Here is a 249,934-nt window from a genome sequence, read left to right as displayed (position 1 = left end):
TATGTCATGGGTTGGGACAGGCATGGGAAAGATTGGTTTGGGGTCTCTGAGTGGCCAGTGAGCACAGTTATGGGATAAAAATGACAAAATGAAGGAGGTGTTGAAGCAGGAGGGACGAAAGTAGGTGGGGCAGTGAGTCCTGGGTGGAGTTGGCTGCCCAGAGCATGCAGCGTGGGGATAGTGGGGGAACAGGCTTACGACTCCTGGGAGGGGCCCCATTGGGAGTCAAGGGCTCGGCCACAGCAGAGATCTGGGTGCAGCTGAGCTGGTGCCTTTGGCCTCGGGTCTCTCATGAGGTTACATGGGGGTCTCTCAAGCTCTTAGCTGAGGCTGCAGTCATTTTAAGGCTCAACGGGGGCTGGAGCATCCGCTTCTAGGCTCCCATATAGGGCTGCTGGCCACAGGCTGCCTGGGGGTCGTCCTGATATTACAGATGTAATGAGAGGGAGGGAGGGATGGAGAGAGAGAACAAGTTCCCAGGATAGGAACCACGGCCTTTTAATAACCTAATCTCAGAAGTGACATCCTGTCACTTCTGCGGTATTCTCTGGGTGAGAAGTGAATCAGTCCAGCCCACACTGGGGGTTACACAGGCATGACCATGAGGAAGCAAGGAGCACTGGAGGTCAAGTGGTTCCATTTTTTAAACCTCAGAACAGAGTTAGGAACGCCCCCTGGGGACCATCTTGTCTAGTGGGTCCTGAGGTGTGCCCTTGAGAATGCCCAGTAGTGCGAGGTTCTGTACAATAGGGTACCCTGGTCAGGCCAGCTTGGCAAACACTGCATGCTACGTGCTCTCCAGGAGATTTAGGATGTGCAGAAAAGGTTGGGTACAACTCTGCGGCCAGGTGACCCCATTCATTTAGGGTTTTCCCAAATTAACCACAGAGTTTGTTTTCTCATGGCACTGGTATTCTATGAAATCTACTGACACTTGGGTAACCACTGGTCTAGTCCAAGGGGGAGACTGCAATAAAGGGGAGCGACTGGCCCCAGGTCATCACTCATAAGTGATAGCAAAGCTAGAGGCTCTAGAGCAATGACAACCTGTGTGGCTGCTGCCCCAAGCCTCAGCCCCAGCCACAGTGAGACCCTGGGGCCCCTACAGCAGGGAGCCAATGCCAGAGGAGCCAGGAAGAGAACTCTGAGTTCTGGAGCCAGAGACACTGCCGCTGGCCCGTGGGGGCCTGCCTCTGGGTAGAGAGTCTGGCTGGGGGCCCCAACACCCTGGAAGACTATCTAGTAGTTTCACCATAAACATCTTTTCCTCAAGCATGTTTGCCACAGGAATTTTGCATCTTTGCTTCAATTTTCACTGCAAACGTTTTCACCGCAGAACTTAATTGGCCATAAAGCAGTTTTACTGTAAAAGATAAAATAACTGGTTGACATCTGGCAGACTTAATGTATTTTGTCAGTTTGGTTTCATTTCTCCATTGACAAGTTCTTGCAGTACTCCCATTTTTATATTATACATCTATTAGCCCTCATATACAGTGATGAGTAGACGTGGTGACCTACGCGTCTGTGTCGATGGATGACACCAACTATGTATAAAGCCAGACTGACTGCCAAGCCACGTGTAAAACCAAATTGCATACTGTACTCGAAAATGATCACATATCAGTGTGTTTGCAAATCCTTCGGGGACCAGTCATTCCACCCCGTCAAAACCGAGAATGTTTACAAACCATGGCAAATGTTAAACACGTGGCTGCTACTGCACAACAGTCTTCGAGAGCATTAAGTATTGATCCTTTAGTTGGAAACTGATACCTCTCTTAATGAAGAAAGAAATTTTAGTGAAAAGGAATAAAAAGCATGTTGCTGAACAAGGAGATGAATCAATAAGCAAAAATGAATGTATCATACTATGAACGAAAGACCTCAAAGACTATGTATTTTTTTTAAAAAAAGACAATGTATTTTCATTTCTTGCAATAAAGTCTTTTAAATTTTGTTATTAACGTTTTCACATTCCATTATGTGCTTTTTCAATTGTCCCTCTTTTATTTTTCGTTCTTTTATTGTTTACGGTGAAACTGCCTTACGGCCACTTAGTTATGCAGCAAAAATGCTTGCGGCAAAGATGGTTGGGGTGGACCCACTGAGAACCCCTGGAAAAGCACAGATCTTGCTCTCCTTGCTAACTTGCCTCCATCCAAGCTGCCCCTGCCACAGTATCCAGGAATGCACGTCATGGACTAGCCCACACCCTCCAGCTTCAGAAGAGAATGGAGAAAAGAAGACATCATCCTGCTGAGCTGTGATCCCAGGGCCGAGTGGTGGGACCAGTATGGACTTGAGTGTTCACGGAAAAATCTCAGTGCCAGGACATGGAGACAGATAGCACAGGCCCAGCGCAGGGGCCTTTCCAGTGGCTTTTCCATCATCTCCCCACCCTCTCCCTCTTTGCCTCTCCCTGGTTGCGTGTCCCGACATGCGTCCTGAACAAGGCATGCTGTGGAGATTCTGTGGGTTTGGTTCCAGACCACCACAATAAAGTGAATCACAATCCTTTTGCTGGTGGAGGGTCTTGCCTTCAATTTGTAAGAATCGTGCAACATGTGTGAAGCTCAGTAAAGCGAAGTGCAATAAATTGAGGTGTGCCTATACTGCTTCTTGAGGATCCCACTCAGCCCTGGTGGAATCCTGGGCTTCCCCCATCCCTGGAAGGTCTGGTGAGCCAGTCTTCACAAGCTGTTTGGAACCCCTTGACTGACAAGAGCTGATGTCTACATCTCATTCCACCCTCACAATAGACCCATAAGGCAGCCAAGCTGGCCTCTTCTTGACTTCCCACCTGCCAAGATCCTTTCCTCCCTCAGGCCTTTGCACCTCCCCGTACCCTCCCTCAGGGCTCTGCTCAATGGCATCAATTTTAAAGGAGCACCTCCATCCTTTCCCCCCGTACCCTCCCCTGCCCCATCACATCGTGCTGTCTACCTGTCTCCACTGCTGTAGTTCCAGTACCTGACACCTAGTAGGTGCTTGATAAAGTACATGAATGGTTGACAGTAGGTCTTTACTAACACATTTTAGTGGTCCTCCTGTACTTTTCAGAACCACAGGTCATCATTAAAGGCAAGGTTGCATTTGAACCTTTGATGTTATGCAGAATTCAGCAGACATTCTCCTGCAGGATGAGTGGGAAGGTAAACTGGTAGTGTTTTTTACAGGCTAATTTGACAATATATTAGCGGAAGGCAATCCTCCACTAGTGACTGCATTTCTGCATGTCTCATGAGCAGAGGCACTGGCTACCTTCATTCTGAACGATCTTTTCAGGGCTGTTTGTCTAGCAAATTGTCTTGGAAGATATGACAGTGTCTCCCTCAGAGCAAAAGACAGACAGACGGAAGAGTCGATGATGTCGTTTGGGCTCAAGTCAAAAGCCTCAGCCCCAGAGATCCTGACAGTGGTGTTTTCACCCCTCCACCAGTGGGGTGACTGATAAACCCTGAGCAAATTCAGGCACTCGGGACTATGTGGCCTGATTCACAATGCCATAATCGCCGACAGTCAAGGAAAATATGCCACCTCCTCTTTATCCATCCACCACTCCCAACAAAGAAGGCCTGGCACCTTCTTGAATCTTTGGGTACTGGAGAGAGTATCGTCTCACGTGGGCATCCTACTTAGTCCTTTTCTATCGGCTGATCTGCAGTCCAGCACCCTTTGAGAGCGACCCAAACCAATAGGCTGTATTGGAAGCCGCCGAGAAAGCTGTGTCCCCCTCTGTACCTTTGGGGCCCCACAAGTCCAGTGACCCCTTTAAGCTGTATAAGCCTCTATGACTGATGACTGTGGTAATGGGAGCCTCTGGTAAAGGGGAGCAGATTGTACCCAGAGGTGCCCCTTGGGGTCCTCCACCCCGACACAGTGATCAGGTACACCCCTTTTGAAAAGCTTACTACTGGGCTCTTGTGGAAACTGAACACCTGACCCACAAAAGCCTTACTTGTGCAATAAAAATGGTACATTCAAGAACACAGCTGGCCTGGCCCAAGTGACACCTCAGCTTTACATGAAAAAACACAGCTAATCCTTTGGGGGAAACTTATATCCCCATTCCACCAAAGCAAAGCCACTGGCTCAACGGTGACCTCAAGTTCCCTGAAATCCTTGGGCCCGGTTCACCAATGGGTCCACTGAGCTGAAAGCTGATGTGTCCTCTGGGCTGCTGTGCTGTTCACCCTCAGAGGCCCGACCCAGAACCAAAAATGGACGTGAGTCCCTCTGATCAGTAGGTAGAACTCCAGCCACTCTCGCAGCCCTGGGCCAGTAGTCCACTTGATACTGGCATAGTTTTACTGAGTCTTGGGCTGTTGCCAATGGCCTAGTAGTGTGGTCTACGCCTTAGGAAATTTCAAACCAGCAGATTAAAGACACCCATCTTTGGGGCCACGGGCTGTGGAATCAACTGTGGCTGTGACAGACTTGTCGGGATCACTCATGTTAGGTGCCTGTGTAAGAAGAGGCTACTCTCCTATGACACCCCCTGGAATAAGGCTGTTGATTGCACCGCCACCCAGATCATCACCTGGATCATTGTGCCGGGCATGGGAAGACCTCCACCACTGGGGACTGGGCACAAAGGAAAAGACTGTCTTGATGCAGAGGCTACCACCACATGCCAGGCTTGTGATTCCTGCCAAGGGCTGGCCCACTTCTCTTGCAGAGAAGGAGGTGACCTTGTACAAGTCATGTCCCCCACCACCTGCTCAGGGCAGATTAACTCCATCATACCTCTGATTTCCTCTGGGGGCTATTGGTGGTGTCTCACCCCTGTTGACATATTTTCAGGTTATGGATTTGCTGTTTCAGCCCAAACAGCCAACTCAGGGCACATCACTGTGGCCCTTGAAACTAATCTGTGTGATGTCTTTGGCTTTCTGGGCCACGTGCAGTCTGACGAGGGTGCGTTTTTGATCACAAAAGTTCCTCAACGATGGGTGCGCAGTCAAGGTATTCAATGGACCCTCCACATTCCCTGCCATCCACGGGCACCTGGAATCCTTCAGCACTGGAATGCCTCCTCAAAAACCAATCAGAAAGGATTCTGACTCTGCCTCCCTCACTCCCTCCTGGTCCACACGTTTGTAAAGCAGTTTGGTCACTGAATGCAGCTGTCTCTAGAACGGCCATTTTTTGGGTACATCTGCATGAAAGTGGTAAGAAGACCATAAGGACCTATTTGGAAATTTGGAGATGCAGACTTGACTATTCCTGCGCATATATGTTGCTTCTTCCTTTCCCCTAAGAGCAACTCCAGGCCAGCCTGGTTGGCATATCTTCTAGGTGACAGCCCAGCCGAAAGGCGACGCAGAAATTCAAACTTGATTCTGGATCGACATAGTCTTACATCATAAGGACAATGATCACTTGAGTGTGTACACTGCTTGCTGAGACCCCCTTACAGAGGCCCATGCAGGACAAAAGGGGGGACAGAATGGGTCCCTGTGCATTTTATAAAAATGCCCTTGATTCCCTTGCACCTACCCTTCTAAACAAAAGGTCTGTGTTTGAGAAAGGGGTACCTCGGGGGGGAAAAGTGACATTTTAGTTACTGGAATTTAGCTACACTGTTTCGGAGGGGGAGCGGCAACTTCGGCACCCCGGAAGGTGACACCTTAGATCTCACGAAATAGGTAGGGAGGGGCTACCTAGTAAGGACCTGTGTTTCATCATTGCCTCTGGAACCTTCCTTATGAACACAAAGGCCCTGGTGCAGTTCTCCCAAACTTTTGCGAGCACCTTACACGTAACTGATTGCAGGGTTTGCCTTCTTCCTGACCACATGGCTTTGACCACAGTGTGACCACCATTCCTGTTAACCTTACCAGAAATCTATTGGAAACACAGGGGTATCCCTTGCTCCTGCACCTCCCAGGAAAAACACCCGCAACACCAGCAGATGTTTTCCCAACCCCCATTCCCACAGACATCACTCAGTTATCTGTGGGGCAGATGACCACCACCAGCTGGTGGCGTGGGCAAACAGGATAGATTGGACTGAGGGGCCTCTGGCAGTCCTTCCAAATACAAGGATTAGACTCAATTATTCACACTAAACTGGGAAACCAAAGACCTACCAGCGGGCCAGGAGGCCATGCTGAAGGAGCTGTCAACCTGTGCCCCGACTGAGGTAGGTCCCACCTGGGGGACACCAACCCTTGTGAACAACTCTTCCTTTCTAGGGGTACCACATGTGCCCTGATGACTGTACTCGCACGGAAGCCAGGAATTAACTTGTCCACCTCCCCCAAACAGTGTCTTGTGTCTGCGTGGCAGTCATGAGAGACCATCAGGTGTTTAAACAAACACCACTAATAGGTCAGGTAGCCCAGAGACAACTGTGGAGATTTAGCTAAAACGAGGCTAACCTTACTCAGGGGAGTTTCTGGGACTCATAAGTGACTCCTTACTTATGTGCACTTTTTGAGCAGTCATCCCTACGATGGTGGTCATCTGATTAGAAAAGTGATGCACCATTTGTCCCTGACTTTAGCTGAAGTGATCAACCGTAGCACCTTGGCCCTGGAAGGCATTCAGGTCAGTGTAACTCATTGGCCAGGGTTAGTACGGACAAGAAATTTGCTTAGATTTCCTCTTTGTGGGTGAAAGTAGAGACTGGGCAATATCTAATGTATGCTGTCTTTCCTGGATTAATGACCTGGACCAAGTGGAGAGGTCAACATTTGAGAAAGCCACTGGACTTTTTCTAAGATAGACCTTGATGGTTTGGGGGATTTGCCCAGCCTGTTGGGTCGAGGACCCTGGGGGGCAGGATTGAGGTTAACTCTGCAGGTTGGGCTCATTCTGCTCTTTGAAGTACTGTGGATGAATTAATTAAATGCTGGGAGACAGACTGAACTAATTCGGTCCAGTCAGATTAATCAGAGTGACTGGTGCAGTGGTATACTCGTGGAGAAATTTCCAGAAATCGAGATGGCATAGAAATGAAGGCTGGAAGTTATTGTGGGTCTCTCACATGACTTGAATTCCTGGATGACTTGTGAGTTAAAAGACTTATGAGCTATAAATGTCTTTGTTCTGGACTATCTTTTCAAGATATTTGTAGAACCAACAGCCTTGGAAGACAGAGACAGGTCTTCCTCTGAAGAAAAGTGCAGGTGTTCTTGCAACCTTGGTGGAGAGAGATAGTATCTACCTTTAGAGCAAAGGGCAGCCCTACTAATTGTCCAGTATAAGAGATTCTAATTCTCTAAGCTCTTTATTTCATTTTTCTCTTCCTCTACTTAACACAATCCACTGAGTATACAGGAGTCACTTTGGCCTGTGGGAATTGGGGCTTGGGAATTGCTGCAAAAAAATGCTAGTACTCTGGCTGCTGCTATTGCTGTAACAAATTGTCCTTTGTCTCTGACCCGGGAATATCGTGTCTTCTGTCAGCATCCGTGAAACTGAGCTTGACTAACTTGTCAGCTTGCAAATAGGGTAGGATCTCAGACTCTCTCCAGTTCTTGACAAGATGTTCATGCTTTTTAACAGTGAATTCTATTTATTAAAACCTATTCTAGGGGCGTCCGGTTGGCTCAGGTGGTTAGAGCGCAGTGCTCATAACACCAAGGTCACCGGTTCGATCCCCACATGAACTGCGCCCTCCACAACTAGATTGAAAACAATCACTTGACATGGAGCTGATGGGTCCTGGAAAAACACAGTTTCCCAATATTCCCCAATAAAAAAATTAAAAAAAACACACAAAAAACCTCTTCTAAAGAAAACAACAAAAATAAGACAATTTAGCTATTAAAATGTTTATCCCAGCATCATTTGGAATAACAATGAATGGATGAATGAATAAATGAATGAATGAATAACTTAATGTCTACTGTAGGGGAATAAATAAATAAGGGTCCATCTACATGTCAAGCGTTATGCAGTGGGTAAAAAGAGTTTAAAAACAGTTTTTTTATGGTGAAGAAAAATGCTCACATTATATTGGGAAACAGAGGGGAATGGCACTAAATTATACAGATACTGTGATCCCAATTACGTTAAAATAAGCATATAAAAGACTGAAAAGAAATATGCCAAACGTTAGCTTTGGTTTACTTCTGGTTTGGAGGACTAGAGATGATTTTTTTTCCTTCTCCATATTTTTCCTTATTTTCTATAAAATATTTGCTCACTACAGTCAGGGAAAAGAAGCTGATATCTCTTTTGACTGCCATAGTCCCCAGCATTTTCTCTGCCCACAACTCTAGACAAGCCAGCATGCCTTCTTTTGCTCAACAGACTTTCCCTGAGGGGCTGATATGCACAGAGCTGGAGAAAGAAGAAACACGGAGGAAAAAGAGCAGAGGCCCAGTCTTCAGCTTGCACCTCAGACAGCTGCATTCCGAGGCCTATGATTCATCATGGACGGAGATGTGTGACCAGGAAGGCAAGCAAGCAGCAGGCTTTCCAAGAGGGTAGGATCCAGCACTTAGCTGGAATGGCCCAGGGCAAAAAGTTGGAGAGTGACAGGCTCTAAGGGGAAAGGGAGGGGCAAGGGGAGGGACAGGGGATGGCGGGGAAAGAGCTCCATGGTATGTGAGGGTAGACTCAGGTGGGGTGACTGGTCTGGAACAGCCCCCTCTTCACTGCTGAGGTCTGGGAGTGCAGCTGTGGCACCAGCTCCTGTAGGGAGAGGGGCTGAAGAAAGGAACTCACCATCCCTACATATACCTCTCTGCAGGGGGAGCAAAATCAGTTCTTCAAAGGCAGGACTCTGCCTCTGCCTCAGGTGACTTCACGACTGATTTCCAGTGGGATGAGAAAAAGAGAACACCCAGTGCCTTGGCCCCCACACCTTTTAACACAATTTGGTAAAATATGTATACCCTAAAATTTACCATGTTAACCATTTTTTTAAAAATGTATTTTATTCTGTTCCTTTTTTTGAAAATGTTTTTATTGGGGAACAGTGTGTTTCTCCAGGACCCATCAGCTCCAAGTTGGTGTCCTTCAGTCTAGTTGTGGAGGGCGCAGCTCAGCTCCAAGTCCAGTCGCCGTTTTTAATCTTTAGTTACAGGGGGCACAGCCCACCATCCCATGTGGGAATTGAACTGGCAACCTTGTTGTTGAGAGTTCGCGCTCTAATCAACTGAGCCATCTGGCCGCCCCTCCGGCAGCTCAGCGGCAGCTTGTTGTCTTCAATCTAGTTGTGGAGGGCGCAGCTCACTGACCCATGTGGGAATCGAACCGGCAACCCTGTTGTTCAGAGCTCGCGCTCTAACCTACTGAGCCATCCGGCCGCCCCCAGGTTAATCATTTTTAGGAGTACATACAGTTTACATTTTAAGAGTACATTTTAAGATGTACATACATATATCAGTGGCATTAAATAGTTATAGAAATTGTTTGGGTTTAGGGATATTCACCATCATCCGTCTCCAGAGCTTTCTGATCTTCCAAAACTGAAACTCTGTCCCCATTAAACAATAATTCCCTATCAACTCATCCCCTCAGCCCCTGGTTACCACTATTCTAATTCCTGTCTCTATGAATTTGTCTGCTCTAGGTACCCCATATAAATGGAATTATACATACAGTATTTGTCCTTTTGTGACTGGCTTATTTCCCTTAGCATAATGTTGGACATAAGGACATAATGTTGTAGTGTGTGTCAGAATTTCACTCCCTTTTAAACCTAAATAATATTGCATTATTGTGGTTATAGACTGCATTTTGTTTATTGCATTTATTTGTGGTATCCCTGCTTTCAATTCTTTTGGCCATATACCTAAGTGGAATTGTTGCATCATGTAGTCATTTTTGTTTAATTTTTGGAGGAACTGCCAAACTATTTCCACAGCACCTGCACAATTTTACATTCCTGCCAGCAATGCACAAAGGTTCCAATTTTTCCACCTCATCAATACTTGTTAGTTTTTTCTTTAATAGCCATCCAATGAGTATGAGCCAGTATCTCATCGTAGTTTTGATTTGCACTTCTCTAATGATTAGCAATATTAAGCATTTGTTCATGTGCTATTGGTCATTTATATATGTATTTTTGAGAAACAGCTATTCAAGTCCTTTGACAATTTTTTAATGGGTTGTTTTTTTGTCATTGGGTTTTAGGAGTTTTCTACATATTCTGGATATTAACCCTTTATCAGATATATGATTTACAAATACCAGGGGTGCCCCAAAATGCGTACACATGAATTGTATTCATCTTTTGTTATAGGTATATATTATTACAATTTTAATACAGCTTTTTCCTTTCTTAAAATGTGTATACATTTTTTTGGCACCCTCTGTATTTTCTTCCACTCTGTGGGTTGTTATTTTACTCTGTTGATAGTCTCCTTCGATGCACAAAAGTTTTTAATTTTGATGAAGTCCAACTTATCTAGTTTTTCTTTTGTTGCTGGTGCTTGTGGTGTTCTAGCCAAGAAATCACTGCCAAATCCAGCATCACGAAGATTTTCTCATGCTTTTTCCTAAGAATTTTATATTTTTGGCTCTTACAATAAGGTCTTTGATCTATTTTGAGCTAATGTTAGTATGGTGTAAGGTAAGGAAGAGTCCAACTTCATTCTTTTGCATGTGAATATCCAGTATTCCCAATGTGACCATGTTGTAAAGTTTGTCCTTTCCCCTATTGGATGGTCTTGACACCTTTGTTGAAAACCATTTGACAATATACATGAGGGCTTATTCCTGGGCTCTCTATTCCATTCCATTGGTATATGTGTCTGTCTTTATGCCAGTACCATACTGTTTTTATTACCATAGCTTTGTATTAAGTTTTGAAATCAGGAAGTATGAGTCCCCCAACTTCTGTTTTTTTAAGATTGTCTTGGCTCTTCAGGGTGCCTTGAGATTCCATATGAGTTTTAGAATGGATTTTTCCATCTCTGCAAAAAACGTCATTGGGGTTTTGATAGGGATTGCACTGAATCTGTAAGTTGCTTAGGATAGTATTAACATCTTAACAATAGTAAGTCTTCCAATCCATAAACACAGGTTGTCTTTCCATTTATTTATATCTTACTTTAATTTCTTTCAGCAATGTTTTATAGTTTTCATTCTACAAAGACCTTTCTTTTACCTCCTTGGCTAAGTTAATTCCAAACTTATTTTATTCTTTTTGATGCTATTGTACGTGGAATTCTTTTCTTAATTTCCTGTTTGGATTATTTATTGTTAGTGTATAGAAATGCAACTGATTTTTGTGTGTTGACTTTTTATCTTGCTGTTTTGCAGAATTCATTGGTTCTAATAATTTTTGTGTGCGGAATCTTTAGGGTTTTCTACATGTAAGATTATGTCATTCACAAACATAATTTTACTTCTTCCTTTCAAATTTGGGTACTTTTTATTTTTCTTGCCTAATTGCTCTGCTTAGAACGTCCAGTACCACGTTGAATAGAAGTAGAAAAAGTGGGCTTGCGTCTTTGACCATTGAGTATGTATGATATTAGCTGTGGGCTTTTCCTTCTGCTACTGATTTCTAGTTTCATTGCAATTGTGATTAAAAAAGATAACTTTGTATGATTTCAATCTTTTCAAATTTATTAAGACTTGTTTTGTGGCCTAACATACTCTTATGGTGTATCCTGGAGAACGCCTTTGCCCTTTTTTCCTGTTGGGCACATTGTAGTTTGGCCACATTCCTCCCTGACCCCAGATTTTAGCAATAAGCCATGGGCTGGCAGGAATGCTGCAGAACTAGAGAACGAACCCCTGGAGAGCTACAAACCCAGCCACCTCTCATCGTAGATGTGAGAAACCTGAGGTTCAGAGGGGCCAGAGGCTTCACCCGAGAGCACCGGGGCCATGGGCCACAGCCCCGTACAATGAACCATCACTTCCCTCCTGTGGCATCAGCAATGATCACACAGAAACAAAAACTTCCTCCCCAGGTTCATTCCATAAATGTTTACTGAGCATCTATAAAGTCCAGGCAAGAGTTAAACCTTCAAATGACTCCATCTCTGCAGGGCCTATCTACTCTAAGATGGGCCTGACCGTTTTGTTTCCAGGCAGTGAGAGGTGTGGATAATCAAATAGTTTCTGGTGCATTAGTTCCTATTTCATAAATGCACCAACTTGTCTCCTAAGCTGGCCTCTATTTTAGGCTGACTACATGCTCATCTTAGAAACCACAGGCACAAAGGTTTTAGAGACTGAAGGCCACGCAGAAAAGCTCACGCTGTCTGCAGGGCTGGAATCTGAGACAAAGACGGTGCAAAGAGGGCCGTTAGATGAGGTGAAAACCTGAAGCTCAGAGAGGTTAAGGGAGGTAACGCAGAGCTATGGCCAGGCAGCTCCATCGGGCTTTCTGACCCCAGGTGGCGGTCTAGGAGCACCCAGCCCTGACATGGGGTTGTTCATGCAATCCAGGGGCTAGGGCAGGGAAGACATGACACATGACACTGCCTTCTCTGACTAGGAACAGTGAAATGGAACCGAGGACCCCGCCTCTCCCCCTCCCCACCCCGCCCCACGACCTCCGAGAGAACACTCGGCTGGGCTCAGCTGCAGAGCTTTGAGCCTTCACAGACTGGATTTCTGCTGTGTGGTGCAGGGGACAGAGCCCACACGGGCGCCTCACTGACAACTGCCAAGGGATTCCCCGGCCCATCTAGTCTGTCTCACTACTCTCCTGAGACATAAAGCAGGAAAGGGGATACGGTCCCACTTTACAGATGTGAAAACCAAGGTGCAGAGAGGTGAGTCACCTGCTATGTCAGTCAGGCAGCCAGGGCTCAACCAGAGAAGCAGAATCAGTAGGGGATAAAGCCCCAAATCCACAGATGGGGTAGGCCACCAGGAAGGAAGGCCAGGCTGGGACTCTCGGGTACAGGCTGATGGCCTATCCTATATGTACATCTCTAATGCATCACACCATGGATGACTGCTGCCCTCTTTCCTACTGGAAATAGTCATGAGTGCCTTTAAATCCAATCAAATTAGAGAAAAATTCCAGAAAACCTAAAACCAATGCAGAAAGCTCATCCTCAAGATTCTGTTCCTCCAGAACCACTTCTGCTAGCAGAATCTGTATCATTCAGGGTCTAATCAGAGAAGCAGAAAGTAGGATATATGTTACGAGATTTATTGCAAGGAATTGATTTATGATTATGGGGGCTAGAGAGATAAATCTGAACTCTGTAGGGCAGGCTGCCAGAAAGGCAAACTGGAACTGTCAGCACAGACCCAGGCTGCTGTGCACAAGCAGAATTTCCTCTTTGTTGCTGAAGACTCAGCTCTGCTCACAGGGTCCTTTGGCTCATTGAATCAGGCCTATGGGGACAGGGGGGAGAGGGGGAGGGAGGGAGGGGTTTATCTAGGATAATCTCACTTGCTTAGTTAACTGGCTCCGGACTTTAATCACATCTACAAAATACCTTCACGGCAACACCCAGATGAGTGTCTGACGGAAGAACTGGAGACTGCAGCCTAGCTCAGCTGACACATCTGATGACTGTCCCCCCACCCCGCCCACAGCCATCCAGTTACCCTTTCCCACTAGTGCACACACTTCCACGCTTACCCTCAAGCTGCTGACAGTTTAACTTTAACCTGCAGAATCAATGACTGGGATTCTTAAAAATGGAGGTAAAATTCACATAACCTAAAATGAACCATTTTAAAGTATACAGTTCAGTGGCATTTAATACATTCACCACGTGTGTAACCATCACCTCTATCTAGTCCCAAAACATTTTCATCTCCCCAGAAGGAAACCTCGTACCTATTATGCAGTCACTCCTCATTCTACTCTCACCGTCTTGACATTTGAAAAGCAATCTGGGCAGCAATGTTATCAGGGAATCATCAAGGAGAACTTGGACGTGTAAAGCCTGTCACACCTGCTGGTCTGCTGGGGGCAGAGGTGCCTTCCGTGGTGGGCAGGAGCTGAAGGCCAGCTACTCTTTCACAATATTGGGGCGGTAGTTGTGCTTGACAGCTTCGGCAAGCTCCCGTGCATACATCTCATATCTGCCTGTCATCTGAAAGCAAAACAGGTGCACTTTAGAGATTCCCCGTTTATAAACGCCCCTCATTTACTCGCCACCATCCTTTGCCACTAGGGGGCAGCCACAGGACAGAAATGAGTCAGGGAGGCTGGTCCACAGGACAATTTCAGACTGTAACATTGAGGAACAACCCCTCGGGACTTCTTGGCGAGGATTCCAGGGCTGTGGTGAAGATCGTGGATGCTGAGATGACTCATACAACCCGGCCCCTCCTGCTGGAGACTTCTGTGATTTGTTCATCTGGAAGGTGTGGCCTGCCTTGAGGCAGGACGGAGGGCTGTCCTGGGCTCTGGCAGAACCCTGAAGAACAGCCGACAGCCCCCGAGGGGAGTGACCAGCTCCGGGTCACTAGCCAGGAGTGGGGTCACTCCACTCCTAGGGATTTGCACCATGGTCTCCTGGCTCTGGTTCTGGAGGTCCTACTACTCCACATGGCACTTCGTCATGGACACAGAGGCTGGGAGAGGGTGGGGGGAAGGACTGGAAAGCCCACCCAGGGTGCTTGCACCCCAGCATTCCCTCGCTGCCTCCCTCCCAAAGCCTTCACAGGAGCTCAAGCCCATCACCACAGCTCGGGAAGTCTTCTGTCTTCAACAAGTTACTAATGAGAAAACATTCTATTTATTAGAACAAGTTACTCCAACTTGTAATTTGCATGGATTCCTGCATTAATCTGAACTTCCCAGAAGAGGAGAGACAGGCCAGACTTTCCTGTGGGCAATGCCTTGTTTGTCTGATCAGGATGTGAGACCCAGGGAAAGTGCCCAAGGACCCACGCTCAATTACATGGGGAGCCGGGCCTAGAGCCCTTGTCTGGCTGGATCCGAAGTCCTGGCTCCTTCCAGACATGCTGGGCAAAGTCGTTCAGTTGTGGTAAGGTGACGTTCATTGGCATGTATAATTTGCTTATAAGTGGGTGCTGAGTTGGTGGAAATACTGCCCGACACTAATACAGAAAACTCCGTTTGCGTCCATGATGAAATGTTATATTCTATGGGGTCCAAGGCCATGGCTGCCACCGCCCCATTCTAGGAGGGCAGGCACCTACATCCCGCTCGTGAATCCTGGTGTCACAGGTGTTAGGTCTCAAAAGCTGTTTGGAACATTTGAGTTGAGCCTCTCGTTTCACAAACGGGAGCACTAAGGCCCAGGAGCAGAGAAGCCTTGCTTACGGTGACCGAACAAGGAGGTGGCAGAGCCAGGCCTAGGTTCCATTTCTCTGCGTGACCCATTTCCCTCTATTGTCCAGACCTAGACCATGGGGCCCGGCCACAGGCAGAGCCAGACACACACATTAATCTTGTGATAAGTGCAAATGCCTGGAAAGGAAAAAAGGATTAGAGAAGCCAATCCACTCTATTCTCCAGACAAATGAAATTGAGATTAATTTGTTTGAAGGCGCCCAGAATCTAAATCAGATGAGAGGAGAATTTATTGAGGCCTGCTGCCCGGGCATCATTTCGCCCAACGGTTCCACCCCTGTGCACCACCACTGGCTGGAGCCTGCAAGGAGGCAGAGACCCAGCACTCTGCTCAGCTCGGAGTCTCACCCGGACGGTCCCGGAGGGCAAACCCACCAGCCGGGGTTCCCAGCCGTGAGAGCAGGGTGGGGGCCCAAGCAGAGGAGCTGGGCAACAAACAGCAGGGGCTCAGGAGCTCACCTTGAAGTTCCAGATGTCATTCATCTGCCGGCAGAGGTTGAGGTTGAGCTCCGCAACCAGCAGCCCGTCCCGGTTTCGGGAGAGCCCAGGCGTGCGGCTACTGTCAGGGGCTGCCACGTAGCTCGAGCCATAAAAGTAGCCAAAGTTCTGGTGAGCTTTGAAAGAACAAAGGGAAACACCATGAGCTTTGTCGGCACACGGTGGGCTCTGCGGAGAGGCAGGGACATGGTGGGGCATCCAGGGCAAAGGGTTCACACCCTGCACCCAGCGTCTGCCAAATGCTGCAGCCCCAAGGACACACTTCTCTCCTCAGGCCTGAAGGCCCAGACAATCGCTGTAAAAGTCACCCTCACACCCTCACCTCTGCCTCTGGGAACTTTTCTAAAGGTCACCCTTGTAGAGGTCCCAGCTTCTGTTCCCACAGCCCAAGGGAGTCATATGGCTCTGCAGGGCTTCCTGTGTGACCCACTTCCTGTGGCGGCCCCACACGCTGAGCTGGAGCCTATGCCCTCACTTGTTTGCCAGCTGTGTCACCTGTACCCTCACTCTACAGCTTGGCTCCCTCACCAGTAAAGTGGCCGCCCCACAGGCATGTAAGGAGCAGGTCGGCACAGGGCAGGGCCCAGCAGAGGCTCAGACATAGCAGGCAACCAGTGGACCTCATTTCCCTGCCTCTCCCCCACCTCTGTGCAGGGAGCTAACTGGGATTAGAGATTCTAGAAGTCCTGGACCTACAGTGTGTGTGTGTGTCGGGGGAGGGGGGAACCTGGGACCCTTTCAGGACGTGATTTTCTGGGAAACAGACCCAAGGGACACCCTGAGCTAGTTCAGACCCTGTCTTGGTGAGGGAGGCAGCCCCTCCCTCCCGCATTCCTTGCCAGAGAGGCAGGACCAGGAGGGCTTCCTAAGCAGAGGTGAGGCGGTACCGATCCTCAGATCAAAATAATCTGTGGCTTTTAGGATCCCAAAGCCATCAAGGCCGGTGTTCTGGGGCATTTGAATAGCTGAGGGGGGTGACCGACAAGGAAAAGGATGGAGGAAGGGAGGTCTGTAGAGTGGAGGAAGCACCCCCTTCTTCAGGGAGCTCACAAAGGGCTCCCCCACATTTTCTCCATCCATCTTCACACCAGTGCTGAGGGAGGGATGGAGTCCAACCCAATCCCCTTTGATACGTATTTGGGGAACGAGGTGGTCACAAGCCCAGGACTGCGGAGCCATGTCCTGAGCAAAGTCAGGCTCCCACGAGTGGGGAAGAGTCAAGAGGAACCCACCCTCTGCCGTGCCAGCTGTGCGACAAGGTCTGTGGGGCAGACCCTGCCTGGAGGCAGATGGAGAAGGGGACAGGGAGGCCCACCAAGAAAATTCATGGAACATACCTTTCTTCCCATCTCCAGAGGTAAACTCATTCGGAAAGTATTCCTGTGAAATAAGAGCTGGTGAGATACACCCATAGGTGGCCTCTGCGCTCGTCAGAAGTCAGGCGGAGGCAGAGGTAGGTGAGAAACAGTTAAACTGAGATGGAAGGGCCTGTCCTCACGGGGCAATCGACAAGTACTTATTAAACGTCCCCACTGAGCCCCCAGCACTGGGTGAAAAACGCAGGCCAGGCAGCCAGCGGGGAATTTGCCAAGCAAGGTAAAGACCTGGATTTTGCCTTTCGGGAGATCATAACCTGCCGGGAGACAAGAAAGGCATTGCAGAGAGGTGTGCAGGGCTGTGACAGCGGCTGGGGTTTGCCTGTTGAGTCCCAAAGCCCCAGCTTGGAGTCTGTGAAGGCAGGAAGGGGATGTCCACACTCTGTTTTCCATATTTTCCCCAAAGCCTAATGGAAACGGCACATCAAGCTGTGATGGGGTTACACAACTAATTAAAACACCAAGTTTCTTTATGTTGCCAGAAATCAGACCAATTTCGTGTAGACACCGTGGTTATGTCAGACTGGTCAGATGCGCTGATTTGAGTTTGATATCTGATAAGCATGGGGATGATTATTACATATCGAATGCATTATGTTTGGTAGTCAGAATTGTTTAGTGCACGGGGCCCATGGAGAAAAATACGAAACCAGATACTTGGTGGTGAGAGGCTGAGAGCCTTTCAAAACAGTTTCCAGCTAAAAACAAAAACAGACAAAAATAGAGGAGGGACATAGTGATATCTTTAAAATAACACACAGAGCCAGTCTCCTCCCTTCTGGGATCCTAGGAGTTGTGGCATGCACGAAGAGAAGGAACAGGGAGAGGAGTGACAGGTACCCCCTCCCAGGGCAAGCAGACAGCAGCTCCTTTGCCTGTGGCCGTCACTGGACTGAAGAGGCTGAGACCCCTCTGGCAGGCAGGTTTCACCGCAGCTTATCACTCTGTTCCCTCCTCAGTACACCTGGTTGACCAAGCAGAGGAACCTGGCCAGACTTCAGGGACTTACCTCACCCACACGATTGATGGCACAGGTGAAGCAGTGATTGGCAATGGCTGCATTCCTGGCCTCGATTGGCCACAGGGACTCACTGTGAGAGAAGAACGAGAGGAAGCAGGTTACCGACTTCCCAGCCAGACTCGATGGGTGCTTGCCCCCGAGGGGCAGCCGGGCTGCCAGCCTTCCAGGCCTTTCGTGGGGATGGCCAAGGAGACTCGTTGTGCCTGTGGGTGTCCTTTATACTGCAAGCAGGCCAGCCTGTTCTCAACCTGTCCCATGCTCAAGCCCAAGGAGCCTTTGGAAAGGGCCTGCTGCAGGCAGGAGGAGCCCTGGCTCAAATCTTTGCCCTGAGCCTCAGTTTCCTTTTCTGAAACTCCCTCAAAGGGAGATTAGACTGATTACGGGAGATTATGACCACGCAGGTGAAGCTTCTAGAGGGTGCTGCATGGTAGGAGCTTCATAACTGCTACTTCTCGTGCCTTCCCTCCTCCTGGGTCGCTGAAGAACCTGCCTTCCAGGCCGGGCAGAGCCTTACCCGGAAAACGTCAGGAGGGAGTTGGGGGCCTGGAGCCTTGTGCATGGCCCTGTGAAGGCTCTCATTGCCTGTCCCAACCCTACCCTGCTGTGTTGTCTTGCAAAGCAGTCTCCGTAGGGGGAGATTTCAGGCCAAGTGAACAGAGTAAACCTGAAGAAATTTAGGTAATGGTGTGTGTGTGTATTGGGGGGGGTAGATTCTGTGGCAAGAGCCTCTCTTGAGCGGGTCCCCCTTTCCCAGTGCCTTCCCGGTTTCTTCTTCTGAACCCCGAGTCTCTAAGCAGGGGCTCTGGTTCTCTTAGTGGCCCAGGAAGGAGGCAGCCCCCAGACACAGCTGAGCTGTGGACTTTCCTCAGTGAAGCACCCGCACAGGGGAGGATGTAGTGGGAGACCGGGCCCCAGCCAGAGACTGTCCTTCTCCAGCCTCCCAACTAAAATGTGCCGTGGAATTCACAGGGCCTTCTGGTCACTAATTATCTCTTGTCTGAGGAACAACATCATTAAGATTCTGGATTGACAGGCATAATGCCCACTTAGAAACACTGAGTGACTGGGAACGCAATGCCCTGAAATCGTCCTTCCTGTCAGCATGCACCTGGTTCAAACCAGGGTGTAGGTGGAGGGCGTGGATGCTTGTCACAAGTCTAATTCTCAGGAGGATTCACGAGTCTGGGGAAAAAAAAAATCACAGGCTTGATTGAGGGGACTCATTTTGCTGCTTTTTTCCCCCAGCTGCTAAGCCAAGCTGACAAAACTTTTAAGAAAGGATTTTTACAGAAACACACCCGTAAATGACATTTACAAGAATTAAATAGACAGTTGCAGGGAGAGTGCCATAAAACATCTTCCTTGCAATTCTCCAGGGAGGGTGTGCTGCGTAGGACTCAAACCCACAGCTGGCAATAAAACGTAGGCTCTCAAAACAAGCGAGGGAAGGAAAGCCGGAGGTTCATGAGAACCCAGTGCGTGCGGGAAGCATGGAGAGCCCGATGGGGGTATGGGGTCATCCACTATATTCCCAGCACAGCTACATGAGCCCCTGAAAAGGATCAGAGTGGAAAGACGAAACGCAGTGGGAGGATGGGACAGCAGCTTTCTGATTAAGGCACATCTGTGGCCAAAATCTTCAACTAGACAGGCTGCATGGGAGTGCAGGAAGACTCAGTTCATCAAAAAGCACGTCAACTCTATTGTGTGCTTAGAACTGCGAGACCCCAAAATGAGTGAGGACACCCTGCCAAACCACAGCCAGTAGTGGTGGGGGGAGATGCAAGAGATGGGGATGGATGGTTCCGGAAGCTGGGAGCCGCTGCTTGCATGCCGCTGGTGGGGATTTGCCCAGTATTGTGCTTAAATATGCTTGTTATCAGTTCCACAAATACTTCTCATTTTAAGAAAATCATCCAGAATCCCACCATCTTAATAAATGATCTGTTGTAATTTTTCCATACTTCATGACCATCTTTGGCAAAAAAAAGTTTACAGAGTTCTGGTCACGGCCTGTATACATCATTTTTGCTCACGGGTTTTTGTCACGATGCTACATTATCTTCATAAGGACTCTTCAGTGGCTGTATGATAAGAATCCATGGAAGAAATGGGCTGAAACTTACCTAACCCTGACATTTCTCTTCCTTCCAGCTTTTTTCTTATTATAAACAGGGCTGCCAGAAACATCTTCACGCATACAACCTTTTTTCTCCTCCTTTAGATACTTCCTCAAGTAAAGTTCTAGGAGTATAGTTATCTGGTCAAAGTGCGTGAACATTTTAGTAGCTCATGAAACACATTGCTTTCCAAAAGACCTGTTAGTGTTTTAACTATCAGCCTCACCACACCCTTGAAAGGCATGAGTTGGACTACTGTTGGCTGAGGAAGGAAAATCAATAATTGTTAATAAGCCAAATAAGCTGCTGAGAACATAAGCAGTTGTGTGCATATTATGCCAGGGTGCTTCTGCTTGCTTAATTGGGGCTAATAAAAGGGAGCAGGGTCAGGGAGGTGGCCATCTGAGGCTGAGAGACCACAGCTTTGCCTGTCCTGGCCCCAGGGCCAGCCCAGATGCCAAGGGTGTTGGCGTCAGGTTCCTTTAGGGCCCTGTGGGGAGATGGAGCTTGCTAAATGCCTTACACATGGCTGGAAGAGGGGGACTGCTCTAGGGGATGGCCCAGCGTTCTGCCCTGGCCCCGTGGCTGGAGGACCCGTATCCATCCTACCTCACAACGGCCAATGGTTGCTGTCACAGTGACCAAGTTGCCATGAGGCCCCAGGGAGATTCTCTGAGGGGAGATCCAAGGTGTGTCCCTTCTAACCAACAGCACCCCTTGTGGACACAGAAAGGACCTTCAGGTGCACAGACCTGACAGTGGACTTTGGACCTGCTGTGCTAATCAGAACGCTTGAGGGGAAGTTACTCATGAGAAGGGGGCACGATGCTTAAAAGAAAAGGTAAAGTAAATTTCACATTCTGATATTTAGAAGAAATTAGACTGAAATTTAGTGAAGAGCGAGGACAAGCGTGACAGTGGTGGCCGCCAGGAAACTCGAAGCTTGACCACCAGGGCTGCCCCCTACAAAGGACCAGGGATGCTCCTCCAGCCCCCACCCTGCAGGGGCACTGGCAACCAGGACAACAGAGAGTACAAGCCAGAACCTCCCAATGCAGGCATCCTGCTTTGGAGGAAGTAAGATGGGAAGAAAGGTATTTGCACACAAATTCCTAGAGCTCTGGTACTTGTTAATGATGCAAAACTAGAAACCACCCAAATGCTCAGCCATTGGGGAAGAGAGAAGCAGCAGAAGTGCAGTCATCCTGGGTCATCTTAGCTCGGGTGTCATTATTAAATGAGGGGCCCCTGGGGTCTTGCCTAGACTCTCCGGGGCTGTCAGGGCCAGCCCCACTGACTTGATCAGAATAATTTAATCTGTTTCGGGACAGGGTGACACTTGAACACGTAGGCATTTTAAGAAGAAAACACTTTGCTGGTTAAAAACAAGTTTCAGAGCCTCTTGACTGGTCTGTTAAGGACCCTCTCAGCTTCTTCTCCCTCATTTGTCCTTGTCCAGTATCTTCCCTCCATGTACTGGATGCTGCAGACATGAGGTCTAGAAATCCACAGGCCCCCATGCCTTCAGGAGCACAGCAGCTGTGATGGGGAGAGGAGCGAATGCTGGCCAGTCACCAGCTACTCTGGGCACTTTAGAAGAGGAGCTTTTTTGAATCCTGAAAATTATGAGGGTGAGTAGGGAGGGTTATTACCATTTCAGGGTTTAGAATCATAGCAAAGGATAGTATTTCACAGCAGCAAAGCTCATGAGGGGGAACTGTAATTGACATTTGGGGTACTTTTTTTCATGGGAAAGTTGGTTAAATATACAATACACAGTCCCAGGGCTCAGAGTTGTTAGACGTGATGATGGTCGCGCCTGACTGTTCCGAAAGCCATCTCCAAGAACCCTCCCGCATCCCGCCCACTGAGGCACCTGAGCGCTCCGATGGTGGCCGAGGGGTTGAAGATGATCTCGGCCCCGTTGATGCTGTACATGAGCCAGTTGAGGGGGTGGTGCCGCCCGTAGCAAATGTTCACTGCGATCCTCCCAAACTGCGTCTGGAACACGGGATGGCCCAGGTTTCCCTCCATGTAGTACGTGGACTGGAAAACAAAGGGCTGGATATTGAAGGCTCGGAGCTGTAAGACTTCCCTTTCCTTAGACTTGGCAGAAAAAGTGCAATATCACCAGTATTCCAAAAGTGACACTCTTGGGTGTGACTCTAAGTTTCAAATTTTCAATATGCTCAAAAAACAAAAACAAACAAATGAAAAAAACACAGGGGTGAAAACCCCCCAAAAACCCAGACACAATAACTACAAACCAATGCCAGGGGAAATCACCGTGGCTTAACCATTTACCCACAATTTCTTTTGTGACACGTCAAAAAAAAAAGAAACCGAAAACAAAAAAAACAAACCAAAAGCAACTTCCCACATTATTTCCAAGGATAAACTGGGTTAGGTTTCAGTCAGGGTACAACTAAAGACTGAGGTTAGGTCAGCGTTAACATGAGCTGGTCAATGTCCTCACCAATCACATGTTCCTATAAAGAATGTCAGAGCTGAAGAGACCACAAGCTCATTCAGAGCAACCTTTGCCTGCTAGGGGAAGAACATCGGAGCATGAGTGGGCATGTGACTTGCCCAGCTCATGCCAATCTGCGACTAGAACTCACACCCTGAGAGCGCTCTTCTTCACAAAGCCCCTGGGCATCCTACCCCGGGCTAAGGCTGTCCCTGCAGGGCAAACAGGTGGCATACAGTCCTGCCATCCCTCCCTCTCCATCTACCCGCTCGGGGTGCGGGGCCGGGGACATTTCCATGGTTGATACTGGGGATGGGTAGAGGGAAGGTTGGGTCCCAAACAGATCCCCTCCCGGAGCATTTCGCCTCCTCCCATTAATTTCAAAATTTGCCCAAGTCGGGCAGCAACCAGGATGTGCACATGTGGTGGACACCAGAGCAGATCCTGGTGCATCGAGACAAGCCTTTCACTATCTCCAGGGAGCTAAAGATTAATCCGAGGGCAAACAGGTGAGGGCACGTCTTCCTGTCTCCACATCCAGCTGTTGCTGAGAAACGCTGGGTTCTTCTTTCTCCCCAGGGAACTTGGACGAGCTCTGCAGATCGTCTCTAGTCCCCATGACCATCCCAAGAGTGGCTGGGACCCCCACAATCAGAGAAGGCCATGAAGGACTGGGGACATCATTTCCTGAACACCTGTTTATTACTGATCAAGTTCACAGTTCATAACGTAGGTACTAGGTGGAGTTCATTTCCCTCCTTCAAATGTCCCCTCCCTCCATCCTACCCACCCACAAATTGGCATCAACCAATCAAAACAGCAACCCTGATTTATACCCTGATCACAAGCACGAAGCCCCACCTGACACACATGTGCACACTGTCATATGCCATTGTCACCCACTGTTACCCCACACACGGACATGGCTGGGTCGGTTCCCACATGGACTAGACCATGACAGGCGAGGAGCTCAGAGCCTGAAAGGGGCTGCAGAAATTATTTCACGTTTGTGCGTGATTTATTTCAGTAAGTATACACTACTTACTTAAAAGAAAAATTTCAGGCAGCCAAATTAGGTAATATTAAAAAAAAAAATACCCCTCTGTGCTAAAGGTGTTTGGGACTCTCCCGGGAGTCCCCCCGAATCCCGTCTGCCTGTGTGATGTGGGGCAATGTGGGGGGTCCCCCAGGCACTGCAGACACACTGTGTTCCAGTGCCGCACGATGGGACATGACCCAACACAGAACTTCCCTAACGGAAAGGCTCAGTGAGATCTATGCACAGAAAAATGAGCAAGCCAGGTGGGTCACGTGACGCACAGCTCACCTCGTTGAAATCGCCCACTCTGGGGATGTGATTTTTCCTGGTCTTGCCCAGGACTGCTCCGGAATTGGAAATCACCACAGCTGTGTTCCACAAAATGTCCCCGTGCTCTCCGTCTCGTTCCAGGATCGGGGATACCACCACCATGTCATGCTTCTTCGCCAGCTGAAAAAAATGATAAATGTAGCAGAGTCCTACTTTCAAATCAACGGCCATCGATTTTTTTTATTGAAGAATTCAATGGTTCTTCTAAATGACTAGCGTTGGTTCAGAGCCATCACTTATTTTTCGGAAAACTAAATTCCAGTGTTGTCCTGATGCCCAAGCTGAGTGAAATAAGAATTGTCCTGTGTGCTCCTGGTGGGAATATAAAATGGTACAGCCCTGTGGAGAAGCAGTATGCTGGTTCCTCAAAAAATTAAAAATAGAATTACCATATGATCCAGCAATTCCACTTCTGGGCACATATATATATATATATATATATATATATATACACAAAAGAGTTGAAAGTAGGGTCAAGAAGAGATATTTGTACACCAATGTTCATAGCAGCATTATTCATCATACTCAAAAGGTGGAAGCAACCCAAGTGTCCATCAGTGGGTGAATGGATAAACTAATATGGTGTAGCCAAAGATGGGAATATTATTCAGTCTTAAAAAAGGAAGAAATTCCATGGATGTCATCCTTGACATAGATGAACCTTGAGGGCATTATGCTAAGTGAAAAGAGTCACAAAAGGACAAATATTATATGAGTCCAATTTATGTGAAGTATCTAAAGTAGTCAAATTCTTAGAAACAGAAAGTAAAACCTTGGTTACCAGGTGAAGGGGAGTTGTTTCATAGGTACAGAGTTTCAAATTTACAAGAAAAGTTCTGGAGATTTGTTTTACAACACGGTGAATGTACTTAATACGACTAAACGCTATACTTAGCCATGGTTAAGATGGTAAATTTTATGTTATGTGTGTGTTTTTTTTAAGACAATTAAAAAAAGAAGAATCATAAGTGTCATCTACGCGTATAAAAAAAAAAGCTCTCTGACACTGAATTCCTTTTGTCTCAAATAAGAGCATCGGGACCTGGTGAACATCAGGATGAGCAGGCCCAGCCAGTCATTTGTCCTCAATTCTAACTAGCCTGTCATTACCTCTGGCCTTAATGACAGAGAAAGAGGAAAGCAGAGGGGTGGAAGGTGACGCTGTGACTTATGTAAAGGCAGCCAGGCATCCCTGGGCGACACGAGGCACCCAGGTGTCTCCTGGCACCAGCTCTCATTCCCACTCTTCCTTTTCTCTTCCTCTGGCTCTGGTTCATCTGCAATCGCCTCCTAGCCAGTCCCCTTCCTCTTTTCTTGCATAGCACAGAATCAACAACCTGGTGAATGAGAGAGATTTTTTTTTGTTCCCTGAGAACACTGACATTTGAAATCACAACTCAGTATTGACAGAGTCACTATGATTACAGTTCTGCTCAGAAAACCCCTAACTTTATGTGTACAAAGTCTGAAATGGGATATGGAGAAATGAAAGTTCTTTTGTTTGAGGTGAGAATAAGGATAAGTTACAATTTATAACCTCTTTAAATGTTAGAGTTTTTTCTTTTTGCTAACAGCTTTATTAAGCTATAATCCACATAGTATAAAAATCGCACTTTTAAAGTGGTCTTCGGTACAGTCACAGAGGTATGCAACCATCACCACGATCTAATTCAGGACATGTCCACCGCCCCAAATGGAAACCCCACACCATTAGCAGCAGTCCCTCTCCCCCCGTTTCCCTGTCCAGGCCCCAGCAACCGCTAATCTGCTTTCTGCCTCGACACATTTGCCTCTTCTGGACAATTCATATAAATGAGCTCATACAACATGTATTACGAGGTTTTAATAAAGAAAAACGAAGACCAATTTCTATGCTGATAAGATAGGCCGTGTAGAGAAGCTTACATAACTCAAGTAAACAGCAAGTGGAGGAGCAGAGTTCTGGACAAGAAATTGACATTGTCTCTGGTCCCTGAGTGCCAGCTCTACCACTCGCCACTGCAAAATCTATTATGGAGTCACCCCCAGGCCACCCTTCCCTGGCTGCAGCTCCCTCCCTGAAAAAGCCATTAAGGGCCCTTCTGGCTCTGAAACTCTCTGATTTCAAGTGAAAGTACACTAAAAAAAGGGCAGCAAATAGTCTTATCTAATCTTATCTGGCAAAACAAGCACCAAGCGGGAGCATTTTCCATGGTGAGGAGCCACACCCAGCAGCTGTGCCTCGCTCTGTGACCTGAGCATGACGGCAGCTGCTGCCAGTGGAGCAGTTAATGTCCTACCTTCTGACAGAATCTGGTGGTAGGACCGTCTTCTGCTGACTCGGCAAATTCCGTCCATGGAAGCTTCTCTCTTGTACAGAAAGCAAAGGGCATAGCTGTGAAGAGAAGAAAGGTCAGAATTATATCCAACGCTCACGACCTGGTGACGGAGGGTCCCCACAAGAGCACACGGCCCAAGTGCCTCGGGCTGGCTTCCAAGTCCCATCCCTGGTTGTGGACACTGAGAAGACTTTAACCTTTCAGGCTTCATAGCAAAACAAGGGGCTCGGCCAAATGTCTTTCCTCCAGTCTTAAAAACAACTACCGCACAGACTTTAACAGATATTTGCATACCCATGTTCACAGCTGCATTATTTACAAGAACTGAAAGATGAAAGTAACCCAAGTGTCCACTGATGGATGCAGGGACAAACAAAATGGGGTGCATGCATACAGTGGAATATTATTCAACCTTAAGAACGGCAGGACATCCTGACACATGCTACAATATGGGTGACCCTTGAAGACATTATGCTAAGTGAAATAAGACCGTCATAAAAGGACAAGTGCTGTATGATTCCACTTATATGAGGTACCTAGACTAGGCAAATTCACAGAGACAGAAAGTAGAATACTGGTTGCCAGCGACTGGGGGGAGGAGAGTATGGAGAGCTATTTAATGGGGACAGAGCTTCAGCAGAGAACAATGAAATAGTTCTGGAGACGGATGGTGGTGATGGTTGCACAACAATGTGAACATAATGCCACAGAACTATACGCTTAAAAATAGCTAAAATAGTGTTCTGTGTGGTTATTTTACCATAATATAATATATATTTTCCAAGTCAAGTTGTTGTCCTTTCAGTCTTAGTTGTGGAGGGCGCAGCTCAGCTCCAGGTCCAGTTGCCGTTGCTAGTTGCAGGGGGCACAGCCCACCATCCCTTGCGGGAGTCGAACAAGCAACCTTGTGGTTGAGAGGATGCACTCCAACCAACTGAGCCATCCGGGAGCTCAGCAGCAGCTCAGCTCAAGGTGCTGTGTTCAATCTTAGTTGCAGAGGGCGCTGCCCACCATTCCTTGCGGGAGTTGAGGAATTGAACTGGCAACCTTGTGGTTGACAGCCCACTGGCCCATGTGGGAATCGAACCAGCAGCCTTTGTAGTTAGGAGCATGGAGCTCTAACCGCCTGAGCCACCGGGCCGGCCCCTTTTTTTTAACTTTTGCAAAAGGTACAGCCCCAAACTGTTCCCAACCAGCAGATCCCAAGCTGCTGCCAATCTGCAGGTTGGTAAGAGCACAGTCAAGACTCCTCAGGGAAAAAAAAAAAAAAGACTCCTCAGGGGAGGTATCCGAGGGCCACTGAGGATGGCGCTGGGACCTGAGGAGTGTCACCATAGGAATGTTCCTCCTCCAGGGACCGAGGCTTCTTCAGGAACAAGAAAATCCGCTCACTTAATGACCCCATAGGAAGTTTGGGAACCACTGGATGGGTTGAGCAGACCCCAAGGATAAATGCATTACAGTTATACGCGGCTTAATGATGGGGATGCATACTGAGAAATGCGTCATTATGGCTTGGGCCGTTGTGCAAACATCACAGAGCACACTTACACATACCTAGATGGTTACTACACACCTAGGCTATACGGTACAGCCTACTACCCCTAGGCTACAAGCCTGTACAGCTTGGTACTACTGTACAAACCAACAAGAGATTAAATCAAGCACAAGAGAAAATGATGCATTTAGTGGTTACAAGAGGGAGGAGGGAGGGGGTGGTAGATGAGGCTAAAAGGGGTCAAATATACGGTGATGGAAGGAGAACTGACTCTGGGTGGTGAACACACAATGCACTATATAGATGATGTATTACAGAATTTCTGAAATCTGAAATCTATGTAATTTTACTAACAATTGTCACCCCAATAAACTTTAATTAAAAAAAGAGAGAAAATGATGCAGTGAAGAGATACAGTAAACAGATGTATGAGGCTATTGCTGACCTAACACTGCATACTGTTTACAGCAAACTGTTTCTTAATAAGTAGAAAGAGTATACGCTAAAATAACAGTAAAAAGTATAGTATAGAAAATACATAACCCAGTCACTTAGTCATTTATTATCAAGTATTACGAGTATGTACTGTACATAATTGTATTGTCATACTTTTATACGACAGGCAGCACAGTAGGTTTGTTTATACCAGCATCACCACAAACACGTGACTAATGTGTTGCACTACAATGTTACGATGGCGGTGATGTCACTAGACCATAGGAATTTTTCAGCTCCATTGTTTTATGGGACCACAGTTGTATAAATGGTCTGTCATTGACAGAAACGTCATTATGTGGTGCATGATTGTATTCCTGTCCTATGATCTCTGACTAGATGACACCAAGGGGTTAATTCAACAGGAAATTTCATTAAACTCATTAATTTTTGTTTGTTTTTTTCCCAAACTGGATATATGTATGTATATATTTCAAAGAACACCACACATACTAGGTTCAAAATGGCAGTTTCCTGTGCGGGAGAGGGAAGGGACTGTGATGGAGGTGGGCGCCAGGGGCCTCTGGTTTGTATATTCCATCACTCCACAGCCTCAGCCACACGTTTTAATACCTGCCAGTCTGATGGCATGAACTGGAATCTCACCGTGATTAAATGTGCATTTCCCTTATCACTAGTGAGGAGGAACTCCTTGCCAGCTGGTCACTGGCCTTCTGGGTTCGTCCTCTAGGCCATCTTTTTAGTACCCTTTGCCCATTTCCTACTGAACTGTTTGTATTTTTCTTTTTGGAATATTGAATTCTTTGGACCGATTCTGTGTGCTCTTTAGATTTTCCTCTTCCTAATCACCCAAGTCCATTTCTTTCTTTCCTTTTTTTTTTAATTAAAGTTTATTGGGGTGACAATTGTTAATAAAGTTACATAATTTCATGTGTACAATTCTGTAGTACATCATCTATATATCACATTGTGTGTTCGCCACCCAGAGTCAGTTCTCTTTCCATCACCATATATTTGATCCCCTTTACCCTCATCTACCACCCCCTTCCCGCCTTAACCTGTGGTGACCACAAAACTATTGTCTATGCCTATGAGTTTGTTTCTTCATTTGTTTGTCTTGTTCTTTTGTTCTTTTCAGTTTTATATACTACTAGTTTATATAAAACTACTTCTTTTTAGTTTTATATATCAGTGAAGTCATATGGTTCTCTATTTTTTCTGTCTGACTTATTTCGCTTAGCATTATAATCTCAAGATCCATCCATGTTGTCGCAAATGGTACCACTTCATCTTTTCTTATGGCAGAATAGTATTCCAAGTCCATTTCTTTCAGGAGGATTAGCCTGATGGAAGTTTCCAGATGCTTGCTGTTGTTCTGGTCACCCTGAACTGAATAAGCTGTTGGTGGGGGCGGAGGTGGTATGAGAAGCTGTGTGATGTGACTAGCGAGTGCTTTAACTAGTCACGACCTTGTTTGGGGGTAATAATTGTAGCCAACTTTTCCCAAACACAGGCCATATGCCCAGCACAGTGCCAGGTGTGACAATACCTGATATCCCTGCCAAGTAGGTATGCCTCTCCTCACTTCACAGAGTAGAAAGAGAAGTATTAACCTCCCAATTCCTTCCAGTCCCAAGAAGCCTGGAACTAAGATGGCACCATTGTGAAGAGGCCACCAGTGGTACCACTGCCATCTTGGCTGCAGGGGTGGTGGCCCAAGGAGGCACCTAAGTGAGCACCAGGCTCTGCCAACAATAGCCCCAGGGGCCTTGGCACCAGGCTCAAGACTCCCCAGGCTCCTCTTCAGTGAAGAGGGATGAACTGTTTTAAGGAAGCCACAAAAAAAAGATGTTGATAACAAAAGCAATCCTTAATGACCATTTATTCTCAGCTTTCAGAGCATTAGGAGAGACTCAAATGCCCCAAGAGAATAAAACCTCCCTTTCTGATTTCATTTCAGGTTGCTAAGCTCTCCAAATTTCTCTATTTCCATTTTAATGGCTTTCCCCTCCTGTTTATACAACCACTGTAATGTGAACAAACTTTCAAAAAAAAAGGATGAGGAATGGAGTTTGGGGGAGGTTGGCTGCAAAGTCCCAACTAGTTTCAAATTAGGGAGGACGGGAGTTTCCCCATTCATTGAACCAACACTCCCTAGGTTTACTCCGTGTAAACCTAGACTTGGCTTTGCCCTCAGGAGCTGCCAGCTTACATGAGGAGCTGAATTATAACCTGGTGTGGCTGCATGACATCATAGAGTGCTCAGTTTTGTGTAGGGGAATCCCCAGGGCCCTCAAAGGAGGAGGTATTTGTGCTAGGCCTTGATGGGTGAGTGGGAGTGTTCCAGACCACAAAAGGGAAGAAGTGGGTTAAGCCATCCAACAAATATTTTTTTTAGTGTCTATCATGTACCAGAAATTGTTCAAGCCACTAAAAATAAAATGGGGGTCGGGGAACGATAAAGAACATGTGATATATCCATACAAGAAAATATTACGCAACCATAAAAAGGAATGAAATTCTGACACATGCAACCACAGGGACGGACCTTGAAACCATGATGGTAAGTGAAATAAGTCAGACACAAAAGGACAAATACTGTATGATTCCACTTATAGGAGGTACCTAGAGTTGTCAAACTCATAGTAGAATAGAGGTTATCAGGGGTGGGGGAGGAAGGGGAGTTACTGTTAAATGAGTACAGAATTTTTGTTGAAGATGATGAAAAAGTTTTGGGAATTGATAGTGGTGATAGTTACACAACTTTAATGTCACTGAATTGCACATTTATCAATGGTTAAAGTGATACATACTATGTTATATAAATTTTATACATTAAATTTATTTTTAATATTAAAAAATAGGGGTGGGTATTAGGATGGGAAAAATAAATAAACACCCAGTCACTGGCTTCGGGGAGCTTACAGCCTAATGGAAGAGACAGAAAAATCAAACGTCATACAAACAAGAGTAGAAGTACACATGTAACAAGAAATGTGAAAAATGAGATGAACTTCTGGGTGCAGATGGCAGATTGGACTCACACCTTTTCTCTTTCCTGAAACCCCAATAACATGACAGGAAAGGGATTTTTATGCAAAGGTAAAAACCCACAAGGATGGGGCACTGAGAGAGGGACAACAGCAGCAACACACAGGAGGCTGGAGAGCCGAGGGATGCATATAGATATCTCAGAGGATTGAGAAAACTGAGTCCCGCCCAGCAGTAGAGGAAGCCAGGAAGCACCCCACTTTCCACCACAGACACCTCAAGAATTCAGGAGCCAGAGGCACCACGTAGATCTGAAGATGGAGAAGCAGAAAGGTGTGACAAACAAGAAGCATTGGTCGGAAGTCTGTTTAAGACGCAGTAAGAAGTCCAGAACTCTCCTCCCCTGTAAGAGGCTGGGACATACCCTCCCACCCCATTAGAAGGCTAAAGGCTCATTCTCCAGACAGTTAAACAGAAGGGCTCTGGCCTTGGGGAAACAAGGACAGATAAAGGTCCAAAACAGATGGATTAAGTAAACATTAGCATACTGGACCCCTGTTCTCTTTCTCTTCTTGGCAAGAGATTAGAAGAATCTTCTTTGGCAAATCTGACAATTCTGAAATGAATGACCCAAAGACAGTTTCATGGGGGATTATGGGACAAATAGCTAAACCAGGTCATCCTATCATGAAGCCCAGTGGAGGAACCCCTCCCAAAAACTCAGATATTGCAATCAGCTTTTTAATCCATCCCCAATTCTTAAACAGAGAGAGAGAGAGAGAAAGAGAGAGAAAGAGAGAGAGAGACAGAGACAGAGAGAGAGACAGAGAGACTAACTGGAGTAAGTAGGGACCATGCAGGGAGAAAAATAAATTACTACTTACTATTTTCAGAGACAAGAGAAGATACTGCAACTATAAAATTAAAACAGGATGTGATAAAACAGGAACTTTCGGACGAAAATAACTCTAATAAATTCAAAATATGAGAGCAGAAATGAAAGATAGAATAAAGGATGAGTGACAAAGTAGGTAAAAATCTACCAGAAAAGTGAAAAAAAAAAGAGGCAGAGTTGAAAAATAGGGGGAACTACATTAAAAAAAAGTAGGGACCTAGCCCAGGGTTCCAATATCCTAATAGTAGGATATCAGGAAGAGAAGGAAAAAAAAAAAAGAGGAGAGAAAATCACTAATGAAACAAATAAGAAAATTTCCTAGATCTGAAGGACCCAAGTTTCTAGACTAAAAGAACCCACTGAGTGCTTAGAATAATGGAATAAAATAGATACACACTATCTCACATCATTATGAAATTTCAAAGTGTTAGAGAAAAAGAGAAGATCCTACAACCTTCCAGAGACAAATAAACAGGTCATAAACAATGGGGTCATAAATCAAAATGGCTTTAGATAGTCAACAACATCCGAAGCCAGAAGACAATGGAGCAAGGTGTTTAAACTTCTGAAGGAAAATTATTTCTTATCTAGAATTCTATACCCAATCAAACTATCAAGTAAGTTGTAGGAGGAATATATTTTCAGATATGCAAGGTCCCCAAAAGTTTACCTCCTATGTGTTCTTTCTCAGGTAACTATAGTTGATCCTTGAGCAACACAGGGGTTAGGAGCACCAACCCCTTGTGCCCGTGAAAATCTGTGTATAACTTTTTTTTTTTTTAAGAAGGATTTTTTTTTTTTAATTTTATTGGGTAACAGTGTGTTTTTTCCAGGACCCATCCAAGTCAGGCTGTTGTCCTTCGATCTAGTTGTGGAGGCTGCAGCTGAGCTCCAAGCCCCGTCACTGTTTTCAATATTAGTTGTGGGGAGCACAGCCCACCACCCCACGTGGGAATCGAACTGGCAACCTTGTTGTTAAGAGCTCGCACTCTAACTGAGCCATCTGGCCGCCCATCAGCAGCTCAGTGGCTGCTCAGCTTAAGTCGTTGTCTTCAATCTAGTTGTGGAGGGCGCAGCTCACTGGCGCATGTGGGAATCGAACTAGCAACCTTGTTGTCAAGAGCACACGCTCTAACCAACAGAGCTAACCAGCAGCCCTGTTTATAACTTTTGACTCCCCCAAGATTTAACTATTAATAGCCAATTGTTGACTGGTAACACATATTTTGTAGGTTATGTGCATTATCTACTGTATTCTTACAATAAAGTAAGCTAGAGAAAAGAAACTGCTATTAAGAAAATCAGAAGGAAGAAAAAATACATTTACAGTACTATGCTATATTTATTGAAACTATAAGTTTACATTGTCTGTTTACAAGATGAAAAAAAAAGTCCATGTGTAAGTGAACCTGTACAGTTCAAACCCATGTTATTCAAGGGTTAACTGTACTCAACCAAAATGAGGCAGTAAACCGAAAAAGAGGAAGATGTGGGATAGGAGACCACAAGAGCAAGATAAAGGGGCTCCCCAGGATGACACTGATAGGAAATCCCAAGAGGACAGCTGTGCAGCTAGCAGAGGGGGCAACCAATTCAGACGAAAGGCAGTCAGAAGGCTGGGGAACACATTCCTTCAAGGAGGTGAAACCAACAGACTGCTTCATGTGCCTAAACCTCTTAAGGGGATTTAGGAAACTGGCAGAAATTTGGGAGTAGAATTTGTAGTAAGTATGCTGAATACAAAACGAACTCCAGGGAAAACAGAAAGCTGTTCATAGAAAGAAATCAAGGTTTACAAAACGGTTTGGCAGAGGTTGGACAAGGGGTAGACTAGGAAGGATCCCTATGTGTCAAGGGGGCAGAAAGAGGGAAAAGACTAACACGGTCTTCTTCCATAGTAAGAAACCAATAGATGATTCAAAATTGAAAAATTAGGAAGCAGCAACACAAAGGTCCAGTCCAAAGGAACCAGCTAAGAGTTGAAAGGAGCTACCTCTGAGGAAAAGGATAGTGATTCTTTTTTTTTTTGATAACAGACTTTGCAGACCCATTTGACTCTAAATGATGAACATGTATGACTTTGATAAAAATAAAGATGAAATAAAGAAAAGCTACGTGGTAGCAGAGGTACATAACAGGGACACAACTTTAGACAGGGAGGTGGGCTCTGAGCTGAGAGCTGAAGGTTGAGCAGGGTTCACTAGGCAAGAGGAGGGAACAGCTGATGCAATGGCCTGGGAGGATGGAGATCCGGGTGTGAAAGATCTGGGAGGTCAGGGCAGAGCCAAGCAGAGAGGAGGCTCCAGGGGTGGAGGAAGGAACAGACTATGCAGTGTAGAGTTGTGTTTTGAAAAGATCTTTCCTAGAAGGTGTGGAGAGCCAGTTAGAAGGGGCCAGAGGAGAGGGCCCCAGGAGACCAGCTAGAGACGATGACAGAAGTCAGTGTGAGAGCCGACGGTGCCTGGGACAGGTAAGGAGGCGGGGAGGAAGGAGTGAAAGGATTCCGAATGATGTGGGAGGAGGAACTGATAGGACCAGACGCAGGCTGGGCGGGGCGTGAGAGGGAGGGAGCCTGGGGTTCCTTGGTTTCTGCTGTTGTTGACAAAGAACCTTTGTATGGATGAGAAAAGAAAACAGATTTTTTTTTTTTTAATTGGGTAGTAGACACTCTTGGCGACATGACAACAACACACTCTTGTTTGAGGGTGGCAGAGAAAGCACCCCAAGAGAGACTTACTCCACGCTTCCTGGAAACAGATGACGTTGACTCCACACATTGCCGCCACCTCTGCGATGGCCTCTATGCGTCTGTGAAGGGCAGAGACCTGGCAATTCAAAAGTCGAGGATTAGAACCCATTAGTTCTATTGGTTGAGACCATTTTTAGAACTCATCCCAAACCTGTGGAACAACTCCTCACCCCGCCAGCTGCTAGAAGATGAGCTGGGTGGGGAGGTTCTGCTATTTCATACTGTCATCAGGTCCAAAATCTACAACATAAGGGGTTGCTGCAGAGGCTCTGGGGTCCCCCACACACAACACTACCTTTCTGAGCCTCGGTTTCCTTGCCCGGAGAATGGGAGAACACTGCCTACCTCGTGGGATTGCTAAGAGGAGTCATAGGATGTGAGCTGCTTACTGCCAGAGAGGCCCACACCCAGTGGGCCCATGAACACCAGGACCATGCCCAGGGTGAGCTGTCCCCTCGCCCCAGGACAGTCCCCTTTCCACCACGCTGCATTCGAGGCTTTGGGGATGCCTTGTCCTGCCACTTCTATTTTCCCATGTGTATCTTAACATTGAATGACTTACCTTTCCCAGCTATGCCCTTGGCCAGGAACGTGATTCCTTCCCCCACTCAATCCTTCCTAGAAGTATTATCCACGTCACGTGTCACCCACAGAGGGGAGACTCTCCCAGGAGTATTGAGGTACCCCTGTGCTCCCCAGCCTAAGTGTGCCCCTACAGTGGTGCTGTTCTCATTGTGCTGTCACGTTTCTCCACTGTCACTCCCATGACCCCCTGAGCTTGGGGGCAAGGGGAACGTGTCATCATCTTCTCTGCGTCCTCAGCACAACAGCTGGCGCCCAGGAGAAATTCAGAAGTGTTTGTTCAAAGAAAGATCAGAGGAACCAGGCTGAAAACCCGGAAAGCACACTCTTTCCAATGCTCTGTCTCTCCCCTGCAAGACCGAGCACACGAGGGCTCCGCGGAGGTTTGCTGGGGGTGACAGCATGCGAAGCACGCTTCGAGGAGCTGTGGGGGTGAGAACAGCAGCCCTGCCCTTGATGACCTGACAATCTGGGATGGTTGAGGAGACATTTCACAATTAACTAATCCAGAGACAAAAAGTGAACTGAGAACCAGAAATCTTTCAATCCAACAAAAGCAGAGGAAGGACCAATGTGAAAGACAATTCCAGAATCCGACCTGGAATCCAACTGACCTTAGGTTTCTCGAGAATCCCGAAGAATTCTCAAGCACACTGTATCGGGAGGACACCTCTGCAGAGAAAGCTTGGAAAGTTTGAGCAGCTGGAGGAAAGCTGTGAAGAAGTGTATATAACAAACTGCCAGTGTCTGTGACAACATGTTTCTTTAGGGAAATACAAGATGCGGTCACATTGATACTAGCTGTAAGGTCATAAGTGAATGCCTGTCCTATTTCCGCAACCCTGCAGGCCCCATCAGGTGACAGACATCTGGGTACAGTGAGTCCCGCCCTTAGGAACAAGGCAAAGAAACACATGGACAAACGGACAGGTGCTGCCTGGTGTGTGCCGGCAGGTGGCCTTTTGGCAGGAGACTGAGAGGCAGAGTTCCATGGAGAGAGCCGAGCCAGGCAAAGGGCACCATCCCAATTGCAAATGGAACAATGGACCAATCGCAAGAGAGGAAGCAGAGGGGTAGGTGGAAAGAACAGTGAGGAGTGAGAGGAAGGCAGACAAAGGGGGCGAGTCAGAAGAGAAAGAAGAGCCAGAGCGGGACACGGGCTGGAGGGAAGGGGGCGGCCAGTGCAGAAGTCTATGGGCGACCATCTGACCACTCAGTGTGCCTGCCGACCCAGAGCGAGTGGCCAGCTCACTGTGGATGTGTTCAAAACACAGAGCAGGCCACGGCCCACTGACGAGTATGTATTTATGGTCTAATACATCAATATTATTATGTATATAATAATACACATTATTATTATTATGTATTGTTAATACATAAAGAGGCCACACCTGTTTCGCCACAGGGGCATCCACAGGAAGGGGGGTTCTGTTCTGAACAAGCCCAACACGCACAGTCCGAGGGCGCCTCAGCTGCTCCTCTGCGGCCTCGAAGGCATATCCCTGCAGCTCAAAGTCCCCTTCGGAGGCGGATTCAAAAGCCCTGCTGGGCAGGTCGAGCTTCCTAAACGGGCAGGAAAGAAGAGGGGAGGTGATTTGTATGAGGTGTGCTGCATTTAAAATTCCCCCAACCCCACAGTCATGCATCCGGTAGAGAAGAGGTGGTGCGTCCTGGCAGAAGGCAGACAGAGCAGTCCAGTGCCAGAGCACACACGTGGAGAGGTGGAGCAGGGCCTGGCGGAGAGGGAGGGCCCGGCTGGCCGGGACGGACACCGCAGCCCACACCGAGGGTGGACGTCACCTGATGGTTACCGGGAGACTTCAGCAGGGAGGCCGCAGTGGTCAGGCCTGGCCAAGGGAGGAAGCAGGGCAGGGTGTGGGCGGCAGGGCCACCTGTCAAGAGCTGATGTTTTAGAGATGCTAAAGTCACAGTGGGGATTAAAGTCTCAGCAGTCAACACAGAAGTGAGGGAATGGATTCCCAAAAATGTCTGTGGACTACAATCAGAGGGCTCTGCTGAGCCTGGGGGGTTGAGCAGGCTGGGGTAAGACGGTCGGGCGTGGAGAACCAGGCTCAGGAGACCACTGGGTGGAGAGGCCAGGACTGGAGTATTACCGAGCGCCCTGGGGCCCTTCACCACTGAGGGTTACAAGTCTCTGGTGGGGATCTGCTGCTGCTCCTGTCAGGGGATGGGGGTGGGGGTGGGGGGTGGCGGCAGTTCCTTGCCCCGTGCTGGGTGGACATACAAGTGTCCAGACCAAAGGTCCAAGCTCTCATCCTGGTTTGTAGTTTATTAACAAAGGCAAGTGGATTACTTATAAAACCTCCCACTGAAGTGACTGTTGGCCAAATGGCAAACACCTTCGGAGGCCTGCTGCATGCCCGGTGCTGAGGTGAAACCCACAGGGCACGAGGCTTGGCCCCTGGCCAAGAAGGCCTTAGCATCTAGGGAGGAGATGGTTATGAAATACCTCGAGAACACATCAAAAAATAACCTGACAACCATTATCTAATAATAATATTTCCCTCCCACTTTAAGTCACTTTCTTAAAGATGTTTCTTTCAAAATCACAGCCCTGTCAGCCCAAGCCCCCTGTCACCGCCCCCTGCCAGGCAGTTTCCAATGTGATGGCCTTGACAGCTCTGAGTTGGGTTCCGCCCCTGACAATCAGCCTGCTTTTCAACTCATCCGAGTTCCGTCTGCTTCAGCAGGTTAGAAATAACAGCAGTGCCCACACCACAGCTCCCTTTGCCGTGACTGCTTCAGAGACAGTCCTCCTGCCCCCCCGCGGAGGGCCCCCCATACTGGCAGACCTCAGCCCCAGGACAGGTGGTGGACAGGAGAAGAAGAAGCGTGTGTCTGTTTCCCCTTAGGCCCATGGGCTGGGGAGCTGGACCAGCCTTTGGGAGAGCTCCTGGCAGCCCCGTCCTTAGCCCGTGGTCTCACCGCAGGAAGATATCAGGTGGATGAGGTCTTGCCTTGGATTTGTAAGCCCAGCTGTACCCACCACCTGGATGACGTCCCTCAGCCTGGTCATCTCTCCCCACCCACTGCCGACCGCTGTCTGCTCTCCCCATCTTGCCACCACCATCAGCCTCATTATCCCACGATGCACAACCTTCCTGCCTGCTCACCATCTTTTCTGAGTGCTGCCTCCATCCCTCTGCCCACCCCAGCTCCCCGCAGACACGCTTTCTCCTAGACTTGAGGTGATACAGGCCAGGCCTCTCCACTTGCAGGGCTCTACCTCTCCTCAGCACCCCCAACTGTAAGGTTTCCCCGTCCTGCTGTTATCCAGGGGGTCCATCGCCAAGTCTCGGAGGACCCAATCAACCCGTGAGCCCCATTCCATGAACATGTGCTGTGCCCACCAAAGGCTTGGCTTGGGGTGGTGTGGGGTACAGATCAGCCGTGGCCCAGGAGGGGCAGAGACCAGCAAATGAGCCACAACCTCACGTAGCAGGTGGCAGATCCGTGCTGGCCATGACCCTCCCTTGGTCCCTCGTCCTCCGACTAAGGCCCACCCCTCGTGACCTCACCTCTAATTTCAAGGAGGAAAGCCCATCACTTCCTGTACTGGCCCCAACACACCCTCCCGGCCCTTCCCTTGGGCCCCCCACTCTCCACACAGGGTCAAGGCAGGACTCGCCTGAGGGAAACCAGCTCCTGCCTCCTCGGCAACCTCTCACTTCTAGAAAGTCATCTTTCCCCCTCTAATGGCTCTTTACCATCAGCGTTTTAAATAATTAAACTAGAGCTTTGTTACAAAAGAAACACATATTCATGGGGGGAAAAAATCGAACAGTGGAAAAAGGTCATGAGTTCACCTTTCCATTCCACCCCTCAGCCTCAGTCTTGAAATTCAGAGACGACCCCTCTTAACGATGGTTTATGTATCTTTCCGATGTTTTTCTATACGTGTGTTACCAATACAATAGCTCAGTTGGTACAGGCTGCTCTCCCACTTGCCTTTTTCACTTAACAATACACATGGCTTGGACATCCCTGTCTCCTACAGGCCTACCATACTCACCACGACAGGTGATTGAGCCTCGCCCATTAAAAAATAGGGAAAAAAAAAGGGGGGGAAGCACGTTCTACGTGGGTGCCCCTTGTTACCTCACATGCTCTCTCCCCCTCCCCCACCCCTCCACAGGAAGCTTCCCCACAATCCTTACCTGCCACACCCCCTGTTCCCGGCCACCACTTCCCACCTTGGACTACCAGCCTTCTGGTTGCTACAGCCAGCAGACTCCCGGCTGTCTTCATCCTGCTAGACCTGCTGATGTCCCCCGACACTGTTCTGGTCCAGCTCAGGGTCCTTGGTAAGCTCCCTAGGGTCTCCCATCACTGCATCCTCGCCTCTAGAGGCGCCACAAAGTCTCTGCTTCCTCTGCCTCCTTTAACATCGGGTTCTCCAGAAGCCCTCTCCTCCTCCACCTGGAATGTCCCTCTCTAGGACAACCCCAAGCCCCGCCTCCTCTCTGAGGCCATCTCCTCATGGTCTCTGTGCTTGGTTGAACTATGGTACTCCCAAAAGGCATGTCCACATCCTAATATTCAAAACCCGTGAAGGGGACCTTATTTGGAGAAAGGATCTTCGCATTGTAATTAAGGATCTCAAGAGAAGACTCTCCTGGATTATCTGGCTGAGCCGTAAATCCAGTGACAAGTGTTCTTAAAAGAGATGCCCAGAGGATGTGAAGAGAGGCAGAGATTGGAGTGATGCTGCCACAAGCCAAGGAATGCCAGAAGCCACCAGAAGCTAGAAAAGGCAGGGAAGGAGTCTCCCTCAGAGCCTCTGGAGGAGTGTGGTTCTGTGGCACCTTGATTTTGCACTTTTGGTCTTCAGAACTGTGAGAACAAGTTTCTTTTGGTTTAAGCCACCAGTTTGTGATAATTTGTTACGGCAGTCCTAGGAAGCTAAACAATTCAATTCACCAGCCTTTTCCCGAGCTGCTCCTCATCAGATGAATCCATCAGCCACCTGAGGGTCCAAGCAGACCTATCCTTGCCTCCTCCACCATACCTGCTATCCACACTACTCATTGACCTCCCTGAGACCTCTGGCACCATTCCTCCTCTCCACCCAGGCACTGTTTGCCTTAGGCCTCCTCATCTTTCACCTGCCCTTTTCAAATTCTTGGAAGGCTCCCACCACCATCAGGACACGTCCCACTGCTTCAGCATGACATGTAGAGCATCCAGGCCCCACCCGGGCTACTGCTACCTCCTCTCTAGCACTCTACACCCACAATCCCCAAATGGACATGTCACTCGGGTCTGGGCCTTGGCTGGAGTACCTGAGCCCTTTCAGTCTCCAAACCAACTCCTCCATCTCCTTCAGGATGCTTCTCAAGCATGGCACCTCTGGGAAGCCATTAAAACCTGCCCTAACTCTATACATGGAGACTCTCCAGCTCTCTCTGCATCCTTCTCTCACAATGTAGGACAACCATTAAAAGAAAGCCCCTTGAGGCTGGAACCATGGCTTACTCATCCTTGTATCCCGAGTGCCTAAGACACAAATAAATGCTCAATAAATGTGTGTTGAATGGATAAATGCTTCTTGGTTCTGGCTGTCTTAAAATTGAGAGTCGATGTTCTTTGGGGATTTCATCTGTCTGGCACAGGCAAAGGCCCATTTGGCTCATCACTTAGCAAACATTTACTAAGCATCATCTTTGCGCTGGGCAGCATGTCATTGGGAGAGAAGGTGGTCTTATGTGGAGCACAGAGGAAGTCCAGAGAAGGGGCTGAGGATTCAGGCCCCACCAGGCTTTCACAGAGGAGGCCATGTCTGAGTCAGGCTGTGAGGAGTGAACAGGAGTTTACGTGGGAGAAGAGTTTTTAAATGATTCATTTCCTATTTTAGTTTGCAATCCCGTTCATAGCCAAATCCCACCCATTTGCAAAAACTGAGCAAGTACAAAGGTGGATGCCCTAGAGGTAAAGCTTGGATGGGTTCAGTGATGAATGGAACAGACCAAGGAACGGAAATAGGAAAAAGAGGAAAAGGAGAGCCACTTCCTCAGTTATTGAGAGCCAAGCCCCAGGATGACGCCTGGCAGTCATTGGTGAACGGACTGTGGCTCCCATTTACCACCCATTATAACCCCTCCCCACTCTGGAGCAACCCAAGTGCTCATGGGAAGTCCTTGCAAGGCAGTCCTTACCCTGATTTCTAGAACGCGCCCCAGCCAATCATCTACTATGTAGGAAACATTTCTCTTTTCCTGCTTTGCCTCTCCCTGACACCCATGAGTTCTCTCCGTCTTTTTCCCAGGAGAACATGCTCACCCTTAAACCTATTCTCATCTCTAGAACTGTAGCCTGAGACACTCCTTGCTTTCAGACACCTTCTTGACACCTTTTTTGGGAGGCTCAACTCTAAGAGGCTTCCTCTATGACGAGCCTTGACAGGTTCAGTGGAAAGTGGCATTCCAGCAAAAGCACACTGGAAGGGCCTTGAAGGTCATCCAGTCCCAATATTCCTCTTCGGGCATGAAGAACCCTTTCGGGCATGAAGAACCCTTTCGGGCATGAAGAACCCTTTCTCACCAAGTTCTGTACCACTCCCACCCCCAAAGGCAGTTGTTCTACCTTTATCATCCACTAGCTGTGAAAACACCTTTGGATTTGAGGACTGACCTTCCTGCAGTAACTAACTACACAGCAGCTGGAGGCTGGAAACCACTGATCCAATCAACACCCCTAAGTTTCCAGGTGAGCTGACCAGGTCCTTGCCTCAAGATCACTGCCAAGGTCAGAGTGCCTGCCAATTGGCAAGGAAACGGAAGGATATTTAGTCAGGAGCTGCATGGGGTCAGAGTTTTGATTTCATTCAAAGAGCCATAGAAATTCCTTACAGACCTTTAAGCAAAGGAGCAACAGGATACGATTTACATCTTCTGGTTGCTTTGAGAAAAGCGGACTGAAGAGAAGCCAGAGTGGAAGGGCGAGTGCCTTCCAGCTTTGTACACCGAGGGTCCAGCAGAGCACTGCCCTCAGAAAGCCTAGTGATGCACAGGACTGGCTGGGAGTGGGAAAACATTTGCACTGAGTGTGGTAACTAACTTCTACGTTTTGCCAAGTGGGAAAGGTTCCTTGGCCAATCAGATTCTGCAGGCCTCTACCTCCAAGGGTCCGCCAGACGCCGGGTCACTACAGGAAACAGGGGCTGGGGCTGGACAATCCGTTGACCTGGGGGCTGGAAGGGGCTCTGGCTGGCGACACTGACCTAGACAGACACCCAGAGTACAGGCCTGGATCGGGGGAGGGTGCTGGTCACTGGAAGCGGGTAAGAAGAATTAGGTGGCCACAAAGAAAGCCTCAGGGAGCAAAATACCCTTCCTTTCTCCTCCGGTTCCAGGCCACTGGGGGCGAAGTGGCTTGTAAAAGTTGGGCAACCCCTGAGCGCCTCAGAACCACACTTCTTAGGTCTCCACTCAGCTACTTCAGGACTTCATCATCGCCCCTCAAGTCCTTCAGATCATGAAGCACTGTCCCTGGTCCCTCGGACCCATACTCACTGGCCCCAAGGTACCCCTATCCCCAGGCTCTGGGCGGCAGACCTGGTCTCCTTGCCATAGAGAATGCGTTTCACCTCCCGCAAGTCTGAGGGCTGCAGGTGCTTCTCCAAACACTGCTCCAGCGACTCCCACTCAGCTCCGGCCATTGTTGGTTGGAGTCCGCCAGCGTCACTGTCCAGACCCGAACAACCCGCCCTTTACCCTCCAGGAGGAGGAGAAGGAAGAGGAGAGGGCCGGGCCCGCGCCCGCGCCCGCCCCCGCCCCGCTACTCGCCCAGCCTTCCGCCCTCGGTGGGCTCGCACGAGGACACGCCCCCTCCTCGCGCCCCCGCAGCGCGCGGATAACCGCGCTGCAGGGCTTCGCGGTGGGCCCGCCCCGCCCCGCCCCGCCCCGCCCCGCCCCGCCCCGCCCCGCCCCGCCCCGCCCCGCCCCGCCCCGCCCCGCCCCGCCCCGCCCCGCCCCGCCCCGCCCCCCGCACGCGCCGGGACACGCCTCCTCCACGCGGGGCAGCTCCGAGCCCTGCAGCCTCAGCTGCTCGCGGCGGGTCGGGGCTGTGCCCTCCTGTCGCCCAAGTGCGAGTTCCCAGGGCCGTCCTCTGGCCTCCTCGTGCTCGCTGGCCTCCAGGTTCCACTTCTCACCTGCCCCGAAGTGTCGGGGCGGAACAGAGAACCTGACGAGGCGGTGCGGGGCGCTGCGGCGGGGCGGGCCTGAGGTCAAGGGCTGGCCCGCCGCGCGCCGCTTCCGCCGTCTCGCACCCTGGCGGAGCAGTTCCCGCCACAAACCGTGGGCAGGGCCTCTTCCGCCGCAGCTTCGGTCTCGGGTCCGCAGAGTGGGGGGGCAGCAAGCCGGCGGGCCCACCGCACGGTTCTGCGGGGGAAGGTACGGGACGAGTTTCAGGGTCCCGAGGGCAGGAGGCTGCCCCTCCGCCTGCCGGTGCCCATCACTTCCGAGCAGTCGTTACTCCCGAGGGGCCAGGCTCGGAGTCCTGGCTGCGCCCCCACCCCAGGCTTCAGCGTTGGCGCCCTGGCCGCGCGGCCGAAGGGTCAAGTGATCTAATGCGCTTTCGTGGATCCTGCAGAATTCTGGGTCCCCACAGCGGCTCACTCTTTGGATCCTTGGGCTCTCTTTCAGCTCTGCCATCTGAAGTGGGTGTGCCCGCATGGGCACTTTCCTGGAAGGGGGGCGCTTGAGACTGTCGCTGAGATGATAGGGACGAGACCCCTCTTGCAGTTCCCTTCCACCCAGAGGGTGCGACCCACTCAGGAGCCAAAGAAGGTCCTCTTTTCCGCCCGGCTGAGAATTAGGACAGCAAGATCAGCCTAACTGTCGGGCAGCATGGTGACAGAACAAGCCCCAAGTCCTGGTGTAGCCCTTTACAAACCTTGCCGCCCCAGGGAAGTTATACAGGCACTCTGGGCTTCTGTTGCTTTACCTGTAAAACAGGAATACAGTTATCTTGCAGGGTTGTTTCAAAGTAAGATAAGATAAGCACAAAGGGAGCTACAAGTAGGTGTTGTAGGGCAAAACACTTGAGATATTTTCTGTGGGTCACTAACTCAACTTTTGGTCATTGTTTCGATAAATGTTACCTGACAGTTTCCAGTATTCCGATGGGGCTGCCTTTTCAAGAATGCAAACTTTGACTGAAGGCTTTTGTGTATTCGTTTCTGAGATAAGGGCAATGCACAGACGTCCAAGACCTAGTACCTTTCTCCATGATTTAAGGTAGGGACATACTTGTAAATACAGCAGATTTAAGTAATTTGATATGAAAAAAGTATATGATAGGCTATGGAGAGGAAAGGGTGACTTCCGGCCTAGAAAAGGAAATCATTCAAGGCCTCATGGAAGCGTCCTTATCGTTGACTCAAAATGCCATAAAGGGAACGTTGAACCCACCCCCTCAGGCCTGCTCTTATCTTCTGTATGGTATTTTCTATTTTAGTTAATGGCCTCACTGCCCACTTATTTGCCAAGCCTTTGGAAGTCGTCTCCAACTCCTCTGTGTTCTTTCTTTCCCCCATACAATCAAGCATCAAATTCTGCTAAATGTATCTCCTGAATTTTGTTAAAATCCTTCCCCCTCCCACCTCATGCCTTCAGTCATGTCATCTTTTGCTTGAATTCTTACCAATCTTCTAACTTACCTCTGATGTCTATCCTTAGTTGTCTTTCTAAAACTCCTATCTTACCATCCTTTATACCCTCTCATTCAATGTCTCCCTACCTGGAATGACCTTCCATCTTCTGTTTTGTGAACTCCTACACATCCTCCAAGATGCAGCTCAAATATCACCTCCTCTGGAAAGTCTTCTCCAATTGCTCCAGGAAGAGTTGCCCTCCGCTAACCCTTTTTGCCTCTGTTAGAGCATTTATCAAACACTGTTTTGTAATTATTTCTGAGCTCAGAGCAGGAACTGGGTCTGATCTGCTTTTGTATCTGCAGGGCTTTGGCATTCGGTAAATGACTGTTGAAGAAATTAATTCTGATGGGATCAAGGGCAGATTCATTACTGTGACATTTGAGCTGGACCTCGAAGCGGAAGTAGAAACTATTATTACTAGTTAAATTGCTTAATCCATCTTTTCCTACTGTTAGCTGACAGGCCATTCACACTAGGCCATTATAAACCAGGGTTGCACAAATATGAAACACTAACTTGAATGGGATTTAAAAAGTTGTATGAAAATTATTATATTTGCCCAACTTATTTTTCACTTTCAATAATAAGGCACTTCACTCGATCCTTCTGTGACAATCATTTAAAAAACCTTTAAGCTCTTCCCTAATTTCTTTTCAAAATATCCAGCCAAAGCCCAAAGGTTTTAACTGTACTAGAGAGAGGGAGTCTTCCTTTTTGTGAAGACCAACTCTGTGGCAACATGGTGTGGTTTATGGATACATAATTATTTGGTAAGTATATACAAACACGAAGACTGGGATACCTCACAATCTCACTACGGTGGTTACCTCTGGAGAAGGAGAGAGGGGAATGGGATAGAGGAATGGAAATCATCTAATACATAATGTTTTAATTCTCTTTTAGAAAGATTCAAAGCATATGATATTAATATTTAAAAAATCTATCAGGTGTGTGTTATTATGCTTTTCTTTATGTTTATATTTTATTTTTAAAAAGAGCCTTAGATCAGGAGTCAGGAAATCTGTAGTGTAGTCCGGGTTCTACAATTGCTTCAGTTTTCCTGTTGTAAGAAAGGCGGAGGAAGGGAGGAAGCTGGGAAGACAGTCTCTAGAGATGATCTAAGCCTTCCCTAATTCTAATAATTCTAATAAAATATGATTCTAATAATCTAGTCATATATAAGTTCCTCTCGTTACGTGTTTGTCTGTGACAAAAGAATTTCATTATAGAGGCTGATTTTATAGAAAGAGCTCATTTGTTAAAAATATATTGGTGTCTGTTTTTAGGTGTTACTTTTAAATTCACAATGCGTGTGCATTTTCATCCTTAGGGAAGGTATTTAAGGTACTGTGGGCTCGGCTCATCAACCTCTGAAAGAGTAAAATTTTATAATCACATTGGTGAGCGATGCTTGCCAGGGCCGTAACTCAGAGATGCCCTTGTGCTCTTGTGTCCTTCCTGTGAGCCAGAGGGGCTCTGAAGCCCTCATTTAGCATTTTACAGCACATGAAAGCTTTTGCCTCTTTTTGTCCTATGTGATCCTCCCAATAATATTTTGAACTATGGGGTAAGGGCTCTTGCTTGGTAGTTGTCAGATTTCCAAGTTAAACATGTCACTTACTGGAAATGAAAATACAGGAGCCGCTATAGTCAAGGGGGGAAAGATCTGAGGTGACCCGATTTCTAAGTAACTTTCTAAAGGCTCAGTTTCTGGGTTAACTTGTTTCTGCATGGTGTTCCTTAGCTCAGAACTCACAGTTCTTGCTTTGCTAGGGTTTTTATTAATTATTATTTATTATTATTATTATCATCCTTATGTAACTTTAAGTGTCCGCATGGAAGAGTTTTGGAATAATGCACCCAAGCTGACTGAAAATGGACTTTGTAGCACAGCAGGGCCAGCCCGGCCAAAATGGGGGCGTATGAAGTTTTTTGACTCCTTTTAGAAGCTTGAGTTTTCGTCCTGTGTTTTTGCTTTGGGTCCCTTGCCTCTCCCTTCGTGACTAACCCTGCTCATCCCTGCAAGGCCTTTACTCCCAGTAAAATGTCATAATCCATCTTTTTTTTTTTCATAATCCACCTTAATGTTAACTGACCAACACTACAATGCACTGATCAACTCCATTTTAGTAGGAGACTCTTAAGACCCTACAGAAGGAACTTCTGATGGTGAGAAAATGAGGTGTGAGGAGAGGCCCTGACAGAAATACTTAGATCGGGAGACCCCCCCACCCCTCAGGTAACATCATTCAATAGCCCCATCATTTTCTGGAATATCATCTCTCTGATGCATCTTATACATTCCTATTGCTACTTACGCATGCTTTGTTAAAGGCTCTCGTGATCTAGATCACTTCAACCGATTTATAATCAGTCAGCCTGCCTCCCAACTTCAAATTCTCCCCCCCGCCTTGGTGCCCAGGGTGATCTCTTCTTCAGTGGCACTCCAAGATTGGCGTGGCATCAGGCCCTGTGATTTGGCCTCATTTCATGCTGTAATTCTTCCCTGCCTTATGCTTTGGGGCCCAGCATTGTCAAACTGCGTCTAGTTGCACGAGCTCTCCACACTATTTAATGCCTCTGTCTTTATTTAGCTCCTTCTTCACCTAGATAATTCCTACCCAAAACTTAACATTCTATTTAGGTGTCTCCGCTTCAGTAAAGCCCTCGCTGGCTCTCTCAGGCTTGCCGAACTTCCCACTTCCGTGTTGCCTTAATATTCAATTTGTTGAGTTTCTTGAGGATACAAGTATGACATGTCTTTGAATCCACAGTGCTTTGCATATAACTGGCACTCAATAAATGCTTGTTGAACCAAATTGAACACCGTATCAGTATTTATAAGAGTTTGCGTAGTCACTTCCCACCTGCTTTTGATATATGTTCTCTCAGTAGCTGCTTACTTAGCCTGCTTTTTAAAAAGACCACCCTTGGCTATGGCAGATTCATAACCCTCTCCATCCGTAAGACTCTCATCTGTCTTTGCTCCTCGTCATCTAAGACACAGGTACTCCCAGTCGTTGAGTGACTCCAACAACAGTAGATATTGGTGAAAGGAGTCCACCCTCAGGGGCTACTTCGTTTAGCACAGCTCTGTGTACTGGGAAGTTGCCAGATCAGTATGTCATGGTTCTTCTCTCTCTGATTCGCCTCCTGGCCCATATTCCCGTGAATTAGGAATTTGGTGGGGTCCTTGGCCATGACATTCTTGAGTTATACATAATACACGTCAGGTCCCATTTTCAGAAATGTCCCAGCTATGGGTAACAGACAGCTGCCTACTTGTATTTTGAGAAACTGTACAGTGTAACAGAAAGAACATTGAGTCGAGTATATAAATAGGTTCTAATCCTAGGGTTGCTATTAGGTAATTTCAGCTTTAGATAAATTACTTGATACCTCTTTCTAATCTCTAAGGTATTGGACTAATTCTCACAAAGTCTATGATTTTATGATTGCTTAGAATTTGACATCTCTTAAGTGTTGTGACAAATATTTTCATTGAGACCCTTTTTAAAAAATCTGGATGGCAAGGGCAAGTAGACACATGTTGCCTAACACCTAGAGGAGTCGTCCTTGGGTATGAGGACCTTCAGGCCAGGACTGGACTACACTTGTCCCGGAGTGCCTCAGAGTCCATGGGAACTGCACTGGACTAGAAATCCAAGGACGTGGGCTTCAGCCCTGGTCCCACCCCTTTTTAGCCATGTAACCATAGACAAGTCATGACCTTTCTGAGTTGCAGTTTCTTCATCTATAAATAAGGATAATAATATCCATTCCACTTTCTTTGATTTGAAAGAATCAAATGAGCGAAGTTAAAATATCTTTGAAAATCTATACAGTGTAATCTCTAAAAGAGATTATTTTGAATCGAGGAAAAGTTGTTTGGAGATAATATTGCCATGGGAAATCATAAATATACCACCCTTAATGTACTGGATACTTATCTTTGAGGTAATATTGCTTCTCATTGAATCATTTATGTTCTTTCCACCAGTTCTTCTGGTGATAAATAGCGTATCTTTAAAAGATGAGTAATTTTGAAGAAGGCTGCAGTCTGAGGCCATGAAATAAAGCAAAGCTGACTAGTCTAAGCTGAAAGCTAGTCCATGATCCGTTACTGATTTGTCTAATCATTTGGGCTAGCAAACTGAAAAATAACTGTATGGGGATTAAGAGATCAAGAAGGTACATAGCTGTACGCGTACACAGCTTAAGGGTAAAACAGTGTATAGAAATAATTAGATATTTGTTAAATATCATTAAGAATGCAAAATCCCAGTTTGAATTTTTGGGACCCAAATTTCATGAAGTATCAATGTGGTAAATAAACCTTCCTGTCTCCCTCCTTCTCCCCCTAAAACAATTGCATAAATATGCAATGGGATTAGCAGCAATACATGTGGCATTTAGGGGTGTTCCGTTGTCTATAAGCTCAATGTGAGTTGTCAAAATATCAACAAATAATCAAAAATATCAAAAAATCTGAGCTGGCCAGCATTATGAGAGCTATAGTGTCCAGAACACAGTGAGGAGGTGACTACCCCACTCGGTTCCGTGTTGACCAGAGAACACCTACCATTTATCTAGCTCTGGGATGGTTATGAAGCAGACAGATCATCTTGAATACATCCAGGAAAAAAAAAAAGAGATGATGTTGGTGAGAATATTTAACAACAACAACAAATCGTTGAAGACATTGAGAATATCCAACAAAACAAAGCATACAAACTCAGGAAGGATATTGTCACTTTATTCAGATATCTGAAGGGACCTTGCATAAGAGGTTTATATTGCTTCCATATGGCCCCAAGGAAAGGAACTGGAGTCAGTGGATAGAAACTCAGGGAGGCATATTTCAGCCCCAAACAGTTATTTCCAACAGGTGACCCGACGATGAAATAGGCTGCTTCTGCAGGCGATGAGCTCTCAGTCATTCCGGGTGTTCAAGGACTGTCCAAATGACCTCTTGGTGGGAGTGTTGTAGAACAAAGTCAGTCATCAGATGGGTAGTTGAACCAGACAGTCCGTGGTTTGTGTATATTGCTTTAACATGAACCCTCCAAAATTTAGGGATACCTCAAATCCAAAGAACCATAAACAGACTATGGAACAATATAAGACAGACAGTTTGGTATATAAAGAAATGAAAGTCAAAAAACGTGATCTTACTGAAGAACCAGGCGATAGGAAGATTTTATTATTAATACTAGTAGTAATAATAGTAATGTATTTGTTTGGATTGGATGGTTTTAAAGGAAAAGGACTACTTTTATTGCTAGTGTGTGTGGACCTCGATTCTGGGACCTAATGGTGACAGGAGTTCTGGTCCCAGAATCAGAAGATGAAACAATTCTCTTATGGTTGTAAAGAGTAATTTTCAACTTGGAAGTGGTTGTATCTGGAGCTCAGCCAGGGCAAGAATAACTGCATGGGGATTAAGAGATCAAGCCGGTACACAGCTGTACACAGCCTAAGGGTGAAACAAGTGTATAGAAAGAATTAGATATTTTTTAAGCCGCGCCAAACAGACTTGTGTTCTGTACTTTACCATCTCTAGATAACTGGCATCTCGAAATCCTTAACACTGAAACAGTAGATTTTGTGTCCTGAGAGACTGTATTGTGCTAAGGCTCCACTGTGGAGGGCTTGCAGTATTGTCATAACGTACCAGGTTCTCTGCCCCACGAGCAAACTTACCACTGGTGAGTCCTGCCCTTAGTCCCAGATCTGAGTCTTTGCTGAATCATATCTCAACCTTGTTGCCAGTCCTGCCTGAATTAATGCCCCAAATCAAACAACTAGTCTGCACATTTGGGGCATTAAGCTTTTTTGCACGCCAGTTCAGTAATTGAGGTCATGTTTTGTTTCCTTAAACCCAAGTCTCTCTCTGGCATCCCAATGCACTGTCCTCTTTTAAACTCAGCGCTTAAACCCAAAGACTTGAATCTGGATTTCAAGTCTCACTCTGGTTGCTGGGCTCTGCTAGCTCTTGCCAGACTCTAACACAGACTACTTCCTGGACTGCCACTGCTAAATCCCAGGGCTCCAGATCCTTACCTTTGGGTCTCTGTGGGTGCCGCAGGTATAGGCTTCAGTTCTCTAAGAATCAGGTCCCCTTCATCATCAGGGGACTTTCTTACAGTCCCAAGTTCTCCCTGATCAAGAGAGTTGCCCAGAGCGATCTCCAGAAAGCCGTCTCCCGTACTCAGCCTCTGCAGCCACTAGCCAACAAAACCTTCCTGCACCTGCTACCACGTGTCCTGCTGGATTTCTAGGCTGTGCCCTGTGCTCCCCAGCCCCAGATCTGTTAACTGAGTACTTTTCCTGTGTAGACTCTGAAGAGTGAGTTTCAGCAGCCCATGGCAGGCCGCACAACTTGCCTTACAAGGATCTTATAGCCATTTAATATTTGTTCTCTTCATCGGTTAGTTTTATAAAGGTGCGTTGAATGCACCAGACACTGTACCAGGCCCTGGAGTCAAACATGAATAATTCATATGGTGCTTGTTCTCGTAGTCATAATAAGAAAGGTGCCTATTTTTTGAGCACCTGCTATGGGTCAGGCACTGTGCTAGGCCTACAAGTAACAGGATTTATAGGGAACAGGAGACGACTTGTGAAGGGCTAGGAGGAAAGGCTGGGTAGTTTGTATTACATACATAAGGGTGCAGATACAGCAAATGGTTCGTGCTTAATAAACAATAGCTGTGTTTACAATATTAGGTGATAACATTACCCAAAGTGTCATGCAGGTCCAGAGGTGGGAGAACAAACATCTGAGCTAGAAGGATGTGTGGAGGACACAGGAAGGTCAATCCAAGAAGAAGGATAAGCAAGACTGTAAGCAGAAAAAGGTGGCCATTGCAGCGTAGCCAGTCTGTCTGGAACGCCAGAGAAGATAAAGGGTTGCGCTGCAAAAGTGTATTGGAAGATATCTAGAGAGTTCTAGAGACATATGTGCTGAAGAAAGACGCTGGCCATGAAACTCTTTGCCATATTCACAGGAGAAAATGATTGCATGAAGTTGTAAAAACCGGAAGGATAAGACAAGCCTGAAAAATTATCCAATTAAAGGAAGGAAGAATGCAAACTGCTTAGTCATCTGAAAAGAGAGTAGACCTTACAAAATGAGAGGAGATGATTGCATCACTTAGATGAGCATTGATCAACGTGTTTGGCAGGACAAGTGGAAATGTTTTTCTCTTAAATAATTCAAGCCTGCAGCCTTCCAACCCGGTTTAAGATAGTATAAATGTCTGCTATATATAAATGTGTATGATGTTCCAGTGGTGAATGAGTAGAATTTAAAGGAGGAATAAGTAAAACTCACTGTCTGTATTCAACTGAGAGTGCATGAATAAAGTCCCTGATGGTATACACGACAGCCTTCAGTTCAACCCGTTATATAAGGAGAAAGAACTACCATTTGCTTGTTGACCTGGAGTAGAACATATTTAAACTATATAATAATATTATAAGCAGAGGGAGTCAGGCCTGATGATTTAAAGACATTTCCATTTCTAACGTTCTATATTTCTATACGGTAAACTTAATTCAATATCTGTGACAAGTTGGTTGTCAGGGCTGGTTGTTCATATTTTCCTCGCTATTTTTCTGAATCAATTGATACAGAAAGCGTGTGTGTGTGGGGAAATGAAATTAAAAGAGTATTAAAGTTATGGCCATATGCAATAGGATTATATAGTAATGATACCATTTAACTAATAACTTTCCCACTCATTGGGAAGCAGTGTTCTTATTTTATCAGAAGCAACATAGTACAGTAGTAAGATCATAGGTTTTTAAAGTCTCAGCTTGCTACGTATTCGTTTTATAACCCTGAGCAAACTACTTAACTTTTCTGGACCTTCTTTTACTCTTTAGCATAAGAGTATAAGGCTAGTATAGTCCTTGCTTGTATGGCTGTTTCAAGGATTGAATGAAAAGCAGGACTGTGAATTAATTAGCAGTGCAATGTGCCACTCTGGGTAGGGCACCTCTTCCCCACACTGATCTTGTCACTCCTCACAATATTTGGAAAGCCTCTCTCTAAGTTGGCACGACCTCTGGGATCATCTTAGTGTTTGGTACTCAAGGCACCTGGTTTTTTTTTTTTTTTTTTTGAAGGGGAACAGGACTTTATTGGGGAACAGTGTGTACTTCCAGGACTTTTTTCCAAGTCAAGTTGTTGTCCTTTCAATCTTAGTTGTGGAGGGTGCCGCTCAGCTCCAGGTCCAGTTGCCGTTGCTAGTTGCAGGGGGCGCAGTCCACCATCCCTTGCGGGAGTCAAACTGGCAACCTTGTGGTTGAGAGGATGCACTCCAACCAACTGAGCCATCCGGGAGCTCAGCAGCAGCTCAGCTCAAGGTGCCGTGTTCAATGTTAGTTGCAGGGGGCGCTGCCCACCATCCCTTGCGGGACTCGAGGAATTGAACCGGCAACCTTGTGGTTGCCAGCCCACTGGCCTATGTGGGAATCAAACCGGCAGCCTTCGGAGTTAGGAGCATGGAGCTCTAACCGCCTGAGCCACTGGGCTGGCCCCGACACCAGGTATTTTTTTGAGGGTAGATTTTATTTTTGAAAAAACGAAGTTAACTCAGAGCTAAGTTCATGGGCAATCAGGTTAGAGATGTTAACAAAGTGTGACATAAAGTTTAGATTGTCAGTGGAGCTTGAAAGCAGCTCCAACAGAGAAGTTCCAGAAAAACATTGAGCAGAAGCAGCATTTTGGAATCAATTTTGGGTAGATAAGTTCTTCTATGTTTAAACTTCAGCTTTGTTATATTATAATCACATCTCATTCCTGTGGAAACGATGATGCAAAACAGAATTGTTAATAGAGACTAGCAGAACGTGAGGAGAAAATAAACCCATAGAAAATACTTAGAGGCCATCCTGCTAGCACAGATTAATTAAATATTAATTAAAATATTCAAAAATTATTTCTTTATATAACACTCAAGCCTGGATGCTAACAATTTTTCAAGTCTCATTTCTAAATCTTCCTATATTATTACATTCTCCCAGAGAACAGCGATTCCTACTTTGTCTTCACCTCAAATGAATTTATCTTCCTGTTACTAACATCCTTTTTTCAGTTTCCCAGATTTAAAACCTGATTCTTTTTCTTTCATTAAACCTGTTATCATTTCTGCTTTAGAAACCTCTTGCATTCTGCCCCTTTTCCAGCCTTACTGCAGCCATCACCATCACCTTCCTCATTGGACCTTGCCGGGATCACGGTATTATGTAGGAAGCTAATTTCTCTGATTTCAGTGTTTTTGACTTCCAATAGAGCCTTTTTTTAGATGAATACTTTTTGGTTAATTTTCCTAAAATAACACTTCCATCTTGTGTGTATTTTTGTTACAATACCTAACACTTGATTTATAAGTAATTGTTTATGAGGTAATCATTTATGTACCTATCTCTGATTGGATTTTGAGATCTTTGAAAGCAGTGACTCTCTTATTTATCTATGCTGGTAGTGCTTAGTACAGGGTCTTGCACACAGCTGTGTGGCCCCCAGCAAGTTATTTAATGTGGCTGAGCCTCAGTTTCCTCATCTGTAAAATGGGAGCTAATAGCATCTGTCTCAAAGGATTATGGCATTAAAAGAATGTATATGTGTGTATATGAACAGGTAGCTTTTGTATTATTATAGCTTTTGTATACAACAGCTTTTTTATTATTAGAGCAGTCAAAAAAGTTATTGCTTTCTTATTCTAGGCAAACTCCTTTTTCCTGACTTTTGAGGGCCTCTCTTTTCTGGCTTACCGTATCTCCAAGGTTAGTCTCATTGTTCCCCAACATAAAAGATCAGGCTCCTTTTAGTCCCACAAATGCTCTGTACATTTCACTGTCTGACTCCCTCTGGAGTATCCTGCACCTTTCCCCGAGCCCTCACACCCCCACCCATCCTTCAAGATCCGCAGGAAGTCTCTTCTCCTCAGTGAGGTCTTCACCAGCAGCTCCACCTCACATTCACCTCTCTCTTTTCTGAGCTTCTGTGGCATTCAGGGTTTGCATCTCAGTTTAGGTACTCAATAGTTTCGTGTGTTTATTTTGTCTCTCCAAAAAGAGTATAAGCTCCTAGAGGACAGAGACCATATTTTATTTCTTTCATATTCTCCTGGGCTTGTATAGGCATACCTCGTTTTGTCGTGCTTTGCTTTATTATGCTTCACAGATGTTGCTTTTTTTTTTTTTTACAAATTAAAAGTAAGACCCTCCACCAGCAAAAAGATTACGAGTCACTTTATTATAATATTTGCTATGCTGCTGTGGTCTGGAATTGAATCCACGCTATCTCTGAGGTATACCTGTATTCATTCATTTAATAAGCTTTCTTGATGCGTATTCGATGTATTCTAGTAGGCCATGGAATACAATAATTAATAAGAGGTGACTCCATTCTAATAGGGAGCTAGAGATATAAATATTTAGGATTTCGTTTGGTCACTGCTGTGGAAGATTTTAGAGCGGATGATGGATACGCTCAGATCCATTAATTAGGTAAGTCGTGGATCTGAGCAGAGGAGGCAGGGTGAATGAATGGCATTCCGTAAGGGCTTCCAGTCTGCAACATTAGCTGGGACATGACGACGGCCTGAACTAAGGCCCTGGAAACAGAGAGGGTAAACTCAGGAGATACTGCAGACACAAGCATCAAAGGGATTTGTGACCACTCACAGACAGAATACGGCGTATAGAAGATAGGGACCTGCAAGACGGTTCAGGATTCTCGCTTGAGCATTGGTTTAATGGTGAAGCCATGTAAGAATTAGGAGCCATGAGAAAACAAATAGCAAATTTGGAGATTTAGATGCCCAAGGAACCTCCAAAGAGAGATCCTTGTGAAGAGATGGAAACTCAGGTCTGGGGGCTAAGGATTGGAATTGGGACTAGAGAGAGCAAGAATCTGGAAGTTTAGCAAACAGTGGTGGTTGAGTCCAGGAGAGTGAAAGACAGCACCCAGAGACAGGATGCAGAAATACGGGGAGGGGAGAAAGTGACTGAGACAGAAATGTTCAGAGAAGATGGAGGAGGTGCAGAAATGAGCAGGCCCCCAGGGTCAGAGTGCCGGGCAGGAGTTAATGCCGCAAAGGGTCAGTTCACAGGTGTGTGCTGAGTGCAAAGCTCAGGAGAGACTGACGTGGGCTACTAGGGGAGCGCAATACATAGCGGCCGAAATGCATTGAATAGGGAGACGGAAGGGCCAACAGTGCCGGTAAAGTTTGCATAAGCCCAGAATAACAGGAAGGAGAAAGAATAATAGTTCATGATTTGAGGATAAGGTGAGGTGTTTTTTTTTTTTTTTAAATGATGCTCCTTCAAACATTTTTGTGGAAAGGGGGGAAGGAGACAGAAGAGAGAAGGCAGTGTCTGTCGTGGGCGAGGTGATCTAACCCTCCCATTCCAACACATTCTTCCGTTCCATTCTCATCATCCCTTTGAAGTGAGCTCTCCTATCGATTTGATTCCGCATGGTTAACTAACTTGAGCAGAGGGCTGAAAATCTGTTTGATTACTCAGACCAAACTCTTCCTGTCACATGTTACTGTTTTCATGCTCCTTCCAACCTCTTTTTAATTTGTTGATTTAGATATAGAAAAGGGTTGGGAAGGAATGGGGCCAAAATCCCTGTGTAGAGACTACCTGGGGAACGGTCGGGACACTCCCGCCATGACAGGAGGCACGATGTGAGGAACAACCTACGCAGAGTAAAGCCTGAAGATGGATACACGGGAGCTGAGGGGACATGCTGAGCCTTAGTCGGTCATCTCCTAAGAGGTAGGGGCAAAGGAGGGTAGTGTGAGGAGATGAAAAACACTAACTGGATGACTGACAACTAGAAATCGTAGCTGAACAGCAGTGTTTAAAATGCTTTGGTGAAAGACGGGAAAACTGGTTAGAAGATTTTCAATATTTTTTTAAATCTTATCTGAAACTGCTTTGACTTCCTTGGAATTTAAAAAAAGAAGAAGGCATAAAGAAGCCAAGTTTTTTGTTGTTGTTGCTTGGGTTTTTTGCCCCTAAAAAGGGGTAGGAGGAATGGTGGGATAAGTACATTGTAGAAAAACTATATGAAGGTGGTTTTATGTTTATATAGATTCAACTTTCATTCCCTAAAGAATAAGGGATAAAGTATCAAAGTACTCCAGATTCTTAAGCTGATGCAAAGAACTCACAGCCTTCCAATACGGCGGAGAGCAATGAACCCTGGAGTGAAGAGCACTGTCTCAAATCCTGGCTCTGTCACTAGGCAGTTCCCATCATCTCACTAGGTCTGTTTTCTCAGCTGCAAAATCTGGGGGTTGGTCTGTGATATCTAAATTGCCTCTGAGCTCTGAATATCTGTGCTGCTGTTTGGATACAATATAACATAGGAGCACAGACTCTGTAGTCAGAATGCTTACGTTATATCTCAGCACCATACCCCCATGCTGTGTGACTGCCAGCAAGTTGTTAGCCTCTCTGGGCCTCAGTTTCCTCATCTGTAAACTAGGGATACTAATAGTAAATATCCCACTGGGTGGTTATGAAGAGTCAATGAAAAAAAATCTTTTATAAAAAGTACCTGGCAACAGTAAGTTCTTGATAGATATAAGCTATTGTAATTATAGATTGTAGACGCTGTTAATTCTGATGCCCTTTGCCACCGAGAGCACGCAACTCTGCATCTTCGTGTAATTGCGATGAACAGAGGTGAATGGAATTAACCAATTAGAGTTTGCCAGGTTCCCCTTTTGGGAAAAGAATGAAAGGAATCTTCAAAGAGCTGAGTGGTCAGGACCTCTGGGTTATGATTCAGCCACAGTCAACTGTCAAATTTTCCCACAGCTCAGTGGAAAGTCACTGAAGACTCCGTGAACACAGTGCCACCCCTCCTTCAGTGTTCCTCTGCTAGGACACTCTGAGGTCTGACCATATCCGTGTCCTGGCAGGGAGAGGATCGAAGCGAGTTTGATAGATTTACAACCCAAGAAGTAAGTGTCTACAAGTGCTTCTGCTGTACCAAGGACGCTGCGAGACACAAGCCTGTGAGAGTTTGTTGTCAACCCAACTGTGGGGCATCAAAGAAGAAAAGTTGGGGGCCCGGATTGTTTCTTCAGGCAGGAACAATGTTGTAGTGACTGTCACAGCTTATTTCTAAATTCAGAATCTCAAGTATCCATCCTCCATGCCTTTCTCTGTGGGTGAAGGAAAGATTACGGCCACCACCTTGAGAGAGAGCACACATTGGTGACCGTCACTGAGACTTCTAAGTTTTCTCAAATGACTCCAGCAGAAGCTGCATCTGTTAATATCACCAGCCACAGTTCTTAAAAAAGTGGAAACGTGGGGCTGGCCCGGTGGCTCAGGTGGTTGGAGCTCCACGCTCCTAACTCCGAAGGCTGCCGGTTCAATTCCCACATGGGCCAGTGAGCTCTCGACCACAAGGTTGCCGGTTCGATTCCTCGACTCCCACAAGGCATGGTGGGCTGCGCCCCCTGCAACTAACAATGGCAACTGGACCTGGCGCTGAGCTGTGCCCTCCACAACTAAGATTGAAAGGACAACAATTTGACTTGGAAAAAAGTCCTGGAAGTACACACTGTTCCCCAATAAAGTCCTGTTCCCCTTCCCCAATAAAATATTTTTAAAAAAAAAGTGGACACGGCCACACATTTGCTTCTAGTTCTAACATCTTTTGAAATCTTCCTATGTCACTCTCCCACATTTGAGTTCAAGATGTTTTTTATTGATGAAATGTTCCTCACTCTTCCTCTTTTTAGCCTTTCAGAAGAAATTTGCAGCTAGCCCTGCACCGAGATGTTCAACTAATAGTTGGTAATCTGGGCCAAAACTCGTTTGACTCCTTGTTTCCCCTTTCAAGAGTAGTCGTGGTGTGGCCCAAAGCTGGTCTGAATTTTCTGCTTCGTTAGAGTCTGTTATGTGATAAAATTCAGGTAACACACAAGAATAGGCTTTGAAACCTAGGCCTCTTGCCCCTTACAGCTGACCTAGGACTAGATACTGGATGCCGTTCGCCAGATATTGGTCATGACACACCTTCTAACAGCGGTTTAGTAGTCCTGGCACCTCTGCTCTGAAAATTTCTGCCCTTGGCCTTGGTACTTCTCCGGGTACTTTTTTGTTGTTAGGTAGATTGTTGGGGTCCCTGCCCTTTGCAGAATAATCTACTCCATGGTACTTGAATTGCCATAGGATATACAACATTTCTGTAGATCAAGATCAAGACGTTGAGGCCCAAAACGGTAATTGCCTTGCCCAAGTTTGCAAGCACTCGTGAGCAGAGGTCAAGCCCAGCACTGGCTTCTTTGAATCCTGCTCCGTTACTGACTCTGTTGAACTAGTAAGCGTCTTCTTTTAAAGGAGGGGTTAGGATGAGTGGAGGGAATGAGACTCCCAGTGAAGAAAGGATAGTGCTGAAGGCCGGTTAGAACCCAGGCTGGAGAGGGCTCTGTGTGGGCAGAAGGTCCACGGAAGCAGTGGGTACCCGGTTGTGAGCAGAGAGAAGATGTGCCACAGGGTGAGGAAAGGGCACAGGAGAGTTGAGCGACCACCACCACAAACGTGGCCTGCCCGAACAACTCATCCAGCCAAACAGATCCAAGGGCCCTTTATTATTTCTACAGCTGTGATTTAACTGCTGCTTATCTTTCCTCCAGGAGATTCCTTGGAATGAAACCAATGGGAGATCAGGGTTTGGGAGAGTCTCATCAGAGCAGATGGGCCAGCAGCCGTCAGAAAGCTTGTTGCCTTTGGCTGAAAGCAGCATCCTGGGTCTGAACGTCTTGTGAGTAAACCCCAGCAGGCTCAGCCTTGGGCCGGAGTGAACTTGGCCTGCTTCTCCTTGAAGAAGAACCTCATGTACTCTTTCTCACGTCTTCCCTCCCCTCTTGCTAGAGTTGAAAATCACATTCTCAGAGAGCTCTTCAACCTAAAACCATGTTGTCCATTAACAGCCCTGGGAGGATAGCTTCTTAGTGCTCTGGTCCCTCGCTTTGCTTGGAAGTATCTGCACGGAGAGTCAGGAGGCCTGGGTTCTGGTTCGTTCGCAACCACGAATCTTCCTTGGGACCTTCGGCAGATTCTTCCTCTCTAGGCAACAGCTTTCTCAGCTGTAAGTTTGTTTATAATAACAATAACTGTCATTTATGAAATGTTCGCTAGTACGTACTAGACATAATCTCACTGAATTCTTTCAATGGTCCTATGACATACGTACTGTTATTATTCCATTTTATAAATAAGGAAACTGAGGCCTAGAATTCTTTTTTTTAATTAGTTTATTGTGGTGACAACTGTTAATAAAGTTACATAGATTTCAGGTGTACAATTCTGTATTACATCATCTATACATCACATTGTGTGTTCACCACCCTGAGTCAGTTCTCCTTCCATCACCATATATTTGATCCCCCTTACCCTCTGGTAACCACTAAACTATTGTCTGTGTCAATGAGTTTTTGTTTCTTCATTTGTTTGTCTTGTTCTTTTGTTGTTTTCACTTTTATATACCACATATCAGTGAAATCACATGGTTCTCTGCTTTTTCTGACTTATTTCGCTTAGCATTATACTCTCAAGATCCATCCATGTTGTCACAAATGGTACTATTTCATCTTTTCTTTCCACCGAATAGTATTCCATGGTGTATATATACCACAACTTCTTTATCCATTCATCTATCGAAGGACATTTTGATTGTTTCCATGTCTTGGCCACCGTAAATAAAGCTGCAATGAACATTGGAGCACACTTGTCTTTATGTATAAATGTTTTCAGATTTTTTGAGTAGATACCCAGGAGAGGGATTGCTGGGTCAGCCTAGAATTCTTATACCCTATTCATCCTATTTAAATCGCCAACCCCCACCCCTGGCCAACACTCCTTTCTCTGCTTTATTTTAGCCATCGCATTTATTACCACCTGAAATATTACATCTTTCATTTTTTTGTTTGCCCTCTCCCCCTACAGGACTGTAAGCTCCATGAGGGAATGGATTTTATCTTTTTATTGTTTGCTGTTGTTCATTGGCTGAGTTCTCAGGGCCTAGAATAGTGCCTGGCGCATGGTAGGCACTCAAATATTGGTTGAATGAAAAAAATGAATGAGTGAATTCCTGATAGGAATATAAATTGGTATAGACTCTAGAGAAGTCAATTTAGCAATATTAATATTTAATATGCATTAACCTTTTGATCCTGCAACACCAGAACTAGCAGTTTATCCTGTAGATGATATGTGTATGTGCCTAAAGCCCTAAGAGCAAGGGTGTTTCCTGCTACACTGTTTGCTAAAGAAAAAGACTAGAGGGGCGGCCAGTTTTCCCAGTGGTTAGAGCGCAGTGCTCATAACACCAAGGTCGCCGGTTCGATTCCCACATGGGCCAGTGAGCTGCGCCCTCCACAACTAGATTGAAAACAATAACTTGACATGGAGCTGATGAGTCCTGGAAAAACACACTGTTTCCCAATATTCCACAATAAAAATTTTAAAAAGAAAAAGACTAGAAACAATAGGAATGTTTATCAATAAGGGAACTTATTAAATAAATTGTGGTAGCTCCCCTGGAATCCTAAGTGGGACCAGAAAACAGAGAATGGGTCTGGATATGCTGATGTGAAACCTGAGATATATTATTAAGTGAAATAAAGCATCCAGAACAGAATATCCCTTCCACCGTTTCTGATACATGAAAAATATATGATAGATTTTAAAATACAGAGGGTGACAAAAAACATATACACATGTTAAGACCGGAAAAAACTATTAAAATTGTAATAATATATACTGACAATAGAAAATGAATACAAGTCACGTTGACTTCTGCAATTACAAGAGGTGCTCAAAGTGGTTTCCATCAGTGTCCAGACACTTCTGATTACAGAGAACTACTGCTCGAGCAACGTTGACCAAAATGTCCACTTGCATATATACTTTTGGCAACCCTGGTATACTTGTTTATGCCTGATCTGTTTTTACAAGGAAGATAAGAAACAAATAATTATCTCTGGGAAAGGGGGGAGAGGTTCCGGGTTGGGATAGAGAACACACTCATGGTATCCTCTTTTTTTAAAGTTTTTTTTCCCCCCAGCGGTTTTATTGAGATACAATTCATATAACATATAATTCACTCATTTAAAGTGTACCATTCAGTTTTGTGCTATATCACATGGTTTTTAAAAATTGTGGTGAAATATATATAACATACAATTGGCCATTTTAACCATTTTCAAGCACACAGTTCAGTGGCATAAACAGTGTTGTGCAACCATCACCACTACTATTTCCAAAGCTCTTTATCCCCCAAACAGAAACTCTCTAACTATTATAGTATAGTCTTTTGTAATATCCGATTTCTTAAAATCATGTGCATGTGTTACTTTGTTATTCTAAAAACTGTTATGTTGGGGCAAAAGTAATTGCTGTTTAAAAGGCTACAAAATGCAAAAACTGCAATTACTTTTGCACCAACCTAATAAAAGGAAGTAAATCTGGTTTAGAAAACTAAGTAACTAGTCTGAGATTCCACAATTCATATGGCACGGCAGCAACCATGACTTGTATTACAAAATAATAAAAATCCTTCCCAAGTTTCAGATTTTCACCAACTTTCTGGAAGCTGTGAGAGATACTAGCTGTCACCTAAGCCCTCCATTGTACAAGTGACTTACTCACAGAGGTGAGGTGACCATCCCAAGTCAGGAAGTCCATCAGAAGCAGGCCCTGCAATTCAAGGGACCGTAGTCAGTGCTGGTCACAGAAGGGGTCTCTTGCTCCTTGATGAAAGTGGGTCTAGAATCCCTCCTTCCCAAAGGGGATTTAGGAGTCTCCCACTTTAGATCTCTGTGTACCTGTACTGTCCAGTAATAGAGAACGGGGCCATTGCATCCATAGCATTGTTTCTGTTTGTCTGAAACGGTGCAGCAAACCTCCAGTGCCTATTTCAATTTCTACTTCGAAGAAAATGTCTCTGATTGCCCTAGCACATCCAAATCCCCACTTGAGTCTTAACTCTTATAAACATTATTATTTAAAGCTCATAATTAGCGGTCAGAGAATAGAGTGAGACGTTTTATAGTTCTGTCAGTTTATGAGTCCATCCTGCCCACTAGTGTAAGCTCCAGGAAGACAGGAATTGGGTGGTTGATTTCCTGTAGTAGGTACCAATAGATGGTACCCAATCAACCAATAGATTGGGTTTTGGAGCTGAAGAAAAGCCTGTGGTATGAGATGTGAGTTCTTCAAAGGGTGTCTCTGTGCCTCCCAGCAGAGATGGCTAATGGATCACAAAACATTGAAATCCATGGAGGTTGTGACTATCCCTCTGTCACCGGGACCAAGTAGTATGATCCCTTCTTTGTCATGATTATCCTGGCACAAATGACACCCTCATCTATGTGAGCGATTAGAATTCACTTTCTCCTCCGTCCTCCACCCCCAATAGACTGGAAATCCCATGAGGACAGAGCCCTCGTCTGTAGATTCACCGTCATATCTCCAGCGCCAAGCCTGGTACATAGTAGGTATTCAAGAAATTCTTGTTGAAGCAATGGATGAATGAATATATCACTTCATTTTATAGATGAGGAAGCAGAGACCCAAAGAGGTTTGGCTTCTTAGTGACAAGGCTGAGACAAGAAGTCAGGTCTCCTGGATCTCAGGCTCGCCAGCATTCTTTCTGTTTTCCTTTGTGTTCTCTCAGTATTGGAGTTGGAAAATCTTGGAGTCTGGTCCAACCCTTTCATTTCACAAATGGGAAGTAGAGGCCGAGAGGGGGGAGGACTCACCCAAGGTCACAAAAGAAGGCATTGGCAGAGCCTGGCCTAGAACCTAGGTCTCCTGACTCCCGAGTGAGTGCTCTTTCTCTGTAAAGGCGTAGAGAAAACAAAGCTGGATTGGGCTTATCGCCAAGCCCCTGTAGGAGGTCACATAGCCAAGCAGCTCTCAGAGTTCCTTGTCTATTCTTAGCTTGAACTTTTAGTCACTTTGGTCTTCAGAAGCCCTTTTCCCCCTTTTTCCTTTGCATTTGTTTTTTTTGTGTGTGTGTGTATGTGGTGTGCGTTTTAAATAAATGGTGCTACGTGTAGGAAATGGGTTTCAGCACAGTCCTGCTACAGAGGCCCTGAAAGGAATAAACGTGAGAGGGGCCCCGAGAAAACAATTGGCTTCCCTCCTCTGAAGTGACCTCCAGTGCCCCCCAGAGCCGGCCTCTCTCTGTCGCCTCAGATCTGCCAACACAAGGCTAAGCTCCTCACACAATAAGAAGGAAATTGCCAGAAAGAATTTACAAGGAGTCCTGGCTGTTAGTATTGGCTGTTGAAGCCTCACTTTGATGGAGACCAAAACTGAGCTCTTCCCATGCCATGGTCCCTGTTCTAACTGACACTTCAGTTTCCCACCTGTAAGTCATTTACCAGTCAGCCACCAAACATGAACTAAGCCCCTTTCTGACACAAAAGTTTACTTCTCCAAATCTCTTTCTCTGACTTGCTAAATACTTGCTCTGAACAGGGATGCACAAGAAATTTAAGCAGCTACTGATCTTGGGTTACTTGGAAAGGACCAGAAACACAGAAGATAGAAGGTAACTAATGTTGCAAAAGCGTCAAATGACCAATGAGAAGAACAGATCTACATCAATTCAAAGGAGGCAGAAGTTGCTCTGGGCCAGGTTAGGTCAAAGAAAATTCAGGGCAGCAATTTGAACCAGGTCTTGTGTATAAGTTATATACGGCTGTGTAACAAATTATCCCACTTTGTGTATTACTTTTCTATAGCTATGTAACACATTTCCTCAATACTTAGTGACTTAAAACAATAAACATTTATCGTCTTACAGTTTCTGGGAAGAATCCAGTTGCAGCTTAGCTGGGCACTTCTGGCTCAAGGTCTGTCATGAGGCTGCAGTCAAGTTCCCAGCCTAAAGGTTCAATGGGGAAGAGAAGGGAATCTAAATTCAGGCTCACTGAGTGGTCATTTGCAGGCTTCAGTCTGTGTAACACGGGCCTCTCTACAGCACTGCTTCAAGACTCGGCGCTGCTTCAAGACTCTCCCCAGGGGGAGAGATTTAAGAGAGAGCATGAGTGACCAAGATGGAAGCCACAGTCCTTTTGTAACCTAATCTTAGACATGATATCCCATCCCTTTTGCTGATCCTTTTCATTAGAAGCAACTCACTAGGTTCAGCGCACATACAAGGGTGTGAAAACCCAAAGGGCGAGGTCATTGGGGGCTATCTTAGAGGCTGCCTACCATGCACTGCTGGTTAGGATTTAAATAAGGTATAGAAAGCATCCCGGACAGGGAATAACAAGACTGAAAGCGTAGAGATTAGAGAGGTTTGGCTGGAATGATTTGGTTGGAACAGGCATTTGAGTAGGAGTGTGGAAGGTAGCTGAAGAGGTGGACTGGGCCCAGATTGAACTGGATGTTCAAATGAGTTAAATTTTTATGCTCAGGCTGTTGTCAATCTTCCCCTACTCAACTGTAAGCTCTCCAAGTATAGAAACCATGTTTATTTTATTCTTATTATACGAGCTCTGTAATTTATAGTAGAAGTTGTCTTATAATAGGTGCTCAAGAAAATTTGTTGATTGAATAAACCTATGAGGTTAAGGTGTAAGAAGTAATGCAGAGCTGCCAGATTTGTCTTTTTAATTCTGACAGAATTCAACCCCAAAAGAAGACCACATAATTACTTTTAGAGCTCCCAACCAAGATTTAAACGATGCCCCCTATTTCTAAGATATCATTATTCAGATGACCCAGCACATAACAAAGAAAGTTGAACTTTAGTCATGGGCCCACATTCTTCCCTCGAACTAAAAGCTCTTTTACACACTTTATCATTCTGTTGACTTTCAGAATCTTGGTATACAAGCAAAAGAATACAAACTTGGTATCTAAGAGCAAAGCTGGTTTCTACTCACTCTGCAGTTCAGAAGCATAACTCACAACTAGCCTGGGCAAGCTCCTAACACCTGGTCCTGACCACTAGCCACACTGCCTCCCCGTTTTGCTGGCTGGCCGGAATGCCTCTAGGAGCCATTTTGGTGTGTTATCCTTCAGTATGAAGGGAGAATCTGTTCTGGGGAAGGAAGTAATGGAAGGAAAACTGTTAAGCTGGTATACTAGTTTGCTAGAGCTGCTGTAATAAAATACTACAGACGGGAGCTTAAACACCAGAAACTGATTTCTCACAGTTCTGGAGGCTGAAAGTCCAAGGTCAAAGAGTTAGCAGAATTCATGTCTCCTGAGTCCTCTCTCCTCGGTTTGCAGACGGCCACCTTCTCGCTGGGCCGTCCTTGTCTCTGCAGGTCCATGTCCCTGGTGTCGCTTCCTCATCTTATAAGATCACCAGTCCTACTGGATTAGAGCTCCATCTTTATGACCTCATTTACACTCAATCACCTCTTTAAAGGCCCAGTCTCCAAATACAGTCCTAATGGGGGTTGGTGCTTCATCGCAGAATTTTTGGAGGCACACAATTCAGTCCATAACAGTGGGCAGGGTTTATTATACATATGCGTCCTATTCCCTCAACCCTGCTCTTCTACAGGAATGACAATCGCTCATTTGCAGAGATGGGGATCGATAATTCTTAAAATTCTTCATATCTCCCATCTCACACGACAGTACGCCAGGCTCCAAGTTAGCAGAGTTGGTGTTGTTATCGCTCCTCTACAGATGGGGAAACCAACCAGGAGGGTTCACACGTTGTCCCAATCACAAAGTCTAGAACGTGGTTTCCAGCTCCTGGCCCAGCCCTTTATGGTGGTGTCTGCTCTTGACCACTTGGGGCCAACCCCTGCAGCACCCTCACCTCCACTGTAACGGCCACCTCTTCCCCGTGCCCAACCGCATCAAAACTTACCCACCCTTCAAGGTCATTCCATTTCACTTTCCAGGTGATAACTAGCTGGCTGGAAATAAAAACTATCATGAATAATCCATGTTGATTTGTTAGTGAGTGAGAGCTTCCTCAGAAGGGCTGCTGGCCAAACAGATAAACAACCTAGCGTATTTTATAGCGTGCAAAATATTTTCTTCCCATCATTCTAACTTCCTATCATTCTAACAAAATTTCTGTAACGTAGATGCTACTATTATCCCTGCTTTTTATAAAAAAAGGAACAGATGCAGTGATTAGGTAGCTGGCCCAAAGTCACATGGATAAGTAGCCCAGGTGGGACTTGAGCCAAATACTACGTGCTCTTGTCACTCTATCTTGTTCCACTGCCATACTTTACTAGTTAGTTCAGAACAGTATTTTTTTGCACTGACGTTTTCCTCTAAATATGCAAAGATGTGGCTACTTGTCTTCTCTGTCTGGTCTGTCCTGACCTACCCTCTGTTGAGTTCCCACAGTATTGGGACTTGAGTCTCGGCTCCATTCCTTCTTAGCTGGAGTGACCACAAACATATTTTTCCCTCCTCACTAGGCTTCTGTTTCTTCATCTGTGATTAATTTCATTGACTAGGCTCATTTTTCAGTTTTCAGAGTCTAATAAATTGATTGTCTTATCTTCCATTTCATTGATTCGACAAATAGTTATTGAATACCTATGCCAGGCACTGTGCGAGGTTTTTTTTTTTTTTTCATTTCTTTTTAATCCAAAGGTGGATCTTTGGATGTATCCTGCCAACAGAAAACAACAACAACAGAAGAGAAAACCCAAAAGAATGAAAAATAAGAAAAACGAAAGCTCCCACAAGGGGTTCTCCTTCCTCCCCATCATGTAAATGTGCACACTTAGAGGCCACAGCAGGTTTACAGAGTGCAATATACAATCCACAATAAACAAGAAAGACACAGTCCCTACCTCAGGGAGTTTATTTTCTTACATGCCAGGAACGGACCCTTGAAAATATCTAGTCAAGTCCTTTTACAGAAGAGAAAAGTGAGCTACCAAGCTGAGTGACACCAGGGTCACAAAGCAAGAATTGGCAGAGAGGGGGTCTGGGAAGCTGGGTCTTTTCATTCCTAGGTCAGGGTGTTTCTCTTCCACACTATGCCTTGTATTGGGAGCTCCTGAAACACGCTTTGTCCCAGCTTGCTCATGTGACTGGCCTCTCCCACGGGCGTTTATGCCCGCGATCCGCCCCCTCCCAGTATTACTACTGTGGACGTGGCTGACAACAGCCGTCACGCTCGGAAACCGCCCTCCTGGAATCACCATTTCAACATCCTGAAGCAGAAACTCTCCAGTTTCCACTGAAATTTAAGAATCAGTTTGACGCACAGGGTACAAGCCAACCCGCAAGCAGGACCTCCTCGTTCTTCTCACGCTGCCGGGTCCAGTGTCTGTTTGCCACTAGCAGATCCCACGTTCTTCTGTCCCACTCCCTGCTTTGCTACCCCTCGCTCTTCTCCAGATTAGGACCTGAAGCAGCTGGCTGTGGATCTAGGCTCTGCCCCCTCGGTATTCTATAGACGTTTGCTCCCCCAACCTTCACCACTCCATTTATCCGGTTTCTGGAGGTGAGACACTGAGGTTTTGGCTAAGTAAGTAAATCATGGAGGAGGCAGCAAGCACTGGTGTGGGTTTGGTCCTACTCCCCCAGTGGAAGCACCTTCCTACATGGATTTTGCATGCTCGTAAAACCTGGCACCAGCAGGGTGGTACCCGTATGTGGAAAGCCAGGTTTGCACTGTTGGTTAATTTCACCAACCCTTCACCATACTCATTTTTTAAATTATTATTTTAAATTTTATCAAAGTACTACAGGCACATAATTTTAAAAGTCAACGCCTGTATTTCTACAAGGTTTAGTAAGACAAAGAGTGGTCCTCAGCTGCCCTCCACGCACCCCACCCCCATTTCCCCTTCCCTAGACGGATCACTTCCAACTCGTTTAACTAATTCTTTTACCTATCTATAAATAACATGTTTGAGTGCTACTTCCTGATTTTTCAGTCCAGGCATTATCTGTTGACTTCCCACCAGGCGAGATGAGGATTCAGCTCCCTTTTCTCTATTCCCCGCCTCTGCACATACACACACTTCCCAACCTCCCTTCTTCCCAATGTAGTTATAGTGTAATTTTCAGTAGATCAATAATTAGTGCGCTTGTTATTATGACTATGTAAATACCACGTATGGCTAAGCCATATAGTCAACTGTGATTGCTTTGCTGTTCCAATATCTCTTTTTGTTTTGATGGTCTTGTGTTTTCATACACTTCGGTTTCTAAGATCTTATCACTAATTAACCCTAAACGCTGCCAACTGTCCAGCTCTCCTCTCAACATGTTCCTGGGAAAGTCTCTTGGAGCCTTCTCTCGTGCTGTGGGGGCACTGTTGCATGGCTGCCATCCTGGAATCCCCTTTCAACTTCCTGGAAATGCCCTTGCCTCTTTCCTGTGTTGGATCACCTGTTTCTAGATGCCATATCTTCTCATTTCTTGCTTTCTTCCCCATGTTTTTTTTTTTTTAGAACTTCCTGAAAGTGCCTGACAGGGAAATTTTTTGAAACCTTGCATGTCTGAAAATGTCCACCTCTTGATTGATGGTGTGGAATTCTTGATAAGAAGTCATTTTGCCTCAGAACTTTGATAGCATGGCTTCATTGTTTTCTAGCTTCCAGGACTGCTGGTGAGGCCAAAGCTTTCCTTGCTTGTGACCGTGGAGGATGTCTTTGTCCCCAGTGTTAAGAAGTTTCACAGTGACATAACTATTGTGCTGGTCTCTCAGCGGCCCTTCTAATCTGAAATCTTTCTCCTTTCATTCTGAAGTGTTTTCTTGAATTATTTTATGTCCTCTGTTGTGTTTCTAAAACTCTTGTGATTCAGCTATTGGGATAAATTTTTCATCTGTTCTTTCCTAGTTTCTGTATTTTTACTCTGCTTTCTGGGAAATTTCCTCAATCTGTTTTCTAATCCTTCAAGTTTTTCATTTCTGATGTCATGTTTTTCCTTTCCAAGAACTCCCATTGGAGACTTTGCCCTTAAAAAAGAAAAAATCCTTCTTAGTGGAGTTTTAGATATAGTGAAATTAGATGCATGTGTTTAACCCACTATTTTTACCCAGTATCTCTATATGCTTTGGTTATTTAATAATTCCTATGTTACAGTTGCCTCAAATCTTTTGAGCTTTCATAATGGTTTCCTATCAATTAACATATATGATCTTCACAGCCTAGACTGTGGTATCTGAATCAGACCTTAGAATCATCTAGGTCATCCCTGTCACCTTTCAGAGAGACTACCCATTTCTGAGAGGTGGCGTGTCCTATCGGAAAACACTTGTTTCTGTCAGAATTCACCAGAGGTGTGTGAGATGGATTATTCAGCAGTCACACTCTACTCACTTTTTTTTTAACTAGCTTTTTCCCCCCCTCTCTTTTTCAAAAAGTGTTATTGAGATATAACTGACACACGATAAATAAACTGCACATATTTAAAGTGTATAGTTTCATAAGTTTTGACCCATATGTACACTCCTGAAACTATCATCATAATCAAGATATTGATCACCTCCAAAAGTGCCCCCATGCACCTTGTCATTCCTCCCTCCAGCCTCACCCCAACCCTACCCAGGCAACCACGAGTCTGTTTTCTGTCACTATAGATTAATTTACATTTGCTAGATAGAAATGGAATCATAAAGTGTAATCTATTATTTTTGTCTGACTTTTTTTTTTTTACACATAGTTTTTGTGGGTACTTCGGAGGCCATACCTGACCAGGTGGAAAGACTTGATCAGCTCTACCTCCCTCTACAGCCTTTCTCTTCTGCATGCTTCCCATCTTTCTTCTTCCAGCCCTAGGGGCTGCCACTTGCAATGTTCTAGTCTCCTCTCCATCAGAGCCTGCTCTGAGAAAAAGCCTGATTTATTCTATTCACACTGAGATGACTGATAACGATTTTATATGTGTGGTTTGCATGATGGTACAGAAGACAAAACCCCACAGTTGGCTGGTGCCAAAGAAATAATAAAGCTCTAGTGATGGATTTCCAAGCATGAGCAAATAAGTTTGGAAGAGAGTTTTGGACAAGGGCTTTGCCTGAACCTGTAAAAGCACACCCTGTGTAACAGTCTTCACCTAAGGCTGAGCCTGCAGACAGGCAGAATGAATTGAAATCCCCTCTGGTCCCATTCAGAATTTTGGTTTCCTGAAATATCAGCCATTTAGGAGCTAAGAAAAGAACGAATGTCTTGCTGGCCTTCCTTCCTTTTGGTCTATTTGGCAGAGAAAACAATCCTGTGTAGATAAAAGGTCACTCAAGAGGGTAGGGCCTCCCATGTTAGTCCTTACGTCCCTGTTCTAGGGAAGAGGAAAGCCACCAGAGGTGGCCCCCCCAGTCAGCCAGACCCAAATCCAAGCTAGCAGTGGCCCAAGGATCGCGGGAGAACCTGGCACACCAGGCTGGGTTCGGAGATGCCTGGTCTGTCTCGTTTCTCTTCTTACTCATTTTCACATTTAATCTTTAATTCTTCATTAATTAATTCACATTTAATTCTTACTGCACTGTGAAGCAGGAGAACGGGAAATAGTTCTCCATTTTTAAAAACGAGAAAAGAGAGGCAGTATAACCTGCTCAACTTCAAAGCCTTTCTCAGAGCTAGTCCTGTCCGTGAGGCCCCCAGGCCACCTGCCAGCCCATGGCGGGGAACGTGAGGCAGGGAATCTCTGGGCTGTAGCAGTGGAGTCTCCGGGTGCATATACCTCTCCCTCCACTCCCCCAGGTTTACTATCACTCTCCTTGGGTCTGTTGGAAAATGCACAGAGCCTGGGAGCGGACGGCAAAGGCAGTGGTCCCCAACAGTCCGTGGGAAGTGACCCGTCAGACGTTTTCTTTGTGAGCAGGAGGCCCAGCCCAGCACGCAGCTTGTGGTTAATGAGGAAGATGCGTCGGCTTCCCTTTGGCTCAGTTCAGTGTTGGTTGAGCACGAATTCTCTGCCAAGAGGGCACCAGGCACAGTTCCCAACCTTAGGGTCCCTGTAAGCCCTGAATAGTGGGAAACCTAACAGTGGTTGGTGGGGGCCGGGGGGGGGGGTGGGGTGGGCAGTTGTACAGAACCCCTCCCTCAGTAAGCCAGGAAAATGAAGACTAGACCAGGAGGAGAGATTTTGAAGACCAACCTGGCTGACTTCAATGTTTCGTCAGAGACGGCCAGCCCTGCCCCCGAGGACCTCAGACTACCTGCTAGTCCTCGTGGTAGAGGACTGTGTGCCAGAGAATTCAGTGGCACACAGGCTACAAGCAGAAGGAGGCACGAGAAGGGAGTGGAGCTTCCAGAGTCCTGCTTCTGCTCTAAGACCAGCACCTCCCACTCCACCACCAAGCTTCATCTACCTTCAATGGCAACACTCTCTACAACAAATTTCTTTACAAATTGGACTTTCTATGGGTCTTTTAGCAAAACAGCAGGCATTTCTGTATCCTGAGAATAATAAAAAGTTAATAATTTCTCATTTATTTTACACACTTACAGTTTTTTGTCCTTTATTTCACTTGATTCTATCAATGAGCTCCTTCGACAGCCAGGCAGCAATTATTGGCATCTAACAGGTGAGGAAACGGAGGCACAGAGAGTTTGATTTACTGAGTCACACCGCAATTTAGTGGTGAAGCCAGATTTAAACACTTCACCAGCTAGAAAGGGTTGTACGGCTGAGACTGGAGCTATCCAGGAATGTTTGAGGTGGGAGATACATTCTGCTATCCAGGGGATGTTTGAGACAAATTCTGTAGTTACCATTCTCTGAGATTATCTGTGGATTTAGATGGTTATAAGGACTTAAGAACGCGATACCAGTTTTAGTTCCGTCACTCATCTGCCTCAGCACTCAACCTTTTTGAGTCTTTGTTTTCTCATCTGTAATGTCAGAATTAAAAGGACCCAGAATGTTTTAAGGGGAAGCTGAATTTAAATTATGTCATTAAGATTTGTTGAGCTAAAAGTGAGGTGAAGGACAACAGCCATGAGACCCGACACAAAAGGTAGAGATTCAAGGCATAGTCTAGAAATAGCTAGAGAACTTTAGCTTGGAGTACAGAATAAGTGTTGATCTATCGAGTGCATTCATTTCGTCTTCTGTGTGAGAGTTGCTAGAAGGAACGGACCACAGTTTATATAAAGCCCTAACCCTCTAATCACATGATTGGGCCCTGTTTGTACTTTTTAAATTGTTGCCAGTTGGCTAACTATGAATGGCTGCAAAATATATTTTAATTTGCCTTTGCCTAATTAATAGTGAGATTGAACGTCTTTTCATTTTTTAAAAACATTTTTTATGGAATAAATTTGACTGTAACTTTGCATAACTTTAAGGTGCACAGCATAGTACTTTGATACATTTATATATTATAGTATGATTACCAGTGTAGCGATATTTATAATATTATATAATTATAGTACGACATTCTTGTCTATATTTATTATACTGTGCATTACATCTCTGTGGCTATTTACTACTCATGGCATGTTTGTACCCCTAAATACCATCATCTCACCCTCCCACCCCATTCCCTGGTAACAACCATTTTACTCTGTTTTTTGTTTTTTTAAAATTTAAGTTTGACACTTTTAGATTCCACATATAAGTGATATCAGACAGTATTTGTCTTTCTCTATCTGACTTATCTCACATAGCATAATGTGCTCGATGTCATCCATGTCACAAATGGAAGGATATCCCCTTTCTCATAGCTGAATAATATTCCATTGTGTATATGTACCACATCATTTTTATCCATTCATCCATTGATGGACATATGGGTTGTTTCCATGTTTGGCTATTGTGAATAATACTGCGATAATCGTGGGAGTACATATATCTTGTTGAAATTCTGCTTTCATTTCCTTTGGGTATATACCCAGAAGTGAATAGCTAGATTGTGGTGTGGTAGATCTATTTTCAATTTTTAGAGAAACTTCCACATTAATTTTCCATAGTGGTTGGACCAATTTACACTACCACCAACAATATATTCGGGATTGAACTTATTTTCACCTGTTTATTGATCATTTAGATTTCTTTTTCTAAATTGTCTGATCATAACTTCACCCATTTATCTAACAGGTGGTTTATTTTTATAGGAGTTGCATATTATGGACACATTCTTTATTGATTATATGTATTGCATATACTCTCTCCTGTGGTTTTTATACTCAATACTGTATATACTTGGAAACTCCAATAGTTTTCCAAGAAAGAGTGCAATGCAGGAGGGGCTGGCTGCTCGTGGAGAAAGTGCTTCCAGCAGTATGCGTGTTGGGTGGAGGGGGGTACCAGCTGAATCAGCAGGGTGGAGCAGTGGAGCTTACCAGGCCAATCAGATTCAAATTTGGCCTGTGGGGACGGGCTCAACACAGGAAAAATGGCACCTGCCTGTCAGCTGCACAGGAAAAGGACCCCTCACCAGGAAAATGCCAACTGATCTCCAGTCCTCCCCTATTGTCTCCAAGGCCCCCCGAGTCACTGTCCCTCCGCTGGAGCCCAATGTGAGTGCCTACAAGCGAGTGAGTCTGTGTGCAGACTGTTTAAGAGGACATCTGGGTTTCCTGCAGCCTTCTGTCCCACCCAAACAGTCAAGAGTATATAGTATACTGACAGTATACTCATATACTGTCTGTGGTTTTTCTTTGTACTTTATGTTGTTTTTGTTGAAAAAAACAGTTTAAATTTTTTTTAGTGGCTAGAACAGCCTTTTCTTTGATAACTTTTGCTTCTGTGTTTTAAGAAATCTATCTTTGCCCAGAGATCATAAAGATATTTTTTATATTCGCTTTAAAATCGTTAAAGGTTTTTTTTTCCACCTTAGTTTTGTTTCAATTTTACTTTTCTATATAGAAATTCCATTGTCTCACAACCATTTAATGAACGCTCTGTCATTTCTCTGTGGTTTTTAATGTGTCCTCTACCATATAATATGCTCCCATACAGATAAATTTGCTTTTAACCTTTATATCCCATTTACCTTGTCAATTTGCCTATACCTGCACTATATTACTATACTGATTTGAGCTTTACACTTAAGATTTCTGTTAGGGCAAATTTTCACCTTTCTCAAAAAGAAGAAAATTATTGTGGTTCTATTAATCCTTGTTCTTCTTTTTACATGATTTTTTTGGATCCAAATTGTAAAATTTCATGAAAAACTCTATTGGGAATTTTAAGGGAATTGCACTTGATCTCCAAATTGATTTGTAGGTAATTTCTAGTTTTACAATGTTGACTCTTTCCATCCATGAACACGGCACATCTCTTTATCAATCTGAGTCTCCTTTTTTGTGCATATTTGTTAGGTTTATTCCTAGATACCTTCTAGTTTTTGTTGTTATTGTAAATTATATTTTTTAAAAATTACTTCTTATAATGGTTTTTGCTGGTATACAGGAATGTTCTTGATTTTTTTATATTGATCTTATATCCAAAAGCCTTGATGAACTTTCATTAGTTTCAATAATACTCCAAAGAATTTTTTTGGATTTTTCTATATAGACAGTCAATTCAACTGCAAATAACGCCACTTTAGTCCTTTCCCAGTCTTGTATGTATATATATTTCATATTTCATGTTTTATTGTGATCTCTGGGAACTTTAGTACAATATTGAATAGAATAGTGGGTTCAGTGTTTACTAGAAAGAGGCTTTTAATATTTCACCATTAAGTATAATGTTTTCTGCAGGCTTAAAAAAAAAATACCCTTTGAGTTAAGAAAATACCTTTATATTTCTAGTTTGATAAGAGTTTTAACTATGACTGGTGGAGAGATCCAAGATAGTGGAGTAGATAAACACTGTGTCTGCACCCTTCCATGAACACATTAAAATTACAACTAAATTATAGAACAACCAACCTGGAGAACCATCTGAAGTCTAGTCGAACAGAAGTCCTATAACTAAAAAATATAAAAAAGAAGCCACATCCAGACTGATAGGAGGGGCAGAAATGCTGAACAGGCCCCAAATCTCCATGTGGTTGTTGAGAATCATGAGGAATCTCTCTGCCACAGAGGTTCCCCTCTGGAGGAGTAAGGGACCCCAGTGCCCTCACACACAAACAAGGCTCCCCAGCCTGGAATATTGGTGCTGGGAAGAAAAGCCCGCACAACTTCTGGCTGTGAAAAACAGTGGGGATTCTGACTGTTCTGGTGGGACAGAAGGCTGCAGGAAACCCAGATGTCCTCTTAAACAGTCTGCACACAGACTCACTCGCTTGTAGGCACTCACATTGGGCTCCAGCGGAGGGACAGTGACTCGGGGGGCCTTGGAGACAATAGGGGAGGACTGGAGATCAGTTGGCATTTTCCTGGTGAGGGGTCCTTCTCCTGTGCAGCTGACAGGCAGGTGCCATTTTTCCTGTGTTGAGCCCGTCCCCACAGGCCAAATTTGAATCTGATTGGCCTGGTAAGCTCCACTGCTCCACCCTGCTGATTCAGCTGGTACCCCCCTCCACCCAACACGCATACTGCTGGAAGCACTTTCTCCACGAGCAGCCAGTCCCTCCTGCATTGCACTCTTTCTTGGAAAACTATTGGAGTCCATGGGCTCCAGGCAGGTGGTGACTGTCCTCAGTATGCTCTGAGACTTTTGCTGAGTTGCTCCAGATTCATCACTAGCACCAAACCAGAGTCTACATTACCCTGGTGACTACACTCTTTCTACTCTAGTGACTCCCTGAGACTCTGCCTCACCAAATCGCATACCGCATGAGGCTTTATCATTGGCTGAACCTTAAGGTTGCCAGCAGGTGACAGCAGGCCTCTAGGTATCCTGGCTTTTTGCAGAGCTACCCCAGGCCTGGTACTGGTGGCAGCCATTCTTGGTTCACAATGTAGCCTCTCCCATGTGCCTCTAGGTTTAGCACAGGCAGTGAACAACTGCAGATCACTTTGTAGCTCCTACCAGGTAGCCCCCAGCCAGTCACAGGCAGTGGCTGACTCGGGCCTGCACCAGTGCCCCTCCCAAGAGGACCCCGAACCAACATACTTGGAGGTTGGCTTCAGACCATAACAGAGCACTGCCCAATTAACCTCACAAGTGGCACATACAAAGGGTGGTCTCAACAGGCACCAAGCCCACTGGGGCAAATCCACTCAGTGGGGTAAGCCTCCTGCACAGCAGCCTGTAAGCTGTGGACATGGCCAAACCCAACAGCCAGTCAGCCTGAGGATCAATCCCACCCACTGATGTGCCAATAGCAATCAAGGCGTAACTATAACAGGAGAGCACACACAACCCACACAAGGGATACTACTGGAGCTCCCAGCTCAGGTGACCAGGGAGATCCTGTCATTGGGCCCCACAGGACACCTACTACATAAGGCAACCCAGCCAAGCCTGGGAGATATAGCAGATCTACCTAATATATGGAAACAAACACAGAGAGGAAGCCAAAATGAGGAAACAAAGAAATGCATCCCAAATGAAAGAACAGGAGAAAAATCCAGAAAAAGAACTAATCAAAATGGAGGTAAGCAACCTACCAGAGACAGAATTCAATACACTGGTTATAAGACTGTTCAGGGAACTCAATGAGAATTTCAACAAAGAGATTGCAAGCATAAAAGAGAACATAGAAGCCATAAAAAAGAACCAGTCCGAAGTGAAGAATACAGTAACCGAAATGAAGAATGCACTAGAAGGAATCCCCAGCAGACTAGATGAAGCAGAGGATCAAATCAGTGATTTGGAAGATAAAGAAAACACACAGTAAGAACAGCAAAAAGAAAAAAGTATCCAAAAAAAAAAAAATGAGGATAGTTCAAGAGACCTCTGGGACAACATTAAGCGTGAAAATATTCACATCATAAGGAGAAGAGAGCAAGGAATTAAAAACCTATTTGAAGAAATAATAACTGAAAACTTTCCTAATCTGGTGAAGGAAGTACAGAGAGCCCCGAACAAGATGAATCCAAACAGGCCCACATTATAATTAAAATGGCAAAGGTTAAAAACAAAGAGAGAATCCTAAAAGCAGCAAGAAAAAGGCAACTTGTAACTTACAATGGAGCTCCCATAAGACTATCAGCTGATTTCTCAACAGAAACTTTGCAGGCCAGAAGGGATTGGCACAAAACATTCAATGTGATGAAAAGCAAGGACATATAACTAAAGACTACTCTACCCAGCAAGGCTCTCATTTAAAATCAAAGGACAGATAAAGAGCTTCCCAGACAAGAGAAAGCTAAAGGAGTTCATCAACACAAAACCAGTATCACAAGGAATGTTAGAGGGACTTCTTTAAGAAGGAAAAAAAAAAAGATCAAAATTATGAATAATAAAATGGCAACAGCCACATATCTACCAACAATTATTTTCAATGTAAATGGATTAAATGCTTTAACAAAAGACATAGGAGGGTTGAATGGATAAGAAAACAAAACCCTTACATATGCTGCCTACAAGAGAATCACTTCAGATTGAAAGACACACAGATAGAAAGTAAAGGGATGAAAAAAGATATTTCATGAAAATGGAAACGGAAAAAAAAAAAAGTTGGAGAATACATACTTACACCAGACAAAGTAGACTTTAAAACAAAGGCTATAATAAGAGACAATGAAGGACCAATAATCCCACTTCAGAGTATCCAAAGAAACCCGAAACACTATTTTGAGGGGACATGTGCATCCACGTGTTCATTGCAGCATTGTTTACAATGGCCAAGATGTGGAGGCAGCCTGGGTGTCCATTGATGGAAGAATGGATAAAGAGGAGGTGGGACATATATACAATGGAACGTTGCTTGGACATGGAAGGGAATGGGTTCTTGCCCTCTGTGTTGGCATGGATGGACCTGGAGGGTATTGTGCTTAGAGGAGTATGTAAGACAGAGAAAGACAGATGCAATGTGATTTCACTTATATGTGGAATCTAAGAACAAAATTAACAAACAAAACAGAAACAAACTCATAGATACAGAAAACATTTTGATGGTTGCCAGATGGGAAGGCAGTTGGGTGTGTGAGGGAAAGAAGGGGAAGGAATTAAGAAGTACAAATTGGTAGTTACAAAATAATCATGGGGATGTAAAGTAAAGCGTAGGGAATATAGTCAATAATATGGTAATACTTGTAAATATGTATAGTGCTAGGTGGGTACTAGACTAGTCAGAGGGATCACTTCTTAAATTACATAAATGTCTAACCACTCTACTGTACACCTGAAATTAATATAAAATAATATTGAATGTCAACTGTAATTGGTAAATTTTAAAAGGCACGGGGAGGTGAATGAGAATACAAGGTCCAAGTTTCCAGGTGTAAAACAAATAAATCATGGGGAAGAAACGTGCAGCATAGGGAATATAGTCAGTAATATTGTGATAGCACAGTAGTGTCAGATGGTTGCTGTACTTATGGTGATCACTTCTTTAAGTATACAAATACTGAATAACTATGGTGTACCCCTGAAACTAATATAATATTGTATATTAGCTATATTTAATAAAAATCTTTTAAAAAGAGTTTTTACTATGACTAGGTATTGATATTTTTAAATCAAAATCATTTTCTGCATCTATTGAGATGCTCCTATAATGTTCTCTAATTTGGTAATATGAATAAGATTGATTGGTTATCTACTGTTAAACTATCCCAGCATTCCTGGGGTGAACCCTAATGAGTCATGATTTATGTCATTTTTATACATTGCTGAATACAGTTTGCTAACATTGACTATTTTATATCTATAGTCATAAATAATATTTGCCTCAAATTTTCCTTTCTCATACTTTCCTTATAGTGCATACAAATGTTTTTATAAAGATTAGAAATCATTAAAATTAGAAGGGAAAATGAAGACCATCCAGTTTGGTCTCATCACCTTTTAGTGGAAAAAACTGGAATTCAGAAAAGGGAAATGGACTTTCTAAAATCACATACCACTAGAAACAGAGTTGGGGCTAAAGTCGTTTGTAGAGCACTTTTAAATTTCAAATCACTTTCCCACTCATGATCTCATTTTATCTCCACAACAGTCCCACCAGGAGGGTCGCCCTCCATTTACAGATGAGCTAACCTCAGGTCCAGAGAGATAACATCATGACTTATGTGACCCAGCAGAGCTGGGACTAGAAGCCAGGCTTCTGACTTCTAAACCAGAGCCCCCATCCCAATTGTTTTTGTTCTATGCCCAACCCCAGTGACAGATCCACTTATTAGCCTGACATGAAGGAAACCCTAGGATCTGCATGCCCAAATTATTATTTTATGTGTCTGGCAATATTTTCACAGACACGTCAAACAGATGGCCCCAACGGGCAGGGATTAGGGCTTCATGGTCCCTAAAGGTCATCTTGGTAAAGGGACACCCTCAAAGCCAGAATAAATCCCGGGTCTCTAAGAATGTCCCCTAATACAGAAATGGATCCAAGGCCCCTAAGTGGAATCTGTGTTACAGGATCAGAGCACAAGGTTCTTAAGGACCTGTCCTCAACATCCCCACGTAACAGGGTGCAGGGGCTCCAGTTGCCCTTTCACCCCCCTACCCCACCCTCTGGCCATCGCCATCCCTCCCCCATATCTCTCAGAAAGCTGCTTCCTGCACCAGCGCACTTGTTTTGCTTGTGCTATTTGTGTCTGCTTCTAACAGCTGGCCCCAGCCTGGCAGCCCCCAGCTCTGAGGATTATCCAATTATCCCATTAGCCCAGCATGTCCTTCCTTCCTCCAGAGCTATTAGTTCCCCATCTCCCTCTTCCTTTCTCCCTCCAAGGGCTGCTCCATAGCCTTCCTTGCTCCTTCCCTAGTCAGGCCTAGGGTCAGTCCCCAGTCATATAGACTCAGAGAATACCCAAGCTGGAAGGGACATTTGTATCTGTCCATATGCTTCATCATTTTGCAGGGAAGGAAATGCCTGCTGTACCCAGTCGCGTGACCCATTCATATCAGCAAAGAACTAAAACCCAGGTCTCTCAGGCCGTCCCCGTGGCTCAGCGGTTGGAGCTCTGTGCTCCTAACGCCGAAGGCTGCTTGTTGGATTCCCACATGGGCCAGTGCCAGATGGCTCAGTTGGTTGGAGCGCGGGTTCTCAACCACAAGGTTGCCAGTTCGACTCCTCAACTCCCGCAAGAGATGGTGGACTGCGGCCCCTGCCACTAACAACAGCAACTGGACCTGGAGCTGAGCTGCGCCCTCCACAACTAAGATTGAAAGGACAACAACTTGACTTGGAAAAGTCCCAGAAGTACACACTGTTCCCCAATAAAGTCCTGTTTCCCTTCCCCCCACCAAACAATAAAAAATAAAACAAAAAAATAAAACACAGGTCTCTCAACTTCATGGCCATGCTTTTTCTTACCACATGTGGTCAGCCTTATCTAGCGCGGAGTACGCTTAGCCCTGGAATGGGAGGAGATACTATCTCCACTCCACTCTCTGCAACTCTGTGGTTGAGATTAGAACGCATGGTCTAGGTCGGGAGCTAAAACACACACTGGTGAAAACCAGCACATTACCCAGGAGTTAAGTCATACCTTAGCAGCAGAAGAAGAAATGTTACCAGAAGTCAGTAACACATTTCTGGTGCATAAGACAAGCATTGAGTGCTCCAGGAACTCAGAAGAGGGAGAAGAGGCTTTCAAAGAGGTTCAGGAGACGGTTCTTCAGTGGGTAGCTGAACAATGGGAAGTGTTTCAAGTAGTGGAGATTCAGAGGAACTGCATTCCAGGCAAAGGCCTCCCCGAAAGGGAAAAGCAGGGAGTGCGTTGAAAAGATGGTAGCACCCAGTTTGGCTCAATCAGGGGGCGGGGCAGGGTGGGGGGAAGTGGGGTGAGGACAAGTCTGGAGAGAAAAGCTGTGCCCTGAATGCCATACCCCACAAGTGAGGCTTCATCTGATACACATGTAGGGCCCATGGAATGTTCTGGAGCAAGGGAGGGACATGAGCGGAGGTGTGCTTTGTGAAGCTTAATTTGACTGCATGGGCTGAATGGATTGTGGTAAAAAGAGACAAATGCAGAGAGGGCAGTTTGGAGCTTATTCAGGTGGGTGAGAATTAATGAGGCCTCAGCTAACACTATGACTTTTGGGGGAGTTACTGGGGGTAGAATGGATGGAAAAGAATTAGCAGGATTCACTAGATTGGATTTTGGAAGATAAGGAAAGGAGTCCCCATTAGCAGGATTAGGGGAGTTAGGAATGGCAGTGGGAAGTCCGGGGTAGAAACCGGAAGGTGGGTGAGGACCCTCCCTACTTTGCCCTCAGTCACTCACTGGGTAGAGCATTTTGTAAAGCTGGCAGTTTGCTTTATGTGCTGTGTGAAACCTTCCCTACCCTATGTCCCAGCCCCTTCGGCTGCTCTACCAGATGTCCACGCGCTGACCCGATTAATCACACGCTACCCTCCACCCCCACACAGCAGTGCACTTCAGCTGGGGTGACATTGCTGTCACCACAAGTGGTTCTGGTGGGAGGAACTTCAGGCCTTTTTGATTCCTTTCAATCCATACCAGGTAATCGTTTCCCACCTACACCCATAAACTTGATTCAGGTGATGACTTTTACACTTTGTCATTCCCTCCTCCTAATAACCCAAACACCTGCTGTGGGCTTCCAGGATCCGAAGACTGACCATTCTGGCCAGGAAAAATGAGCCATCCTTATCTGGCTTTGTGCCCTGCAGTTCAGGGGAGGCTCGTCGAGGCTGCACAAGGGAGCCCAGGCCCCTTCCACTTCAGTGAGCGCTCTACCTGAGTGTGCTTGGAGTGCACTGAAGATCTAGCCACTAAATTGTTGCGGCCTGGTGGTCTCAAACATGAACTAGTTATTCCACCAGAGCTTCTGTGAGCCCCGGAGCTCCTGGAGGTTGTCCTACCAAGCCTAGTTGTGCCCTTCAGAACAGCATAGGGGGAGCTGGTTCCCTCTCCGGTCCGCTCACCTGCTGACTCAGCGCTCCCTAAGCCACCGCCCACCTCACCTCCTGCAACCACTTTCAGTTTCCAGTTTCCGGACCCTCCCTGTCTCAATTGACTTCCTTCAGCCACTTGTCAACTCTGCCAGGTATAATTGAGAGACTACCACCTCATGGCAGCCACGTGCACATCTGGTATTTCAGTTTGTTGGTGACCAGCTGTGGTGTTGAGAACTGAGCAGGAGTCTGCTGCCTTGAGCAGGGACCCCGTGAGCTCCTCCAGCCTGAGGCTCCTATTAACTGTGACGTGATGCAGCTTGAGGCTGGCGTCGCGTCTTTCTCTGGCATTTCCCACAGAGTTAGCCGGTGCTGGACTTAGCCACTAAAATGTTGTCATGCGGGGTCTCTGGTCCCGCTCCCCACATAAGAGCGCAGGACATGGTGAGGCCAAAAAGGAACAACCACGGAGCCATAGATAGGGGAGTCTTACCATTATAGTCTCGTTGGCGGTTGGGTTGGAGACACAGGAAGCAGGAGCCACATGATCCGCAGCCCGCTGTCTGCTACTCTACCAACCAACCAACACCCCAACGTAGCCACGCAGTTATCAGTGGCTAATGGCTAACCGGTTACAGCTGACGGCCAACTAGTCACAGCTGATGGCCATCTACTACCCAAGCCAGCACCTTTCCACGTGAGGCCGAGAGCCTGGAAACTGCTCTCTGGGACTCTGTCCCCACAAATGTCCGTGTTGTTTTGAACTTGATGATGTAAAGTGATGTCTTCTCCCTGCACATTTTACTTTTTCAAACTCTATACAGGACTTTACACTGCTCTTTGCACAGTTTTCTCTGTCCAGCCCTGTGAAGTCATTTTGAATCCTCATTCCGTTAGCCCAGACATGTACTATATCCTTCTCTGTGCATCTCTTTAATAAGCCCCAGCTCCTCTGGATTCGAGACTTTCATAAACATATGAGACAAGGTGAAGCTGAAGACGGCAAATGATCCGCACAGCCAGGGCCCCTGCCTAAGTCGTCTGCTGGTTCCCACACACACCTCCCGGCTCCCACAGACACCAGAGGCTTCCAGGTGCCTGGTTTAACTCACTCAGAGAGTGACTTGCCCACAATTGGAAACGAAGTCAGCAGCAAGGCCGTGGTTTGAACCTGGTGTTCTCATTCAAAGCTCTGGGAAGCAGGGTGGTGGTTGGAAGAAGCAATCAGAGGGATTATTGCTCATGTCTGGATCAGGCACAAAAAAGAGTCCAGCTGAAACCCCCAGAGATTGCCTTGGGAAAAACTTCAGAATGCCTGGCACAGCCTCTAAAAGTTCTGTGACCGACAGAACAGTTGTGACATTGGGCTCTGCGCCTGAATTTTCCTAAGAAAAAAACTAGATAATTTTTTTTAAATCCCATCTAACTTTAACAATTCCCAAAATCTCTGAACTGAAACCAGGCTCTATCCCCCTTTTCCCCTTTCCAACTCAACTAGAAAATGTGGGTGGATTGGGAAAGAACAGAAAAGAAAGATCAAAACTGTGACAACCCTCTGACAACATTTTAACTTGAAAATTGCCTGTAAATGGATGGCATAATTCTGTGTAGGCAGATGTAAATCAGGCACACATTTACTCAGCTCCTTCTCTTTCTATCTCCTAACAAACCCCTTGAAGAGACAGGCCCCAGAGTTTTCAACCTGCCTCATTCTTCAGATGTTCCTCCCCCTGAACTCCCAGAGCCTGTGTCCCGCCTATGGCCCTCACCTCTGCTGCCCGGACAGGCTGCATCTGGCTTATTTTCCTTAGTTTGTTGATGGCTCCCTGTGCACCATCCCTTACCTGACCCCCGGCTCAGTATGCATCAGCAGGGACTTATTTATTAAGCATTTGAGAGAGGAACAGAGTCAGGAGACGGGGCTCAAGTTCTAGCCTGCTTTGTCCTAACCTCTCTGAGAGCTTTCTGGCCATTAGGTGTCAGCCCAGATGGCTAATTCTGCAAAATCACACATATACACACAAACCCTTCCCTGGGCCAGGCAAAGAAGCGTGTGGGTGGTTCCATGAAAGCCTTTCCCACTGATGGGAAAAAGTCCTTCCCTCAGAGGACACTGGGTCAGTCCCACCCATCACCAACCCAGCCTCCTGCTGATGACGCCCTGGCCTGGTCTCTCCCTGTGCCCAGTCCTCTCCAGAGCTGCTCCTTCTCCTCTGGCAAAAGAAAGGGTCAAGCCAGAGCATCTAGAAATGTGTCTCCCGCACTTGGGCTCTGTGTTCGGTGTTGTCCCTCTCCTTTGAGGCTGTGTGAATCATCTGATGTTTTGCCTACCCCTCTGTGGCTCTACAGCGTGACAGGGGCTGTCCCAACAGTGACAGTTACTGCTAATGACAAGCGACAGCTGCTGTGAGGTGTGCCTCTGGACAGGGGAGGGGTCGGTGTGGGGAGGAGGAAGAAGGGCTAATTTGTCACTTTCCACTTTTCCGAGCAGATAAGGACTCCGGAGGGAATGCCCTGCCTCACAGCAGACCTTTTCAGGTCCTTTTATCACCATAAGCTCTTGCATCAGCAGAGGGATGTCACTCGTGCTCAGGCCGTAGTTGGGCCCAGCACAGGAGCTCAGGGGGACAGAAGCTGCCATGCCAGCTTCTGTCTCACACACACAGCCTCAAAGGAGAGGGACAACACCGAACACAGAGCCCAGGTGCGGGAGACACACTGTGTGGCATGACAGGGTAGGAGGAGGTACGGGGCTCACAGCGCCATCGTGACATGACTTTCCTTCGGCCCCAGGGGTGGGAGTAGGCTGCACTGAACTGTTCCCACCCCTGAAGCCCGTGGATTCCTGTTTCCCAGCACAGTTGAAACGGCCAGCCTCTGAGCTCCGGGATGCCCAGTAGATCCAGGGGGTGTCATCAGCACCTCACTTCCTCTTACTCCCCAGGCTGCCCCTCATCCCTGTCCTGCAGGGGTTCGCCCCAGCCTGGCCCTGAGAGGGCTTGGGCTCAACTGTATTCGGAAGCCCTTCCTGAGCCCCTAGCCCAGCCCGCCCCAAACCCAAAGCCTGCACCGTGGTAGCCCAGCCCCAAAGCTCAGTTCCCAAGAAGCCTCGGAAAAGGCTGGAGAGACTGTTTCTTTTGTCTCTACCTGTGTGGTTCTCTTTCTGGCCTCTCCCCATCACCTGGTCACCATGACCCACAGTATGCGTGCTCTGGGCCCCCTCAGGCACAACGCAGGCCACTGCTCGGCCCTCGGCCCACAGCCAGCACAGACCAGTGTGCAGGAGGACGCCCACGTGACAGGGGTGGGCTTGTGCATTTATCTCAGGGCTTCAGAGCCCTGAGAACTCCCCGGGAAATTACTGCTGCCTGGGTGCCCCCAGCCTCTCGGCAGCAAGCGCTCTGGCTCTGGTGCTTTTCGAAGCGTCCTAAGCGTCTCTTCCGTGCAGCCAGTCTGGAGGCCCCCTGGTCAAGTGTAACTGAAACCAAGCTGTGTCGGTCTGGGATACTTACATAAGCATCTGTGCACTTGGAATGAAATGAAATCCAGGCAAGTTGTTGTTACCAGGTGTAGAAACCAGGGAAACAATATGGGGCGGGGTCAGATGCTGCCACTGTAGTAGTAACGTTTCATGTCTTAGGCAGAGGGGAGGGGACATGGTATTAGTTCATACTTTTTAATTTGGTTGAAATAAGTTAATGGGGGGGGGAAGCATGGATTTTGCAGTCAGACAGACCTGGGTTTTAAGTTCATTTCTGCCACTTACTAGCTGTATGACCCGGGGCCAGTACTTAACCTCTCTGTTCAAGAGAGGCTGTTTAGTCTCTCTGTTGTTTAGTCACCTGTAAAATGGGACTCTAGATGAGGGTAAAAGGGATTGAATACATGGTGATGGAAGGAGAACTGACTCTGGGTGGTGAACACACAGTGGGATTTATAGATGATGTGATACAGAATTGTGCACCTGAAATCTATGTAATTTTACTAACAATTGTCACCCCAATAAACTTTAATAAATAAATAAATACATAAATAAATAAATAAATACATAAATAAAACGGGGCTCTCAGGGCTGCACGAGGATTGCCCGGGAAGGTCTCACACGCCTTCCCCTGTCCCGCCTGAGTGTTCCTGGCCCTCAGGCTGGGGTGGGTTGCTAACTTCCCCCCGGGCCTCAAACTTCTTCATCACAGAAGAATGGCATCACCTCCTTAGGCCAGGTGCCCCTGAGACAGGCATGAAAGGAGGAAACACCTGTTTCTTTGTTGGGAGGAGGAGGTGGGGTGACTCCAGGGGAAGGCAGTTTAGCCCCAGCCCAGATCTCTTTCCAGATCCCTCTGTGGCCTCTCAGCGGAGGGCTGCCGCAGGGCAGTGGGGAGGGTGGGGCACAGCTCTGAGAAGATACCGGGCACTTAGATCCTCTTTAAAGGACAGTGGGAAGGTAACGGAGGGAGGAGCCTGGACCCCACACTGGGGGAATGCCTAGGGCTGGAGGGGTCAGCGGCCTCTGAGGGGAGAGCCCCTCCTCCCACAGCCCCCTTTTCACGTGGACACAGGTCTCGGGGGCTGTGCGTGGGTATTTGGATTCTGGTGCAACCAGGCAGCCTGTCCCCTCGGAGGATGGGAGCCGGGGGAAGCCCTCCGGGGCAGGCAGGGTGTCTGTCTGTTTGCACATATGCTCATATTCTCTCACACATGCAACGCACACCTATACATATGTGTGCCAGGCCTGACTGAGGAGTAGGGAAAGGAACTCAGACACCATTCTCATTGGACAAGCTTAAAACACAACATGGCTCATTTTTATTTTATCTCAGAAAAAAACATTCCCTTCAGAAGGAAAGGCAGTTAGACAGGGCCTCCACCTGGGCAGCTCTGAGCTACCCAGACTTACCTCATGGCCGGCCAGCCCCGACCTCCTCCCCTGAGCCCACCCTCTGGCACTGTTCTGTTCTAACTCTGCGTCCTCACGCCCAGCTTTGTCGCCCGACATGGCCCTGGGACTGAAGGGGTAAGAAGTACATGGCAGCTCACAGTGGGAGAGGGCTGCCTGGAACTCCCTGGGCCGACTCCTGGTGCCAGCTGAGCAGAGGACTGACAACAGACCCTGCAGCCAGGGAGGGGCAATAATAAAATAAAAGCAGATCCTCACGCTTACATTTTCTCCTGGAAAATATAGTTAAATGCCACCTCCGGGCATAGCAGCTCCCAACCCCTCGGCAAGTCTGGGGAGGGTGGTATGTGTGTGGCAGGGAGTCTGTGGGAGCTACTCCTTAGCCTCAGGGCCAGCAGCCTGCTCTGCCACAGCTGCCCTGTGGGGACAAGGTGGCACTTCTAGATGGTCCCGGAAGAGGCTGGGGCCCTGCGCAGCCAAGATGCCCTGGTGCGGTGGCCCTGGCCTGGTGGCCTCCCAGCATGAAACGTCCGCTTCCTCGGACTCCAAACCCTTCCTGCTGGGCCTCATGCTGTGCCAGCCAGGGCTTGGTCCAAAGTGGGAACCAGCCATGAGAAGGGTCTCCCAGCATACTGACTGGTTCTCCCAACCTGACTGGTTCCGCCAACCAGAGAGAAAGATTCCTTCCCTTAGGAAGGGGCAGACTCAGTAGCTCCTCAGGACACTCCTGCTCCATCCTGGGCCAGAGGGCCCTCCAGGCCAGGGGACTCTGGGCACGCTCCCCTGAGCTCATGGCTGAGGAGCTCCACGTCCTGGAGGCCTGTGTCCCCATGGGACTCGCAGGCAGGCCCTCCGCTCACCAGCCCCAGGGCGTAGCCATTGGGCCGCCGCTTGGGGTGGGGGGCGCTGCCGTTGGACCACGTCCCAGGAGGGTGGCCGTTCAGGCGGAGGCTGATCTGCTCTCCGTCGCTGCTGTGAGCTGCCAAGGCCCGGGCACTGGTGCCACCTGCCTTGAAGGGCTCGCGCTGCCTCAGGATGTGGCTGTGAATGATCTTGCGGAAGGTCTGGCGGAACTCGCGGATGCGATAGGCGTAGATGAAGGGGTTCACGACCGAGTTGGAGTGCGAGAGGACGATGGCCAGGTACATGAGCCAGAGGGGGGCGTGGGTGCAGTCGGGACAGAAGAACGTGAAGCAGTTGATGATATGCAGCGGCAGCCAGCAGAGGGCGAAGAGCCCCACGATGATGGCCAGCGACTTGGCCGCGTGCACCTCCTTCTGCAGCGTGGATGGAGCCCGCTCCCCCGGCAGAGGCTGGCTCTCCATCTGCTTCAGCTGCCGCCGGGCCGCCAGGAAGATGCGCAAGTAGATGGCCAGCATGAGCAGCAGGGGCACCAGGACGCAAGCAAAGAAGTTGTAGTACACCATGTAGTTCATGGGGACCACGTCCTCAAAGAGACAGGCCACCTGGCCCTCCCCGCAGCCCTGCGAGTGGTTTCTCGCCTCCTTCGGCCGACCACAGTTGTTCCAGCCCAGCATGGGCGTCAGGCCGATGGCGAAGGACAGCACCCAGCAGACGGCGATGATGCCCTTGGCCCTCGCGCCCGTCACCAAGCCATTGTACCTGGGAGGAGAAGAGCAGCGTCAGAGGCCTGAGAAACCGGGCCGGGCAGGGCCAAGGGGCAGCGACCCAGGCACCCCTTCCTGCCTCCTAAGCTCAGTCGTCTCCTCTTCTGTTCGGTGGAGGGACAAGCCTTGCCTTGGAGAGCAGGCACCCTGGAAAGGGATATCACCTCTCAGACGTTCAGATCATTACTGACTAGTATGACAAGTAGTCCTGGGACTTAATTAGTTAGGTTCGAGGGAATTAATAAGTGATTTGGGGGGCTAGGACAAGTTATCACCCCCATGTTGATTTCAGTCGATGCTGGAACAGCGTCCCCTTTAGAGTGGGAACAGGTCAGGAGCGGGGACTCATTGGCTGAGGGCAGAACCAGATCAGACCTGTTGGCGATTCTCTCGTACTCTGTGATCTTCCTTCCCCACTTGACCTAGAGTCTAAGGAAGCCCCCAAGGAGAGGTGCCACAGCGGGGTAAAGGAGGGGTAGAGGTCCCAGGCCCAATGGGATAGCCTCTCTTTCCTCTAAATTCACCCACAGCCCTCTGGAGAGAGATGAGATCAGCATGTTTTCACATTTCTGTAGAAGTCTGAACATTCAGGAGGAAAGAGCTGCATGAGGTGCTGGGATCCAGAGAGGAAACGTAATCTGCCTGAAAGCCCTAAGCACTCCAGAGAGCCAGACTCAGCCCCAGCCTCGCGAAGTGGCCTGATCTGCCGGCCAGAAAGCTGACCCCAGGCCCAAAGAAAAGGTGGCATATTTTATTAAAAGAACCAAAGAAATCCTCTCCCTGATTGAGGGAGGCAACCTCAGTTATCTCTGAGGGATGACCTTCTGTTTAATGGTTCTGATTCTGGCGACACCAGACTGCCCTCCCGTCAACCTGGTCAACCCTCTCCATCCTTCAAGTTCAGGCTAGATATCTCCTCGAAGAGTGCCACGAATCCCTAGCCCATCTGGGTCCTCGAGCCTGGGGCCTAGGGGGCAGGGACACAAGAGGTGCCAAGGAAAATGTGCTTTACCTAATTCCAGAATTGGAATGGAAGCATCCACAGAAACGATTTAGTCCATGGGTGGCAAACACAGGGGCCTACAGGTAACAAACGTGTGAGGCAGGCTGGTGGGGCGTCTGTTCTGTGTGCAGGAGGCAGCTAACACCGCTCGGCCCCTCGCTGCCACGCCAAATGTGTGCCCAGTGCTGCCAGGTCTCAGAAGGGGGTGGGGAGCTGATTTTCTGGGTAAAATCTCCCATGGTTTAAATTTTCTCAACTAATTCAAATTAAGAAAAAAACCAACAGCAACAGAAACCCGGTGGCCTCTTATCTAGCCTAACCCCCTCATTTTATAGATGGGGAAACTGAGGCCCAAGGGGAGGAATGGACTTGCCGTGGGTGTTGCAGGAGCCCAGAGGCAACTCAGGCCAAGGTAAGTTTGTCAATTCTGAAACGATGTCAATTCTGAATGCAAACAGTAGCCAGGCAGGGCCGTTCCCAGGAGCTCCACGGCCTCGCTCGGTGGGGGCTCGGTGCCTGCAATAGGCCTGGGCAGGAACAGGGCTGAGGACGGACCTGCCCATTCTACCAAGAGCCTGCACTGCCCTCGTCTCCTACTCTGCGGCCTCAAATGTGCAGCCACAGCCTTATTTTTATTTTGATTTTTCTGGCATTTAACACTTACATAGCTCTTGCTGTGTCAGGCACTGTTTTTAGTATTCTACAAATACTAATTTATTGTCATCTCATTGAATAGAGGTTGTATTAATGTTAATATTTTCCTGAGAAAAGCATCTCCCTCCCTGGGTTCTAGCACGAATACGTTCCTGTCACTCTGCCTCTCTAAGCCTCAGTTTTCTCATTTGTAAAATGGGACTAAGAATCCGGGGCCTGTGAGCGCTGGTCCATGGGGCAGAATGTAGAATCCGTGGGTGGAAATTACAGGCAGGGAGGCAGATCGTGGCTCAGAGTAAGTAAGAGCTTCTCGGCTGAGCTGGTCACAGGAGAAATGGAATGAACTTCCTGTCATTTGAGGCAATCAAGCAGAAGTAAACAGTTTTAGGGATGGTGTAGAGGACCCTGGAGGCCACCTGCTTAGGGGATTTTCAAATTGTTCTCCAGCAGCAACCTTCTTGCCCACATTCCTAGCCAATTACAGAAGTGGAGCTGCCGGGGAAGAGACGGGGCTTAAGATTCACTGAATGAACGAGTGGTGGGGATGCCAGGGCCTGGCTTCCGGGGACACAGTCTGAAAATCCCTTGTGTGTCCAGCTCTCAAGAAGTAGCCTGTCCCTGCATTGTGAAAAGAAAGCCCCTTGTGGGGACAGAAACAAACATACATTAATAGCACTGGCCTATGTGTGCAAAGCACGTCTCTGGAAGGATTCCCAACACTGCCTTCTAGGAAGGGAAATGGAGGTGGGGCAGGGTGCAAGAGGGACTATTTTTCACTACATGCCCTTTTGAAATTTTAGTATGTGTGAGTATTATTTATTTCTAAAAAAAAACCCCAAACAGATTAATCTTATTATTCAAAAGAAAGCCCTTAGGCTTAAGGCCTGGACCCAGGCTGCCAGGAAGCTGGAACAGCATTAGGGCCCAAATGGAACAACGGCTGAGCCACAGCCTGGCCCGTCACCATCCCCTGGGCGGCGTCTGTGACTGAAAGCAGTCACATCTTGGCCTCCTGGGCCCCAGATGTAGACCGTCTTGTGGAAGGGGTGACATGGCCATCCAGCAGGTTTCGGGGAGCCCAAACATGTCACATCGTGTTTCCCTGAAAGTAAGACCGAGTCTTATATTAATTTTTGCTCCAAACGACGCATGAGGGCTGATGTTTAGGGGATGTCATCCTGCAAAATCATGCTAGGGCTTATTTTCCGGTTAGGTCTTATTTTCGGGGAAACACGGTAGGAAGCGGGTGCCAGAGCCACTGCCCACACTTGGAGGGTTCTGCCTCCCTGCGTCCTCCAGCTCACAGGCTGCCCACTGCTTGGGGGCTCCCACATTTCGGGTTTACCCCATGATCCAAGAAAAACCCCCACAATTCCAGATGGAGCTTCACGTGCATTTGCCCTACACTGAGGAGAAGGGGGACTTCCCTAAGTTGTCCAAACGAGCCAGTGATCCAAGATCGAAGAGCCACTGATCACGGGTGAAGGTCAAACTCCATCCTGGGCACTGGCAGGTCTGAGCTGGCCTCACACTTGACTGCCCGCCTGTTCTTCTGTCTCCATTCCCTCTCCCCGGCCCAGAGCCCACACGCTCACTCCTTCCTGGGGCCTTTGCCCAGGCTTGGCCCCCTTCCTGCCTCTGCCTCTCCCCACACCCATCCTGCAAGACCCATCGGGGACACCTACTCCAGGGAACCCTCTCTCCTGATCCTGCCCTCCTTAGAAGCCAGGGCACTTAGGTCTTATCCCCATGGGACGATTCACTATATACAACTTCAGGCCTTTGCACCCACTGCTGTGGCACTCGGCCTGTTTCCCACGGAGAGAGAGGGCTCACCAGGGGCGCATGTGAGAGACAGGAGACAACGGGTGCGAAAGTTCCTGTTGGGACGAAATAAGCCTTTGTGTCTCGCCCCGGCCGTTCAGTCCTCTGGGCTCCCATCGCTGCCTCTGGCCAGGCTTCTTTCTCACCAACTTCCTGAGGAGGCCCTGCCCTAGCCCACCAGGGTCCCTACACTTGAGAAGGAACATATAGATTTTTCTGAAACGGAATTATTTAAAAAAAAAAAAAAGGTGAGTGGTGCAGGCCTGGGGCTAGGCGTCCAGGGCACGGGTCAGAGGCTAGATCTCAGAGCCGCCAAATGGATCTACTGAATGGAGTGGGAACCGGATCCAGAGGCGGCCGCGTTCCCAGCTGGCAGGGGACAGAGGAGCAGCAGCAGGAGCAGCAGCCCAGCCAGGCAGTGGCTCCAGAGCTGCCCGGAGCTCTGGGTTTTCCTGCGCCTCCATCTAGCTCCCGTCATGCCCAGCTCACCCTCAGGAGCCCCCACAAGGACACCTTCATGCACTCCCCTCTCCCGAGCCCCTGCCGCCCAGGGCCCTGGAGGAATAGGAAGGTGGAGGGACCCAAGGGAGCCTGGAACAGCGTGAAGGGCCCTGGCGTCCCCCGTGTCGGGAGACACTTTTCCTTCTCCGGCTCTGGCCTTCCAGTGAGTAACAGGAGGGTCACAACATCCGCCAGCCACAATGCCTGCATGAGGATCAAAGGAGACGCCATTGCGCTAACTTCCTCTGGCGACTGTGCCGCCCTCTGCCCGAGGCGGAGGCTGCACAGCAGCCAGTGGCCACCAGCGCCCGGATCCGAGAAACCCACGCTGAGTTTTCCAAAGCCTGATGATCAAGCAGAGCTCAAACGGCCGAGGTCTGGGTGGAACTATGTGGGTGCTGTTCCAAGAGATCATGGGAGTCGGGGGACGGGGGGAGGTCCATGGCTCCATCCAGGGCCCAGCTCTGACTCTCCAGCAGCTCTGGAAAGAGCTGTAGCCCCTCCCCCCACCCCACCCCCACCCTTCTCAGGGCCTTGTCACTGCCGTCCACTCACTGGACCCTCACAACACCTTTCTGAGCTCAGAGACGCCTGTCCCCTCTTATAGATGAGGAAATGGGCCCAGAGAGGGACAGTTCACTTTCCAGGGTCACATAGCATGTCCCATCCTCCAACATCAGGGAGTCGTTCTTTTGACTCTCAGGAAACAGAAACAAGGAAAAGAAGCCGAGCCCCTTTCGATTGAGACCAGTAACCTTGATCTGTCCCTAGGATGCTGGTGCCCTTTGAATCAGGGGAGAAAGTGAAAGTGAGGCCTCTGCTTCCCCACTGAACCTTCAGACCGGGCTGGCCCAGCCCCTGAATCGGACGCCGATCCCTCGCTGTCCAGTCCACCTGGGAGCCCACAGACAGGCCTCCGTATACTGAGCCGTCCCTTGACGGGCCTGGACTCTGACTCTGCTCTGCCCACTTAGGCTGGTCTTCTATCTGGACAAGGGCCCTGGGCTCTCCTGAGACACAGTGTCCTATAGGGCCACATGGGGCCTGGGGGCCTGTCTTCATTTGGGGGGCGTGACAAGGGTGCCTGCTTCCCTCTTAGAGCACTGGTGACAGGAATGGTGACCTGGTGCAGGTTCTGGGACACAAGGGCCACCCTGTGACTCAGCTCTCCACAAAGACTGAAGTCTGTGGGTGGCAGGCCACATCCCAGCTGTGCTACCAACTCGCTGTGTGGCCCTGAGGGCTGTCTCCCTTCTCTGGGCCTCATTTTTCCATTCAGAAGATGAGAGGAAGTGACCTCTAAGGGCCCCCTTGGGTTTGACACTCTAAATTTCCATTTGCTCATTAGCTTCTCCTTCTCCCGGCTGGGGCACCCTCAGCCCTGCGTGGGGCTGCTGGGGCCTGCGCTGTAGGTAGGCACTCCACCTGTTTGGGAGAGTTTCCCACAAGGGATGGGGTACCCGGGTCCTTTGAGAGCTCCCTCAGAGCCTGCAGCCACCCAAGCTGTGGAACCCAGCTCTGGGATGGAGGGGCCAGGAGGTGGGGTAGGAGGCCCCAGGGTCCCCCGTGGGAGGGACACTTCCAAGCCTCATCTATGGCCAAGTAGGTGGAGGCCACACTAAATAAACTCAGCCTCGGGGAAAGTCTTCACTTACACAATAAGTGGCTGAAGTCATTTCACAAAAGATTCACCATGAAAACCCCCTCTACCAGCCGGCCCTCCTCGCCCCCAGTGCACAGGCCGTCTCCAAGACCATGAGTGCTCAGTGACCTACAGAGCACAGAATTTGCATATGGGTTCAAATGACTCACTGTGGCATTTGGCCAAGTCACTTGCCCTCTCTGGGACATTTTCCTAATGTGCAAACTGCGAGGCCTGCCCAGAGGAGGAGGAAGGGCAGACTTCTCGCTCCGAGGTCCTGTGGTTTCCCGTGGGCCCCGCCCCTCCCCAGCATCGCGCTGTGTGAAGAATGACCCAGATGCACTGCCCAGGCCTGGGCCACACGCATCTGTCAGCGTATGCCAGCCTCCAGCATGTAGCCTGGGGGAGTCTGGGGAGGGTCAGGGAGCCTGTGCCCATGGGGATCGCCTAGGCTGGCAGGATTGCTGGCCACGCCCCGGGCAGCCCCAGATTGGGCTCCACGGTCCTGTCACCTCAACACAGACACCAGAGACCAAACCCTGACCCTGGGTTCACCCTGACCCCAGGTTACCCTGATCACGGGCACAGACCAGACACTGGCACAGGCAGCCTTTGCACAGATGTGAACCCAGCACGCGGCGTGCCAGGGGAGGGAAGGCGGGGCCGCCCGCCGCCCCGCCCGGCGCCCAGCTCACCGGAGCGGGATGCGGATGGCGATGTAGCGGTCAATGGCGATGGCCAGGAGGCTGAAGATGGAGCTCTGCGTGAGGACCAGGACGAAGCAGGCGAAGAAGAGGCAGCTGTGGCAGGCGGCACAGAACCCGATGCTGATGGTGATGGCGAAGGGGATGGCGAGGACCCCCACCGCGATGTCGGCAGCTGCCAGCGACACCACAAAATAGTTGGTGACGTTCTGCAGGTTGCTGTTCAGCCACACCGCCCAGCACACCAGCACGTTGCCCAGGACGGCCAGCACGGCGATGGCCAGCTCCACCACGATGTACACGGAGGAGCCCATGCTGGGCATAGCCGCAGGCAGACGGAGTCGGCGAGGACGCGGGCCGGGCCAGCTCACGGTCCATAGCTGCAGTGCAGCCGGCCCTGCCCAGGCCCCTGAGCCCCTTCCTCACAGGAGCCAAGAGCGTCCCAGCTGGTGGAGGGGGGACTCCCCCAGGGCTTTTTCACAGCTGCCTCGGAGTCTCCAGGAAGCAAGCCCCCTCCAGGGGCTCTGGCGGCATCTTGGCTCAGCTCAGCTTCAAGTTCCCGGGGCACCTGCCAAAGGAGAAGCCTCGTGAGGAGCTGGACCACTATGGAGCCGGCACAGCTAAAGATTCCCGGGAACAGCCTGTTTCTTTCTAGGGCAGCCGGGAATCTTTCAAAGCTAAGTCGCTCATGTTAGTCCCCCATGCTCAGCTTCTGAAGCTGTCTGTGGCAGCTCTGCCAGTCTCCTGGTCCCTGAGCTCACTGCCACCCCCACAACCCTCCCGGGAAGGCCCCCTCACCCTCAGGCTGTCCCAGGCTCACCCACCTTCTCTTTCAGCGAGCCTCAGTCAGCTCCATCCCTTGAGAGCTCTCTCTGGGAACTACCAGCACCTCCCTAAAGGTCAGGAGCAGGCTCAACGACCCTGAGAGCTCCCATGGGGAAGATCTGGGGGGCCGTCTGGTCCTGTCTCCCACTGCCAGCAGAGAAGCCCTCTTGCCTCACCGGTGGTGCTGCACAGGGCAGCAGAGCGGGCACAAAGGGCGTCTGCCCTTACGCAGCCCCTGCCAGCTGACGGCACATCTGGGTGGAGCAGCAGACTCCTGCCTCCCACACCCGCTCCCCAACCTGCTACTCTGCCTGCCTGACACTAGGACAGACTTAGTTCAGTGTGGTATCAGGCAGAAAGTGGGGCGCTCAGCCAGGACTTGCTGGGACTGTGGACAAGAATGTTTTTCCTTTCTGGGCCTCAGTTTCCCCACTGCGACAGTGAGGAGGTTGGACCCCACATAGCCTCTGGAGGCCATTTCAGCTCTCAGCTGTGATTCTATGAGAAGTTAATACACAGATTTGGAAGTGCTTCCTCAAAGTCAAAACGCCGCAGCAATGTAAGGAATTATAGAACTCCCTCAGAAACAGAAGCTGGGGTCATGGCCTCCCCAGCCCAAATCCCTACTGCTCCCCTTTGAGCTTGTGAGATGGTCTCCATGCCCTCGCCAATTCCGGGGGCCTCTCCTCACTGCCTCTGACCCCACCTATCGCACTCACCTGTGCTCATCGTGTCCCCCCCATGTCAAATGCACCCCCTCCTCCAGTCCTGAGTCCTCTTGGGGGCCCCAGGTGTGCCTGTGCAGCGGCTGCCACCTGCCCAGGGACAAGCCCAAAGCTGCCTTTCAGCCACCGGCATGTGGGGTCTGGGGGTTGCATCCTCCCTCTCTCCTCTAGGAAACGAGGGATGGAGTGGGGCTGCCGACCTCCCCCTGCCCTGTCCTGGAGGTGACAGATGGCTGCAACAGATGAGCCCCAAGTTTCCTTCTAACTCCAATGTGCAGCCACTCCCACTAGGAGGCTCGGAGTGGAGCACCCCACACCAGGAAGCAGGAGAAGACGCTAAGCCCCTGAGAAACCACCAAGGGGTTCCCACAGCTTGTGGCTTCTCCAGGACTGTCAGGGGCCCACAATCAAGGGGTACGAACAGGTCCCACTGAGCTCCCACTATACACCGGACACTTGCCATCAGCGGCTCCCAAAGCGAATCACTGGCAGAGGCGGGCCAGACCAAGTTTCCTGGTGCCATCCCTGGCTACACAGTGTCCCCTGGTGCTCCCAGCCTGCGGCCCAGAGCAGCATTCACCAGGGCTCCCCCAGCTGCTGAGGCTGTGGGTCCAGGCTCTCTCTCATCCTCGTTCTGCGGGAGGGAAGTGACAGGCCCAGGCCCGCCTCCCACCTGGGGCCTCCCGGGCTCAGTAGGAGCAGGCCAATGCCTAATCAGACCAGCCAGCCCAGCAAGCCCCACGGAGGCTCCCCCCACCCTCCTAACTCCTCAGAGCCGCCTGCAGTCCTTCTGACCCCAGCTTCAACCTCCAGGGGAATCTGTGTTGAGAAGTGTAACAACCTCCATCAATTCCTCTAGCCCCGCCAATAAGCCCTGGCCCATTGTGCAGATTCAGAGGGCCCTGCTAAGGGGCAGACGAGGTGGACCATCAACGATCCCAATACGCCCCACATTTCTGTGGAGCTGAGGCCAGGCTGCCCAGCCACACTGCCCAGAGCCCTGCTGAGAGGGTCACGGCATCAGCACATGAGCCGGGATGCCTTGTGTGGAAGGGCCTCTGCACGGGGAGGCTCTCAGCAGCCCCGGGTACCTGCCTGCATACTGCCAGTCCTAAGGGTCTGCCCACTACCTTCCGCCCAGCTCCCATGTTGACCAGTACCTGGTACCAACACCCTTCCCGACTGACGTGAGCTGCCTTACTGCTGCCCACCAGGCCTGGGATGGCCCCTCCTTACCCCCAAGTCTCACTGGATGCAACATCCTTCCGCCCAAGTCAACCCTGCAAGGAACTAAAGTCACACCTGATGGCCCTGCCAGCCGGGTTCTAACAGGCTGCTCTCCCTCAGCCCTTCCTACAGTGTTCCTGTGGGCTCTTCCAGCTCTGCCAGCACATCCTGGGGTGAGGGTGGCCTGGCCCCACAGGACCAGAATCGCCCAGCCCAGAGGAAGCACATCAGTGGAGCCTGAGGCACTGCGGGGACAGGCAGGGCAGGGAGGAGGCTGGGAACCTGTGGGAAGGTTAGGAGCTTCCCAGCCTTAGGCGTCACATTGGCCTGGGGCAGGGGGTGGGGGGTGCGGTTCTATGACTTATGGCCTTTGCCAGACTTGTGTGGTGTAAATGCTCCCATTATGGCCAGTTTCAAGGCACTAATGTGTCACTCACAGGAACCGGGACTCAACGCACAGTCAGTCAGCTCTAAGAGCTTCAGCCTTCGGTCTCCAGCCACCACAGGGCCACCAAACCTTGTGCTCTCCCAGGGGCTACCTGCCTGGACACAAGGACTGTACTCCAGACCCTCTTAAATTGCTTATGCAGCCCGATGGGGGCGTTGGGGGTCATCTGTGTTCTCACTGCCCCTACGAACCCCACTTTACAGATGAGGAAGCTAAGGCCCTCTTCCAGTCTTACCGTGAGCATAAAAGGATAGAATTCAGCTGGGGGAAATGCCCATGGAAAACAGCAGCAGGAAGATTTCCTGGGGCCTCCTGGCCCCTCTCTGCTTTCCTCCCTTCAGAGGCCTCCAAGAGCGACAGGAAGGTCCGGAGGCCCATGGGGAGGGGGTTGGGGGTGGGGCCAGGATCTGGCAATTTCCTAATCTTCTGTATCGGCTGTCCATCTAATTAATCTTCCAGTCTTCTGTTGCTAGCCAGGAGGGGAAATTAAATAGTAATCATGTAATATTTCCTTGTGATCGTCCCTTGCTGGGGACAGGGCAGAGGTCAGAAGCTGTCCCGTACAAACTAGAGACACATGCTGGGAAACGTGCATACGCCTTGAAAGGACAAGCACGTCGGACTCCCAACAGTCAGACTCCACATGCCGCTTCTTCCCACCTTCTTCCTCACCCCCACTGGCCTGGCCGCTTTAATTAAAACTCCATTTAATCACAACCCACATATTTCCTGGCCCACTTCTGGCTCTTTGTATGTCAGACTAGCGGGACTTTCTGTACACATGCCCCCATGGTGCCTGGATACCCCCGAGCCTGCTGGACGGAGGTCTCCGCCAGCTTCCAGGCAGGAGTCTGCACACCTTTTCTTGGGTGCGGCTAAGGGCAACGTACTGAGCCCCGGATAGGGACTCAGACCTGCCCCAGCCACACTGGGCCCATTCCTGGGCTCCAGAATCCTGGCCAGAGAATCCTCCACTACTTTCTCACAGCAAACGTTTCCCAAATGCCTACTCAACGCCAGGCCGCATCCCAGCTGCTGGACCACTGGGCTGCCCGCTGCTGAGCCTGACCCCAGCTGGGCCGTGAGCCGATTGCAGGGGACCCTGAAGAGGGATGTGTCCCACGAGACGGTCCTGAGAGCCAGCTGCTACCCGAGTGTACAGGTCACTTCCCCACCTCCAGGACCTCAGCTCTCACTTAAGATGAGCCTGCAAACCACAATTTCAAAGCGCAGGAGTAAAATTCAGGCTAAGAAAGATAAGCCACCGCACCCAACATGTGGAGATTCATTCATTCCAGAAGACAGGAAGGTAGCAGAGTCATCTCATAGTGATTTTCAGACATTTAGGCTCTTCAAAGAGATAAAGAAAGGAACAGCACCCATAAGAAGAATGAGAACTTACGAACTGAAAGGCAGAAACGAAACAAGAACAAATATGAACAAAAATAACACAAAACCCCGGAAATGAAAAATGGAGGGATTGAGATAGAAAACACAATTGACACGAGAGCTTTGGGCTTTCAACTGGGGCTCTGAAGACCGCACTGAGGAATTCTCCCAGAAACTGCACAGAGAGCCAAAGTGTATGAGGAGATAGCTGAGAGACTGAGAAGCACTAACTCAGTCGGAGGGGAGAAGGCAACAAGAAGAAATAGCTGGACAGGCAGCTCAGCTCCTGCTCCCAGCCACAGCCTTCTGCTGGCTCTGCCCTGAGTGAGCTTCGGTGTGGCCCAGGTCTGGCCACGAGCCTCCCAGAACCCCAGGACCCACCAAGCCCCTCTTGTCTTGGCAGGTGTCTTCTGGTTCGGCCTAGAGGTGAGCAACCACCTCTTAACCTCCCTCCCTCCCTTCCTGCAGGGCTGCCAGCGTCTGCCTCCAATTTCAGGAACTTGGTGCAAGCTGGGCCCGCAGTGCCCAGGCAGGCACCCAGTGGTGCCCCTCCCCCACTGCCCCTAGGGGGTGTGGCTGCTGCTTTCAGTCCCTGGGGGCAGGATGTGGGCAGGAACAGGGCGGAGAGCCAGCTCCTTGCACGGGGCCCAGCCCCCAGAGCAGCCTCACTTCACAAGCCCCCTGGGCTGCAGGGCCTGCCAGCTGCCTTCTCCCTGCTTGGGGCCCAGAATCTCCTCCTATCCCCACGTGTCCAGGCCAGATGACAGAGAGCCTGCAGGACCTCCCCGTCCTAGCCTGAGATGGCCACTCAACCCTTCACTGGCCACCTTACCTAACACCCCCTCCCAGGTGCCACTCAACACCTTGGAAGGTGCTAGGTGCCCACGCTGTGGAGGAAGGAGCCCGGTCCATCCCCCACTCCCTGAGACCCTCTGTGCGGAGGCTCCTCACATGTGTCTAGCAGACTGCGGGGAGAGCTCTGCACCCATACCTCCCTCAAATGAACCCTCTAATGGTGGGACGATGCCTGAAGAGAGGACATGGGGGGTGCGGTGCTACTAAATGGCCTTGAGAACAGACTCTACTGGGCCTGGGGTGGGATGCGGGCAGAGGCTAGCCATAGGGGCTCCCCAGAGGGCAGGTGCACTGAGGACGGGAGGGAGGAGGACCACTCCTGGGGTCCCTGGGACGAAGATGCAATGCTGTGGCCCTGTAGGCTGAAGACAGAGAGCGGGAGTTTAGCCAGACCAACTGGAGCAGTGCCTATGGGCTGGGCCAGGTGCTGCGTGGCTCCCCCACGGCTCCTCGGCCCACTCAGTGGCTCCTTGCACCCTGGCTCACAGTTTGTAGAGACCACTGAGGGGCCAGAGGCGAATGCCCCTATGACAGATGGGCAGACAGATACCAGCCCTGGGGGCCTCTGGGCAGAGACCACCAGCCCAGACATCAAAGGAGGCACCAGAGGGGTGCAGCCCACCTCTCCATGGCGCACTGCAGCAGCCTTTCCCCCAGGTGACAGCTGAGCTGACTGGAGCAGCAGCAGCGGCAAAGGTGGGAGCCCCAGAAAGATGGTGCCAGTCACTGCCCTGCAACTTCTGAAACAGGACTGTCCTACAGAACGGGGTGTGGGCCCAGAGGAATCTGGAAGGCTTCTCAGAGGAGGGGCCATTTGGGCTGGCCTTGGAGGACAGGGAAGTGAGGGGAGACGGAGAGATTCCAAGCAAAGATCACAGCCTGTTCGAGGCTCAGAAGCATGTCAGAGAAGGCCTGAGGGGGTCCTACAAAGCTGGAGTACCCTGCTTTCCTTGGGCGACCCGGCCCTGGGTTGGAGTGAGGGGCAACTATTCTTCCCTCTATCCAGACCCTCCCGTCCCAGGAACAATCTCATGGCTTCTATGCCACAGGGGCCCCTTTCATGACTCTGTAGGCTGGGCTGCGGGACCTCTGCCTCTAAACTGCCCCTTCCCCCGCCCCCCCAGAGCGCCCAGGCCCTCCTGGAGGGCTCCTCTCTACATCCCAGCTCTGAGCTCCTGCCCCCTCCCCACTTCCCTTCCCTCATCGGGACCCAGCTCAGACCTCCAGGGTCCCACCCCCAGCCACCACACCAAACTGCTCCCTCCAACCTCCAGACCATGGGCAACCCCTCCCTTCTGTGGCCGTGCTTCCCTGAACCCAGACCTCTTCCCTGGGAGTTGGGACTCATCCCTTTTGCCAACTCAGCACCTGATTCCTGGGGTCTCCTCAGCATCTCCTGACACGCACCCACCAAAACCCCTTCCTTGCCCATCCTTCACGCCTTTGCAGTCTGTCTGGCCATCCTTCTCAAGGCTCTCACGTGCGTACATCTTCCAGCACCCAGTTTGAGTTGCAGCAGACAAAACAGACGCCATAAGATGGTCGGGATGGCGCTTCCAGTTCATCCAGGGTAAGGTGGCTCAGGAATTGAGCAGGTTAGATGGTACCAACAGCGACTGTGGGATTTCAGATCACTGCAGAGAGCTCCCAGGGGCTGTGGTCCTACACGGGCATGCACTGCCCAGGGCCACCCAGAGGCCCTGAGGTTTACAGGGTGTAATGCCCTGAAGCCAAGTGCTTGCTCCCAATCCAACTGCAGTCCACATGTCCCTCTGCTGACAGTGGTCCTTGTGGTGTCCCTGGGCCCCACAAGGCTAACAGCCCCTGCTCTCCCCACAGCCAAGGCCCATCTTTCATTTACTCTCCACCACAACTCTGTACTGTAAGCATTATTTGAATCATTATGCTTGTGTTGCAGATGAGAAGATGGATTCCAGGGACAGTGACTTGCCCAAGGCCACCCAGAGAGTGAGTCAAGACCAGAACCCAGGTTTGGAACCTCCATTCCATCGGGTTGTCCTTGAAGCCAGCCATTGAGCTCTTAGGCTGTGGGCTCCTAGGGGGCAGGACCAGGGGATGGTCTGCGACCTGCACTGCACAGGCCAACACGAGGGAGGCAATATGCAAGTCCCTGGAGTCTCCCAGGATCAGCCTGGCCCAAAGCCTGTCTCCTGCCAGTGACCGAGGCTGCCCTCAGCCTCCCTGAAGCTGTGGACAGGGAAGCCGGCTTAGCCCAGAAACTCATCTGCATGAGGGGATGGGGACGGAGGGGAAGTGGCCCAAGGGATGTTAAGACCTGGGAGAGCCAGGGAGACCACAGAGGGCAAGGGCAGAGCAAGGTGTTGACACCACCGCCAGTGGACAAGCCTCAGTGAGGAGCTCCTGCCAAGACTTGAGATGGGGAGCTTTCTCAGGCACCCCAGGCTTCCAGGACTGATGAGGCAGCTCTTGAACCCACAACACACTCCCTGGCCCACTGTGCTCCCCAGAGCTCCCTATCATGGTCCCCAGGGCCGGGACAATGAGGGGCAGCTCTGGCTGGGCATGGAGGTGACATGGAGACTCTTTCGGAGGGTGCAGAGCTGCTGGAAAGCAGAGGCCAAGTGGAGGGCAGCCCTGAACTCCGGGCGAGGGGCGCACAAAGCCCTGTGGGTGGACACAGGCCTGGATGCTGCCTGTGATGGGCAGGGAGAGCTGGCTCCTGGGGTAGGCAGCCTAATCCTCCCCCAAGAACCAGCCCCTGACTCCAGTCCTGGGGAAAGAGGGATGCGGACACCTGCCCTCAGGCTCGCTTCTCCACCTACCCCCAGCCTCCGTAGAGCCCCAAACTCCTACTGTACAACCAGGGGAGTTAGTCCAAAGCGGTGTGGCCGTGCAGGTACGCAGAGATGTTCGCTCCGCGGCCGACAGCCCCCTCCTTGATCCCTTGGGCGGTCCTGAGCCAAATCCCTCGAGGGCTGCCACCATTCCCGCCATTCCTACCTCCGTCCGGGGCAGCGCGGAAGCCGGCCAGGACCAGTCCGAGGCGCGCACCCACCCGCGCCCGTCCTCTCGTGGGTCCCCTAAGTCCGGTTCCCGCCACCACTGTCCGTGAGACGCGCCCGCGCTCGGCCGTCTGTCCCCAACTCCCCTTTCTCGCCGCGCCCCGGGCGTGCGGGATGCTGAGCGTGTGGTCACCGTGCTTCCCTCACACCGGCCCCACCCCGGGCTGCGCCACCTACCGAAGCCCCTTCTGGTCCCCGGGTCCCGGAACCTACGCGCCCCAGGCCGCGCCTCTGCGCCCCCAGCCCAGCCCCAGCCGGGAGCGGCCGGAAGGTTCCCCGAGGGCCAAGGGGCAGGCCCGTGGCACCCAGACGGGCTGACAGACGGTCCCCGCCCGTCACCTGCGGGTCCGGACGCCTGCCTCCCAGCCCCCGCCGCGGGGCCGCCGCGCTCTCGCGCCCCTTCCCCTCCCCGCCGACTCTTGCGCACCTTCCGGGCTAGTTTGGGGCGGCCTCGAGGGTCCGCACGCGGCCCCAGACTGCGCCTGGGATGTGCGACCGCGCCTGAGCCGCCCCGCACTCGCCATTGCAGTCACCGCCTTCAGGCAAGGCTCGGACCCCGGCCCTGTGAACTCGCTCTCAGGCGGCGGGCAAAGAGGGTCGGAGCGACGGGGACCCTGAGCGGAAGGGGACCCGGGCGGTCCGCCCCCTCGCCCCTGGTCCCGCAGCCCCGACGGCTCCACGCCGCCCGCCCCCGACCCTTGGACCGCGTCCCCGGGACCCCCGCTGACCTGCCGCTCGCGCGCCGGCTCCCGCTGTCTCGGCTGCGGCTCCGGCTCCGGCTCCGGCTCCAGCCGCGCTGCTCACGGGCGCCCCCTGCAGGCTGCTCCGAGACTCACTCTGTCCCCGCCCCGCCCCGCAGCGCGGGGAAAACGAGGCCCTGAGTGCGCCCGGGAGGCCGCGCGGGACTGGCGGAGCCGGCCTGAAAGCCCGGCGATACCCCCAGTAGGGCCTGGGCACCAGCTTGCTCTCCCAGGTTTCGTTGGTTCCGCCACCTCCTCCAGCCCCTTCGACGATTCAACGGCCTGGAGGGCCCTGAGAGGGGCCTTTCCCGCCCGGTCAAGTCCACGAGGGCCTGGGCCTTCACTCCCTCACCTGCAGGAAGCACCCCACCTCCCAAGGATGCCCCTGCCGCTTTGATCCTCCTGAAGTTCTGCTGTCCCTTATCGTAGGAGCGGGGCTCGGTTGATGGCCCGCGTCATCCCCTCCCAATGTCCAGCTGTGGCTCAGGAAGTGCCCAGTGTCCACTCCTCTGAGAATCCTTCGATGACTCCTCAGCTTCTTTATCACAACTCAGGGGCCTCAGGGACTCGCCCTGTCTGGTCCCCAGCCTTGCCCTCACTCCCTGAATCTTGCTTCCGGGTGGTGGTGATGGGGTGGCCTCTCAGCTCAAAGGATATTTCTGAGAAGCTGGCCCCAATTTCCAATGACCTCTCTGCCCTTTCCAGCCCAGACTCTGGGCAAGGGCCCCTCCTGTTCTTACAGCCTCTCCTACCAGATCAGGCCCTGCCCCCCGCCCCCACTTCTCTGAGTGAAAGGAGGCGGAGTCACTTGCAGCACCATAGACTAACCTGGAAACTCAGACCCTTGGGCCAGGACTCATCTTCCCCCTACACACCAGGCCCGTGTCCCGGAGTCTTCAAATTGGGAATGACCTCACATCCGGCCCCAGCCCAGCCACACAAGGGGACCCGCCTCCCACCCTCACATCTGGGCAGACTCGGAGTAACCATCTTAGTTCTGTGCACAGGACGAGCCTCATCAAACAGCCTTGGGAACCCTTGCATACTTGAACCTCCTGGGGCCAGCAGGGTTTCGGTGAGAGGCCCAGGGCAGAGGGGCTTGCCCAGGGCCAGGCGGGACCCAGGGTTGAGGCCAGGGCAGGAGCACGACGTCTATCGCACTGCCAGGCCTAGAGGAGCAGGCAAGGAGTAAGTGGGAGCACAGGTACTTGGCCAGCACGGCCGAGGAGTCAGAGCCCTCGACTGTGCCCATCACTTGCCCTGAGTCAGCCTTGGTCGCCCAGCAGCCTCCCCAGGACACTCCCAGGGCCAGCGCCTGGGCTCCTGTCTCCATTCTGCCAGCTTGGCTCCCCTGCCCCCCGTTAATGTCCAGTGGGGCCCCCCAAGGCCAAGGGTTGCAAAGGAGGGCAAGCAGGGAGGCGTTGGGACTCTGGAGGGAAACTCAAGACCTCCTGGGGTTAGGCATGCTTGACAACATTCAAATTGGGAACATAGCCCTGTCCGAGATGGCTTTCCAACCGCCAACCTGGCCCTGTGCCCACCTTGCCCCCACTCCTCCCCAGTCGAGGCCTTTGTGGAGTTCCAGCCGCCTATGTCACCCTCCCCACACCAACTCCATTCAGGGGGAACGGGACTGAAGGAGCCCACCCCCATCCTCCCAGGCCCTTGCTTGCCCCCACCAGGGAGCAAGGAGCTCCCCCACCAGGTGGGGACACTACCCCTGGAACTCCTGGCTGGGGCTGCCCTGGTTGCTGTGGCTTTCCCATGGTCCTTGCCTCACCTGGAAAATGGGACAGTCTTGTTTCTGCCCTGCCACATCCTGTGCTGAGCCACAGTCACACCATGAATTCCCAGCTGGGGGCACCACCTAGCCAGGGGACCCTCCCCACAGGCCCACTGCACAGGGTGAACTCCTACAGGAGGGTACAAAACCCTTCTGCCCACACCAGTTGGATCCATACTCATTCAAGTCCTTACTTAACAAATATGCAAGACACAGCTTATCTTGAGAGTCACCTGAGGCGCAGAAGGGACTGGACTACAGGAATTCATGGGGCAGAGACGAACATTCAGCCAATTGCAAGGGTCACTCTTGTTTGTCCCCTAGTCCCCAGTGTGGGTCCCAGTGATTCTCTTCCCTGACATTTCCATTCTGGGGTCCAGCGCCCTTCCCTACCAGACCTCCCCACGTGTGGCCAGGCCACACCTGCCCCACACCAGCCATGCCCCATGCCCAGGGACTGAAGGCTCCATTTCTACAGCTGGTCCTCAGGGCCAAAGTGCCAAAGCCCTCCGAGTTCAGCCCTAGAGCCCAGTGGGCATCCCCCCACACCTCAGTGTGGGTACCTCAGGCCTGGGGTAGCTGTGTCCTCAAGCCAGGGGTGGTCAGGCAGGGCCTGGCTCAGCTCCAGCCCCAGAGCCAGTTCCCCAGACCAGGAGGTAAAGCCAGGTCCCCAGCCTTCCCCTACAGCAGATTCTGTTAGTGAAGGGAGCTGCTCCAGTGGTCCTGTGTCATCTGTCACGTGCCTTTGTCCAGGTCTCCAGTGTGGCCATTGCCCAGAGACGACATATGCTGGGGACCCTCCAGTTCAGTGATGACAGGAAGCAGGCACATGGGAGGGCTGCTCACAAACTGCCTCCCCTGTGGAGTGGCCATGCTCACGGTTGGCCCACATCATCTCCTCCAGGATCTCCTAGGGGACACTCTGCTGCCACACATCTGCCAGGAGGCCTGTGCCCTGGCACCAGGAGCCTTAAGTGGGGGGACTGAAGGAGCCCACCTTCCTTCAAAACCACTTCCTGGTTTTGGCCTTGCTGTGCTTTCACCAGCCCTGTGCCCTCCTGAGCCTTGAGAGGTTGGAGACCCCTGTGCAAGGGCCTGCAACTGGACCCGAGGGAGTTCTGAGGGTGGGGGCACAGGTCTGCTGGCACCTTGGTGGGCACAGGGATGCCCTTGGCAGGCCCCATCTTCTACCTCTGGGCCTTGGTTTCCCTGCCCAGCCCCAGGCCAGGCTTTGAAGGCTGTGGACACCCGCCCTTCCTTCCGTCCAGGCCCAGGCTCCTCAGGCCAGGCAGTGGGGCCAGCTGGGCTCTCCTGCTCCAGAATTCCGTTCTCAGACTCCCCACCCCCTTCCCACCCCACTGGCTCTTTGTTCCTGTCCAGGATGCACCTGGGTGGCCTCTGGCCTGATTGTTTGCTGTGGGCCCAGCTGGGCCACATCAGGGAGAAAGAAGTGCCAGACCCAGGACAAAGCACCAGTGGGGCCACATCCTTGGGAACCAATCAGGCCACCCTAAGGTACTCACCTACTTCTCCTCCAAAGGGGAGGGGCACTGTACACTTCCTGGGGCTCTGGAATTGAGGAAGTGGGGGGATCTCATAGGGCTCCAGTTCATGCTCAAACTAAGGCACCCCTGAAAGGGCAAAATCATGCCTGAGGAAGCTCCCCAGCCAGTCAGCCTCAGGAGCAACCCATCCTCTATCCCAGCCCCCCGGAAGATGCTTCAGCCCATGTCTGCTTCTGTGGATCAAACAGCAACTCCACTAGCAAACCTGTGCTTCTGAACTGATCTGGGTGCATCTGTGTAGATGTGGAAACTGAGGCCCAGATCGGCATGGGCCTCATCCTGGCCTATACAGTGGGCAGGGACAGCCCTGTGCATGACAGGGCTTGACATTTACTACCCTAAGAATGGCCCTAAGCCGACAGCCCAGAACATCAAACGGCCCACCTTTCCCGTCTCCCTGCACTACCTCCACCCAAGCCCCACTCTACCCCCCTTTACAGAGAGCAGGTGCCTGGTAGCAGGGTCCAGCAGGGGGTCCCTCTTGGAGTCACCATATTGCAGCGGTGGGAACAGCCCCAACCTGACACAAGTGTTGGTGGCAGACCTGGAGGAGGGTGGGTGTGACGGCCCGGGGTGTCCAGACCCCTGCTTAGAGCAACCTGCTTCCTACTCGATGGGTGCTGGTGATATGCCCGTCCCGAGCTCTTCCCCAGCCCTCTAGGACTGGCAGACCACTCCACAGAACTCAGGCTCACACTCGATACTGGAGACATCCTCCAGGAGCTCCTGGAGTCTTTGCTGCTCAGGGCCTGGCACGGGTCGGGTGGCATGGATAACAGGCTGTGCCCCATTACTCTCCACCCCTGACCCATTCTTACGGGGACCCCAGCTCCGGGCCTGCTCCCCTAGGTGCTCAGCAGGCAGGGCTCTGCTCAGGAAGCGTGGAGGCCTGTCCTCCCGAACCCCACCCTGCCTCCTGCACAGCTGCACCCCAGCAAAGTCCTCACCTGCTGGGATCGGAGCTTGGGCCAGAGCTTTCCCAGCAACCTGGGGCCGACTGGAATCCACCCTGCATCCACCTGACTCAGAGCATGGGGCTTCAAGCCCAAGACCCCTGTCTGTCCCTGTTCTTCACTGTAGGGACAAGGTCAAACAGAACCCAGGCCAACCCAAGGCTATGGTAGCGCGGCCTGGAGAGGATGGCGGCAGAGCTGGCCTCTGTGTGCACCAAGATACGCCCAGGACCACAGCCACGAGAGGCTACGGATGAGGGGATATGCGGTCCTTTCTGGATGTCTCCCCTCCCTGAGGAACCTGTTTTCCTGCTTCCATTCATTAAAGCTGCAGCCCCCAAAAGGCCCTAGAATTTTCCCTAAGTCAAAGTGGAAACAATTCCCTTCCCACAGGTGCTGCCCTGGGACAGGAAGAGCAAGTGCCAGTTGAAGGAAGCAGAGCCCTTGGGCTGGCACCGCTGGGAGCCAGGTGTCCCGTCACCCGAGGCCCAGCTGGGCAGAGGAATTCCTCTCACGGGCCCCTCAGGTTCTGAGCTCAGGAAGTCACCCTACAAAAGGACCCCCTCACAGTCTGCTCCTGAGACAGCTGACGCAACAGGCAGGAGGAAGGCACCCCACACAACTGAGGAGCAGCAGCTAAGACAGCCAGGGCTGCCCCCACTGCCCAGGGGAGGTCACCCCTTCTGCTGCTTCGATCAGTGTCCACTGCACACAGGGACATGCCCGTCTCAGCGGCCTCTCGCTGACCACAGCAGAACGACCTCCATATACTACAGCAAATGACATGAGCTCAATGCCTGAGTGACAGCCCCAGGCCCCAGGCTGAGGAGTAGGGAGGAACAGGAGCCACACAGGGTTCTCACTCAGTCCTTCTCAAGCCCCGTCCTGCAACCCAAGGATTGGAGCACTGTGCTCTGGAAGCCAGGCCACAATGGACGACCACAGCTGTCAGCACCGTTGTGGGGCCTGGAGAGCAGTCACAGGACACACCTTGCCTCAAATGGTGGGCTCCAGGCGTTCCAGGAGCAAGTCCATTCCTGGATGGACCCCGGACCTCGGGGAGGGGGTTGCAGGCCCGGGAAGGGTGCCCCAGGTCACCCAATGCAAAGTATGAGGTGGCCCCTTGGGCTCCTCTGCATGTGACATGTGCAACGTGACAGGATGCAGCGCTGTTCTGGGCTGTGCTCGTGGATTCATAATCATTCCACACAGATGCATAGGAGAAAAAGGCTTGACTGCTTGACTGGTTGGTTGCCTCTGAGTGGTGTAATTATCGGGTTTTTTTTTTTTTTTTTTTGGTTTCTCTATAATTTTATATACTCTGAAAATTATCTCCAAGAAGATAAATTTCTTAAAAAAACAAAAAACCTCACGGCACTACCCCCGCCCCAGAAGAGCACGTGTCTGGGCTACAACTGGGGAATGCCGGGCCTTTCAACCTTATAGGGCAGCTCGGACAGTACTTCGCAGGTCAGAGCACCTGTCGCAGAACCTCTGGGCTCACCTGGGCCACCCCCCTATCTCAGGCCCAGGCATGCGGTCAAGGGTGTGGCTGTGGCTTCAGCCCAGGGTGGGGCCTCTCCCAAGCCCCCGTCAGATCCTTCCCCAGGAGTGAGTGAGGAGAGGGAGGCTGGTTTCAGGGGCCCTCCTTGCTACAGCCAGTCCGGGGAGGTGACCAGGGTCCTGTGCACACAAGGTCAGAAGGGAAGCAGGGAGTCGCGAACTAGTGAAGTCCAAGTCTGGTATGTTTCAGCAATTTTAATACATTCAAGAATATTTAATAGAATAAAAAAGTACTGTCAGCAGAAGCCCGTGGGCGAGAGAAATAGAATTCTAACTGGCCCTCTTGCGCTAAAGCTTGTGCCTGAAGGGAAACAAGGCAAAATGACTTCCTAGAGGCTTCACATCAATTGCCACTGGACTAAAAGCACCTCAGAGTATCACTTTTAGGTATATGTGACCATCTACAATCATCCCATAAAGCCAAGTGTTATAAGGATCCTATTAGAAAAAGGCAAAAAGTCACGCTTTTGAAATCTCACCTGTGGACCCATGTGAAGACATGGGCAGCCTGGCTAGGCACCCCTGCATGGCCTGTTGTCAGGGAGGCAGAGGAGGGGCCCCAGACAGGCTGGGCCTTGGCCAAGCCCCGCAGCCACCCTCTGGCCTGTCACCGACACCAGGGCACGATGCTGGGTAATGCCAGTCACGGGACACAGCCACCAACAGTGGTTGCCTTCCTCCAAGACACCAGCCTCCCCACAGCATGAGCCGCTAGGGCCAGCTCACTTGGCTAGAAAGGAACTAAAGTGTGAACTGTAGACCCAAGAAAGTCTTCTCCTTCATAGGACAAGACAGCCCCCCCAACATAATAAATAAACAAAAACATGGCTGCAGATCAGACACACTGGGTCCAGACAGGTGCACAGGCCTCTGTGAGGGCAAACGGGAGCAAAATGGGGGCTCAAAGAACCAAGTGGAGACACATTAAAGACAGTGACTCTCACTTTAACAGTCCGCCAGCTGACAGCATGGGGCACCTGTCAACAGAGCAACAGAAATAAGAACAGAACCCAGGCAGTGAGGACGGGGACAGGCGTCTACCAGGGTCTTCCTGTGTGCTTGGGGGCTGGGCTCTGCTCGCCAGCCTCTCCTTTCTTAGCTGCAATTGGGCATTTCACAAAAAGCCTCCAGTCCAGGCAGCAGGTGGAACTGCCAGGTTGGGACATCTGGGCAGGGAACATGGGCATTTATTGGCCATTTGGTGACCTTGGGCCAGCAGGTGCACATACATGCACAGCCCGTTCAGAATCGTCACATTCTTTTCTAGGCTATAGACAAGTCAAACTCTTAGTCTAGAACATCACGCTTGAATGCAGAACCCTCAGCTCACACGAGGGCCAGTGGCTTTCTCCGAGTCCCCTCCTTGCATCCCGTGGCAGGGGCAGCCATCCTGCCTCCACTAGTAGCAGCTCTTCCTCATGCTACTTTGCAGGTGACAAACGTAGTTGTATTCTGGAAGCAACAGGTCTTGACACTGTTCAAACCAAGAGCCCGTGTCAGGCGCACATGAGTCATGGGCTCCCTGTTGCCAAGAAGGGCTGAGTCCCAGTCTGAGAGTCACCTTGACAGAACACCTCGTAATAAGGCTTTGGTTCAAATTGTGCAGAGGGGTTGTAGTGTGGCTGTTGTTGCTTGGAACGTCGAGAGAGCAGCATGGTAGGGGACCAACCAACTCCGTCACTGGGCTGCGGTGGCCTCCGAGAGCCTCTATACGATGGCTGCCCTTACAAGGAGCGTTAAGGCACTTCCTTAAATTCTTGCCTAGGAGGATTACATCCAAGTGACTCAGAGTAACTTCAAATTCTCCTGTCTGGGCTCCCTCAAGTTGTTTAGCTTCTTCTCCAGCTACTTCCAACTTCATTCCTGGCTTTCACCATGCTAACGCTCAGATTTTGTGTTCTATCTCTATGCTTACTGAAACAATTGAACTTTGGTACTAACAAAACAGGAGCTATTTTCCAATCTTGCTCATGAGAAAAGCAATTAAAAAAACAAACCTAAAATCTGAGCTGGATTTCCAAGCCCCTTCAAGGCTGGACAGGTTGGCAGAGCAGCAGCAAGAGGGTCCCGATGACAGAGGCCCTGACGGTAGAGGCCCAGCTGCGTGAATTGTTCAAAGGCAGAACGGGGAACCGAGTCTTCATCAACTGTTAAGCTGCAAACACCTACATTGTGTTGGCTGTGACAGCCTTGTCACATGGAGAGGGTGGATGTCCCACTGCTGTAGTGACACACTCCTTGAAACCAAGCCCATGAAGGGTCGAGGCCCACTGGCCTGGTGCCGCGAAGCAGGAACCTGTCAGGCACCAAGTTCCCCACGTGTTTCACATGGTGACAGAACCTGCACTGGCGAGGAGTGAACAGTGCTGTGGGTAAAGCTTTCACTAACCCCTGCGAGCTGCCCACATCATTTAATCCCCCTCCCCAAGTTTAGCTGTGTGTGCACGAGCCTTGTTTTAATACCCCACAACACTAACAGAGTTCAGTGTTCTCGTCAGAAGAAAAAATCCAGCAGCAAATCAGCGTGCGCAATGGTTATTGCACCCATGCTGATCTCTGAGTGGACAGGTCATGTGGGAGGAGGCTGGTCTGAGCCGGGGCCACATAGGTCCCAGTTCTCGTGACTTGGAGGCCTTGGGCTGAAGGCTCACACGCTTAGGGGCAGCCTAGAGAGTTGCTGAAAGCTTTACGGGGCGCGTAGCTAATGGCGTTGGTGTCGCTTGGTAACTGTGGAGGGTCCTCCAGATGTGCTCAGGTTTCGAAGTACTTGTAGATTGCCGTCACGTACAGCATAACGTTTTGCCAATCGGGCCGTTCAGTTCGCACCATTTCATTAATGTCCTGCCAGAGAAGGAAGAGATCTGCTTAGAATTCTCCATCACCTCCTGGATAGCAACACGGGGCTGGGTGACGCGTCGAAAGACTTTTGTTCTAAGCCTGACCCAGACGTCCGCTCCATCCCTACCGAGGGCCCCGCGCCTCCTCCCTGGGTGTCAGTACTGTCCCCGAGCTGCCCGCCCTGCTCAAGTCCCACACCAGGGTCGCTCCCTAAGGCTCGGATGGTTTCATCTTCTCCTGGGACCTCTTCCCCTGCCTGCTTCTCTTCTTAAACCCTCCCCGTGGTCACTTCTGAGAGCCCTTCTCACCCTAGTCACTCTCTTGGGAGAGCCTGTGTGACGGAGCTCTCAGAATTCAACATTCTAACGCCTTTCATCATGGTGAGCATCTGAAATCAAAGGTACTGTTCTCTAACTGTATTCTGCAAAATACCAGTGATCTGTGAGGTGTTCACTGATGGAGGAGAAGAAACGTAAGAGACCCCGGATGCTGCCATATAACCGGAGGCCTCCCAGAGACACCACTGTTGCTGAAGATCTGTGACTTTCTGAGGAGCTGTCTGAAGAGCACTGCTCTGAGGTTCTCTGGGCGAGGGACACAGAATGTGCCCCCAGAGCCAGCAGGATGGAGAGGGCCACCCACGGGATACAGAAAAAAGATACCGTTTGTTCAATAAGAATCTCGACTAAAAGTTTTGTAGGATGGGGAAACCGTCCACTTTTTATATATTGGAACTTTAAATGTGACCTAAAATATCCAGATTAACTCTAACTTTTCTTTTTCTATATACAACTGAATAGAAGCCACCCTAAAAAATGTATTTCTATGAATTCAGAAGATATATTTATGGATTTCTACACGAACACTCTTGTAGCATAAATACAAGTGTAAATACTTCTTCAAAACTATTCAGTTGCTACAAGTCAGGGTGATGGGGACCTTTGAGGTGGGGAGGTGGTACGGGGGGGGGGGCCCGAAAGGAGATCCTGGGGTCCCTGACCTGGCCCCATGAGTACTTTACTCTGTGGAAATGACCGAGCTGTGCACTGATGATCCTAGAAATGTCTCAGTACATAGTTTATTTAATGACAGTGCCCCCGGGTGAAAGGGCTAGCTTTGCGTTTGGATGCAGTATTTTCTCCCACGAAGTTTGAACTGGTGACGAGGCAAAAGCCTGACAGAAGCATGTCTATCATGAGCTGCTGCAGGCGCTGAGCAGAGGCTTAAACAAGACCCTGAGACACGCGGGTTTTCTAAAACTCGTTTCTCGCACCATGAACAGCAGTTTCCCATAACCCTTGTGAAGTGCGGAAGCCACCTGTTCAACCTCTAAAGCCACCCTCCGAGACTCGTCTTACACTCTCCCTCTAGTCTGACGAATTCAGACATACAGCTGTGGTCAAGACCACCCCACCCAACTTGGTGCACTTCCCTGGGATGCTTCCGTGAGGCATAAAGCACCCATGGGGCAGGGGTGAAATCCCATCTGCACTCCCACCTAACAGGGCGCTTGCTTGGCTGGCGCAGGGCCCACACTGGCTCCTTGCTATCAGGCCGCCACACCACCCGAGGACCTCCCTTAATAAGAAGCCAGTGCTTCCTAACAAAAAGTAGTGCTTGCCAATGACTCCTCAGGGGAGAGGTGGGGCTTACCAGTGTGGATTTGATGCCGACACTCTCAGCCGCCTGGAAGGCCAGGGTGAAGTTCCTTCGCTGTAAAAGAAACGGTGTGACTGGAGTGGACAAGCAAGGCCAGGAGAAAGGCGACCCGGACTACACAAGCTGCTGGGGAAAGACGATGCCCACCTCTGCTTGGGACTAAAGTAAGCCACATGAGCCCTCAAAACTCCCACCCGACTCCAAGGGCCTGGCCACGTGCCCACCGCCCCCATGCAGGGCCTTGCCTGCTCTGCTTGTAACCAGCTGTGGAACGATCCCTAAACACCTGTTCCTTCTTCACTACGTAAAAGGGTCACTTCTGATATATTAGCCCTGAACCATCTGAACACAGACCCCAAAAGCTAATAAGAAACACCCGTCAAGTGAGTTTCTCCCCTGTGGGGACCTTCAAGCGTTGTCTGAGGGGTGGGAGGCGGCTGACATGGGGGACCAAAGGAGGGCTTGGGCCTAGGTCCCCTCCGAATGCCCCGGGCAGGGGCCCTGTCCCCAAGCAGCTCCCTGAATGGGACGCCTCAGACCATGGCCTGGACTGCACAGTTGGCTCTTAGCCAGTCCTGGGCCCAGAGGTGGCAGGAAGCTGGCCTGGTGTGGTTAGTGCTGCTAGTCGGACCGCTCATGCCTTGGGCAGCTCTCCTTGGCCAATTCTTGGTGAAGTCCTAGATCTTAAATGTTGTCACGGCTCTCACTGAGCATGTCATTACTTGGGGAATTCTGGACTGGGCAAACATCCTACACAAGGTGGGCCAGGGACTTGGTAGGCTGGCCCAGCACCAATAACTCACATCCAAAATAAGACCAAGCCGGAACAGGGCCAATGTGAGCCAGCAATGTGGTGTGTGAAATGCCAACAGCACGGCCCCGTCCATGGACGGCTCTGCCTCTACGTCTCATGCCCGCCTGCCCTCTGTGAGTGGCCAGGAGCCAGGCCGTTTCGCAGCCTGCCTTACCGTATCTTGGCTGTTCAGTTCCTGATATGGAATGTGTGCTGGAAGGTAGGTATGCAGGAGAGCACAGAAGGCCAGCCCATCGTTCCAGCTGCTGCTAAAGTTTGTAATGTCAATATTCTGAAGGAAAAGAAGAAAAACACATAAGCAACACACACTGTGATCTTCTCAGGAGAATGCTGAGGAGGGTGCAGGAGACCTGAGAGGCCAGGGACTCCCAATCCTGGGCAGGGCAAGCCTTAGGACAGGAGCAAGCACAGTGTATAGGGGCCCCGGCCAGAGCCCGGCCGGCGTCAGTGACTGGCCCTCTCACCGGTTCCCATGCGCATCCCACCCACCATCTGCAGGTCGCTGCCACCACAGTGGCAAAAACTGGACCCTACCCTCTCCTGGAAGAACCGTGGGCACAAGGAGCAGGTCCCACACTTGGCAGCCTCTTGGGACACTGGGGAGTAGTTAGGATTCAGCCTGACCTCTCTTAGTAGGAGCTCTGAGCAAAGATTTACAAAGATTATCTGTGTATTCTGAAGACACCAACAGCTGCCATCCTGCATTAGGAGACGTTAGGAGCGGTTTAATCCTGGGGCTACGTGTGCTTCTCCAAGAAACACCTCGACTTTTAAGAGTCACTTTACTCCATATTCAAATTATTTGCAACTACAAAAGTAACAACCATTCACAATATTTTGTTATATGATAATGCAATTCAGCTGGGAGGTAGACTATCCTTATTTGCAAGAATCCTTTTGAAGATAAAACTACACAATTAAATTTTGGAAATTCACACATTTTCTGTAAATGCTACAAACTGAAAAAGCGAGCACTTCCCAAACACCTTGTTTTATGTTTCACTGTTGATTTCATCCTGTCTTCAACTGTATCAAGAGTTAGCTTCCTAGGGGACTGAGAAAGCCCACATTTTACTAGACGGCAAACCACCAGCTCCTGGGTACCAGTTCTTATTCCTCCCAGGATCACAGCATACTACTGCCATTTGTAGTTGTACAGTTTTACAAAGTTTGCCATCCCTGACCCCCTTTACAGACAGTTAGGTCCTGACACCAAGTAGGGGGCCTGCGGCTCATGGACGAGGGGCAGGAGGGGAGGATGGGCGATGGGCCCTTCGATGGAGAGTTTTCGTAAGTTTTGTCATCAAAATGATTGGTCCCTGACTGCAGTCACCCAGAATGCTGCCCTTTGGGTTCTTCGACTCAAATGCAAGCCTTCTGGAGGGTAGCAGCTCTATGGGCAATTATTCCAGAGGTCATTTCCCCTCGCCTGATTACCTGCTGCTGCCAGCTCGCAGATCTGGCCCGGACGCATGTTCATAACTGCTGTGTGGAAAGCTACCAGGTTACAGCATGAAGAAATGCAAACCTCTCAAGAGCCACAGGGAAAGGTGGCAGTAAGCGTGTGGCGAGGGTGCTGCCTAGCAGTTCACCTGCAGCCGTCCAGTGACACCACGCGATGGGGCCCAGGCCGATCCCCCCGCCTCGGTGCTGCAGAGCTCACACTTCCTGGCCGTAAAGACCAGCCTGGGTACATTCCCCACAGGCCGGGGCTGCCCTCTAAGGGGCCTCTGCCCTGGCCGACAGTAACACTCACTGCTTCCTATGAAGGTGCAACAACTGGCGCGTGACAGTTACCATTGATAACTGCAGCAGCAAACGGGCCTCTTTGATCTCTTCTGAATCTCAGGAAGCAGCCAGCCAGGGCGGCAGCTCCGTCTGGGAGGGGGCCAGGGCCAGGGAAGGGAAGTGACCTGTCCAAGGTGCTGGGCTTGCAGCAAGGAGGAGAGGGATGGGAATCCTTGTGCCAAGAATCCTATAGGTGGTATGTTACTTGACTCTCAGAATCACCCAGAAGCATTTTTAAACAAGGAGGTCGGGGCTAAGAGAGGCCCCGGTCACATACCCAGGCTGGGTGACTATTCAAACTCAGGTCTAAGTCCCAAGCCTGTCCACGCTCTCCTAGTCCTCGTGCCTAAGGGCCCTAATGAAAGAGCCAAGGAGACTGGGCATCACTACATGGACAGCAGGGCAAAAAGCTTCTTAACGGTGTGGCCCATCTCTGTGTAAGGCCAATGGCAGCACACGCTGCCGAGGACTCCCAGTCCTTGCCCCCAGAGGTCACGTTCACTTCTGGAGGAAAACAAATCTCCACTTCCTGCGGCCCCTTCTCCAGCTCCCTGAAAGGCAGGCGTCTCTGGCAGAGTCGCCTACGTGCCTGACCTCACTACGTCTCGCCGCAAAGGCTCCTGCACGAGAGGAAACCGCTGCGCCCCAGCTCCACAGCTGTGGGAACCCTGGCCTTCCCCAGCTTCCTCATGACAAACCCAACCCCAAACCTGGAATCTCTAGTCGGAGCAGAAACTTCATTTACAAAATAAGCCAAAGTGATTTACACAACGAGGAAACCATGGCTCCTGGCTGCAGGGTGGGGGAGTTAACTTTTAAGGACCTGACAACCAAACTTCCAAATCCAAACAACGCAAGCTCACACCCAGGCAGGCTGGCTGGCCAGGGGACCCACTGGGAGCTGGACGGAAGCCAGACAGGGCATCCCACTTGGCAGAGCACGACAACGACACCAACAAGCACCAAACCCAAGTGAGACATCTGAGCGGCCCCCTCGCCCGTGCCCCTAAACTAGTCCAGAGAGACCCTGGAGAATGAGCCAGGCCTTGAAATTGGGGTTCTTGAAAGGAAGTGAGGAAAAGCCTTCAATCTAAGAGAGCAGGCCTGCACCCTCTGCTCTTCATCTCACTATTTGTTTTTAATGTTTAGGGCTGAAAAATCAAACTACTATGAAATTACACAGACTGAACACAGAAAACTGTACTAACAACAGTGCTGGTTCTCTAAGGCTGAAAAGCACGGTGAGGATGGCAAAGTTCCCCTGGCTTCCTCTCTAGAGCTCTTAATTTCATAGCTATCACAGCCCATTAATATAATGACAAGATTAATAGAAATAAATATACGAAAGGTATAAAATTGTATTAAATCACCAGAGAAATGGCTGTTCTCCCGGGAGCCGGCTCTGTCCCCACTCAGTGAAGACCACTCATCCCAAAGCTGTGACCAGTGCCCAGCGAGACCCCTGCTGGCACTCCTGTCCTCCAGGCACTGCCCTGAACACATGGAGCTGCATCCTACCAGTTGTGACCAAACCAGGACCACAGTGGGCTCCGGACTTCCGGGGCAGCAAGATGATGGGTGGAAGATCCCACGGACCTAACCGGGTTTCCTTGGTGACGGAAACCAGAGGGGCAGACGTGTTCACAGGCAGTCACTAGAACTGGCCTCTCACCATCTCCCATCTTCACTCCTTTGCTCTCTGCCTGGATTCCAGAAGGGCCTGAGTAATGTGGCAACAGGCACAGGTAGTTCAATCTGCCTGTCGCTTCCTGGTCTCTGTGACTTGTGATCACTTTACCTGCTCATGAGGGCCAGGTTAACAGTGCTGACCCTTACTTTTCTTGGCAATTAAGTAAAAATACTGAAGTTTTTATGTCTTGGATAAAAACAACTAAACACCAGTGGAAAGCCTTAGGTGGGGTCTGAGCCAGGCCTGACACTTACTGGGTGCCACTGCCCGGTTCCCCTGTGAGCAGCTTCTCCTATAAAGTGGACATACAAACCTCGGCTCACGTAAGATTGAGGAGTCTTTAAGACTTTGAAACTATGAGGTGGTTTTATTTGTAGTAGAGCAGATAGATATTTTGTAGCAGGTGGCATCAATCCCATCCAAGATACTAAGAGGCCACAGACTCAGCGAGAATGTCCCCAGGCTGCTCTTCCCCCACTGCAGCTCTTGCTCCTGGCCACAGTTAGAATTCTGCTGACTCCTGCCACACGTAGGTAACTGGTAAACCTTCGCTACCCAACAGGGCCTTCACATAAAAATATGGAGCAATCCACACGGTATTTGGTGTGTGGTATGCATCCTTCTCTCTGAGTAAGGTCTGGAAACTCAAATAAGCCACCTCAAAATCCCAACTCCCAAGTATTCATTCAAAACACACCGGTAGGAAACTCGCTCTATAATCACTTGTTTCAATGCCATTCGAATGTCACAAGGCACAGTGTGCCTTTCTGGTATGAGTGGCGGGGCCTTGCAGTGTGGCTCCATCTTCCAGAGGCCTACAAAGAAAACAGTGCGACGTGCCTAGAGCCATGTTCCTCCACTGGTGGTAAAAGAGACTTTCCCCTGGAGAGAGGGAGCAGGCGCTGAAGCCCCCAGGGTAAGTAACACCCTCCATGTGCAGCTGAGCCTGCAGTGGAAGAACTGGGAAGGCACTGCTCGGGGGAAGGTTCACTCGGCCACTTAATGAGTCCTCACCTGGAACCAGACCCCAGATCAGGCCTCAGCTATCTTGGAGGGGCCGTCTTATAGGACAGAGCCTGACGGCGGAGCCCGACGTGGACCTGGGCTCGGGGCAGACTTCAAGGTTAAGTGTGGTCGAACTGTGGGCAGGGGATGTTAGGAGCCACTGGGTGGTGACAGCAGAGGCCCCTAAGAGAGGTGGCAGGAAAGGTCTTGGGCCGTGGGTGGGGAAAGAAGGCGAGGGCTAGAGAGATACACTTCAGATCTAAAGCAAACGGGACTTGGTGACACACTGGATACGAGGAGGGAGACAGCACGCCACGCCAAACACAGCTGTGGTTTCTGCTGAAATGGACACCAGTGGGGACCAGGATGGACGCAGAGCTCAGTGGAGGTGGAGATGCACTTCTGACAAGTTACATTTGCGGTGCCTTTGAGACATCCACAGGGAGGTGCCTAGGGGTACTGACAGAAAGGTCTAGAACTTGGGAGGGGCAGTGTACGGGGATATAAACTTTCAAGGACAATGGCTGAAGCAGCGTCTAGGTGAGATCTCCCAGGGATAGCTGGAACACACCGTGACAAGGATGCCACAGACCGAGCCCCTTGGAACTCGCACGTGGTAAGGGTTGTGCAGAGGAGAATGAGCCTTCAACAGGACACGGGGATGGCCGGACAGGTGGGAGAAAAGCCAGAAGCCAAAGAGAGAGAGAGAGTTAAAAGGGAAGAGAGTGGTCAATATCATTAGTGCTGCGGAGAGGCCAAGAAGACTTGAAAAATCTCCTAAATTTAGTAACATCTGGGTTGCCATTAATCATAGTGAGCAATGGCAATTATGGGAAGAGCACTCAAATTTTTAAAAAGCTATCACATCACCAAGTTAAATGATCTGTTATAGTTTTATAATTTCCACAGGTAGATATTTTTTACAACATGTTTATTTCACAAAGGTTGTCTATTTTCAAAAGTAGTACTTTTCAGGGCATGAGGAAAGGCCTGGCCTGTAAAATATCTCTTCCAGGCGTTTCTCTCGGGAGGAAGGGCCTGTTTATGCTCCGCGTATTAACCAGGGGGCTGCGGGGTCCGGGCCTTCCACCACGCATGTGCCCTGCTCTCTACTACATCGACAGCTTCTGAAGCAGGCAGGCCCACTGGTGCCTTTAAAACAAACTATTCTCAAAGCCAAAAACTGGCTGTTTTGAGGGGAACTAATGGAAGGACTACTGTTCGCTATTTACTGGCAACAATGCCAAGTTCTGTAAGGAAACAATTTTCTTTTTAACATAGAGACACACAGTAATTAGGTATAATGAAAGTTCCTAATTAATGAATTCAGATTTTGCATTCAGTTTTCAGGTCACTTCAGGGCTTTTCTGCTGTAAAGATAAGACTATGTTTGGATCAGGACAGACAAAAACAAGAGGGTTACGATATGTGCCAGAACAACAGTTCATAAAAGCCTTGAATACAGACTCAAATGAGGCGCTTTGCCCCATTTTCTCCATCCAGGAAATGTCGACTAAGTGATCTGACAGGGCAGAAGGACGTGGCCTATTTCACAGGGCCACCTGCTGTCCTTTTCACTCTCATAACAACTCAGACTCGTCCTCACACCCTGTGCGAAACTGGCGGGGCATTTTCTACTCACTGCTTCCTGAGCTGGGACCAGAGCCTTCTCCTGCACCTGTGACTTTAAATATGATGCTGCCCTTTCTGAGGCCAAGCCTTTATATGCATTCAGAGTGGAGGAGTGGGGTATGACAGCCAAGAAATGACACACATCTCCACCACAAAAAGATAAAATATGTCATCAAACACCTTAAAATGTTTTAATTTGTCTGAAGTTTAGTTAAGGGCCATAAAATACACCCCCAAATACCACATGTTCTTGAAATAGTTATTAAGGTTCTGATCTATTTAAGGAAATTCCACTTTTATGGGCACAGGGCAAGAAGCCAAAAACCATGATTCATCTCTCCGCTAACATGCGCAAGCACCGATTTCCTTCTGCTTGTCCACAAGTCACAGCAGGGGCAGGGTCCTCCCCGTGACGGACATATATCCTGGCAATGACAGGATATCATTCTGGGGGTGGCAGCCCAGCCTTCAGGAGGTGGGAGAGAATTACAAGCAAACCCCTGCCCACAGTGCCTCAGCTTTCTCAGCCCCAGGCCATGAGGCAGCCTTTGGAGGGCGTGTGGGAGTCGGAGTGAGGCAGGTGAGTGTGCCTTCTTCTGTGTGGTACGGTGGTAGTGGTGGATGTAATATCTAAAAGAGAGGGAAAAAACCACCAAGAGACGGTTTGTACCAATCCCAGTAGTGACTGTTAAACACGGAAGGACCCAGAAGGCCCTGGAAGTCAATAAACAGAAGCCTGCTTGGTGCCCAGGGTTGCCGTCGTGTAAACCAGCAGACCCATTCTGGCTGTAGATCTAAGGGTGTCTCTCCAGGGACTTCAGCACTGTCTCCTTTCTGAAGTCTAGCCAAGCTCTGCTTCAGGTCAGGGAAGAAGAGGGGTGGTGGCGTGTGTCCAGGGAGAGTCTGAGGCTCGCTCATCATGAGGTCCAGGTGTTACGTGGTAAAGAGGGAGGAAGGAAGGAAGCCAGGGCAGGCAGCCCAGGGTAAGCCAGCAACCCTGAAGGCAGAGTCCTGCATCTTGTACCCCTGGGGGTAGGGGAAGGTTCCACTAAGGACCCTCAATCCTCACTATGCATCAGAATCCCCTGCAAAGTCTTCGCAAGGTAACATATACTTGACTCTGCCCTAGGGAGGCTGACCCAACTGTTATGAGCATCATTTTCTTTACAGGTCCCCAGAGGATCTGATTGAGTAGCTAAGAGGCAGGACCACTGATCTAGAAACTGAAGGTGGGTGGAAGTGCACCGGACAGGAACATCTAAAAGGTTAAATCCCTGAGTTCATGATGACGCTCACAGAAGCGCACCAGCCCAGCCTAGAAACCTCTCAGGATTCAGAGTGCTGGCAAATCAATGGACAGAATCATGTACCAGATGAGCTCTCCTGACCACACTGGACAGTAAGGCAACCAAACAGCAGATGAAGGAGAGTCTCTGTAAAGAGGAATTCTAATGAATGAAGGAGGAGTGACTGACAGAATTAGAATGGCACCGTTTGGCAATAACGGTTCCAGTGGTAGTGACATCACAGAAACAAAGAGCCTATCCTACTCTACTCTCCCTGAACACACAGATATAACTCCAACAGTTCAGGTACTTCTGCTGAAAACTTGAACTGGAATCAGATCTACCCCTTGCTCTATCTACAGTTTATACCAGGGACAGCACCAAAGGGTAGCACCAACAAAACCTGAAATGTAGGAGCGCTATAGATAGGACACGCGATCCAGTTCCTTCAAAAAGACAAACTGAAAGGGGGTGGGGGGAAGAGGGAAGGGACTTTTAAGATTAAAATAGACTGAAAAGAGGAATATTATCCAAGTGCAATGTATAACCCTTACTTGGATCTTAATTCAAGCAAATCAACTGTAAAACTAACTGTGATTCAATCTGGAAGTTTGAACTTATCTAAGAATGTAATGCCATTAAATGGTTGGGATTTATCTGCTTTGGAATCATCCAGGTGGGGGTGAGAGAGAAGACCATGGCTGATGATTTGTGGCTGGGCAATGTGTACAGGATGGTGTTTTATTATTCTCACTACTTTAGTGTATATCTGAAAATTTCCATGAAAAACAAATAAACCTACAACTCAACCTCAGAAAGACAAACAACCCAATTGCCCAAATATAAAAATGGGCAAAGGACTTCAACAGACATTTCGCCAAAGAAAACAGACAAATAGCCAACAGCACATGAGAAGATGCTCAACTCTATTAGTCAATAGGGAAATGCAAATCAAAACTATAGTGAATTACCACTTTACAGCTATTAGGATGCATTTTATTTTTAAAAATGGAAATAGCAAGTGCTGGTGAGGAGGTGGAGAAATTAGAAACCTCATATACATTGCTGGTGGAAATGTAAAATGATGTAGCCACTCTGGAAAAGTTTGGCAGTTCCTCAATTAAGTTAAACATGGAATTACCATATGATCTAGCAATTCCACCCCGAGGTATACACCTAAAAGAACTGGAAACGAGTACGGAAATAAACACCTGCACGGGACTGGTCATAGTTGCAATAGCCCAAAGGAAATAGTCCAAATGTCTACCAATGGAGAAATGGAAAAACAAAATGGGGTATATCCCCACAACATAATATTATTCAGCCAAAGAAAGGAATGAAGTACTGATACGTGCCACAGCATAGATGAATCTTCAAACATTATGTTAAGTGAAAACTATTTACATAGGCCACAGGTTATTAGTGAAATCCAGAGAGAGCAGATTACCAGTTGTCAGGGGCTGGGGGACGGGGAACAGGGCTATGCTCAGTAACTCTATACACTAGGTAGATCTCATGAGCAACTTACTTATCCTAGAATCTTTACTGAAACGTTACATGCTTAAATGCAATGATTCATGAGTGGGTTTTATGGGAATTCATTAAGGCTCTGCTTTAATTTTTTTTTTAATGTCTTAAAAACAAACAAGCAGATAAAGTGTATCAATCTGCTTCCTTCACGATTAGGATAAACTGAGCGAATCTGTTAACTCCAAAGGAACTTGGTCTATCATCCGTGATCAGCTGTTCCCAAGTCAAGAGAGGGAACCTGCCTGTGATTCTGTGAGAAGTGGTCACACGTAACCACAATGATATTACCCAATGAGCTCAGAGCAGGGAGCACATTTTTAGGATAGAGCTCCAACTATATTGAAGCTTCACTAAAACAAAATCTAAGGTGTCATAATACATTGGGCTTTAATGTGCTAAAACCTTTTTTTTTTTTTTAAGTCAAATGAATCTATTTTGAGGGGACAGTTCAGAATAAGCCAGCAAATTTCACCCTAAGTGACAGGATTAATGTCCCCATGTTTCCCATAAATCCCTCCAAAATGAGGCTTTTTGTGGAGGAGCACATAGGAACCATGATGTCTGCTTTTGGAAAATTCAGGAAACTGCCACTAGGAAGAGATGGTAGGCGAGAGCCACTGGCTAGGTCACAGCTGATTTATGCACCTTAGGCATGTGGTGAGCAGTTTTATTAGCAGCTTAGGAATTAGTTCTGCCTTTTCTAGATTTAGTTTAGCTTTGGCAGGGGTTATTTACTCACTAAAATGCAATTTTGACTAAAGGAGACACAGTAATCCTCAAGCAACATTTACCCTGCGTGTGGTCTGGGAAAGGACTTGGGCAAAGGAAGAGGGAAGTTGTGTCTCTTCGTCCTAACCCCCAAAGGCTTCCCTGAGAATGGGTGTTTGAGGGGAAGAAAGTTAAGTACTCCAAATATCTTTGGGATGACCTCCTTTAGCTCATCCTTAGGACAAAGGTCACCAATTCCTACTCTTGCTCTGAAACGGATGGATGCAGTGCATTGTGGGCGGTGTGGGTCTTGAAGGCCATCTAAGCAGCCAGAGCTCACACGGAAACCCTGCTCAAATGCTTCCTCTAAGAAGACTCTTTAGTCTACGCTCCAACCTTCTGGTGATAGGAAGGAGGCTCTGTACCTCACAAGGCTGACTGCTCCTTCACTTTAAGTTTAGGAAATTCTTTATACCGATTTGAAAGCTACATCTCTGTTTGAAAAGCAGAGGGGAATGGCAGAGGAATCATGGGATTTAGAGTCCCATGGACCTAGGCTTTGAAGGTTGGGGCTACTTCTTCCGAGCTACTAGCTACAGGACTGTAGGCATACGGTTTAACTTGCAGGAGTCTCAACTTTCTCTCACAGGCAAAATGGAAATAAAACTCCCAATTACGAGGACTTAATAAGGCAATGTCTGTAAGGTACATGGAACAGCATCTGCGCTGGCGTTTGGCAGATCCTGTCTCCTTCTCCTGCGTCCCCTGAGGTAGTGTTGATTCCACCTTAGAAAACACAAACAGTGTGAAACAGGAGACTGCTCTCCCTGCCCAGGGGAGCTCGGAGGACCAGATGACAGCCATGCTGATTCCGAGTCCCTCTCCCCGAGTCAATACCCAGAACTTCAGGACACCTGCCATTTGGGCCAGAGATGAAGGTTTGATGGCTGTGTGAGCAGTCACAGAGACTTCTGTCACGAGTCGCTGACATTTCTATTGCAATGAACAGCACTTATATGCCTTTGTTTCTCTCTCTCAGGCTGGTTCTTCACTAACTCTGGCACACTCTTCAGGCACTCAGCAAAGGTTTGCTGAATAATCTGCTGGTTTAAGAAAACTCTTGAGGGAAAGTAGAGAAAATCCAGGAAAAAAGGTCCAGAGAATCTGATAGCTTTAGTATAGAGATGGGCTTAAACAAAGAGAAAAAAATGTTCCAGTTTCTAAAAATGAAGGCTGCCAGAAGACAACATTTTATAAAGCATAAAGGGTAGACACATATCTCTGGACTTGTTCAAATACCTTAAATTTGAAAAATATAATTTATGCAAAAAAGGATACTACCACACAGAGATGACAGTGTACTATTAATTTGATGTAGAAAAGATTAAGACCACAGCATCGGCAGTGAGCTCCGAGCAGAGAAGATGCCCTTTTGGATGCATCATTATTCTCTGGGTACTCACATTTCAGAGAAAGACAGATCGCCTGCCCGTCCATCCCCTCCCCCCCTCAGAACACCTTATGATGTGACAGAACACAAGCTGGAAGGACAACTGGTCTTCCCCGGCACGGCACTTCCCATTTCTGAAATCACAGGTAATGTATTTGGTCTGACCCATGACAACAAAGTACAAGGCAGCCTGGATGTGAAGTGGCCCACGGTCGTGCAGTTGCTTGGGAAGGAAATGATTTCAGGAAAGACATGCTCAATATAGCGTGCTCACCTTAAGATGAACTTATTTTATTGCTTACAGCAGGAACTGAAATGTTCTTTTAAATCTGTCAGTGTATTAGTTTTGACACCTACAAGGTACCATTTTGGCAGAGGGAAAATGGCAAAACATCTAAAAAAGGTAACACATCTGTGGTACCACCTTCCTATACTTCTCTCCAGAGCCTGAAGCTCAATGGTTAACTTACCTTTTCTGTAGTGCAATAAATAGGGAAATGGTAAAACACTTTTCTTTGGCCTGAATATAACCAGGTACCACCAGTGGAGGACTGTCACAGGGCGCCAGACAGGAGCCTGTGTTCCACTGGGGCCCTCGCTGCGCGTGGGCTTTACTCCTGACCCCATGTTTACTTTTTCTGGTTTTATTTTGCATACACATTGGTTATAGCTCTTTTTTGTTGGTTTCTTGGAATAAAACACATTAGAATGCAGCCAGAGAGAGGGGGTTGAAAGCTAAATGGAGGGATATGATGGCAGCTGAAAGAAATATAAAGGCCCCTCAAAACTGGATTCTACATAGCACTGCAATGAATGCTTATACTTACAAATCTGAGGGGTTTTTTTTTAATTGGGAAATATTGGGGAACAGTGTGTTTTTTCCAGGACCCATCAGCTCCATGTCAAGTCGCTGTTTTCAACCTACTTGTGGAGGGCGCAGCTCACTGGCCCATGTGGGAATCGAACTGGAGACCTTGGTGTTATGAGTTCTGCACTCTAACCACTGAACAACCGGCCGCCCCAAATCTGAATTTTTAAAAAGTTAAATTATTCCCAGAAAAAAGGCATAATTTTAAAAAGGCCTAGAATATTATGTTTCAGAAATAATTTTGAAAGTTTCTTGAGGTTAAAGATCATTCTCCAGACTTCATTATATCCTTCCTTGTATTCAGTGATCTCTCTGTGCAGTGTTATGCAGATTTCATGATGGATTTAGAGCAAAAAAAAAAAAAGAAAGCAAGCAAATGTTCATCAGTTTAGATGCTTGGAGGAGAGAGTTCTCATTACAAGGAGGCATCCACCAAGACGCCTCCCCCCCAGAAGGCACAAACCTCAGGAATCATTGTGTCACTCTCACCACGGCTAAGAACAGAACCTTGCCCCACTTGGCAACTTAAGGTCTGATACTTAGCCCAACAAGGTCTCATCCTTTGTTTCCTCCACAATTAATTTTCTCTCCAGAATACTGAGATGAAAAGTATGCTGCATTTTATCAACAGGGATCCAAAAGTCTCTTCATCTACAATCTTTCAGAATGTCTCTTTAAATGAAACTTGTTCTTTCCTCTGCTTTGAAACATCCCTCCCTTGGAGAACAGATGTATCCTCTTCCTTTCACCTCTGGTATTATTAATAATTGCTTCACTCTTTCTACCACATGCCATCCTTCCCAACTTAAATAAGAGTCTACGTGCTAAGAGATTAACCTTACTCTATACCTCACATACTTCACAAAAATTAACTCAAAATGATCACAGATCTAAATGTAAAACCTAAAACTATAAAATTTCTAGAAAAAGATAGGAGAAAAATCTTTGGGACCTTTAATTAGGCAAAAGTTTCTTACATACAACAGTGAAAGCAAACATGCTCCATAAAAAAAAATACATACACACACACAGTACCAAAAAAATATATACATATTTTAAGAAAGGAAAACTATATTAAAATTATAATACTCAATATATTCCAATAACAAAAGATGAATACAAGGTTTGACTTCCGCAATTATAAGAGGTGCTCAAAGTGGTTACCATCAGCGTCCAGACACTTCTGGTTACGGTGAACTACTGCTTGAGCAACGTTGACCAAAGTGTCCACTTGTATATGTTTTTTTGGCACCCCCCAGTGTGTGTGTGTGTGTGTGTGTGTGTGTGTGTGAGAGAGAGAGAATTAGATGTCATCAAAATAAGAACTGTGCTTTGAAAGACACTTTTAAGAGAATAAAAAGTGAAGCCACAGACTGGGAGAAAATATTTGCAGATCATATGTTTTATAAAGAATTTGTGTCCAGAGTATTTAAAAGGAATCTCAAAACTCAGCAAACAACATGATAAGAAAATGGGCAAAAGATCCGGATAGACACTTCACCAAAGAACATATACAGATGGCAAATAAGCACATGGAAAGATGCTCCAAACTATTAATTTTCAGGCAACTACAAAATTAAAATCATAGTGAGATATCATTCACCTATTAGAATGACTAGAGGCCAACCACAGAAAGTTTTGGTGAAAAGATAAATGAACTGGAACACTTGCAAACCACTGGTGGGAATATAAAATGATACACTCACTTTGGAAGACAGTTTGGCAGCTTCTCAAAATGGTAAACCTGTACCTGTCACACGATCCAGCCAATCCACCTTTCAGATGTCTATACAAACACCAGCACATGGAATGTTCACAGGAGCTTTACTTCTAATAACCAGCAACTGGAAACAACCCAAACGTCTATCAATAGCTGAATGGATAAACAAATTGTGGTATATCCCGAAAATGAAGTACTCTTCAGAGAAAAAAGGGAAATGAACTATTGATACATGCAACAATATGATGAATCTCAAAATAATTTTGCTAAGTGGAAAAAGCCAGAATCCCCCCTCCGAAATGTACATGCTATGACTGCATTTATACGAAACTATAAAAAAATGCAAATACTATACAGTGCCAGGAGATCAGTGATTGCCTGGGGATGGTGGTGGGTGGGAGGGAGGCAGGACTAAGGGAGTACAAAGGGCCTGAGGAAACTTCCATGGAGATGGTGTATTCATCACAGTAGGAATAGTTTCACAGGCGTATATATGTCAAAAGCCATCAGACTGTAAACTTGAAATAAGTGCAGTTTATTATGTTAGGTCTACTTTAATACATCTGTTTAAAAAAAAAAAAGAAAGAAAGAAATCCCATGGCCATGACCACGTTTAGGTGCCACACAGGCTCCCTTGGCTTTTACGTTTACTTAATCCCAGTGTTTCCGAGTTTGTACCGCAATGTAGTACAGGGTTAAACCATGGCAGAACCAGAGGCAGGCCAGATATAGCCAAAGGACTCTGATGGAAAGGTGCTGCCTGATGGAAGACCCCTGGGTGGGCGCTGAAAGTCCTTGAGTATTTAAGGACACAGCTAAATCCAGGTGATTTGCTACAACAGGCCTGGAGAGACAAATGCATCCAGCTTACATAAGGTAGAACTCTTCACCAGATGGTCACTCATCTACTCAGGTGCCCTCTCATCTGTGAGGCAATGTTTTTAAAATCATTATAAAGTTCTGCCAGGTTAACGTCACATTATTAACTTCTCTACTTACTTAAATAAGAGACAACAGTCTCTGTGGCAGACTGGTTTATTCAAAAACGGCCACAGCAATATCTCTGGAGCTATATCCTCTTCAGAACCTTGCTGCGCCCACCAAGAGGTGGCATCTATTTCCCTTGCCCTTGTAACTGAGCAGGCCTTTGTGACTGCCTTGACAAACAGAATGTGGCAGAAGAGATGCTGTATGACTTCTAAGACTAGATCATTGAAGACAAGGGGGCTTGCCTTCTTTCTCTTGGGACGCTGGCCCTGGAATAAAGCCAGCATGCTGTGAGGAAGTCCAGGCCACATGGAGAGGCTGCATGTGGGTTTCCGGACACAGCCCAGTGAAAGTCTCAGCCAACAGCCACTTTCAACCACCAGACACGTGAGGGTGGGAGCCCAAAATGGTTCTAGCCCTCCAGTGCCTCAGGTGAACTGAGAGGAGCAGAGATGAGCTGTCACCACTGAGAGGAGCAGAGATGAGCTGTCACCACTGAGAGGAGCAGAGATGAGCTGTCACCACTGAGAGGAGCAGAGATGAGCTGTCACCACTGAGAGGAGCAGAGATGAGCTGTCACCACTGAGAGGAGCAGAGATGAGCTGTCACCACTGAGAGGAGCAGAGATGAGCTGTCACCACCAAGACCCCACCCAAACCATAGATTTATGAGCTAAATGAGTATCATTATTTTAAGCCATTAACTTTTGAGGTTAGCAAAAATTAATATAAGACCTGGTCTTATTTTACAATACAATATAATAATAAAATATAACATAACATAACATAATATAATACCGGGTCTTATATTAATTTTTACTCCAAAAGACACATTAGAGCTGATTGTCTGGTTAGGTCTTATTTTCGGGGAAACACAGTAGCAGTAGATAACCAGACCAGCTTCCTTTCTCTTGGATTTAAAGAGCCCATTTGGAAAGGAAACTACAGGTGAGCCTTGAACAATGTGGGGGTTGGGGGAAACCTCCAGCAGTCAAAAATCTGCATATAACTTTTGACTCCCCCAAAACTTAACTACCTCCAGTATCTGTGGAGGATTGGTTCCAGGAACCACCCCCCTGCCACCCCGACCATGCTGACACCAGAATGCGTGGATGCTCAAGTCTCCTATATAAAATGGTGCGTATCGATGCATACAGTTGGCGCTCTGCATCCATGGACTCCAAACTACAGATTGAAGAGTACAGGCATTTCCTGAAAATATGTGTGTAGAAGTGGACCCACACAGCTCAATCCTGTGTTGTTCAAGGGTTAACTGGAGTTTCTCTTTCCTCCTCCCTACATTATCTAATGGTTAATTACCCTTTCCATAATTATATATCATTAGACAGCAATAGAGCATCTTTACAAATAACCTGCCTCTACAACAGAGAGGTCACCCTAAATTTCCTGAATGACTTCAGGCTAAATTCATTTGTGAAAAGCCAGAGCATCATGTATATAATGAAATTAGCCTGTCAAATTACAACTCCTCTGTAGACTTCACATTGTTATGTTGGTATCCCATCCAAAGTGGATAAAGCCAAGAAAAAAAAAGATTTCTCACGATGTAAGGAAGTAAAGGCCTGTGTATGCTATTTGAAATAATATACATGTTAAGATTATTTAATGATTATCCTTTTAGCAAAACAATTAAGCAGCTCTTTAAAATGTTACTTATCTGATTTCTCTTCTATTTACCAGCATTATTAAAATAATAAAATGCCTACCTACTGAAAACTTCCTGAGAAGTCTGCAACACTGCTGGGGATGCAGAGTAGCTTAGTAAAAGGAGCCTGGGGCTCGGCGTTTGAAGACCCAATCGTATGATCTCAGGCAAGCATGCCACCTTTCTGCCTTACAGTTTCCTCACCTGTGAAATGGAAGCCTCAGTTTTGCATGGTTTCTAGGGACCGTGCCTAACTTTTTCCAATTCCTGGGTGCTGATTCAGGGGAAGTATCATGTTTCCCCGAAAATAAGAGCTACCCTAAAAATAAGCCCAATTAAGATCGTCAGCCAGACGGACACATTTAGTACGTTATGATGATGTTCCAGAAGAAGATGACATGACTGTTTGAATAAATGTAGATTGTTGTACATGAAAAAATAAGACATCCCCTGAAAATACACCCTAATGCGTCTTTTGGAGCAAAAATTAATATGACCCGGTCTTATTTTCGGGGAAATACAGTAGAAGACCCAGTCTTATTTTCCGGGAAACATAGTACTTTAAATTTTATCTAAGGAAACAAACTCCTGAGACAATTACCTTAAAGTGAACCAAGAGCACTGGTAAAATGGTTTTCTAAACCATTTTACAACATTCAGCAGGTTTTCCTTATGTAGTAAGTGGGAGTTAAATGGGGAAAGAATGAAGGAAAGTGGAAAAGAACCCTGAGTTAAGAGGAATGACAAGCCCCTCTGGCTCTGTTGAAGTCCTCAGGTCCTTCCCACCTCTAGCACTTCCACAAGCCCATTCTGTTGAAGTCACAGCAGGTACATCTGAGAGATGGCTATTGCTGTGTTCAGTCCACGCCTCTGCCAGGCAGCTAGAAGGTCACCATTTCTGAATATCTTTCCAAATTTTGGGGTCCATAATATAGCTCTGAAAGATACTCACCATGAGAAATGTGAAAACCAGCATTTAAGAACTATTATATAATTCCTTTACTCTTTCAACTGTCATAGGAAAATCTAATTGGTGTCAGCTGGGGGGAAATGTGATAAAAAGACCGCACACTAAAAACACTGATCAAATTAATTAATGGTAATGGTACTAAACAATTACCGTTGACTCTTGAACAACGTGGGGGTTGGCACCGACTGCCTGCTCAGTCGAAAATCCACATATAACCTAAGTCAGCCCTCCACATACTCGGATTCCCAACCACCAGCTGATCCTTGAACAACGCGGGTTTGAACTACGTGGGTCAACTGAAAAAAATCCACACATAAGTGGACCTGCTCAGTCCAGACTCGCATTGTTAGGGTTAACTGTAATAAAAAAAATTATAGCCCTGACATTTCTGGAAATAGATGTTAATAGTTGCTGTCAAATCATGTTTAAACAGAATGTAAGAAGTACATTGTGATTCTGGGAAAACTTTGTTTCCCAGCTGCTATGTTTGGCATTAAAAGGAATCCCCTGAAAACAGGAAACAGTTCTTTCTCTCCACTGTGACTGTGAGGCGATTATCTAACCTCCACTGTGCACCAGAGAGGACACAGGCCAGGAAGAGCCCATTATGTTAGCTCCTTCTATTCCCTGGTGGCTCCTTGTGGACACATGAACTTCTTGCCTGGCTGCTTCAAACTTTCTGGATGAAGATATCATGTCATGAGGACAGAGAATGATTAGACGGTGGCAGTTTTGATCGCTTCATTGCAGAGAATTTGTGAGTATATGTAAGTCCACATAAAGAATGGGTGGGCTACAAATCTGGCCATTCTTTTTCCCTTTGTTCAAGTATATTTAACCCCTGGAACACAGTGATACTTACAAACAATACGATCTTTCTGTATGAGACTTAGCTTCCATTCAAAGTGACAATATAAAGAAAAAAAATTAGACTTTCAACCTAGATTTGATTCAGATCAAAACTCTTATCTACTGCTTGCACCTTTAAAAAATTTTAACTCTGGGAAGCCATTCCTGTGACCTAAGATTCCAGTTATAGAAGAGGAAATTCAACCAACTAAGCTTTGCTTGACTACCAGAAACTCTGAATGCATTTTAACTGTACTCTGTCTACTGTAGTACTCCCAGCTTTCCTAACCTTTCCCATTCCATCCTTCTTACCCCAGTCCTAACTTGAATCATGAAGAGAGGATCCTCGGAAAGGGGAGAAAGAGAAGGAAGGATCGGCGGAAAGTGGCACTCCATGTTTTCCCGAGAGAGACTGAAGCCTCTTTAAAAGAGGAAAGGAGAGGTATCAATAGAAGTAATATTTCACCCTCAACATTGGACAGACAAGTAGAAGAGGGGTCATGTATGCAAAGGATGCTTCTCTATTCCCTGCTCCCTCCCAACAGGCAGTGACCAAAAAGAATCACAAGAAAACTGAGCTTTTGGGGTCAAACTCCTCATGTGAGGAAAGCTCCCTTTATCCAGAGAATTCGCTCATCCCACAGGCTATGAAATGCTGGGAATGAGCAGTGGCCCAGGGATTGTGTCTGACACCAACAGCCTGGGCCATCCAGGCAGACACTAGCAGGTATCGTATGAACACTTCACACAATTTATTAAAAGAACTTCCTTTTCTCCTATTTATCTATAGACAGTCTAATATTTCAAAGGAGCTGTGAAGTACTGAGCTATTTTTATCTGTCCATTAGTTCTTACTCTACTGACACTCTTCAATCCACCAGGACACACTGAGAGAATAAAGGATAAGTGCTCCTTTGTTGTTGCTTAGTGAAAGAGGGTCACAAAAATAAAAAAAGACATCCCCCCCACCCCAAAATAAAAGCATGCTAGGAAACTTCTAACTGTGGTGAAGCAGAGGTTGACAAATCCTCTACCTGAAAAACAAATATAAAACTGGACAAAATTTTCCCCAAAAAATCATTTCAGTGCTCTGGAAATCAATCAGAGGCAAATAAATTGAGAAGCATTATTCATACAAAGGGACTAAAACTTCACGTAAGAAGTTTCTTGCTGAAGCTGCTCTCATCACGTTTCTTCTTTTAATTTCTTAAAAAACATAACATTGTATGAAGCAATAATTATAACACTATACTACTGGATTTACATCACAAATAAATCTAGTATACCGTGTTTCCCCAAAAATAAGACCAGGTCTTATATTAATTTTTGCTCCATTCGGGCTTATTTTCAGGGGATGTCTCATTTTTTCATGTACACCAATCTACATTCATTCAATTGCAGTCCTGTCATCTTCTTCTGGAGCATCGGCATAACATACTAAATGTGTCCGTCTGGCTGAGATCTTAACTGGGGCTTATTTTGGGGGTAGGTCTTATTTTCGGGGAAACACGGCAGATAATAATAGCACAAGGGAGGAGGGAGGAAATAGACCTACAGTGGAGCAAAGTTGCTGTATTTTACCAAATTAAGTAAGAAAAACCTCACGTAAACTGTGATAAGATATATATTGTAATCCCTAGAATAATCATTAGGAAAATAATTTTAAAAGATAGTAATATGTTAAAAAAAAAAAAGATAGTAATATGGTAATACTCAACTATATGCCACCTACCAGATTTGCACTAGGAAAATATATATCATGTTAACTGTAATCAAAAGATAGCTAGAGTAGGTGTATTAGTATCAGACAAAGTAGAATTCAGAGCAAAAAATATTATCAAGGATAAAGAAGTTCATTTCGTCATGACAGAGGTAAATTGCTCACGAGGAAAAAATCCTTAACATTTATATACCTAATAACAGTTTCAAAATACACAAAGCAAGAACTATTATAACTACAAGGAGAAATACAGAAATCCACACGATAGTCAAGAGATTCCAATATCCCTCACTCAACAACTGACCAAATAGACAGAAAACAGTTAAAGATACAGAAGATGTGAACAACACTATCAACCAATGGAATCTAACTGACATTTACAGAACATTTCTCCAACAATAGCAGAATAGCATTTTAAAAAACTATGTACTATATTCTGGACTATATACCATATGTTCTCTGACCACAATAGAATTAAATTAGAAATCAATAACAGAAAGATTTCTGGAAAATCCTCAAGTATTTGGAAACTAACATATTTCTAAATAATCCATGGGTCAAAGAAGGAATCAAAGGGGAAATTAAATTAGTATTTTGAACTAAATGAAAATATCAAAATTTGTGGGATGCCAGTAAAGCAGTACTTAGGGAAAATTTCTAGCAATAAGTAAGCATCTATAGTAGAAAAGAAAAAAAGCTTCAAACCAAGATGACAATTTCTACCTTAAAAAACTAAAGAAGAAGAGTAAATAAGACCCAAAATAAGCAGAAGAAAGAAAATAATAAAGACCAGAGGGTACCAGTTAATGAAATAGAAAAACAAAAACAATAAAGAAAATAAAACACTGGCTCAGTAATAGATATATTTCATAAACCTTTAGCCAGATTAATCAGGAAAAAGGAGGGAATATACAAATTGCAATATTAGGAATGAGGGAAGAGACAATATTTCAGATTCTACAAATATCTAAAAAGTAATAAGGGAATAATATGAACAACTTTATGCCAATAAATTCAACTCACGTAATGTACAGACTCACATGAAGGATACAAAAAACCAAAGGTTACTCAAGAATAAATAGATAACCTGAATAGTCCTATACCTATTAAAGAAATTGGACTTGTAGTTAAAAACTTTCCCACAGAGAAAACTTCAGGCCCAGACGGCTTCACTGGGGAATTCTACCACACACTCAAGGAAGAAATAATACCAACTGTACATAAGCTTTTCCAGAAAACTAAAAAATGAGAGAATTCTTCCCAACTCATTCTAGGAGGTCAGTATTATCCTGTTACCAAATATTGGTAAAGACATTATAAAGGAAACCACAGACCAACATTCCTCATAAACACAGATGCAAAAATTCTAAACAAAATTACAGCATATCAAATCCAACAATATAGAAAAAGGATAATGCATCATAACTAAGTGGAATCTGTCTCAGGAATGCAAGGTTGGTTTAATATTTAAAAAACATATCATCTTAAAAAACCAAAAGATCAAAGTAGAAATCACAAGGAAAATTATAAAATAATTACAGATAAATGAAAATTAAAACACAACATGCCAAAAGTTATGGAACACAGCAAAATAAATGTTAAGAGGAAATTTATGGCTGTAAACTCTTACACATTAAGAAATAGAGGTCTCATATCAACAAACTAAGTTTTTATCTTAAGGAGCTAGGAAAAGAACAGATTAAACCCAAAGTATGAGAAGATGAAAACAATAAAGATTAGAGCAGAAATAAACAAAATAGAAAATATAAAAACAATAGAGAAAAGCCAATGAAATCAAAACTTAGTTCTTTGAAAAGATCAACAAAATTGACAAACTTTAAACTAGATAAAGAAAAAGAGAACTCAAATTACTAAAATCAGAACTGAAAGTGGGGACATTACTACTGATTTTAAAGAAATGAAAAGGATTTTGAGTACTATGAACAATTCTTCACCAACAAATTGGATAACCTAGATGAAATGAACACATTCCTAGAAACACAAAACCTACTAAGACTGAATTATGAAAAAAATAGAAAATCTGAATAGACCTTTAACTAGTAAAGAGATTGAATTGGTAATCAAAACCCTCCCAACAAAGAAAAAAGCTCTGGACCTGATGGCTTCACTGGTGAATTCTACCAAACATGTAAAAAAGAAATAACACCAATCCTTTTCAAACTTTTTCCAAAAGTTGAAGAGGAGGGAACACTTCCTTACTCATTCTATGAGGACAACATTATCCTCATACCAAAGCTAGACAAAGACATTACAAGAAAACAAAATTACAGACCAATATCCTTCACAAACATTGATGCAAAAATCTTCAACAAAATAACTAGCAAAACAAATTGAGCAGCATATTAAAAGGATCATATAGCACAATCAAGTGGGATTTATTTCTGGAATGTAAGGATGGTTCAACATACGAAAATTAATGAATGTAATACACCACATGAACATAATGAAGGGGAAAAAAACATGACTGTCTCAGTTGATGCAGAAAAAGCATTTGACAAAATTCAACACCTTTTCATAATAAAAACATTCCAACAAACTTGGAATAAAAGAAAACTACCTCATCATACATACACTCACACACACACATATGGTGAAAACCCCACAGCAAACGTCATACTGAATGGTGAAAGACTGAAAGATTTTTCTCTAAGATCAGGAACAAGCCAAGGATGTATGCTTTCATCACTTCTATTTAACATAGCACTGTAAGTTTCAGCCAGAGCAATTAGGCAAGAAAGAGAAATAAAAGGCACCCAAACTGGAAAGGAAGAAGTAAAATTATCTCTGCAGATGATATCTTATATGTAGAAAACCCTAAAAATTCTACATAAAAGAACTGTTGGAGTTAACAAATCAATTCAGCAAAGTAGCAAGATACAATGAGTAATCTGAAAAGGAAATTACAAAAACAATTCCATTTACAATAGCATCAAACAAAATAAAATACTTAGGAGTCACCTTAATTCAGAAGGCGAAATCTTGTACAATAAAAACTATAAAACATTGCTAAAAGAAATTAAAGACGACAAATAAATGGACAGACATGCCATGTTCATGGACTGGAAGATTTAGTATTATTAAGATGTTAACACTACTCAAAGCAATCTACAGATTCGATGCAATCCTTATCAAAAACCCAATGACATTTTTTATAGAAATAGAAAAACCCATCCTAAAATTCATATGGAATCTCAAGGGACCCCAATACATAGCTACAGTAATCAAAACAATGTGGTACTGGTATAAAGACAGACATATATACCAATGGGATAGAATAGAGACCAGAAATAAACCATGAGGTTATACACAAACGTATGTATGTATGTATGTGCATAGCTTTTAATAATAAGGCCAAGACTACTCCATGGGGAAAGAACTATCTTTTCAACAAAATGGTGCTGGGAAAACTAGATATGCACGTGCAAAAGAATGAAGTTGAACCCTTACCTTAACCTATATATAAAACTTAACTCATGGAACAAGGACCTAAATATAAGACCTAAAACTGTAACACTCTTAAAAGAAAACAGAACAAAAGTTGCATGACAATGGATTTGGCAATGATTTCTTGGATAGGTCACCAAAGACACAGGCAACAAAAGAAAACAGAGACAAAATGGACTCTACAAAAATTAAAAACTTTGTGTATCAAAAGGTACTATCAACGGAGTAAAAAGGCAATCCACAGAATGGGAGAAAATTATTGCAAATCATGTATCTGATAAGGACTTAATATCCAGACTACACAGAGAACTCCTACAACTCAACAACAAAAAACAAACAACCTGATTAAAAAATGGGCAAAGGACTTGAATTGACATTTCTCCAATGCAGATATACAAAAAGCACTAGCACATGAAAACATGTTCCATATCACTAATCCTTAAGGAAATGTAAATCAAAACTATGAGCTACCACTGTACTGTACACTTAAAAATGGTTACGATGATAAATGTTATATGTATTTTACCACAATAAGAGGATTTTTTAAAAAATAAATGAATGCAATTCTCTATATTAACAACAAAAAAAAAACAATCTGATCATCTCAACAGACGCAGAAAAAGCATTTGAAAAAATCCCGCAACTATTCCTCATAAAAACTCTCAGTAATCTAGGAACAGAAGGAAACTTTCTCAACCTGACTAAAGGTAGCAACAAAACCTAGAGCTACCATCATGCTTAGTAACAGTAAAAGACTGAAGGCTTTCCCTCTAAGACAGGGGTCAGCAAACTGTGGCCCTCCTGACTATTTTGACTGAAACACAGCCATGGCTATTCATTTATGTATTGTCCATGGCAAATTTTGAGGTACATGGCAGAGTTGAAAAGTTGCAACAGAGACCTATGACTCAGAAAGTCTAAAATATTTACTGTTTGGTATCTTAAGAAAAAAAGTTGCTGACCCCAGTCCCAAGATCAGGAACAAGACAAGGATATCTGCTCCCATCACTTCTACTCAACATTGTACTGGAGTTTCTAGCTAGTACAATAAGGCAAGAAAAATAAATAAAAAGGTATCTAGATTAGCAAATGGCAAAATTATCTATGAAGAAAATGTGATGGAATTCATTTTCCCCCCATTTTTTCATAAGTACTGGGTACCTAGTACTTATAACCCAGGAAGCCTTCCTTGACCCCCACTAAAAGTAACCACTATTCTGACATATCATAATAGATTGATCTTATCACTTTGGGGGCTTCAATTAAATTAAATCACAGTTTGTACTTTTTAAATATCTGGCTGCTTCTGAGTATTATGTGTGAGATTCATCTATGCTGCAATAGTGTGTTTTCTTTTTTGTTTCCATATAGTACTCTATACCACAATTTATATATCCATTCACCTCTTGATGAGTATTTGGGTTGTTCCTAGTTTTTGACTCTTATCAAGACTGTGAACAACCTCATAACTGTCTTTAGGACAACACATGTATGCGTTTCTGTTGGGTATATACTCGGGAGTGAAACTGCCTGCTCTATGATACATGAATGTTCAGCTTCAGCAGATCCTTCCAAACGGTTTTCCAAAGTGGCTGGAACATTTCACAATTCCATCAGCAATGTCTTAAGTATTCTTGTCCTACTTCCTTCCCGATATTAGATATTATCAGCTTTTTACATTAGGCATTCTGTGTCTCATCTGCTGTAGTATTATCTCATTGTGGTTTTATTTCCCTGGTGATTAATGATGTTGAGCACTTTCTCAGCTGTTTACTATTCACCGCACATTCTTCTTTTATGACGTGCCCCAAAGTCCTCTAACTTTGTTTTCCAACACTGCCTGGGCCATGTGGATTTCCACATAAGTGTTTTAATCAGCTTGTCAATTTCTATCGGAAAAAAAAAAAGAAAACCCTGCTGCTATTCTGAGTTAGATTAGATTTACTTTATAGATTATCTGCTCTTCAAATCCATGAACTTGACACATTATGACATTTAGTTAGGTCTTCTTTAATTTCTTACTTGACTTTCAAATGCTAATGAAAATTAGTTATTTATTTTTTTCTCATTTGTTATTAATTCTAATATTTTATCTGCAGCTTTGTTAGGATTTTCTACATAATTATATCTATAAATAAAGAATTTTATTTGTTTTTCCAGTCATTACAGTTTTTCCTTCTTTTTGCCCTACTGCCCTGGCTAGGACTTTCAATACAACATTGAAGAGAAGCGGTGAGAACTGACAGTCTTGTTGCTTTCCTCCTCTCTGGAAGAAAGCTTTCAATGTAACCAGTAAGCTTGATATCTACTATAGATTTTTTTCTAGGTATCCTTTATTAGAGTAAGGAAAGTTCCTTCTGTTGAGAAATTTGTTCCTTTAAAATAAACAGTTGTTAAATGTTATCAAATAATTTTTCTGCATCTCCTGAGATTAGATCATATTTATCCATTCATTCTGAGAACTTACTCTGAAGGATTTTACTTCTTTGAAATTTTCTGAAACGTGGCATATGGCCAATTTTGATAAACATTCTGTGGCCAATTGAAGGAATGTGCAATCCGCAGTTTTCTAGTGCAGCAATTTATAGCTGTCAGAACAAACTGGTAAATAGTGTTACTCAAATCTTCTATAGCTGTACTAAATTTGTTTGCTTCTTCTATGAGTATTAGTTACTGAGACAGGTGTATTAAAATCTCTAAATACAACTGATGGTCTGTCTAGTTCTCCTTTCAGTTCTGTCAGTTTTTGCTTTGTGTTCTTTGGACCTATGTTATTAGATGCACATGAACTTAGGATGTACTGTAAGTACCTGTGAAGTTTTCTTATTGGGCAGCGTAAGTCTTCCAACTTTGTTTCCCAAGTCTGCCCTTACTTGTTTTGATCCTTTCACCATAATGAAATGCTCCCTTTATCTTTAGTAATATTTCTTACTGTGACACGTACTTTGTCTGAAATTAGGATAGCTCTCCCAGCTTTTAGTTAATATTTGCATAGTATACCTTATTCATCCTTTTATCTTCAGTCTTTTCATGTAAAGTGTGCCTCTTGTATGCAAAACATGACTGGGTTTGTTGTTTATAATCTGAAAATCTTTGTCTTTTAACTGGAATATTCAGTCCATTTACATATAATGCAATTGCAACATTTTTGGTTTGAATTTACTATTGTACCCTTAGTGCTTTGTTCTCTTTCTCTCCTGCCTTCTTTTGGGTGAATCGAGTATTTATTATTATTCCATTTCCCCCACCATTAGCTTCTTAATTTTCCACTTTTTATTACTGTTTTAGTTGTTACCAATATATAATTAAAAATTTTCTAGCAGCCACATTAAAAAAGTAAAAAGATATATAATATTAATATATCTTCATTAACCTATTAAAATACAATCATTTCAACAGGCATTAATATTTTTAAATGGGATATTTTACATTCTTTTTTTCCATATTAAGTCTTCAAAATCTGGTATGTATTTATGATTACAGCACATTTCAATTCAGACTAGCCACACTTTAAGTGCTCAGTAAAGCATACGTGGCCCATGACCACTGTTATCAGACAGTGCAGATTTCTAGCATGTGAACCTTAACTTATTAGAATCTACCATAAATTAAGAATTTTATAACTTTCTGGACAATTCAAAGACCTTATTAACTATATTTACTGCCCTACCAACTTTTTGAGCCATTTTGTTTTATATTTTAAACCTAAATATATCTTTAAACAAGACATGTTTATTATATCGCCGTCAATATCCATGTATATTTATCCGTGACTTACTCCTTTCAGGGCCTGCTGGTGACAAATTCTATTTTTGTTAATCTTTTGTTAGTTGCCAATCTTATCATTATTCCTCTTAAGTTAGTATCTTTTTTCTCTAATTTATGATGTTTCTCATTAACTTTGATTTTAGCAGCTTTACTATGACACTCCTATCCTTCTCTGTCCTCCTGGGACTCCAATTATACATGTGTTAAACCTTCTATTATGTTCCATATGTCTACTACACTCGTGTATTTCACACATCTTTTCATCTCTCAGTGTTTCACTGTGGATATTTTTAACTGATCAATCCTCTGATTCACAATCTTTACTAGGTTGAGAGTGCTGTTAAATGCATCTATTAGAGTTAATAATTTCAGCTATTGTATTTTTTAGTTCTAAAATTTCTATTTTATAGATACCAATTCTCTGGTAAAATTCTCTATCTCTTCACCTATTTTCTTGAACACATTAATCAGTCTTTTTAAGGACTATCTAAGAGTTCCAACGTTTGGATCACCTGAAATTCTTTTCTATTACTCATTATTTCTCTTCATTTTCAGTCTTTTAAATTTTTTTTTTTGGAAGGCCTGTGTTTTTTTTTTTTTTAACTTTTATTTATTTTAAGTGTGTTTTTCCAGGACCCATAAGCTCCAAGTCAAGTAGTTGTTTCAATCTAGTTGTGGAGGGTGGATCTCAGTGGCCCATGCGGGGATCGAACCGGCAACCTTGTTGTTAAGAGCACCGCGCTCCAACCAACTGAGCTAACTGGCGCCCCAGGCCTGGCATTTTTTATGGAATTCCAGATACTGTGTATGACAATATGAGAAATAGGTGATGTCATCTCCCTCCAAAGAGGTTTTAAATTTCTTTTGGCAGGCAACTAGAATAAGGGCTGTTCACTTTGATCTAGTCAGGGAAAGTTTTGAAGCTAAATTTCAAGTTCATCTCTGCTAGCCAACTTATTTGTAAGGTATAGTTTTTTTTTTTTGAGGTTTCTACTGAAATCCTGGAGTGTTTACCAGGGTCATTCCTCTGGCTGACCTTGAACTCTAATTTTTGTCTTCCTAGTACTCTGAGAACAAAAGCTGTGCTTAAGTTTTTATCCTCTTGGCAGCAACTTTCTGCTGAATTTCTCTAAGCCGACCTCCACACATCTTAGGATGTGACAGATACCTTGAGGGCAAAAACTAAATCAAATATTGAGTTCACTACTCTGAGATTATTTTTTCCCTGGGATTCTGGACCCGCAAATCCTGGCTGCCTTCACAGCTCTGAATTCAAATTTCGGTCTTCCTACTCAGTCATCCTAAAACAAGCTCTGGACCACTGCTTTCTGTTTAGCCTCTTTCCTGTGCCCAGAGTTGGCGAATGCTCCAAGGGTTTAGAAAAGCAGGGGTAAAATACAGTGCTCAACACAATAAGTTTTCTTTCTCTGAAATTTTGGCTCTTGCCAAATCTGCCCCACCTGCCCTGGTTAATCCCTAATGTCTTCAAAGTTAATTTTTTTGTTTCGTACTTTAAACAACTTTTATGGTAGTTATCAGCAGATTTGGTCTGAGATTATAACACACCATTAACAGAAGTCCATATTGAGTTTTAATTATTGGTGTGCCTTTTACTGACTAGTCCACAAGCTTCCTGAGAATAAGGAACTTCCTTTTTATATCCTAATTTCTGTTTCAACATCCAGCACACTGTCTGGCATAGAGTTTGCTATGTATTTGATAAGTTAATTTTTATGTTGGGAAAAATCCCTAGAAGGCAAGTAAAGCACAGAACATAAAAACATCACTTCTAAACCATTCAAGCCCATCAATTCTTCTGATTCCACTAATCTCCTCTAAGAAATATGCAATCTTTTCTTCCTCAGCCCAAGCATTAATGAACAAATCTCTCAATAAAACTGTACATTCTTATTGCCTATTTGAGATTAAATTACCTCAGGCAGTACTAAAAGCTTTCGTTCATTTATTAAAACTATTTTGTACTAGATTAAGTGATTTCATTATCCTTTAGATTAACCAATCCATTTCTAGGTCTGGCATTTTTATCAGAAAACAATGAGATTTTTCATACAAAAGTAAAGCTTTCTTAAATTAACCGTTACAGGCTACTTGAGTGTATTCAGTAGGTTTTTCCAGAACAAGAAAACACAGTACTAGAGAAGTTGTTAAGAAATTCAGAACCAAAAAAAAAAAAAGTTTACTGAAAGTATAAATTATTTTCTTCTATTACCTAGTTACTCTTATATTATCAATGTCTTGTCAATCCCTAAAGAAACAGCTAAAAGTACAACTGAAAGTAGTTGCCCCTGGGAAGCAGAAATTAGAGGTGATGGAATAGGGCAGTGGATTACCAATTTTCTCTATAAGCACTTAAGAGTTAATTGCATACTTAAATTTTAATTTTAAAACATAATTGTGTGCAAATTGAGGTACTGATTTTAAAATAAAGGGAAGACTTAATCCTTAAAACAATAATTCTAGGGCCAGCCCGGTGGCTCAGGCGGTTAGAGGTCCATGCTCCTAACTCCCAAGGCTGCCGGTTCGATTCCCACATGGGCCAGTGGGCTCTCAACCACAAGGTTGCCGGTTCAACTCCTCGAGTCTCGCAAGGGATGGTGGGCTCTGCCCCCTGCAACTAAGATTGAACACGGCACCTTGAGCTGAGCTGCCTCCCGGATGGCTCAGTTGGTTGGAGCGCGTCCTCTCAACCACAAGGTTGCCAATCGACTCCCGCAAGGGATGGTGGGCTGCGCCCCCTGCAACTAGAAATGACAACTGGACCTGGAGCTGAGCTGCGCCCTCCACAACTAAGACTGAAAGGACAACAACTTGACTTGGAAAAAAGGCGTGGAAGTACACACTGTTCCCCAATAAAGTCCTGTTCCCCTTCCCTAATAAAATCTTTAAAAATAATAATAATAATAATTCTGAAGATTGTTTATGTAGTGCCATGGACTTACAATATAGCCTTGGGGAAGTCATTTATCCTTGTGGGGGACTTCAGTCCCACATTTGTAAACCTGACAGTAAATCAGAACGTCAAGGCCCTTTCGACAGTAATATCCTGGTATCCTAAAACATCAGTGAACAATAAGCGGCAGAGCACAATTTAAGAGAAAAAAATGTATTTGTTAGATAAAAGGCCAACTCACAAGGGCTTGTTTTATAATGGATAGTTAATGAAATTACAGTGATTAGTACAATTATTCTAGGATGACTCTTAAGAGAGTTAAAGGAAGATGATACGGGTATTAGAGAATCTATCTCCGTTGATTAGACAGCTCCTACGATATAAAGCATGCATGGTCCAAGCATTAATGATGCATTTGGGGCCTGAGAGAGCAGTATGTGCTAACTGTCACGTAACAGTTCCTGCTCTAGTGAGCTAGTTAAGTGTCATAACCTGCCCTTTCCTGCAGACTGTGAGTAGTCAGAGACCAAAGGACTGGTCCCAAACTGCTAGCTCCAAAGGACGGGTATGCTCATTCATATTTACAGCCAGATAAGGAAAGGGCTCTGGCACCCCTTATACGGCTCTTGGTAAATTAAGAGCTCTATCTATCTTTCAGTTTTAAAAGATTATGCATTTAGAACATCCAATTTTAACTCACAGACCTTGAAATAAAAGAACCAGCATCCTATCTACTTTTAAAGACCAACAACAGATATCTGTCTCACAGGAAACAAAAGCCAGACAAACAAAAAAGCCCCACATATATGTCATTACGGAAGTGTGCACGGGAAGCAAAGAAGGGGGGAACTGGGTTTGTAGCATAAGTCTGCCTGGTGTATGGAAAGGTTTTTCTTTATGTATGTTCACTACTGTGTTTTACATTATATTTCCTCCTGCATTGATAAGTAAATGAAAAAAACTTAAGTTAACTGAAGTTCTTAAGTGTGTATTTTTTAACCACACACAATTTACCTTAAAATCATAAAATCAGAGAATTTAAGTGGGAAGGAACCAAGAGACATTAACTCATTGATTTAATGCTTGAATTATCTCAACTTGATTATTTAATTATTTAATCAATTTGACGCTTGGCAAAGTTCCATAATCAAGGGGGAGGTATGTTCAATTATCTAAAATAACTCGATTTAAGTAGTAGGCTAGGAAAATTTAAAGCGTGTATTAGAATACCCAATAACATAGAAGAAAACAATAATTTAAAAATCTACTAAACATGTAGTATATGACGGGAAATGTGCATGACCCCAGCTTACAGAGAAAACTGAGACTCAAAGAGGCTAAGTGGTTTGTGTAAGGTCACGTAAGAGGCACAGCTGACATTCAAAGCTTATCTGATACCAAAGTCCAAGGTCTTAATCACTACTCTGTGTGACTTTCATTGTTCGGTCTATGGATCACCTATAGTGCTTGTAAAAATGCAGATTCAGGGGCTCATTGTATACCTCCCGAATTACACATCTATAGGGTGGGTCTCAGGAATCTGTACTTTTCCACAATCTTCACAGGTTTCGACATGCAAGTTTGAGAACTCCCATTCGAAAAATGAATCTCCAGTGTGTCCCATTACATTCACTATACAGGCTCAGACAGTTACCCAGTTCTGTCATGTGTTAAGTCTTACATTAAATGCTCAAAGGACGCCGAGACAGGCCCTTCTTGTCCACTGGTGAGAAGAGACAAAAGCTCACAGTCTAGAAAAGAAGACATACTGCACACTGACAACTTTTAATACCCTTGTTATATACCCCATGGGATTTGGGAACACAGGGATAATGAGTCACAGATACAAAGACCTCAATAGAACATGCCATGAAATACAGAAAACACTCTGTCCTGGATCAAGTTCAAGTCAAGGAAGAACTTGGCTCCAGGGGCTCTGTGAAGAGTGAGTAGGGGGAAGGGCACGTGGAGGGATGAACCGTTGCAGGAAGAAGCAGGGCAAAAACGATTTTCTATAGATGCTAACGTCTAACCTGATGGAGCAGCCACTCTCCGGACGGAAGGTGTGTGGGGAGAGGATGGGGGGGGCATTCAGGTGCGACTGGGGATTTCACAAGAATGAGGAGTCAGTAAGCCTATGCAGGAGCTAGACCAATCATAAGGGGTCTTGTTCTCCATGCCAAGACTTTAACCAAATGACCAAGGAGAAGCAGCTTAAACAGAAGCAGATCACAATTTCAAACCAATTTGGTAGCAGAGTAGAAGATGGATAGGAGGATGGGAAAATTACTTACATCCCTGCAAAAAACTTGTACAAAACATTTATTGCAGCATTATACATAACAGCCCAAGAAAACCAAATGTCCATCAACAGATGAATGAATAACATGGTATATCCACACAATGGAATATTATTTGGCCATAAAAAGGAGTGAGGTATTGATAACATGCTATAACATGAATGAACCTTGAAAATATTATGCTACATGAAAAAAGTCAGTCACAAAGAACCACATTACTGTGACTTCATTTAGATGAAGTGTCCACAATAGGCCAATCTACAGAGATAGAAAGTAAATTAGTGGTTGTTTACAGCAACTGGGGAGTGACTGCTAAAGGTAAGAGGTTTCTTTTTGGATTGATGAAAATATTCTAAAATTGATTGTGGTGATGGTTGCACAACTCTGTGGATATACTAAAACCCAATAAAATGTACATTGTAAATGGGTGAATTAACTCTTATGTGAGGTGTATTTCAATAAAAAATGCTGTAACGGAAAAAAATTCAGTAGTTGTGTAATACTGATTTATGCTTGAGATTTCAGCCCTGGACAAAACCTGAAGCCACCAGCATTAATGTTCTTGCCACTAAGCAAAGCTGAGAGTACCAGTTTTATACCTGCTTTCTGGTCTAGAGTATCAAAGTCTTCTAGGCTAGAGTTTTATGACTGGCTTCTTTCACTTAGCATGTTTTCAAGGTTCATCCGTGCTGTGGCACGTGCCAAAACTTCCAATCCATGAACAAGGGAGGGATGTTTTTCCATTTATTTAGATTTTCTTTGAATTTCTTTCAGCAACTTTTCGTAGTTTTCAGTATACAAGCCTTGTGCTCCCTAGGTTAAATTTATTTCTAAGTATTTTATTCTTTTTGATGCTTCTTAAAATGAAAGTGTTGTCTTAATTTCATTGTCAGAGTTTTGATTGCTAGTATACAGAAATGCAAGTGACTTTTATTTTTACATTGACCTTGTATCCTGCAACTTCACTGAATTTGTTTATTGGCTCCAATAGTTTTTACATGAATTCTTTAAGGTTTTCTAGGTATCAATCATGTCATCTGCAAATAGAAATAGTTTTACTTCTTCCTTTTTAATGTCTTTTATTTCTTTCTTTTGCCTAACTGCACTAGCTAGAACTTTCAGGAAAATGTCATATAAAAGTGGTGAGAGTGGACATCATTTCTTGTTCCTGATCTTAGGTGGAAAATATCCAGTCTTTCACAAGTATGTAAGTTGTGGGTTTTTCATAGATGCTCTTGAAAAAGTTCCTTTCTATTCCCAGTTTAAGTGTGTGTTTTTTAAATCACACATGAATGGGTCTTGAAATTTGTCAAACACCTTTTCTGCAGCTACTGAGATTTTATGTTTTTTCCCCTTTATTCTATTGACATGATGTATTACAATGATTAAGTTTCATTATGCCAAACCAACTTTGCATTCTTGGGATAAATCGCATTTGGTCATGGTGTATAATTCTTTTTATTTACTGCTGGATTCTATTTGTCAATATTTTGCTGAGGATTTTTGCATAAGGAATACGGGTCTGTAGTTTACTTGTGATTATCTTTTTCTTACGTTGTTATCAGGGTAATACTGGCCTCACAGAATGCGTCAGAACATGTTCTCTCTTCTATTTTTGGAACAAACCGAGAAAGACTGATGATAATTCTTTTAAACATTTGGTAGACTTCACCAGTGAAACCATGTGGTCCTGGGATCTTTTTTGTTGGAAGTTTTTAAATTACTAATTTAATCTCTTTAGTTGTTGTAGGTCTATTCAGATTTTCTTTCTTCTTGAGTCAAATTTGGTAAGTATGTGTATTTCCAGAAATTTGTCCATTTCATCTAGGTTATCTAATTTGTCAGCATACAATTGTTCACAGTATTCCCTTTCAATCCTTTGTTTTCCTGTAAGATCATTAGTAATGCCTCCTCTTTTATTCCTGATTTCAGTAACTTTAGTCTTCACTTTTTTCCCTTTGTCAGTCCAGCCAAACGTTTGTCAATTTGTTGTCTTTTCAAAAAATCAACTTTTGGTTTCATTTTATCATCTGTACTGTTTTTCTATTTCCTTAACTTCTGCTCCAATCTCTAGTATTTCCTTCCTTCTGCATGCTGTGATTTTAGTTTGCTCTTCTTTTCCTATTTTCTTACAATGGAAGGTTAGATTATTAATTTGAGATTTTTCTGCTTTTCAAGGTAGGTGTTTATAGCTATAAATGTCCCTCTAAGAGCTGCTTGACGCCTCCCCTAAGTTTTGGTATGTTGTAAATTTTCCTTCAATTTGCTATGTTGTGAAATTAATTTCTAATTTCATTCCACTGTAACCAAAGAAAATACTTTATATAATTTCAGTCTTTTAAAATGTATTGAGACGGTTTTATGACTCAGCATACAACCTATCCTGGACTATTCTTTGTGCACTTGAAAAGAATGTGTTCTCTGCTGTTGTTGGGGTGAGTGTTCCACAGGTGTCTTATAGATCTAGTTAGTATATAGCTCATATACATAGAATATAGTTCAAGTCTTGTATGTCCTTGTTGATTTTCTAGCTAGTTGTATCTCAATCATTTACGTTTTTTTTTTGCTAATTTTTTTTATTGTGGCAAAATATACATAACATAGAATTCATCATCCTAACCATATTTAAATGTACAGTTCAGTGGCATTAAGTACACTTACAGTGTTATGCAACCATCACTACCATCCATCTCCAGAACTTTTTTCTTTTTGCGTAACTGAAAGTCAGTGCTCTTTAAACAATAACTCCCCATTAGCCCCTGCCCCCAGCCCATGGCAACTACCATTCTACTTTCTGTCTTTATGAATCTGACTACTCATATAAGTGGATTCATAAAATATCTGTCCTTTTGTGTATGGCTTCTTTCATTTAGTGCAATGTCTTTAAGGTTCATCCATGTTTGTAGCATGTGTTAGTTCTTTCCTTTTTAAGGCTGAATAATATTTCACTGTAAGTGTACATCACATTTTGTTTATCCATCCACTGATGGACACATGGGTTGCTTCCACCTTTTGGCCATTGTGAATAGTGTTGCTATGAACATGAGTGTACAAATACCTCATCCAGTCCATGTTTCCAATTATTTTGGGTAGGTATATACACATGAGAAGTGAAACTGCTGGATCATACAGTAATTCCATGTTTTAATTTTTTGAGTAACTGTCACATTTCTTTCTGCAGCAGCCGCACCATTTTGCATTTCCATCAACAGTACATAAGGGTTTCAATTCTCCACATCCTTGCCAGCACTACTAGTCTCTTTTGTATCTAATGGAAGATGGAGACATGTAGACACTTAGTAAATCCTCATCGACTATTATGACTTTCTGAGAATTCAAAGTCCCTTGCAATATACTTGGCTCTTTAATCCTAAATGAAATGAAGATCACTGCCTGAAGTCATGTAGAAATCTGTCTAAAAGGGACTTATTTATGGCAGATCTTAATCTGTTCCTCCACTACTCCATTACCTCTTTTATACAAAAATTGTCAGGGAATGTTACAGGTAATTCCTTTCTGTCATTTTGGTGAGATGAAGGCTAATGTAATGAGATCAAGAATACAGAACTTTAATTCCCTTCTCATATTGGACTTATGTACGGATATAACAAAATATGAAATGGCAATTGAAAACACTGGCTGCAGGCTGGGAAGTGTCTCTGTAACTAAATCATATATGAGAGCACTAAGACTCTAAACTATACTTTTTAGCAGTCTAATGGATATATTTTAGAGGTTTCCATTTTGTGTAAAATTAGGACTGCCTCTCCAAACATCGTATTTAACTTCACTTAAAACAAAATATTGAAACAAAAAAGAGAGACAAAGGGAGGAAAGGGCAGGATATTAAAATAGTCCAGATGTGAAATGATTACAGTACAAAGATAGTACAGTGGGAAGGGGGAAATGCTATGAAAAACAACTTAGCCAAAAAAAAACAAAACAAAACAAAAAAAACTTTAAATGTTTAAAGTAAAATAAACATATTTTCATTTAGTCCAGATGAGACCTCAACAAAAGCATTTAAAACCAAGACTTAAATAAGAAAATGCTATAATAGCTGAATAAAGGTATTGTAAAGATGTACTGTAAAAGGTATTCCAGAAAGGTAAGCAATTTACTAAGTGACACTCTGTCATATTTGGGGCAGACTTTCAATGTGCTAAATGTATTCCAGTAATTCAGTATAGGACTCATTATTTCTTTTCTTTTTTGTAGGACTATCATTTCTAATGTGAGATACGTAGCAAGCTATGACATTCCAGCACTTGGTTTGGCAATTGCTCATGTTGACAAAAAAGTACCATATGAGTTACCTGATAGCCTTCTGTTTTCTTCTGACACCACTTCAGCAAAGCATTTCTCTTTGATCCTCCATATTCTCTTGCCAGTGCTGAGAGAGGGTCCTTCCTTTCTTCCCTGATAAGTGAAAATAAATCCAAAGTTGAAATATTTTTTATTTGAGCATCATTATAAACCAGAAATCCTACAAACAGAAGAGACCAGTGTTGGTTTGCATTCTTGCACATGATAAATGCACACACTAAGGCATCCAATGGCAAGATGTATCATTTCATTCATTTGGTTTTACCTATCAATTTTTACAGTGTCCTCATAGACCCACCACTGTCAGGGATTTCTGCTATATGAAGTGAAGGACTCTATTCATTATCCACACGGAAACTGGAAGATTCAGTATAGAGTCCATTCACAATTAATGGAATGCATTCCAGGATGCTCAGAAGGGAGAAAACAACCTGATACTGGCTGCATCCGAAAGTTATTGTGGCTTCCTTTCATTCAGTATCCTACCCTTCCATAATCTTTATACTTTGGTTTTATTTTTGTTTACTCATTTTTGTTTCCAATCTTTTATGTCCTCAATTATTTCATCTTTTTTAAAAAATCACTTACTGTAAATACAAAGGACAAGGTTATACAAGGTGAAGGATTACAAGGCATAGTTCTTCCTGCCTTCAAGGTATTTTATAATTGGGGGAAGTAGATCAGACAAAAGATGACAATAAATAGTAAAATATCCATAAAATATCTCAGATATATTTACTGCTAAGTTGTACACTCTTTATTGACTATAGGTAGTTAGAATTTTATCTTGCATAGAAAATGGAATTTTTCTGTAAACTCATCATTCATTCAACACTCCTACCATGGAGCACCACAGGCTGAGCCAGGCAATGTGGGATTTCTGGGCAAGGGAGGGTGAACAACACAGGGGCCCTGCTTTCTCAAGGAACTTCAAAGTTGACTATAGGATGGATATACTATAGAAGTTTGGGGGGAAAAATTAATGGCTATGTATAACTCGTTTCGTAAAATTACACGTAGGGTACTTTATGGCACTGTTAGTTGCCTTGAAGGTAGAATAAATATTCTGCCCCAGACCACACACTGCATCAAACAAGATTTTGTGATCGCCCGGGTGACAGAGCAGGGGAGGCATACAACCCAACTCATCCAGCACCAAATCCCTTCTTTCCAGTAGCTACTTTAGAAGTCGAATAGAACATTAAGGAATTCCTGGAGAGAGAGAGAATGCTTTGCAAAATAACCTGCTTCCTGACAAGTAGCATACTCTTAAAAGCTTGGTCTGTTTTTCAGTGTTTAAAAGTAAAGCAGAGACTCTAGTCTCCCACCCCATAACTTAGCTCAGTAAGTATCCTAGAGGTAATTATGTTACAAGTGGCTTAGTATTCTTCAGCATATTGATTCTGTCTGTACTTACCCTCCAGAGTATGTTAGGAAATCAAAGAGTACACATTTAGAACTGAAGCTTTTCCAGTTGAGAGTTGTACTGAAATAGCACCAACTTATCTTAGAACCAACAGTAAAATACAAAAATATTTCAACATTCAGTTAAGATTGTTGCCTTGAAGAAATATACTTTTACGTTCACGTGCTAGTCCAACAGGTTCCTGCTTTGGTTTAAGGGGTTCAAAGAAGTTTGTTGTAACACCATAGGAAAAGAGAATGAAGATAAATGTAAGATAAGTAAATGAATGCAAAAAGGCAAGCCAAAAAAAAAATCTTCATCGTGCCCAAAATAAAAGTAACTACTACAATCAATGTGAAAGGTTCACTCTGGCTCGCAGCAGGTCTGTTTTGTTAGAGAAACAGCATAAAGAGCATCAAAAAAGAATCAACGCTAAGGAGCTGCAGAAAAGAGACTCCTAGAGCTTGGAGGGTCATCTCTCCTAACTCCATTGTAAGATGAGCAAGCTCAGGCGAGGAGATGTCTTGCTGAAGATCATAGCTTCTAAATGTAGGAGCCAGGAAGAGTGGGTGCCCTTCCCAAAAATACAAAGACAAGCACGGACAGACAGTGATCTCCCCCGTATCAGCCAGGGCAGAGCACGAGCTCCCCTCATCACCGCACCCCTACTTGCTATAATAGTGCACTGCTTATGGGGCCACTGCTCTAGGAGGTTGGTTCCCTGGAGGCACGGCTTTAAAACTAAGTATATAATTTGAGTTTGAGAAGCCAAATATCCCATTTTATCCTCAAACCTGTAAATCAATATATGGCTACATTTCTGAAACCTATTCCTGTCCCTCCTTCAATTCTTAATACATCTTAAATACTTAATTGTTCTCAATTCCTCTTAATGCTTAATTCTTCTTAATACTTCTTCATGAGTATTTCCTAATTCCTATAAACAATGTATGCTAAATTTTTGACATCTATTATTCTCTTCTAAATTATAAATACTTCTTAGTCCCAAATGGCTTCTGACATTGAGAAATACAAATAAAATATAACATTATATTTTTATGTATTGTTCCTCAATTATTAACATAGCATCATATTCTCAGCTCCCAGTCTAAACAATTAGAGCCATCGTTAGTTCTCATTTTTTCATTCCTTTTCTAAAGATCTGTTGCTGAAATTACCCATCGTTCCCTTTGAAAAAGCTCCTGAGTCCAACCCTCCTGTCATCACTTCCACTGCTTTCACCCTGGTCCAGACTTGATAACTTTGTCCCACAAACATTACAATAGCCTTTAGCTGCTTTCCCCGCCTTTTGTCCAGAATAGAACAATTCTTGGATCATCTTCTCACACTGATTTATTTACCCCACTTTAGAGCTGCTACCACATCAAAGTGACTCAATTTGGCTTTAAAGAGGTTCCACGGCCGAGCCACACCCTTCCTAGTCAATCTGTTTTCCGCTGCCCCCAGAGATGGTAGGTCCACACCTCCTGGTTTTCCGTACCCAGCCTCTCTGTGTGTGCTGCACTACCTCCTTGGTAGCTAGCTCCCCCAACTTCTTGCTTATTCATCCCTTTTGTGCATTCGCTCAAGTCACTGACCCCGCCAACAACGCCCACCCCCCCACAAGGCCCCACTCCAGTTCCACTCTTCCAGCCTTCCCTAACACTCTACACACACCCCTAGTATTTGAATTTCACAATGCTTGCTTTTGTAGTCAACCATTCTCCAACTTAAAAACCAAACCCAAAACCACCAGCTGTGCTTTAGGAAAGGAACTATCTTTTTAACTTTGTTTTACTTTTTTACTTCTATACCATCTTATTCAATTCTGGGCATAGAAGAGGAGATCAGAAAAGATTTAATAACACACAAAGAAAGAAAAAAGAAATCAGTGCTTGAATGCATTATTTTACAACTCGATCATTTACTCTCAAAAGGCCAGGAAAGGTACACATGAAATGCACCAGTATTAATGGTTCTGTACCTTATCCGGCTTCGGGTGGTGGGGGTCACAGATGCCGTAGGAGAGGAGGAGAGGGAAAGCTGTGGTGACGTGGTTCCCATAGCCATCAGAGAGGCCGGCGACGCTCCCTCAGGTGCAGAGATGTCTCGTTTCATCTCTTCACTACTTCGTCGAGACACTGATTGTGAGAAATAGTCATTATGCATTTTATAGCAGAAACATTTTAAATTGAGAGTTCTTCAGCAGATTCCAAAAAGAGCAAAAATTACAAAACAGGAGGAAAAACTAACATTTTCTTTATCTTACTGATAACTTGTAAGAATTTATTTTTTTTATTTGAAGAAAAAACTGTAAAAAAAGTACAGTAGTTGAAATATGCACTAAACCCCACCTTACCTGATGGTAAGAAGTGTGTCTTACCCATCCCTGTAACACTCAAAGTATCTACCTAGCACATAGTAAATAGTACTCTGTAAACATTCATTTAATCACAAATACAACTAAAAACCAAAGGCTAATTAAAGCAGTATCTGATAACTACCCACTCTCAACTGAAATCAAAACGACCCTTCTGAACTAGCCAAAAATACTGTTAAAAGGAAAGAAAAGAAAGAGACACATTTAATTCTGGGTCAGGCCATATTTTTAAAAACATAAATCAACAGGACAGAAAACCAAAAGGTGTCACGTCAGCTACTGAGAAATAACCATCAGAAAAGTCCTACTTTGAAAGTCTGGTGTGGTAAGACATTGCACCTTGGTAGAATCACAGAAAGTTCTGAGAACTGTTAAGTGGACGTAGCCACTTCTGCCGTTGATAACAGAGCCAAAATAAAAGTGGCTTTCCAGCAAGGATGCGCAGAGTAAGAGCAGGTGCTCACAACGCTGGGCTGAGCACAGTGACACGTGAGACATGAGACAAAGTTCCTGACCTCAGACAGAATTCTCTCACCTCAGAAGATGCTGGATATGCAGGAGCCATTAACTGTCTCACCCCTGGGCTGGTTGTAATGCCAATCAATGTGACACATCAATAACTCTCCCCCCTGATTATTAGTAAAATGCCCGCCTTTTACTGGTTAAAATGTTCTTGATGATTTTAGGATAACCACAAGCAGAAACATAACACTGCATTAGAAAAGTGATGTCTTTAAAGATCCAGAAGAAACAGATGCTTTCTCCTATTACAAGATCTTATTAGAATGAGGCACTTACATATTCTGACATAATTTTATAATTATTCTTGTTTTCTCTTTCAATGTCAAATCTCTGTATGCCTTACATCAGCAGTATCTTTTAAGTGGTATGCTAGGAAATTGAATGAGAACACCTTTCATAATTTTACATAAAACAGAGGAAACAGACTGAGAAAGAATAGGAAGAACACTGTTATAGGAAAAGGGTTTGGGATCTGGGCTTTGAGACAGTGATTTTGACTCAACTCCTTACTGATTTAAAGACTCAGCTATGATGTATAGAACTGTACTAATTCAAATACGCATACAAGTGGGTCGTCAACTGTATAAGGTAGAGTTACAGGAATTTCTCCTTTCCTGGTCCAATTTTCAGTTGAGCTATTAAGAGTAAGAAAAGGCCACAAAGGGAAAATAATGCGAACAACTGATAAACTAAAGATTAGCTCTATGAGACAAACAAAGCAAGTTCGTTAAATTCATCATTATAGGACGGCTTTATCACACTGGAGAAATCTGGCGTCCAGAGAATTTTGAATGTGCTCTGAAATAACTCTTCAAAAACAGTCATGACACACTTTGGGATAAATATTCTAATCTTTCACAATTATACCAACTTTGTATGAAGCTGTGTTTTCGGCACATCATCTAACCCACTCTGAGCATTTAAATAAATACTTTTTAAATGAATGGAACTACCTAATTTTTGTTTTTTGAAATTGAGGCCATGAAATATGACTTCTATAGGATCTGAAAAATACAATAGGGGAAATTCAGAGTGAAAAAAAATCAACCAGAGTTCTTAAAGAGACAAGTAAACTAAGTCTAAAGAGAAAAGTATTCAACTTCTAGATGAAGTCTTTTTAAAGGCAATTTCAGATGAAAGTCATTACCTGAGATGGTCTTGGCACTTTCCATGGCAGGTACTCTCGGCAAAGAAGCAGGTCGGCTGGTTGAAGATGTTCTTAATAGATGTTCTGCACAAAGTGGAAAGGGTCACAATAAAGAAATCTGACACTGAACTTTGATATAACAGGCAGCAAAAAGGTGAGTTTTACATCTCTCACCCTTGAGGCTCATCCTTCTTTCCCAACCCAGGATGCTTCAACAATTCCCCATACAGTCTATTTATACAAAACAACTGCCATAGACAAGAACATGGGAAAACATTTCATTCAACGTTTTATTTCTAGGGATGAGACAGTTGACACAGATGAAAATGCTTCTAAATCACTAAATGCCACTTATCTCTTTGCTGCAATTCAACCAAAATTCAAAGATCCCCTACTATATCTAAGCCTAAAAAGTAACAAACTAATGAAAAGCTTTGCCCTTGTGCCTACATAGGTAATGAGGAAGCCATACATATACACAAGCACAAACAAGTCAGCACAGGAAAATTACAATAACTGAATTGATAACGTGCTATCAAACCACAGCGGGAGAAGCCATTCGCTTTGAGTTCAGGCAGCAGGGAAGGCTTCAACAACAACACACTGTAATGACATTAAGCTGGGCTTTAGTACAGAGAAGAGGGCTGGGGAACAGTATTTCGGCCAGATAATAACCAGAGCCAAGGGATAAGGACATTCAAGTTAGAGAATGATAAACTCCCAGCATGGCTAACATATGGAAAACAGAGATGGCAGCGAGAAAAGAGGCTTTACAGGGAGGACGAGGCTAACCGACAAGAGCCGTCATTACCTGGCACGTGGACTTCAGTCTAAGGGCAACAAGGGAGAGGCAGACATTTCCGAACATTCAGGGAAGAACACAATCAGATGCAGCCTCGACCGTCTGCCTTAGCAGCCTCACCTTATTCTACAATTCCCCTGCTTTCTAAACACAAGCTGCCTGGGGAGTTTCTTGAGTTCCCTGAGCACTGGCACACGCTGTTCCCACACCTTCTATGCTCCGCCTCCATTCCCTCCTTAGCCTGGCTACCTTTACCATCCTGCAAGTCTAGCTTCAACATCGCCTCCTCGGGACCTGCTCCCCCGCAGTGGGAGCCCCCAAACACAGACCAGCACACTTCTTACCTAGGGCTACAAGGCCACTGTCAGGCCAGGCCGACGAGCACAGGACAGACTAGATGAGTTCTGCCTAGTCGATGTGTATTAGGGATGTGTGATTAGGATGAGGGAAAGCACCACCTTTTATACTTAATGAAGACTTTGAGTCTCATTGCCCAAGAATGTCCCTACAGCAAACATTTTTTGAAAAAGGGAAAGGCAAGACTCACCACACACTAGTCAAACAGGTCATTCAATACCGCTTTTTAAGAATCGGTAACTTAAAAAATACTCCCTCTTATAATATGATGTCAAAAGTAATGGTACATGACATTATCTTTCAAGGATAGCACATCATTTATCACAAAATCGATTTTCTAAGCATATGAGGAACATCTGGTTGTTATCACATACTACTTGGACGGGAAGGGAGTGGGAAGGATGAACTTACTTTCTTAATGAAGACAGGACTTATACAGCCTAGAGTCATTACATCTTTCTTTTCTTGAGCAAACATCACCTCTGTGAAAGAGCCTATAAGCAAGCCTCAATCAGACTTCTGAACCCCGTTGGCAGTTGGCATTCACCCTCAGGAAGAGCACATTATGCACAAAGGCTGACAGACAATACAAAGTTAGCAGCACATGGAAATAGTAGAAAACGGAAACCAACGTTTTAATTTAATCAAATTCTCCATTTTACAATTATGAAACTGGTCATTTCCCTACAATCTTCATCTCCCAAAGAACACAGCAAATGAAGAAAGTTAAAACAAAAGTTATAAAGACAAATGAATCGAAACTAGTGTGTCAGCCCTATAATAATGCCCTATGTGGAAAGTGTTTCTAAGTTGCCTTATTTCTTTCTCTTTTACACTGCACACACAATTGAAACAAAGCTCATGAAATTTACTGCTGATTCATTTGCCCAACACCTCTTCTTACTGCATGTCTAAAGATCCAAGTCTGTCTCAATTCAGTAGACCCTACCAGAAGGCAACATCTATTTTCTGAAAATGGGCAAAATGGCACATATTTCACAGCCCTTGTTTAAATAGCCACAGTAGATTATTCTTTTCAAAATTATTTGTGATAACTTTCAACTGGCACAACACAGTCTGCTGCCACCTCAGGAAGTATTTTCGTTGTGAGAATCACACTTGTGCTCAAGCACACGTCACAGCAAGAACATATGCCCATCTCCTACTACAAGTAAGCAGGCTGGATTCCATCTTCATGTCAAACTCGGTTCATCTCTCTTCAGGAAATAAGATTAGTGTATTATAGTTGAGAGTGGCAGGCCAGAGAGATTGTATTTTATAATAATAGAGTCTATTGCCATATGGAGCTACTCTTGTCTCTAATCCATTCATTCACCAAAAACCATCTGGGTGTCCACTACTTGCCAGGCTTGGTGCAAAGGTCAGAGAAAGGAAGACAGGAGGCAGGAAACCTGCCCTCATGGAGCTCAGAGTCTAGACAGGAAGCCAGACATTTAAAAATCATTGTAAGTGAAGGATGCTAGGAAAGAATCAGTACATGGGGGCTCTGGGAACACAGCAGGGGATGTGACCTGCTCTTGAGAGGATGTGTGGCAAGGCCTCCACAGGAAATGACATCTCAGTTAAGGCTAGAAGGGTAATTAATAGCTTTTAATAGGGATTCAGCCAGATCCCTGTGTAAAACAGGGCAAAGGAGAGCTGGGAGGGGAGAGAGTGTTCTGGCTGAATGCTTAGCATACACCAGAAGAAATCCAGGAAGGCAATGTTCAGAAGGCGGCGGGAAGAGAGAGCAGGTGAGGCCGCAAGCAGGTGGGAGGGCCAGATCCGGCAAAGGTAACCGGCAAAGGTAAAGCACGCCGGCAATGCAGGCGAAGTTAAGGAGTTTGAACTTCACCTTGCGGGCAATGGGGAGCCAGTGACGGTTTTAGTAGCTGAGCATCTTTGGCTCTAGTAGATTGGAGGGGTAACAGGCTGTATGAGGAGAGATAAGGATGGCTTGGACTTGGGTGGTACCAGGAGAGACGGAGAGAAGTAAACAGATTCAAGGGCTCTTCAACTGGGTGGAATCAACAGACTTGCTGACCTAGTGGATATGGAGGTGAGAAGGAAGGAGGTTCCACGCACAGAGATACGACAGGGGGAGAGTGTGATGGGAGGAAAAGAGATGAGAACACATTGAATTTGAGAACCCTATTAGATACCCGGGGAAGATGTGGACTAGGCAGTCAGAGAAGGAGTGCAGGAAAAAAGTCAGAGTGAATATGTAAGTTTGGAAATTTTTAGCATATACTTGATGGGATGAGAATGAACTTGGTGCCAAGGAAGTTATGGGAACCTTGGTCAAAGAAGTTTCAAACACTGGTGGGGACAAAAGTAAGGAAAGAATGTGTCGAGGAGTGGGAGACAGGAAGGAGACAAGCTGTGCAAGGATGAGAAAGCCTAGTAGCTGGAGGAGGTGGGCACATGGGGAGGACTGTCTTTCTTAACATAGGAGGGCATTTTAGGATGACGAGGCAAGAGAGCCAACAGAGAGGATGAAGTTGAAGATACAGGAGAAGGGGATAATAGCATGAGGCTAACAGCATCTATGAAAGTCCAGGGGGATGAGACCCAGGGCTCAGATAGATGGATAAACCTACACAGAGATACTCTGTTCCCTTCCGACAGACAGGCAGCAGTAACATAAGCACACTAGGTCTGCTACTTAATTCTCTCTTATTTTAGAAATCGTAGAAATTAATAGGTACAGGCGTTGTCCCTTTATTGTTTCCCTAATCAAATTTATAGGCAAAATAGTGGGTTTAAAAATAGAAGCCTAACTATCCAAGTTCTGTTCACAGAGGAGTTGTTCCAAATGGACCAATGCTCCTGCCAAAAACAACTCTAAAATTTTGAAAAAATATTAAAATCAACTACTTAAAGCCACTGAAGAGAAACCAAAGCAGGCAGAAAATGAGTCTACACTTGGAAGAAGGAAATAGCACTGGGTGAGTTTCCCAGTTTTATGGCTTGTAGGCAGGGATACAGGCCCCAGCTGAGGCCATGTAAGGCAGCGCAAATTTGGTAGAAAACCCATAGCCTTACTGCCTTGAAGAAACACAGGATATATCTCAGAACAACCAAACTGCTGGAAAGAGAGGGGGTAGGGGAAAGACCAGAAAGGAAAGAGTCACAAATTCTGTACCATGTTTCCCCGAAAATAAGACCTAGCCGGACAATCAGCTCTAATGCATCTTTTGGAGCAAGGATTAACGTAAGACCTGTTATTATATTATATAGCATCATATCATATCATATCATATCATATCATATCATATCATATCATATCATATCATAAGACCAGGTATCATATTAAAATAAGACCGGGTCTTATATTAATTTTTGCTCCAAAAGACGCATTAGAGCTGACTGTCTGGCTTGGTCTTATTTTCGGGGAAACACAATATATAAACTCTGCCTACATCTTTCACTGACCTCTGAAATCCACAAACTCTCAGATTTCAAAGAGTTGAATTAAGGACAAAATAACTGACCAGGTACTTCAACTTAAGAAAAGAGGCTGGAATTTGAGGTGAGTCAAGTTAACTGCTTGCTAACAAAAATCAATTATCTGCAAACAACACAGAATCCAGAATCTCTACAACACGTGAGTTATGCTGCCCAAGATACAATCCCAAATTACAACCCCAGACATACAAAAAAAAAGGAAAAAGTGACGCATACTCAAAAGAAATGGAAACCTACATGAAGATTATCTGTATGTTAGAATTAGCAGAAAAGAATTTTAAAGCAGTTATTACAAATATGCTCAATGTCACGAAGGAAAGTACGTATGTTCTCAACAAATGAACAAATAGGAAATCGCAGATGAAAGAGTTGCAAGAATATGAGACAGGTTCTCCCTGAGATGCAATGCAAAGGACAGCCTAAAGCTGAAAATGGAGCATTGAGAAAAATCCTCTGGAACCCCAGCTCTCCCACTAACATGAAGTATTTATTACTAGAGCAACTGGAAACCTGTTGTGCACTGAGGACATCACAGCAACAACGAAACTCAACACCCAACTCAGCTCCTGAGTAGATTACCTCCAATGCCCACACCACATACCTAGCAGCAGAAGGAAAGAGATGCCCATGGAAAGGCATAAAGCCAATTTACTACCCTACACAAGGTGTCCAACTTTCAAGAAACGATTATAAAACATACAAAAAACAAGGAAAAAATATATCGAGCTCACTATGTCAAGACACAAAATCATCAATAAAACCACAAGCACATATGGCATAGATGTTGGAACCATCTGACAGGATATTTAAAATAACCATGATTAATATGTTAAAGCCTCCGATGGAAACAGTAGGCAACATGCAAGATCAGCTGGGATTTCCTAATTGATTTTCACTTACAGTTTCCGTATCTCTGCTGAAATTAGACAAATAATATGAGAACTATGTCTCTGGTTCTCAACTGGGGGCAATTCTGCCAATGTGTTGCTTGCGACATATTTGGCTGCCACAACAGAGGGGTGGGGGTGCTACTGGCATCTTAGAGGGTGCTTCATGTCTAGTGGGTAGAGGCCAGGGATGTTGCTAAATATGTACAGAACAGAGAGTAGATTTTACTATATAAAATTTTGTTTTTTAATCAACCAGAACTGAGGAAAAGGGGATGGAATGCAGACTGTGACAAAATTCATCTAACTGTATGACAAATAACCACACTGAGATAGTGGTAAAAAAAGGAGCTGACCTAAGTAATTTTGTGAAAACAGGTGTTTTGACTGATACTCTACGGCTGCACACAAAAAAAAACCGCACACAAACACCACACTGTGGTAAATTTGCTTCTCATAGCGGTATGGCTTCACAATTTTGAAACTACTATATACTAGGGTTGAACAAGTAAGTAAATATATTGTAGATAATGCGAGCCAGGCTTCTCACTGTCAAGAGAAAGATGTTACAAATAAGGAAATAGAAGAGGCTAGGACGCACCCTTTGGTGCAGGCTTGTAGTCAGAGGCGTTAGTATAAACTCATGGTTTTTGATAGATGGATACAGAAATAATAGTTCCATGTTTGTATGCATGGGTTGGTTATACATACATAAAATTTTCTTAGCTCTATCCAGAGAGGAACTGGAGGCAGTCAAATCTCAGCAGCAGTAAGTCCATCTAGTACCCAGATCTTGTTTTCTAAATACTATTCTCTAATAAAAGTAACTCGGGTTCCTTGGAGAACTGGTTGATTCCAGAGCTAGTGCAGGAAATAAACAAGCCTGGATCATCCTGTGGTGCCCAAAGTAAGAAAATGCTTTTGAGGAGTTGGGTGCATCAAAAGGGCAAGGAGTCAATATGAAAGAGCTCCCAGTAGCCAAAGTTGGAATAACTTGAGCAACAAAATAACAACAATAATAAATTATAACCCAAAGAATAACTACCCGAGAGTCTGTACTAATATAAATGCTATAAATATAAGTATAACAACATAATGGAAATAATTCCTTACAAAAAGAGTATCACCACTAGAACACCACAGCAATCACTACTGCAGGAAAAATGTACAAACAGATGCTAAAGTCAGGGAGAGAAAGTTTAAGCAGGAACAGAATATTTATCAATTACTAGCAGACAACAACCTTAACCAAGTCAACCTTAATCAAGGTCAACATCACCAACAAGACATATCGACATTATGTGCCCCTTGCCCCGTGACACTTAGAGGGGCACATCACCCCTGTGATAACCTTCCCAATAAAACATAACCTCAACTTAATCAGGAGAAAATATCAGACAAACCAATACAAAGAGATAGTCTAAGAAATAACTGGCTAGTATTCTTCAAAAGTGTCAAGGTCAAGAAAGACAGGGAAAGACTGATAAACTGTTGCAGACTGGTGGAGACTTAAGAAAATAAGACAAGTAAATGCAAAGGGGGATCCTGGACTTGATCTTGGGATAGAAAATGAACATCAGTGGAAAAAAACCAGTAATCCAATAAAGTCTGTAGTTTAGGTTAATAACATTTCAACGATATTTATTTCTTAGTCTTGATAATTATTCTATGCTTATGTAGGATGTTTACATAAGGGAACCTGGGTAAAGGGTAGAAGAGAGCTCTAATATTTTTGCAACTCTTCTGTAAGTCTAAACTTATCTCAAAATTTTGATTTTAAAGACAGACAGAACACCTTAAGCAAATATTGCAACACATGTTCAAATGGACTGATTGCAACTTATCTTGAAAAGCATTTTAAAAAGATAGACTGATGGAGTGGTGGATAAATATGTGATAAAGAGAATACAGGAAAATGCTGTAGAATCTTGGTAATGAGATATGGATATTCACTATACTATTTCTTTCAACTTTTCTGTAGGCTTGAAAATTTTCATAATACTTTGGGAAAAAACAGAAGCTAGATGCTTGGTTTATCAAGACAAATACCAAGAACCATAGAGAAGAAAAGGAAAATGGGGGTGAGGGTGGCTTAGAATTGAATAGATATCCATTAGACTATAAATATAGAGAGGCAGGATTTCTGTCTGAATTTCTCCTGGGAATTTCCCCACTAAGGCTGGATCTAGGGCTGGGCCAAAATCTGATTTAGATCTACTCTTTGGAGAACAAAAATTGCTATGAAACTTTTTTACAGAAAGTTTTCTTTTTTATTTTAACTTAAAAGAGATGATAATTTTTAATAAAGGCTTAGCTTTCTATTTCTAGAAAAATCTCCAAACTTTGTGTCCTATATTTATTATGTATACCCTTACCATAAATCAATGTTTTTTCAAAATACTGAGTTTTGAAAACATTTTACATCCCTAAGCCTCAAGTAATACTATTTACATAGATAACAGTATGAATTTCTTTACAGAACATGACTAAACGTGGACTAATCAACTTTCTCAGATACCTACACATCTGAGCTGGTAACACAGACACTGGACAACCCCAGGCTCTCCAACCATCTGAACCATCAGCTGAAGTCTTTGCTTAACACTCTGGACCGTTTGAAGATCACTGTGCAAATGGGGACAGTAAAGACCTTCCCAACTACCTATATCCATGTACCTGGTAGCTGATATATCCTTTCCTGCTTAGGCCACAAACACTAATTCACACACTGTCCACACTCACTCACTGAGGCGGCGCCAGTCATGACCCCAACCACTTAACTGCTGACAATACTAACAAAAGAGCACTTGATTAGTTCATTTATAAGATTTCTCTGGTCTAAAACATTCTCCTACAACTGACATACAAGCATGATGCTAAAAGACAACAAACAAAAACCCCACACCTGTTATAAAATACTTAACTGCAAAAAAACAACAAATTTTCTAATTTAAGTGTAGTAGAACAAGAGGCAGCACCCTTTTAAATTTCAGTAATGAAGCCACTAAAACTTTCAAAATGAAAATTATAGACTGTATTTTTTTAAATTTAGGCCAAGATGAAAGAGACAATCAAAGAAGTAAAGCAGTTCAAGACAGCTCAAAAATACTACTCTCTTATCACAGTTTGGATCACCATGGTGGCTTTTTATGACCAAGAATCATTTGGTTGTTCTTCGTTTTGTAAGTGGTTTCTTTCTCTAGTGATTGTGTAAGATAAGATCACACTATCAACAAATTCTCAGATAAAAATTCACCAAAGAGTGTTTCCCTCTGTCTCCTGTATTTGCACTGTTTCCACTAAGCCCCATTAAGGCATTATAACAGACTAAAGTGGAGAACTAGGCTGGCATTAACACAGACTGACCACGCACACCCCACGCCCAACGGCATTACCATTTGATACATTACCAGATAATAAAAAGAGCAGAGCCAGGAAAAGGTCTGATTCAACAGAGCCCTGGAGACACGTTAACACATTTAGTCTGTGTTTTCTAAAACCTTGGCCCATAGACCTTCCACACCCCATTCCCCGCCCACAAAAGCCATGGCAATAGGAAAAACGAAACAATAATCTCGGTCTAATTATCCTTTACTAAGAATCACTTGGGTTACTTGTGAAAATGAAGTTCCCAAAAGTCCCTTTCCTGGAGACTCCATGTCAGTAGATTGGAGGTCAGTGAGGCCCAGGTTCCGTATTTTACCAAGTGACTCAAGTGAAGTCTTATCAACAGATAAATTCAAGGAACACTGCTGGTGCTGGCTTTCCCTGGTAAACCGTGCCCTGCTGTGAGCCAAGCAAGATGAGTCTGGAGGGTAGCAGTCAAAAGGGGAGAAGGCCCTCCCCGAGGTAAAATTGGAGCGAAGCCGTGGAGGAGAGATCCCTTCTCCAGGACAAGTGCTCCAGAAGAGGAAGGGCCAATGTCAGGCTGCTAAATCAGGAGTGAGCCTGAGTGCTCAGGACACAAGGAAGCCCATGAGGCTAGACAGAGTGACAGAGAGAGAAAGGTGATGAGGCCAGACAGGCAACTGAGGCCAGGCAGGGAGGGCCTGGCGGCCACTAAGAGAACTCGAGATTCTCTTCTGAATGAAATGGGAGCCAGTGGAGGGTTCTGAGAACAGGGACATGTTCCAATTTATATTTTTCAAGACTACACTGACTGTGGGCTTAAGAATAGACTGGGCGGGGGATTAGGAACCTTTTGCCAGAACCCAGGTGAGAGGTGATGGTGGTAGTGGGGGAAGAGCAATATTCCGGGTGTATTTCAAAAGTAGAGCAAATGGGTTTCCTAAAGAACTGAACAGGGTTCAGATATGGGGGTCTAAGATGAAAAAGGGAGTTAAGGATGATTCCAAAGTTTCTGGAGGAGGAAACTGCCCTTAAGTGAGGTAGAGAAGTCAGATTACAGGCTGAACGAGTTTGGGAAAGGTGGGAATCTTGTCCGGGACGACCTCAGTAGGAGAGTATTCAACATGCAAATGGTGATGTCAAATAGGCAACTGGATATATAACTCTCGAGTCCATAGGAGAGGAACAGGCTGGAGATAGAAATTTGACGGTCCTCAGAATAAAAGCAGTAGTTAAAGCCATGAGACACAGTAACAGAGTACAGACAGAGAGAAAACAGGACTAGGGACTGAGCTCGCTCTGGGGTACACCACCACTTACTGAACAGGGAGGAGGAATGAGCACAGGAGACAGAGCAGCAGCCAAGGAGGGAGGAAAAGATGCAAGAGTGGGGCATCATGGAAACCAAAAAGAACATCCTGGAAGAGGGAGCACTCCACAGGGCTAAATGCTGCCGCCAGTTCACTGCAGATGAGGACTGAGAGCTGACTGGGTTGGCGACACCTCATTGGCAACCTCGATGAAAGCAGCTTGAGGGAACAGGAAAGGTGAAAGCGTGTGTGCGGGGCTTAGGAGAGCCTGGGAAGAGCCGGGTTTAAGAATCCCATGAGCTAGGTATTCATGATTATTCCCAATGTACAGACAAGAAAACAGCATCAAAAAGGTCAACACCAGCACACATGAAGCCGACTATCTAGGCACCATACACATACGTAATCCTTAACGATCCATCTGGGGGGTGAGGGTGGGAACAAGGTTAAGATGTAAAGAGAGACTTTAAACCTACTACTTGTTCCCCTAGCAAGAGGACCTTCTAAGGGGAGAAAAGACCTCGGGTCATAATTGACAGATGAGCTCCAAGCCAAGGAGCAGGGGTAGAGCGCAAGTCGTGGTGCCAGGAAAGCAGCAGCAGCGCCATCTTCCACCGTCCCTAAATGTTGCACAAGCAGCTTACCTGAACACTCCAGATTGGCAGGTATGGGGCCAGTTTCACTGCCAAACTGAACTCTTCCTCCAGGTGCTTTAACGGAATAAGGGAAATAAGTCTGCTGATTTCTTCCCCACACCTGCCGAAACCTTGTAGTCTTACCTACAGAGCCTAACACCTACTTTCTACAACCGAGAGAATGCACAGAGGAAAGCGTGGAGGTAACCGGCCTGTATCAGTTACGAGGAGCCCCAGGCTCCTGAGTGACGTGCACACCTGCTTAGCATCTGCACACCTGTCCCAACGCAGCGCTGCCTGTCACAGCCCCACGCCAACGCCACAACCATTTTCCTAACGCACTGTAGCACCACACGTAAAAGGCGGTGTGGGTAAGAGAAGGAAGGAGCCCTGCTCTCAGCAGAGGGGACGGGCTTGGGTGCCGGCTCCACCGCAGAGAGCGACCTGTGGGAGAATGGGCAAGGCCCTTCACAGTGCGGAGAGGCACTGCTGGGCTTCATCTTCTGGAGTCTCAATTTCTTCTAATGAACAACAATGTAGAGCACAGAGCGTTTCAATGGGCTGTGGAGTCGGGCTGCCCAGGTCTACTATTCATTAACTATGCTAGCCTGTGTTAGGATTAGCTTTCTGAAGCCAAATTTTTAGTATCTATAAAGTGGGGTTACAATCTGCACCCCATGAAGAACTATGGAACACAGGGCCTCGCACAGGTGCGTGCTCTCCCTTACCCATCCTGAGGTCACGAGACAGCTGTCCTCCAAACATGCGTCTGTTAACAACCAATCTCCCCATTTGTCATTCATACACACGAGCAGTAAACGTTTGACAAAGATGTATACCGGACTGGTTATACTAACGCCAAGAACAAAGAAAATAACAATTTTGTTAACCAAAAAAGTCGGAATAAAAAAATTAACAAAAGTGGAATACTGCAACCTCTGAGATGTACCTTGAACAGGAATTTCCCCGTAGTTTGGTCTCTTATCTGACAGGGCTGTCAGGGGTTTGGATGTAGAGATTGGTCCGCTTATAGAATGTCTCTGAAATCATAACATAAACAGTGTCGAAGTTAGGTGAACTCCGGAGCCAGCTGGGCCTTACAGAGAAAGTTGCAGACAGTAAATATTTAGTTATGAACTTCCCTAATTCCTTCCACACTATTATACACATAGTAAGGCTGAAAATCCCCCCACACACATATAATGTGACCTATATTATATGTCACATTTTAAAAATTAATACAGAAAGGGCCGATGTGCTCTTTACTCAGTTTTCCCCAAAGATAACATCTTGTCACTCTACAGTGTAATATCACAAGCAGGACACTGACTTTAACACAGTCAAGATACAGACTGCTTCAATCACAAGGGTCCCTCCTGTGGCCTTTAGACAATTACACCGTCCCTCCCCCTCCCTGACCCCACATCACTGACCGCTGGCCACCACTGGTATTCTGAGTATAATCTCATTATTTTGTTTAAAGAGAATTCTTAAATACACCAATTAGCGAATGCTCCTACTGTACTTTTATTGGCCATTCAATTCATGCCCTGGTTCCAAATAGATCTCAGTTCTGTCACCTACTCTCTAACTCTACTACAACTGCCCCGTACACCGTCATCTTAACTCAGCACTGCTTGCAAAGGCTGTCAGCAGCCTCCTCGGTCCAGTCTCATACACACATCCTGTGCACGCAGCAGAAGTATGCACCCAATACCTAAAACCTCGCAGTTCTCCATCTGCATCTCCTGCCTCCCCTACATCGTGCTCAAACACCTCCAAATGGCTTATTTCCACACAGACCATGCTGTTTACCATCTCTGTGCTTTTTCTCAGGTTATTTCCTTAGCTTTCCTCTAGCCCTTTGTAATCTAGTAACTTCTAACTACACATTTCAGATTCCCAGCAGAAATGTGCGGGATGTTCAGCTTCTCCACATCCTTACCAACTCTTGGTATTGTCTTTCAACTTTAGCCGTCCTAGAGGGTGTGTAGTGGGATCTCACTGTGCGTTTAATTTTCATTTCCCCAAGGACTAATGATGCTGAGCATCTTTTCATGTGTTTCTTGGCCACCTGTGTATCTTCTATCAGGAAGGGACTTTTCAAATTTTGTCTATTATTTACTAGGTTGTCTTCAACTAAGAAGACAAAAAAGTCTTCTTTGAATACAAGTCTTTTGACAGATAAATGTACAGTATTGTGAATATATTCTCCTCAGTCTGCACCTTGTCTTTTCTTTTTCTTAACATCTTTCAGGTAAGTTTTAAATTTTGATGGTTCATTTTTTTGTGTGTCCTAAATAAGAAATCTTTGCCTCCTTCATGAAGTTCATGAAGATTTTCTCTAATGTTTTCATCTAGAAGTTTTATAATTTTAGCTCTCACATTTAGATACAATTTCGATTTTTATAAATGCCATGAGGTAAGGGCTTTGGTTTTGGGGAATTTTTTTCATATGGATAGCTAGTTGTTCCAGAATCCTTTGTTGAAAAGGCTACGCCTGCCTCTTCCATTGAATTAACCTTGGCAGCTTTGCTGAAAATCAACTGACCTATTCCTGGATTTCTATCTAGTCTACTGATCTAATGTCTACGTTTAAATTTATGTCAGTACCACACCGTCTTGATTACTCTAAATGCTAAAATCAGGCAGAGTGAGTCCTCCAAATATGTTTCTTTTTTCCCCCCAGATGCTTTGGATAGTCAGGGTCCTTTGAATTATATTATCAATTTCTATAAACTAGAAATAGTTTATATGCCCTTATAACTAGAAGCAGAATTTTCACCCAGGGAGTTTTGAAAAACTACCAATCCCAATCTTGGGCCCTATTCCCCAGAGATTCTCATTCACTGGGATGAGGCCTGGAAATCTACATGTTTAAAACCTCTCCACGTGATTTTTAGGATTACAACTGGGGTTGTGTTGAATTTACAGATCAATGCGAGGGAAAACTGCAAAACAATGACAGTATTGAGTCTCCTAGTCCATGAGTATGATGTATGATATCTTTCCATTTATTACCTCTTTAATTTCTCTCAGCGGTATTTTATAGTTTTCATTGTATAGGTCTTACACAATATTTTACTACATTTATTGCTAAGCATTTCAATTTCCAATTGTTCACTGGAGTGACTAGAGCTAAGAGATGGCAAGAGGAGTATTCAAGACAGAAGCTAACCTTCTCATAACCTTATCTTGTAAGTGACATCTCATCCCTTCTGCCATATTCTATTCATCAAAAGTAAGTCATGAGGTCCAGCCAACCCTCTGGAGGAGCAGACTACATAAAGCATGACTACCAAAAGAATGGGACAGAAGTGACAGTCCAAATTCCAAGCCTAGGTCTTCACAGGCTTTGCTAAGTTCCACTTTCACTTTCTGGGAGTGAAGGAGCCTGAGACAATCAGATCTAATGTGTCTTTTGGAGCAAAAATTAATGTAAGACCTGGTATTATATTGTATTATATATTATGTTACGTTATACCCAGCCTTATATTATAGTAAAATAAGACTCGGTCTTATTTTACATTAATTTTTACTCCAAAAGACGCATTAGAGCTGATTGCCCGGCTAGGTCTTATTTTCAGGGAAACACGGTACCAGGAGGCACAGGTAACAAGGAAGCATTTCAGAGGCTGCTCACCTAGTTCCTTATGAATCTCCTTGGTCCTTTTGGGTTTACTTTTAAGGTTACATAGGGCAGGTCTAGAATAGTGTTTATACCAGGGCTATTTGATTCCACTTTATGGAATAACCCTTGGGGGACTCTAATCAATCTCCAAATAGTCAAAGAGGCTTTTCTACAGTGGGTGGTGGGAATTCAAATGATTACTTGCTCTATGTGAACTATGGGAAGCGTTTGTCTGGCAGCAGCTCTCTGGTAATTGTTCTTTCCTGGGAAGGAAGAGTTCTTGCCCAGCCTTGTAGGGGTTCACCCTACACATGTGCAGGCTGGCATTCAGGCAAAGACTCAAAGGGATACCTCTGCATGGTTCTAGACTCCCTTTTCTGCAGAGCTCCCTCCCTGCCAGGTACTCTGCCCACAAATTCTAGCACTCTCATTCCCCCTGGGCACTGATCAGTGTCTCCTCAGATCCGATTGGTTTCCCCTCCCCTGCTCCATCTGGGCACATCCTCCCTGCACCGCCATCTGGAAACTGCCAACGGGAAAAGTGTGGGCCATAGTATGAGTTAATTTATTTCTAAACTTTTAGTTATGAATCAGTCTCGTGCTGCCTGTTGTACAGTCTAAATATAATTGCTTCTTATATTTTGTCCAGCTTTCTAGTTGTCTTTGGTGGCAGAATAACCCAGCCCATTATAACCAGCCCTTATAACTAGAAGCAGAATTTTCACCCAGGGAGTTTTGAAAAACTACCAATCCCAATCTTGGGCCCTATTCCCCAGAGATTCTCATTCACTGGGATGAGGCCTGGAAATCTACATGTTTAAAACCTCTCCACGTGATTTTTATGCACAATTAGGTTTCAGAAGCACTGTGCTAACTCATCGAGTATTAAAAAGCTACTGAATACGACTTGTAACTAGTTTTTTATCAAGCTAGAGAAATGAGCTTTTTCTCCCCTTTACAAAGATTTACAAAGTGATGCCTCGTACATTACACTTCAACTAACAGTGAATTTTATTTCGCACCTTTGCTTTTATTTATATCTTCAGGTCTTTGGGATAAGTTTGATTAATAGAGCATATAAAAAACTCATTATGGATGAAATATGGAATTCCTCTTGCCTTCCTTTTAAGAGTATAACATCTTCTACATAAATGTAAATGAAGTCACTAACCTGTGACATTACAAATATAGAGGGAGCACATTTTAACCTTAAACTTGACCCAAAAAAAAGTTAAAAAGTTCACTTACAAAATACACGGTCAGTAGTTACACAAATACAAAAGCCTCCACTGAAAGAAAATGCTCCAAACCCTATTTTTTTAGGGAAAGGCTGCAGCCAACGCTACCCTATATCACAGGTAATAGCTTTTAGGCCATTTTTCCTTTGGCTACTCTCACCTATGTGGAAAACCTCCACCTCAGCCCACTTTCCAAAAGCGGCTTACAAGTAAGGGCCTAATAAGAGAGCCTCTTGAGCACTACAAAGTAACAATCACTTGCTCTGCTTCTGGTCTGCATTTCCAGAGTGGCAAGGCAGAGTACCTTCTGAAACTTGTTTGGAATGGACCAGCAATACCTTGTGCTAGACTGCTGCAAAATGGTCCACAATCCTGAATCACTCCTCTCTGAATTCAGCGCAGACCCTACCACTCTGAATCTGGGCTGGCCTTATGACTTCCTTAGACCAAAAGAATGGGATAGAAGTGACAGTCCAAATTCCAAGTCTAGGTCTTCACAGACTTTGCTAAGTTCCACTTTGACTCTCCGGGAGCGAAGGAGCCTGAGAGGAAAGACCACATGGAGAGGGAGGCCCTGCTATCCCTACTGAGCCCAGGCCCAAGCCCACCCTCTGGCTAAGTTCTGGTGCTGGAACGAGCCCATGCAAAGCCAGCAAAGAACTGCTTAGTCAACCCAGAGAAATGTGAAAAATAATAAATTGCTGTTTTAAGCCACTAAGTTTTGAAGTGATGTGTTATGCAGCATAGGCTGAGGAACGCTAACTACATATTCTACCTAGAGAGGTATCTTAGTATGCTGGTTAAAAGCATGGTCTCTATAGCCACACTATCCAGGTTTGAATCCCAGCTCTACCACTTCTTAACTGTATGCCCCTCAGCGAGTTGTTTACCCTTCTGGGCCTGTTTCCACCAGGAAAAGGAGGGATAAGAACAATACCTAATACCCAACAGAGTTGTTGTGAGGATTAAATGAGTTAACATTGTGAAGCATTCGCAACAGTGTGGAACACATAGTAAGTGCTCAATAATTGTTAGCTATCACATTAGAGATTTTCAGAAGAATAACACAACCGACATTCACATAACTTATCTCAACTAAGGATATTCACAGTACTTTAGGAAAAAAATCCCAACTAGATCCCTCATGTAGTAGTCACTTGCCCCCAGAAATAAGTGGGACTGACTCTGAAGAGGACAACCTTTCACCTGCTGAGACTCCAAGGCCTCAGGCACTTACCTGCATGGGGGAGACAGCTGCCGCAGGGGGCGTTTTCATAGGGCTTGGACTCAGAGGTGTGCGAGGAATGGCAGCTGCCGTAGGGTTTGGTACTAGAAAAACAACAAGCACACCAGTACATAATGATGCATCATGGTACAGTGGGAGCTTTCATAACTGGTTTCCGCTAAAGAGTTCACTGGCTTACCCAATGCGCTCAGCTCCCCTGGGAACTGTCCTGACTGACGCCCCTGAACACACAGCCATGCCTGCCCAGGAGCCTGTGCTTCTCCTGCCACCAGGTGGACTGTTTGTTACCTGGTGTGTTTATTTCAAACCCTGCTTATTCCAGTCATTTCATTTTTGTTAATTAGTTAATTTAAGGTTAAAGTGCTCCATAAATCAGTGAAATCCAAGTACAAGAAAGCCCAGGAGGAGTATGTCTATAACTACATCGGGAGAAGCCTGGTACGTAGAACATGTGCACTGTGTATTTCAGCTGTTTCCATGTCTGGCTATTGTGAGTACTGCTGCTAGGAACATTCGTGTACGAGTATTTGAATATTTATGTTCACTTCTTTTGCATATATAACTAGGAATGGAATTTCTAGGTCATTTAGATGTATTTTACTACAAAATACTTTTTAAAAAAGATCAGTATAGAAGCAGATTATCTTTTTGCATTTAAGCCCTTTTTATTAATACTTTGAATAACTGCATGATTTTAGTCTAGTGTAGACATTCTATTATCATTTTATTTTAGAAGTATATACATTTTTAAAGTCCTCTTTCATCGTACCCCATCATATTATACAGAGGTAGCCCCTAACAGTTGTTCTGAGTGCCTCTTTTTTGCACTTTCAATGAAAATATCTATGTACTTTAAAAAATAAAATGAGATCACACTATGTAATACTGGTGTGCAACTTGCTGTAAAGGGTTGCAGACATATTTTAACATTGGTGCTTCAAGAACTACCTCATCTTTGTTAAAGATGCATAGTTTTTTACTGCATAACTAGCTTAACCCTTTTAATGGGCATTTAAGCAAGTTCCAGGTTTTCCATTTTCTCAAACACTACACTGAAAACTTTATATATGTATCTATCTTTACACACTTGTGCCAATATCATGTATAAGAACTTCGGGGTCTGTGAATATGGCATTTTAAATTGGAAGATACTGCCTAGGTATACTCCAAAATGCTACGCCAACAGTGTGTGTGTGAGTATACAAGTGACTTTTGCTCGGATTTTCAGTCAAAGAAAACTGATTTGTGTATAATCACAGAATAAAGATTCTAGAAATTCTACTCTTATCAGAGTGAATTAGAATAAAGCCTATTATATAGTTTAAAGAATTTCTAGATGAAAAATGTAAGCTTAAGGACATATTACAATTAGTTGTTTTTTAAGAAAAGGACATCCTTTCCTGTTCCTAGAGCTGAGATTAGAGAGATGAAAAGCAGCCAGTCATTTGAAGGTGCTTCCGGCTCTCCTGGCAGGCCTGGCTTGTTTCAGGACCAGAAGTACAGTATAGCTGGAGTGTACAGGGTAGAGGAAGAGTGGGTAAGAGGAAAGCAGGGTCAGACCATATAAGCATCTGGGGATCTGAATTTCATTCTAACCATAATAAGGCAATTAAATGATTTTAAGCAAGAAAAGACCTTTTTATCATGAAATGAAATGAAGCGACTAATTAGGAGGTTACTGAAATAGTTGATGATGGCTGAACTAGTATTTGATTGTACCACTAGAGATGGAGAGAAGTAGACAGAGAAAAGGTATGCATGTTGGAGGCTGGCTGGAGGTCTTGCTAATAGATTAGATATGGAGGTGAGGAAGAAGGACTTAAGGGAGAAGGAAGATTACTAGATTTCTGGCTTACACGTAAATAACTGGGTGGTGCTACCATTTACAGATTTGGTTTTGGACATAATAAAATGTCTAGGAGACACCTGAGTGTCAATGTCAAGTAGGTATTTGAATATATAGGCCTGAAAAAGTTCAGAGGAAGGGAAAAGGATGAAGTCATACAGCTGAAAGTTCTTAGGCACAGAGAAGGTACTCAAAGTCACAGGCATATTGGGGCGGCCAGATGGCTCAGATGGTTAGAGCACGAACCCTGAACAACAAAGTTACAAGTTCAATTCCCGCATGGGATGGTGGGCTGCGCCCCCTGCAACTAAAGATTGAAAACAGCGACTGGACTTGGAGCTGAGCTGCACCCTCCACAACTAGATTGAAGGAAAATGACTTGGAGCTGAGCTGCACCCTCCACAACTAGATTGAAGGACAATGACTTGGAGCTGATGGGCCCTGGAGAAACATACTGTCCCCCATTCCCCAATAAAATTAAAAAAAAAAAAAAAAAGTCACAGGCATATGTGAAAATACCTCTCTCCCCGGGGTAAGGCACAAGTTTGAGATCAAGATCTCTGAAGCTGAATAGATGCCAAATCTCCTATTAAAATTCACTGTATAGTAAGACTAACTCATTAATAATATATGAAATTGAATGAGCCTCTGAGAGAGTAAGTTAGTAAAGAACATCAAACTAGCACAGAGAACACAGGATAAGTGCCTATGACTGCCTGCCCCTACCACGATGTATAAGGAAGTTACCTTGAGATGCACTGTCGAAGGACTTGATGAGGGTTTTTACTGTAGGGGTTGGTTCGGAGGAAGTTGAGGACCTTCTGCTCAGTCCCATCCCTTGCCTTAAGGCTGCCAAATCTCTCTCAACAGCATTCATGTAGTTATACACCCGGCCTCGCTCCTCTTCTTGCCTGAAAACGATATCGAAATCAGGACACTTTTTACATCTGTACCAGATAACACACATTTTCCCCTCCCAACTGGAAAGCATTAAAAAGTATCAGTTTAAAATAAAAACTAGTATCAGTTTAGCTGAATAAATTACCTGGTCTAATATTCTCATTTGCTTGGTAAATTCCAGGAAATGATATTAAAATTTTTATATCAGGTTATCCTAAGTACGTTAAGTAACCATCAGTTTCCATTTTCATCTGAGCAAGTGTAAGGTGAGGACATCGGTAATCAATTAGCAGTAACATGGGAGGTGGACCTGCCGAGATCCTGACTGAGAACTGGGGCTCCCGAGGTTCTGAGCTGCTGAGAAGGCCCAGCTCCTCTCAGGAGAGTCCGGGAATTCACCAATACTTATGGATAATCTATACTGGCTCTATCTAATATGCCATGCGTAGACATGGAAATACAAAGAAATGAAATCAAAACCCATCCTTTTAAATTAAGAAAAACAAAAACAAAAAACTTCTGTAGTCTCCAAATAGAATTTCTACGAAGGGGGAAAAAAAAGACTGAGCCCATATTAGTAACATGAGTCTCCTAGATGCTGAGTGTGATGGATCATGAGTCATCTAAAAAATCAATTCAACTTCATTTCTTGCCAGCTCTAATTCACTGAGCTAACACAAAAGTTTTCATCCGGGAGGAGCTTTTAGTTGCAGTTTGTACATGTCGTGTAACTGTCAAGTAAGTGTATAGGTGGAGAAAAATGAAGCCAGTCCTTAGGAAAATTTGTCTTTGGTGGCCATTTAGTTCATTGGACACTTTTTTTGCCTCAAGATATACCAGAGAGTCTCATGCTCAGAAGTTTTGATAAAGAATATGCATAAGTCATTATCAAACATTTTAGTCTTTAGAGCCCCTTTCCACTCTTAAAAATTACTGAGGACCCCAAAAAGCTTTTCTTTATCTCTACTGACATTTACCATATTAGATAGTAAAACTAAGAAATATTTAGAATATTTAATTCACCTAAAAATCAAAATAAACCCAGGATTTTATGAAAAATGACTTTTCAAAAACCATAAAATACTGATTAAGAATAGCAGCGTTTTTACATTTTTGCTCATCTCTTTAATATCTGGCTTCATAGAACATTGCTAAGTTCTCATTTTTTCTGTATTCAGTCTGTTGCAGTATGTAAAAAAGCAGGCCTTACACAGATATATAGTTGGAAAAGGGAAGACAATTTTAATGATATTAAACTAGATAACTGTGGCTTTTTAGATAACTACGACTATTCTTCCTTGATACTACACCAAAACGCAACAAGTGGTAGCTACTTAAAAGTTAGTTACAAAAAAAAAAATATATATATATATATATGTTACTTGCAATTTGGAATCTGAAACCGTCTGATTGGTTTGGAATCTGAAACTTTTCTACTCTGTCCATAAAATCCCCTGGTCTATCTTGTATTTTGAATGGCTCTTTTGCCCATACATGATTGTGTAACATCATGCATTGGTCATACGGAAAATACTGGTTCACTGAGTTACACGGATTTTTCCGAATGTTGACGCCTGTCATTATTCAATTTATTTTTTAAAAGTCACATTTGCTAATATCACCAATGATCTCATCAGGAAACTCTTTAAATATGTAAAGCTGCCATGCTCAAAATGACAGATACAAGTTTTCCAAAATCCTACCATTCACTTGAAAGCCCACACTTTCCCACTGGGGCACCATATTGTCAGTTGTTTTCCTTAAAGTGTCCGCTCTCTTAATCATTTTCAAGAAATATCCACCAAATACCAAAGTCTGAATATCCAGTTAATCTGTCAGTCAATCTCAAGTAAAAATGAAAAAAGAAAACAGCTCAAACTAAAACAATCATACAGGCTTTCCTCCAAACAGCCTCATCCTTGGGTATATGCAGAAGTGCTTTATGTGTACTTTCCATTTCATCACACAGAACATTAAAAAGAATACTCAAGCACCAAAATTTAGTAATATTAATAATTTATTGCTTCATCATAGATATCTTTACGTGAAACCTGCATTTGTTTAAAATGCGAGTGTGTGGTGGTCAAGAATATAATGACTACAAGTATAACTTGGTGCCAAGGCCTCGCTTCAGCAACAGTTTACATTTGCTTTTCACTACCAATGCAGAAGTCAACACAGCGAAAGGGCAAACAACATGTCAGTACTATTACAAAAATAGTTAGACCTCACAGACCTCACTCTGAGCTCTACAAGATACTTCTTTCAGGACGCACTTCCTTCAAATGTGTTTCTCAAATACTGACAAGCTTTCAGGATTCAATGGAATGATTCTTTAAGAGTCGAATTTCAGTCATTCAGGTAAACTTTAGAATAGAACATACTATTCATTTAATAGCATCCAGAAAAAAAAGGTAATATAATACAAGTTTTATACCAATGGAGAAACAATAATCTTCTGGCTCATTCCATGATCTGTCTTAAGGAGGTCAAAGAAAAATGGTTGAGCAATACCACCCACAGGGCTATACACTAGAACTAGGCGACAATAAAATGTGATAGCTTTTCAAAGATACACTGTTAAAAATATTTTTCTAAAATTCTTTCCTGTCTACTTAAGAATTACTCGAAGTAATGAATAATCAAATTCTTAATAATAACCTCAAACATAAAACTACTCTCCTCCACTCACTGAGGAACTCTGAGTACATCACAAATGTCATCTCACCTAATACTTTCTATGGGGTCACAGTGATCTCTATGTGAGATGGGAAAAAATACTACTGTGGAGATTATGTGCTTATGAGCATGAACCAAGTGAAAACTCCTCAAATGAATGAAATGAAGAAATTCACTTGGTATTCTTCACTTGGGTCTCTAATAATACTAGCTAAAGTATACTCATCAGGCCCTGAGTGCTGTGGAGGTGTATCTCATCTAAGCCTTACAACAACCCTGTAAAGCAAGTAGTATTGTCTCTATTTTAAAGATGAACAAACTGAGGGCCCTGACCAAGATCACACAGCTAGTAAGAGGCAGAGCTGGACGGGAGCCACGTCTGCCTGCCTCCAGAGTCCACATCCTTAATCATGAGGCTTTAATTAAAGAAAAACCACAGGGCGGGAATGTGACAGAGGAAAAGAGAGAGCCATAATGTACCCTGTGCCAGGGATCCCTCCATAATGGACCCCTCCAGAGATGTTGATTGTGGACACTGCCAACAACTCTGAAAGATCCAATAGACTGCGCTATTTCACAAGTGTCATAAAATGAGGCCAAGCTGAGTAACTTCCACTAGATCCAAACTCACTCATGCCAGTGTCACATACCACATTCTTTCCATAATAGCACATGACGAAACTGGGATTTAAGTGTTCTCTATTGAAACATATATGCACAACTGGATTCTCAAAACATACTTGCGTGACTTTATCTCCTCCAATTCTTTTGTGAGTTTCTCATTTTTTTCTTGAGCCTCATGTAACCGGCGCTTCAGATCACCAATCTCCTCTTGGGCTTCAGATTTAATGTCATTTGCAATGACTACTGCAGTCTGGAGATCAGCTTGAAACTGCCGCCATTCTGCAGATTCTTCCTATATGAAAAAACTAAATTTTCATTTCCAAAAGAGAGCAATAAAGATTTATTTAAAAACAACAAAATGTGTTTATGATTGGGTTGCTGCAAAGCACTGTTCCAAATGATGATAAATTTCTTTTAAACCCCAGAGAATTGCTATTACCTGTAGCTAAGAGGTAATGCAATTATTATTATTGAACTTGTTCTCAATGAGGAAAAGATTTTCTAGCTATGTATCTGTCTACTGAGGCATCAGAGTGCTCATAAATACTAATGATGGCAATGTCCAGCCTCCCTTCCTCTTGCAAGTTTCAAAGTAAGTCTTACGAAAATAAACACATCCAAAATTTACAGCACTTTACCTCTGAAAAGTTCAAGAAGGTATTATAGATAAATGGTATGCAAACCATAATGAAAGATCTTATAGTGAAACACTATAAATATCCTGACATCAAAAACTAACGGGAAAAAAAATCAAAAGTAAAGGAAAAGGAAGAGGAAGCCAGAAGAAAAACAGTCAACTTAATCTAGGCAGACAAAATCATAAAGAGACAAAGAGGAGCTAAGGAACTGGACGGTCCAGCGCTTCCCAGAGCCGCAGAGGATGCGGGGGAAGCCTCCTCAGGCCACAGCTGCCCACACCCAACCCCAGTGTCCGTGACTCCGAAGTAATGTTTCGACACCATGAAGGCAGCCTGAGCAACTGAGGCATGATCCAGACCATGAGATTAGTGTCCCCACCCTCTGCATCAGAGTGGCACGGCTGTTTGCAAGCTGATCAAATCCACCAAAGACAGAAAACTCCTATGAAAACAGCTTAGGTTTGGGGTACCTTATAATCCAGAGCTAATAAAACTTTCTTTCCAAAGTATAACTCTTGCTTCTTACACCCATCTTTCTGAAATTACCTCATAAATTACCAGTACAGTCTTCTCTCTAGAATCTAGCACCAGTCCCAATGTGAAATGACATTTGCTTTCTGCCCAAAGCCCAGTAGTGTCAATATCATAACTGTATGTGGAGCTTAACATGAAGGATAACACGGTCAACTTTCAGAAAACTGTTTTCTAATGAATGAGATCATACATGAAGATTTATCCTACCCGAAGTCTCCTGTGCAGGGTCTTGATTTCTCTTTCCATGTCATGTTTTTGGTCCTGGAGTTTTTTAACCGTATCTGAAAAGATCACAAAAGTTTAACTACTTATTCTTAGAGCTGCATTCAGAAGGAATAGTGTAAAGGGAGGAGGTACTTACATATGACAGTCAAAAAAAGTCATCCTGCCCAAACTTTTTATTTTTTACATAAAACTATAAAAAAGGATTGCTTACTCCAACTATTAACCAATATTACTTTCTAAGGAAAATATCAAGTTTAAATAACAATTTCAGGATTACTTCCTTCCTCAGCATCTTAACTCTGAAACAAAAAGTTAAGCAAAATCAATTGTTAGAAACACACATACTGTTGGCTCACGACCAATCAAAACAACACTGATTGCTGTTAAAATGTGAACTTTAAATCACAAGGGTTATTAATCTAAAGTATTTATGTAAGCTTAATTTACACACTGGAATAAATTACAGGAATGTGGTGAATCAATAAAATTTTTACAAACAATTATTTAACACCCTGGGGAGCTACTATTTACATTTATTCTAGGGGAAGTCTTTTCACAAAATAAAAAATATATTTATATAGTAAATCAATACTCCTCAAATTATTTCACAATATGAATTTTCTTCAATTTCATTCACTGTAAACATTTAACGGGTACCACTAATATACAAAGCACCATACCATACCAGATAGAGTGGGGATGCAAAGATAAAGGCACAGCCAAGGTCAGTTGCCTTGGAACGAGAAATGCATGGAGCAATCACTTTCTATTTAGAGGCTCTACTCTAAAATCCATGCTTAAAGGGAAATGCCTTAGGAGGGTGCCATGCTGGTGACTGCCACGCACTAAATTTGTCACAGCTGGCTACTCCAACAGCTCAAGAACTGATAACTTTCTCTTTGGTTAAGTACCAGAAAAGGCACATCTGGTGACAAATATTCTGACTTTACCAACCGTACCCACCCCAATAGATCCCTGTCCTTTCTCTGTTCCAACTCTGCCTTCTATAGCCTTGTAACTAGTGCTGCCAACACTATTACATTCCTTTAGACATCTGTTTCTACCACTAGACTGAAAACACTTCAAAGGCAGGAGCCGTGTGGTGACTTCACAGCCCCAGCACCTGGCACGTGGTAGGACTGTAAATGGAATAAACGTATAAATATGCAAGAGAAAGCAATACTAAAATCATTTCCTGGGATTATTTTTTTAAATATTCCGTTGACAGAACTTAACTATGTATTGTCAGGGACAATACACAGACATGGTGTTTCTGAGTAACAGTCCCTCCCATTCCTTACACGTAGTAGCAGGAGCCCAGGCATAGGGAACACCTGCACGCAATGACACATGTAACCAAAAGTCTTCCTTAAGGTGACAAATTATTAGCTTTTTATCAAGACCCTAAAATATGAGTATGCTGATCTTTTCTTACACTGTTTTCCTCCTCCCAATTCCAGCAGGAACCTGCTCTGCTAAAACCTTTGTGACTTTATACCTTTAATTCAATGCTGGTACATTTGTGTTCTGATATTTTTAAATGGCATGAATTCACTTCAGTAACAAAACGAAGCCCAGAATATGCATAACAATTATGTGTAATCAGTATTATAAATATGTAATGATACTTTTTTAAAAACTGGACAAACAATAAATGAGATAAAATATGGGGGGAAAACTGGCCAATTTTGGCAGCTGGTAAGTAACTTCCTCCCATTCAGCCCTCCAAAAATTGTTCAACAAAGTTAGGGCCTATGAAAGAAAAGGGGTTCAAAATGTAATCATTAATTCAACAAGTCTCATAAGTATCTACTTTGTACCAGGGAAGCTGGTACATTGTACCAGGCTTTTTTCTAGGTGCTTTAAGATGTAAGGGAGAGGAAAAAAGATTTAGTCCCCATCCTCTTAAGAGACAGAAAGGCCAATCGTATGTCCAGCTAGCAAAGCCAGATGTTTTCATATGCACATTTCATTCATTTAGAAGTTTGTCTATATACAAGCTACTTCAGTCAGACCAAATTAAACTAAGGGTCAGGCAGGTCATCCAAGTTGGTTAAGGGCAAACTGGACACCAAGGTGAGTGGATGAATCCAATACCAGTATCAGTATGTCCTGCGGCAAGGACTCCTTGGAACGCAACATGGAAACTTGGCTCTGTATGACCTACATGTGGGCAAATTCAGGGTCTTGGTGATATTATCAGACACAGATTAAGAAGTAAGAACAGAAGTTGAAATATGTCTAGCATTGAAAACACAAGGGATTACACCTTTCATTTACACCGTATCCACTTATATGCAAGAAATAATTTATAATTGAAACAGGCAAGAAAACGAAAATATGTAATTTCTCCTCCTCTGCTGAAAATAGTTTTCCTTTTCTTTTAATCTCAAAGGGCACATATACCTATCTTCAGATAATTCACAGAAGATAAATGACAGCCAATCCTACTACAGGTCACTTTTAACATCTGGTGTCTTGATTTTCAGGTGACATTTTAAGTCACATGGCTATCTTGGCCATCTTAGACTGACCGTAAAATCCCAAATTTCACTCATTTCATTTGTTCTTATCCTTTTCTCTTTACCAACCACTACATTCATGGCTACAGAATTCATATAATTACTATTCTTAAAAGGACATTCTTGGGCAGCCGGACGGTTCAGTTGGTTAGAGCGCAAGCTCTGAACAGGGTTGCTGGTTCGATTCCCACATGGGCCAGTGAGCTGCGCCCTCCACAACTAGATTGGAGGACAACGACTTGGAGCTGATGGGCCCTGGAGAAACACACTGTTCCCCAATAAAATTTAAAAAAAGAAAAGACATTCTTCTATGCCCAAATGCTACATATTTATTATTGTCATGTCTTATTACTCCTTTTAAATAGAAGGGAAGTTGGCAGCCAATGGACATATTTTGGCAGAAAAAAAAAGTGCACTAAAAGTGTCTCTAGGGAATGTAATTTAAACTTTATAAATCATAATTGTGTTTTCACTTTGTAACATAAAGTATTAGAAATGACAACAGGCTTTTCCTCCTTGGAAACAAAGGAGTCTGTGCTTAAGTTTTTGTTTTGAAGACTAGCTTAGCTCAATTAATGGTGACACAAAAGGGCAGCATATCTTCAACTCTGGAGTCTCTAAATGCAGTTTCCTTCTTCAAAGTTTTTCTCATGTGAGGCACACTGCCATCTACTGTCTTCAATTCAAAAGCAACATTAAATTCTATCAAAGAACAGAAGAACTACTATGATGATCTGACTTTTAAATTACAAATTATAACTCAATTTTACAGTATTATTTTTATTCTAGAAATTAGGTAAATTGCTATTCTTGTTATTAGATCAACTTTACTCTGAAGAATTCTGGGCACTTCCCTGCCCATTCAATAGTGGGGCTCATAACCCTTTCACCACCGAGACCTGCCATCCCTGACAAACCCAGAACAACCAACCAGGCCTTGACACTAGTAGCGCCAGTGAAATGTGCATCACTCACGTAGATGTTATTTGGCAGCGACCCTGGGCACAGAATCCACCTATGACCCTTGGGGGAGGTAAAATGATGCAAGTTCACAAGCAGCCTTTTCTGCCCTCCGAATCTGAGAAAAGCCTCAGGGTACTGATAGCCAGTGCTCAGTCAGACTCTTACATCTGGTCAAGTGCCTCCAAAGGACACCAGGTGCAATTATTAAAGGAAGAGAAAGGACAAGAGTAGCCCATTGGTTAAAATACCAAGCCTTGGGGGCAGGGGAGAGGGGCAGGAGGTACGGCCAGCCACCAGGCCATAGCTTTATCCCCAAACCAGAATGCCTGCTGCGGGAAGAGGACACAGATGAGTTTCAAATGAACCATTTACTACTTCCATTTTTATTTTTAAATTTTACTCCTTTTTATCCCCCACCCCCCAAAAAAAGTGAATGTAATTTCCCCCCTTCATTCTAAAAGTAGCACATGCTCTCAATAGAAGGTCTGGAACGCAGATCCAGTTCTCCCACCACCCCCGTAGCAGGTCCCAGCAGCTCGGGTGGCGGGAGGAGCGCCAGCTGCCGAGCAGTCCAGCTTCGTGAAGACTGTCAGCGGCGCGCCCTGGCCCACCGGCCCCTGGCACACACCCGCCTCACAAACACGATGCCCAAGGGGAAGGTCAGCTCCTCCAAGGGGGCAGTGAAGGAGGAACCCGAGAGGAGGTCAGGGAATTTGTCTGTTAAACTTCCTCCTGCAAAAGTGGAAACGAAGCCAAAAAAGGCGGCAGGAAAGGATAAATCTGCAGACAAAAACGTGCAAACAAAGGGAAAACAGGCCGAAGTGCTGACCAAGAAACGACAAACGAGGCGAGTCCAGCCCCGATGAAGCAGGAGCGAAAGCAGCCAAGTCTGATTAGTGCCACGCGCCACGCCTTCCCAGCAGCCGTCCGTCTCCCTTCTTGTACAATCCACAGGAAGATTTTTATCAACTATTTTGTAAAACGCAAGTTTTTTGTACCTCTGGAAACATTTTTAAGAAGGAGGGAATTCCACCTCATCCCCTTTTTAAAGTGTAAATGATTGTTTATAAAGAGGTAACATCATTTGCCGGTTGTTTATTTTTTGGTACAACCAGAAAATAGCGAGATATGGAATTTGGGAGGCTTTGAGTGTGACGGGTGTCAGCTTAACAGTCCATTGATGGGGGTAGCTTTTATATCCTGTAATACAAACTGCCAATACCAAAGGGTAATTTGGAGTTAGTCGTACATTCAATATGCCTTGAACATTTTAAATTATTTCTATTCCCATGTTTTTGGTAGAATTGCTCCCTAAACAAAACCACTGGCTGATCTTGGTTCTCCCTGTCAGGATTTTGTACACTCTGCCACATCTTTGGGCGTGGTAGTCCAGCTTTCCTAGTATTTTGTTAAGGTGCTGTGCAAGATTAAAAATTTGAGTATGGAGTATACATGAAATTAAATTGTGAATCTGGGGGACTTGGAACGTAACAGTGCATCAATACTGAAGATGCCAGTACTTGATATTCTACTAAGGAAAATTAGCCTCCAAATTTAAGCTGGAAAGTCACTGGAATAACTATTTAGATTAAGAATCACAACTATATGACTTTTAAGGTTTTTGGTATGTATGTTAAGAATTGTGTACAAACTGAAATGTCTGTGTACTTATCCTCAAAACAACCAATAAAATCTTGATTATGAAAGAAAAAAAAGTCCGGAAAGCAGGAAAGGGTAACAAAAATAAACCCATCCATAATTTGCATTTAGCATATATCCTTCCAGACTTCAGATGTGTGTATATTTTTTAAAAACAAAAATGGGATTACACTATTATACTGCTCCATAAGCCTTCTACTTAACAGTAGATAATGAACATGTTTATCAACAAATACAAATCTGTAGCACAAATTTGATGGCCCCGTTAGTATTCTATCAGTTGATATATCATAATTTGTTTTAGCAACCTTCTATTATTGAAGTTAGAATGATTCCAATTTTTGTTACAAACACCGTAAGTACCTTTACAGAATTGTTCAGGTATCATTTGAAGATACATTTCTAGAAGGGGAAGAAGTGATGCAGGACCATTTGCAACTATCCATAGGATCCAAGTCAATCCATTTAAGACTCTAGCTCAAGAATGTATACTTTTTTTGAGAAGTCACCAAGTTATAGAAGTCACCAAGTTAAAAGTCACCAATTTATTGTATAGAATACAACGAAACTAGTTTTAAGAAACACCACCGTGCCTGGCTACCATTTCAATGTAATGTTGTATTCAAAACTTTTATGGTTTTTAATTACAGAAGTAACACACAGCTCATATTCTACTGTCCTGTGACTTGCCTTTACCCATCTCTGGCATGTCTCTGTGCCTGTACACTTACTTATTTACCTTCACTGGTGAAGTGGCAGCCACAGGAGGCATGCACCTTGCACACGGGTTATTACCTAGATCTCCTATACATAGTTTCTAAGTTTTTGTGCTAACCAGCAATTCTGTAACAAGCATCCATGTCTATGTACACATTTGCAAAGTTGTAAGAATGTTTCTGAAGAGCAGATTTCCAGAAGTGGATTGCTAAATCACTGTCGTACTTTTGAAATTTTTTTTTTTTTTTTAAACAGTGTGTACTTCCAGGACTTTTTTTTTTCCAAGTCAAGTTGTTGTCCTTTCCCTCTTAGTTGTGGAGGGCGCGTCTCAGCTCCAGGTCCAGTTGCCGCCGCCGCAGGGGGTGCAGCCCACCATCCCCTGAGGGAGTCGAACCAGCAACCTTGTGGTTGAGGACACGCTCCAAACAACTGAGCCATCCGGGAGCTCAGCGGCAGCTCAGCTCAAGGTGCCGTGTTCAATTTTAGTTGCAGGGGGCGCTGCCCACCATCCCTTGAAGGAGTCGAGGAATTGAACTGGCAACCTTATGATTGAGAGCCCACTGGTCCATGTGGGAATCGAACGGGCAGCCCCCGGAGCTACTTGAATCCCAGAGCCCCCGGATACTCCTTCCAACAGTATACAAGAGGACTTTTATCAATCTTTTTAATTTTTCACATCTGCTAAGTAAAAACTGGCATCTTGTTTTGAATTTCTTTGCTAAAAAAGTGAAGTCAGACATTTTTTGAGTCTTTTTCTGACATATCTATTCATACATTTTATTTAATGGATTATCGTAGTCTTATTGATATAAGTGAATACGTATATATTTCATGTGTTACAAATTCTTCTCCCCATGTCATTTATTTATAGTTTTGCTGAATTGAAATTTTCAATTATACATAGTCAAATAGGAGACTTTTTTTCCTTTGTGGCTCCCCAGTATTCTATCCTGTAAGGCTTTTTCCACCACAGAATCACATAACTCTATTTCCTTTTGCTATTTCTCTAATCTCAAGTCACCCTCGCTCACACTGTCATTAGTGTTCCAGGTACAAGTGCAAGGCCTGTGTAATATCCCAATCTCAGGAACCAGAGGGCAGGAAAGGTGTTGTCTTTAACTGCAAGCATGTGCAGAGCATTACTATGCAAATATTAAGTGGTTGATAAAGTCACTGTAATTGACTTTGCAACGGATGCATCGCCTGAGCCAGACCTGAGATTCGGCGCCGCTATTCTCGACACCAATCAGCTCTGGTTTGCTGGGTTGGCAGTGAAGTCATTAACCTTATCTCTTTGGGCTCAGTGAGCTATTTCTTTCTTCTGTTTTCCTTGTAAGCTCTCTTAAGATATTAAAATGTCTAATAAGTCCTGGTTGGTCTTTCTTACTTACAAAGGACAAGACTACTACTACTGACTTCTGCATGTCTCTCAACAACCGTGGAAGGCACTGCTCTTATCAGCAGACCTCTTCCTCAGTATAATGGCTAGCTAAAAGCTCTACACATGCCTCTTCTTCAGACATACTTGAGGGGCCTGGATGTATGGCTTCAACCAAAGCGAGAGCTGGCTTGGGGAGAGGTGACACACATCTGTTTCACTGCTGGGCTAAACTGCCTTTCTCTTTGTGTGATCTCTTCAAGACAACACAGCAGCCTGTGGTTATTTCCGGCATGCATGCCTTCACTTCTCTTTCTGATACTAAAGCCCCTGGCACCGTATTCCCCACCTTATTTAGCAAAGATGTGGAGCCCAGCATCAGCCTGGGGGCCAACAGCAGAGCCAGCACCCTAGAGGAGAGGGGGGTACAAGGCTCCCGGGAATCCTTCACACCACAGCCCTTTACCCCACTGCTGCACGTCCAGGGCCTGTGATCCCTACTTCTTTTTAGGAGGTTTTGGCATCCCCGTCCCCAAGTTTTGCTGGGAACATATTTACTCAGTGATCTCCTGGATTCTAGGTTTCTCTACTGTTTGATTTCTCCACATCCCCGATTCCATCCTGCTTTTATATTCCAGAAATTACTCGAAATTGTTGCTCTACTGATGGGAACTTTCCTGTCTCCTGTCTTGGCTTTAGATTCACTGTAACTTTTATTTTTCTCCTACCACGGGCACTAGGACTTTGGGAGGGAGAGGAAATATATGTGTAACCTCAGGTCATCATGTTGAATTACAAGTCTCAACAGTTTTTACTAAGTTTTTACATCAGTGCTTTCTAGCTTAGATGCCAAATCCAAGCACTACTAAAAAGTACTGCAGGCCATGTCTAAGCAGTATGACCCTGACGTCATCTGGGGGGCCGCCTCGTGATACTGTTCCACAATCACTGACGCTCTACTCTTTTTTTCCCAATGTTTTTTCTTTCTGCCTTTCAGACTGGATATTGTCTACTGATTGATCTTCAAGTCTACTGGCTCTTCTATATCTCTAATTTGCCATTTAAATGAGTCAGTATCACTTTTCATATTAGCTACTCAAGTTTTCAATTCTAGAATACCTACTAGGTTTTTTTTAGTTTTTACTTCTCTGCTGAGATTTGTTCATTCATTACAAGTGTATTTTCCTCTACATCCTGAGTACAGTTAACAATAGCTTTTTTAAAATCCTATCCAGTAATTCCAAAGTCAGGCTCATTCTGGAGTAAATAAGGAGTGATTACTAATGGGTACAGGATTTCTTTCTGGGGTGATGAAAAAGTTCTAAAATTGACTATGGTGCTGACTGATAAAACATTCAACAGAAGATCTCAATTTCTCAATTAACAGAATTCCATGTCATTAAGTCCCCTATATCAAGTGGTGACTTAGCATCAATCCCAAATGCTAGAATTCTCTAGAAAAAGAAAAATTAACTCCCATCAGACTATGGAGATATAACAACTAAATGTAATCCATGAAACTTGTTGATTCTTGGTTCCTATAAAAAAAAACACTTTTTATTTGAATACGGGTTATTAGATGATACTAAGGAATTATGGTTACAAGGAAACTAGGAGGTGCACATTGAATTATTTAGGAATTAAGTGTCATGGGGTCTACAACTACTGTCAACTCATTCAGTAAAACACACATACACACAGAACACTACAAAATGTTAACAACTGTCAAATATAAGCAGTGGTGCTAACTATACTATTCTTACAGTATTTCAAAAAATTGGGTAGAGAAGCTATATGGCTAAAAAAAATTTATTCAAAAATTTTAGCCATTTTATAATTAAAATCCACACAATGTAATTTTTATTTTGGCAACGATTTATAAAATTTCACTCCAGGAATCCTTATTTTTTTCTAGCTACTATCCCAATTACCAGAAGGTGTCGCTCTTTCCACATTCAAATCAAAAGTCTTGCAAGGGGAAAGGCTATTATTATCAGTACTAAACAAAAAATGCACTCATCTTCCAAGTTAATCTGAAAAATTTTAGAACCTCTTACATTTAGGAAGTAAAACTAGATAAATCCTCTCAGTTCAGAGACAATGAAATAAAAACTAGATACATTAAACCAAAAATTTTTTCAAACTTTAGATGAGAAAGTTCATCTCTATGACTATCACCACCTCCAAGAAATTCAGTCCCACAGTCAGCTGCTTTAGTGTCCAGATGCTTCAGAATGTCCTGAATAACCCTGGGGACAATCTACAGATGCTGGGTCGACTAGCCAGAGCTCAGAACTGCCACACACATATTTAGGGCTTCTGCAAATGACCCACTCTCTCCTGGAAATAATTCAAATCTCCCACCTCTCCCCAACCTTTGCGTCCACAGCACATGAGATCTAGCTCAAGGCTATTATTTGCCTACCAACCCTCTGTCAAGGAATAACAAGCAGTGAGAGCTCAAAGGAGCAGTATCACGAACCAAAACCTTAAAAAGTTTAACCAATGCATCCCCCAAAAGGTTACTCCCATTCTCCTTATCCCCACCTGGACATCATTAAAGGGTATTACAACTTAAAATTTGTTAACATTTTAGAAATCTAGATGAAGAATACAAAAGAGTTTTTTAAATGTAGTATTTGGAAATGATTTCAAACTGACAAAGACATGCAAAAATCAGTACAAGGAACACTCATATACTCTTTTACTCAGATTTGTCTCTTGTTAATAGTTTACCCATTTGTTTTATCATTTGCTATCTTCTATCGCTCTCTGTCTGTCTGCCTCTATCTATACCTGATTTTTTCCTGAACCCTTTAAGGACAAACATCATGGTCCTTTACCCCTAAATATGCAGTGTCTGGTTCCTAACAACAGGGATGTTCTCTTACATTAACACAGTATAGTTACCAACTTCATCAATTTATACTGATATATGTTTATATAATTTACCATCCACATTCCAATTCTGTCATAACATCCACTTCTCTTAGAACGAGCATTTTCCCTCTACAGTACTGGACCCAGTCTAGGCGCAGGTATTGCCATGTAATTGTCATGTCTCCTTAGCCTCCTTTAATCTGGAACTTTTCTACAGCCTTTGTCTTTTATGATGCTGGCTTTTTTTAGGAATATAGCAGCACCCACGCCTGTGTTTTTAGTAAAACATGCCTCAGTTTTTGTCTGTTTAACGCTTCTCTCTGAGTAACTGAAGGTATGCGTCAGCCAGAGTCCAGCCCAGCCGATGCTGTGTCCAGTGTCTGTGTGCCTGTGTCACTTACATGATCACCCTGTCAGAGTGTTGCCCCGTTTTTCCACTGTGTAATTTGTTTCTTTTTCTTCATTTGCAACATAAAGTCTGTGGGAAGACATTTTAAGATAATGCAAATTTCTGTTCCTCATCAAATTTTCTACACAAAAATACTTTGTACTATTTTTGCAGCTTTTAAAAAAGTTTTAAATAATTGCAAAATAGTTTTAAAAAAACTTTTACTTTAAAATGCAAACAAAAAAACTTAAACTCTGAGTTTTAATTCTACCAGGTCATAAAATCTCCATAGTAGGGAGGGAAAAGAATTACACAAGTAAATAAAAACCTGTTCCTTAGACATAAGATTATGGAGGATCAATACACTTTTCTGTCTCAGTATACTTGCAATCACTAGAAGTAGAATAATAGCTTTTCCTAAAATCTAGAAATTAATTAGCTCATTAGCTTTTCACTTAAATGATTTTCCATAATTGAGCACAGTTTTAGGAGGCCAATGCCTTATCCAAGATGGGACAGAGCACAGTTTTAAAGTAAATGCTTCCACTTACCAGTTCTTCAGGAACAAAACTCAGCAGTCCAAAGACTGTGAAGTAATGTATGGATTACACTTTGCCACATGCATATTTCTGTCAGCCACCATGCTACTGCCTTTGAACTACTGCACCAGTCAGAATTCCTAATTTTTATTTTGCTACCAAATGTAAACTATTCCCATATGTTTAAATAGGCAAGACAAAAAGGAATGAAATATTCTCCCTTCACTTACTCTCTAAATCAGAAATAATGAGGTTGTCATGAAGTTTCACGGCTCGATGTTGTTCTACCTCGTCTTCAAGTTCAAAGATGGTTTCTTTCATGTCACTCCTTTCTGTCTCTTTTTCGTCCAATTCTGATCTTAATTTTTCTAACGTCATGTTCAAATCTTCTATTTGTTTCTTAGCTTCTTCTTGGAAGCCTCGGTATTCATCTTCTACCTAAATGAAATTGACGGTACAGATTAGAAAAATTAGAGTTGTTCTAAGATAAATTCTAGAACTCAGGTATACACAGTTTCAAATGGAAGCTAAGTGTGACTTGCCATGCAAGAACTAAAACAACCTGTGTAATAACTGTTTAAAAGTATGAAAAAGCACTGTACAACAGAACTTTATGTAATATGTTTAATCATAATTTGTTACTACATCACCGACTGAAATTATATTGACAAATCATTGAATTTAACTAGATTATTTAGGAGGAAATTTTGGAAATTTTCCCTCCTCTGAAGTTTGGACTGAAGGCATGCATCTGTGATTATGATTAACATGCTCTCCCACAAAAATGATGTCTGATTTGTGATAGTTTCAGTATCAAATTAATAATGAAAACAAAAAATTCTCAAATACTGTCAATGCAGAAGTATTAGTTCACAGTGCTCCCAACATATATGCTTCAACAAATAATCCATGTCCTAAATTGTATCTCTAAAAGTCATCATTAAAAAAATTGAGTCTAAAATATCCAAATTTGGCCAAAGACACACTGTTTCTTACTTTAAAAATCACTGCACTAAAACATGAAATAAAATGTGAGAGTTATTAATTAGATAACTCATGCAAATAAACACTACCTCAGCAATTATGTTGGGCACAGAGCCCTGGCCAGAGCAGTTCTGACTGCGTCCTCATTATTATGCTGCATGTGAAACAAGGGGACTGAACCAATGATCTCTACGGTCACCACCAGCAACCAACCACAGAACTCTAAGAAAACAGGAGTCTCCCTCCTCCACAAATATGTTTAACTCGCAACAGAACTTTATTTGGAAAACTACAACCACAGCAGGGTAAGTGGCAGACACTGCTGATCCCACAGACTAAAAGACTGGCTCTCCATGCTTTTTATGCCAAAATACATCAGAGATGAAGATGTAAAATTGCATGTACCCAGAACTAGGGACAAATTCTGTTGTTAGTCCTAACTCCAGCCCCGCAGGAAAACAGTAACAAAATGCCAGTGAGCGAAAGTGCCACTATTATAACAATACTTCACTCTATCCTAATAAAAGAAAATCATTCTCAAGCTTCAAAAATAACAGCTTAATAAAAAGCGAGGCAGGCCACACAAGTGCTGCTGGCTCTCAGTAAGCACGCGGCACAGCGCAGCTGTGTGACACTGACCCAGAACATTGTATCGACTTAAGCAGTACCTTTGCAATGGTGTCCTGCAGTCGATTGGCATCATTTCGGGTATGAGCCAGATCTTCCTGCAGGCTACTAGCCAAAGTCTCTGCTTTTTCTTTGTCCAGCCTGACACTCTCCAGAAGATCCTGAATATCAGATTTGTCTCCAGAATTATGGATGGAATACAGCTCTGCCACTTTCTGCTTTTCATTCTCCAGCTGCGCCTTCAGGCGGTTCATCTCTATCTGGTCACTAGCCACTGTGGCTTTGTACTCCTCTAATGTGGCGGCCAAGGCTGCTTTGCCTTTCTGCTCAGACTCAATAATTCGCTCCATATGGTGATTACGTTCTTTGAGCGCCCCTATCATTTCTTGGGCTTCCTTATTATCTTGTTCTGCCATCTTCAAAGTATTACTTAAGTGCTGCTGGACACCAAGAAGCTGCTCTCGCTCAAAACGGGCATTCTCAGCTAGATCCATGTAACGTTGTTCCAACTCCATATAGCGTCCACTTTTTACATCTTCATCTATGACATAAGAAATGTGATGTTCATCTAGAAGGGAGCGGAAATACTCGATTTGACGGCTAAAGTGTTCCAACTTGTCACTTTGCTGACATAACGATTCCATAAGAATAACCTTCTCCTCTCCGAGCCTTTCATTTTCACTGTTCAGTTCTTGGGTTATCTGCTGTAAATCAGCTAGCTCCTGCAGAGTTGCCTGAAGTTCCTCACTCGTACTGTGTTGGTTCTCTTCCATCTGGTGTATCCGTTCTGTCAAGCAAGCCACAGACACTTCACTGGCATTCCCGCTGCTCCCCTTCCGAGAGCGCTCTATGCTCGGAATCCCTTCTGACTCTGAGGACGAGGGCGCATCCAGGGCGTCATCACTCGACGTGAGGGGCTGGTACACTTCACTGCACTCGCTATCCAGATTGTCCATCGAGTTGCTGTGCTGATGGTCCATGAGGGTGTTTTCATCCTGACTCAAGAGATCCTCCACCGACCCGGGAGCAGAGCCTTCCACGGAGGAAGTCAGAGTCCCTCCTCCATCGCTCTGGTTACCAGGAATGATTTCTGGGCTCAGGGACGGATAGCCAAACAGTTTTTCAGAATTGTCTAACCTCTGCTCTAAGGAAAAGCCCAATGCATTCAACCTGTCCTTTAACATCCTGTTTTCATTTTTCAGCTGGTTGAGTTCTTCACGGATGGCAGTGTTCTGTTCCTGTAACTGCAATAAAGTGGACTCAACATCAGTCGGCTGGTGCGCAATGATAGCTTCCTTCTCGTCAGATTTTTCATCCCCCTCACAATGATCCTCATTAATGCCCAGCTGAGCACGCATGTCTCGGAGTTCATTTCTCAAATGCAAAATTTCCACGTCTTTGGTTTTTGCCAGTGTGAGAAGATCTTTCACTTTGGCTTCCAAAGCAGCTTTGTCACTGATCTGATTGTCCGATTTAGACTTGCTCATGCGAACGTCACATTCTGTAGCAGTGCGACTACGGGAACGTTTAGCCAGTGCCACGTCATTAGCTCCCTGACCTGCAGAAGGTAGTTTTTTGCTCTGGTTTAGTCGGGTACGCTCACGTAATCTTTCTCTAGTAGAACTGGATTCTTTATTACCTGTGGAAGTGTTCCGCTTAGTTGAAGAACTTGTGCCTACATGTTTAAAATAAAAAATTTAAGGCAAAAATATTAGTAATAAAAAGGCACATAGTTTATACCCAGTCTAATGAGATGACATCTAGAGATCTACACATTGATTTTGACCTACATTAATCTTGTCTCGGAGTCTGGTTACTGTACAATTCAGTTTCCTCAAAACCAAAATATTCACCTTTTAACTGTCAATGAAAAAGAAGTGACAGACTGAATTGTATACTTTAAAGGGTGAATTGTATGGAATTTGAATTATATCTCAATAAAGCTGCTACATTAAAAAAAAAAAGTTATACACATTAACTTAAATTCTAAACCATGCCTTTAAATAGGTGGCCAGGAGCACAATATTCGGGACCAAGGAAGACGAAGGTGACTCTAGGATTAGCCTATCAGGTGGCAAACAAACTGTAGGAACAGATGGTAAGGGAAGATCACATGTGAGCAAAAAGGGAAATGCAGACAAATGAGAAACCTAAGCTGCTTACAATAAACACAAAAAATATGATCAAAAGAAATGCAAAACATTTCACAGCACAGACTGCCACATAAACAGTAACAGTAACGATAACAGCGTATGTGTACTTAGCACCTACCACTACCTGTATACACCCGGATGCACATATTAACACTTCACATACATTAAATTTATTCATCAAAACTCTAAGATAGGTGCTGTATCTTGTTTTACAGGTGAAGAAACTCACACAGATGTGAATTATTTACCAATATCCACAGATAATAAATAGATGAGCCAACATTCAAACCCAGGCAATCTGGTTCCAGAATCTGCAACTTAACCAGTATGCTATACTGTCTCTCTAAATGTTAGAAAACGAATATGCATTAATGCTAAACAATGACAACATGTTAATCAAATATGCTGTACAAATCACACTATTACTTAATTGCTAACATTTTAAACCTGTGAAAATAGTTGACATGGGCCATTGTTTAATATAAAAAGAACAGGAGTATGTTTCAAGACCCCCACAAACACTTAAGAAATAATTAGAATATTTTTTACTTTGAAAAATAAGATCTAGACCTAATTAAGTATTTTTAAAGAACCACCTGTTCTTTATGTGGCAGGCACCAGGTTGTAGAGGTAACGGGGAGCAAAAGGTCTACATGATGTAGGAAGACAGCCACTAATGTCCCAGGTCTCAGATGTAACGGAGGGGTGGGAATTCTGGCTAGCCACAAGACAGATGAGGATGAGGAGACAGAGTGAGCATGGCACACGAAAGGACAAGTAAGGCCACACAGTAAAGAGAAGCAGCAGGGAAGGTTTCTATAGAGCCCTGAACATCAGGGAGAATTCAGAGAGATCAGCAAATGTTCTTGAGCAGGGAAGAAACACAAGGAAAGAGCATTTTTATGGACATTAATCTAGAGGATGCTAAGTGGAAAATATGAGGAAGAAGGACAAGTGAAGAAGGAATAAGGGCAGGCAGTGCAGTGAAAATAAAGAAGTCCTACATTCAGATAGTTAAGATCAAAGTCTCTGTAAGAACAGAGAAGGGACAATAAATCTGTAACAGATTTCAAAGGCAGTAGTAACAGGACTGGGAGAAACAACTGCAAGTGGAGGTGAAAAAGGAAAAGGACGGTGTAACGTTTTCCCCCAATATTAATTCCCTTTCCATTTCTGTAACTTGTATCATCATCCTTCTTACCTAAACCAATAACCATGCTAAGGAAGAAACGATCTGTGCATGTATGAGACAGAAAGGAAGACAGTAATGAGGGAAGGGACTGATAATGCCCCAAAAGGAAAGGAGAAGCAAAGAAACAAGAAGGAAGAGACAGAACAAGAAGAAGAAAAGCTCCCCTCTGGGATTATTGTGACAAGTGAGGAGATAGAAGAATATGAGGTACAGACAAGTGAACTAGTCTTAGAAAAGTCATCAGGAATAAGTAAAGGCAGAACAGAAGAACTGAAGAAATAAGGATGTTGTGATGAGCTGAACTGTGTCTCCCAAATTCATATGTTAAAGTCATAACCCCCAGTACCTCAGAATGTGACTGTATTTGGAGTGACTGTATTTGGAGATAGTAAATAACTTAAAGAGGTAACTAAGTTAACATAGGGCTGTTAGGGTGGGTCCTAATCCAGTAAGACTGGTGTCCCTTTAAGAAGAGATCAAGACTGTCATGTAGGGGATCCTGCTCGCTGCGCCATGTGTCGTGCAGGGTGTCATGCGGGGCGGCCTGCAGGGTCTCAGCTCCCCACATAAGAATGCAGGACATGGTGAGGCCAAAAAGGAACACCCACGGAGCCATAGGTAGGGGAGTCACACCACTATACTCTCGCTGGCGGCTGGGTTGGAGACACAGGAACCAGGAGCCACACAATTCTCAACCCTCACTGTGCCGCTTGCAGGCTCAGCCACCATCTTCTTGCTAGCCCCATTTTCTGCTAGCGTAGCCACGGCAGTTATATTAGTGCCCAATGGCTCACTGGTTACAGCTGACGGCCAACTAGCCACAGCTGATGGCCATTTGATCACAGTCGACGGCCATTTACTACCTGAGCCAGCACCTTTCTATGGTAGGCCGAGAGCCTGGAAACTGCTTTTTGGGGCTCTGTCCCCACAAAGACACAGACACGGATGGACAGATGGCCATGTGAGGACACAAGAAGGCAGCCACCTGCAAGCCAAGAAGAGAGGCCTCAGAAGAAATCAAACCTGCTGACACAAGGATCTCAGACTTCCAGCCTTCAGAATGGTGAGAAACCAAATTTCAGTTATTTAAGCCACCCAGTGTGTAGTATTTTGTTATGGTAGCCCTAGCAAACCAACACTGAGCCAGGGATATGATAACTGCATTCAGCCTTGTGAGGGCACGTGGTGTTGGTCAACAGGGAACCATGTGCAAACACATGGGATCGCTCCTAGCCAATTCTAAAGGCTGAAAATAGGAAGAGATATAGATGGTATTAGAGTATTTAATTTCCTTTTAACCACACAATAGAGCATTTCACTTCCTTTTTACCACACAAGCTGAAGTGTTAAATTTCCTTCTTACCCAGGCTGGAGAGTAAAACATCTAAGGTTCAGTTCTTGCTCCACCACCAGCTTTCTGGCCTGGTACGAAATGGGCACCCAATATTTACTGAGCAAATTAATGCACTGCCTTGGGCAAGATATTTGAACTTTCTAAGCATAACTTCCTCATTTCTAAAATAAGGATAATAACAGGCTCTACCTCATGGGGGTATCGTGAGGATAAAAAGGAATAATCCCTGGAGAGCACAAAGTAAAGACTTACATGTTTCCTTCTGGTAATCATACCACACTGCTATTATAAGTAACAGTGGGGCAGTATCTGGATACTGCAGAAGATTAAAGCAGGAGAAAGGACAGTAGGGAAATCTGGGCTTGAAAAAAAGTCTAATAACACAAGAGGTGCTAACAGCCTAAATAATGATGATAAAAAAGGGCCAGATATAATTTTTGCCAATTTGCTTTCATAAGCTTTATTACAAACACATAATCTTATGTTTATTAGAAGTTTTAAAGTTTTTTTTCTATAAGTATAAAAGTAAAATATGACAGCACTATTCCTTGGACTATAAGATGAGTTAATTTATGGACTCCATCAAATCTAAAAACTGCTGCTAACAAACGAATGAAGAAAGAATGGTCGAACTGGAATGAAGGATCATTAAAAGCTGCTAACATCATAAAAGGAGAGACAACCAGAAATGATATGCTTCCTGTGGATGGACAACTTCCTCAAGAAGTCTTGGGGGAAAAAAAGAACCTGAAATCCAACCCATTAAAGCTCTAGATTCAATGACATTTATAGGAAACAGAGAGAACAAAGGAACATGGTCAAGGACATCATGGGGATGTGACAAAATCTAGATCATGGAAAACACCTGAAGTCAAATGACCAGTTTCTACAAAAATTAAATTGGGAAAAAGGGGGGCAAACCCACACATTAAAAAAAAAAAAAAAAAGACTTAAGAAACACATCACCAATTATATTATACATGGATCTTAAGTGAATCCTGATTCAAAGATAGTAAAAATATGTATACATAATGTTTATTAGATAGCTGAAAACTTAATACTTATTGAACAATTTATGATTTAAGGAATGATTAGTTATTTTAAGGACGGATAATGGTATCGTATTACATGTTTTTTAAATCCTATCTTTCAGAGATAATGAAATATTTGTGGATGAAATTACATGATGTCTAGAATGTACTTCAAAATAATAAGATGGGTGTCAAGGAGTTAAGACTGGCCACGGTGATGAGCACATGGGTTGAAATACCAATCAGTCTACTTTTGTACATGTTTGAAATTTTCTATAATTAGGTGGAATCCCTTAAATGCTACTGCACTCTATCTAGTCAAACAAAAAGGCAGTGTAACTCTCAACGCAGCCATACCTGTGCTGATCTTGGACTTGCTCTCCACGGTGCTCATGGCAGGGGCAGACGCTGAAGATGCTGCGGGAGGGCAGGCGCTTTTCTTTCCTTTAACACCATTAGCCACTGTCACCCCTCCAGCCATTCCAGCTAAAAGGTCATCACTGCTTTTGGTCTAGAAGCAACAGAAAATCAAAATAAATTGACTAAATGAAGCAAGATTAAATAATACTTCAAGATTAAACAACGCTCTTGACTTTTATATTGAGTTCAAGAGTTCTACAAAGACTTTCTGACAGTTACCAAGGGATGCATCATACTGTGCTACAGAAACACAACTTCTTAACTGGTTTCTGAACAATCACACACTTCTTTCTGAAATACAGAAATCATGCATGTAATCAAAACTTTTATGGAAGCCCGATGTGTGCCAAATACATTGAGGGGTGGGACAAAATGAAGATATCCTCCTTCTTACTCTTTCATCTATGACATGACTTATGAACAGGGGTCATTTTTCTATCATGCCACAGGAAATGCCACCTTGCAATTTCTAGAGAGAAGTATCATTAAGAAGCAGAAGTAATCTGCACTGCTCTAAAATGATTCAATTATGGAGGCAATATCTAAAATAAAATTATTCTGAAATTTTTTTCTTACCTTATCTAATTTTTCAGTCTTCTAATTTAAACCAAAACTGAAAGGAATTTTTTTTAATGCCTAGGTAATATATAAATTAAAACTAGGTATTTTATGGTTAGATCGAGGGTTAGTCAACCTAAATGATCATACTACTTGACAAAGACCATTTGTAGCATTCATTTGTATTTCATACAGATAATTAAAAAAATATGAGCTTTTAAAAACGAAAACAAGCACTCTGAAGAAGTCTGTTTTTACTTCTCCTAGAAATGAGAGAGAACACAGGAGAGTTAAAGATCTGTTGGGGAAAGAAAAGAAAAACTACTGTTTAACAAAAGAACAAAAACGTTTTTACCATTAAGGTGATGGCACAAGTTAATCAGTTTATTTATATTGTTTTCTATCTGGAGTCGTGCTCACCGTTGGATAATCAGAATGAATTCATTTCTACAAATTAAAATGGTTCATAAATAACTAATTTCTAAAGTCTCTTCCAGTTCTAATGTCAGTGACTCCATATGGAACAGATTCTGTTCTCATCATACAATTATAAAAATTATTACATAGTTCTACCATTAAGTAGGTCAATCTGTCTTACTAAAAAAAGGCACAGGGGCGGCCGGATGGCTCAGCTGGTTAAGAGCGCAATCTCTCAACAACAAGGTGGCTGGTTCAATTCCCACAACCAACGATTGAAAATGGTGACTGGACTTGGAGCTGAGCTGCGCCCTCCACAATTAAATTGAAGGACAACGACTTGGAGCTGATGGGTCCTGGAGAATATTCCCCCAATAAAAAATTTTTTTAAAAAAGAGGCAGAAAAAAATTAATGTTTTAAATGAATTAAACAGAAATAAGGTTTGGTAATTTAGGTTTGTCACATTATGAAAAATCTAGGTTATATAATTAATTGCATTAATCATTAAGAATTGTTCATATTCCCTAAGGCTAGTTTCTGTTAATGACATTGGTCACCAACTAAATGCCAAAAAACTGTAAATCAAGTTACACCGTCCTGTTGATTTTGTCCCTCATCTCTTAGTAAATAAACTCACCACACTCTTATATTTTCAAATCATCTTTTATATTCTGTTAACAAATGTTAAGGTTATCTTTGAACTAATTTTTCTTCCTCCAAAGTTAAATACTCTTTCCTTTTAAAAGAACTACATCTGAAAACCAGCCTACACAGTCATGTGAAGAGTGGCTTAATAGTCACACCTGTCTGGTTACAATCTATCTTTGGATAATGGCAAAGTTAAACAGACATCAGAGCACCAAGTCAAAATCTCTGGCAATTACAATAACTACCACAGTAAAGTATTGGCACATGAATAAACCAGTGGAATAGAATAGAATCCAGAAAGAAACTGCATATGTAGACACTTGACTTAGGGCCAAAGAAATAGTACAGAAAAAAATATTCTTCACTAAATGGTGCTAAATCAACTGTATATTCACAAAGGAAAAAAAAATGAATGAGTCCTATTTCACCCTGTATCAAAAATTCCAAGGTTTTCTAACTATGATTCAAAATCCTCAATCATAAAAAAATTGATGAATTTGACTACATAAAAATGAAAACCTCAAAAAATATTTTTTTAACTTTTTGCATGGCCAAAATCATAAACAAAGTTAAAAAAAAGAGAGAGAGAGAGAAACTGGGAGAGTATGGCTGCAGTATCTCACAGATAAAGGGCTAATATCCCTAATACACAAAGAACTCCTAAAAAATCAAGGGGAAAAAGACCAAAAACCACACAGAAAAGAGAGCAAAATGATCAATCATATACAATCAATTCACACACACTTACAAAAAAGATGACCAGTCTAACAAACAACAGGGGAAATGCAACTTAAACAATGTTAAGATACCACTTCTCACCTATTAGACTGGCAAAAATGAAAAACTGTAACATATTCCTTTGAGAAGAATGTGGGGAAATCGGTACTCACAAATCGCTGGTAAGAATACAACATGATATACATAAGCCTTATGAAGGGATTCCGGCAATAGCTAACAAAGTTACATATGCATGTACCTTTTGCCCAGCAATCCCACGTCTAGGAATTTAACCTGAAGACACACCTCCAATAATACAAAAATACATATGCATAAGATTATGCACTGTAATATTGTTTTTAATTGCAAAATATTGGAAACACCATAAATTCCTATGCATATGAAAGTAGCACAAACTATAGTCTATCCATACAATGAAGTATTAAGCAGCAATATAAAAAATGAAAAAGACTGCTATAAATTCATATGGAGAGACTTCTAGAATACATTAAGTGAAAACAGCAAAGTGCAAAAGTCTATCTACTTATGTAAACTTTTATGTAAGAAAGGGGAAATAAAAAATATACATGTATCTGCTCCTTTATGCAAAAAGAAACACAGGAAGAATAAACAAAAACCCAATCAGACTACCTTTAAGGGGTGGGTAGACAAGGAATGGGAGAATGGAAAGGCACTTCTCTGAACACATCTCATTTAGTTCGCATGTGTAGAACCATGGTAGTGTTTCACATGCTCGAAATAAATTAATAAAGTATATAAACAAAGGTGGAGCAAACCCTAAAATGGAACACAATAGGAACAAATGGACCCAACTGTATTTCCAACGACTAACATAATCGCACGGGGCTGGGGGATCCAAGTATCTTCTAGATCACAGTATACTGATCATAAATCCTCAAACTAAAGACAAAAAAAGTATAAATACCGAACTATAGCTGGTGCAGTTTTTTGCAGTGGTGTGGGTGAACAATTCTCTAACTATTTTCTATGTACTCTAAGATTGAGAAAATAAGTAAATATATTATAGATAATGAAAGCCAGGTTTCTTGTTGTCAGAAAAAGGGATTACAATTATAGAAAGTGGAAAGAGCACAATGAACCTTGTTATGTCCATTAGAACTGGAAGCATCAATGTGAACTTACAGATTTTAACATATATGGAAAGAAACAGATACAGAAATTGATATAGATGCGCATATTGTGTGTGTGTGTGTGTGTGTGTGTGTGTGTGTGTGTGTGTGTTGTATTTCCCATCTCTGTCCACTGTGAAGGCTTAAAAACAACGATACACTCCAAAAGCAATGAGCATACCTAGCTTCCAGATGGTTTAAGTTTCATCCTCTAAAAGGAACAAGGCCTCCTTGAAGAAAAGGATGAGTCTAGGGCTGGGGCTGGAAAAGCAGAAAATTTAATGTGCCAGAAATTAAGAAACTGATCAAATAATAATAGAAATATGTCAAAAGGATCCAGGAGCTTGAAGATGTTCCCACTGGCCAAAGTGGGGACAATCTGAACATCAAAATACATAATGCTAACAATTTATAGCATGAAGAATCCATGAATCCACACTAATATAATAAATAAATACATAAACTTGGAAAAAGTAAAAACTATTCCTTACAGTAGAATGCCAAAAAATAAACGTAGAAGAGATGATGGAATTAGAAAATTAGAAAATTTGGCAAAAATCACAGTAATAATTGATTCTAGAAGGAATTATCAAAAAATTGCTAAAAACTAGGGTACAAGTTTGTTGAGAAAGAAGATATTTACAAAGTTTAAAAGTACCTCTGACAAGATACTTATTAATTACAAAAGGAAACATAGTAACCTGATAATGGAGGAACCCAGCAGATACCACTTAACCAAATTAAGTTAACATCACCAGGAATGGACAAGAATGTACCATGTCCCTCCAGAAATGCTGCGCCAAAGACATATGGCTTCTGTGGGACTCCTGCCAAAATTGCATAACCCCAACCTCATCAGGAGGAAACACTGCCAAACCCAAATCTGGAGGACAGTCTATCAGATAAACTGACCTACACTCACTCTTTAGTAATGTCAAGGTTATAAAAGGCAAAGACAGAGGAACTATTCCAAATTTAAGAGGAATGAAGAATATAACAACTAAACGCAGTTCAAGATCCTAGACTCAATCCTGGACCAGAATAAAATTTTCTTTTTTTGCTAAAATGGACATTAGCACAATTGGTGAAATTTAATTAAAGTCTATAGATTAGATACCACCGTGTTTCCCCAAAAATAAGACCTAGCCGGACCATCAGCTCTAATGCAAAAATTAATATAAGACCCGGTCTTATTTTAATATAAGACGCATTAGAGCTGACAGTTCAGCTAGGTCTTATTTTCGGGGAAACACGGTAGCATTTTATCAATGTTAATTTCCAGATTTTGTAATTGTACTACGGTTATAACAGAGAATGTCCTTGTTTTTCAGCAAATCCATACTGGAATATTCAGCAGTAAAGGAGTATTATGTCTACAATTTACACTTAAACAGTTTAAGAAAAAAATTCACATATGTATGTATGTTCATACCTACACAGGGAAAACTAACCATGATAAAAGGTTAATTAATATATAGGGAATCTTAGTAAAGGGCATACTGGAATTCTTTCTACAAGTCCTGCACCTTTTAAGTTTAAAATTATTTCAAAATAAAAAGCTTTAAAAAAATAATTCCAGATAGACTGAGGATCTAAATATAGAATGTTAAAATAATAATGCTTCTAGAAAATAGCATAGGAGACTATCTTGGCCTTGGGATGAGTAAAGATTTCATAAAGAAAACACACAAATCATAAAGAAAAAATTAACAACCTGGACTATATTAAAATTAAGAACATCTATTCATCAAAAGACACCATTAAAGGAGTAGAAAGAGAAAGCACAAAGAATATATGTGCAACACGCATAAATGACAAAGGGGTCACATATAGAATAGGTAAAGAACTAAATAAATCAGTACCAAAAAAGACACTGCACCTCCTTGTAACCATTAGGATGGCTACTATTAAAAAAAAAAAAAAAGTGCTGGCGAAGATGTAAAAAAAACTGGAACCCTTGTACACTGTTGGTGGGACTGTAAAATGGTGCAGCTGTTGTGGAAAGCAGTATGGTGGTTCCTCAAAATATTAAAAATACAATTACCATATGATCCAGCAATTCCATTTCTGGGTATATACCCAGAAAAAGAGAATTGAAAGCAGGGTCTCAAAGAGATATTTGCACACTCATGTTCACGTCCATTATTCACAATAGCCAAAAGGTGAAAGCAACCCAAATATCAATTGATGGAAGAACGGATAAGCAAAATGTGGTATACGAGGTCTGACAATTAAGTTCACGAACTGTTGCCAGGATGCTGCTAACCTTTTCTGATCTCAGAGGGATTATTTGTTATAAATTTATACCAACTGGACAAACAGTTAACCAAGTTTTCTATTTTGAAGTACTGAAAAGACTGCATGAAAAAGATGACCTGAACTTTTCACCAACAATTCATGGCTCTTGCATCACGACAACACACCAGCTCACATGGCACTGCCTGTGAGGGAGTTTTTAGCCAGTAAACAAGTAACTGTGTTGGGACACCCTCCCTACTCACCTGATCTGGCCCCCAATGACTTCTTTCTTTACCTGAAGATGAAGGAAATATTGAAAGGAAGACATTTTGATGACATTCAGGACATCAAGGGTAATACGACGACAGCTCTGATGGCCATTCCAGAAAAAATTCCAAAATTGCTTTGAAGGGTGGACTAGGTGCTGGTGTCAGTGCATAGCTTCCCAAGGGGAGTACTTTGAAGGTGACCGTAGTGATATTCAGCAGTGAGGTATGTAGCACTTTTTCTAGGATGAGTTCACGAACTTAACTGTCCGACTTCATAAACACATAATGAACTATTACTCAGTCTTAAAAACTAAGGAAATTCTACACGTACTACAATATGCATAAACTTTGAGGACATTATTATGCTAGGTGAAATAAGCCAGTCACAAGAAAACAAATACTGTATGATTCCACTCATGTGAGGTACTCAGAGTAGTCAGATTCATAGAGACAGAAAGGGGTGGTTGCCACTATGAGCTGTGCAATCATTTAAAAAAAAAAAAAAAAAAAAAAATATATATATATATATATATATATATATATATATATTTCCAGATGTAGAAAAAAAAAGGTAAGTAAAACCCTATAATCCTAAATATCAATTGGAAATATCAGTATGAACATAGAGACAGCAAGTAGAATGGTGGTTGCCAGGAATGGTATGGAGGAATGAAGAGGAATGTTTAATGAGGACAGAGTTCCAGTTTGGGAAGATAAAAGAAGTTCTGGAGATGGATGGTGTGATCGTTACTCAGCAATGTGAATGTGCTGAAGGCCACTGAAACATACACTTAAAAATGGTTAAGATGGTAAATGTTATGTATATTTTACCACAAAAAAAGAACGACAGACACCATAGAAGAAAAATGAGCGACTGATTTGAACAGGCACTTCATGAAAGATATTGAAATGTCTACTAACCACATAAAAATAAGACGTGCAAAGGTGCTTAATCTCATTAATAAGACAAATGCAAGCTAAAGCACTTCAGAATCCCTCTACACACACCTGAAGGGTTAAAATGAACGTACGTGCAGGTGAGAACTTGGAGCAAGCTGGACTTTATCCTGGTTACCAATCTGAAAACTGACTTGGCCCTACAGCTACTAAAGCTAAACACTATGCACCGTATGACTCAGTAATTTCACTTCTAGTTATAGAGCCAACAGAAATGCGTGCCCATGTGCACTAACAGACGTGCGTAAGAATGTTCAAAACATCATTCTCAGCAGACATAAAATTGAAACTCTACATGTCCATCAGTGGGACAGATAAGTGACTTGTAGTACAGTCATCTCACGGATTAGGAATCAGCAATGATGACGAAACGACACCGCTGCGACAGGCAACACTCTGGATGCGTACCACACCGCCAAGCTGAGTTAAGGAAATCAGACACACGTGAAAAGAACACAGGATATGATTACATCCATACAAAGATGAAAAACTGGCAAAATCTATCTCTGGTGCTAGAAGTTAGGATGAGTTACTTCTGGAGAGGACGGACGGGAAAGGGAGTGATTGAGGGGGACCTGCGGAGAGCCACTGGGGTGCAGGTCTGCTCTGATTCTCCCTGGGTGGTGGCTGCAGGGTATGTTCACGCGGTGGCGATTCCCTAAGCTTAGCACACATGCTTTGTGAACTCTTCTGGATGCACGTTACACTTGAACTAAAAAATAAAACCAAAACAAAAACAACTCTGTACCTCCTGACTTGCCTTTTACATGAAGCTACTTGCAGGCTCTCTTCCATTTTTCCCTATTTCTTTTAATATTTGTTACACCACTTTGTCAATACACATGCATCTCCACACGTAAACATTCTCCATCAGCAACAGTTCAAAACAATAAAATTGATGAAGACTTTTAGCTTTTTAGCCACTTTTTAATAATAGATGCAAAACACAAATCATTTGACAAAAACATTCCGGATACAAACAAGGAAATGCTACAATGCAAATACACATGCTTCTCAAGGCAAAGCCCAAGTTTCATTGTCTGCATCTTCATCTCAAAATTTAAGATTAGTTTTAAAATTTCACCTTTCAAGTTTCAGAGATGGATTATTCAATCATACTGTTCACTCACTTTTACACTAAAAAGGTATGATCACAAATAATCGTCAAGAGATAGATTGTAGCTGAGATTAACTGAAGCTTATTAATTCTTATCTATCAATTTTCAGAACTATTCTCAGTATAATGAAAAAGGGTATTACCTGTACCAGGATGAACATGAGCAGTGCGTGAAACCTGAACATTGTAGGCATGTAGGAAACCATCTCGACATGGAAAATCATCTTTTCTCTTGTGTGTGCCAAAGCGGAAGGAAGCATACAAAGGCCCCAGGCCAGATGTCACAGTTACTGACAAGAGTGGAACAATTTCCCCAAACGCACTGTGAACAGCAGTAGTGCTTTATTTTATATTTGCCAAAGCTCCAACCAGCAGTGACGCGCTCTGGATCAAGGGGCCTTTCCCGTACCTCTCAACTAGATCTGGCCTCAAAAGTACTGAAATGAGAGAAAGTAAGGGACATCCCAGTACTTCGTCACTCTAAGAAAAATGTCACGAGAACACTGTGCAATGATAGATACGTATGTGAGAGGATGAGTACGTGTGCATGGGATCTAAATCATTAAAAGTCAAACACTTCATTCATCTGGTTAATCATCAATGCTTCATCACAAAGCAGTTCAAATTGCGGGGAGGTGTCTATATGCTACAGAAGCACAGTGACATAGGAAAACTTAGAAAAAGAAAACGCTTAAGTTTGTGGGGTCTCTAAGACTTTTTAATTTTTTCAATTCTTCTGTTAATTTTCACTGTTTTCTTTTTTCCTTCTGTGTCTTACTTCAATTTCTACTCAAGACTTTTTTCTCCTCTCTTAAGTAAAAGCAATTGATCCAGTCTAGGTAAAGTATTCCCAAATAGCTTCACCTCTTCTACGGCCCTACCCACTACACACACACACACACACACACACACACACACACACACACCCCCCTTACATAAACCAGCCAACGCAGAAGAGTCAAAGCTATGCGCAGCAGGCATATGGAGGCACACAGCAGGTATACAGCTCTGCTTTACAATGAAAAAATACTCACTGTTCAAGACCAAACTACTAGCCACTCCAAATCCAAGCCTCAGAAGATCTGACACTCCTGCTCAGTGCACACTCCATTGTAAACCTTCAAAGACACTGCCTGCCACTGATAAGGAGCAACAGAAGGAACGCAGTAGTACAAATCCAAGGCCAATGTTCCAACCTGTTCTTCCAGTCACATAAATAACAGGTCACACGGCACTCCACTCCAAAGACAGCCCCAGAAACTGAGTAACCAGTTAGGTCAGAAAATGCTAGCTATCTTACACAAAAGAGTGGCAGCACTGCCACCAAGGAAATAATTCATGGTGTTGATTCAGACTCGTGAAAGTAGGGCAAAGATCTACTCCTGGTATCATCCCTCAGGCACCAAGATGACACCTGCAGCTCTCCAGGGTGGTAGCACGGAGAAAATCTGGGGGTATCTCCAAGCCCCTGGGGTAAGTCCGGGTTCAGTTTCAACAACTCTGGAATAGAAAAACCAGCATTTCCTGCTAGATCTTTCAACACAAATCAGGAAGTCCCTCACCAGCTGTTCCTGTGAGGTGCTTCTTAAAATAATTAAGCCAAGGCATCAATCAAAGCCCTGCTTGGACAAAAGGCTTTTGAATGGATCATGTTTCATATAGTGCTCGCTTTTTCCCTCTCGGACTTAGCAGAAACAATCTCTAGGTTTTTCTCCAAGTTTCTACTCAAAACACCACATCTCTAAAACAAACAAGCAAAGAACAAATAAATGAATTCTGGACTCAGAAAAGCTGTGTGAATCCGTGCAATGACACCGAAAAGTTGACCGGCACAAAAATAGGCTGCAACGATATGGTCCCTTGGATGGTACAAACCAACAGACACAGACTGTTACTTGCAAGAGCGAGTCCTGGGCTGAAGAAGTTTCTAGAGCTAACCAATAAAAATGCTCCTACCTGTCATTACTAAGCACTTGCTGTGTGCCAGGCCCCTTGTTTCATCCCGACCACAGCCCCATGAGCCCTGGTCTGTTTGTTCCCGAAGCCCATTATCTAATGAGTCACTGTACTAACAAGAACAAAGCCAGCCCATAAAGGAGTGTAAATAAAACTAGTTACGCTTGTATTAAATTAGTACCATCTAATTTTAATTTGAATTAACACTGGATCAGTTGTCAGAAAAAGTTTACGGTGTGTTAGGGGGTAGGGTGGGAATAAAAACCCCTATCTGGGGTTTCAGGAATGTTATTGCTGGGCCTCCTTTAAGATCTAACATAAACCTTCCAGGCTGGAAACAATAGTTTCCTACTTGAAACTGTTTATACTGCTTTCCTGCTCTCCCAGGGCATCTAACTTTTTCACACGTGTTTTAGTTATTCTACTTATAGTTATTCTAGTTATTCGTTTGTAGGAGTCATCTCCATCCATTACTCCACAAACTCCTTCAAGGAGTCCACCTCCAGCTAACACCACCACCAAGCCTTGAATGAGGCAGGTGCTCAATGATTTGTTTCACAAATAAGCCTACTATTTGGTTTCATTCATAAAGAGTGAGTCCATAAGACTGTGAACTCTCTTCAAAGGCTGTGTGTTCCCAACACCAAAGGAGGGCGAAGCCTAAATAATGCTTATTTAATAAATCACACATCATATTAAGATTCCCGCCTCCTAAAAATCCATTACATATTCAAATATTGCCACATTAATACCTTTGACAAAGACGCTGCTGTTCCGGGTTTTACAAGTTTGGTGCCTCCTGCAGATGCTGAAGAACTGGCGTCGGGTTTCGTTTTTTCGACGATTGGCGTTTTGCTTATCCCAGACACTTTAGGCACTGAGCCGACACTCCTGCTTGCTTTCTTCATTCTGGGCTGCCTCTTCGTGATGCATTTACAAGCAAATCTGTGGAGAGAAATGGTATTACACTGAGAACAAAACTGGAAGAAAGCTCTTTTAGAAATTTGTTTTTGAATAATTTCACCATGTGATAAATAAAAATGTTTGAAAGCTAGATGTCACTACAGAAACTAAAAGATGAAAAATGCTCAGACTTGTTAATGCACCCTATTTTCAAGGCTCCCTTCTTGAATGTTATTAATTTGAAATTATTTTATTTATTCTAGTTTAGTCAGTAAAAAGAGTATCTTAAGTCACTAACAGAACTGGCTAAATATAACAGTGTACATTACCTTTAGCATTTAATGAAGCTTGCACTTGAGAATTAGCCATTTTGCAGGAATCTAGGGATAATTGTACTTTCCAAATTATCCAGCATAGTCCTAATGACAAATATTTGTTGTAATATCCCCACAGAAGCCAGCAGAATATCCCCCAAAACTCCAACATTCAGGATCCAGTGTATCTTTTTTTTTCAAGAGGCAGCATCAAAAATCTTTATCAGACCATTAGTCTAAATTTTTGGTTCAGAAAATAAAGGAATTCTATACACCTGTACGGAATATGACCAATCTTACACCTAAGTGCTACATAGTACAGCAGGTCTTCAAATAACATCATTACATTATAATATTAATAGAAACGTAACTCTTGTTTATCTCAATTAGCGTATGGTAAAACTAGTTTTGTTATACATCCTTTCTCCGCAGTTCCAAGAACCTATTAACTCTGTTAAGTGAAGACTTACTGTACTTGACTTCACAGTTAAGGGGACTTGGAATAACACTGGCAGTACACAAAGCGACAGCCAGATGACCCCTTGAATACACCTTTAATGACAGAGCTGGATAAGCAGTCTCTACAGTAATGTCATGTTTGGAAAGACACCATGGACTGTTTTGGGTAGAGAAATACAACTAACAAAATAAAAGCCTATCTTGGATGCAAGGAGGTTTATGTATGATAACTCTGAGAAACTGTTTTGAAAACAAAAAGTGGTTTGGTCTATTTTTATGAAGATTCCTCCACACACTAATAAAAATAAAGAGGAACTTCTTTTTGCAAAGAAGAGGCTCATTCCAATACCCTTAATGAATAATTTACCTTGACTTTGCTCCAACACTCCAGATTGATCTTGCCTTAACATAATAAAAACTGCACCAACTGGTTTGGTGGCAGGAACGGTGACACCAGGCAAAGGGGGCTCTGCTCCAGCCTCAGAGCGTAAGGCCATGGAGCAAAAGGACACTGGTATTAACATCAAATGAAACACAGCGCAACTCCAGACACTCTTCCCTAGCCTCCCCCCAACTTCGAGAGTATTCCATATAGAAAATGCTGTACACGGTACCGATCAAATTTCCTATCCACTCTTAACCCTCTCGCTTTCCACCTTCCTATCCCACTGTAAGCACTCCCTCTAGTTCAGCTCTACCATCTATTCCCTACGCTTTCCCAGAGGGCACTGAAAATGGCCAGGGTAGATTCCCACGACAGGTACAATGTACTGCTCCCTGCCAATCCCTGCTATGATTTTGTCACCTATAAAATGAAAGAATTAGTCTGAATCTACCACTAACTCAAGGTACTGGAGAAAAAAATCTAAGTCCTACGAACCACTCCTTCTCTTTCCCTTTTTACTTATTTTCTTTTCTAAGTTTCATATCTTGTACATGGCTCCCCCAAAGTTTTTCTTCTCTTCTCATTTTCCACACCTGCACTCATTTTCACACCACTCAGACCTCTACCATTCTCTGCCTACTCCTCCAGCTGCTGTCAAACTTTTTCTACACCAGCACTGATAGAACTTATTGCAATAAAGAAAATGTTCTATATAAATCTGCTCTGTCCAACACAGTTGCCACTAGCCTTGTAGCTACTAAGCACTTGAAATGTGCCAGTGTGACTGAGGAACTGAATGTTACACTTTAATTTTAACCTTTTTAAAGTTACATGGTCGCTACATACTGGACAATGTAATAGATTGTCCTTTCTCTGCTGCTGTCTCTGTCCCAGAGTTAAAACCTAATGAAGGACCACTTCCCATCCACTCAGATGACTATAATAAAAAACAGTTACAATGTTGGAAAGGATGTGAAGTAATAGGAACCTGCATACGCTGCTGGTAGGAACATAAAACAGTGCAGCCACTTTGGAAAAAACGATCGGGCAGTTCCTCAAATGGATAAATAAGGAGTTACCATATCATCCAGCAATTCCACTCCTATATATAAACGCAAAAGAAATGAAAACATTTGTACATAAAAAACCTATGTCCATAGAAGCATTATTCATAATAGTCAAAAAACGGAAACCAAACAACCTCAAAATATTCTCCCAATTGAACTATGACAGAATTCCTTGTTAGCATTTATTGTTTACTTATGAGCACATTTTTATCACTTTGCGCATACATATAATCATATAGTTCTCATGCTTTCTGTATAAAAAATAATTTTTTGTTTCAATTCCAAATGTCCGTCAATTGATGAATGCATAAGCAAAAGGTGGTACATCCATCTAACAGAATATTATTTTGGCATTAAAAAAAAAAAAAGGAATGAAGTGCCAATACCTGGTACAACATATAAGAACCTTGAAAACATTTACCAGATATTAAAAAAACAGACACAAAGGACCATGTATTGTATGATTCCATTTATAATTGTCCAGGACAGGCAAATCCATAAAGATAGAAAGTAGATTAGACAGGGATGTAAAGTACAGCACAGGGAATATAGTCAGCAATATTGTAATAAATATATATGGTATCAGGTGGGGACTAGAGTCGGAGGGAATCATGTCATTAAGTCATATAAATGTCTATTATGCTGTACATCTGAAACAAATATTGAATTTCAACTATAATTGAAAAATTAAAATAAATAAATAATTGTAGATTAGAAGTTGCCAATGGCTAGAGGAAAGGGACATGGATACAGACTGAATGGAGACGAGTTTCTTTTTGAGATGAAACATTCTAAAATTAGATTGGGATGATGGTTGTACAACCCTGTGAATATATGAAAAACCATTAAATTTGACACTTTGGGTGCAGTGTGTGACATATGAATTATATCCCAATAAAACTGTTAAAAATAAACTTAATGACCACTACCAAAAAAGGACTTCTGAAAAGTAGATCCCACACTGTACAATACCCAATAAGACAAAAAGAAGGACTACGGTTTGGCAGAGATCTGAGAGGAAATAAGCCAAAAATTTTAAAGATGCTGGGATGCAGATTGGTCCAGGAGACTGGCAGCTTGAAGTGGGTTTTTTTTTGGTTTATTTTTTGTTAATTTTATTGGGGAATATTGGGGAACAGTTTCTCCAGGGCCCATCAGCTCCAAGTCGTCCTTCAGTCTAGTTGTGGAGGGCGCAGCTCAGCTCTAAGTGCAGTTGCCGTTTTCAATCTTTAGTTGCAGGGGGTACAACCCACCATCCCATGCGGGAATTGAACCAGCAACCCTATTGTTCAGCGCTCACGTTCTAACCAACTGAGCCATCTGGCCGCCCCAGGGGCTTCCTTCTTTGCTTTCCACACCATCTTCATGAAAAAGGATAACCTATTTATTATACAAATTATTTCTAAAAATATCTATATAATGTGGCAACTATAATATAAAAAATAAAAGTAATTTATAAAATACATAAGAATTAATATGTAAATGTTCAAGCAAGGCAATACTAGGAATAAAACAGTAAAAAATCCATACCTCTAAGCTGAATAACTGAATTTGACCTGGCACACAGTATTGGCAACTCATACCACGCTATCTACCATACATGCTATCAATAAGATGATTTTCTAAGTAGGTGAACCACTCTTGGTGTGATGGTTAATTTTACATATCAACTTGACTGAGCCACATGGTGCCCAGACATTTGGTCAAACATTATTTTGGGTGTGATGGTGTTTCTGAATGAGATTAACATTTGAATTTATTGACTGCGTAAAGCAGATTGCTCTCCCTAAAGTAGATGGGCCTCCACAAATTAATTGAAGACCTGAACAGAACAAAATAGGCTGAGCAAAATGAATTCCCCGACTGGCTACGTGAGTTGGGACGTTGGTCTTCTGTCTTTGGACTCTAACGGAAAAATCAGCTCTTCTTGGGTCCTAAGTCTGCCAACTTTCAGGCTGGAACTTACATCATCAGCTCTTCTGCTTCTCAGGCCTTCAAACTCAGACTGGAACTTACAGCAACGGCTCTCTCCTGGGTCTCCAGCTTGCCGACTACAGATCTGGGACTTCTCAGCCTCCAAAATCACGCGAGTCAAGTCCTTATAACAAATCTCTTTAGATATGTGTGTGTGTGTAGATGTGACCATGTGCGCACACATGCGTGTGTACAGACATACCTTGTTTTAATGTGCTTGGCTTTATTGGACTTCACAGATGTTGCGTTTTTTACAAATTGAAAGCAAGGCCCTCCACCAGCAAAAAGATTACCACTCACTTTATTGTGATACTTGCTTTATTGTGGTTGTCTGGACCTGAATCCAGTACCTCTGAGGTGTATCTCTCTCTCTTTCTCTCTCTCTCTCTTTCTCTCTCTCTCTCTGTACGTGTATGTGTGTGTAATTCGTTCTATTTCTCTCTGGAGAGCCTTGACAAATACACTTGGTAAAGCTGAGAACAAAATTCCAATTCTTCTTCAATGTGTACAGTAATTGCATTCCTGGAAAATTCCATATACATCAAAAAATATGTTTTGAAAAGTGCTTTCTTTATGTAAAATGGAATTCGATTTTAAGCTCAGTCATAAATAGTTTTTTTCTATCCACATAAATTATTCAGCAAGATATTCCACAGCTGTACAGACCACAGGAAAAGTTTTCGCTTTGCAGAACTGTCACTTCATTGAGTCTGGAATTCCATGGTTCCGCCCTATTAAGTACCAATAGTACCCACCAACCATTGAGACAACCAAAAAAGCTTCCAGTTTTCTAAAATGACCCCTATTAAGGGCAAGGATCCTCAAAAACAGATACAATTCCCCAGTAGATCTTGCCCCCTCCGGACCTTGTTATAAAGGAGATTTCATTGGCCCAGACCCCTGCTAGGGTCCCCTGGGCATGGGAGAGATTACAGAGTGGAAGGAAAGGACAAGCACAGTTCACAGCACCTCGAGTGTCAAAAAGCTGAAAAAAGGAGTGTGCTGGAAATTACTACTACCCCTTTCCCAACCTTGCTAGCGGGTGCCATGTCAGCACCCACCGCCACCTCTGGCCCAGCGAAGTCAAGGTTTAGGGGAAATAAAAGTAGCTCTCCTCACAAAAACAGTGCGGATCCTACCTCTCTACATATGCTAAGGATAACCTCAAACTATCATGATCCATGAAGTATGTCACATGTATTTCTCAATTAATATTTCTTAAAAACATCAAAATAGATGTACTGCTCCCAAACTATGGAAAGGCGCTGAGGAACTTGAGCCCGTCCCATGGGGCTGGCACCGCGTCCCAGCACGTTCCCTGAATCCCCACAAGCGCCCACATGGGCACTGGCAGATGAAGGAACTGAGGCTCGGAGTAGAATACCTCTCCCTGCGTCAACCACTCTGCCAGACGGGAGTGGGAATCCCCACTCCACGCCCTGCCCACCACTTCATCCGGCCCCCACTGCAGCCGTGCGGACAGAGCTTTCTCTGGAATGAGCAACTGTGATCTCAGGGAGGATTTCACGAGATGTGAACAAAATGTAACAGCACTAAAACTGTCTGTACTGCTCAATTTGCCCCTTCTAGACTTATCTACTTGTCCTATATATAGGTCAGTGCTGGTATTCTTGACCAAAATTTTTTCATTTTGAAAGTACTAATTACCATGATACTTAATACAAAATCTTTTTTAGAGCAGAAAATTTATCACCAGGTCTAAATCACTCTACTCAGTTACACCTGTAAAAGTAAAATTCTTAGCTAAAATCATATTAATTTATTGATACTAGCTACTTTTTTATTTTAAATATTTGTTAGGCATGAGCAAAGAGACAGCCCTGCTCTCATTTACAGGAACAGCCCTGCTTTTAGAAGGCTGCAGTCTGGTGGCCAGAACTCTTATCAGGGAGTTCCAGTACTTGGGACCCTCAGGACAGCATTTACCTCCGTGCCCAGGAGCCCTGCCTATAGTTAATTACATATCCACAGCTACACAGGAAGCAGAGTTTCCTTTACATCTACGAAATGATCTTCTAATTAAAGCCTACTGAGGAAAACAAAGGGCCATCTCTTACCTCCCACATATGGTAAATAAAATACTATTTAAAAATCAAACCACAGACATCTAAAAATGGAAACTATCTTGGAGGCCATTTATAGGAAATCCCACATGCAACAACACTGCCACAAAAATCTAGTTACAAGCATCCTCTGTTGGAGGATAATAATTACTACACGGTTATGAAGCAAATCATTATTTACTCAACATTCACTGAACACTGTTTTGTGCCATGGCAAACCAAATGCCAATTCTCTGGAAAGCTAGTCAGACAAGGCATAAACAAACACATGAACATACGAAGATGATTAAGAAAAAAACATCTATTTTCAAGGAGCTCACATTCTAGTGGAAGAAATAAGCTACATACATGAATAGTGAGTAGGTCCCCATCCTTTATAAATGCTACTGACAGAGCAAGGTAAGTATAGTTGACCACTGAACACCACAAGGGTTGGGGTGCCAAGCCCTGGCGACACAGAAAATCTGAATTACAGATTCCCAACCGCAGACTGAAAGCACAGCTCACCCTGAACAAGATGGCCTTGCACTGAGCATTATTAATTTAAATAATAATGGGAAAAGTCCATGTATAAGTGGAGCTGCACAGTTCAAACCCATGTTGTGCAAGGGTCAACTGTGTATGTGTACAGGTGCCAACAGGAGCAGAAAGCTCTAGTCCCCAGTTCTGCGTCTGGGAAACGAGTGGGAGGTACCCGTCACAGAGCTGTAGGAAAGCATGGGTTCGCCTGCGGAACTCTGTGGACGGGTCTGGGTAGAACACAGAAATGTCAAAATGATGACTCGTGGGGAAGGGCATTAGCAGGATGGTCAGGCTCTGGCCTCTGTCTGACACAGGACAGCAAACCAAATTGAAGACAGTGCAGCCCTAAATCCTCAGATCCATAGTTCCTCAAGATGAACCTGGTGCTGTTGAGGATGGACTGAAGGGGCACAGAACAGGGGGTTCAGGTCTGAGGGAACCAAAATGGCATCTCCTTCTCTGTAACTCCTTTCCTCTGACCTGAATCCAAGTTCTACATTCAAAGGAAAAGTACCACTCTTCACCCCACAGCTCTCCCAGCGCTGAATACCACTACGGCGCTTCCCTGAGCCTGCTCTTCTCCCATGTGGGTCCCACAAATCCCCAGCCACCCCTCTGGATTCCACACCATGTATGCCCGTCAGCACCACGGTGTGCGGGCCCCTCAGAACTGAGCGCAGATTGTAGACAGATCTGGTCCGGCAAGCACGGAGTTCAGCACCACGACCCTCTCTCCATCCAGACGCTGAGCTTCTCTTGTCATCTAAGCAAGAACCTCGCTTTTCTAGGAGCTACCAGAGGCTCACACTGAGTCTACAGTTACCTAATACTTGCAAGTCTTTTTCACACAAACTGCTGCTAAGTTGCTTTTCTCTTTTTTCCCCTAACATTTGATTATGAAAATTTTGAAACGCATAGAAATGTTGAAGAAATTATACAGTGAACACCCCTACTTTTTTCCTTTTCATAGTTATTTATTTATTTATATTCTGGAAAAAATTACACCTATATGTTAAAATTTTAATTTGGTCAAATTCAGCTCCAGGCCCCAGCCTTTGGGATATTTATAACTTCTGATTTTGACTTGAAACCCATTAGTTACCCCTCTAACAAGCACTGTCTTCTGTCTAAGTCACTTGTCCATTCAGGACCTCATCTACAACAAAAGGAGGTTGGATCCTGAGGAATCGTGAAAGTACCTTCTAATTGCAAAGCCTTCTAATTTAATGTAATTTATGTAACTGATGGCGAGACCGCGTATATGCGACAAAGCAATGAGGCTTTGTGGCTTTGTACCACCAGAACCTCCCTCTGCTCTCAGAACCAGTAGCGGATCACTGTACTTAAAGTCAGGAGAGCTGGGTTCAAGCTCCAGCTTTGCCATACAGGCTGTGTGACCCTGGGCAAATCACTCAAATCACTCCATCAGCTCACATCTTCGCAACTCTGTTTCCTCTCCTACAAAGAGAAGCTGATAAAACCTATCTTATGGAATTCTTGTACAAAATAACATTTAGACAAATAAAAAGAACAAAAATCCTGACATACGTACTCATTCCAGAAGTTTTTCAACAGGGCTCAAAGGTCAGAAAAATGGTGCAACAATCCAAAATTAGGGATGGCAATTTATTTCAGTGATTCAGAAACTCCACGCTCCTTAACCATCCACCCATGAAAAACATACCAATTGAGTTTCAGAAATAATGCTAAAAGGACCTTAAGAATTTATCTTAACTGTCATATTGCATCAAGGATCCACCCTGAGTGGAGAACACAGAGTGTGCTAGAAACCACGAGAGAGCTCTGAAGCCCTCCCTCTCAGAGAAGCACCTTCAGCCCTGGCACAGTATGGAGCAGGAACCCTTGGTGGCATGACAGGAGCGGTCCCCAATCCCTCCCTCCTGTAGTCACATGAGGATCTTGATTGCTGTCCCTACTTTTTCCTTTGAACTCTTATTCACTTCCAATGAGAACCATTTTTTTCCGCTATATAAAATATATTGCTATTTAAAACTATTTAAATATAATTGTTATGTAATTGCTATTTTAAAATCCATTGTGCTTATTTTTAAAAACCAGACTCTGGGAGATTGCCCCACCATGATCAAATCGGTATCCCCAGGCAAGCTATTTAACCTCTCTGAAATCTCAAGTTCCTCGTGTGTAAAATGGGCTGGTAATAATACTACCTACCTGAAAAGAATGTGGAGAGGATTAAATAAAATAATGAACCTGAAGTCCTTAGCAGGGTAGCAGCCCACAGCAAAGACAGGATAAATTAAACTATCATAATTTATAGAACACACTGCATGCCCCAAGTATGACTAACGCATTATTAAAATAAAAGCACCAACTCAAAAGACACTTTGTAAGAGAAACCCTTTATAAGAAATGACTAAAGATTGTTTTTACTTACTACTTACATTAAATTACACACTATGGTGACAGATGTCAACAAACAACATTTGCTTCTGGTATTTTCCCACTGAAAATTATATATCAGGAAATACTGAAATACGTGGTAGGGAGTCCACTAGAGCAATAATCAAGAGACCTGGATTGTGGCCGCAGGCCTGACACAGCTGCATGACCTTGAACAAGTCATGCTAACTTTGAGCCTTGTTTATAAGGCGAGGAGAATGGATTAGGGTCTTTCTTTCAGAAATTCAAAAATTCTATTTTACAATTTGTATCCTTAGAACGAGGAATAAAAACTTTTTGAAACAAGGAAATTGCTTATTAGTCATTTTATGTCTATCAATATCCCACTAAAAATCCAAAAAGTGTTTTGAACTAAGCAATCTAAATACGTTTCTCTCTCTTATTTCACAAACTCCATATTTAAAATGTTGGAATCATGTTAAAATTGTAAACTAAGAATAGATTTAAAACACCTAGAAAGAATCACACAGTCAGGGGAAAATTGAAAGTTAGCAAATTAGCTGCACTGGAGTCAGGAAGTAAATGTTGCTTAATGAATCAAAACCAATAACCAATCTAATAAAAGCATGTGTACTACAAAAACCAAAGAAAATGTCGAAAAGATTGAATAAGAAATGTTTTAATTAAATACATCATAATGCAATAGACTGACCCTATACTGAATTCCTCAACATATACATGTTTTTTGTTTTTTTTTTAATTGGGGAATATTGGGGAACAGTGTGTTTCTCCAGAGCCCATCAGCTCCAAGTCGTTGTCCTTCAATCTAGTTGTGGAGGGCGCAGCTCACTGGCCCAGGTGGGAATCAAACCCACAACCCTATTGTTCAGAGCTCGTGCTCTAACCAACTGAGCCATCCGGCTGCCCCAATATATACATCTTTTTAATCTTTCTTATTGTGAATTATAACACACAATCAGAAAAATGCATTTAAAAGTATACATTTTAAAGACAGACTTGGAGTGGGATTCCTTTGAAAAAGTCAAGGCTTACTCAGAGGAAAAGCCTGGGCCTTGTCATTTCAAAGAAACTGCACATATGCAAGTGGGTGCGTATTCAAGGCACAGAAAGCAGAGACAGGCAGGAGAAGCCCAGGTGAGATACCTTAAGGGGTGTGATTCTCGGCTTAGTCTGAACCCACACACAAAAATCCATTACTGCTCAACATACCATGTTTCCCCGAAAATAAGACCGGGTCTTCTATTAATTTTTGCTCCAAAAGACGCATTAGGGCTTATGTTCAGGGGATGTCATCCTGAAAAATCATGCCAGGGCTTATTTTCCGGTTAGGTCTTATTTTGGGGGAAACACGGTACTTCAATTCTTACTAAGGTGCTTACTGACAATTTTAAATGCTTAGTCTTTATTATAACACAAAATTTTCTCATTTTTAAGAGATTTATTTCATGCATAAAATTAGACATGAAAAATTAGGGTGTAACTATCAACGAATACACATTTAATATGATAGTTTCCAAAAATCAATAATGCAAACTATGACTTAATGAGGAAAGATGACATTTAGATCTCCCTGTCCTCAACTTCTACCTCCAGCCCCTGGAAGGAAGGAACTTCACCCCAGTGTCCTCTCTTTGCCCTGTGTGTGCACTCCCCTTAAACACCTTCATGGTCACAGAGGGAGGAAAAGGCAGCTCCTCTATGATTTCCACCCCTTTCCCCTCCAAGCCATCTCCTTCCTGCTTAGCCACATTCCGTAAGGGGGTCTGGAAGAGAAACAACGAGAGAAAGGCTGGCTGTTCACCGGAGCCCACTTGCTAAGGTGAGCGCTAAGGGGGCGATGGTGGGCGGGGCCAACACTGTTCCAAATGGGAGCACAGAGGTGAAGTCAGACTGCACTGGAATAGGATGAAAGGTTGAGCAGGAGATGAAGGATAAAGAACTTTTCAAAAATTTGGTTTTGTGAAGGAGTCAAGGAGTAACGAGGAGGTTGAGACATTTCGCTGATGTTGCTACCGCTGTTTAAATACCAAAGCGAGCAGTTGGAGACGGCCAGCTGGCCAGGGGGACAAGCCCCCAGCATTACCAGATTCGGTTCTCATAATCGCCCCATGTAGCTGGGAAGCAGGAAGAAACTGAAGTTAGAGAGGTCAGCAGCACGCCCAAACCTGAGCTCTTTCTACTAAACCACAACTACTGACAGATAGGATGCTAGAAGAAAGAAGTTAATTATCAGCGACAAAAATTCAAAAGCACAACTCCATTCCCATTTGTTTTGGCCACAGAAAAGCCCACTCGTACTAATTTACAGTTTTCATTTATTACTCAACAAGATTTCACACAATGACATATTTAGAAACAACTAGAAGTTCCCTGGATTTTTCAAACTTAGAACCATAAGTTCTTCTTACTGCTTTCCAAAGAATAAAACAAAACATCTAATCTTATACCAAGATCTCTTCAGATCCATTTCTGGAGATCTCTCTTTGTAATACAGCTGCTGAAAGGCAATTAAACTATTGACAATACTTAACATTCCAGACAAGTGACAAGGCTGGAAAAAGCCTGAAAGAATTTCTGGCTACAGCACACAAATGATTTTTCCAGATTTAGTTCAAAACAAACTGGTTCCCAAAGTTCAAAATCCCAGGATGCAAGACATTTTGAGTCTCCTTTGGCCACAACCTCCTCAGTCAAGGTTTCTGAATATTTTAAAAAAAGAAACGTTTATTCAGGATCCTTTCAAACCACAGCTTTATGCTCAGATTTTTGGCAAGCAGTTATAAACTTGCACAATACTGTATTCATAAAATTAACTGTCGGCTACATTTTTAATTTAAAACATCAATTTGATATATTTGCACTCTTCTAATAAACTGATCCGAAATACAAATGAAACGTTTTCTTTTGTATGTCAACAATTATCGAAGTGTAATAACTTTTAAAATCTCGTTTTCTTTTGTATGTCAACAATTATCGAAGTGTAATAACTTTTAAAATCTTTTAAAAATAAGCTGAAAATTTAAGATTTGAGAATTGTTTTGCCAATGACACAAAGGAAGTCTTTCTAAACCAAACAAGTTAAAATAGGTAAGAATTTGAATTCAGTTTAATAAAAACGAAATCTTTTTCAACAAGCATTTCACTGGTTAGGTGAAAAGAAAATTTAAAAATACTAAGGAGTACTTTCTCCTTGTGTCTACTGAGAGTAAAGTAATGGTCTTAACAGTGGGCAATTCTGCCCCCTAGGGGACATTTGGCACTGTCTGTAGACACTTTTGGTTGTCCCAACTGGGGGGTTGGTGGGGGTGGTGCTACTGTCATCTGGTGGGTACAGGCTGCTAAACATCCTAGAATACACAAGACAGCCCCCCACAACAAAGACTATACAACCCAAAACATCAATAGTGCCAAGACAGAAACTTGGGGATAAAGGGTGTTGGTTTAAGCCTGGGGGGGAAGAAGTAGCAGTGTTCATCTTTTGTACCATACCATAAATTAGGCCTCAACTGCACGAACATTCTGTTGAGTTTAGAAAACCAACTCATTCAACAGAATTGCCTGAAAGAGAAGGCAGAGTCTATACTGCAGGGTGTGTTACTCCCTTAGATTTCCATCCACATTTCCTGAGAAAGACAGATAGCTCAAGGAAGGGCTCTCTGATCTTCCAGAATGAAATGTAAGCAGCACAGGGGGCTCACTGCTTACCTGAGCCCTTCTGCAGTCCCCTAGCTGCCTGGCACACATTAACAACCCCAAACGATGGTCAAAGCCCACCGTTCTCCAGTCCCTCTGAAACCTCATAGCAATAGAGAAAGAAGGAAACGAAAAGCTGAGGGCCTGCGATTTGCCAAATGCTGTGCTGGGGTTTCGCACCCATCGTTCCATTCAATCTGCCACCTGAGGAGGGGAGTATGCTCATCAGGCCCACAGTAAAAAGCAGAACCAAAGCCTTCCACAGCCGGCAGGCAGAGGCGAGGGGTCTGAAGAGGTCCAACTCCAAATCCCACGCCGCACCACAGCTCAGTAACTCTCTGGGGTGTCTTTTTTTTTTTTTTTATCTCAAGGGGCGGCCTGTACAGTGAGGCTACAGTTGGGGTACTGTCTTCAGAGACATTTAAAAAATGATGGAGCTGTGTCTTGGCAACTGAAGGAAGGGCTGGCTTCCGCTTACAGCATTCTCTCCTCTGCCCACCTCCTCTGCCAGCCCTGCTCGGCCTCTTTCTGTGTCAAGGAAGAAGCGCAGCTGGACAACTACCGTGTTTCCCCGAAAACAAGGCCTAGCCGGACCATCACCTCTAATGTGTCTTTTGGAGCAAAACTTAATATAAGACCCGGTCTTATATAATATAATAATATGTCCCTTCCAACTGGCGTATTGTTCCCCCAACTACAATGTCCATTCACTGAAAACTCCCTCCTCCTTCAAAGCCAATCTCAAAGGACAAGTACAGCTCAAGTCCCCTGGAAGTCCAGCTCAGAGGAGCCACAGCTCCCAATACCCACATTCACAGGGCATCTCCCCCACTCATGAGGCCCCCGCACTTAAGACTCTTCTAGCCCTTAGCAATGCCCCTCAGAGGGCAGTGTGTGCACTTCTCCCACAGGCCGCACTTAGGATGCCAATGCCGTGTACATGTATGAGGCAAGACAGGGCCAGTGGCTTAAAGACACCCTCCAATAATTATATAGAGAATGAAACCAAACTAGAAAAACGGACGAAATCAAAGCTATAATGCGACTAGGCCAAATCACTGCTGGAAAGGACATGAACGTCAAAAGTAAATCCTAGTAAATTCTTTCTAGATAGGTGAGTTACTCACCTGTTAAACAGTTCGCAGCCTGTTATAAGATATCCTATAACTGAGTGGAGAACTTCTATTCACTTATTAGTTGTAAGATGAGGATGTAAGAGGGAAAAAGATGAAAACAATGGAAAGCACTACCAAAAAAAGAAAATTACAGACCAATATGTCTCATGAAAATAATGTAAAAATTCCAAGCAAACTTTCAGCAAACTGAATACAACAATCTGAAAAAATAAATAAATAACACATCATGGCCAAGTAGGGTTTATCCCACAAATGCAAGGTTGGTTAAATTAAAAAAAAAAAAAAATCAATGTAACTCACCACAGGAACAAAATAAAAGAAAAAAACATGATCATCTTAACAGATACAGAAAAAGCACGAGACAAAAGCTGACATTCATTCCTGATTTTAAAACACAACCTCCAATTAAAACAGGAGTAGAAGGGAACCTCCTCAACGTCATAAAAGTTACCTATGAAACACCTGCAGTTAATATCACACTTAACAGCATAAGGCTTAATGCTTTCCCCCTACGATCAGGATTAAGACAAGGAAATTCGCTCTCACCACTTCTATTCATTATTGTACTAGAGGTTCTTAGCGCAACAAGGCAAGAAAAAAGAAACAATAGGCATTCAGATTGGGAAGGAAGAAATAACTCTTTATTTGCAGACACACTGATGAAATGTCAAATGGAATCTAAAAAACAAAAAACTATTAGAACTACTAGAGTATAGCAAGATCTCAAAATATAAGATCAGTATACAAAAAACCAACTGAAATAATATATTTCTACATATTAGCAATGAACAATTGGAAATTTTTTTAAATAGTATTTACAATGTCAAAATATATGAAATTCTCATGAGTAAATCTGACCAAAAAAAGGTGAAAGATCTGTACACTGAAAACTACAAAATAATGCTGAGATAAACTAAAGATCTAAATAAATTGAGAGATATAACATGTTCATGAGTTGGAAGACTCAGTATTGTTAGGAAGTCACTACCCCCAAATTTATATATAGATTTAACACAATTCAAATAAAAATTCCAGCAGGTTTTTGTAGAAAGTGACAAGTTGACTCTAAAATTCATATAGAAACGCAAAAGGCCTAGAATAACAATAGTTGAAGCTGGATGATGACTACATCACCACTGTGTCCATTATATTATTTTCTCTATTTTGTATGTTTGAAATTTTCCATAGTGAGGAAATTTTCTTTTTAAGAGACTGAGATGCTTTCACGCATACATAAACACAAAATATCCTTCCTTTAACATGTAATTATTATCACAAAAATGGTTTCCTTCTTGACACCACCTTAAGTCTAACCCCTGGCCTGGTTTCCCAGTCCTCTGACCAGCCCTCTCTGCTTCCTGTGTCTCTAAGCCAGGGGTCAGCAAACGACAGTCCACAAGCCAAAGGCGGCCCATCACTTGTTTTTGTACAGTCCACAAACTAAGAATAGTTTTTGCATTTTTAAATGGTTGGGGGAAAAAAATCAAAAGTATATTTCATAACATCAAAAACTTACATACAAAATTCAAATTTCAAAGTCCACAAAAAAACTTTTATTGAAACAGTTACGCTCACTTATTTACATATTTCTGTGGCTACTTTTGTGCTACAATGACAGAGGCGATTAGTTGCAACAGAGATCATACCACCTGCAAAGTCTAAAATATTTACTATCTGGCCCTTTACAGAAAAACTCTGTCAACCACTACTCAGTGATATGACTGCCTTCCCCTCCCTCAAGCGACTAAATCCTTCACCTCAGGAATGCTCACTACTGCCTCTCCTTTGTTCAAGCCCCACCAACTCCTCAAAACCCAATTCCCCTTCCCCCCTTTTCCAAATCCTAACCATTATCAGCAGCTTATGTGGAAGCAGAGAAGCTGAACGTTACCATAGAGGCTGAGCCTTAGAGCTGCTGTCCCTGTGTGGACAAGGGTGGCTGATGACCACCTACTCATTTCCAATCTTTCAAAGCAGGCTGGCAGGCTGGCAGCTGGCATGGAGAGAGCACATGATGTAGGGCAGGGCACTGAGAGGATTGCAGAAGCAAGCAATGTACGTGCCAGTACCCCTGCAGCAATGTCACCATTGACATATGTAAACAGTACAAATGCAAGTTAGAAGAATGCCACTCCAGATACCAACTCAAGACAGCATAATTCCAAAAAGAAATTAGGAAGAAACAGCTGATGAGGGGCAGAAGGAAATGAGAAGAAAATCTTTCACTCCGACAATTCAGAGGCTCTCACAAACCGTGATTAATGGAGACACTGGCCAGGGGCAGTCCCCTTTGATGGGAGAGAGGCCTACAAAGGAGACACAGCAGAGTTCAAGCTGGAACGCCTCAGGTCAACAGGTGTCCTGACTTCCCTGAGTTGGCACACTAAATATGGTGGCAAACATTATTAACTGGTCCTAAAACCTGGGGATCACTACCATCTTTGCATGCTCTTTGGAAACAAATAAGAAATAAGATATCTGGACTGTATCTCTGTAACTCAAGTCCCAGATAGGAAACCCTGATCTTATGCAGATGTTTTCATCTCTGATTTTTCTTTCACCCTTACTGAGGTATAACTGACAAAGTTATATGATCTTTAAATCGTACATCATGGGGACTGATATACATATACACTGTGAAAAAATTCCCACCACCTAGTTCATTTACATATCCATCACCTTGCCTCCTTATTTATTTTTTGGTAAGAATCATCTCCAATTTAAAGTGGCAACTAAAAGGAACCAGATTTTGCGAGAGTACAGGTACTGCCAAAGGTCAGGATTTGATCTTATTGTCCATGTGTTCCCGGTAAGAGGAAAAGGAAAGAAAGCCTCTGGAAGACTTCCTTCTAGGAAGCAATGCGGGTAAGCTTCCTATGTCCCCCTGGTACCCCTGGCACCCCTGGCACGGCAGCATGCTCCAAGGGTATTAACACAGTCCCCGTTTGATTTACACTCGATCCAGGAAGACAGGAATCTCAGGTAGACTCTGTACTCCTCAGAGGGCCTGGTGGGGTACCGTGTGCAGTTCTAGAACAACACCAGAAGGAAGGAATTAATAACTAGCCTATCTCTAGTCCAAAGGGCTCTAGAAGCAACTCAAGGAGAGACTTTCAAACTCAGCAAGTAAAAGTAGCTGTTTTCAAATTTAAGGAGATCCAGGAGGCAGATACAGGACTAGTGAGTGAAAGTTATCAAGAGAGAGACTCCAAGGCAGCTAATAATCAGAGAGGCCCCTACATTCAGTGAGCTACCTACTTTATGTCCTTCACCTCACTCACCAGAGATTCCAGTGGGGCTAGGAGGACAGCTGCGTCATAAGCTGTTCAGACTAAAGCTGAAATGTGAAGTGCTTGCACTGACTTTAGTTAGCTAGATAGATACTCAGATACAATTTTTCATCTATAATGGTGGCTCCAAACAAGAGTGGTATAACTTCAATTATTTTAAAAAGCACCATATTGCACTTATGTGGGGAGAATTCTAGCTTACTTTTTCACTTGCCTGTTTCTCTTATCTCTTGTTCAGTTCAGCTACCCCCTCATCTCAAATCTCCAACCTCACTTCTGACACAGCATAGCACCGACTTGATCACTGAACAAACATCTCAACTCTGGGCTCTGACAATTTTTTTTAAAACGTTTTTTGCAGAAGGCACTCTCTGATATCAATGCAAAACTTGCCACTGCTGACCACCCTCTCGCTGCATTTGCAATATACAGCTCCTTTGGCCAGGCAAAATGCAACACCGATGTAGTTTTCTATGTTTTGTACAATCACATGAAACTACAAAAAAAATAGGACAATAACCTTGGGTGGTTATCTCTGAGGATAATAAGCCTTGGGTGGAAAGTAAATACTGTGCTAGCCTTTCAGCAGAGACTCTTAATTCTTTAGTAAATCCTCTTTAGCCTACCATCACAGTACACACTCTTCAATTTTTATTTCGTTTTTTTTTTAAAAAATCTCCATTGAAATAGTATTGTAAAAAATTATGCATTCCAAATTTGTACTTTATTTAAAATAATATGAAAGGAATCAGCCCACATTCCAAATGTGAAAAAAATTAACCCATAAAACAAAATTATCATTACTAATATAAAATAGTATTGAATGTCAAAAAAATTATCATTAAATATTATCAAGACCGTCCCATATTAAAAATTTGCTTCTGAGTGACTTAATGGAGAAGAGGCACGAAATTAGGAAAGAGAGAAGACCCATCCAACCTCAGTCAAGAAAGGAGGTAGAGGGAGGAGGCAAAGAAGAGAGTAAAAAAAAAAGGGGGGGAGTGGACTTCCATAAGAGCAGGCATCAAGTTGAACCCCCCTCATCACCCTAGGACACCCCCCCACAGCCTTAGTCACTACTAGCTGGTAACGTGAAAGGGCTGCCCCCTTCAAGTCTTGCAGTTTTTCACATATAGAAACAAATGACAGTTTAACGGTAACTACCATTTACCTGCGAATCTCCCAAAGCAACACAAAATAGATCCATCCCTTCCCACGTAAAAGCTCTTCAAATACTTCAATTACAAAGGAAACAATGTTGTACCTACGTTTTCTATACTAAATAGCACAGTAGTTCCTTTAATCATAGGACAAATGCATTTTAGCTGAAAAGCAGCATGTTATAGTGAAAAGAACACAGGACTTTTAGTCTGAAACCCGGGCTCAGATCCAAGCTTGGCCGTTGGTTAGCTCTGTCTTCTTAACCTTGTTTCCTCACTTACAAAATTAAGGAAAATAATAGTTGTGTGAACTACCTCAAGATGTGTTGTGAGAGGACCACATTTACTGCCAGGTACACATGAAATGTAGGCTTCTTCAACTATGCTGCTATAGGTGCTCATGAGACTCCACGGGACTATTAACATAAACTTCACAAACCTTGTGAATTAAATTAGTTTTATAAATAAAGTTTTGGAACCCAACCCACCTAAGAGCATGTGGTGGGGGAGGGAGTCAGAAGCAAAGGCAGGAGGAGGTAAGAAAGAATCCCAGCGCAGCTAGATGGTATCCTGGTTGACATTTATATTCTACACTAAGCCTTCAGAAATGCTACTGTAACAGAAATTTGCAGGTTACTTTTTTTTATTTAAAAACAAGGCTGGTTAGTAACTAAAATGTCAAAAAAATTATTTTGCAAAATAACATTTTATTCATTACAGTGAAATTCTGATTAATAAATGATCTGCATTCCATCATGATCGACCTTTGACCCAGAGCAGAGGGTCTGGCTGAGCAAGCCACTGGGTGGTTAACAGGAAGATGAGTAAATCGGTGTCTAAAGTGTGCATTTCTAACTTCATTTCAAAGTCAATTTAAAAAAAAAAAATTAGAACAGAAATACTTATTTTAACTGCTTATTTTACTTCTAGGGCCAACAGAGAGGGATAAGTTAGCGCAGGCCCAACTAGGCTGCATATCAATATAATCTGACCTTCAAGGGGAGGGCATGGTTTTTTCCTCCAGGCCTAACGACTCTACATTAGCCAGATTATTTTCCCTAAACATCAGCATGAATAATTTAAAGAAGGCTTTACTGCAGGGTACAACCTCAATAATTCATAGGGCAATATGATAAATACGTAAAAGTTCAGGAAGAAAACAAGACTCTTGAACGGACCTGGAAGTTTTGCCATGTCCCTGAAAAGTACTCTCGGCTGCATCCATCAGACATTTCCAACATATATAACTCACTTGGCTTTTGGAGAAGGGTGTCTATTCCTCATCACCAAAGTAAGACGATGTGGATCCAACTTATAAATGCGCAAACTTTGTTACCAAGGACATACACACTTATCTTTCAGGCTCATCAGTTTATCTCCCAGAAACATTCCATATCCACATTAAACAGTTGTTTTTTTCCTTTATGAAAATGTTTCCACTTTTGCCTGCAAGGCGGTTAATACTAACACTGCTACAGTAACTTCTTTAGGTACTTCATATACACTACTCAAAGCTGCCACAACTCAAAGTATACAGGTAAAACCCAATGCTATATTACTTGTTTCCTGACTTCCCACCCCTCCCCCACAAGAAAGTAAACTCTAAGAGTGCAGGGGATTTTGTTTGTTTTGCTCAATGCTGTTGCTCCAGAGTCTAGAACAGTCCCTGACACATAACAGCCACTTAATAAATATCTGCTGAACTGAATAAACGAATGGTATATTTATACTATGGAATAGTACTATGAAGCTATTAATCACCATGAGTTAGCGTGGTAACAGCTGTTAATGGAATTTCCAGAAGTATTAAGAAAACAAGAAATGGAAGTGTCAAAAATATGACCTTTTTTTGAAAAGTATACCCCAAAAGCCCATACATTGGAGAGGAAGTGGAGAACTTAGAACCCTCAGACACTGCTGGTAGGAATGTAAAATGATGCGGCTTGGGAAAACAGTTTGGTGGGTTCCTCAAAAAGTTTAACATAACGTGTTTCCCCGAAAGTAAGACCTCATCGGAAAATAAGCCCTAGCATGATTTTTCAGGATGACAGCCCCCTGAACATAAGCCTTAATGCATCTTTTGGAGCAAAAATTAATATAAGACCCAGTCTTATTTTTGGGGAAACACAGTAGCTACCACACGACCCAATGATTCCACTCCACGGTATATAACTAAGAGAACTGAAAACATATGTCCACACCGAAACTTGGGCAGGAATGTTCACAGCAGCATTGTTCGTAATAGCCCAAAAGTGGAAAAAACCCAAATGTCCACCAATTGATAAATAGATTTTTTAAAAAGTATGGACTATTATTTGGCCATAAAAGAAATAATGTACTTACATGCTACAACATAGATAAACTTTGAAAACATGCTAAATGAAAAGGCCACAAATTGTATGATTCCACTTATATGAAATATCCAGGGCCGGCCCAGTGGCTCAGGCGGTTAGAGCTCCGTGCTCCTAACGCCGAAGGCTGCTGGTTCGATTCCCACATGGGCCAGTGGGCTCTCAACCACAAGGATGCCAGTTCAACTTCTCAAGTCCCGCAAGGGATGGTGGGCTGTGCCCCTTGCAACTAACAACGGCAAATGGACCTGGAGCTGAACTGCGCCCTCCCCAACTACGATTGACAGGACAACAACTTGACTTGGAAAAAGTCCTGGAAGTACACACTGTTCACCAATAAAGTCCTGTTTAAAAAAAAAAAAAAAAAGAAAAATATGCAGAATAGGCAAATAGGCAAATCCATAGAGACCGAAAGTACATTAGTGATTAACACAGGCTGGGAGAAGTGGAGTCCCTATTAATGGGTACAAGGTTTCTTTCTGAGGTGATAAAAACTGTTCTGGAATTAAAGAATGATGATTAATGCACAACTCTGAATATAATAAAAACAGGTGAACTTTATGCAGGTGAACTTTATGGTATTTGAATCACATCTCAGTAAAGTGAAAACATACACATTTGCAAATGCATACATTAGTGAATGCACACATGAATACATGAATCTATGAATGATGTATTCATGTACGTGCACTCATGCACTCACGTATTCCAATAAATTCAAGAATGATGGAGAACGGTGTGAAATGTTGATGATCCTGGTCATGGCGTATGGGGGGGAGAGGCAGACAAGTGTTGAGGCAAGAAGGAGATAACAAAAATCAAAAACAGACCAAAAACACATAAATAAATCCAAGGCTAGAAGCCTTGAGTAGGGGGACTGGGCAACACTAAATAAGTGTGCAATGAAGTGAGCATGAAGAGAAAGAACTAGGGCAGAAAAATCCAGCCGGTAATTTAACAGAGCACAGAAAGCAAACCTGAGCAACTGTAATGATTCAATGGAGTTTGCAAGAAATTACAGGCTGCCAGAAAGGGAACAAGAACATGGGACAAAAGATTTAAGACAGGACCAAATCCAACAAAGGTTAAAAAAAAAAAAGAAGTATGCAAGAAGAAAATTCAATAGCTCCTGCTCAAGAACTCTTGGGTCTGGTGAGGGAAAGCCAAAACATGACAAGGAGAGAAGCTTCCAGGACAAGAAGGAAGTGGGACTCAGGACTCTCCTACGTGGGAGAAATTGGCATCTTTTGGGAGAAAGTGTCCACCTGTCACCGTTCTGAAAAAAAGCAGCCCCAACAGACTGCCTTAAGAATTCCTGCTGGAAGAGGTGCCACTAGAAAATGGCTGAGTTGGGATTTTTTCCCAAGAACATGAGAAGGGAGAGAGGAAAAAGGGACAACTTTAATTTGTAACAGGTATTTTTTGACAAATCTTAACACTGCTGCCAGTTTCTTTGCATGCCTCTTTCTTAAGCTTAATCAGGGTCTTTTTCTTTTCTTTTCTTTCTTTTTTCTTTTTCTTTTTTAATGTAAGCTCAGTTCTTTTTAAAAGAAGTGTAATGTGGGGCTTTTTTAAAAGAGACAAAGTATTCTTTCCCCTTTAACTTCTGTTTTCCCTAGGCTACACGCACAATAGACAAACTTGAAATCTATTCTCTTAATCTCTTAAACATTGACTGTCCAAACACATCAAATTAAAAAAAAAAAAAAAACGTTCAAGGTAGAAGGTACACAAGGTTAGGAAAAAGGCAGCAAAATGCATAATGCTTCCAGAGCCGGGAACAAGGACGACGCCCACCTGATTTCTGGATGACAAAACAGACATTAGAGACAGAGTCTCCTTCAAGAAATAGGATCTGAATTAGACACTCGGGTACAATTAAATGGCCTTTGCAAGCTGGTGTGCATGACTGGGAGGTGTCCCAAGGCTGCTGAGGTCAAGTGCACCTGGAGTGCAAAGCTCCTGAAGGGCGGGGACTAAGTGGCCCACTTCATACCCAGCACAGACCGCACCCAGAAGATGCAACTTGACATCAAGCCACAAACTCTGCTATCCACTGCGGTGTCACCAGCTAGTGGAGGGAGCAGACAAAACACAGGGCGCCAAATCCTAACTGGACAGGGTGCTGGACAAGTCTGCATGAGACAAGATATGGGATGTCTTCCAGGCAAGGTAGTATCTACGCTGAGTTCTGAAGGTGATAATCAGATGAAGTGAGAGAACATTCCAGCAGAGGGAGACAAGACAGCTGGAGAGAGTTCAAGGGACCAAGAGTTGTTCAGCAAAGCTCAATGAAGCACCTGAAAAAAGGGTGGGGAAAAATGAAAACAGAGGCCAGAGTCCAGTGATGAAGTGTCCTGGACACCAAGCCAAGGATTGGTAGATTTGATTATGAAGACAGTGGGAGCCATTGATGGACTTTAAATTGCAGGGGTGGGGGTGAGATGGTGACTACGAACAGACTGCTATTTTGGAAAGACCTAGGCAGGAACAAACCTCTGGATTTAACCAAAAAAGAAAGGAACTACAATGAAGATGTGGGAAAAGGTAAAAAAACAAAAACAAAAACAAAAAAACACTGTTAACATCTGTACTCATGGACAAATTTCTTTTGTGGGGTTATCAAATTATCCTTTGAAAATGGAACACTCAGAGGTAGCTGAAAGCAGTCAGTCCTCTGAATGTAGAAATGAATATTATTAAGAATTAGAGACTGCATTATTCATTTTAATTCAAGACACTTTTAAAATGTATGTTTGACACATTTTGATATACTGTAGCTTTGTGAGTACAAAAAAAAATTTATAATAACTCTAAATCTTATCTGCTATTAACAGCAGACTGGGAGGAATTTTAAGTACTTCACAGACACAAAAATCATCTGTTACATTCGCTTTGGAACAGACCATAGCCACTTCTTCCCCTCAGCATGTCTGAAATATAATCTGTAAGCCTAATTTCTTGATGATCGTGTTATTTCATTACAAAAGACTGAGGCCACAATAAAGATTTCTGAGCTGACATAGCACCCCCATGGGGGTTCTTTAGCTCTGCAGTTAGTCTATTCAACACCAACAATTCCAACCACCAGGAGGAATTTCCCTGCCTGGGTTTATTTTGTTGGCACAAGCACACACACACACACAAATATCCTAACATTCTGTATCCAGTAGGAAAGGACGATCAGAACAGGAACATCTTTACTAAAGCAAATTTAAGAGAGCTTTCTCGGTTGCCTATGACTAACGACCACAAAGTGAATTCATATTTACTTTAAAAAAATAATCTATATTTTAATCTTAGCAGCAAAATCCCCAGGAACTTTTTCCCAAACAACCTAACAACAAAACAATAGATTCTAGGCTTTATTTCTAAAAATATCTTATTCTCATGAGATAACCAACCTTGTATTTGCCATTTACAATCACCATATAACACCATTTACCATCATTTCATAAAAGATGCTTAATTTTAACACCAGAAAATTATGTCTTTTTAGAAAAGGCAGTTCTTTAATTGAACAAATTTAGTTTTATGAAAAACTCCCCATATTTTCCTTATTTTTCTCAATACACTAAGACGCACTCACCACTTCATTTCAGAGGCCTGACCAAGTCTCCAAAATTTGTTCTCAGCAACTTATGATGCTCCCTCTCCCCATCTTTGAGGAGGGACCACAAACTATGTCATGGAACTGATAAGAAGACCTAGTTCTCTCCCTAGTTGAAGAGGACTACCCCTAGTTGGAAAGACTCACTTAGCAAGAATCCATTAAATGTTAAATTAGCAACTCAAGCTCCTTTCCATCTCCTCCTCCCGCACCCAACACACACACACACACACACACACACACATACACACACACACACACACATTACAGATGGGAAAATAAAGGTCCAGAAAGGAAAACAACTTGCCCAAGGCCATAAAGCTAAGAGAATTTCTCTAGCCTACTGACACTCGTCACTGTTCCTCTACTGAGCTGGACAGTTTGTGTAACACCATGTACAAGTCAGCCACGTGATTTAAATATGCATATGGTTATACGGCAAGTCACGTATTATTAAAACCCCACCCTGACAGTAATTTTGATCCGAAGCAATACTATCATCTGAGTCATCTGAAATATAAGATGTACACTGTCACGTCAGTTATAAGGAGAACCTCAGTTTCAGAAAAACTCCTTCTCAAAACGATACATTGCACTGTAGATACATATCCTAAAAGTTCAAGTTTAAAATGGAAATTTTGATACAAACTACACTTTAATCACAAGTGCTATAATTACCCTGCACTATGACACTCAGATTATTTGGACTTTTACCAAGGCGCATAATGATTGAGGTTTCCTATGGCACAACATTCACTTTCTTACTGAAAAAGTCAAGAAAATCCCTACATAACTGGACTATACACAGGCAATTAAGAAGCATTCTCCAGCTACCAAAAGTTGCTCAGTCCTAAAGACTGCTTGGTGCATACTAAATCAGAGGGGCGGAGACAATTTTATAGAGGGAAAAAAATACTGATCAGCCATTTCTTTACAGAAACAATTTTATACAGATCAAAACTCTACTTCTACTTACATCATATATACTCTTCTATATCGTGTGGCTACTTTACAACCTATATGTATTATGCTGCTATTCACTGCTGCCTAAGTAGAGTACAGCTCTGATTTCATCTCAAGATGCATCTTGGGTGACAGCAAACGCTGCTGGGCTCTGCAACATTTTTTAGTTTCTTGAATCTGTTGTAAACTCAGGAAACACTGTCAGTGGCTTGAGATGCCCTTTTTACAACACATTTTTCCCTGTAATCAAAATAGGGCACCGAATTTATGGTAATTTTTCCCGGGCCCTGCCGTCCGTACTTGCTCGCAAATTATCAAAAGCATCAACAAATCAAGTTTCTCTGCATTTGAATGGTCACAGGAATTCTTAGTCTTGTACATAGGCTGGAACTACTTGGAAACTGATTTCTCTTCCAGGTATCTCTGGGGAACTGCTCAAGAACTCTCTGGTCTTAAACGTAACCACTTAAGCCATACAATTACCAGGTTGAGGGAAATGCAAAAATTTCCTCAGCAAAAACACCGATTATTCATATCTAACTTGATGCAATTAACCAGGTCTCGAGAAAAAAAAGACATTCCGCCTGCTTTGGGCTAACCTCCCAGCGGAGCGTGGCGAGGCAGCGGGTGCGGGCCTCGGCGGAAGCGGACCCCGCAGGAGGCCCGGGGTCCGCTGCCTACGGCTCTGCTCCCCGCTCCGCGTCCTCGGGGTCCCGGAGCAGCACTGTCCCCTCCCGGGGCATGGGACCAGAGGACCAGAAAGGTAAGGCGGCGGCCCCGGCCTCTCCTAGGGCTCGAGGAAAGCAAAATGTGAGGGTTGCGCTCGGTGCCTCGGCTCGGCGAGAACCAGCGGGCTGAGAGCTTAGAACCAGGCCACACCACCCGGTACGGGCGGCTACCGAGTCCCGCGGCACAACTGCGGGTCGGCGGGGTAGCCCGGGAGGGGTACCGCGCAGGCGCGGGACCGGCTGGGGGCCCGGGAGGGGGACGGCGCAGGCGCGGGCCCGCCGGGGGTCTGCGGGGTCGCCTGGGCCTGGCCGCGCGGGCGGCGCTGAGGAGATGGACTGGCCTTCCGGGACACACTGAGGGGACCGGGTCTTGGCTCTTACCGCGCGGCGCCGCCTCGCTCGCTCGCTGGCTCCGGGTTCGGGCCGGGCGGCGAGCTCGCCCGGTGGCGCGGCCCGAATCCGTTGAGTCCAGCCTCAGGGTAGCAGCCAACCCCACGGCGCCGTTCGCCCGGCCCGCCCTTCCTCTCTCGTAGTCCCCGCCCCCGGCACGCCTCTTACCCGCCCCACAGGGCCGCCACCAACTGCGCAGGCGCCCTAAGGCCCCGCCCACATCCTTCTGTCGCGCAGGCGCCTGGAGCCCCGCTCACTGCATTGGTGTTCCTTTTGGCTCCGAGTAGCGCAGGCGCTCTACTACCCGGCGGGCCACAAAAAAAGGCTCCGGTAGATTCTGCGCGCTTCAGGCCTCACCCTGGAGCACCCGCTGGCAAATACTCTTGGAGGCTGCCCCGGGCGCGCGTGGGTGATGAGTGTAGAGCTTCCTCGTCCCAAAAGCTTAACCTCGCTCAAAGGTTCAGTATTCAAGCATTGCTTATTTACATTGTGCAAAGGACGGTGCTAGACATGAGCTAGACTGGTGAAAAAAACACACAAGCCCTGCCTTCCTGGCGCTCCCCGTGCAGCAGGGAAGGCAGACAATAAACAAATAAGCAACCAAAAAAAAAAAAATGAGGCTAAATATGCTTGATAAAGTTAAGGAAGTTCTGTTAGGTTGCAATTATCATACAGGTTTTTTCCTGTGATAGTTTGAAATACATTAGATTTTTACTACATCCTCTTAAGTTTCCCAGGAAAAAGACAACTTCGTCTTGATTTATTTTTAATACATTGCTGGGTCATTTGCTAATATTCTGTTTAGCATTTTTGCATGTATGTCCATAAGTGACGTTGTGCTATGCTTTTGCTTTCTTCTGTCCATGTCTGCTTTGGGATTAAGTTTATAATAAATTGACTGCGTTGAGATTTACGTTTTCTATTTCTGGAAGATTATATGTAAGGTCAGAATTTTCTCTTCATTTTAATGTTTGCTGAATTTACCTATAAAATTATCCAGGCCTGGTGATTTTCATTGGCTTTGTTTGTTGCGAGATATTTGAGGGCATATGATGCAGAATTTAAGCATTCCATTTCTTTAATGGTTCTAAGTCTAGACAGAATTTCTTTTTCCTGCATCATTTTTACTAAGTAACATTTTTGCAAGAAAGTATCTGTTTTGTTGACATTTTCAAAATCATCGGCATAAAGTTGTTAATGTAATTCCCTTATGGTTTTTGTGTTAATTTTATTTTTTATTTCTTTCTGAATACATTTCTAACACATTTACATATTTCAAAATTCAGAAAGCATCCATTCCTGCCTGTAGTTCCTCCTCCCATATGCAACTAACTGTATTCAGTTTCTTCATAACCTTCTAGAGATACTTTATGATTATAAACAAATGTCTAATATAAATAGATATGTTCTTCTGCTTTTTTTTACATAAATGGTAGTCAATCATAAATTCTGATCTGTACCTTTCTTTTTATATATGTATATTTAATTATTTTTTTATTTTCTAAGGTTTTATTGGGGAAGGGGAACAGGACTTTATTGGGGAACAGTGTGTACTTCCGGGACTTTTCCAAGTCAAGTTGTTGTCCTTTCAATCTTAGTTGTGGAGGGCACAGCTCAGCTCCAGGTCCAGTTGCCATTGTTAGTTGCAGGGAGCACAGCCCACCATCCCTTGCGGGAGTCGAACCGGCAACCTTGTGGTTGAGCCCGCACTCCAACCAACTGAGCCATCTGGCCATCCAAGAGCTGAGTGGCAGCTCACTGATTTTATTGTAGTTGCAGAGGGCACAGCTTGCTGGCCCATGTGGGGTTTGAACCGGCAGCCCCGTTGCCCAGAGCTCGCGCTGTAACCAACAGAGCCACCCATCTGCCCTGTACTTTTCTTTTTAAAACCAGAATAGCCATGATGCTTTAATACTCTAGAAATAATCAATTATTCAACCCTAGTGTAGGACTAAGGTCATGACTAAGGTCAGACAGCCTGGGTTTGAATCCTGGCTCCATCACCTACTATCTTTATGTTTCAGTTTTTTCACCCACTAAATGGGTGCTGTCATGGGTTGTTGTGGGGATTAAATGGAATAATGCACGAAGAGGGAGGGCTTAGCATGATGTCTGACACCTGGCAAAAATGCCTGGAAAATGTGAAGGCCATTAATGTTACATCTGTCTAGGCATTGACAGTTCAAAGAGAACTCAACATCACTCAGATCCTCATGCCAACCCAGTAAGAATTGTACAGAAGATAAATTTGAGGCTCAAAGAAGTTAATTTCACTTGTCTAAGACCACCCAGGTAGCAAGTGGCAGAAAAAGAACAGAACTGCCTGGTCCCAGGCACCTGCCATCACCCATTTGCTACTGACAAGCAACAGACACCATTAAAAGATTTTTTTTTTTATATTAAAGGGCACAAAGTAAATGTACAACTCAATGAAACATAAAAAGTGAAGTTCAAAGAAAAGAACTTTAGCAATTTCTCCATTAACTCCCCTCTCCCGCCCCCAAAACAATACATCCTTCTCAAAGATAACCACCATTCTGACATCTAACTCAGGATTAGTATGGACTGATTTTGAACTTTAAATCAAAGGAATCATATTGCATCGGTTTCCTAGGGCTGCTGTAACAAATTACCACAACCTTGGTGGCTTAAAACAACAGAAATGTATTGCCGTACAGGTGTGGAGGCTGGAAGTCGGACATGGAGCTGTCGCCTGCAGCTCTGAGCTTCCTCTGAAGGCTCTGGAAGAGAATGCATTCCTTGCCTCTCCCGCCTTCTGCCAGCTGCCTGCCAGCTGCCTGCGTTCCTTGGTGTTCCTTCTCCCGTGGCTGCATCACTCCAATCTCTGCCTCCATCTATGGCTTCTCCTCTGTGGGTGGGTGTGTGAAATCTCCCTCTGATTCTTTCTCATAAGGACACTTGTGATGGCATTTAGGGCCTGTCTGGATAATCCAGATGATCCCCCATTGCCAGATCCTGAATTTATCACATCTGCAAAGACCCGTTTCCCAAATAAGGCAGCATTTACAGGTTCCAGAGGTTAGGACTTGATATCTTTGGAAACCATTATTCAGCCTACCATAAGTATTTATTTTGGAGAGTCTGCCTTCTTTCACTCAACATTAGGTTGTGAGAGTCATCCATCTTTTTGCATGTGTCTGTGGCATGCAAAGTGACTCATATTTTGGTGGCTGTGTGGGATTCCATTGTATGAATTTGCCGTACCATGGTTTATCCATTCTACTATTGATGGACATTTGGGTTGTCTCCAGTTATAAACTACTAGTGGAAAGAAAATTGGATGAAGCAAAATAGAGTCCTGGTGTCTCCAATGGAAAGCTATGTGTTCTTGGAACATACCCTTGTAGGTTATTATTCTGATTCTGTGGGGGCTCTGGGCCTATTTTTGTCTTTGAGCTCTTTTACAATTCTGTAAATTGTGGAAAACTAATGTCAATGCAAATAATTCTTATCTGAGGACAATCCTCCTCCACAGTGGAAAAGCCAGTTTGCCTCCATTTGCAAGTTTATTTCAATTTTTTTGATCTATAAATGTGTCTGGCTTTTGAATTCTCCTTTGAACTGATGGTAACATTTTACTGGTCCCTTCATTTAATTGAGGAGTTAAGGGAACTTCTTGATACATGTTTATTTTATACTTGTATGACAGTCATGATTTTACATTGTTTTATTTTTTTATTTTTTTAAAGATTTTATTGGGGAAGGGGAACAGGACTTTATTGGGGAACAGTGTGTACTTCCAGGACTTTTTCCCAAGTCAAGTTGTTGTCCTTTCAATCTTAGTTGTGGAGGGCGCAGCTAACCATCCCTTGCGGGAGTCGAACCGGCAACGTTGTGTTGAGAGGATGCGGCTCCAACCAACTGAGCCATCCGGGAGCTCAGCAACAGCTCAACTCAAGGTGCCATGTTCAATCTTTAGTTCCAGGGTCCCTTGCGGGACTCGAGGAGTTGAACTGGCAACCTTGTGGTTGAGAGCCCACTGGACCATGTGGGAATCGAACCGGCAGCCTTCAGAGTTAGGAGCATGGAGCTCCAACCGCCTGAGCCACTGGGCCGGTCCCTTTACGTTTTTTTAAATTACTTTTTTAATATTAGGCATAAAGTTCCTGTGAACATTCTTGTACACAGCAAAGTACTTTTAATGAGCCAAACCACTAAACTAGATGTTCCACCATTGAAATTCCAAAGCATAAGAGCCATTTCCCACCACGCAGGAGGCTGCTGCAGTTCCCTGAGCTGCACCCAGGCCTGTGGAACCCAACGCCGTGCCCTGCGCTGGGGAGGGGGCAGAGATGGCTTCAACTGGGTCTCTAGCCTCTAAAAGCCTTCTCTGTCTGAGGTGGCAGGGAGAAGCTGCTAAGGTGCTCTGGAGGAACCAGCAGATTCTCAGAGGAGGTGACATGTGAGTAGGGTTTCCATAAGGTGAGGGCACATCCGGGACAGTGGACAGCAGCAGTGAAGGGAAGTAAAAGCGAACAGGGCATCCTCAGGGAGCAAGGACTGAAGGTGCAGGGCAGAGCAGGGAGCATGGCTGTGCACGCAGAGGCGAGGGTGGGGGTACAGCAGAGACAGCTTCCCCACCAGGCCTGGGAACTAGGGTTCTATAGTGGGGACAGGGGCCAGCCACTGCAGCTTTAGGACAGGGAAGTGACATGCTGCGAGGTCATCTTTAAGAAGACTGGCTTGGCTTGCACAGGATGGGGAGGGCGGCCCTAGCAGACAGGGGACTTGTTCATGGTTCTGGAGACAGGGGAGGCTGGAGGTCTGGGATGGTGATGGGGTCAAAGGGGAGGAGGCAGGTCTGAGGGTGGGACACACAGAATCGTCTGGACTTTATGCCAGTCTGTGCCTAGGCTGCAGGGCGGGCATCTGCGGTCCCATCAGCCTCACCCATACCTTGTCCCCTGATCATCCTCCCTGGCTCCCAAGAACTGAAGGAGCAGAAGGAACAGGCAATTGGAGCAACGACTGGCCTGGAGATGGAGGGGATCTGGGGAAGCCGGTGACCCACTGCCTGTGCAGGAGGCCGTCTATCAGTGTGTGAGCTCTCCCAGGGCGCAGACTCCACCTGGCCACGGTTACCAAGTGGCAGGGTTTGGGACGCTACAATACCCTCCATTCGTACAGGCCCTGCCATGCTAGGGTCTCATCACCACTGAGATGGACCGAGCCCTGCAGCCCAGAACCCCCTTCATCTCAGTGCCTCTGGTTTCCTGATGATGCTCTCAGCTCATCCTGACATCCACCTCAGTCACTAACTGCCCCACTCGGGCCCAGCTGCTCTGCACCACAGCTGGAGGAGCCAAACAGGCAGGGGCTGCAGGCCAAGTTTTAATCAGAAAACAACTGTTCCCAACAGTTAGCAAGCCATCAGCTCTATGTACCAGAACATCGAGCTCGGATGCTTGACATGCCTTCCTTGGAGCCAGGGGAGCACTGGGTCCCAGGAAATGTGCAACTGTCAGCCGAGTGACAATGTGTCTGCAAGCAGAGATGGGCTGTTTGTCTCCACAGCCCTGCTGCTCACGTTAAGAGGAACCCATGTGTCCTCGTGACCACAGCTGAAGCCCCAGAAGTTCCTTGGGATGTCTAGATGGCCTGCAGGCGGCCCAGAAAAGATACAGGAACAGGATGACTCTGAACAAGGCATCCACCCTGCCTCTTGGCCTATAGAGATCAGACATCATCAGACCCTCTTCTGTCACATCGAGGGAAACCGAGGCCAGTGAGAAGGGAGGGGTGAGCCAGTGCTTCTCTGTGCCTGCTCTGTGTGTCCTCAGACTTGAGCTCAAACCCTGGCCTCTGACAGCCACTAGCTGTGTGACCTCGACCATATTTCCTCAACCTCTCTGTGCCTCCAGTTCTTCTGTGCACAATGGCAGTGTTCCCACACCAGTCAGGGGTGGTGGGGGACTAAATAACAGGTCCCCACTCTATTCAGTGCCCTCTGCACATCACACTTCTCTTCAAAGCCCTTGGCACATGGCAATCACATAGCTAATAAACAGTAATGATGCACTTAGTGTCATTGAGTGACCTGGAGACTGTAAGCATCCCAAGGGCAGGGCCTGGCACGTGCTAAGGGCTCAGGACATGGCTCCTCTCATCATCTCCCAGTGTCCGGGCCCCCATCCCCTGAAAGCAATAACCCTTGTCTAGCTTCCTGATCTGACTCCACCCAGCACTGGGGACCAGAGTGGCGGGGACGCCAGAGAGCAGGGACTAGTCAGATAAAGGCATTCCAATGCAACGTGCCTGAGGCTTAAGTAATAGTCATCCGCCTGTGCCTGCGTTGTCGGGCACCTCCCAGTGTCAAGTGTCTAATCGAGTCTGTGTTTTACAAGTAAGGAAAGTGAGGCTCAGAGAGCTAAGTTACCCAGTCTTCTAAGACGTGGCCTCTATATCCTAGGTATATGACCCCAGCTGGTGTTGCAAAGGAGCCTCCTGGGAATTCTGCACACGTCCCAAGGCTCTGGACATGCCTGCATCTCCTCTGTGAGAATCATTTCCAGGACTTGCAGCCCTTTTGGAAAAATTCCCCCTTTGAGGGGGATATTTTCACTCTGGGGATATTTTAAGCAAACGGGTGAAAAGAGAGGGGGATAACAGTGCATCGACATCCTGTTCTGAACTCAAAGCTCAGCTCTAATAAATAACACTGCTTTTGCAGGAAAACCTGAAGGCAGTTTAGAGGTTCTACAAAGATCTGAAGACAAACCTATTGAGAAAACATAAAACCACCCTGGGGAACTAATTTAAAACTGGTCAGCAGGCCATGCCTGATAGCAGCCAGGGGAGGAGAGAAGACGCGCTGGAGGGACAGGTAGCTGTGTCGGAGGCAGGCAGGGCTGGGAGCGGCTATCGGCTTGGTCCCACAGGGCCCTGGGCTTCCTGTCAGAGCCTGGCTGACCTGGACATAAAGGAAATGAGCGGTGAGAGCGGGACGGCAAGGGCAGGCGGCCCTTCCCAGGAGCTCTACGGGGAAGAATGAAGGGCTACAGCTAGGGGGACTGGAGAGGTCCAAAAAGGGCTGTTTCTTCTTTCTCTCCTGCTTTGGGAGCTAGAAGTGAACTGAATGTGTTTATGGGCAGAGGTGACGGGATTCTGAGCCAAGGAGGGTCAAAGGCCGAGGACAAGGTGTTGAGGGGACAGGTGAGGAAAATGCTCTGTGCTTTCTCACGGCCTTTTGTGGGTAAGATTGGTGGTGGGAGACAAGCTGGAGGACAGCATCCCAGACCCGCAGGCTGGGTTAGTGGGTGTGTGGAGGTGATCCCTGTCTCTGTCTCCCTGCCGCCCACCCCAGCCCTTCAGTCTCTGGCCCCAGACACAGGAGGGACCAATGCGTGCTGTGAGCAGGAATGCATTTGCCAGTGGGAGGACAGCAGTGGGAGTTGGAGAGCCAGGATCTGGCCATAGTGTCTTGTCTTACTAGCTGGGTGGACTGTGTTAGTTCCTAAGGCTGCCATAACAAGTAAGCACAAACTGGGTAGCTTAAAACGACAGAAATGGGTTCTCTCACAATTCTGGAGGCTGAAGTCCAAAATCGAGCTGTCAGCTGGGTTGGTTCCTTCTGGAGGTTCTGAGGGAGAATCTGCTCCATGTCTCTCTCCTGGCTTCTGGAGGCTGCGAGCAGCGCTTGGCGATCCTTGGCTGATAGACCCATCACCTCAGTCTCAGCCTTTGTCTTCATACGGCCTTCTCTCATGCGTCTCTGTGTCTTTTCTGTGACTTATAAGGACACACCCCAATCCAGGATGATTTCATCTTGAGATCCCTACCTTAATGATTTCTGCAAAGACCCTTTGCCAAACAATGTCACATTATAAGGCTCCAAGTGGACATGTCTTTGGGGGGGGGGACACCACTTACCCATGACAGGGATCCTGGAAGAGCCACTTCCCCTTTGAAAGGCCTGGGATTGTCTGAACATGGGGACGCTCTCACAAGGAGAATCAGAGGGAACGACGGCCGTGAGCCACCTTTAGGGATCACATGGTCCAGCTGGGACAGGCACGTGGTTTCCGTTCTGAACATCTTGAGAGCAGTGGCCACACACCAGCAGGGCCAGCGGCCGCAGCACGCACCTCCTGGCTGGGCACACCGATCCTTCCAGCAACCAGCCTTCTTTCCCAGTTTGCAACTGCTCTATTGTGGTTAAGAAATCCTCATGGCCCCGAGGTCTCGCCACCCCTACCTCGTTTTGGGGTCAGTCCTGCCCAACCTCTCAGGCAGTACTGTTGTTCCTCATCTGCTTGGCCTGGGAAGCACAGGCCAAGACCCTGAGTTAGGATCTCAGAATAATGAGGGAGGGGCCTTCAGACTGAGTGGCTGAGGAGGTGGGAGAGGCTGCTCATGGGGCTTTGGGACCCCAAAGAATGACATTGCCCGGGGAACCTCTACAGTGAAATAAGCAAGTTCGTGGGCTGCAACATGAGATGACCTTGCATGGGACATGCCTGGGCTGTGTCTATGGTTAGGTCACCTGGAGGCCCCTCAGGAGGACTGTGAATTGAAAGAGATGCAAGTTGACAGAGGAGGAGGAATATTTGCCTGAGACACTCACTGGTGTGGCCTGGATGACAGAGGCGACAATCCCCTACCCTCTATGTAGTCAGTCAACACCCTGGGATCCTTCTGAGGGTCGTGAACATGGAGGAGCAAAGGGAGGACTTGGGTTCCAAGCTCGGTTCTACATCCAGGGGTTGGAAAGCCAAAGGTCATTGTATTAGGCAACTCAGGTTGCCATAACAACCACCACAGACCAGGGGGCTTACATGACAGACATGTATTTTCTCACAGCTCTATAGAGGCCAGACATCTAAGGTCAAGGGCCATCAGGGTTGGTTCCTCCTGAGGCCTCTCTTCCTGGCTTGCAGATGGCCACCTTCTCACTGTGTCCTCATGTGGCCTTTCCTCTGAGGAGAGGGGAGGGGAGGGGAGGGGAGGGAGATAGCCCTGGTGCTTCTTCCTCCTCTTATAAGGACACCGGTCCTATCGGATTAGGACCTCCACTTAACTTTACCTCCCTAAAGCCTCTATCTCTGAACATGGTCACATTGGGGTTAGCGCTTCAACATATGAATTTAGTGGAGGGACACAATTCAGTTCATAAAAGCCATGGAGTGGTAGAGTCCGGAAACCTCCAGGGCAGCCAGGAAGGGTAATGCCAGCTGGGCAGGAGAGGGGTTTGCTGTACTCTGGCACCCAGGTGGCATCACCAGGAGGCAGGTTTAGCACGAGGTGGGCTGAGGCTCAGAGGCCAGAGGCCACCCTGCCAGGGAGGACAGGGCTCCTGTAGCTGCCACACACTGACTGGGAGCCCCAGGTGTCTTCCCCTGGCTGTTACCAGATGAGAGCGACTACTTGGGAAATGCAGCTCAGGAGAGGAGTGTTTGTCTAGCGAACACAAAGATCATAAATGCCTTAGCTTGTTCCAAATAACTTCTGATCACCACCCCCTTGACATTGTTTTCGAAAACAGAAGAAACAGCCATTCCCCTCTCCCCATTGTTCTTCTCTCCTCTGGCCCCATCTCCCCCTGGAGCCCAGCGGCAGGGCAGGGGAGGTCGGGCTCACTGGGGCACGAGGCGGCCACAGATGGGCGTCAAGACAGCAAACCCAGAGAGGGGGACCATCCCTACCACCCCAGCAGGCAACACTCGTCGCATAATTTCAATGGTAGGTATATCCATCACCTGCTTCCCTCTGGATGGGTCTGGATTTCCCATGCTGGCCCCTGGGGCCATGCCATGGGGTCAAAAGGTCTGTCTGTCTGTGGTCATTCAAGCCCTGGAGCCCCTGGGGAGTCCCCAGGTCTGGGGCGGCCACCATTCTGGTGCCTCCTCTTTTGGTGGCGGCTGAGCTGGCAGCTACTTGAGACCTTAGTGTGTTTAGGCCCCACTCCTCAGGCCTCCTCTTTGGCCATTCGAACCTGCACATCTCCAGCTGCCGGGCTTGTTTTCACAGAGTAAAAACCCTAAGGAGAGTTCATGGTCAGGGCTACTCAGTTCCACCCACAGGCAGGGAATAGAAAAGTAGTTGGCACGTGGACTGAGCCCTGTTGCTTTAGCTGAACTGGCTAGAGAAGCCCTGAGCCCTTTCTCGGGACACACGTGGCTTAGGGCACTTGGCTCACCTCTTTGGGGAGCTCTTAGCCGAGCAGCCTCCTGAAGCAGCTGGTTTCCTTTCCAATCTGGACACATCTGATAGATGCGACAGGGCCATTTTCTAGAACACTTATGTGGGTTCCTGTTTGTCAGGTCGTAAATGGCCTTTCTGTACTGGGAGAACTGGGGTGACGCAGGACTCTGCCTGGCAGCTGACCCACTGCTTTCTCCTGGTCACACCGAGCTCTGTCCCGCACACCCTCCAGCGTGGGACAGTCCCCCTCACCTGGGGATGGTCCTCAGCCCCGATCCTGCCCACTGACCCATGGCAGAGGCTCCAAGAAGCCATTTGGGCTCTTCAAGTGCTAGGTGTGTCTGTCACCCCCTCACTTTTTCTGTTTATCTTTCCAGAGCTTTGTGACAGCCCACCATTAGTTCGTGGAAACAATTCTTTTTAAGACAGTTGGGGCATTCTTTTGGGGACAGATATAAAAATCCTTCTGAGATTTCCATACATCCTGCCCTTCTTCATTTGTCCAGAGTGTGCACGTGTGTGACGCCAGGCCTGTCGTGTGCTCGCATGAACACAGCCACGTCCAGACCAGTGCAGTGGTCTGGCTGCGTCTAGTCCAGCAGAAAGGGAGTGAGCTTGGGGGGACCATCAAGACACCAAGATCCCAGTTTCTGCTCCTTGACCAGCTCTGGGATGCTGGGTAGAGGTGTGTGCCTCGGCTTACCCATCTAGCAAG

At 44.7% G+C, this 249,934-nt stretch overlaps 3 protein-coding genes across 9 annotated transcripts; all 3 read right to left on the bottom strand.

Moving 5' to 3' along the window:
- Positions 1 to 11,514: 11,514 nt before the first annotated feature.
- Positions 11,515 to 43,343, bottom strand: UPB1 (beta-ureidopropionase 1). Its single transcript, XM_033098384.1, has 10 exons — positions 43,126 to 43,343; positions 36,943 to 37,114; positions 34,958 to 35,045; positions 26,342 to 26,436; positions 24,021 to 24,182; positions 22,100 to 22,269; positions 18,092 to 18,173; positions 17,044 to 17,086; positions 15,668 to 15,822; positions 11,515 to 13,979 (listed from the first exon to the last, which is right to left on the bottom strand). Exons 1-10 carry the CDS (start codon positions 43,227 to 43,229, stop codon positions 13,896 to 13,898), a joined length of 1,155 nt encoding a protein of 384 aa, XP_032954275.1. The 5' UTR covers positions 43,230 to 43,343; the 3' UTR covers positions 11,515 to 13,895.
- Positions 43,344 to 87,830: 44,487 nt separating this feature from the next.
- Positions 87,831 to 105,204, bottom strand: ADORA2A (adenosine A2a receptor). 5 transcript variants are annotated; one of them, XM_033098554.1, is made up of 4 exons: positions 105,144 to 105,177; positions 99,363 to 99,596; positions 95,894 to 96,470; positions 87,831 to 89,569 (listed from the first exon to the last, which is right to left on the bottom strand). In XM_033098554.1, the coding sequence occupies exons 3-4, from the start codon at positions 96,223 to 96,225 to the stop codon at positions 88,663 to 88,665; spliced, it is 1,239 nt and encodes a 412-aa protein (XP_032954445.1). In that variant the 5' UTR covers positions 96,226 to 96,470; positions 99,363 to 99,596; positions 105,144 to 105,177; the 3' UTR covers positions 87,831 to 88,662. The 5 variants fall into 5 exon arrangements, with proteins under 5 accessions (XP_032954445.1, XP_032954444.1, XP_032954446.1 ...); XM_033098553.1 differs by lacking the exon at positions 99,363 to 99,596 and having other exon boundaries at positions 105,144 to 105,204; XM_033098555.1 differs by lacking the exons at positions 99,363 to 99,596; positions 105,144 to 105,177 and adding an exon at positions 104,843 to 105,016.
- A 5,996-nt stretch (positions 105,205 to 111,200) lies between these two features.
- SPECC1L (sperm antigen with calponin homology and coiled-coil domains 1 like) lies at positions 111,201 to 239,209 on the bottom strand. 3 transcript variants are annotated; one of them, XM_033097587.1, is made up of 17 exons: positions 239,050 to 239,175; positions 212,379 to 212,571; positions 201,535 to 201,688; positions 197,087 to 197,122; positions 195,489 to 197,005; positions 194,067 to 194,274; positions 182,773 to 182,846; positions 181,510 to 181,685; positions 177,938 to 178,101; positions 175,336 to 175,427; positions 170,179 to 170,269; positions 158,423 to 158,506; positions 156,358 to 156,514; positions 152,959 to 153,061; positions 116,485 to 116,601; positions 115,511 to 115,570; positions 111,201 to 113,860 (listed from the first exon to the last, which is right to left on the bottom strand). In XM_033097587.1, the coding sequence occupies exons 2-17, from the start codon at positions 212,532 to 212,534 to the stop codon at positions 113,771 to 113,773; spliced, it is 3,279 nt and encodes a 1,092-aa protein (XP_032953478.1). In that variant the 5' UTR covers positions 212,535 to 212,571; positions 239,050 to 239,175; the 3' UTR covers positions 111,201 to 113,770. The 3 variants fall into 3 exon arrangements, with proteins under 3 accessions (XP_032953478.1, XP_032953477.1, XP_032953479.1); XM_033097586.1 differs by having other exon boundaries at positions 195,489 to 197,122; positions 239,050 to 239,209; XM_033097588.1 differs by lacking the exons at positions 170,179 to 170,269; positions 175,336 to 175,427; positions 177,938 to 178,101; ... (6 more) ...; positions 212,379 to 212,571; positions 239,050 to 239,175 and adding an exon at positions 169,239 to 169,259.
- Between the last annotated feature and the right edge of the window lie 10,725 nt (positions 239,210 to 249,934).

This window comes from Rhinolophus ferrumequinum, chromosome 25, assembly GCF_004115265.2.
Source record: "Rhinolophus ferrumequinum isolate MPI-CBG mRhiFer1 chromosome 25, mRhiFer1_v1.p, whole genome shotgun sequence".
NCBI lineage: Eukaryota > Metazoa > Chordata > Mammalia > Chiroptera > Rhinolophidae > Rhinolophus > Rhinolophus ferrumequinum.
This window is presented reverse-complemented; position numbering and strand designations above follow the sequence as displayed.

Bases quoted from the DNA above. Each gene is read 5' to 3' on its own strand.
- UPB1 (XM_033098384.1), bottom strand. From the start codon at position 43,229: ATGGCCGGAGCTGAGTGGGAGTCGCTGGAGCAGTGTTTGGAGAAGCAC. The intron at 18,174-22,099 runs GTGCCTCAGTGG...CTTCTCTCACAG, and splicing joins GCCACCATCGGAGCGCTCAG to TGAGTCCCTGTGGCCAATCG. The intron at 13,980-15,667 runs GTGAGCTCCTGA...TTTTGCTTTCAG, and splicing joins ATGACATCTGGAACTTCAAG to ATGACAGGCAGATATGAGAT.
- ADORA2A (XM_033098553.1), bottom strand. From the start codon at position 96,225: ATGCCCAGCATGGGCTCCTCCGTGTACATCGTGGTGGAGCTGGCCATC. The intron at 89,570-95,893 runs GTGAGCTGGGCG...TTCTCCTCCCAG, and splicing joins GCCATCCGCATCCCGCTCCG to GTACAATGGCTTGGTGACGG.
- SPECC1L (XM_033097586.1), bottom strand. From the start codon at position 212,534: ATGAAGAAAGCAAGCAGGAGTGTCGGCTCAGTGCCTAAAGTGTCTGGG. The intron at 170,270-175,335 runs GTAAGTGCCTGA...TTATGATTTCAG, and splicing joins CAGCTGTCTCCCCCATGCAG to AGACATTCTATAAGCGGACC. The intron at 158,507-170,178 runs GTACATCTCAGA...CACTTTGTGCAG, and splicing joins CGGGGAAATTCCTGTTCAAG to AACATCTATTAAGAACATCT.